The sequence below is a fragment of the Saimiri boliviensis genome, chromosome 2 (genome assembly GCF_048565385.1).
Source record: "Saimiri boliviensis isolate mSaiBol1 chromosome 2, mSaiBol1.pri, whole genome shotgun sequence".
Taxonomy (NCBI): Eukaryota; Metazoa; Chordata; class Mammalia; order Primates; family Cebidae; genus Saimiri; species Saimiri boliviensis.
The window spans coordinates 37541379-37829736 of record NC_133450.1 but is presented as its reverse complement, the minus strand read 5'-3'; the positions used below and the strand labels follow the sequence as shown (position 1 = coordinate 37829736).

Genomic DNA, 288358 nt, shown 5'->3' with positions numbered 1-288358 from the left:
TCTGAGCCAAAGTCCCTGAGGCAGTGACATGGCCTTGATTATAGTGTCCAGTTACTACTGCATAGCCTGCACACCTTGCTCCTTGTGGATTAACAAAACTGCTTCCATCCACATACAACTCCCGATCTACTACCATCCATGGTTGATCCCGAAGATCAGGCCTGCTGGAATAAACTGAGTCTGATACTACGCAGTTGTGTTCAACCAGGCCTTCTGACACCAGGAGCAAATTGGTGGAGTTTAAAGTGTTGCAGACCTCAATGGTGATGTGTTCATTAGATCCTTTGGTGTTCATTAGAGTCACTGCTGCGTGGGGTGCTTTGATGTTTACATTTTGCCCCAGAGTTAGCTTATTAGCCTCTTGTGCTAGCAGAGCAGTTGCTGCCAGGGCCCTTAAACCTGGGGCCATCCTTGGAAACTCCGTCCAGCTGCTTGGAGAGATGAGTACAGGCCTGGGCCTGTGTTAGAACTCCAATTGCCATTTTTTTTTTCTGTTTCTGACACATACAGAGTGAAGGGCTTAGTTAAATCAGGTAACTCCAAAGCCAGGGCTGACATAAGTTTCTCTTTCAGTTCCTGAAAGGTCTGCCGCTGCTGAGATCTCCATTCAAAGGGTTCCTTGTCTCCCCACTTAGTAACTTCATAAAGGAGTTTGGCCAGTACTGTGAAGTTTGGAATCCACAGTCTACAGAAACCCACCGCTCCTAGGAACTCCCTCACCTGCCTTCTAGTTTTGGGTCCTGGCAGGTTGCAAATGACTTTCCTCTCTGCTCCTAGGCTTCACTCTCCCTGCCAGATGGTGAACCCCAGATACCACACTTGCTGTTGGCAAATTTGGGCTTTCTTTTTAGACAGTTTATACCCACAGTCCTCCAGGTGCCAAAGTAAGGCATCTGTTCCTTTAGCGCACCTGACTTCTGTGGGGTGTCCCGATAAAAGGTCATCAGCATATTGGAGCAGAATGCAGCCTAAGTCCTTAGCAGGAAACTTCTAGAGGTCATGGGCCAGTGCCTCCTCAAAGGTGGTGGGAGGGTTCTTGAACACCTGGGGTAGCCAGGTCCAGGTGTATTGGGTAGTTGCACCTGTTTCTGTATTTTCCCATTGAAAAGCACATCGTTTCTGACTCTGTGAGGCCAGTCTAATGCTAAAGAAAGCATCCTTTAAGTCCAAGCAGGTGAACCAACTATCCTTTGCTGGCAATAATCCCAACAGCATGTATGGGTTGTACAGTTGGGTGCAAAGTCACTGTAGCCTGATTGACCAAACAGTAGTCCTGCACTGGCCTGTGGTCTTTGGTCCCTAGTTTAGGAACAGGCAAGAGGGGGGTGTTCCATGGAGACTGGCAAGGAACTATAATTCCATAGTCCTTTAAGTGTTTTAAGTGGACCTGAATGCCTCCTAGGGCCTCCCGGGGAACTGGATATTGCTTTTGCCTAACTGGCTGAACCCTAGGCTTGACTTCAATGAGTACAGGGGCCTGGTTGATTGTTAGTCCGGGCGGATCCTCTGCCCAAACCTGAGGCCATTGTTTTGCTCATGCAGGTTCTATCTCCTGGTCCGGTTTGGTTAAGAAGAGCCTTCACTCTTCTTCACGAGGAACCCTGAGAGCCATTATGATTCCAGTTTTAGGCAATGCCAGCCGTAAAGTGCCACTGTCGGTGAAGGTGATGGCTGCCCGTAACATACTGAGCAGATCCCTTCCTAGCAGGGGCAAAGGGCAATCAGGCATGCATAGGAACTGATGAACCACCTCGTGCCCACGCCCTCCACCTCACAGGTCCCAGGCAAACAGAAAGACTGTTTCTCTGACACCCCAGTAGCTCCAACAATATTGGTTGTTTCCTTTGATAAGGAGGTTACAGGACTGTCGTCTGGAGCCCCCCTGGGCTCTTTGGGGGCAGTTGAGCCCAGCCCCCTTCAGTCTGGAGCTTGTGGCCCTCTCTAACAGACCTGCCACTCCCACATTTCACAGCTGGTGAGTCCAGTTGGGTCCCTCCAATCACTCACAGAGTCATACACCTCCCTCCACCCAAATTGAAACCAAAAGCCAGACTTCCAAGGTTAGTTACACAGATAGAGAGGGCCAAGTTCAAGAATGCCAAATCTGGCACCCGTGGGTGATCAGGCCACGCTTCCACCTAAAGGAGGTGGGCATGTTTCCCAGGATCGATCCTACCACGTTTCTGTTGTCTGGACACTCCAGGCACTTGTTCCTTCTCAGTGTTCAGTCACTGGGTGGATCCATACTGTGGGGGCCTACCCTGCTTTTGCTCTGGGGAGGAGTTTCACCGGGGCGAGTGCCTACCCAGGAGCACTCTCAGAACTCTCATTGCCTAACAGGGCTGGAGTCCCCCGCAGGGAAGCTCTGCAGGGCAAGACAAAACACCTGAAAGGCTGTCCCGGCCGACCGCCCATCGAAACTCGCTTACCAGTCAGGGAACCAAATAATGTAGCAGGAAAAGGACTGCAAACAAACCTCTCGAACACCGAACTGGGAAGAAGGTTGTGATTTATTTAGCCGGGAGCTGCGGCAGGCCTGAATGCCCTAATAACCAAGCTCCCAATAAAGAAAATCCTTGCCCTTTTAAAGGCTTATAATTGTAGAAATTACATGTGAAGCGCCTTGATCCATGAAGTAGACATGGGATATGTGACTAGGTGGGCTTGATCAAGGCACGTGGGATACATGACTTGATCATGTTTAAGCAAAAACAATGTCTTTTGGAAAGATCCCTCCATACCATGCCTGCTATCTATAGGGGTGTGATTAAAGGTGGTGCCTGGTCTGCTAGGTTTTACCTCTCTTGCTGAAGTACAATGCAGAAGGCTAGAGGGAAGTGGTCTTAGAAGCTTCAGAGGATTAAGGGTGATTAAGGGTCTCCTTCCTCAGTACTGGAAGCAGAGTTTCCAAGTTGACCATCATGGCCATCAGTAGTTTTCTAATTTTCCTTACTTAATCGAAGGTAGCAACCTCAAATTTTCTCACTGGTCATGGAAGAGGGACATATGAATCAGTCTTGAGGATTTTGAAGCCTCTAGACTGAGAGGTCTAAGTGGGTGGTCCTTTGGATTCCATGGATAAAATTAAATGGTTCTCCACCCAAATGCCCATCAATGATAGACTGGACAAAGAAAATGTGGCACATATACACCATGGAATACTATGCAGCCATAAAAAATGATGAGTTCATGTCCTTTGTAGGGACTTGGATAAAGCTAGAAACCATCATTCTCAGCAAACTGACACAAGAACAGAAAACCAAACACTTCATGTTCTCACTCATAGGCAGGTGTTGAACAATGAGAACACAGGGACTCAGGAGGAGGAGCATCACACACTGGGGGCAGTTGTTGGGGACTAGGGAGGGACAGTGGGGGGTGGGGAGGGATAACATGGGGAGAAATGCCAGGTGTAGTATGCACCTATGCAACAACCCTGCATGACCTGCACGTATACCCCAGAACCTAAAGTAAAAAAAAAAAAAAAAAAAAATTTACTGGTTCTGTGAACTTGGGGGGAAAGAGTCTTTATTTTTACTAGCTTTTAACAGAAATTAAGTATGTTTTCCTGTTATTATAAATGTGCAAAAAAACAAACAAACAAAAAAACCCAAAAAACCCACGATAGTATTAGCAGTACCTTTGTCTTTCTCACTATCAGAAACTGAAGATATTTTCATGATACTGCCATTGTTGCACATACTTTAAAGTATCATTTACACTGATCACTGCTTTGAATTTGCAAAAGTTATTAGACTGGCTGCTAGATCTAATTGAGTTAAAAAGATACACATGTATAACACTATATCACACATTTGTTTTAAAATATTTTAAATTTCAATATAATTGGTTTTCATTGAAATCCTATGCATTTGACTTTGTGTATCTAAAAGCATTACTCTGGCTGTGTGCAGAGGCTCACACTTGTAATCCCAGCACTGTGGGAGGCTGAGGCAAGAGGATTGCTTGAGCCCAGGAATTCAAGAGCAGTCCACAGAAAAATTAAAAAAAAAAATCAGCTGGGCATGGCGGCATATGCCTGTGTCCCAGCTACTTGGGAGCCTGAGGTGGGAGGATGGCTTGGGTCCAGGAGCTTGAGGCTGCGGTGAGCCGTGATTGCGTCGCTGTGCTGCAGCCTGAGTGACAGAGCGAGACCCTGTCTCAGAAGACCCATTATTCTATAAGTGGTGATAAGAGTCTAAGACACAGAAAGGTTAAGATTGCCTGCCTGCATCTATCTGAGGCAAAAGCTTTGAGCAGGAGACAGAGCTCCGGCCTTCCAGTCAGAAGGCCTACGTCTGAGCCCTGGGTCCATTTCTATAAAACTGGGGGCTCACTTAGCTTCTCTGCGTTTTCATCCCCCACCCACCTCATTAAAAAGAGATGATAATAATTTCCCATATGGTTGATGGGAGTGGGGATTACATGAAATAATAAATGTCAGGTTGTTTAGTAAACTGTAAAGTGCTATGCAAATGCTAGGTATTAATATTCAGTGGTTCCAGGCACTTCTTTTACTTAGCATTTCTAACATCAAGCCAGTAATGAAAGGGAAATGGAAAAAACAAAAACAAAAACAAAAACAAAAAAACAGCAATCTGGAGGCCAGATGCTTTGTTTGCAAGGAACAGGAGGAGAAAAGCACATTTGTGGCTTGAATTATGAAACATTTGTGTGTGTGGTTAAGGATATAATGGAATGTAAAACTCCTTTCTTCTGCTGAGTGTTTCTGGCAAGTTCTTAAAACTCTTTGAACCTTAGTTTGTTCATCTGGAAAATGGGAATACTAGCTATCTCGCAGGGTTGTTGGTAAAGTAAAATAATACTTATTCTTATGTCAGCACAAAAGGTTTAAGGGCCATGTTTGGATTTTTTTCCAAACCGACTGTTTTTTTTTTTAGCAATCTGAAACGGGGCAAATGATAGAAAAACAGAGTACAAAAATTGTAGAATTTCTTCATGAGTTGCAGGTCCAGAAGCTTTCATTTTCAACAGTGTTTTTCAGATAAGTTTTACCAAGAATATTTGCAGTGCCCCTTGTGAGCTTGACCTTCCTTCTGGTGGGCTGGAGAAGGCAGAGTACTCTCATGATGCCACTGGTAACCTCACCACACCCTAATTCACATTGCTGTCCACTGTGATAGCCACTAGCCACATGTGGCTCTTTAAGCTTAAATTAACTAAAATTAAGCAAAATTTAAAATTTGATTTCTTAGTTGCACTAGTCACTTTTCAGTTGCTCAGGAGTCACATGTGACTAGTGGTTGCCACAGAATTGGAGAACATTTCCATCATTATGCAAGTGTCATTGGACATCACTGTGACTCTGTGAGGGTTAAATCTGCCCTAAAAGTGAAGACTAGACTACAGTGGGTTAATTTTTTTTTTTTTTTTTTTTTTTTTTTTTTTTTTTTTTGAGACAGAGTCTTGCTCTGTCACCTAGGCTGGAGTGCAGTGGCGTGATCTCAGCTCACTGCAACCTCCACCTCTGGGGTTCAAGCAATTCTCCTGTCTCAGTCTCCTGAGTAGCTGGGGTTACAGGCACCCACCACCACACCCGGCTAATTTTTGTATATTTAGTAGAGACAGGGTTCCACCATATTGGTCAGGCTGGTCTCAAACTCCTGACATCAGGTGATCCACCTGCCTTGACCCCCCAAAGTGCTGGGATTATAAATGTGAATCACCATGCCTGGCCTACAGTGGGTTAATTTTGTAAAACGAGGCAACAAACTACCTGGGATCTACCCTTCCAACACCCCCCAAACCTTCCCCACTAGCCCTTCTGAATCTTAGCAGGCTCCAGGTATGGAAGGTGCCCACTCAAGACCTGTTTGCACAGAGCATTGAGCATATCTCCAGGGCCCCCAGCACGGTCTCTGGACCTCATGATGATTCTCAAGGGGTGGTTGAGGAAAGAAAAAAGGGGCATTCTTTCTGTCAACTCCTGTTCTTCCTCTTCTACTCTTCCTACCCATTTCTCCACGACATCTCTGATTAGCCTCCCTGTGTGGAGCTTCAGCTCCATCCTCTGTGATCCTCCCCTATTTCTGGATTTATCTAATTAGAATTTAAATTGGGAAGGGATCATAAGAAAATTGGTGATTTCAGTGTGCCCCTTCCCTGTGTGTGTTTCACAGTACATAGTCCCCCCTTATCTACAGCTTCACTTTGCCAAGTTTCAGTTACCTTTGGTCGATCATTGTCTGAAAATGTTAAGTGAAAAATTCCAGAAAAATACTATTCATAGGTTTTAAATTGCATGCCATTCCAAGAGTGTGATGAACTCTCCCACTTTCCCTCTCTGTCCCCCTGGGACTTGAATCATTTCTTTGTCTAGCATATCCATGCTGTACGTGTCCCTTTCTATGAGTCACTTAGGAGCTGCCTGTTATCTGATCAAGCGTCACCTATTGCATTGCTTGTGTTCAGGTCACCCTTATTTTACTTAATAATGAGCCCAAAGTGCAAGAGGAGTGATGCTGGCAATTCAGAGACGCCAAAGAGAGGCTGTGATGTCCCTATGTTAAGTGAAAAGGTGAAAGTTCTTGATTTAATAAGGAATTTTAAAAAATCATATGCTGAGCTTGCTTAGATATAAGAATGAATTTTCTATCTGAAATTGTGAAAAAGGAAAATGAAATTCGTGTATAATATATACAGGGCTCAATACTAGCCATGGTTTCAGTTATCCAGACTAAAACTCAGGCACTTCAGATCCCCAGAATACGGGAGTCTTGGAACATATATGCCATGGATAAGAGGGATTACTGTAGAGGAAAGCCTGGTACCTACTTCCTTTGATAGGGTGACAGTCCTGGTCTTATTTGCACAATCTAATTAAGCTGGTAGAATTGGGGGGGGGGGTCACAAAACCAGCAGCCCTGATTTGAAGGATTTCTCAGCAAAGCATTTACTGTGCCTCAGTTTCTGCTTTATAAGATGGTAATGCCACTTCTCACCACTCATCACTTTCCATACATACTGGAAGCACTATAAAGAAGAAGCTTGTAAAATCACTCTTACCAACTAAGAAGCTTAAAATCTCTTTCAAGATACTTTTCATCTGTTTTCCTTTTCTCAACATATTCTTGGAAGAGATAATCTTCTCTCTTACTACCTTGTGTGTTTTTTAAAACTAATGAACTAATTTCCATTCATTCCAAAGACATCTTAGTAGATTCAAGATATGGGTCATTGAAAAGGAGGAAGAAACTATAACTTAGGGAAATCTGTCCCGTATTACCTCCTAAATATGAAGATGTATTAGTTAAGTAATTCTAGCGGTTTTAACAGACAAATCCCCAAATATCAGTCGTTTAACACATGGAAGTTTATATTTTGCTCACACCTTGTGTTTCATATGAAGATGTATTAGTTAAGTAATTCTAGCGGTTTTAACAGACAAATCCCCAAATATCAGTCGTTTAACACATGGAAGTTTATATTTTGCTCACACCTTGTGTTTCATGAGAGGCTTTCCATGATCAATTTTGCATACACAAAAGCACCTTCTTTAGTGTCCCTACCTGTTAGATCTTCTAAAATAGGCCAGTACATTGGATAAGAGTGAATAGAAGCTGGGGCAGGTTTACACAGGTGAGGCTGGAAGTGGGGCACAGCACCTCTTCCTTTCTGAACACGTTCTCTGCAACTTGATCCACTGCGTGGGGACTTGCTGTGGTAGGAGTTATTAAGAAATTATCCTAGGCAGATAGAGAGGAAAAAGGGTCCTTGGAAAGTTTCCATCTCTTTTTGAAGCAGCTCCAGAAACATTTCTTGTCTAGCAGGAAAGCCGTGGATCTTAGAGCCCAGCAGGCAACCTTTGATATGCAAATGTAGGCCATTAGACACTGGGTCCACCCAAACAGGGCTATTCCTGCTGCCTTCTTCTTGCCCTTGCTGCAGCAAGATCCTGGCAACATGGCTGCCCCCATGTATCCCCAAGTGTGCAGAACAACATGCCACCCTTAATTTGCATATTGAAAGCTAGGGTGGGAGGGTCAGTTTTTTCGAGGGGTATGTGAATGACTTACCTGGTCAAACCAATACTCTGAGCCCTATGCAAATCAGATACTGCCTCCTCCAGCCTCTTTATCTATGTGACTGGTTTCTGTGGCACTTGGGGTCTCCTCTTTTGGCTTTGCAATCCTCCCCACTCTGTCTCTGTACAAGGGAACTTCTTTCTTTCTTCTCCCTTCTTTCTTGCCTATTAAACTTTCTGCTCCTTAAAACCACTCAACGTGCGTCCATGTCATTTTATCTAAATCAACTTGAGATGAAGAATCCTCATGTTCTCCGTTCATCGTTCATCGGAGCCATATCATTGCTTTCATGCCCAGACCTCCTCTTTTGCCAGCACAAGGGCTGGGAGGGCTTGTAAAAACTCCACCAAACTTCATGTTTGTTGCTTATTTAGATCAGAACTTCAAGTCTTAGCTGGGTGGAGTTGGTAAGATCCACAATTATTGATAAAGCGCCTCATGTCCACAAGAGAATCCTGGCTAAAGGGGATTCGAGGTCTCTGGCCAAGCACAGAGACCCCAGTCCAGATTTCATTTCTCTGTTGATAAAGTGATCATTAGGATCTGTGAGTTTGGAGAGACACCTTCTTCAGTGAGTCACGAGAATTCCCCACGAAAACTGTGCCACCCAGAAGTACCTTCTGTCCTGTTAAAAACATGTGCTTTGAATGAAGAGACCCCCCACCCCCACCTCCATACTGGCTTTGTGTGAGCAACATGGCTGTTTATTCACCTGGGTGCAGGTGGGCAAAGGCCAAAAAGGGCGTCAGCAAAGGGCAGTGGGCTAGGAGTTGGTTTTATAGGTTTGGGGTGGGCAGTGGAAAGTTTCAGAGTAAAATTAGTTACAGTGGTGGGGGTGGGGGCAAGGAGTACACATTACCTTGAGTTCAGTTACAGTGGCAGGTGGGATAAGAGTAGTTAAGATGGTAGGGTGGGGTGATGAGTATTCACATTATCATAATAACAGTTAAGATGGAAGAGTGGGGTGAGGGGAAGCTTATTTCCAGGAGAAGGTCCACTGGACGATCAGGGATAATGGCAGACGCAGGACTTCAGACTTTCTGGGTCTGGGCTTGCACATGGAGGCCTGACATGTACAACTGAAAGAGAGGAGCTTCAGTTCTTTGAGTCCTCAAAGACCATCATCCCCCTAGGGTACCTTGGCCCCAGATGGTTTCATATCAGATCAGCTTTTCCTCTCCCCAGGACTCTCTCTAATCATTTCTCACCACCCAAGGCAGTGTCAGCTCAGGCAAAGCAAACTGTTTTTAATCCAAGGGCAAGTAAAAATACAATTAAGAAGGTTTATCTGTTTTCCAAGAAGCATACAGTTCTCTGTTGACTATGCATTTTTTAAAGTATCTGTAAAGACAAAAGACATTCATTCATCAATACAGATACAGCTGCTCATTTGTTTGTGGAGTTTGCAATTAAATACAATTGCTTGTTTTTAAGAACCCAGCTTCTGGTGCCCAGTGAGATCTATTTTGGAGGGCAAGAGAGGAAAGAAGAATTCTAACTCAAACTGTGGCACAGAGGGAAATAAAACCCTGCACAGGCACAGAATTCCTTTTGAATAGGAATGTTGGTGAAAAAGCCCTAGGATCTAAATTGTCCCCCAGGGTGGTGCTGCTTTATGCTTGATGTTATCTCAGCACCTTCACTGCACTAATGTAGCCAACAGATCAAGATGAATGAGCTTTCTCAGCTGCCTTTTTAAACCCACAAGCAGGCTCCTACCCTTTCCCAGAAGCCTGAGGTATAACACCTTGGCTGTCTCCTGGAGTGCTGCTATATAAACACACCAGGCTCCAGACCTGTTGTTTCAGCAGGTTGATTCACAATTAAAGAGCAGGAGGCTGGGTCCCCAGAGCACAGGGTCCTTGCCTGTCCACCCCCTTTTCCAGAGGGTATGAAGCTCTGTAGTATGCCCTACCTAGCTCCAAATACAAAGAAGGTAGCTCTGTTCCCAAGAAGCCATTCAGTCATAATAGATGTGGTTAAAATGATAGCCCAGAGGCTGTGGGTTAGGAAAACACATTTATTAGAGATCAAGTGACACAAATGAACGCAAGTTAATGAAATCTCAATGGGATTGAGTGTGCTCAACCATGGCCCCCACTCCCTTCCCTGGGCGGCAGTAGCAGAGCCCAAAGATTCAGGAGGCACAATGGAACCCCATTCTCTGGTCCTGAAATTCTCCCCATCGCTTCCCAATGCTGTTCTGAGAGGTAGACCCCTCAAACTCTCCTGGAAGGTGAATCCTGAAGGAGAGACGTGCAGGGACCTGGGTTGCTGCATTCTGTCTCCCCGTGGTGTGATTCTGGAGGGTCTTACCACGCTTCAGCCTCAGGGCTCGCCAGATTCAGAATCCTCCCCAGGATATTTTGAAGAACACAAGGTGATTTTTTAAAAAGGCATTGAAACAAAAATAAAAAGCACTGAAGATGACTGCAATAATACACAATTTTATCATCCATCCATCCATTTAACAGAAACTCTTTGCATGTCTCCCTCTATTAGGCACTGGGGTAATAGCAGTCGATGATAATGATGGTGACGGTAACAACAATAATAACAGAATTAACTATTGCTCCGATGTTTCCCAGGCACTGTTCTAAGTGCATCACCTACATGCACCCATTTAGCCTCACAACAATCCAATACTACCCAAGACAAGTAAACGAGGCACAGACCCTTTCGGGAAAAAGCACGTAACCTGCAGGTGAGGCAAGACCTGTGCAGGGAGAAAGCCGGAAGCTGAGGGCGTGTGGGGGCCCAGCCCTCTGGGAGGCTTTGAAGGCCTCTAGAGGTAGTGGCCTGGCTGAGCTGAGGTAGGAGGAGGAATGGCCTGGAGCCCTGGAGCATGCTTTGAGGGGACTGCAGACATCATAATTCCTCTGGCTGGAGTTTGTGGGAATGGTAAGAGATGCTGCAGAGGGGAGAAGAGGCCGGGAAAGACTTCCTAAAGGAGGTGACAAGTGACCTAAAGGAGGTGTGGAGTTGGGCAGGTGAAGGGTTTGGAGTGGGGCAGCTGAGAGCCCTAGGGGGCCTAAAGGGAGCTGGACCACAGGGCGCTCAGCCAACGGGTCCCATCTGGTGGCAGGGGCAAGCCCACCACACAGCTTCAAAGCTGCCTGCAGAAAGTTGGATGTGATTCTGGAGAGCACTCTGGCTGCAGCGTGGAGCATAAATCCCGGAGGGCTGAAGGGGCAGCGATGGCGGGGACGCGGCCCCTAGGAGTCTGGGTGACTGTTGAGGGCCCGGGCGGTGGGAGGAAGGCAAGAGGGAGATGATGAGTGGGATAAACAGAAAGCAGGGCGGGGAGAGGATGGGGTCCAGGGCGACTTCTAGGAACCCAGCGGATCTGCAGAGCAGTGGCAGGCACATGGCAGTGAGGACTGCAGACTTCCTCTCTGAGTTCAGGTCACACTTCCCTGACTTCCCTTTACTTACAAGGGAGGGCTTCTTCACTAGAAGGAAATGACTGCTACTGTGGGCTGCTCTGTCCCTTCCCTGCTGTCCCCCGACCCCAACTATACCCCACTGCCCACCTTGGGCCTTGGAGTCTGGCACATACCATTGTTAGGTGTCCACATAACTGTCTAGCCACAGGGGAGCCACTTTTGGATACATACTCTACATGGTCAGGCTGGGGTTGGGGCCCATGGGACTTCCTCAGGGCTCATTTGGCCTGGCTCAGCATCTGAGCTATGTGTGTGTAGGCTTCCAGAACTTCTCTGACATCAATCTGTGTCATCGTAGGCTATTCCTTCTCCTATAAGAGATTCTTAGTCTGGGGTCACAGATTCCTTCAGGATCCATGGACTCCAAGGGAGTCCAGGGTCACGCTGGGATTATATGTAGAGTTTTATGTGAATGTGAGGGGTTTGGGGAAGAAAGTTTATAACTATCAGATTCTCTGAGGGATCTGTGATCCCCAAAAGCTTAAGACCTGTTGTTCAGGGCCCTGATTTTCCTTATTCTCACCATCGCCTCCCAATGCTAAAGCCCTTGCATAGCGTTCTCATCTCTTCACAGTATTGCCAGGAATTCAAATCAGCATTTGCCTGTCAAAGCCTGCCTCGATTTTGCCTTGAAAAGCCTCCACTATTCTGCATTATAATTTTTAAATGCTTGGCTGAGCACTGTGGCTCACGCCTGTAATCCCAGCATTTTGGGAGGCCCCGGTAGGGGAATCACTGGAGCTCAAGAGTTTGAGACCAGCCTGGGCAACATGGCAAGACCCTGTCTTTATCAAAACTATCAAAATATTAGTGGGGCACGGTGGCATGCATCTGGGGACCCAACTACTCAGGAGGCTGAGGTGGGAGGATTGCTTAAGTCCGGGAGCCAGAGGTTGTAGTGAGCCGAGATCATGCCACAGCACTCTAGCCTGGTGACAGAGTGAGACCTCATCTCAAAAATAAATACTCATTCTGCATATTTATATTTTATTGTATTCATAGAAAAAAATCTTTTTAAGGGGACCTTCTTCCTGTAGATCTTCGTCACTTCTGAAGAGGGGCAAGCTTGCCATGGTCTTGCCTGCTTTCAGGCCTTCTGACTTGGCAGACCCTTGGTAATGACAGCAGCCAACACTGGCTGGCGGCTTATTATAATTCAGGCACTATGCTAAGCACTTGTATTATCTCATTTAAAAACCTTAACAATGCCGTGAAATAAACATTAGTATTATCCCAATTCAAAAATAAGAAAACAGCCATAGAGTTCAGCAGGAAGGATGTGGCAGACCCAGAACTCAGAACCCAGAACCGGAACTCAGGTAGCAGAGTTCCAGAGCCTACCCACAGATTCACTTTATCTGTTCACTCTTGGTGGAGGTCACTGTCTAGCTTGCTCCCTAGCCTGGAATCAATAACTTGGAGTCAATGTCATCTGAAGTCAGATCCTAACCCCTCTCACTGATTTCCCTTTTGGACAAGAGCTGTTCCACAGAGAAAGTGGTAGCTTTTGAATCATAGGAATACTGTAACCAAAATCAGTATCTCTCATCAAGTGGTGATTTGAATGGCCGAGGAAGGTTCTGCTACCTCTCAAATAGTTTCCTAACCTAGAATTTCCTAGTATCTGAAATTCCAGCATTAGAGATTAATTCCTTTGGATTGGTTTTGTCCTACCCTACCCCACCCCACCTCACCTTAACATACACTTAAGTCTCTTAAAAAATAGGAATCACCTGGGCATATGAATCATGGAGGCCCATGCGCTATGGCATTAGCCCTGAGTGATTTGAAATTAGAGGATGTTCAAAGAGGAGGCAAGTGTGTAAAAGGATACTCTGGAAGGTGTTGCCAGCCCTGCTTCTGCACCATATTGGAAGGAGTTTCATGGACTAGGCTCATCACAGGATCTTCCAATACTAACTCCTTAGTAACTTGGCTTGTGCTTCTGCATCTGAGAGAGACCGAGGGAGGACTGTCCAGCACTGCCCAAGGCTCTTGGTGGGGAGGTTCTTTTGTATTTCTCCTTTGTGAGGTTGGGGAGCAAGTGACCTGTCACCTCTGAGAAGCCAGTGGCCTGACGTTACCTGAGATTAGAAAAATCAGCTCTGGCTTCTGAGAAAGGTGGTCCTATGGTTATCATAGGGGCAGCATTACCCCAGGGGTTGCAATGCAAGTGCATGTAGCTAATGATGTGAGGAGAGAGAGAACCCCAAGGTACTTCCCCTGGACACCAGTGTCAAACAGCTTCTCCTTTTTCCTGTGGGAGTCTCTGGACTTTCATCTGTAAGAGGTTCTAGTATGGGCTCCATTGTGTCCCACTAAATTCATAGCCTTAATTCCTAAGACCCCAGAATGTGACTGTATTTGGAGATAAGGCCTTCAAAAAGGTAATTAAGTTAAAATTAGGTCATTAGGGTGAGCCCTAATGCAATCTAACTGGTGACCTTATAATAAAGGGAAATTTGGGCTGGGCATGGTAGCTCACGCCTGTAATCCCAACACTTTGGGAGGCCGAGGTTAGCAGAGCACTGGACGTCAGGAGTTCGAGATCAGCCTGGCCAACATGGTGAAATCCCCATCTCTACAAAAAACATAAAAATTAGCTGAGTGTGGTGGTGCACACATGTAGTTCCAGCTACTAGGGAGGCTGAGGCATGAGAATCGCTTGAACCTGGGAGGTAAAAGTTGCACTGAGCTGGGATTGTACCGCTGTACTCCAGCCTGGGTGACAGAGCAAGACTCCACCTCATAAATAAATAAATAAATAAATAAATTTGGAAACACAGAGAGACACCAGGGGTGTGGGGGCACAGAGGGAGACCATGTGAAAAGGCAGCAGGAGGGTGCCCTTCTGCAAGCCAGGAAGCACAGCCTCTCCAGAAACCAACCCTGCTGGCATCTTGCTTTTGAACATCTAGCCTCCAGAACTGTGAGAAAATGAATTTCTGTTGTTGAAGCCACCCACTCTGAGATCTTGTTATGGTAGCCAAGCTGATTAATGCAGGTTCCATGAGATTTAGAGCAGGGGTCTTCAGAATGAGATGGACCTAGACCAGGCGTCCCCAAACTACGGCCCACGGGCCACATGCGGCCATTTATCCGGCCCCCTGCCGCACTTCAGGAAGGGGCACCTCTTTCATTGGTGGTCAGTGAGAGGAGCACAGTATGTGGTGGCCCTCCAACGGTCTGAGGGACAGTGAACTGGCCCCCTGTGTAAAAAGTTTGGAGACGCCTGACCTAGACTATCTTTTGAGATGAAGGAAGAAAACATGGTAGCATTTATTTCTATTGATTTTTATGTCTGTGCTAATTTCAGTTTCTTATATATGTTTTAAAATGTACCTAATAGATGAAGATGGGAAGACGTGCATAACATGTATAGACACATGACATAACTGGGGGATGTGTGCTGAAACAAATTTTACAGATGGGGTAAATAACCAAAAAAGTGTGGGGACCACTGAGCCCAGAGAGGTGGCTATCTGAGTATCTCTAAATCTTAAAGACAGATAAGAATGATTTCTTTTTTTATAATTACAAGTGCCCTAAAGAGTTTATCGTCTGTTCCCTCAGCTTACTAAACATGTCTGGGGAGCTACTTCTTGCCTATATCAGGGGAGATTTATGCTGTTGTTACTGTAATTGTTATCTATGAGTGCTTTCGAATAATGGTTCACAGAATTGTATTCTATTGAATAGACTAGAGGCAACAGAAAGTTGATCCATTATAAACTGTGCTTTTCTTAAACTTCTCAATTTGGCCTCTCTTCTTTTATCTTTCTGCACTTGAAGACAACAATTTAGGATCCTAAAGCTGCCAGAATTACTAAGCACTAATAATATTAGGGAAGGGCATTTGGCAGATCTCAGCAACTTTCCCTCCCAGTCCTACTCAGTTGTATTCGGGCCCAAATTCTGGTCTCAGACCAGACTTTGAAGATCCTGGCCAGACTCAGGGAGGTGAGTCTCATTAACCCAAGTCTCCAACCATAGGGACTACTATGAAAACCTGTCAATAAGGAAGGTTAGCGTATGCATCCCCATTTTTTTTTTTTATTTATTTTTATTTTTTAAAGTACTTGTGGATCTAAGATCCTGGAAGTCAAAGAGAAATCCTGTCAGGCCTCATGGTCCCCTGAAGGGGACATGGTCTACTTCAGGCCTGACAACATCTTGGCCAAGTTTGCTCTTTGCTTGGCAATTAGGCAGGAACCATTTATCTCCATTTTAAGGGGGAAGATCCCCTGTTGGAATTCTGCAGTGGCCTGGCTTGTCCTAGCTCAGCTGAGCTCAGACTCACTCAATGGTCTTGCAATTAAGCAGGACTTAAAAGTTCTTTGGCGTGACTTCCCCTGGTAGATATTGCTGAAATGTGAGAGAATATTTCTGGTATACATGGTAGCCTTGCATTGAATTGCAAGCAGAATGTTTAAAATGGAAAAAGTCAGTGCTATGTTGGTGACATTAAAATTGTCTCTTTGGCTGAGTGGTTAATCTTTCATTGTTTAAATGTGCCTACAAGGCCCAGGAGAGTCACAAATCTGCATGAAGGGGAACGCTGCTCTTAGAATTAGCTGGTGGATATACGGCTTTCTTGACTGCTGGTGAGGAGGCTGTGCGGCCTTTGGGTTACTTAGGCCATCAATACTTGGGAGTCACCGTGACCCATGTCCTAAATTGGCGCCCCTTTGACAGTAGCATAAGCAGAATTGGCCCCCAAAGGCATGTTGCTTTTGAGACCTATCAGGCCATTTCTAGTTTGGCCTTTTCATGATGAAATGAGACATAATGTCATTTTGGGACAATATCGGTCACACGCAGAGCCAGGAAAAAGGCCTGATAGCCTTGCTCAGACCACACATAGATTTGTTTCTCAGCTTTCTGGATAAATGAAATGTGACCACATAGCAAACGCAAAAAGGAGGTACTCTGCCAGCAGACAGATCTGTTCTGGGATACTATGACTCTTCTTTTTTATGGATGTGTCATCTTAGGTTAAGTAACAGCATTTCTCTGGGTCTTGGTTTTCTCATCTAAAATGAGGCTAATAAGACCTACTCGATAGGTATTACTATGGCGAGGGTTAAATGAAATAATGTATGCAGGGCACACAATGCACACTCAGTTGTGTTCACTCCCTCCCTTCCCAGCAAGGCAGGCAGCTGACATGTTTGGTCATTATATTGTCTCTATTTGCAGTCGTCAATAATAGTTGTGCTTCTCTTTGTGTACAGCCTAACAATACTAAGGCTTGCTTTGGCTTCTTTCTCTCAATAGTATTAATTCATTCTTTTATTCAGATATTCAGCAAACATGTATTTTTCTGGTGCTATGCAGGTGCTGGGGATACAAGGTTGAGCAAGCTAGCCTGTGCCTGTCCTCACAGAGCTTCTGGCTGATGACCAAGGCAGACAGAGCCCCTCTAAACCCCCAACCTGGCTTAGCAGGTGGCCCGGGAGGTTCCTAGAGGAAGAGGTGTTTGAGTGAGACCTGAAGGAAATATGCAGACTTGGCCACATTCCCTTCTTCTGTTGACTTCATGACCAATAATGGACATTCGTAAATTGGATGGAAAGGACAACTCAAGGCTTATGAGACAGAAAACAAATCCGTAGCTTTGCCTTTGTTATTTGTGATCTCTAACCAACTAAGATAGGCAGCCATATCCTGGGTGTCAAGTTTAACATGGAAGTAGAAAGGAACTCACCTAAGCCCAGAGTTTGGCAACTGATGACAGATGAAATTGGCATTGGCAGTTTTACACACATCAAACCTTAAGATTTTCCATATTGCTTGATTTGGAAATTCCACTTCTGGCTAATTGTACTAAGAAACTAATAACATTTGTATAAAGATTTGACTATAGGATGTTGTTTGCCAAATTGTTTAACACAAAGTTTGAAATAATATAGACCCTCCAAAATAGTAGATTGGGGAAATAGATCCTGTAAATGCATTCAGAGGAATAATATACAGCCATATAAAATAATATTGTAGAAAATATGTATTAACATGGAAAGCTGTTCATAATATATATTCAAGTAAAAAGGGAGGTTAGAAAGTAGAATGTGTGGCATGACTTTGATATTCTTTCTTGGAAGAAATCTGAAAAGAATAAATACCTTTATATAATACACACATATATATATATGCATGTGTATATATACATATATAAATAACTTTATAATAAATACCTTTATACATAACTATTATATATAACATAATTATATATTAATAGTAACTTTAATATATATTGTATATAATATAATTATATCTTATATAAAGGTATTATGTTTCTTAAATATATAAAGGTACTAAATTTATATGTATCTGTGTGTATGTACATGTACATATATGTATATATGTATATAAATACCTTTATATATAAATACCTGTTACCTTTATATATGTATATTTAAAAGTATTTATATATAGGTTATATATATATATATATAAAGGTATTATAAAGGTTACAAAGATTTATTACAAAAATTTAAAAATTTGACTACAGGTTGTTGTTGCCAAGTTATCTTAGCACAAAGTTTGAAATAATCTAGACCTGCCCCAAAATAGTAGATTTTTAACATATATGTATATATAACTATAAAGATATTTATATATACATATACTCTATATGTACATATATATACTATATATGTATATATATAGTAATACCTTATATATAAAATAAGATGTAATACTTTTATATAATATAATAATGCTTATATATATATACTCACATATATAAAAATAACCATTTCTGAGTTACAAAACTAAGAATGATTTTTACTGCCTTTTCTTGTTTATTTTTACCACACATTCTAAGGAAAAATCACAAGAATATAGAGCTTTCATATGAAAATATGGTTAACATTATTAGTTATTAGGAAAATGCACATCAAAACCACAATAAAATACCACTTCACACCCACTAGGACAGCTATTATCAAAAAGATAGATGATAACGAGCATCTTGGAGGATGTGAAGTAATCAGAAGCCTTATACATTGCGGGCACAGCCACCTTGGAAAACAGTTTGAGAGTCTCTCAAAAAGTTAAACATAGAGCTTCCATATGCCCCAGAAATTCCGCCCCCAGGTATATATCCAAGAAAAATAAAAGCATACATCCACACAAAAACTTGTACACAAATGTCATAGCAGCATTATTCACAGTAGCCAAAAAGTGGAAGCAGTCCAACTGTGCATCAGCTGAAGAATGGTAAACAAAATGTGGTCTGTCTACACTGCAGAAGATTATTTGGCTGTAAAAGGAATAACATATCGATGCATGCTGCAGCACAGAAAAACCTGGAAAAATTTTGCTGAGTGAAAGAAGACAGACACAAAAGGCTCCATATTGTAGGACTGCATTTATATGAACTGTCCAAATAACACAAATTCATACAGACAGAAAGTAAATTACTGATTGCCAGGGGCTGGGGGTAGGAAGAATGGGGAGTGACTGCTAATTGGTACAGAATTTCTTTCTGGGGTGATGAAAATATTATTGAATTAGATGGTGGTGATAGTTACACAATTTGTGAGTATGCCAAAAACTACTGAGTTGTACACTTACCCCAAAACCCCCCAAAAGTAGGGCTTTCCCCTCTACCATTAACTCTTTCACAACTAAAGAGTCACAGTCAAGGTTTCCCACATACATGAGATCAGTACCCTGGAAACCTTTCCTCTATCTCCAGAACCACAGAAGTACAAACTTGGCATGAATATACGAACACTGTGTATTTATTTTCTGTATTTGGATGCTTTGACATCTTGGGATTTTGCTAACCCTGTAAGGACTACCTCTCCCAGAGCTACCTAATTCCTAGAGATAGTGAACAAATAGCCTGTGAGCGTGCCTTTCGTGTGCAAACCAGCCAATCTAGAGCCCACACCTCAACCTCTTCCATTATGGCTCTCACATTCTGGGCTGCTCTCCCCCTTCCCTAATCATCCCAGAGCCAAGTACCAAAATACCAGGCAATGCTATTTCCCAGAGCCTGCTGAAGTTACTCAAACTAGCAAGTCCTAAACCTGCTCGCCTTGCCTTGCTTGTTTCTTCCTGTGGAAAACACAATAGAAGCTCTTGCCCACCACATGTTCTCTTGCTCCCATTTCCCTGGTGCCTCCTGTTTCTAGAGAACTGTGAGTATAACAGACTTCTCCCTTCATGGCAGTCATTCCATGTCTGCGTGTCTTCCCATATCTGATTAGAACATATCTTGGGTAACCTTAAGTCAATGCACTTCTGGAAGCCTGTTAAGCCCTGGCCTGATACATTGCCAGAAATCACATGACAGTCATAGACATCATTGCTTCTATGACATAAGTAACAGAAAAAGCAATAATTGGTATTGCTGGAATCTTCCTCCAGGACTCCTGGATCCCATGGTTAGGGACTGATTTTTCAAATCCACTTAGTCCACACCTAGCAATTACACATTTCTACCCCATTATGTGTTACTCATGGAAACCCATGTTTTAAAGTTTCCAGTGTCTCATCTACCACATAAACCACACACACACACACACACACACACACACACACACACGCACGCATAAATCTATCACACACATATATCCTTGTGTCTTACTGGGTGTGTGTGTGTGTGTGTGTGTGTGTGTGTGTGTGTGTGTGTGTATGTGTCTCATCTGTCATGGAGTAGAAGTAGGAACTGGTTGATTTGGGTTTGCTCTGAATTACCACATCTAATTTGACAAAATTAAAACAATCCATCTTTCATCCTCTTCCTTCTCAAAGTCTGACTGGCTGTCTCAGACATAAAATGGGATCAATCCGTAAGGTACTAGAAACAATCTCCTGACAAAGGTGATTGTCACCTCAGATACATAGCACACAGCCACACAGGGAACCCCAGCCCCCTTTCCCTGAAACAACACAAGAATTTTCATTTTTATTAAACACTAGTATGTAAGATACAAAGATCTGAATTTGTTGAGCACAGAAGTTGTAAATGTGCCCCCAAGGTCTTGAAAAGGTAAGTGTAAATTGTGTACCCCAGGAGAGAGGGAAGAGAAAAAATTAGCCTGAGAAGGCAAACCCAGACCTGGGATGAGAGACAGCCATTCCAGGCTGCCTGTGGTCTGGTTTCAGCTGATAATGGATGAGCACCCTGTGCATCCTGCCCCCTTTCCCCATTGCCCTTGGAGAATCATCCTGCCTGACCAGATCCACTAAATAGGAATAAAACCAAACCACACAAAACGCAACACCAAAACTGGATAAGCCGCTACTGTCTTTGATGAAGATCTTTCTTCTCAGACTTTCTAAATGAATATGGATCAATAGAATCAGAAACAGTCACCAAGATCTCACAGAATTCTTCCCCTGAGGTCAGTATAGTAGGTCTTCACTTGACAACCTCAATAGGGTCTTAGAAACTTTGACTTTAAGTAGGTTCTTGGAAACTGTGACTTGAAGTGAAACAAGACATATTAAACTTTTTTTTCCTCATCGATGTCATGATGAAACCTAATGACATTATTGCAGGAAATGACATTATTCGATGACCTGCTGTATCTTTTGCTTTGAGTCACAGTTTCCGAATAAGGACTTACTGTATCTTTGTTTGGAGTATGAGATTCCTTATCTGTTAAATAAGGGTAATAATAATAGCTATTTTATAGAAATATTGTGAATAATAACAAGATAATGCATCTAAAACTTTGACATGTACCTAAGGAGGGAAAGGCAATGTCCCAAGCTCATAGGACCTTGTTAGAGAACTGAGACTCATTTATGTTCCTTTATTAAAAAAAAAAAAAAAAAGATGAAGAAGAAGGTGCAATCTGTTTCAAATGATTAGTCATCACACCATTTTCCTTCTATGGTTTTATTTTTGGTTTTATTTTCAATCCACTACTAATGTGCAATTCCAGTCCAGTTTCCCTTCAGCCACTCTCCAGAAGTACAATATTGGTTCTTTGTCTTAGGGATATTTCATTTCCTCAATCATGTTAAATCAAACAAACCTCTCATACCAGCAAACAGAAAGGAGCAGCTCTGGGCCTCTGAACTAATTTGCACTAGTAAAACTGATCAGGTCTTCCTCCAGTGTCTTAATTAGGAGTCTTAATCCCTTTGATTTAAAACTGGAAGAAATACAGAACATGGTAGGAAATTCTTAGCATATTTATTCAATACAGACAAATAGGGTTTAGAAAGTTCACTTAATATACAGTGTCAACAGAAATATATGTCCCTTTCTTTCTAATAATTCTTCCAGGATACAGTGTGGCTCACTCTCAGACTGGAACCATCAGTTTTCATGTTCTCTTTCATTTAAAGAGACAGTTATTTCCAACCCACTCTGTGTTTCCAGAGATTTTTGACTGGTTTGCTTTAATTTCTCCTCTGACATAAGGAGAGAGTGGCTTACAGAATATATGCAGTATTATTCACATTTAATTTTTTAAAGTGTGAAGAATGGGTGGTAGTTGATGAAGGCTGAATGTGAGAAAATGAAAATGGAATAACAATGATTATGAACTATCTTGGCTAACTCGAATAAGTCTTTCAATACAGATGCTAAAACGCCTTGGATTTGGTATAATGTAAGTTCTTTCTGAACCCTATCCAAGCTGGTTCAGTCCTGGAGGAGACACAAAATGATGTCAAGGTACACTGATACAGTGCTTCCAAGGGCATGGTGACATGTATGTTCAGTACATAGCATAGCAGGAGGCTCAGGTCAGCATCAGTGACATCATCCACTTACATGATTGTTTACGCTTCCAGGAAGCTTGCTTTTTACAAGACCATGTGCATATGAGTATTTATTAAAAGCTAGGTGAGGGTATTGATGACTGGGGGAACTGCAGACAGTTTCAAAAGGATCACGTGAAAGAGATTCCATGGCTGTGTGGTTCCAGCACCTTGCCCAGGCTGTCAAGACATTTTCTCCCACAGAGAAGTGGTCAGATCCTCAGAAACCACAGCTTCTTAAGAAGAGTATCCATAATTTTGGAGGTGCCTCAGCATTGAACCCAAGGGATAGTCATTTATGACATCATTCCCAGGATACTCTAGAAGAGCCTCAATACCTTGATCTATTATAGTCTCTAATCATACTTAATAATCAGTGCACTTGGTGCAAACTACCTGGGCTCAGGTTCACACTGGAACCACTGTATCATGTTCTCTTTCATGTCAAAAGGCAGTATTTTCAGATCTAATTGTTCACGGATGGGAATATAGCCTAAGTTACTCTATGCTAACGATTCTTAAAAGAATTAATTTGGTTACTTTTACGAACATGGTGAGTAAGCCTAAATAGGCAAAATATAAAAAAGAAAATGAAACCAAAAAGTAACCACAGGTGTTTAAAATACTTTTTAATGTGTGAAATAATGAACTGACATACTATTTTTTTACACTTAAAAGCCACTGTCATATTTTTTATTTCATCTTACTGTTCTTACAATACCCCTAGGAAGTTGACAGGCCATATTTCCATTTTGCAGAAAAACAAAATAAAACAAAACTGACTCAGAAAGAAAGCTAAGTAACCTGTCTAGGGAAATACAGATGCAGGATTGGAGTTTTTTTCTTTCTACTGTCAGACTCCAAAAGGATTTGGAAGGAACATGTTGGCTGCCTGTGTGTAACTGGGCACTTGTAAAAGACTGACAGGTGATACTGAAAAAATGTTATCCTCTGAAATACCTTAAACATCTACCCCTGCAGTTTTGTTTACAATCTGAAGCTACATCTTCCTTTAGGCAAAGATCTCCTTGAGGAAAGACAAACTTCAAAAATTCACATTTCATCCAAATTATCAATAATTCTGAAACTGGTAAAATCTAAGTTATTAAGATTTTATCGTTTACTGCTCCTTGGCACATAACCACTACACACAATCTAAAGCCTGATATTACACAATTATCCTATAAAGTGGGTATTTTTTGGTCTCCCAAAAGTGCTGCTGGGCTCCACATCAAGTGGGTAAAAGCAGGAACATAAAAAAGAGCCTTATGTGACTGTGGTTAACATCTCACCTGGAGAGATGGGGAGGGCTGAGCAGGTTTGGATATTGGCAGCTCCATTCCCCAGTTTCCCCAAAGATGCTATTGATTAGTCTGCTGCAGACCCTGGTCTGAAGAGACAAGCCGTATAAGCATATGAAACAATTAGAGATCAGCACACCCAGCTGGCTGTCAGCACAGAAAACTGCAAGCACCGCCGAATAATTATGGCTTGAGTTATTGATTGGGACCACGGAAGAGTTTTATCCAAATGCTTTTAATTTGCCAAACAGGGAGAAGTGTGCTGCAGAGAGTTTGCTTCCAGTAACTGTATTTCTTCCTCTGCTAATTAATGGGAGAGCTTAACAAGGTGGTGGGGATTGTTTTCAAATCTTGCCAAGTTAAATCAATGACCAACTGAAAGGCGGTGAATGAGAGATGATGGACTTGCCTTACCTGGCATAAATCAAGTGGTCTGGGATGAGTGTGGATGCTATTGAAGACCCTTGCTGGTCAAGAACCCAAGACCTTCATTGGCCAGAGGGCTCATGTCACACTGGTAGGAGAGATGATGGCCCTAAGGCTGGGACAGCAGCTGGAGGCTGAGCAGAGTCAAGGTTTCCTCCTTGGGTTCATACACTTTTGCTGCTCCACTGTGAGGTTTATCTATTCCTTAGTCTCTTCCATCCTTGAGCCTCATCCTTGATGAAGAACATTATTACCCAATTGGAGCTGATGGGTGATTTTTAAAGAAAACATTATTATTAACTGAAGTTTATAATTTATTTACACATCCTTAGTTTTTACTTAAGGTCATTTTTTCTGTTCCACCCATCCAGGACTGCACAGTGCATGTAGTCACCATATCTCCTTAGGCTCCTCTAGGCTGTGACAATTTCTCTGACACCATTGATAGTTTTGAGGATTACTGGTCAGGTATATTGTAGGATGCTATCGGAACTTTTCTGATGTTTGTCTCATGCAAATAAAAAGCACAGGATAAAGTTGGCATAACCAAGGTGAGTCAGCAGAATTAACTATGGAGAACAAATGTATGCAAGAATTCCTCTTCCTCAAGCATACCACCCCCGTCCCCTGACACACAAACATTATGCATTCCAAATGGTTTCGATGGCTGGATATTAAGTTTTTCAAAGTTCATTAATGAAGTTTTTATTATGGCACAATAAAACTCATTGACAATATGTCTTCATTTTTGTTTTAAGCACTTCACATGTGACCCCAAACTGACATAATTGTCTTAAGATCCCAGGAGTAGTAGGATTTTAAGATTTAAACAAACTCTCCTCAGAGGTTACAATATACTAAGCTCCTAAGACAATTCCACCTATTTGTACCTCTCAAGAATAGCTTTTAATCTTCAAAAACTGTCAGATACTCTGTCAGATGAAATATCCATCATAAAAAGAGTAAAAAGTTAAATAGAGCTGGAGTTGCTTAACATAGAGAAGAAAAGACTATGGATGACCTAATTAAATCTTCTTGGATTATAGAAGATTGAAAAGAGTCATACAGATGTGGGTTCTAGTCCTGGCTCTGCCACAAACTAGCTGTATGACCATGGGCAAGTTACTTGACCTCTCTGTGCTTCATTTTCCTGTCTGGAAAATGAGTAAAGTCATGCTTACCTGGCAGGGCTGTGGTAAGTTGACAGGAAGGTAATGGACATGATGTGCTCAGCACAGTTGCTGGCACGGGCTGTGTTATTCAGTAAAATTTAGCTTCTGCCTCACCTGCTACATGATCTTACCTATAATGAAAACAAAACCATTTAATATTTTTATGAGACTTGATAGCTTAGAAAGCATTTTCTCATAATTTAGGGTGACAAACACTGTCCTAGCCCTTCAAAGCCCAAATAAGAGAAAATGGATTTTAATTCAAGGTAATAGTGATTTTGGTTAGGCAAATGATGTTTTTGGCCATAGAGATAATAAAACTCAAGAACAAGTTTTCCAGGGGCTATGGACTTTGTCCTTGGGGGAGATTCAAAGGGAGTGGGTGGCTCAGGGCACACAGCCTTGACTTTACCCCCACCTAATAGCCATCACATTCCTGGCTGGTGGGAATAACACTGTGAAGTTCTGGGATGCACAGGAGGTAAATGACTCCCTTACTGTGCATCCTCTGGACACTCTAAACCTATTTCCTGCCTCTGGGAATCTTCCAGGTTCGGCCTCCTGAGCCCATAGTTTCCTGGAGTTACATTTGTGTGGGGGAAATAAATCTTAGTGTATCACCCAGTGTGCAAATAATATATTTTTTCCTGTATTCTTTAAAACATAAATTTAGATCCAACTTTGATCCTCCTAGCTGGGCTTGTGAGAAACCCAGTTTCAGTCATTTACAGGCTGCTCCCCGGGGATGCCCCAAGACTCTGGGGTCCCACCTGGTGTTAAAGCATTGGGAAGACTTTCTGGTCCTACAAGAGCTCCAGGCTGTTAAGGGTCCCTGGCCTTATCACAGTCACAGCATTAACCATGCAGATTGCAGTTGTCTGGTTAGGTGTCTGTCTCTCCTTTTAAAGAGTGAGTCACTTTGAGGGAAAGGGTTGTGTCTTTTATCACGAGATCCCTGGGACAGGTGCATGGACTATTATGCAGCAGGGGTGTGGTGAATAAACAAATGTTTCCTTTACAGCACTTAGTCCATTATATGCTACTGTAATACAATACCACAAACAGGGCAATTTATAAAGAGAAATTTATTGGCTCACAGTTCTGGATGCTGGGAAGTCCAAGGTCAAGGTGCAAGCAGGTTTAGTAATTCTGATTCCAAGATGGCACCCTGCATGTTTCATCCCAGGTGAGGGGAGGAATGCTTCACCTTCACATGGCAGAAGGAGGGAGTGCAAAGTGGGAAAAGACGGCTGAACTCACCGTTTTATAGCGGCATTAATCCTACCCACGAGGGAAGGCTGACGGTCTCTTAAAGGTCCCACTCAGTACTGTTACATTTCAACATGAGTTTTAGAGTAGACAAACCTTTAAACCATAGCAAGCACCTGGTACATTTGATGACTTTTTCCCCTAAGACCATGAGCCCACTGAGGGAGAGGACTGTACTTTCACATCTATTTCCTGAATGCATGTAGGCCTTAATAAATAAATGTTCCTTGAGTAAATGACTGAATAGTGCTGCTTTTCTTGGCCACAGCATTGCCGTGGTTTCTTGGTCTGCACACTGTACATTCCCCATGGGCAGGGTTCTGTCTTAATCAATGTAACAAAGACTGTCAACTGTTCCCTCAAATGCCCCTGAATTTTAGCCGGGCAGTCTCATAGAGACAATGTTTTCCAGGCTTTCTTGAAAGGTCACATGACTAAGTTCTTTATACACACACACACACACACACACACACACACACACACACACACACAATTGCATTTTAGGTTCTGGGGTACATGTACAGAACATGCAGGATTGTTGAATAGGTACATACATGGCAATGTGGTTTGCTGCCTCCATCCCCGTCACCTATATCTGGCATTTCTCCCCATGTTATCCCTCCCCAACTCTCTACCCCACAGTGTCCCTCCCCTATTCCCCACCAACAGACCCCAGTGTGTGATGCTTCCCTCCCTGTGTCCACGTGTTCTCATTGTTCAACACCTGCCTATGAGTGAGAACATGTGGTGTTCGATTTTCTGTTCTTGTGATACTTTGCTGAGAATGATGGTTTCTAGATCCATTCATGTCCCTAGAAAGGACACGAATTCATCATTTTTTATGGCTGCATAGTATTCCATGGTGTATATATGCCACATTTTCCTTGTCCAGTCTGTCATCAATGGGCATTTGGGTTGGTTCCAGGTCTTTGCTATTGTAAACAGTGCCACAATATACATATGTGTGCATGTGTTTTTATAACAGAATGATTCATAATCCTTTGGATATATACCCAGTAACAGGATTGCTGGGTCAAATGGAATTTCTATTTCTAGGTCCTTGAGGAATCGCCACACTGTCTTCCACAAGGGTTGATCTAATTTACGCTCCCACCGGCAATGTAGAAGTGTTCCTATTTCTCCACATCCTCTCCAGCATCTGTTGTCTCAATATTTTTTAATGATTGCCATTCTAACTGGTGTGAGATGGTATCTCAATGTAGTTTTGATTTGCATTTCTCAAAAGACCAGCAATAATGAGCATTTTTTCATGTTTGTTGGCTGCATATATGTCTTCTTTTGAAAAGTGTCTGCTCATGAACTTCACCACATTTAAATGAGTTTTTGTTATTTTCTTGTAAATCTGTTTTAGTTCTTTGTAGATTCTGGATATTAGCCCTTTGTCAGATAGGGAAATTGCAAACATTTTTTCTCATTCTGTTGGTTGCCTGTTTGCTCTAATAATTGTTTCTTTTGCTGTACAGAAGCTCTGGAGTTTAATTAGATCCCACTTGTGTATGTTGGCTCTTATTGCCCATGCTTTTGGTGTTTTAGTCATGAAGTCCTTGCCTATGGTGATGTCCTGAATGGTTTTGCCTAGGTTTTCTAGGGTTTTTATGGTGTTAGGTTTTATGTTTAAGTCTTTTATCCATCTGGAGTTAATTTTAGTGTAAGGTGTCAGGAAGGGGTCCAGTTTCTACTTTCTGCACATGGCTAGCCAGTTGTCCCACCACCATTTATTAAACAGGGGATCCTTTCCCCATTGCTTGTTTTTGCTGGGTTTGTCAAAGATCAGATGGTTGTAGATGTGTGGCATTGCCTCCGAGGCCTCTGTTCTGTTCCACTGGTCTATATCTCTGTTTTGGTACCAGTACCATGCTGTTTTAATTACTGTAGCCTTATAGTATAGTTTGAAGTCAGGTAGCATGATGCCTCCAGCTTTGTTCGTTTTGCTTAGAATGGACTTGGCTATGCGGGCTCTCTTTTGGTTCCACATGAAGTTTAAGGTGGTTCTTTCCAGTTCTGTGAAGAGGGTCATAGGTAGCTTGATGGGGATAGTGTTGAGTCTATAAATTACTTTGGGCAATATGGCCATTTTCACAATATTGATTCTTTCTAACCATGAGCATGGAATGTTTTTCCAACTGTCTGTGTCCTCTCTTATTTCCTTGAGTAGTGGTTTGTAGTTCTCCTTGAAGAGGCGCTTTACATCCTTTGTTAGTTGTATTTCTAGGTATTTTATTCTCTTTGTAGCAATTGTGAATGCAGTTCGTTCTTGATTTGGCTCTCTTTAAGTCTGTTATTGGTGTATATGAATGCTTGTGATTTCTGCACATTGATTTTGTATCCTGAGACTTTGCTGAAGTTGTTTGTCAGTTTCAGGAGATTTGGGGCAGAGACAATAGGGTCTTCTAAATATACAATCATGTCATCTGCAAATAGAGACAATTTGCCTTCCTCCTTTCCTAATTGAATACCCTTTATTTCTTTCTCTTGCCTGATTGCTCTGGCTAGAACTTCCAATACTATATTGAATAGGAGTGGTGAGAGAGGGCATCCTTGTCTAGTGCCAGATTTCAAAGGGAATGCTTCCAGTTTTTGCCCATTCTGTATGATATTGGCTGTGGGTGTGTCATAAATAGCTTTTATTATTTTGAGATACGTTCTGTCAATATCCAGTTTGTTGAGAGTTTTTAGCATAAAGGGCTGTTGAATTTTGTTGAAGGCCTTCCCTGCATCTACTGAGATAATCATGTGGTTTTTGTCTTTGGTTCTGTTTATGTGGTGAATTACGTTTATAGACTTGCATATGTTGAACCAGCCTTGCATCCCCGGGATGAAGCCTACTTGATTGTGATGGATAAGGTTTTTGATGTGCTGTTGCATTTGGTTTGCCAGTATTTTATTGAGTATTTTTGCATCTGTGTTCATCATGGATATTGGCCTGAAGTTTTCTTTTTTTTTTTGTTGAGTCCCTGTCGGGGTTTGGTATCAGGATGATGCTGGTCTCATACAGTGATTTGGAAAGGATTCCCTCTTTTTGGATTGTTTGAAATAGTTTCAGAAGGAATGGTACCAACTCCTCTTTGTATGTCTGGTAGAAGTCAGCTGAACCCATCTGGACATGGGCTTTTTTTTGGTTGGCAGGCTAATAATTGCTGCCTCAGCTTCAACCCTTGTTATTGGTCTATTCAGGGTTTTGACTTCTTCCTGGTTTAGGCTTGGGAAGGTGCAAGTGTCCAGGAATTTATCCATTTCTTCCAGGTTTACTGGTTTATGTGCATAGAGTTGTTTGTAGCAATCTCTGATGGTGGTTTGTATTTCTGTGGAATTGGTGGTGACATCCCTTTTTCATTTTTTATTGCATCTATTTAATTTCTCTCTCTCTTCTTTTTTATTAATCTGGCTAGCAGTCTGTCTATTTTGTTGATCTTTTCAAAAAATCAGCTCCTGGATTTATTGATTTTTTGAAGGGTGTTTTGTGTCTCTATCACCTTCATTTGTGCTCTGATCTTAGTTATTTCTTGTCTTCTGCTAGCTTTTGAGTTTTTTTGATGTTGTGCCTCTAGCTCTTTCAATTTTGATGATATGGTGTTGAATGTAGACCTTTCCTTGCTTCTCATGTTGGCATGTATTGCTGTAAATTTCCCTCTAGACATTGCTTTCAGTGTGTCCCAGAGATTCTGGCATGTTGTGTCTTTGTTCTCATTGGTTTCCAAGAACATCTTTATTTCTGCCTTCATTTCATTGTTTATCCAATTGACATTTAGGAGCCAGTTGTTCAGTTTCCATGAAGTTGTGTGGTTCTGAGTTAGTTTCTTAATCCTGAGTTCTAATTTGATTGCACTGTGGTCTGAGAAATTGTTTGTTATGATTTCCGTTCTTTTGCATTTGCTGAGGAGTGATTTACATTCAATTATGTGGTCAATTTTACAGTAGGTGTGATGTGGTGCTGAGAAAAATGTATATTCTGTGGATTTGGGGTGGAGATTTCTGTAGATGTCTATCAGGTTTGCTTGGTCCAGATCTGAGTTCAAGTCCTAAATATCCTTGTTAATTTTCTATCTCATTATTTTGTCTAATATTGACAGTGGAGTGTTAAAGTCTCCCACTATTATTGTGTGGGAATCTAAGTCTCTTTGTAGGTCATTAAGAACTTGCTTTATGTATCTGGGTGCTCCTGTATTGGGTGGGTATATATTTAGGACTGTTACTTCTTGTTGCATTAATCCTTATACCATTATGTAATGCCCTTCTTTGTCTCTTTTGATTTTTGTTGGTTTAAAGTCTATTTTATCAGAGACTAGGATTGCAACTCCTGCCTTTTTTTGCTCTCCATTGGCTTGATAAATCTTCCTCCATCTCTTTATTTTGAGCCTATGTGTATCCTTGCATGTGAGATAGGTTTCCTGGATACAGCATTCCAGTGGGTCTTGACTTTTGATTGGGGCATTTAGCCCATTTACATTTAAGGTTAATATTGTTATATGTAAATTTGATCATGCCATTTTGATGCTAGATGCTTGTTTTCCCTGTTAGTTGATGCTGTTTCTTCATTGTCTTGATGGTCTTTACCATTTGGTACATTTTTGGAGTGGCTAGTACTGCTTGTTCCTTTCCTTGTTTAGTGCTGCTTTCAGGAGCTCTTGTAAGGCAGGCCTGGTGGTGATGAAATCTCTCAGCAATTGCTTGTTTGTAAAGGATTTTCTTTCTCCTTTGCTTATGAAGCTTAGTTTGACTGGATATGAAATTCTAGGTTGAAATTTCGTTTCTTTAAGGATGTCAAATATTGGCCCCCACACTCTTCTGGCTTGTAGGGTTTCTGCTGAGAGATCCTCTGTGAGTCTGATGGGCTTCCCTTTGTGGGTAACCTGACCTTTCTCTCTGGCTGCCCTTAGCATTTTAACTTCATTTCAACCCTGTTGAATCTGATGATTATGTGCCTTGGGTTGCTCTTCTTGAGGAATATCTTTGTGGTGTTCTCTGTATTTCTTGGATTTGAATATCGGCCTGCTTCTCTAGGTTGGGGAAGTTGTCCTGGATCATATCCTGAAGAGTGTTTCCCAGTTTGGATTCATTCTCTCTGTCACATTCAGGTACACCTATCGATGTAGATTAGATCTTTTCACATAATCCTATATTTTATGGAGGCTTTGTTCATTTCTTTTTACTCTTTTTTTTTCTCTAATCTTGCCTTCTTATTTTATTTCATTGAGTTGATCTGCAATCTCTGATATGCTTTCTTCTGCTTGGTCAATTTGGCTATTGAAACTTGTGTATGCTTCATGAAGTTCTCGTGTTGTATTTTCCAGCTCCATCAATTCATTTTTATTCTTCTCTAAGGGGTTTATTCTCGTTAGCATTTCATCAAACCTTTTTTCAATGTTCTTAGTTTCTTTACATTGGGTTAGAACATGTTCTTTTAGCTCAGATAAGTTTGTTATTACCCACTTTCTGAAGCCTGTTTCTGTCAATTCATCAGACTCCTTCTCCATCCAGCCTCGTTCCCTTGCTGTTGAGGAGTTGTGATCCCTTGGAGGAGGAGAGGAGTTCTGGTTTTTGTTGTTTTTATCCTTTTTGTGCTGGTTTCTTCCCATCTTAGTGAATTTATCTACCTGTGGTCTTTGTAGTTGGTGATTTCTGGATGGGGTCTCTGAGTGGATGTCCTTTTTGTTGATGATGAAGTTAGTTATCCTTCTAACAGTCAGGCTCCTCTGCTGTAGGATTGCTAGAGGTCCACTCCAGACCCTGCTTGCCTGAGGATCACCTGTGGCAGCTGCAGAACAGTAAGGGTTGCTGCCAGTTTCTTCTTCTGTTATCTTCACCCCAGAAGGATACCCGCTAGATGATGTCAGCCTGAGCTCTCCTTTATGACGTGTCTCTTTGGATATACAGGGGTTGGGAAGCTGCTTGAGGAGATAGTCTGTCCTTTGTAGGAGCTCAAATGCTGTGCTGTGAGCTCTGTTGTTCCATTCAGAGCTGCTGAGCAGGTACATTTAAGTCTGCTGCAATGGAACTCATAACCGCCTTTTTTTCCCCAGTGCTCTGTCCTGGGAAGGTGGGGCTTTTTGATGTGCTGCTGCCTTTTTTCAGAGATGCCTTGCCCAGTGAGGAGGTAGCCTAATCACAGTCTGCCAGCAGAGGCATTGCTGAGCTGCTGTGAGCTCTGCCCAGCTGCTGTATGAACTTCCTTGCAGTTTTGTTTATAAAGGTATAGTTAGAACTGCCTCAGTAATGGTGGTCTGCCTCAGTAATGGTGGATTGCCTCAGTAATGGTGGACTGCCTCAGTAATGGTGGACTGCCTCCATAGTGGTGGGCTGCTTCGGTAATCGACACCATTCCCCTCATAGAGCTGGACCATCCTGGGTCCAGCTGTGCTTGCTGTGAAACTCTCAATCCAGAGCATTTCAGATTGCTTATCTTTGTGAGGGTGGGTCCCACCAAGCCAGATCATCTGGCTCCCTGTTTCAGCCTCCTTTTTTTCAGTTGAATGGGTGGCTCTGTCTCCTAGGTGTTCCAGGAGCCAGTTGAAACAGCCACCCAGATTTGTGTGAGTTTTTGTGCGGAGACCTACTGCGCTGGCTGAAACAGCTGTGCTGGAGACTTGCAGTGCTTTTCTGCCCGGGAATCTCCTGGTCTGTGGGCAGTAAAAACTTGTTCGTAAATGTGATCACTCACCCTCTGCATTATCGCTGGGAACTGCACTGCAGCGCTGTTCCTATTCGGCCATCTTGGATCATCTCCCCACATGACTAAGTCCTGGTGGAAGACATACCAGCAGCAGTGATGGACACAGCTCATAAGATTCCTTTCCCAACTGGCTAGAATGCAGATGTGATCGGAATTTTTCATTGACCAAATTCCCCTTGTCCTTGAGAGGAACACCCTAGGAATAGTGAAGCAACAAGAGAGGGGGAGGCTGGATCCCCAGCACTTTGAGTCTTCCATATTGGACCCAGACTGTTGGATGCAAGAGAAATCACTTCTATCTTATTTAAGCCACTGTACTTGTTGTCTCTGTGAGAGAAGCCAAATCTTAATGCCAAATAATACCTTCTTAATGCCAATAATATCTTAATGCCAAATAATACCTCAGTACTCTCATTGCCTGCAGCCCAGTGCCTGACAGCAGCAGGCCACCATGGCTCAGGACCTCTTCCTGTCATGTTCGCCTTCATGTTTTCATCCCACCCTGGGGAGCTCCCAGGGAAGGCCATGGAGAAGCCAGGAGGCAGCACCCTTAGCATCTCCAGCCTGAGTCAACAGCAGTTTTCAGTTTAATGAGATGACACTAACGATTGTGTCTTTCTGGGATGAGTGGGCCTGCCCTCCCTAGAGACCTGTGGGAGGTCTGGTATTTTTATCATTGCTGAACTTGAAGGTCAAGGGGAAGGCAGGAGTCTCAGAAAGGAGCAGGACCCACAGAACATGCATTTGCTACCCTAGAATCAAGCCTGAACTTCAGTGAAAGGGGTTGAATGGTACATGGGCCTGCTTCACTCTGGCAGGTGCCACAGAAAATGCTCTTTCTCTGTCCTCTGCATTTGCTGGGATATGCCACACAGGTCACCTGAAAAGCACTGTTTGCTTGGTCTCTAATGATTCTCACTGGCTTTATCAGCACACAAGGCCCATAAGCTCCTAGTCCTCATGCGCCTCTGCAGCCCTGTTGCCCTGTGGGTCAGACCTGTGGCTCATCCTGATTTCATCCCTGCTTTGGGTTCTCTAGGGAAGCCATGGCCCCTACTCCATGGGTCCCTGCCGCACAGGGTCCTTCCCCACAAGTCCTTACTCTCCAGTCTCTACCCAGTGAACCCCTGTTCCTCAGACTCCTGTCCTAAGGACCCCTGCTTACTCCTCAGCCACACTGCAGTCATTCAATTCATGGTTCCAGGGTGACCAGGAACAGGTTAGACGAACGGAGTACAAGGCAGGTGGGACAGAATGGGGCAGGATATAGCTGAGAATAAGACAGGAGGTCAGGTACTCTCTGCTATCGGGTTTTGACCACCTGGGTCAAAGAGATGCCATCTGAGTCAGGGAGCAGCCACCCGGCTTGCAGGTACTGGTAGTGGCCTGGCATGGGGTAGGGCTGGGGCATAGGTCGGATGTTAGCATGTCTCCCCAATAGTCAAATTAGCTGCTTCTTACTGCTCCTCTCCCCACAACCCTATCCTTCAGATTCCAGGGAGAAGCAGAAGGCATCAGTGTCTCCTCCAGTGAGAATGGAGGAGGCCGAGGGTATGAGTGACCCCCACGTGAAGCCCTCCCCTCCAGCCTTGTCTTTGCTCTCACCTGCAGGGTCCTGCAGGGCCAGTGCTAACTCACAAGTGGCAGTCCTTGCCAAACCAGCCTTCCTCTGCCACAGCCCTTCTCCATTTATTTTCAGATTTTATGTGCTTTAAAATAGCCTTGCTGATAGGTGCCAAAAGCCAGCAGACCTGAAAAACGCTTACCAGGATGAAAAAACTGAAGGACGCTGGATTCTCGACGTGACTCAAGGCTACACCCACTCTCTCTGACGATCCCCTTCTCTCTCCTGGAACATGTCTGAAGGCACAGAGACTCCCCCCACGAAAAAAAAAACCTTTCCAATCAGGTCTACCAGATGATTCTTATTAACACAAATTCTTGGAAAAAGTTCATTAAAAGTTGGCTAGGCATGGTGGCTCATGTCTATAATCCCAGCTCTTTGGGAGGCTGAGGCGAGAGGATCATCTGAGGTCAAGAGTTCGACCAGCCTGGCCAACATGGTGAAACCCTGTCTCTACTAAAAATACAAATATTAGCTGGGTGTGGTGGTGCGTGCCTGTAATCCTAACTTCCTGGGAGGAGAATCACTGGAACCCCAGAGGTGGAGGCTACAGTGAGCTGAGATCAGGCCACCGTACTCCAGCCTGGGTGACACAGTGAGACTCCATCTAAAAAAAAAAGTTCATTAAAAGGTCATAGAAATGACGGACACTGAGGGCTGTACAGTGGCCTGGCAAGAAAGAAAATGCCATTTCCATCATCCAGATGCTGAGTAGATTCACACTGAATTCGGATTTGCGCTGTGTTGGAGGACGGAGGAGGGAGGCAGGATGGCTGCCAAACACCTGTTGTTCAGTTTCCTCTTCCCCATCAGCCCCTCCAAGGCTTCAGATGCTCAGCAGGGACTGCCTAAGGGTATTTATACCTGGGGAGGCCTCAGCACACCTTCTGTCACAGGCTGGACTGGCTGCTTTATTCATTTCATCAACAAGTGGAATAGTAGCCTCAGATACTGTGCTATGCCCTTGAGAGAGAGAAATGTAAAAACCTAATGTAAAACATGGTCTCTGACTTCAAGGAGAGCCAAGAAAACACACAGTGCTAAGGGTGCACCTGGCAGGGGCACCCAGTGCCTTTGGAGGTTAAGGAAGGCTCTCTGGAGGAGGTGACCTTGAGGCTGAGACTGGGAAGATGAAGAGGGGCTGGCAGTCAAGTGGCAGGGACGATGCATAGGGAAAAGATGCTCCATGCAGAGGGAAGAGCATATGCAAAGGCCCAGAAGTGAGAAAGGGCAAGCTGTGTTGGTGAGATGTGAGACTCAGGGTGACTGGAGTGGAGGATGCCAGGGAAATGGGGGGAATAAACAAGGCTGGGAAGCAAGGAGGACCCAGACACCCGTGAACCTTCTCAACAGCACTTGAAGAGTTTGACCTTCGTGAGGGCAGGCTTCATTTTGTTCCCGCTGCATCCCCACCATAGCTAGATTGGTGGCTGGCACATAGTAGATGCTCAGTACATATTTGCTGTTGAGTAAGTAGCGAGCACTGAAAGATTTTAGCAGGGACAAGATCTGATGGCTTTGCATTTTAGAATTATTACCCTGGCTGCAATGTCAAGAATTCAGGGCAATCAGTGACGCTGGAGGCGGGCGGCAGGGAAACGAGCCAGAGGCAGGAAAATGAAAGAGCTCTAACCACAGAGGGCAGAGGAGAGGGAGATAAGTGGATGGTAGAACCCAAAGAGGGTAGAAGGGAGGGATAGAAGCAGATGGTAGAACCCACAGACTTGGTGATTGGTTGAGCGGGGTGGGAGGGAGAAGTAGCCAGGATAAAGGGCATCTCGTGGCCCTTTCTTCTGCAAGCACCTGGTGAGATATAGACTCCAGCCGTGAGGCAGGGCAGCCCCAACAGGCGCAGCACACTGGGCTCTGGGATGGAACTGCGCTCAGAGCCTTGGCTCCGGGATTGGCAGGCCTGAGAGCCTCCCAAAATGGGTTTTAATTTACTTGAAATTATATGTTGTAGAGTATTTGAAAGCTGTGTGTGTGTGTGTGTTTGTGTGTGTGTGTGTGTGTGTGTGTGTGTGTGTGTGTTGGGGGTGGGGTCGGGATCCAAACATAGGGTTTCCACTTTTTCAAAGCTTTATGTAGATGAAATGATCAAATGATGTCACAACATTTTGTTCCTTCAGCCTTTAAAACATTTACTGACCAGCTGTCATGGGCAAGGGAGGAGGAGCCAATCATTGAGCGCATACTCATTTGCCAAGCTTCATTTCTATTATTCCATTTAGTTTGCCAATCATCCCATTAAGTGTGACTTGGTTTTGTGAAGTGACTTGTCTAAAGCCACACAGCTGCTAGAGTTGAAGCCAGAGTATGGAACCGTGTTGTTCTTAAAGGTGATCTTTAGCTGGGCCTGGTGGCACAGCCCTGTAATCCCAGCTGCTCAAGAGGCTGAGGTGAGAGGATCACTTGAGCCTGGGAGGTAGAGGGTGCAGTGAGCTGAGATCACACCACTGCACTCCAGCTTGGGTGACAGAGTGAGACCCCATCTTGATTAAAAAGAAATTAAATTAAAAAAGTAGACGTCTTCCTGTCCACCCACATCTGCTTCATCATACCCCACAATGCTAATAACGCTACAAATCCAGAGAGGTGCCAGTCTATATTGAGAAAATATGGGAGGAATTCAACTCCTGTGTAGACTTCGTCATGTGGGAAAGTCAGTTGAAGGAGCAGGTAGTATGGGGTTGTAGAAGGAATACAGGTTTATTATCAGCTACTTCAGGATTCAAATTCTGGTTCTGTCTCTTGCAAGCAAAGTGGCCTTGAGTTGGTTACCTAACCTCATTGATGCTCTATTGCCTTATCTGCAAATGGAGATAGTGCTACTCACTTTGCAGGGAAGAGAGATTAGAGAGTAAGCAAAGCACGTAGCATGGTGCATGGCGCATGTCAGTTGCTCAGTATAAGGCTTCCAGGATTATTCAAGCTCAACCCTGAAGGACAGGTGCCCTTGTCATCAGAAGGAGATGGGGTCAGGAAAGGACATTTCAGGTAGAAGGAATAGAATGAGAAAAAATGTGTGGTAGGAAGCCAGGAGTAGTAGTGAGTCGTTTAGCTTGATTCAAATGTAGAAAAATTGATGGAGGTGGCAATGGCAAGTTAGAGAACGGTGAGGACCTCAAATGCCATCTGTTGCTCTCCGCTCCCACTGTGCCTCCGTGCCTCAGCCTCCAACAGCTCCCCACGCTGCTCACCCATTTCCTCACCATCAGTCTTGTTGCTTACAATCCATTCTCTAACATTGCAGCCCAGGTTTGTATATGATTTGGACTTCAGCAGCCACAAGAAGTCCCTGAGGGTCTTGAGCAGGGGCATGGCTAGGTTGGCACTGTGGTTTAGTTAAGTTGTCCAGACAGCAAATCTGTGCGGTGAGGATCATGGTGCCGCTTAAGCAGCACAGTCACCTTGTCTGGGAAGGCTGCCAGGGACTCTCCTCTACCTACCAAGTACAGCTCAAACTCACATGCTCTGTGAAGCTCATCACTGTGTGACTCTGGCTGCCTGGCCCTGATCAGTCACTGGACTACCTCACAAACACCCTGATCCCCAGATTATATGTAAACCTGGCTTCTCTTCCTTTCCTCCAGAATACCCCAAATGATAGATGAAAGAGACATTGACCTCGGGACCTGGCCCTGTAGCAGAAGGCAGAACCCCACTACTCTGCTCGCATATAGTATTTTTTTTCTTTTTGAGGGCTAATGCTTTATCTTACAAATTCATGTCAGCTAGGTGCAGTGGCTCACACTTGCAATCCCAGCACTTTGACAGGCTGAGGCGGGAGGATTCCTTCGGGCCAGAAGCTTGATACTAGTGTGGGCACCATAGCAATACATTATCTCTACATTTTTTTTTAATTAGCTGGGCATGGTGGCACATGCCTGTAGTCCTAGCTACTCTGGAGGCTGAGAGGGAGGATTCTTTGAGTCCAGGAGTTCAAGGATGCAGTGAATTATGATTGTGCCATTGCACTCCAACTTGGATGACAGAGTGAGACACTGTCTCTAAAAAAAACCCAATCAAACAAAGAAACCAACACCAAACAAAAGAAAAAAGTTCATGTCAATTTTGTCTTCTATTATGTAACATTATTTGAATTTAAAATATGCCTTTACTTCACTTCTTGTAATAGCTTATGTTAACCAGATATTTAAGCAAAATTAACATTGCCGAAAAGGCACATCAGCCTTATTCTATGGCTCTGAGTGTGCCTTGACCCACAGAAGTGGCTTCCTGAGCATAAGATATTTTATTTGGGAAGCACCATCTTAAATGGTAGCTGTAGCTCAAATTTTCTTTCTGCTAGGGGTGCCACTCTCTTCTTGGGCTGAAGAATTCCTATTTATACTTCAAGATACAGCATAAATGCTACCTTCTTATTTAAAATTAATCAACTGATTAATTCAATAGAGAGTTCATGAGAGGCTCTTCCTGCTGGCCTGCCCAGCCCCACCCCTCCCATGAGAACTGACTCAGCCTTCCTTTGTATATCCATAATACTGTGTACTATCTCCATTGTGGTTCTTATCCCATGGTGTTAAAACTTAGTTTGGATGTGTCTGTTCGCCTATTCTACCAGTTCTGTGAGGGCAAAAACAAAATAGGACCTTACTTATTTTTGCTCCTTGGAGCCCATTACAGTGCCTGGCACATGGTAGGAACCTTTTCACCATGGAGGGAGAGGCCAATGTGGTTTTGAATGGTGTGTGCTGTTAACTCTGAGGGTGTAGAGATTCACCGGGATCACTGCACCCTACAGAATCACTGGGATGGCTTGGGTAAAGCCTCCTACTCTTGCCTTTAATCAGGCTGAAGATGCTTGCAGACAGTGTCAGAACCTTTCCTCTAATCCTAAGTAAACGTGCCTCTGCTACCAAATATATACCAAAAGCCAGAAGCTGGGAGGAAGCCAGTGTCTTTAAAAGACACAAAGAATGATCTACGATTGAGATGCTGTCCCCCTTCCAGGGGAGGACAGCTCTCTGGCAACTTTACCCACCTTCATGGGGGTGAGGGTGGGGGTGATGGGAAAGGAGTCTACTCTGCCTCCAGACCACACCTGGTCCGGTGGTTTTCCCACTGCTCACATGTGCCCTCTGTGGGGGTGGTGGGGGGAGCAGAGATGTCAGCTGCAACCCTCCAGATTCAGCTCAGGGACACTCGCTCCTCGGTCCAGCTTCCTTTTCTCTTTTTTCTCAGGAGTTTCCCAGTTCTGAGATTTCAAGGCTTTGGACTCCAGGTCTCCCACACTTGAGGAGCCTGCCTTCAGCAGTTTCAAATGAAGAGTTGGGCTCCACCACACTTTCAAGGTCTGGGTTTTGACCTTGCTGATGTTTATTGACTGAGGTTATCCAAACAAGAACTTCTGAAGGCTGTAGCATCCAGTGGTTTTTGTGAGTGTGACGCCCCTGCTGCTGCCTCTATTTATAAAAAAGTCTGAGCTCTGGTTGCTGATGGTTCCAAACCTAGGGGGTGGGGGTGGCAGTCTTTTCTTTACCTTCTATTTGCCTGTTGGCAGCTCCAAGAGACTAAAATATTCTCTTCCTACAAGCAGGCTACTGAGACTTTGGAGCACAGAAAGAGTTGTTTTAGCCAGAGCGGTTATATGACAGGAGCCTCTGCCCAGAAAGGAGGAGATAAATCAATGTTTGCTTAAGGAATAAAGACCAAACTCCTCTGGAAAAACAAAATGTGATTTTTAAATGATCAAAGCTGGCTTTAGTAATCACAGAGGGAACCAAACTCCTTGAAGCTCTCAATGGATGCCTGATGGTATCCTTCCTGTTAAATATCAGCTTTGTTTGGCCACAATTAATGACCGATGCCTGCATTCCTCTCTTTCCCTTGGCTACGTCTTCTTCCCAGCTAACCCCAGCCACTTGCTCCATTTTCATCTTCTCGCTTTTATGACATTTGCATCGGCCACTGTATTATTACTTATATATGGATATAGTGGAGAGAAAAGGAGGAAATGACGAAGCCTCATTTTCAAGATGTCCATGATTTCTTGCTTCAACCATTAAAACAGCAGCTCTCAACCAACCAGCTGTTGCTCCTAATACCTCTCTAAAGAGGAGGGTTGAGCCTGCCTGGTTCTGGCAACAATAAGCAGCATCCCAGTCCATGCAGGGCCTCCAGGATTTCGCTCTGCCTCTGGTTCCTGCCATGCGATCCACCACCAAACGTCCTGTGTGCTGTGGACGTCCTCCAGGGACCCAGGTTTCCAACATCATGCTAGTCTCAAAGCTGCCCTCTTATTCGGCCTTCCAAAAGGGGTAAGATCTAAGTCCAAAAGTAAATAAAAAAAGGGAAAAGAGAAAATGCAACCTTCTTGGGATGTGCAATGGGAGGTAATGGAGGGGAAAAGAAATTTTCTTTTTCTTCTGCCCTTCCCAGGCTGCACCTGGTTGGGTGACAGCAGGGGTGGAATTAGAAATGCTGGTAATTTTGTGGTTTTTTTTGCCCTTAAAAAAGGTTTTTGAGCTGGTTGGTGATGCCCAGAAAGGAGGAGATAAATCAGTATTTGCTTAAGGAACAAACACCAAACTCCTCTGGAAAAACAAAATGTGATTTTTAAAATTATTACATTTTGTGATCATTGTGTTTGTAGTCTCAGCTACTTGTGCGACTGAGGCTAGAAGACTGCTCCAGCCCAGGGGTTTGGGGTTGCAGTGAGCTATGATTATGCCATTGCACTCCAGCCTGGGTGACAGAACGAGAGCCGATCACTAGATACAATAAAATAAAAATACATTTTGAGAAGCTGTTTTGGAAGTATAAAATGCATTCAGAAATATGCATAAATCACAAATGTACAGCTGAAAGAATGTTCATAAACTGAACACATTCATGTAACCAGCACCCAGATCAAGAAACAAGACAGGATGGGCACTCCAAGAACCCTCCTCATAGTCATTACCCCTTACAGATGACCATATTAACTTCTAGCACCCTAGGGTAGGTTTGCCCACTTTTGAACTTCCTGTAAGTGTAATGATATAGCATGTCCCCTTTCAGCTTCTTTTGCTCAACATTACATTGGCAAGATTCACCTATGTACAGGTAGTTTGTTCATTTTCACTGCTGTATAATATTTAATTTTGTGAATACATTACTTATTTAGCGTACTGTTAATAGACATTTGGGCAGTTTCCAGTTTGGGGCTATTCTAAATAATGGTGTTCTCAGCATTCTAGTTCATGCCTTTTGGTGAACACATGTATGCATTTACGGTGGGTATGTACCCAGGTGTAGCACTGTTGAGTGACGGGATATGTATATATTCAGCTGCAGTAGGGGCTGTCAAATGATTTCCTGACATGTATGAATTGTACCGGCTTCTAGAGTGTGAACTCAGTCTCCTCTGTTTTAGACCTTCCAACAGGTATGAGATGGTATCTCAGGTGGTTTTAATTAGCATTTCCCTGGCACTACCAATGTTGAGCACCTATTGATATGTTTATTGCCCATTTGGATATTGTTTCTGTGAGGTGCCTGTTCAGATGTTTTCCTTGTTTTTCTTTGGGTTGCCTTTTTCTTATTGATTTGGAGGGGAAGCCATGTCTTTTTGAGTAATCATCCTCTCTGTTTTCTCTAACTTACATCCTTTTAGGGCAATTCAGTTCAGCAAGCTGTAACTGGGTGCTATTTGCATGACCATGTTTGGTAATTGAGGTAAGGGGAGGAGAGCCCAAAACTCAGCCTGCCCTCAAGCTGGATCCTTGCCCTTGAGGATTTGGGGATCTTATGTCCCTGTGCTAGCCAGGATTCTTAGCTGCACCCCAGCCTCTTCTCTCACTCCTATCCTATCCACACCAAGACTTGGCCAGATCTGGCAGGAGTTAGATTGCATTTCTGGAAGGTTGGTGGCTAACTCTTCTGCAGGTCTTCTTAAAAGGAACCAAGAGAGGTGGTCAAATGATTTGAGAGAGATGAGGTATTATTGACTCTATCAAGCTCCGCAGGTCCCAGCAGGGAGCCACTCTGCGAAGCAGTCTGGCTGTGTCCTCCTTTCTTAGGAGTGGACAGCACAGTAAGTAGCAACAAACTGATATTAATGTTGCCTTACTTCACGGCTTCCAGTAATAGCCAGTACCTTGTTTGGCTTGAAAAATGTGATCTTTCTATGTGATGCCTCTTTTGGAATCTACTGCTGTGCCTTCACTGATGGCTTCTATTTATACAGACCCCTGGTGGTGTTAGACACAGTCACGTTATCAGTCATAGAATTTGGCTAATGGCTGGGCAGAAAATTCTTTGTGGAATCACTGAGGCCTCCTGTTGATCTCATTTTGTGATCTGATATTGTTCTGAAAGGTATTGATCTAGAGCGTCGACCAACTGGTTGGCCAACGACCTGGTTTCTGACAACCACCTGACCAGGTTGCTCTGTGACCTTAGACAAATTGCTTAACTTCTCTGAGCCTTTCTCCTTCTGCTTGTCTGCCAAATCCTAATCCCTGCTATGACTACCAGTTGTCAGATTTCTGAAAAAATGAAGTAGTTATACATGGAAAAGCATTCTGAAAACTCTAAAGCTCTACAGATAAAATACTAAAAGCAAAGTGCTGCTGCTCACCAGATTTTATTCCAATATAGCAGTCACCCCCAGGTCTTCTTTTAACCATCAGCTTCCATTTTACCTGCATTAGTCGGTGTTTGAACCTGTTAGTGACCTTTAGCTGGGAATTCTTTGACGTAAAAGGTACCTCTTTGGTCTCAATAAACTCTTTTACTTTGGCATTTCACCACGTGGCTATTTACTCTGACTTTTTTTCTTTCTTTGTTTCTTCCCAGGGTGTAGCAGACCTTTTGTCACCTGGACAGGGTCCACTTAGGCAGCCTCCAACCTACATCAAGGGATTTTAATTTCCTCATGGCTTTGTTAACATTTCATGTTGTCGCAGGTCAAAACACGAGGTTATTTACCAGGAAATAAGAAATGTCACTAATCTGAGTCACAGGAGCTCCACGAGTTCCGGTAGGTAGTCAGAGCAGCACATGGCAGCCATCATCCCAGTAAGTTGAGTGCGGGACTGACTCCTCCAGGGTCCTGAGCCCAGTGTGCTTGACTGAGGTCCCACGGGAGGGCAGCCCTCCAAGGCGGGGAAATGCCAACACACATTAGATTTGTTCAAGGAGCCTCTACCTTTACTCTACTGGCTGCCATTTTGTTAAGGAAAACTTTTTAAAGAAGATTCAAAATCTATTTCCTAACCAAGAAGTTTCAGGGAATGAAGATCCTCCTTCACTTATTCAAAAGTCACCCATTCATCTTTTTACTTACTCCTTTAACAGTGAGTATGTAAATACTAATGGGAGTGGCTGTAATGGCTGTCTGGATGTGTTTTTATCTTTCGATCATCTGCTTTATCTTTCTATCATCACATAGATAGCAACAAAATAAGGTAAAAGAGGCCATGAGGAAGGCCTTACAAGTTCTCAAGGAAAAAGGATGTATTTGGTAATTGTCAGAAACATGACTTTTTAACGCATTCCCATCTTTTGGCTGCACAGCTCAACTCTTGCTTGTTTTCCTTCTCTGCTGCCTCCTCTTCCTCTAAACATTGATGTGCCTTGGGGCCCACCTCAGACCCCTTTCTCTTTTCACCAGGAAGGTCCCAGCTAGTCTCATGGCTACAAATGCCTCCCTTAGGACTTCAGCCACCTGTTCCCTTCCATTTGTAGCCCTGACCTCTCTTCTGAGCTGCACACAAGTACAGTCATATCTCCTGGTTCCAGGACCCTCGAGAGTACTAAAATCTGCAGATGTGCAAGTACACCATACAGAATGGCATATTATTTGCATACAAGCCGTATACATCCTCCCATATGCTTTAAATCATCTCTAGAGTACTTATAATACTTAATACAATGCAGACGCTACTATGTAGTAGTTGTTGTGCTGTATTGCTTTTTATTTGTGTGAAGTGAGGTTGGCTGAATTCATAGACATGGAACCTGTGGATACAGAGGGCTGTTTATCTACTTGCTTCCTTGATATGTCCACTCATGGTATAAACAGCATCTCCCACTTAACACAACAACAGCTGAAATGCCCATCTTTTCCCCAAGCCTGCATCTCCTTCATGTTTTCTCTGCTCAGCAAAGCCAGAAGCCCAGGAGCTGATCCAGACACCCCGTCTCTTGTCCCTGCCCCATCCCCTAGCCCTTGCCCAGGCTTCTCAAAGCTGTGCCCTTCTCACCACTCCCTCTTCCCAGAATAACTGCACTGCCCTCCACAGCTCCCCTCTCTTCCTCTTGTTCCATGCACTCTGCAGGAACAATCAACAAATGTGAGCTTTTAAAATGAGAATTAGATCATATTCCTTCCCTTTTAAACACCCTGTGGGAGCTTCCGGCTGCATTTGAAATAGATGGGAGCTGCTCACAGGCCTGGCCGAGCCCCCTCCTACTCACCACTGACCACGCTCCTGCCCCAGCTCAGGGTTTTCACTCAGGAGGTTTCTCTCCTCTCTGCTTCCCCTGGCAACTCCTAGTGCCCCTCTATGTGTAAGCCCAGACCTTCCTCTCAGTCTGCTTCTTTGCCCCCCGATTGATTTGTCTCCCCTGTTACTCTTCTTTTCTTCATGGCCCCTCTGATTTGTAATGATTATTTATGTGTGAATATGCATACTGGTGTGATGTCTGTGTCCCCTGCATAAGCCCCATGAAGACAAGGATTATGCCTTTTTTCCGGTACCACTGTGTATCCCTCAGTACCCAGCACATTTAGGAACTTGACAAATATTTGTTGACTGTATAAGCCCAGACTGCAGAAAATCAACTACATACATTGGAAACATAATACTCTATTTATTATTTGAGAGCATGTAATTATCACTTAAAAACCGAAACTGTCCTCAGACCCAGGGCAGCATAGCCCTGACCTAGGGCTTGTGCTTTAGAGGCTTCCCGGCTACTTGTATAAGTAGGTCCCAAATATCACATGGGGCATACTTACACTAAAAATAAATGGTTATCTGAAATTCAAATTTAACTATGCACCATGTATTTTTATTTGCTAAATATGCTCACGCTAGCTGGGGTGGGAGCAGAGGGTAGGACTGTCTCATTAGCCCTGGGCACTCCTTACCCCATGCAATATTTCGAACCTACTTATACAAGTATTCAGTTATTTGGAATTCAAGTTTATCTCCGTGTCCTGTGTTTTATTTGGCAGCCTTACCCCAGCTTCTAGACTACGTGTCTACAAACCATGGCCTGTGGTCCAAATCCACCTATGTTTGTACCTAAAGTTTTATTGGAACATAACCACACCCATTCATTTTATGTATTGTCTATGGCTGCTTTCGTGATACGGTGGCAAAGTTGATTAGGGGTGACAGAGACTGTACTGCCCACAAAGCCTAAAATAGTTACCATCTGACCCTTTATAGAAAAGTTAGCTGATTCTTGTTCTAGATGACTTCTCCTTACAAGTGTCTGCACAGACAGTCCTGAGCATACTTCCAGATCATGCAGGGGTCTTTCCCCTGGTCTGGCCTCCAAGGATGGCCCAAGGCTGAGGGGCACAGGGATATGGATGAGATTCAGAGGCACGTGTGCAAGGCCTTCACAGTGCACGATGGGCTGACAAGGGTGCTGGATGTTGACCCTCCCTCAGCTATCCTGTTCTGCCTGCAACCTGAGCCTCAGCTTTTGCAGTTTGTACCTGGCCTTCCAATTCATTAGGAAGATATATTTTTCCAGAGAGGAAACGTTTTATTTACTTTGTATGTTAGATTGACTTAACTTTTAAATAATTTAACATGTGGTATTTAGGCCTCCTTTTTTTCCTCTTGACCTGGACCCCTCAAATGTCAGGTCTGTTTTAATCAAGGCAAATTCCTTTGCTAGAGCTCACCACAGTGCCATCTTGTGGTGAGATCTACCATTATCATCTCCAAACTGTCCTGCTTCCCTTAAAACAGTACCGAAGTCATCTAAGTTTAGGAGCCTGGGAACTCTGCCTACTGTAACAAATGAAGTTCAGAATTACACCACCAAAGCATTGGGAAGTTCTAAAATGCTTTCCGATACATGAAAAGGATATTAAATGATAGCATAGTCGTCTTCAAAATTAGTCGTTTATGAGTGGTCCATAATAATTTCTCTTATTTGTACCGTGCTTTACGGTTCTCAAAGTATGTTCACACACAGCATATTCACACACAATTTCCCTCCGGGCTTCATTGACAATGGAGACTCTTATAATCCTTGACTTGCCCCAGATGTCCTACAGGTCAAGTGCTCTGACATATTAGAGCCATTTGCTCTCAACCGCAATGAGGGTTCAACAGAAAATTAACAAAGAAGTTACACTTCAGCACACTGGGACCTTGAAGATGATTTTCCCTTGGTGTTGCCAGGCCAGGATAATGGAGAGGAGGTTTCTAGAAGGTTATCGATATCCATCCTTCAATATCAGGGATTTGTGCTGATTGCTTACTATCTGAAACACCGCATTTAGCAACAGAGCTGGCTCTATGACATTTCCATTTTTCCTCAAACAACTTTGAAGCTCCCTCTCTGCTCAGCAGGCAGAGACCACAGGAGATGCCAAAGACGGCTCCCAGGGGTTAACTTTCACTGATGCCTTCACTCCAGCACAGCCAGGGGGTGGTCTGAGCTGCCGGGAGAACTTTTCATTCCAGTCTGTGAGAGATTAGCACCTCGTCCGGGGAAAGCTGTGAAAACAGCTTTTCCCAGACAAGCCAGTGTCTGAGGTAGGGCTCTCACCACCATCGAGGCTAACACACAGTTGAATTTTACATTACAGCTGGAAATACATGGAAGGAATTCAGGGAATAAGACAAGATGCTGGAAGCAGCACTTTTGTTAAATTATACTTTTCTTAAAGATCAATAGATGCTTCAGAGAAGTCCACTGAGGAGGGTCTTTGTGTGGTTTTGACAAAAACAGTTGCGCTTCTTGCTTCAGGGAGGGCCAATCTGAACCACCCAGGAGATGCCGTTCCCACTTTTTCATTGTGCACAATGTGATTTGAGGGAAAACAAGCTTACCATGCCTTTCATTGTAGACTTCTGAGTTATGCAGTTAGCTAGGGGACCAAGTTTATCAGATCCAGGCTGGCCTGCCGAGCTCCAGACGTATTCATTTATTCATGCATGCACTCAATAATGTTTATGGAATCCTATCAACAGCTATGACTTGGTATCAAATGAATAAGACTTGACCACGCCCACACGGCATTTATAAGCTGACACTACTGGGTGCCCATATTGCAGGGGACCAGGGAAGGCTTTTTCACGGGGAGACACTTTCACAATGCTTTGAAGGACCAATACAGTAGCAAGACAGATGGGGGTAAGGAAAAGAACTCAAGCTGGCTGACGCCGAAGCCCATGCTCATAGCTGCCAAGCTGCATAGCATTGCAGAAGTTTTCTGTTTTGACAGAGAACATCTCAAGAAGGGACTTTACCAAGAGAAGCTCAGTTTCGAAAGCCCCCATCTCCATCAAAAGTACTAAGACTGCGTTCCACAAATGGCAATAGTGGGAGGGATAGAGGCAAAAACCAAAGCAGCGACTCACGGAGAGATGGAAGCAACCCTGGGAGAGTACAGCATGTTCTGCTGACTTTGGCCAGCAGGAGGCAGTGCAGAGCTCTTGGAGGAGTTGTTAGACTAAACCCTGGGTAGGAAGGTCCATACAGGGAAAGCATCCTCTGTGGGAAGCCTGCACCCTCTTTTCGTTGTCTTCACAGTGCTTATTACCTTCTGAAGTGTTATGGGTCAGTTTTTATACTCTTACTGTGTCTTTCTGCCTCTCCAGGACACAAGCTCCACCAGCAAAGGCCACTGCACTCTTAACTGTCTTGTCCTCTGCTGCGTTCTAAATGCCTGCATTAGGGCCTGGCATGTGCTAATTACTTAATACATATTTTAAAAAGTAAGTTAATATCTGTGTGAAGCTATTTGGTACTGAGAAATGCGCATTGTAGAAAAGCTATGGCCTATGTGTTGCCTTCTGCTCCTGAAACAGCATCTTGATTAAATGGTCTATTCTACTTTTGCAAGATGGGTAGCAAGTAGCATGGGGAAACCAACTGCAGGGGAGTTTCTTTGCTGGGAAAACAGATACTCTTTGTGTAATCCGGGCTGAGTCCTGCTGGAGCCAAGGTAGGCTGCCAATGTCTAGCCAGAAAGCCAAGGCCAAGGACCGTGGGCCGGGAGGAGTGGGTGAGGTCCTGAAGCATGGCAGCAGAGAGAACGGAAGGCACAGTCATAATGTGAAACTCCTGCTCTAGCGAGGGCAGTGCTGAAACCAGCAGCAGGGCAGTCTGAGGCTCAAGACAGGCGAGAGTGATGAACGGGAAAGTGCTAAAGCCAGATCTGTGCTGTGGGACGAGCAGGACTACCTCCTGGGCAGTGGGTGAATGTGCCTGAGAAGCTCTGAAGGCTATCCTTTTCCTTGCAGGAGAGCCCATGTTGACTCTAGGGTGAGATTTCTGATTCAGACTCCTACTGTAATTTTGTGATTTGCTTTTACTGTCAGCCTCATGGCCTCACTCACTCAGGGGCACTGCTTTGTCAACTAGATTTCTATATAATCTAAGAATGAAAAGCTAGGAAGAAATGCCTATAAAAATACTAGTCCAGTCAGTCAGAGATACATATTGGTCCACCTTTGGAGTATGCTGGGAGCTTGATGTGTGAGAACAGAATGTTCCCTTTAATGGGACTTCAGAGAAGTAGGAAGAGTGATACCGTAAGTGACAGCCCTCAAAGTTGAGCAGCCTGGGTCGCATCTGTGGCATGCTGTGGGGTCTGCTTCCTGGGACCAGGGTGGCAGAGTCAAAAGTGGCATTTTCAAATTTTAAACGTAATTGGTTGCAATGTGATGTCAGATTGCTCTTCAGGTTCTTTCCCACCTGCCCTATCTTATTAAAGCCCACCTTGCACCACCTACGGTGATCAGCCATCCTGGCTTACCCAGGACTAAGAAGGGTTCCCAGGACAAGGGACTTCCAATTTCAAAACTGGGAAAGTCTCGGGCAAGCCAGGATTAGTTGGTCACTAGGTTACCTGCATTGCCATTGGCTCTTGATCCTTCCTTCACTCCTTTGGCCATATTAATTATTTGTATTGTTGATTATGTCTTTCTTCCCTGATCCCTCAGCCTCCTTTTATCCTTCTCTGGCTTTCAGACTTCCATCTCCGATTCATGGGACTGTTCCGTCTCTCCAGGTGTCTCAGGCATCACAATTTGACACCATCTGGGTTGGTGACTGATGAATGAAATTTGGCTGCTGGGTGCTTAGTTACTGCTGAGGATCTTGCAACTAAATTAGTTTGGGAGCCATCAAAACTGCTGCCAACTCAGACGAGGCAAGAAAAGGCTATTTTGTAGCCCTTTTTTTCCGATGATGTGAGGTCAGGCAGAGGCAGGAACAGCTTCTTTAAGTGTTTGTGTGGTGCTTAAGTCTAAACCATCATTCACATGGTCTGAGTTCTGGAAAAGCAGGTTGTTAACTGATGCATAAGTAGGGCCAGGCAAATGCAGCCCCACAGAGGATGCTCAAGTTCTGCCCGATGTTACTGATGGGCCAGTGCACCCATTTGCTGACTAAGCAAATTAATGAAATGACAGCAGGCATGTCTGTCTAGTAAATCTTCTTGCTGAGATAAGCAAGCATTTAGAAAAGCCATTTAAGGTGCAAGTTACCGGAGAACATTGCTAGTCTCTGCCCCAAATGTCATACCCTGGAGAGGATGAAATCTATTTTACTTTCCCCACCCAGGATAACAGAATCTTTTCAAGGAAGTCTTTGACCTTGCCCTTCAGGGAAAGGGGAGTAATAGTTCTTGCCCTATTTATATGTCAGGAATAAGACAGAAAGGCAAAGATGTCGGACAGACCTAATAATCTGTGTGACTGAGAGTTCATTCTGCAAGTCTGGGTTTGAAAGTGGCACTTCCATTGACAAAACGTGACACCTTAATGAGAACAGAAAAGATCTACAAGATGAAATTCAGCCCGGTCAGCAGTGGGAGCAGGGTGGACTTTGAAATCCACTTTAGGTCTTCCTTTAACAAAATACTCAGAATACCCCTAGTTCTAAATACACCTGAATGACGCATATCACCTTTTTGTGTCATCTAAAGGTCTTGTCCCCTGTATTTCTGACTTAACTACGTGAATAAAAAGGAGTTGGGATTCTTAAATATAATCTTGCTATAAACCCTATTTGAATCCACTCTCTTCCAATATATACATTTTATATATATATATATATATATATATATATATATATATATATATATATAATTCCTAGTCCGAAGAAACTCCTAATTTAATGTCTTCAAAATCAAAGCCATCATGTTTGGACGATCAAGTTTCTGTAGGGGGAAATAGCACTTTAAAAAATACAGGTTTTTTTCTTTGATAAAAGAAACACAGTTATATTTATGGAAAGCTAGATAAATGTTGTGGGGATATCTGCTCTCTGTGTCTGTCTAGTATCTCCATGGAAATCTGGAAAGGCGTGTGTCAGTCACCTGGCTCTGCTGTCCCTGCCTCAGGCATGGCCTGACTCTGCAAGCTTGGATGGGATGGGTGATTGGTCCAGCGGTGGGTTGGTCCAAGCACGGCACACTCAGAATCTAGTTGTTTGGGGACGGGCTTTCACCTCTTTTCTGGGAAATTGCTGGGGTTTCCTGAAGTTATATTGCGCAACTTACAGGGATCCTGCATGAGAAAAAGCCAAACAAGCAAAGGGAGTTAAGAGATTGTACCTGGCTGAATGGTGAAACAAAAACAAAAGCAAAAACAAAAACAAAAAATCCATGTCCACCTGGAACCTCAGAACACAGACTTATTTGGAAATAGAGTTGCTACAGATGCAGTTAGTTAAGATGAAGTCATATTGGACGAGACTGGGTCCTAATCCAATGAAAGGGAAAAAAGAGATACAAAGACACACACAGAAGGAGTTTGCCATGTGATGATGGAAGCAGAGATTGGGGCAGTGCCTCTACCAGTCAGGTGGAGCCAAGGAACGCTGGCAACAGCCTGAATCTAGGAAGAGGCTGGAGCCTCCAGAGAGAGTGTGGTTCTACTGACACTTTGATTTTAGGTTTCTAGCCTCCAGAACTGGGAGACAATAAATAAATGTCTGGTTTTTGTTGTTGTTTTTATGTTTAAAATTACTATAAAATATACATAACACAAAATGCACCGTTTGGACTCTTTTCATATGTACAGTTCAGAGGCATTAAGTACAATCATACTGTTGTGCAAAAATTTCTATTGTTTTAAGCCATCCCAAGTTTGTAGTCCTTTGCTACAGCAGCCCAAGGAAACTAACCAAGAGCTGTAGCAAGAAAGTCCTAAAGGTATTGTTTGAATCCATGGATCCAACCATGCCTGAATTCCCTTGACTCATTGATAGGAGGCAAAAACTGTCATTTTATTTGCTTCTGTTATGATTATTTTTTTTAGTGGGTTCCTATTACTTCCGTCACATAAAGGCATCCTGACTAGTACAGATGGGGCAGGTTGGTGGCAAACGTTTTTATTGCTGTTCCTTAAATGAAAGTCCTGACACTGTAAGATGAACTGAGATGCCTCATTCAGAGTTACACCGGTGCTTGACTCCCGCTCCTCTCTCTCGATTCCAGTTCTCTTACTCAGTGAGTCTCCATGCCCACTGTGACATTACAAGTAATAAGATGTTTTGGAATGTGAGCCGAGCCCAGAGACACAAATTAAAGAAGAATTTGCAAAGTTGCAGCCCGATTACAAGAAGCCTCAGTAACATGCAGGTAGGGAGATGTAGAAGTGAGGTAACAATCAGAGAATAAGGTGAGAGCATGATGTGTCTCAGAGAACTACCCAGAAAGCTGGGTAGTTCTGGGTAGACACTACCTCTATGCACACAGCAGTTCCAAGGCAGCCCTAAGTCTTAATTCTATAAGATGGAATTGATGATGCATGGCCAAGAATTAATTTTTTTTTTTTTTTAGGATTTTTTTTTTCTATCTACATTCTCCTCTTTTTTGTTTTTAAATTTATTTATTTTACTTTAGGTACATACTATATCTGGCATTTCTCCCCATGTTATCCCACCCCATGCCCCCCTCCCTCCCCCCTGCCGCTGTCCCTCCCCTACCCCCCTCAATTGCCCCCAGCGTGTGATGCTCCTCTCCCTGAGTCCATGTGTTCTCATTGTTCAACACCTACCTATGAGTGAGAACATACAGTGTTTGGCTTTCTGTTCTTGTGTCAGTTTACTGAAAATGGTTTCCAGATTCATCCAAGTCCCTAAAAAGGACATGAACTCATCGTTTTTTATGGCTGTGTAGTATTCCATGGTGTATATGGACATTTTCTTTGTCCAGTCTTTCATTGATGGGCATTTGGGTTGGTTCCAGGTCTTTGCTATTGTACACAGGGCTGCAATGAACTTACGTGTGCCTGTGTCTTTATAGTAGAACGATTTATATTTCTTTGGGTATATACCCAGTAATGGGATTGCTCGGTCAAATGGAATTTCTATTTCTAGATCCTTGAGAAATCGCCACACTGTCTTCCACAATGGTTGATCTAATTTACGCTCCCACCAACTCTGTAGGAGTGTTCCTATTTCTCCACATCCTCTCCAGCATCCGTTGTCTCCCGATTTTTTAATGATTGCCATTCCAATTGGCGTGAGATGATATCTCAGTGTGGTTTTGATTTGCACTTCTCTAATGACCAGTGACAATGAGCATTTTTTCATATGTTCGTTGACCTCATATATGTCTTATTTTGTAAAGTGTCTGTTCATATCCTTTGCCCACTTTCGAATGTGGTTGTTTTCTTCTTGTATATCTGTTTTAGTTCTTTGTAGATTCTGGATATTAGCCCTTTGGGTAGATTGCAAAAATGTTTTCCCATTCTGTTGGTTGCCACTGTACTCTAATCATTGTTTCTTTGGCTGTACATAAGCTCTGGAGTTTAATTAGATCCCATTTGTCTATCTTGGCTTTTATTGCCATTGCTTTTGGTGTTTTAGTCATGAAGTCTTTGCCTATGTCTATGTCCTGAATGGTTTTGCCTAAGTTTTCTTCTAGTGTTTTTATGGTGTTAGGTTTTATGTTTAAATCTTTGATCCATCTGGAGTTAATTTTAGTGTAAGGTGAGAGGTAGGGGTCTAGTTTCTGCTTTCTGCACATTGCTAGCCAGTTTTCCCAACATCATTTATTAAACATGGAGTCCTTTTCCCATTGCTTGTTTTTGCCAGGTTTGTCAAAGATCAGATGGTTTAGATGTGTGGTGTTTCTTCTGGGGTCTCTGTTCTGTTCCATTGGTCTATGTCTCTGTTTTGGTACCAGTACCATGCTATTCTGATTACTGTAGCCTTGCAGTATAGTTTGAAGTCCAGCAGTGTGATGCCTCCAGCTTTGTTCTTTTTGCTTAGGATTGCCTTGGCTACGCAGGGTCTTTTGTAATTCCATATCAAGTTTAAAGTATTTTTTTTCCAGTTCCATGAAGAAGGCCATTGGTAGCTTGATGAGGATAGCATTGAATATATAGATCACTTTGGGCAGTATGGCCATTTTCATGATACTGATTCTTCCTAACGATGAGCATGGAATGTTTCTCCAGCTGTTTGTGTCCTCCCTTATTTCTTTGAGCAGTGGTTTGTAGTTCTCCTTGAAGAGGTGCTTTACAACCTTTGTTAATTGTATTCCTAGGTATTTTATTCTCTTTGTAGCAATAATGAATGGGAGTTCCCTCTTGATTGGCTCTCTTTGTCTGTTATTGGTATATAGGAATGCTTGTGATTTCTGCACATTGATTTTGTACCCTGAGACTTTGCTGAAGTTGCTTATCAGTTTGAGAAGATTTTGGTCTGAGACAATGGGGTCTTCTAAATATATAATCATGTCATCTGCAAATAGACACAGTTTGAATTCCTCCTTTCCTAATTGAATACCCTTTATTTCTTTTTCTTGCCCTGCTCCAGCTAGAACTTCCGATACTATATTGAATAGGAGTGGTGAGAGAGGGCATCCTTGTCTAGTGCCTGATTTCAAAGGGAATTCTTCCAGCTTTAGCCTGTTCAGTATGATATTGGCTGTAGGTTTGTCATATATAGCTTTTATCATTTTATGATACGTTCCATCAATACCTAGTTTACTGAGAGTTTTTAGCATGAAGGGCTGTTGAATTTTGTTGAAGGCCTTCTCTGCATCTATTGAGATAATCATGTGGTTTTTGTCTTTGGTTCCGTTTATGCAATGGATTACATTTATGGATTTGCATATGTTGAACAAGCCTTGCATCCCCAGGATGAAGCCTACTTGGTCGTGATGGATAAGCTTCTTGATGTGCTGTTGCAATCTGTTTGCCAGGATTTTATGGAAGATTTTTGCATCGGTGTTCATCATGGATGTTGGCCTGAAGTTTTGTATTTTAGTTGAGTCTCTGCCTGGTTTTGGTATCAGGATGATGTTGGTCTCATAAAATGAGTTAAGGAGGATTCCCTCCTTTTGTATTGTTTGATCCAGTTTCAGAAGGAATAGAACCAGCTCCTCTTTGTACGTCTGGTAGAATTTGGCTGTGAACCCATCTGGACCTGGACTTTTTTTGGTTGGTAGGCTATTGATTGCTGCCTCTACTTCAGCCCTTGTTACTGGTCTATTCAGGGTTTCAACTTCCTTCTGGTTTAGTCTTGGTAGAGTACAAGTGTCTAGGAATTTATCCTTTTCTTCCTGGTTTACTAGTTTATGTGAGTAGAGCTGTTTGTGGTAATCTCTAATGGTAGTTTGTATTTCTGTGGGATCAGTAGCGATATCTCCTTTATCGTTTTTTTTTTGGGGGGGGGCATCTATTTGATTCTTCTCCCTTTTCTTTTTTATTAATCTGGCTAGTGGTCTATTTTGTTGATCTTTTAAAAAAACCAGCACCTGGGTTTATTGATTTTGTGAAGGGTTTTTTGTGTCTCTGTCTCCTTCAGTTCTGCTCTGATCTTAGTTATTTCTTGTCTTCTGCTAGCTTTTGAGTTTTTTTGATCTTGCTCCTCTAGCTCTTTCAATGTTGATGATAGGGTGTCGATTTTAGATCTTTCCTCTCTTCTCTGGTGTGCATTTATTGCTATAAATTTCCCTCTCAACACTGCTTTAAAGGTGTCCAGAGATTCTGGTAAATTGTGTTCTTCATTCTGGTTGGTTTCAAAGAACATCTTTATTTCTGCCTTCATTTCATTGTTTATCCAGTCAACACTCAGAAGCAAGTTGTTTGGTTTCCAAGTGGCTGTGTGGGTTTGAGTGTGTTTCTTGATCCTGAGTCTGATTGCACTGTGGTTTGATAGACTGTTATGATTTCTGTTCCTTTGCATTTGCTGAAGAGTGATTTGCTTCCAATGATGTTGTCAATTTTAGAGTAAGTGCAATGTAGTGTTGAGAAAAATGTATATTCTGTGGATTTGGGGTGGAGTGTTCTGTATATGTCTATTAGGTCTGCTTGGTCCAGCTCTGCATTCAAGTTCTGGATATCCTTGTTAATTTTCTGTCTTGTTGATCTGTCTAATATTGACAGTGGAGTGTTGAAGTCTCCCACTATTATTGTTTGGGAGTCTAAATCCCATTTTAGGTCGTTAAGAATTTGCTTTATGTATCTGGATGCTCCTGTGTTGGGGGCGTATATATTTAGGATAGTTAGCTCTTCCTGTTGGATTGATCCTTTTACCATTATGTAGTGTCCTTCTTTGTCTCTTTTGATCTATGGTGGTTTGAAGTCCGTTTTATCAGACTAGGATTGCAACTCCTGCTTTTTTTTTTGTTCTCCATTTGCTTAGTAAATCTTCTTCCATCCCTTTGAGTCTGTATGTGTCTTCGTATGTGAGATGGGTTTCCTGAATACAGCACACTGATGGGTTCTGACTTTTTAAACAGTTTGCCAGTCTGTGTCTTTTGATTGGGGTGTTTAGGTCATTTACATTCAATGTTAATATTGTTACGTGTGAATTTGATCCTGCCATTTTGTTACTGGCTGTTTTTCTTTCCCATTAGTTGAGTCATTTTCTTCATTGCATTTTTGGTCTCTGTCATCTGGTTTGCTTTTGCAGTGACTGGTACTGGTTCCTTTACATGCTTAGTGTTTCTTTCAGGAGCTCTTGAAGGGCAGGTCTGGTGGTGACAAAATCCCTCAGTAATTGCACGTCTTTAAAGGATTTTATTTATCCTTCACTTAACAAAGCTTAGTTTGGCTGGATATGAGATTCTGAGTTGAAAGTTCTTTTCTTTTCTTTAAGGATGTTGAATATCGGCCCCCACTCTCTTCTGCCTTGTAGGGTTTCTGCCGAGAGATCTGCTGTGAGTCTGATGAGTTTCCCTCTGTGGGTGACTGACCTTTCTCTCTGGCTGCCCTTAGCACTTTTTCCTTCATTTCAACCCTGGTGAATCTGATGATTATGTGCCTTGAGGTTGCTCTTCTTGAGGAATATCTTTGCGGAGTTTTCTGTATTTCTTGAATTTGACATTTGGACTGCCTTGCTAGGCTTGGGAAGTTCTCCTGGATAATATCCTGGAGCGTGTTTTCCAGTTTGGATTCATTCTCTCCATCATATTCAGGTACACTGATCAAGCATAGATTAGGTCTTTTCACATAATCCCATATTTTTCAGAGGCTTTGTTCATTTCTTTTCACTCTTTTTTGTCTTGTCTTGCCTTCTCTTTTTATTTCATGGAGTTGATCTTCAATCTCTGATATCCTTTCTTCTGCTTGATTGATTCAGCTATTAAAACTGTGTTCACTTCATGTAGTTCTCATGCTGTCTTTTTCAACTCCATCAAGTCATTTATGTTCTTCTCTAAGCTGGTTATTCTAGTTAGCATTTCATCTAACCTTTTTTCCAGGTTTTTGGTTTCTTTGCATTGAGTTAGAACGTGTTCCTTTAGCTCAGAAAAGTTTGTTATTATCCACCTTCTGAAGCCTGTTTCTGTCAATTCATCGCACTCCTTCTCAGTCATCATGTGATCCTGTGTTGTTCAGGAGTTGTGATCCCTTGAAGGAGAAGAGGTGTTCTGGTCTTTGATGGTTTCATCTTTTTTGCACTGGTTTTTTTTCCCATCTTTGTGGATTTACCTGGCTGTGGTGTCAGAGAGCTGCTTGATGAGGTCGCTTGTCTGTCTGTGGAGGCGCTACTGGGTTTCTAGGGACTCCTTCAGGTTACTAGGGAAGCTTCTTGTGTCTTTTTTTTTGTTTATACTGAGAGAGAGATTAGACCCGCCTCTTCTGCTGACCTGTGGGCACTGATGGGTTGTCAAGAACGCCATCCTGTTGCTACGTAGGCTTCCAGTGTTTTTTGTTAAAACATGTATCCCAGTCCCACCCCTCTAGTGGTGGGTTGTGCTCTTCCTTCACTGGGCTGGATCATTCAGGGTTCATCTCAGACTGTGGTACTGGCTGTGCAACCCACTAGAGTCAGAGCTTCAGCCCTCTGGGGTTTGTGGGGTAGGGTAGGGACCCGCCCAGCTACACCTGGCTGTCTCCCCCTTTCAGCTTCCTCTCTCTCCGGTCATGGGGTAGGGGCCCGCCTAGCTGTTCCCACTTACACCTCCCTCTCTCTCTGGGCAGGGTGGGAGGGGGCGATAGCTCAGTCTGCAGGCTCTTATTCAACTATGTGCTTTTAATTCCCAGCACTTGAATGGCAAAGATCCCCTGTTCTGTGTATTCCTGAGGCTTTGGGGGAAGCCCTGTATCTGGATGGGAGTGCCAGAGAGAGAGCCTCCAACTCCCCGGTCCGATGCACTTTCTGGGTGAAGCAGCACCCCTTCCTGCCTCGGTCTGCCCTGAGTGGGCTTTGCTCACCATCAGACCAGACCTGTTGAAATGTACCTGGTACCTCAGTTGGAGCTAGGAGATCTCTGGATTTCTGCATCTCTCTCGCTGGTTGTTGTGCACTGGAGTTGTGTCTAATCGGCCATCTTGGATCTTCCAATCTGCATTCTCCTCTTTCTTAAGCTAATAGATTTAAAAACATCAAGCTCCTCCATGGAGATATTAGCCAGCTGTTCACTGTCACTGCCAGCAGAGAGTGATTGGTGGACTTAATTCCCCTTGTATAACAAGCTGGCGGTCACATGGTGGAATGGCATCTTTTCCCTCTAGCTGGGTCGGGGTCCCCAGCCAAGTCACCTCTGCACTGTGTGGGAGGCTATCTCCAAGTCCCGCAGAGAGAGGGCAGGCTGGAGCGAGCCCCCTCATCGACTCTGAGCGCAATCTGGACATGTGCCTACCTGTCCCTGTCCTCTGCTCTCCTCTGGGAATGTGTGCCCCTCACTCCCCGCACCACCCCCTCCTCTACCCCTCCCACCAACAATTAATTTCTGTTAAATACCAGCTAGTTAATGAAAAATATTTTTAAGTCCAGGATGATCCCAAGAAGGATGTTCTTATAAATGGCACTGATATTTAGTCAACCAACTGTGTCAGTTGCAACATGTGGATTTAATGGGACTGGTTGCTTTATATTAATTAACTACAGATTGATTGCTACCTAGATTTGTTGAGATTTCATACAGGTGATTATCCAATAATAGGAGAGCTGTTAAAACGCATGCCACATTTCCTCTTAGAGCCAAGTGTTGTTAAGCAGGAAATGAACAGCCATGCTAAAGCACAGCAAACTGGGAAAATAAAATGCAGTTTGGATATATGTGGAGGAAGGATGAGGGTCACCAGGTGCAGTTAGGTCACTGCACAGGTGGAGGATGAGTGGTCAGAATGGGCTATACCCTGTCCTCAGAGACACTGCGGCCTCCCAGATCTGGATGGGACAGGCGAAATCAAAAATAAGATAATGCCTAATTATTAGATCACTACCCAGCAAGACTGTCATTCAGCCTGTGAAACAAAAGTAATGAGTAGTTCCAGCTTTCCACTGAAGCTAGATTGAATGAAACATGGTGTGGATACAACCAGTCTCACAGATCCAATATAGAATATATAGGAAGGGTAGGACAAGACCAGGCTCCAAAACTTAAGAGCTGAGTGGCCTGAGGCAAGTCTCTTATCTTTATTATCCTGCAGCTACAAAATGGGTACTAACAGTGGGTTTTCACAAGGCTTGAATATCATAGTGGATGTTAAATGCTTTGTGAATTCTCAGGTTCTAAGCACTAGAAGACTGTTAATCTTGTTCCTGTGGCCAGGTGGGTTTGCTCTGACCACAGACACAGACTGCCAGTGTTGCCTTGGCTTGCCTCCTGCAGGCAAGCCACTAGAGTGACAGCCTGTGCAGCTGGGTCAACAGCAACTTGGTGAGATTTGTCAAAGCTGCTCTAGGCTGATGACTCCTGCGTGCCTTGGCTCCCTTCTCATCACCAACTGTGGTTCTGTCCTCCCCTGGCTCCGGGCTGGTCCCATTTGGTTTCTGTCCACTCTACCTTAACTTTAGGTTTCTGGCTCTCTCCTCAGGATGGCTGACACACAGCGTGATTCAACTCTTTCCCTTGGATGAGAAGCATGTCCAGTGACCAGCCTCTCACTGATAACACAGAAGGGCCCTGGACTCTGTTTCTGCCAAGTCCTATCCTATGGATGGACAGACAAGAGCACAGGGAAAGCTCAGCTGGACCTGAATCCCTCCTTGTGGCTGGAGAGGTAGCTCATTGTTCATCTCTCTGTGGAGAAGCAGAAGCTCTATCTTCTGACATTCACTCCAAAGCCTACCACATGTGCACTAGTGACCTTTGAGGACACAAGAGGGTAGGTGATGGGAATAGGGGCAGGAGAGGGTGGTGGTGGTGAAGAGGATAGCAACATGGCGGTGGGGTGGGAGGATAAGTGGGAGGTCCCTGGCATCCTAGGGAGCCCCACAGCCACCTGCACCTCCAGATGAGTTACCCTGAAGGATTGCAGAGAAACTAGGAGGCTAACCCACATTTCCTGACCCAGATTCTGTAGCCAAGAGTGTCTGTTCACTTGGCTAAATGAAGGCTCAGAAACTGACATCCATCCTCATGTAGGGATCTTCAAAGGAAGGCGTGTGTCAAAGCCCCCAGTCCACATTCTCACCTTCCCAAACCAGGTCACACTTCCTGTGTCCTTGTCTCCTCCTCGCCAATTCCTGTGACTCTGCTCCTCCACTCCTGGGAAAATGTGAATTTTCATCAGACAGGAAGGCTTGAGTTGTCAACTGTGAAATTACTCCCTAAACACCTTCAATGCCTAGTCATATGCACTATTTAATTTACTTTTAATATTACAGATTTTTTAAAGTGCCACAAAGCTACAGCTCAGCTAAAGATGAATTTATGTCAACACTTGTTTAGAGTGGATTTTTGCAAAATTACCTTGAATATCTGAGCAGTTTCTCTCTAGACAGCTGCAGGCTCTCTTGTTTGATGCTGAGCAGTGTGCTATAAATTAATGCAGCATTTTACTCTGCTTTTAGGTAATTCTCTCGTTATTTGATATTTGTATTCACTTGTGGATTTTAAGATACCTACAAAGAAGGAGAGGAGATCTCAGTTTATATGAACACCTATGATATTGGTGCTATGCAAGGCCATTTACATATCATGATTCATAACTCTAATCACAACCCAGAAAAGAATGTTATTGTCCACATTTTGCAGGTAAGTAACCAAGGCTCAAAAAGGTTAAGCCATTAAACTGTTGGCTACATAGTCAACTCAGAGTCAACCCGGATCTGACTCAGGCAGCCTTCTTTGTATTATTTCTTTGGTTTGCCTTTGGGTGCCTAAAACACACTGTCACCCAATAGGTGTGGGTCACATGAATACGTGCAAGATAACTCTCTTTATCAGTTATGTCCAACACCCAGCAAACCTCCTGTTGATACAGCTTTCAGTTTCAAGATTCTGCAGGGAGTGTGGGTTTGCCACACCCACCCACAGAACAGTGAAAACTGGGCTCTTATTGAGGGCCCCAAAGTGCTCCTAAATTCTCAGAGAGAGTCAATGAATTTTAATTTGATTTGCTATTTTGGAAATTTCCGGTGATTAGAAATCCTGGATAACATATTGGGAAATTCTCACTGAATTTCAAAAAGGAAAATCATTGTGTGATTGTCAGCCATGAGTTTATTAATCATAACTTGCCCATCACTTGTTTCTTACTCTAAGGGTTCACAGGAGCTGCTACTTAAGTAAACGGGAGCCAGAGCCTCATCTGAATCTTGAGGAAATTAACTGAACCCATGGCTGGGCAGTGGAAGTGAATCAAGACCAAGGTGAGGATCAGCATCATCTGGGCTAAACTCTATGATTTAATGCCATGTCATCTTTAGACTAGAATTGTTCACTTTTGTGATTTTAATTGGTATTTGTTTGTCTACAACACATCAGCAGTAAACAATGTTCACATGATACTGACTGTCCCCCCCCAAGTAAATATTGTGACCAAATGTATAGATTAATCAATACATTTGAATTCACCAACCTTCAATGGCTTAAACACAATGCAGGACACTGTTCTCGAGGCTGAATGGAAGAGTGGTAGAGAGATCTGCAAGATGCAACATTTACCCTCAAGTGCTTTATGGTGTTAGTGGAAGATAAGATGTACTTGGGATTGATCTAAGATGGCTGAATAGGAACAGCTCTGGAGTACAGTTCCCAGCAAAAACAACATAGAAGATAAGTGTTCACCGCATTTCCAAACAAATTTTCACGGCCCACAGACCAGGAGATTCCCAGCCCGAAAAGTGCCACGAGTTTTCAGTGTGGCTAATGCCGCGGGTAGGTGCACAGAAACTCACACAGATTTTGGCAGCCATTTCAACTGGTGCCTGGGAGACAAAGCTGCCCATTCCATTGAAAGGGAGGTGGGTAAGACAGGGAGCCAGGCAATCTGGCTCAGTGGGTACCACCCCCACAAAGCAAGCAATCTGAAAAGCTCTGGATTGAGAGTTTCACAGCAAGCGCAGCTGGACCTGGGGTGGTCCAGCTCAGTGCAGGGGAAGGGCATCTGCAACTACTAAGGCAGTCTGCCCATACTGAGACAGTTCACACAGCAGCTGGGCAGAGCCTGTGGCAGCTCAGCAACACCTCTGCTGGCAGACTGTGACTAGACTACTCTGTGTGGGGCAGGGCATCTCTGAAAAAAGGCAGCAGCATGTCAGGAACTTATAAATAAAGGCAACCTTCCTAGGTCAGAGCACCTGGAAAAAGAGGCAGTTATGACTATAAGGCCGGTTGCCTCGCCGGGAGCTCGGACACGCCCACTTCTGCACTCAGCACCTAGCCCACCTTGGAAAACCCCTCTGCACTCGGCACACAGCCTGCTGTTGGAAAATCCCGCCTACCTACCAATAGCAGCCTGCCCCAACCACGCCTAAAGCCTATCATCACCCAACTCCTAGCCCAAGGACTCCTTATCCCCACCAGTTCCCCCTGTAATACTCCTATCTTGCTGGTCCAGAAGCCATCCGGTGACTAGCGCCTAGTTCAGGACCTATGCCTTATCAACGAGGCAGTGGTACCCCTCCACCCTGTAGTCCCCAACCCATACACCCTATTATCCAGAATTCCCTCCACTGCCTTCTATTTTACAGTTCTTGACCTCAAAGATGCCTTCTTTACCATTCCCCTGCACCCTGAGTCTTACTTTCTCTTTGCCTTCACCTGGACTGATCCAGACACCAACCTGTCACAACAGCTCACCTGGACAGTCCTGCCCCAAGGATTCAGAGACAGCCCCCATATTTTTGGACAAGTCTTAGCAGCTAATCTTAGCTCCTGCCCCCTTCAATCCAGTCTCCTTCTTCAGTATGTAGACAACCTGTTACTTTGTAGCCCTTCCCTCTCCCTGTCTCAGCAACATACTGCCACTCGCCTTAACTTTCTAGAATCTCCCTCCAAGGCACAGTTATCAGTCACCTCGGTAGTCTACTTAGGCATTTGCCTCACCCCTACAACTAAAAGCCTAACAACAAATCGCCAAAAGGCACTCCTTTTGCTACAGCCTCCAGAGACGGCTGACCAAATTCTTTCCTTTTTAGGGTTTGTAGGATTCTTCCACCACTGGATACCTAATTTTGCCTTTGTAGCTAAACCTCTGTATGCAGCTGCTAAAGACACACCCATGGGAACCCTCTCCCATCCTGGGGTAGTAAAGCAAGCTTTTAAAACCCTACAAACTGCCTTATCCACAGCACCCCCACTCCAACTGCCAGATCTCAGCCACCCCTTCCATTTGTTCACTGATGCAAAACGGGGGATTGCGGCTGGGGTCTTAACCCAACCCCTGGGCCCCCAAGTATTGCCCAGTAGCCTACTTATCAAAACAACTCCACAGTCAGGGAATGGCAGCCTTGCCTGCAAGCCCTGAGGGCAGCAACAGAACTCACCAAGAAATCCCTAAAGCATACCTTAGGCCAGCCCATCTCAGTGTTTACTCTCTCACAAATCTCTTGCTCACCTAGAACCCTCTCACCTACAGGAGTTTCATCTACTCTTTATTAAAAGTCCCACAGTCAGCCTTCATCCTACTTCTCCACTCAACCCAGCTACTCTGCTTCCCCTTCCATCCCATTCCCCCTCCCCAGCCCATTTCTGTCCTAAACTAATAGAGGCACTTATTAAACCTCAAGAGGGCTTGTCTGATCTCCCCCTACCTAACCCAGACCTTACCTTTTCTGTACATGGGAGTTCAATAGTGACAGCCGAGGGGCGGGGAAAAGCAGCCTATTCAGTAGTTACAGATTCAGCCACTCTCGAGGCACGCCGCCTCCCCAATAGAACCACATCGCAAAAGGCGGAACTCATTGCCTTAATCCGAGCTCTCACGTTAGCACAGGGAAAGTGAGCAAATATCTGTACTGACTCAAAGTATGCTTTTCTTATTACCCACTGCCACTTTGCCCTCTGGAAAGAGCAGGGATTCCTTACTACAAAAGAGTCCCCAGTAATTAATGCTACCCAAATCTCTGATCTCCTGCAGGCCCTATCACTGCCCAAAGAAGTCGCTGTCATCCACTGCCGAGGGCACCAGGCCCAGCAGGATGCTGTTTCCCGGGGCAATGCAAGGGCAGATGCAGCAGCGAAATCCTTGACCAGTACCAGGCTAGCCCCCACTCTGGTCTTGTTCCTCACCATGGCCACGTCGCCAGTTTACTCACCATCAGAAAATCAGGCCCTCATATTAAGGGGGGTGGGGAACTGAGTCTAATCAGGGCTGGATCTTCTTAAACAACAAAATTGCCCTTCCACGGGAACAAGCCCCTAAAATTATTGCTAAAATCCACCAGTCCTTACATATAAAGCCTAAGGCATTATACCACTTTGTGCAGCTCCTCTTTCTCTCATCAAGTCTACAACAATTAAGCAGGTATGAAGAGAGAGAGAAAAAGAGGGAGAAAGAGAGAGAGAGAAAGAGAGAAAAAGAGAGGGGGAGAGAGAGAGAGAGAGGCCTAATACCACCTTAACAGATATCCCGCTGTTCAAGGAGAGGGGGAGAGGGGGAGGGAGGGAGGGAGAGAGAGAGGCAGGCCTAATACCACCTTAACAGATATCCCGCTGTTCAAGGAGAGGGGGAGGGAGGGAGGGAGGGAGAGAGAGAGAGAGAGAGAGAGAGAGAGAGAGAGAGACTGACCTAATACCACCTTAACAGATATCCCGCTGTTCAATTCAAGGTGCACTTTCAAAATCTCTTTCTCTGCTACGGAACAGCCAAGAGCTCCAGCTGCAACACTACAGTAAAAGTAAAATCCTCCCTTTACATGCCTCCAGGAGGATACTTTTGGTGTAATGGGATGCTAACCAAAGTTATTAATGCCTCCTTTCCCTTCCCTTGTGTGCCTGTCACTTTGGTCCCACAGTCACAGGTATATGGGCAAGCTGAGCTTCTATCCCTCATCACACCTTCCCCTACTCACCAAAACAAATGAGCTGTCTTCCTCCTGATAGTAGCTGGCCTCTCCTTAGCATCCTCTCTAGTGGCTGCTGGGATAGGAAGTGGAGCAATAGGCTACAGTGTCACTTCAGCTGCTCAGCTTGAAGACAAGCTCTGTGTAGCCACTGAAGCATCAGCCACCTCTCTGGCATCCCTCCAACAACAAATCACGTCACTGGTTCAGGTAACTCTCCAAAACCAATTGACCCTAGACCTGTTAACGGCAGAAAAAGGAGGTACCTGTTTGTTTCTTCAGAAGCAGTGTTGCTATTACATCAATGAAACGGGTCTAGTAGAAGAGAATGTCAGCACTCTCTATTGCCTCCAAGAAGACCTCCAAAGAAAACAAAATGCACTGGGCTCTTCTCTTACCTGGTGGCATTCCCCCGTGCTCACCTGGCTGGCTCCTGTTATCATCCCCATTATCATTGTTTGTCTTTTGCTAATGCTAGCCCCTTTTGTCCTCAGGTTTCTACAAGCTCATATAAGGGAAATTTCCAGGGTGGCTGTACACCAGATGCTGCTTCACCCCTATGTCCAACTCCCAACCGAGGCACCAGCCAGCTGACCATTCCCCCTCACTCAGCCCCTATCCAGCAGGAAGTAGCCAGAAAGAAGTGGCGTCCTATATCCTCAAAAGGGTCGGAATGTAAGGCCAGTTGCCCCACCGGGAGCTCGGACATGCCCACTTCTGCACTCGGCACCTAGCCCACCTTGGAAAACCCCTCTGCACTCAGCACCTAGCCCACCTTGGAAAACCCCTCTGCACTCAACACTAAGCCCTGCACTCGGCACCTAGCCTGCCGATGGAAAATCCTGCCTACCTACCAATAGCAGCCTGCCCTGACTACGACCTGTTCCCCTGCAACCAAACAAATGCCTTCACTCCCTATAAAACCCCAACCCAGAAGAGTCAGGTGTGACTTTCCTGGCCTCTTTCCCCAGGATCAAGGAACCTCGCCTGGAAGCTTAATAAATTAGCATTTACTCTTCTTGTGCTGGCCTCAGTTTCCTCTTTTTAAACTCAGCAATAACCCTTACAATGATTTCCACTGCAGCAGACTTAAAGGTACCTGCCAACAGAGCTCCCAGCACAGCACTTGAGCTCCTATAAGAAACAGACTGTCTCCTCAAGCAGCTCCCCGACCCCCATATACACAAAGTGACACCTCATAAAGGAGAGCTCAGGCTGACATATGGTGTGTACCCTTCTCAGATGAAGATAACAGAAGAAGAAGCCAGCAGCAACCCTTACTGTTCTGCAGCCCCTGTGGGAGATCCTCAGGCAAGCAGGATCTGGAGTGGACCTCCAGCAGTCCTACAGCAGAGGGGCCTGTTAGAAGGAAAACTAAGAAACAGAAAGAAATAGCTTCAACATCAACAAAAGGGACATTCACTCAGAGACCTCATCTGAAAGTCACCAATGACCACAGTAGATAAATCTACTAAGATGGGAAGAAACCAGCACAAAAAGGATGAAAACACCAAAAACCAGAATGTCTCCTTCTCCTCCAAGGGATCACAACTCCTCACCAATTGGAATCAAAGATGGACAGAGAATGAATCTGATGAATTGACAGAAACAGGCTTCAGAAAGTGGGTAATAACAAACTTCTCAGAACTAAAAGAACATGTTCTAACCCAATGCAAAGAAACTAGGAACCTAGAAAAAAGTTAGATGAGATGCTAACTAGAATAAACAGCTTAGAGAAGAAGATAAACAACCTGATGGAGCTGAAAAACACAGCACAAGAACTTTGTGAAGCATACACAAGTTTCAATAGCCAAATCGACCAAGCAGAATAAAGGATATCAGAGACTGAAGATCAACTCAATGAAATAAAACAAGAAGGCAAGATTAGAGAAAAAAACAGTGAAAAGAAATGAACAGAGCCTCCATAGAACATAGGATTATGTGAAAAGACCTAATTTACATCTGATAGGTGTACCTGAATGTGACGGAGAGAATGAATCCAAGCTGGAAAACACTCTTCAGAATATTATCCAGGAGAACTTCCCCAACCTAGCAAGGCAGGCCCATATTCAAATTCAGGAAATACAGAGAACACCACAAAGATATTCCTTAAGAAGAGCAACCCCAAGGCACATAATCATCAAATTCACTAGGGTTGAAATGAAGGAAACATGCTAAGGGCAGCAAGAGACATAGGTCAGGTTACGCACAGAGGGAAGCCCATCAGACTCACAGCGGATCTCTCAGCAGAAATCCTACGAGCCAGAAGAGAGTGGGGGCCAATATTCAACATCCTTAAAGAAAAGAACTTTCAACCTAGAATTTCATATCCAGCTAAACTAAGCTTCATACGCAAAGGAGAAAGAAAATCCTTTATGGACAAGCAATTGCTGAGAGATTTTGTCACCACCAGGCCTGCCTTAAAAGTGCTTTTGAAAGAAGCACTAAACAAGGAAAGGAACAACCAGTACCAGCCACTCAAAAAACGTACCAAATGGTAAAGACCATCAACACAGTGAAGAAAATGCATCAACTAATGGGCAAAACATCCAGCTAGCATCAAAATGGCAGGATCAAACGCACACATAAAAATATTAACCTTAAATTTAAATAGGCTAAATGCCCCAATCAAATGAGACAGACTGGCAAATTGGATAAAAAGTCAAGACCCATCAGTGTGCTGTATTCAGGAAACCCATCTCATGTACAAGGATACACATAGGCTCAAAATAAAGGGATGGAGGAAGATTTATCAAGCAAATGGAGAGCAAAAAGCAGGAGCTGCAATCCTAGTCTCTGATAAAATGGACTTTAAACCAATAAAAATTAAGAGAGACAAAGAAGGGCATTACATAATGGTAAAAGGATCAGTGCATCAAGAAGAGCTAACTATCCTAAATATATATGCACCAAATACAGGAGCACCCAAGTACATAAAGCAAGTTCTTAATGACCTATGAAGACATTTAGACTCCCACACAATAATAGAGGGAGACTTTAACACTCCATTGTCAATATTAGACGGATCAATGAGACAGAAAATTAACAAGGATATCCAGGACATGAACTCAGATCTGGACCACACATGCCTAATAGACATTTACAGAAATCTCCACCCCAAATCTACAGAGTATACATTATTCTTAGCACTGCATTGCACCTACTCTAAGATTGACCACGTAATCAGAAGTAAGTAACTCCTCAGCAAATGCAAAAGAACAGGAATCATAACAAACAGTCTCTTGGACCACAGGGTAATCAAATTAGAATTCAGAATTAAGAAAAGCACTCAAAACTGCAAAACATCATGGAAACCAAACAACCTGCTCCTGAATGTTAACTAGATAAACAATGAAATGAAGGAAGAAATAAGGATGTTCTCTGAAACCAGTGAGAACGAAGACACAATGTGCCAGAATCTCTGGGACATATTTAAAGCAGCGTCTAGAGGAAAATTCAAAGCAATAAATGCCCACCAGAGAAGAGAGGAAAGATCTAAACTCAACACAATATCATCAAAATTCATAAACTCAACACAATATCATCAAAATTCAAATAGCTAGAGGAGCAAGATCAAAAAAGAACTCAAAAGCTACCAGAAGATAAGAAATAACTGAGATCAGAGCAGAAATGAAGGAGATAGACACACGAAAAACCCTTCAAAACATCCATAAATCCAGGAGTGGAGCTGGTTTTTTGAAAAGATCAACAAAATAGACCACTAGCCAGATTACTAAAAAAGAAAAGGGAGAAGAATCAAATAGATGCAATAAAAAATGAAAAAGGGGATATCACCACCAATTCCACAGAAATACAAACTACCATCAGAGATTACTACAAACAGCTCTATGCACATAAACCAGTAAACCTGGAAGAAATGGATAAATTCCTGGACCCTCCCAAGCCTAAACCAGGAAGAAGACTTGCACCCTCCCAAGCCTAAACCAGGAAGAATTCGAAACCCTGAATAGACCAATAACAAGGGCTGAAGTAGAGGCAGCAATCAATAGTCTACCAACCAAAAAAAGTCCAGGTCCAGACGGGTTCACAGCTGAACTCTACCAGAAGTACAAAGAGGAGCTGGTACCATTGCTTCTGAAACTATTCCAAGCAATACAAAAGGGGACTCCTTCCCAAATCATTGTATGACACCAACATCATCCTGATACCAAAACACAGCAGAGATTCAACAAAAAAAGAAAACTTCAGGCCAATATCCATGATGAACATAGATGCAAAAATCTTCAATAAAATACTGGCAAACCAAATGCAACAGCACATCAAAAAGCTTATCCATCACGATCGAGTAGGCTTCATCCTAGGGATGCAAGGCTGGTTCAAAATATGCAAATCTGTACATGTAATCCACCACATAAACAGAACCAAAGACAAAAACCACATGATTATCTCAATAGATACAGAGAAGGCTTTCGACAAAATTCAACATTTATGCTAAAAACTCTCAATAAACTAGGTATCAAAGGAATGTATCTCAAAATAATAAAAGCTATTTACAACAAACCTACAACCACTATCATACTGAATGGGCAAAAGCTGGAAGCATTCCCTTTGAAATCTGGCACTAGACAAGGATGCCCTCTCTCACCGCTCCTATTCAATATAGTATTGGAAGTTCTAGCCAGAGTAACTAGGCAAGAAAAATAAAGGGTATTCAATCAGGAAAGAAGGAAGTCAAATTGTCTCTACTTGCAGATGACATGGTTGTATATTTAGAAGACCCCATTGTCTTAGGCCAAAATCTCCTGAAACTGATAAACAACTTCAGCAAGGTCTCAGGATACAAAATCAATGTGCAGAAATCACAAGCATTTCCATACACCAATAACAGACTAATAGAGCCAAATCATGAGTGAACTCCCATTCACTATTGCTACAAAGAGAATAAAATACCTAGGAATACAATTAACAAAGGATGTAAGGGACCTCTTCAAGGAGAACTACAAACCACTGCTCAACGAAATAAGAGAGGACACAAACAGATGGAGAAACATTCCATGCTCATGGTTAGGATGAATCGGTATTGTGAAAATGGCCATACTGCCCAAAGTAATTTATAGATTCAAAGCTATCCCCATCAAGCAATCAATGACCTTCTTCACAGAACTGGAAAAAAACACCTTAAATGTCATATGGAACCAAAAGAGAGCCTGCATAGCCAAGACAATCCTAAGCAAAAAGAACAAAGCCAGAGACATCATGCTACCTGATTTCAAACTATACTACAAGGCAACAGTAATCAAAACAGCATGGCACTAGTACCAAAATAGAGCTATAGACCAATGGAACTGAACAGAGGTCCTGGAGGCAACACCACATATCTACAACCATGTGATCTTTGACAAACCTGACAAAAGCAATGGGGAAAGGGTTTCCTGTTTAATAAATGGTGTTGGGAAAACTGGCTAGCAGCGTGCAGAAAGCAGAAACTGGACCCCTTCATGACACCTTACACTGAAGTTAACTCCAGATGGATTAAAGACTTAAACATAAGACCTAATACCATAAAAACCCTAGAAGAAAATCTAGGCAAAACCATTCAGGACATAGGCATAGGCAAGGACCTCATGACAAAAACACCAAAAGCATTGGCAACAAAAGCCAAAATAGACAAATGGGACCTAATTAAACTCCAGAGCTTCTGTACAGCCAAAGAAACAATGATTAGAGTACAGTGGCAACCAACAGAATGGGAAAACATTTTTGCAGTCTACCCATCTGACAAAGGGCTAATATCCAGAATCTACAAAGAACTAAAACAGATTTACAAGAAAAAAAAAAACTCATCCAAAAGTGGGTGAAGGATATGAACAGACACTTTTCAAAAGAAGACATATATGAGGCCAACAAACATGAAAAAATGCTCATTATCACTGATTATTAGAGAAATGCAAATAAAAACCACACTAAGATACCACCTCACACCAATTAGAATAGCAATCATTAAAAAATCTGGGGGCAACAGATGCTGGAGAGGATGTAAAGAAATAGGAACACTTTTACACTGTTGGTGGGAGTGTAAAGTAGTTCAACCACTGTGGAAGACAGTGTGGCACTTCCTCAAGGATTTAGAAACAGAAATTCCATTTGACCAGCAATCCCATTACTGGGTATATACCCAAAGGATTATAAATCGTATTATAAAGATACATGCATACATATGTTCATAGCGGCACTGTTTACAATAGCAAAGACCTGGAACCAACACAAATGCCCATCGATAATGTACTGGAAAAGGAAAATGTGGCACATATATGCCATGGAATACTATGGAGCCATAAAAAATGATGAGTTTGTGTCCTTTTTAGGAACATGGATGAATCTGGAAACCATCATTCTCAGCAAACTGACACAAGAACAGAAAATCCAACACCACATGTTCTCACTCATAGACAGATATTGAACAATGAGAACACAGGGACACAGGGAGGGGAGCATCACACACTGGGATCTGTTGTGGGGGCCAAGGGAGGGACAGCGGAGGGGTGGTAGGGAGATCAGGGAGGGATAACATGGCAAGAAATGCCAGATTTGGGTGATGGGGGATGGAGACAGCAAACCACATTGCCATGTGTGTACCTATGCAACAATCCTGCATGATCTGCACATGTACCTCAGAACCTAAAGTATAAAAAAAAAAAAAAGATGTACTCAAGGGAGCTCTACTAATAGATGGCAATCTTGCAAATGTCCACGTCTACACTTTAACACAAATGCTCCTTACATTGCTGGAGCCCATGACCCACTGCCCATTCTTTTGGAGAATATGAGAGCAAAGAAGTGGAGAAAAAGGCAACTGGGGCAAATAGAAACGCTTAGGAAAGCTTGGATGACCTTTGTTCCAACGTCCACTATGTCTCACCAAGGCTATGCAGTGTCTTCTGCCTGGACTCCGCCACTGGTTGCTGCACCCACAACCTATGCTCTGGTCTGCGACTGGACCGGATTCATCTCAACTGCCTGAAGTGCCCCATCACCTGCAGAATAAAGTTCAAGTTCTTTCATGTCTTAAAGGCTCTCTGTGATTGTCTGCTCACAGGCCAGAAGCTTAAGTCAGCTCCCTGGTCCCCAGGCACTTCCCTTCTCTGCCACCGAGACTCTGAAGCATCTCAGGCCTCTCTGTCTCTCATGCTTCTGCCAGAGTTTATTCCTTTGCAACCTTACCACCTGGCTGAACTCTAATTCATCTTTCAGTAATCCTAGTGCTTTGGGAGGCTGAGGCTGGAGGATTACTGGAGCCTAGGAGTTCAAAACCAACCTCAGCAACATAGTGAGATATTGTCTTTAGAAAAGTATTTTGAAAAGTTAGGCGTGGGGTGGCACATGGCTGTAGTCTCAGCAACTAACAAGGCTGAAGTGGGGGATTCATTTGAGTGGGAGTTTGAGTCTGCAGTAAGCTATGATCATAATAACACTGTACTCCAGCCTGAGCAACAGAGTGAGAACCAGTCCCCCCAAAAAAGTTACTTATCTTTTAAAACCTTACTCAGGTCGGAGCGGTGGCTCACGCCTGTAATCTCAGCACTTTGGGAGGCTGAGGCGGGTGGATCACGAGGTCAAGAGATCGAGACCATCCTGGTCAACATGGTGAAACCCCGTCTCTACTAAAAACACAAAAAATTAGCTGGGCATGGTGGCGTGTGCCTATAATCCCAGCTACTCAGGAGGCTGAGGCAGGAGAATTGCCTGAACCCAGGAGGCAGAGGTTGCGGTGAGCCGAGATCGTGCCATTGCACTCCATCAAGCCTGGGTAACAAGAGCGAAACTCCGTCTCCAAAAACAAACAAACAAACAAACAAACAAACAAAAACCTTACTCAGATGTCACTTTCCCTGGGAAGGTTTTGTGACCACCACCAGGGTAAAAACTTCCTCCTCTGTGCCTCATCCTGTGCTATCATCATTTATCTGCTCTGGATCTTTAGTTTCCTTGAAGACAGGGCCCAACTGCTGTTTTATTTCCAGTGTCTATTCTAGCACCCAGCACATAGAACATTTTTAATAAGTGTTGGCTCAGTCAAATATGATTGTTTAAAAATAAGATTTGTGGACTAGTGTAGGCAATGACAGCCTTTATAACTTTTTTTTTTCTGTGAACAGAATATTCCAATGAACTTTTAGAATTCATTTAAAAGTTGTAAGGCAATTTCAGAAAATGTATGAATAGGACAGATCAGTACCCTGAAACTTCAGAGAAAAGACAAATTACCATGGTCCCAGGTTCTCGGAAATGACTTTGTAAGGCAACGGGACAGAATTCACTTACCATTTATTGAGTGTCTATTGTGTGCTGGACTTTGTGCCAGCTGCTTTGTTTAAGAAATGAGTAAAAGACTGTTCCTGAAGAAGATGCCACCACAGTCTGGTAGACGAGAGATAGTAAGGAGACATGTAATTAAAATGCAGTGTGATAAGTGCTCCGACAGTTGATATTTTAAGTTTGGAGAATGTGACATAAAACATAAAAAAGCCATTGGAATTGTGGAGTCATACTTCCTGCTCAGGACAGATTTAACCTACTCTGGTTAAAATTTCTTTTCTTTGGTTTCTTAGCATTAATTATCCTTCAGTCCTTGCATGACATTCATTAACTAGGGCCACTATTATTGTTCATAACTGATACACAGGCTCTGTGTAATTTTCATATTCGTCTGAGCTGTGAGTATCAACATGAAGGAGGAACCAACCAATCTTAGTTCTGGTATATCTAGTGCAGGCCTGGTCCCTCCAGGCTCTTGGGGCAGGTGCAGAAGCTCAGAAGATACCAACAGCTCACCAAGAAAAGAGAGAATGGAAAAGGTCACTGACTCCATCTGTCTTATTTGGTAATGTTCCTTCCCCATGTACTCCCTGCTCCAACCATTTGCAATGAATCTACTCCCCTACCCCCACCTCCCATATCTACTTGTAAAACTGTACTCAAGTTTCAAGACCCAGCCTGAAGAATTTACACATGACCTTGTCCACATGGAAAGTCTCAAAATATTTTTGAGCAGGGATATGACATGATAAAAGTAGTCTTTTGGGAAGAGGACTCTATTATTAGGGAGACGTGTTAAGAGTCTAGGTACCAAATGATGAAAAACTAGAGGAAGACCACAGCAGTTAGGAGTGGAAATGGTATCCATTCTTGTGAAATCCTTGTCTGGTGACCTGTAAACTGCTTTTTGGATATTATTATTTAGACTGGGATGTCTTAAAGTTATATAACCTCTCCTCCTACTGTAATGGCTCATTTATTTGTCTCTACCACTACAATGTAAGTCCGCTAAGGCCAGACTCCAGTCTGTCTTGTTTATTACCGGCTCTTCAGGATCTCACACTACACCTGTACTGTACATGCTCAATACATGTTTGTGGGATGGATCACTGCCTGTATGGAAACGTTAAGAGTCCTGGAAAATGCCTTATTTGGAAATCATTTCTAAACAGAAAGAGGAACCTAATTTTAGAGATGCTCTCAGCCCATCATGCTGTCCCATCTTCATCAGTGAGCTTCAAGCCAGGCCCTCATTAAACCAAAGTAAAGGACAAAGTCAGGCAAATTTGGCTTTTGTGTTTTAATTTTCTCTTCAGTGATTTTAGCCTCTCGGTCATTTGGAGATCACAAAGTTTGACAACTTGTCTCCTTGCCTGTTTTGGATGTTAATTATATCTTTGTTTCTAATGACTTTACAATTCCCATGGGGCATTGGCAGGGTTCTGGCTAAGGGTCAAAGGAACAGACTGGCAATCAGTGTGATCATTATAATTTATGTCTTGCTTGACTCTCGGAAAGTTCACCCGTTTCCCGAATATACAAAATCTCCTTACTAGAAAAATGAAATCACTTGACTCACATTGATGTCATAGCCAAGTCCCTTCATAGATCTAAGAAAGTGGCATTTTTAAATACTGTCTTCATCAATTGATATTTCTTAACACTGTATGTCAAGATTGGCTACTCTGTAGATGTAGAAGCAATGCCACAGGTTTCAGGAACTGTATAACAAGAATAGCCAACATTTATTGGTTCCTTACTGCATGCCTGCGTGCCTGCTCATTTGCAACCATAGGCTCATTCAGTCATCAAAACAACACTAGGAGATAGGTACTGTTATTTCTCCCATTTTATAGTTGAGGGCGCTGAGGGTAGTTGACTCTGCAAGACCTCACCCTCTCTCCTGTCTGGGAGTCTCCCTAGGGCCACACATTAATTGGTCAAAATGTTGAAACGTCCCTGGCCGGAGGCTCACTTCTACCTGATTAGCTGCTGGAAACAGCCACTTAAGAATACTCTTGTTTAGTATAAACACTGGCAGAGAAGGCTCTTTCACAGATCTCCTGATTAGGGCTGCTTGGAATCTTCCAAATGGTCCTTGTGGGAGGCAAAAGCATAATCTACTCTAGGGAGAAGGCACCCCAAAGCATAAACCTATGGCTATTTGCCTCATTCGAACCAGCAGCTTAATTGGCCTCTGGGTTTCAGAAACTAGGATGTTAGCTGTTAAGGCCTACCTTTAATGCACTAGGCACTCTTGTTTTATCTCATGGATAGGACTGCCCTGCACACAGCCCTTGGGGCTTCCTACTGCCTATTAAAATGCCCATAATTTTTCTTTTAAACATTTTTAAACTGTGATGTAACACATACAAGAAATTTCATGAGACATACACATTCGAGTTGTCAAGTAATTCCAAAGCAACCATCTATATTACTATGGTAATCCAGGTTAAGCAATAGAGCATTGTGTCTGGAAGATGACTATTAGCATCTGCTGACCTCAGAGAGAGAGGCTATTAGGCATTATGAACCTCTCAGTGGAAATGCCCAGCTTCACCTACAAAGCAGTCTTGCGAAAAACATTGAACCGAAATCTGATGAAGCTCTAGATTGAACTGCCAGTTTATACAAAATACAGGGAGCAGAGGCACACATTAAATGTTCTTGAGATGCAATCAGCAAAATCCAAACTTGGCAAATTCTATAGGACAGATGACGTAGTTTCTTCAACAACAACAAATTGCAAGGAAAAAAAGGAGAAAACTATTTAAAAGATTCATCAATCTAGTTTATATCCTGGTTTGAACAAACCAACTATGAAAAATATTTATGAGACAATTGGGTACTGATTGGAAATTTGACGATATTGAAGAAATTTTTAGATGTAATAATTATATTGTGCTCATATTAAAGTCTTTATCTTCTAGAAACACATATTGAAGTACATTCCTATGAAATGATATGCTTTCTGGGATTAGTGCACTCCAAGAACACTATTCACTCTTAACCAATACTATGTCATCACCATCTCCTTTTCATTTTCATTATCATCATGGTCTGCTATTTCTCAGTGTCATCATATGCATGCAAATGAGCTTAGTGTCATACAACAAAAGCAGGCATTTCTGGGGGAAAAACAATCTGAGAATCACAGTGAAACAGCAACTGAATTAAGTTAGAAGTGGAGTTATGTAAAAGCCAACATGAAATTTGGGGCAGGGCGATAGAAAACATACCTATATGACTAGAGAGGGTGAGTACAGGTAATCTTGGGTCGCTGTATTTTGAGAAGAAGGTGTAACGCTTGAAATGGTCCTGAGGGGAGACGTGGAAAATAGAGGAATGGCTTCTAACCTCAAGGTTACAAGGGTATTTTCTCCTGGAGAAAATGGGACCCTGCTAGGAACGCTGGGAAATAAAAGCTGGAAAGTGAAGTGGGGAAATCTAAATTCAGTTTCTAGCCATGGCCAGTGCCTCTCTATCAACTCAGAAGAGGAAAGAGGAAGAAATGGGCTTCATTAAGAGAGAGTTCAATTAAGAGAAAACTGTGCCCATGATCACAAGCCAGAACAGGCTCTCAAAAGAGGTAATTGAGCCTCCATTGGCTCATATCTTTAAAATAGAAAAATTCCCCATTCTCCTACATGAACAGGTGCACTTGGGAACATTTGGCTGGACTAGGAGACTTCCAACTTTAACTCCCATCACTCCTAATGTTGTCTCTTGCCTAGAGCTTAGATATCATCCAAAGGGAGGCTTTCAGCCTCCCTCCCCTTCTCCCACAGGAGTGCACATGGAGTTATTTTTATAGGAGCAGGTGTGATTTAGCAGCCACTTGCTGGGTTCGCAGATGATCAGCCCAAATCTGAGGCTGCTGGCTGCTAGGGTCTGGCCGTGGGACAGAGCAATTGGCTCACTGAGTCTGGGGGTCATATCATAGTTCTTCCATCATTTAAGCCAGGACTTTTTACTATCTGAGTGTAATTTCCACTTTTTACTATCTGGGTGTCACTAAACCCTGGGTTATGCAAAGCAGGTCCCATTGTCTCTCTCCCCACCCACTTTTTATAAAGAATTTTGGATTGGAAATGCCCCTATAAATCTCGGACCCTTTCATTTTGCAGTAAGCAAATTGAGGCTTAGGGAATTGACCTGCCCAAGGCCACACACTGGTAGGTTCCTGCTGCTGCCCAGGCCACTGTTTCAATAGCCAAGGAACAGAAGATTAACTTATAGGAAGAGTGGAGATCAGCTCAACTCCAACTAAAGGCAAAAGATGAATGAGTTTGGGAAAGCTTCGCAGTTAATACTTTTTTCCGTAAGTCTGCTGCTCTTAAAAGGAATGAAACGGCCCTATTGTAGTGAAGAACAGAGTTCTGAACTTCTAGAAAAGCCACACCTGACAATTTTTTCCTTCTCTATCATAGGAATGGACTGAACTGGCAAAGGGGTAGGAATTACATCCACCTCACATCTGCCTCATTAATTATTTCACTTAACATTCATATAGAAGGACCTACTAAGTGCTGGGCAGTGTGCTCAGTGCTACAGTGAATCCAGAGATACATAAGTCCTTATTGCAAGCCATTTACAGGCAGGTGGGACCTATTCCTAGGTGATGCAAGCATGTAGACGCCCAGGAAACCAGGCCATCAAGCAGTCCCAGCTTCATTTCTCAGACAACTGGGAAGATTTAGGCGGTGAAGTCAACCATTTCTGGAGCATGGATATTACATTGTTTTCCTGCCACTTACATTAGTTTTCATTTCTCCCCCTTTTCAGAATCTTAAGGCTGGAATAAGCCCTAGAGATCATCTAGCCCAATTATCTTCATTACGTGGATGAATAAACTGAAGGAAGGTAGTGGAGGTGCTAAGTGAATTCTCTGCGTCAGCCTGAGTCTGGGCTGAAAACACTCCCTGGGCACCGAACATGAGCTAGGCTGTTTCTTTCCTAGTCTTTTTTTTTCTGGATCAATGTAACAAGCCAAGACCCAAAGCAAAGCTGGTTTTTAAGCAGAAACCTGCTAAATGTGGACACACTGAATTATTCATATTTGGGGTCATAAATAATGTATTTGGTGTTAATATCAAATTTTTAAATGCATCCATAACCATAGAGGTGATTAGTCACTGTTAAGTGCTGCTCAGAGGTAACAGATTACCTGGCCCAAGTGTCCTTGACTAGCTCCTGTCCTTGGAGATGGCTCCCCTGCAGAGCACTGTGACCTTCCCGTCTCGTCTCTATTAGTCTGATGTGAAAGAGCAGATGTCTGGGCTAAAAAATAACACCACCAGTGTACTTCCAGCCACTAGCCCTTGACACTGGCTGCTTTATTAAGTACTCGGCAGAGTTGTATGAACCCTCCAGTGTGCCTTCCACGTGCCAAGACAGAGAGTGACTGCTTGACAGTAAGGCTACATGTCTGGTGACAGCACCCCTGGGTGCTCAGGCCCCTTCAATCTGCTGCCTCACAGTTCTAGAGAAGCTACCTAGATGGCCTCATTTCCGGTTGGCCATTCATAGCAAAAGTGTGTCTCTCCAGCCATCTCTTAGTACCCATTTCACTTCTGTATGAGGAAAATCGGAAAGTGTAGGTCATTATTTGAAGGTCAGGCATTGAATTTCATAAGGGCATGATTTGAGGAGACGGTGGTTTCTAAGAGATTGTCCTAGGACAAACATCCTTCTAGTGGGAAGGAATGAGAATGGAAGATACTGGTCCAAGAAATGGCGAAAGTAATCTAGTTTTTAACTCTATCCAAGCCAGAAGGAAGGTGGAACAAGGAGTAGTGGCTAACTGTTCGTAAGGTGGAAAGATACAGAGAAAGAGAGGAGAGGCAGGAGGAGGGGGGAGTGGGGGGGGAAGAGGAGGAGGGGAAGGAAGAGGAAGACAAGGAGTAGGAGGAGGAAGAGGAGGAGGAGGAGAGGAGGGGAAGAGAAGGGGAGGAGGAAGGAGGAGAAGAGGGGAAGGAAAAGGAGGAAGAAGAGGGGGATGGGGAGGAGGAGGAAGGGGGAGAAGGGGGAGGAGGGGGAGGAGGGGGAGAAGGATAAGGAGGGGGAGACGGAGGAGGAGGGGGAGAAGGAGGAGAAGGGGGGAGGGGAGAACAGCAAGGTGGAGGAGGATGGGGAGGAGGAGAAGGATGGGGTGGAGGACAGGGAGGAGGAGGGGGAGGAGGACAGGGAGGTGGGGAAGGATGGGGAGGAGGAGGAAGAGGAGGGGGAGGAGGAGGGGGAGAAGGGGGGGAGGAGGAGGAGGGGGAGGAGTGGGGGAGGAGGAGGAGGGGGAGGAGGGGAAGGAGGAGGAGGGAGAGGAGGAGGAAGGGGAGGAGGAGGAAGGGGAGGAGGAGGAGGGGAGGAGTGGGGGAGGAGGAGAAGGGGAGGAGGGGAAGGAGGAGGAGGGAGAGGAGGAGGAAGGGGAGGAGGATGAGGGGAGAGGGGGAGGAGGAGGAGGAGGACGGGGAAGAGGAGGAGTGGGAGGAGGAAGAGGGGGAGGGGAAGAGAAGGAGGGGGAGGAAGGAGGGGGAGGAGGAGAGGAGGAGGAGGAGGACAGAAGGAGGAGGAGAGAAAGGAATGGGATGCAGAAGCCAGGATCTTGGGCTTCTTTATCTGTGGCAATCTGGCTCCTACAGCAGCAGGCCCCACTCTGAGGTCCCTATCTATGCACAGGGGACAAAGCCAGAAAGAAGAGCACACTCAAGCACACTTGGCTGGTAGCCAGAGCTCTCTGCAGGTCCCTGCAGCCCAGGCACAGTACAAGGGTCTTTCTTTTACTTTTGTCCCTAGGCTGGAAGTCCAACCGGGATCCTCAGTCTTATCTCCAGGGGCTAGAAGCTGTAGTGCCCTTCTCCAGAAATGGACTGTGGGAGCCTTTGAACTCCCACTAAGGGCCAGAATGTGCCAGAACAGTGTGGAAGAGATCGCCTTGTTTCCAGTCTTCTACCAATTGTGTGCTTTCTCCAGGCTCAAAAAAAGGCAAGGGTTAAGATCTAGACTTTTAGTGCCTGGTCTTGGGGACAGAAGCACCCATGCTGGTGGGGAGGTCACCCGCCGGCCACCGGAGAGGTCCATGGTAGTAAGATGGCCTCTCCACCCAGGCGTACCACTCAGTGAGGCCCCGGCCCCAGACAGGGCTTGGCCAGTGAGCGGGTATGCCTGTGTGGCAGACTTTGTGGCACTGATCCTAACAGTGGTGTGGAAACAATAACATTACTGCATTATTACAAGGGGGGCACCGACATGTTGATGCAAATGCTTATTTCTGACAAGACTGAGAAAATGAAATGGCTCAGAAGGGAACAGGGAAGTGCCCAGGGAATAATAACTGTTATGCTGTTGAAGAGCTTCAACAATGCATAACTCTGCTGTGATTTCATCAGCCAGAATCCAATTAACCCCCGTGGAGTCATCTACCACACTGTGGCTGGGTAGTGGGGAAGGCTGCCAGCGTCTCCTACACCCCTTCTGCCAGCTAAGCCTTAGAGATGGGATTGTTCCAATGAGAGAAACGTCCACAAGTGTGTCTTTCATGGGGTTACAAAATCTGATAGGTGATACCTCTGCAGGAGTCCAGTACCTGCCAGTACCTCCTCTCACAAGGACTGGGGTGGACAGGGAGTCAGTCAGACTGTCCGACATCACCCAGCTTGGGTACTAGGAGATGAATCAAGGATGCTTTTCACAGACTGAGCCCAGACTGACCCCAGATTGAGCCCAGGGAAACCTCCCTCCTGCAGACCCTGCGGCTTAGGGGTCTGCATTTGACCAAGTGGCTCTGTTCCCCTCCCACTTCTGAGAAAACCAATAGGCCCAGAAAAAGGCACCTAGCTCAAGCTCAGCCAATTCATGAACCTGTTTGGACTGAGGCCTGGCAGGGAAAGGTGGCCAGAGCCCATCAGATTCCCTCTCCTGTTACCTTCACCTAGAGGATGTTACACAGCTGTGGCTATTGGCAGGTATTGCTGAGGTCATGAGGTTGGAAAAGGCCAAGAAGGGTCAAGGCAGGGCAGAGTGGAGAAGACCAGAAACCATGCACAGAGCATACAAGGAGGCAGCTGGGGCATGGAGCAGGAGGGGACAAAGCATAGGGATGCTTAGAGGAGAGAGCTGAGGCCAGCAGCTGCTCCCTGCTCTCACCTCCCTGGTCAGCATTCACAGACACACACTGTAATGGTTAATACTGCGTGTCAACTTGACTGGATTGAAGGATACCAAGTATTGATCCTGGATGTGTCTGTGAGGGTGTTGCCGAAGGAGATTCACATTTGAGTCAGTAGGCTGGAAAAGGCAGACCCACCCTTAATCTGAGTGGACACCATCTAATCAGCTGCCAGCGCAGCTAGAATATAAGCAGGCAGAAAAAATGGGAAAAGAGAGACTGGCCTGGCTTCCCAGCCTACATCTTTCTCCTGTGCTGTATGGTTCCTGCCCTTGAACATCAGACTCCAGGTTTTTCAGTTTTGGAACTCAGACTGGCTCTCCTTGCTCCTCAGCCTGCAGAAGACCTATTGTGGGACCTTGTAATAGTATGAGTTAATACTTAATAAACACACACACACACACACACACACACACACACACACACACATTTTTTTCCCCATTACTTCTGTCCCTCTAGAGAACCCTAATACACACATCCACCTTCTCTCTACGTGAGTCCCGGCAGTCCCCATCTCATTCCATCTTTTCTGAAAGTGATGTGAATGAGTCTCTGTTTCCTGCCACCAAAAATGCCTCAGTGGAAGAATGTGGCCAGGGGAGGTGATATGGTTTGGATCTCTGTCCCTACCCAAATCACATCTTGTAGCTCCCATAATTCCCACTGGTTGTGAGAGGGACCTGGTGAGAGATAATGGAATCATAAAGGTAAGTCTTTCTCGTGTTGTTCTCATGATAATGAATAATTCTCATGAGATCTGATTGTTTTAAAAAGGAGAATTTCCCTGCACAAGTGTTCTTCTCTTGTCTGCTGCTGTATGAGATGTGCCTTTCACCTTCTGCCATGATTCCTTCCCAGCCATGTGGAACTGTAAGTCCAATAAACCTCTTTCTTTTGTAAATTGCCCAGTCTCAGGTATGTCTTTATCAGCAGTGTGAAAATGGACTAATACAGTAAATTGGTACCAGTAGAGTGGGGTGCTATAGAAAAGATAACTGAAAATGTGGAAGCCACTTTGGAACTGGGTAACAGGCAGGCAATAGAACAGTTTGGAGGGCTCAAAGGAAGACAGGAAAATGTGGGAAAGTTTGGAACATTCTAGAGAGTTGTTGAATGGTTTTGTCCAAAATGCTGGTAGTGACCTGGACAATAAAGTCTAGGCTGAGGTGGTCTCAGATGGAAATGAGGAAGTTGTTGGGAACTGGAGCAAACATGACTCTCGTTATGTTTTAGCAAAGAGACTGGCCCCATTTTGCCCCTGCCCTAGAGATGTATGAAACTTTGACCTTGAAAAAGATGATTTAGGGTATCTGGTGGAAAAAATTTCTAAGCAGCAGAGCATTCGAGAGGTGACTTGGGTGCTGTTAAATGCATTCATTCAGCTTTATAAGGGAAGCAGAGCATAAAACTTCAGAATATTTGTATACTGACAATGTGATAAGAAATAAAATCCCATTTTCTAAGGAGAAATTCAAGCCAGCTGCAGAAATTTGCATAAGTAATGAGGAGCCAAACACCAACACAATGGGGAAAATGTCTCTCTCCAGGGCATGTCAGAGGTCTTCACAGCAGTACCTCCCATCACAGGCCTAGGAGGAAAAAGTGATTTCCTGGGCAGGACCTAGGATCTCTATGTTGTGTGCAGTCTAGGAACTTGGTACCTTGTGTCCCAGCTGCTCCAACCTTGGCTGACAGGGACCAACAAAGAGCTCGGACCATCACTTCAGAGGTTGCAAGCCCCAAGCCTTGGCAGCTTCCACATGGTCTTGAGCCTGCAAGTGTACAGAATTCAAGAACAGGGTTTGGGAACCTCTACCTAGAGTTCAGAGGATGTATGGAAATGCCTGGATGTCCAGGCAGAAGTTTGCTGCAGGGGCGGGGCCCTCACGGAGAACCTCTGCTAGGCCAGTGAGGAAGGGAAAGGTTGGGTAGGAGCCCCCACACAGAGTCCCTACTGGGGTACCACCTAGTGGTGCTGTGAGAAGAGGGTCATTATCCTCCAGACTCCAGAATGGTAGTTCTATCAATAGCTTGCATTTTTTGCCTGGAAAAGCCACAGACATGCAATGCAAGCCTGTGAGAGCAGCTGGTAGGGAGGCTGTATCCTGCAAAGCCACAGGGGTGGAGATGCCCAAGACTATGGGAGCCCACCTCTTGCATCAGCGTGACCTGGATATGAGATATGGAGTCAAAGGAGATCATTCTGGAGCTTTAAGATTTGACTGCCCTGCTGGATTTTGGACTTGCATGGGGCCTGTAGACCCTTGGTTTTGTCCAATTTCTCCCATTTGGAATAGCTGTTTTTACCCAATGCCTGTACCCCCACTGTATCTAGGAAGTAACTAACTTGCTTTTGATTTTATATGGTTATAGGCAGAAGGGACTTACTTTGTCTCAGATGAGACTTTGGACTGTGGACTTCTGAGTTAATGCTGAAATAAGTTAAGACTTTGGGGGACTGTTGGGAAGGCATTATTGGTTTTGAAATGTAAAGATATGAGATTTTGGAGGAGCTAGAGGTGGAATGATATGGTTTGGCTCTGTGTCTCCACCCAAATCTCATCTTAAGCTCCCATAATTCCCACATGTTGTTTGAGGGACCCAGTGGGAGGTAACTGAATCATGGGGGCAGGTCTTTCCCATGCTGTTCTTGTGATAGTGAACAAGTCTCACAAGATCTGATTGTTTTATAAAGGGGAGTTTCCCTGTAAAAGCGTTCTTCTCTTGTCTGCAGCCATGTGAGACGTGCCTTTCACCTTCCATCATGATTGTGAGGCCTCCCCAGCCACGTGGAACTATAAGTCCAATAAACCTTTCTTTTGTAAATTGCCCAGTCTCAAGTATGTTTTTATCAGCAGTGTGAAACTGAGCTAATACAGGAGGAAAGATCCACATGCCAAATAAAGCCAGAGAAACCACGTTCAAACATGAAGACAAAGTCTGTGGTCACAAGTGTGGAGAACCAAGAGTTGGAAAGAACAGAATCCAGAAAAGACCCGAAGCATCTAGGACAGAACTTCTCGAACAATCTGTGGTGATGGCCCATGTTTTTTCCCCTCCAATCCATTACAAACTGATTTTCTGATCCTTAAGATGCAATGGAAATGTGGCAATGTCAAATGGCAATAAAAACTTCTAGTTACTTACTCAGGGGTCTCATGAAAGATTGGTAATGTGTCCACAGACCACATTCAGGGAAGCACTGTCTATGAGGTTGTCACACATGCTGAGGGTCTCAGGCTCATTGTTATTGGATACCAGCTACATGCTGGTGGCTGAATAGAGTGGGCTCAAGGCAGTGGCTCTTAACCTGGGGTGGCATGGCCCCCTCCTCCTGCCAGAGATGCACTAAACAGAACTATCCAGCTGCAATGCCAGAAGCACCCCTTTTGTGAAGCACTGGTCTGAAGCTTTGAGATCAAAGAAAACCCCCATCCTCTGCAGGAAGCCCTTCAGCAACCCCCCATCCTGATGGCCTGTTTTAGCCAGCATTTCTGCCCAAGAACAATGAGACTCCTGGGCCCAGGACAGGGCAGACAAAAGGGTGTTGGAGAGGGAGCCCTGGGCTCAGAGCCAAGCAGAGCCTGAAGTGCCCAGGGACAGGGAGATAATGTAACCTTCAACACACAGTGGCTTTAGAGTCGTCAGCTCAGACAGAACTGCCTGCATCCATTTAATTAGATTTTAATTTCTCTTTACACATTCAGTTTTCAAAGATTCTAAGAAGTAATTATTTCCACTATCAATTGACTAGGAGGAACAATCCCCAACTTAGAATAAGCAGCTTAAAGGAGGTTTGTCATATCCCTGTTCAAACACAGTGACTTCCAGAAGCTGCCTGGCTGCATCACAGTCCTGCTGAGACAGGGAGGTGGCAGAATGCAGACACCTGGCAGAGAGGGGGCAGGGGTGGAGGTGTGAAGAGGAGGACGTCTCTTGTGCCTGTCACTTTTCAGAGTTTGAGGATACCAAAAGAAGGGAAAGGAACTCAAATTGGAGGCCGAAGCTGCGATGCCCCTTAGCACCTTGAGTGTAGAAACATAACAATGACTGCCTCATCATTTGGTGTTCAACAAAACTCTATGCTTGAATGAAAGGTGAGATCTCTCTTTCTCTGAATGACCTTTTGGAAGAAATCAGTCATCTTATAATAGAATCCTTACAAAGTATTTCACATGCAGGAACATATCCTCAGTCACCTTATTTTGAATCAGGAACACTGGAGAAAGTGCCCCAAACAACATCTTAGAGGTCACCTCTGATACAATCATTTAAAAAAATAAAACAAGAGGTAAAGACATTCAGTACAATTTTGGCAATCATTGCTGCATGTGTGACCTCACACTTACAAGTGTGGCTGTCATAAATAAGCCATTTAAGGTTCAGTTTAAAGGGGAATACACCAAGGGGTTGGTAAATTGTAAAAATCAAGAATATGATTGAAGGCCGTGGTAATATCTGAAATATCTAACTAGTGGTCAGAACAAAGTACAGATCAATCAGAAGAGAGCTGGGGTAAACCTAGCCACCCAGGTGACTCCAGTCCTGCCCATAACACACAAGGACAACTAACTGCCCTGATGTTATGCAAATGCATATTTTTGTGACATAGGGATAAAATTTCTAGTGACCACATCACACCTGTATTAAAGAACTGCTGATTTCAGTCAATAAACAACACTGTGGGTGGTGTGTACCGGAAAACTTTGCAGATGACACCAAATTATGGATTCAGTGATATGAAGACACGAACGTTGTAGATGCATGTGAGATGTCTAATAAAATTGTTTTGTGGGGCCAGGCGCATTGGCTCCTGCCTGTGATCCCAACACTTTGGGAGGCTGAGGTGGGTGGATCACCTGAGGTCAGGAGTTCTAGACTGGCCTGATCAACATGGTGAAACTCTGTTTCTACTAAAATTACAAAAAAATTAGCCAAGCATGGTGGCAGGTGCCTGTAATCCCAGCTACTCAGGAGGCTGAGGCAGAAGAATCACTTGAACCCAGGAGGCAGAGATTGCAGTGAGCTGAGATCATGCACTCCAGCCTCATCAACAAGAGTGAAACTCATCTCAAAAAAGAAAAAAAAAATGTTTTGTGAATATGAGAATGGAAAAAAACAACATTTCTAAAATAAATCACTACTGTATGTAATGTATAATTTTAAATGTATGTATATGTGTAACTAATAAGTTAAATATAAGTAAATGTTTTGATTATATTGTCTATTCTTCTAGAAGCTCATATATCTACATTGGCTAAAACTCTGTGGGACTCTTTTCAGCAGTGGATTTAGTTTTCTTATATGCTGGCACATAGGACATTTGATGACCAAAGGGATGAAAGAGAGAATGAATGTACTTTACATGGCTGACCAAACAACCCCCAGTCTAATGCATTAGAATACACAGGGTAGCTGTGAAAAATACTGACATTCAGATACCATTCTGGACCAAGGGGAGCAGAATTTCTGGAGGCAGTGCCTGGCCACCGGTATTCTGGAAAGCGGTTGAGCTGATTCTAAAGTACAGCCAGGCTGAGAACCACTGCTTTACAGGGCGAGTTCACATACCTTAACCACATCCTTCTTGGCAAGGGCATTCAGTCAGGTTAGTGGTTAAGAGCAAGGGCTCTGAAAGTGTTCAAATTGTGACTCTTCCACTAGCATTGTGATCTTGTAAAAATCACTGTACCTTCCTGTGCCCCAGGTTTCTGATATGTAAAATGAGAAAGAAAAGAGAGAGAGAGAGAGAGAGAGAGAGAGAGAGCGCACACACCAACTCAGTAAGTGGTTACTGTGAAGGCTAATAAGTTAATGCATACGAAGTACTTAGACCAGTGTCTAGCACCAAATGAAAGCTCAATTCACACTGGCTGATGTGGTCCAAGGGGTGAGTGGAGCAGGGCACTCTTCACTGCCAGCCTGCCCACCATCCTGGTATCTATGTACTCTATCCGTGCCATGCTTCATCTTCTAACACGGCATTTCTTAAGTAGAAGAGATCATGAGTGGAAATGGAGTGGGGATGGGGCCAGAGAACCAGATGTGTGCCTTCAGCACAAACATTACATCCTAGTACTCTTTGTGGCCTCTTGGCAGGGGGCGGAAAAGGAGGGCCAGGTGGTTTGTGCAGAGGAATGGACACAGCTGAGGCTGCCACCCCAGCCCCAAGACATGGTGGGGATGTTTCTTCAGAGTATCTAAGCCCCATACCCTTCACACACGTCCTGAGTGATCACTCCCATCATGTTCATCCTTTGGTCAGAGACACTATTTTACATGTGAGGTGGCTTCTTAGATGGAACCATGCAAGTTGAAAGCTGGGATGTGTCCTGGGGCCTCAGCACAGCTGCAGGGGTGAGGATTTTCCTCCTGTCCCTACAGCATAGCAATGATAAAGCAGTGGCTGGGAACAAGCATGTGAACCCAGTCTCCTGGGACTGGTTCATTCACTAATTAGCTGTGATTTCAGGCAAGATGTGTAACCCTTTTGCATGATTAGGAAAGCTGTTTTGTGAGAACTAAATGAACTGACATATGTGGAACATTGAGAACAATGTCTGGCATATAGTATGTGATACATAAATATTGTATTTTTATGTTATTTTTATGATTTCATGCTGTGAAGATGTCAGTTATTTGTAAGATAACTTTTTTTAAAATTTAATTTTCCTTTCCTTTCAGATACCACTAAATCTTAAAAGGACAGGTCATTGTAGCATCTCAGGTCCATACCAAGTCTCTTCTGTGTTTTAATGCATAGCTTTTAAAACACAGCAGGGAGCCCATTTAAGGTCCTGAAGTTCCCATAAAACTTTTCTTTTTTTGAGACGGAGTTTCACTCTTGTTACCCAGGCTAGAGTGCAATGGCGTGATCTCAGCTCACCGCAACCTCCGCCACCTGGGTTCAAGCAATTCTCCTGCCTCAGCCTTCTGAGTAGCTGGGACTGCAGGTGAGTCCTGTCCTCTTGCTCTCCTCCCCAGACGGCATGAGCTTCCCCACTCGCTCCACCTTCTTTACCAACTACCGGTCCCTGGGCTCTGTCCAGGTGCCCAGCTACAGTGCCTGGCCAGTCAGCAGCACAATCAGTGTCTATGCAGGTGCTGGGGGCTCTGGTTCCCAGATCTCCATGTTCCGCTCCACCAGCTTCTGGGACGGCATGGGGTCTGGGGCCCTGGTTGCGGGGATGGCCAGGGGTCTGGCAAAAATAAAAGGCATCCAGAATGAGAATGAGACCATGCAAAGCCTGAACTACCACCTGTCCTCTTACCTGGACAGAATAGGAGCCTAGAGACAGAACCAGAAGCTGGAGAGCAAAATCTGGGAGCACCTGGAGAAGAAGGGACCCCAAGTCATAGACTGGAGCTATTACTTCAAGACCATCAAGGACCTCAGGGCTCAGATCTTCATAAATACTGTGGACAATGTCTGCATCATTCTGTACATCGACAATGCCTGTTTTGCTGCTGATGACTTTAAGAGTCAAGTATGTAACAGAGCTGGCCATGTGCCAACCTGTGGAGAGCAACATCTATGGGCTCCACAAGGTCACTGATGACACCAATGTCATTTGGCTGCAGCTGGAGACAGAGATCAACGCTCTCAAGGAGGAGCTGCTCTTCATGAAGTAGAACCATGAAGAAGAAGTAAAAGGCCTATAAGCTCAGACTGCCAGCTCTGGGTTAACTGTGAAGGTAGATGCCCCTAAATCTCAGGACCTCGCCAAGATCATGGCAGACATCTAGGCCCAATATGATGAGCTGGCTCAGAAAAAAACGAGAGGAGGTGGACAAGTACTGGTCTCAGCAGAGTGAGGAGAGCACCACAGTGGTCACCATGCAGCCCGCTGAGGTTGGAGCTGCTGAGATGATGCTCATGGAGCTGAGACATACAGTCCAGTCCTTGGAGGCCGGACTCCATGAGAAATCTGAAGACCAGCTTGGGGAACAGCCTGAGGGAGGTGGAGGCCCGCTACGCCCTGCAGATGGAGCAGCTCAATGGGATCCTGTTGCACATGGAGTCAGAGCTGGCACAGACCTGGGCAGAGGGGCAGCACCAGCCCCAGGAGTATGAGGCCCTGCCGAACATCAAGGTCAAGCTGGAGGCTGAGATTGCCACCTACCACCGTCTGCTGGAAGATAGCGAGGACTTCAATCTTGGTGATGCCCTGGACAGCAGCAACTCCATGCAAACCATCCAAAAGACCACCACCATCCACCAGATAGTGGATGGCAAAGTGGTGTCTAAGACCAAAAACACCAAAGTTCTGAGACATTAAGCCAGCAGAAGCAGAGGACCCTTTGGGGAACAGGAGGCCAATAAAAAGTTCAGAGGTTAAAAAAATAAAACAACAAAAAAAAAATAGTTTAAAACAATAGCTAAAAATATTAAAATCATAGGATGTCTTATAAAAACACCCCAAAGGGTTCCTTATAAAAACTAAACATAACATCTTAACACAGGTCCCTGAGTTGTTCTTCAAAAACCCAGACCCCTGCCAAACAGACCTGCTAACACATAGACATCAGAAGAGGAAGTTTATGTGTTAGTGGGAAACTGAGGACTGAACGCTGAACTCTGTTCTTCATTCTAAATTTTTTCTTGAGGGGCTTAGAGAAAGTCACACCTATGAGCCACAGCTAACATTCTTTTCTGCTGACTCCAAATTTTAAACCAAATTTCTCTTCCTTAACCAATTACAATCAGAAAATCTTTCAATCTACTGATGACCTGTAAGACCCTGCTTAAAGACATCCTGCCCTTTTAGAGCCAAACTAATGTGTAACTTCTATATATTGATTTGCAATTTTGCCTATAGCTTCCGCTTTCCCAAAATTCACCCCTGTCTTTCAAAGCTCTTACTTACAAGCCATCAGGGAGGTCAAGTGTTAAGCATGAGCGACGTGACTCTCGTTGCTTGGTGCCCCCCAAACAAATGCCCTCCTTTCTCCCACTACAAACCTCAGTATAAACAATTGACCTTACTCTGCGCAAGCAGACCCCAGTTTGGTTCAATAACACATTGAGGAATATTATTATGTCCCAGGGTGTTGGCATTCCTAGAGTGTTACCAACTCAATAAAATTGGAACAGAACCCACACTGTCCATTTCTGGTAAGTTCTCCACACATCTATCATGGTGAATGGACCCCACAGTCCAGCTGTGTGGACAAGACAAGAATGCAAGTGATAAAACTACAATCAGCTCAAAAGAGGTACAAATCATGAATGACGGGAGGTCAAAGAGGGCCCACCTGGCAGAAGGGCCATGGTGGTGTTCAAGGCAACCATGAAGAAAGATGGATAGAATTTTATCCATTTGGGCTAGAGGAGTGGGGAAAAGAATTCTTCACTTTTTAGGTAAAGGGAATGACATGAGCAGAAATATGAAGATGGAGAAGGGTCAGAAGTCATCCAATCTGATTGATATATAAGGTCCAGGAGGGAAGGATCAGGGGATAAGGTCAAGCAGGGCTTTGTCATAAAAGATCTTAAGTAATGGGTGAGCAATTTACCTTAATTTGTCAGTGAGGAGCCATTGGGGGTTTGGTAAAGGAATGTCTAATCACAGCTGTGCTTGTGGAAGAGTAATTATTCTCATAAGATGACTCAGAAGGGAGAAAGATGGGAGGGAGGGATACTGAAGACTAAGTTGCCAGAATATTTCAGATGAGGATTAGTGTGGGTTTAAACAGGAGTGGTAATGGAGGGACAAGGTAATGGTAGCATCTAGGGGACATGATAATTGATTGAGTGTTATGGGAAAAGGAACAATAAAAGATGAATCCAAGGCCACCAGTCTGAGGGAATAGAACACTGATGTAGCAATTAACCAAAACTGTAAAGCAAGTGGAGGGACAGTTCTGGGAGGCTGGTGAATTAGGGTTGAGGTGCCAGGTAGAGCTGTAGGTAATATGGAGTGGGAGGACTGGAAATTGAAACTAAATATTCCGCTAGCCCTATAGCTATGTCATTGTGGCATCTAACTCTATGCTTCACACACAGCAGGTGCTCAATAAATGAATGATGTCAATTGGAGAGTCATCTCCATGAGTGTGACATGTGAAACCTAGGAGAGGCTTTGCACAAAAAGAGCAAAGTTTGAGGGCAGAAGTACAGGGAGCATACATATGTATTAAGGGATGAGACATCTAGAGATGGGAGTCAGAGAAGAGAAAGGAACAGAATAATTGAGAAGTGAGATCATGCTGGGCTGAGGAGGTCAAGAGGAAGGTGGGTTTTGATAAAGGGGCAGTAAGTAGGAAAGGTAAAAAAAAAATGCAAAATAAGGACTTGTATTAGTTTCCTAGGGCTGTCATAAAAAATACCATAAACTGGATGGCTTAAAGCAACAAAAATTTATTCTCTCACAGTTCTGACAGTTCTGCAAGCTGGAAGTCCAATATCCAGGTGTTGGCAGGACCACATTTCCTCCAAAATCTCCAGGAAAGGACAGTCCCTTGCCTCTTCCTGGCTTCTGGTGATCCCAGGTGTTCCCTGGCTGTAACAGCCAGAACTCCTGTCTCTTCACAGGAGTCTTCTCTCCATGTGTTTCCATGTCTTTACCTGGAGTTCTCTCTTTTAAGGACATCCATCATATTGGATTAAGGGACCACCATCCTCCAGTGTAACCTCGTCTTAACTAATTACATCTGCAAATAAGGTCACATTTGAGGCACTAGGGGTTGGAACTTCAACATTTCTTTTTGGAGCAAATGACTCAACCCATATAACAAGGACCAAGTTCAGACTGTTGTGTTTAGCAGTCAAGAGGCGGTTGGTAAGGTTTGCAAGAACGCCATTTGGCTCAAAAAGTGGGAATGGAAACCAGAAGGCATGGGGGTAATTAGTGAAGTATGGGCAGTGGGTAAAGCTGGGGACAAAAAGCTTGGCAATAAGTGGGAGGAAGACTCTTCTCACATGCGATTTTTTTCTCTTCTGCAGGTGTAGGCATGGTTGTGCACTCTGCAGAAGGTTATACCTTGAAGTCACTAAGATTCACTCCATGACTCCACTGTCCCTTTTCAGGAGTATATGCTGCTGGCCTGGCAGGGCTGTGGCTCTTCACATCAGAGTTTCTTTTCCCAGGATTTTAGTGGCAGAAATGGGTTCCCATTTTGGTTCAAATGACTTCCTGTTTTTGTTGTTGTTGTTGTTTGTTTGTTAAGCCAGACTATTGGCTGTTTACACAGGTATTTGTAGTTGGAGTTCTTTTCTTTCTGGAGCCCAGCCCCCCAAATGGGGATAAGAGCATCTGTCTGACTTGGTCCCATCTCAAGTGGAAAAAAAACTTGGTGATAACAAGGTATTGGAGAACAACAAAAAATATGTAATACTGGATGAATTAAAATGATTAACAAGTGTGAGTCTGCAGATATCTTCATTAATTCAAGATCAGCAGTTGAAATTGTGACTCACTCAAGACAACAGTGATGCCATGTTGATAACACAGATATTCCTCCAAGTTTCAGGAATCCCAGCTCTCTGTGTATCCACACACATAATAGGAGCTTCAGCCATGTACCAAGCAGAGTGAAAACACCAGACTGCAGTGATCTGCTGAATCAGAGTAGCTGGGAAACTCAAGCAGCTGCTCATTTCAGTTCATAAATACATACCTTTAGTTTTCTGACCATCTAATTGCATGCTTGGAATATTATTAAGAACTTGCCAATATTTATACACAAAAATGAAAGTCTATAGAACTGTGCATCATTTCTCATCAGAATTGCCAGGAGCACTTGTATTTTCCCATCTCTTTGCCATCCTCATAGCCCACCATTTGACTGTGGACCATCCTTGACCATGAACCATACTTTAAGAAACATGGCTCTAGAGGACAGATCAGGTGTAGTTAGGAAACTCCTCCCAGGCCCACAGGACTAGGCAACCTCTCACAGCAAACAGCTATTGGCTCAGTGGCCTGTACAGTGCATTGAAAAGACTCCTCACTCAGGAGTATAAAGACCTGATCTTGCTGGCATGGTGACCTGGAGCAGCTCACTTTTCTTTTCCCAGGGACTGTTCTCTCACCCGCAAAATGAGAGGATCCGATTAGTTCGGTGGCCCCCATGGAGGAATAAATGGTGGTGAAGCAGGCTTCAGTTTTTTTAAAAAAATATACTGAGGTTCCACTTAAAATTTATTAGAAAAATAATAAAAGCTCGATTTTTTTTTTTAAGACAGAGTTTTGCTCTTGTTGCCCAGGCTGGAGTGCAATGGCGTGATCTCAGCTCACTGCAACCTCTGCCTCCCAGGTTCAAGTGACTCTCCTGCCTCAGCCTCCCGAGTAGCTGACAGGCGCCTGCCACAATGCCCAGCTAATTTTTGGTACTTTTAGTAAAGGTGCGGTTTCACTATGTTGGTCAATCTGGTATCGAACTTCTGACCTCAGGCGATCCACCCGCCTTGGCCTCCCAAAAACCCCTGAACTAAATAATTTGTAAGCTTCTTCCAATTGGATGATTCTAGGTGTGTTTGTTTTCATGGCCCCCATTTCCCTGGGAATTACTCTCCCATAAGAATAAGTGGTGTCGGCCAGGCACAATGGCTCACACCTGTAATCCCAACACTTTGGGAGGCTGAGGCAGACGGATCATGAGGTCAGGAGATTGAGATCAGCCTGGCCAACATGGTGAAACCCTGTCTCTACTAAAAATGGGTGTTGGTGGTGCGTGCCTGTAATCCCAGCTACTCAGGAGGCTGAGGCAGGAGACTTGCTTGAACCTGGGAGGTAGAGATTACAGTGAGCCGAAATCATGCCACTGCACTCCCGCCTGGGCAACAGAGGGAGACTCCATCTCAAAAAAAAAAAAAAGCGTGGTATCACAGTAAGGACACTAACCTAGATACCTAGATTTCACAGGCTCTTGCCTCACCTGCGCATGCAGGGTCTCCACCTTGTAAGTGGTCCCCACATTCCTCTAGGGGCCTGGGGTGCTTCTCATAGGCTTGCTAACCATTCTGCTCCTGAAAAGCATTGCTGCCACTCCATCTTCTCAGGCCAGCCGTTTGCTGGGCAACATCCTGGCTCTCAGCCTCTTTCTTATTCCATCTCAGCAGGAGCACTTGTGAATTCAAGGCTGCCTGAGGCTCTGAGGGAAAGCTGAGAAGAAGGTCTTGCATCCCTTTTGCATTACACTCTATCTTACTGTTTCTGGCAAATAATACAATAGAAAGAGCACTGGTCTTGGAACCAGGCAGAGGTGAATTCGAATCCCAACCCCACTTCTTAGCAGGAAGGACAGCTCCTCTGTAATGTCAACGCTGCAACCCAAGGCAGTCACTACACCTCCCAACACCTCCACTAGCCTCAGTGTCTGATCTTAAGAAGGACCTACTCGGTTGCAGTGAGCTGAGACTGCACCATTGCACTCCAGCCTGCGCGACAGAGTGAGACTCCAAAAAAAAGAAAAGAAGAGGAAGAGGAGGAGGAAGGACCTACTTCTACATAGAGTTGTTAGAAGGATTAAGTCAGATAAAGTATTGAAAGCACATGGTATAGTGGCTGACATCTAACTTATTCAACCATTCAAATGGTTCTTACACACATTATCAGACTGACATGAGTTCAAGAGGGCTGACTGGAAAACAAACATTGAGTGGTCAGTTCTAAGATCAACTCCTCTGACCACCAAGGTTTTCTTAGACAATTAAGCTAGTTAATGCTGGCTCTTTTATTCACTAGAATGAATGATCTCCCAGCACACTTCTTAACAGACTTTCGATAAGCGCATGAATTAGTCAGGCATGGCTTAACCTCAGGCTTCCCAGCTATGTTTCCAGTGGATGAGGGATCTTCTGAAGAGTCGGGGTAGAGAACGGGCAGGGGGAGGTAAGGAAATCAGAGAGCACAGGAATCTGCTGCCTCAGCTAATGCTACTCAACGGCCTGGCATCTGAGACTCTTTCCCCTGCCTTGCAAAAGCGACTTCCCTGAGAGAAGCTGTATGTGGAGTCATCTTGATGAACTGGGTGTTACCAAGTGAGACAGCTATTTTTCTAGATAGCCCTTTGAAACATTCTCCCGTGGATCTTTTGTAAGATGAAGAGATGGTTGAACTCTCAGCCTAAAGAAAACCGGAATTGCTACCTGGATGATCACTCCATTTTTCTTCCTTGGCTCTCCATATCTCCTGGGCCCTTTAATGCCTGGTGAAGCCAAATTTATTCTAATTATAAAGGTAGCAACCAGTGAGATTTATTCCAGGTTATGGAAGGAGGACACCTGCATAATCTATGACCCAACCATGGCAGCCCCAGGCCCCAGGTGGATTTATTCCAACCTTCCTTTTCTTCTCCTGCAACTGGATTCATTCTGAAACACCCCCCTGAAATTCACCAAAGCTGTACAAGCTCTGTGGAAGACAACTGAGATTCTTCACCCCACCTGGGAGTATGGAGGAAATGTATCTTCACCGCTGAGTTTGAGAGAGCTGGCCACGTAGCCAGCCAGGTAGCGAACAAGCAAACACATGTTTGTTGGGTGTGGAAGATTTCTTTGCCTTCAGCTTGTTTAGTTTTCATCTGGAATCTGTTTTGCTGCATCAGAAAGAACTCTTCAAAAAATTTATTTTTGGTCCATTTTTCTGGCCCAACATACTAGGTGAAGTGGAATACAAGAATCACCGTGGTCTGTTAGCTTCACACAGGATCCTCTTCCCACCTCCTATTGGGTCTCAAACAAATCATCCGTGCATTTCCTCCAGCACTGTTAGAAGAACTTCTGTTTAGGCCGGTTTTGCCCTGTTGGTGATTTGCTGTTTGGGGCCATTGATGTGCTAGTGTGTTTGTGAGTCCTGAGACATTTCTGGAAGATGGCAGCTCCTTCTCGGAGGTATTGCCTATGTCACTGGAATATCTGTGGTAACAGGGTCATACGTGATGTGAACCCTTTGTGAATGAGAGTCCTAGAACCACCACAGCAAAGACTGAATATCTGTATGTTCTCCCAGACATTCCAAGCTTACATTTTATGTGCTTGTAGACAGCCCAGAGTCATGAAAGTGACCTAGGTGACAGACCCTGACTAACAGACTGGGATTAAGACTATAATCCACTCCTGTTTACACTCTGTCCCCCGTAAACAATATCAACTTCTAGCCTGGCTTTTTCCTCCTTAACTTGGCCCAGCTTTTCTGATGTGCTGCCAGATACGGCAATAAATGATGAGAGGACGCTGGGGTTTCTTAGGTCTACTCTGTAACGGTTACCTGCAGAGGTAGGTGGATGCCTGCCTAAAATTTGGTTTGGATATTGAGACTAATGATGCCACACAAAACAAGGGGGTTAGAAAAGGTTTGGATGACATAACTGAGGTCTCTGAGGAGAGCAGGGTGGTCCTCTCACCAGATCTGAAACAGCGTTAGGAAGTCAGGAAAGGGTTGTTATTGCGGATAGGGGGTGGGGCTGGCTTGAAAGTTCCCAGGCAGGGAGAAAGTGCCCGGTCTGAATCTTTTACCCTCACCAAAGGAGGGAATGCCCGGGCTTGCTTATACAGGCATATGGGGAAGAAGGAGGGGTGGCTTAAAAGCTGTCAGATGCCAAACATCAGAAATGGTGTCAGACTCCTCTTGACACATTGCTTTGCCATAACAATGACCTCTCCGTTGGTATGAGGTGGCAGGCCAGCTTTCTACCTTGATGTGTGACTCAGATGTCCTTTAGCTTCCCAACCAAGTGCCCCACTGCTTCCCAGCAAATCTTGCCTCCTTAGGCAAGATTTTCTTTTCTCCTCACATTCAACTCCAGTCTCTCCCTCATCTCGCTGGCATGAAGTGCCACCGCCTCCTGGTGCATCACTAACGTGGTACCCGACATGCTGACCTTTGGAGACCGTAGTTAAATTGGAGGAGAGCCCTCCCTGTTGATCTTAAGTTAGTAGTGATTACGAGGAAGTAAGAGAAGTGTATTTTTGAGGATTTAAATAAATTTTTAAAAAAGTAGAAAACAAATGAAAAATGCAGAAGGGAAGGTAAGTGGCTATATAAACAGAGATTGAATTGGGCTGTGTCTCTCTTTCTAACTGCTCTGGGTCATCCAGTGTCTGCCAGTACCCAGAGAATTCTGCTGCCTGCTTCCCGTGGCTATTCTATCTGGCACCCTCATGGCAGAGGCCTGGAGGAAGACAGCAGAAGACAACCTGGTAGATGTTGAATTCTGGCCCTGCCCTTCTATTTTCTTATCTCTGTGACTCTAGTTTGGTTCCTTGTCTAAAGAAAGCTGGTCAATGGCCAGGCTTTGTTTCAGACAAAAACAAGTTCACAGAGCTCTCTCCCATTCAGAGCTTTAATTGGCCTTTTCTTTTGTGATATGTGTAAAGACATTCTTCTGCCTTCTTTGTAAATACTTCCTTTTCTCTAGAGTAGAGAGATGGCCTCCAGTTTTATAACGGATTTTACATGCAGAGAAGGAAAAGAAAGTGATGTTGCAAGACTCTTTTCTGTTGGCTTGCAACAAAGAAACATTCTCGTCAGCTGGAGAGTCTTAGCAAGCTAAAATTGGCTGCCTCATGGAATGAAGGAGTGATGAGGTTAAAAACTTAGAGATGCTAAAGTCATTAGGTCCCTGGCTGATTTTCTCATTTTAAACCTTTCCCTTTCCTTTGTACTTGACCTTTTCCTGTCACCTTTTCTACGTCTGTGGGATTTACTCTTCACTATGTGTCCACTTTAGTTTCACTATTTTTATGTCCAGAATAGATGAGCTGCATTCACCTGTTTTCACATCTTATGTTCCCATTTGGATTCTGATAAACTGGTGAGGAGGGTTTAGGAAATAATCCCTACACTGGCATAATTAGAGCATGCCGTGGTGCTCTTGAAAGACACGCACACATACAATTCTTTCAGACTTGACTCTGGCTGAAAAAGCCTCTCTGAATATCAGTTGATAGTTACAGGGATGCCAGGCATGAGTAGTCTTAGAAGTCAGAGAGAGATTTGGAATTAAAATGCTATTAAAGAAGAGTTTTGGCCAGAGGATCCAGGAATACTTGAAGCCTGCTCACATTAATGACTTCTCCCTGCAGAGGAGGCCTCCACCGGAGATGACACCCACAGGACAATGGTGGGCCAAGCAGAGTGATGCTTCATGACAGCTGGAGCTTCTACCTAGGACCCAGGCAGAACCTGAGTGAGCTGGAGTGGGGCCTGGAGCTTTTCGAGGCAAGAGAATTCAGTGCCCTTGTTATTCTCCAAAACCACATCCAACAGCACCAGAGAAAATGGAATCAGAGACAGAACAAAGAAATGACAAATCAATGCCCTGGAATCTGGCCAGTCAGGCCCCTGGGATCCTCCCCAGGAACTAAAGAGGAGAGGCTGAAAGTGGCCTCAGATGCTTTCTCTGTGGAGATCAGAAAAGAAATATCTTGAAGACTTGGTGTTACTAAAGGAACAAACTTGTCACTCTTCTTCAACACCCTCAGCCACTTCTTGTCCTTCCTCTGTCCCTTCCCACAATCCAACTCTGAAGTTGGGCTTCAAATCTCACATCTACTCAAGCCCTCTTATTCACCAAATATAGTGAATTAGAATAATGCACCATATCAATTACTTCCAGACCCACCCTCATGCTTCCTTTCACTGTCCTGCTATGCCCTCCCTTCATTTCAAAGGGAGTGTTTTCTCTAAGCAACTCCCCAAATCTACCAAGAGGTATCTGTCTTCTCCTTGTCCCCCACTGATATATGAAGAGTCCTCCAGGATCTCTATATGTTGAGCCACTTTCACTACTGATGACATTCATGGCTGTGTCATGCCATAACCCCCCATGTGGGACCTGCTCTGTGTCCTGCAGCCCTGTCTCCATGTCTCACATGTCAGTCAGTTTTCATTAGGCTACACTGTGGTAACAAATATCCCTGACACCTCAATGGCTTGCAACAACCAATGCTTATTTTTCACTCCTGTGCATGTCAGCTGTAACCCCTGCTGGGTCTTCCTCATTCTTGGACCCAGGAGTCCAGGGAGAAGGAATCTTATGGTAGAGAAAAAAGAGCAACAAAAGAAACCAGGTGACGGCTCTTGGAACTTCTGCTTGGAAGTGGCATGTAGCATACTGCATCTGCTCATATTCTATTGGCCAAGACCAGTCATATGGGGTAGAAACTATAATCCTTTCATAGGGAGAGGAGAGTGAATAACTGGGAACAGTAATGCTGTCTTCTGTCTTCCTCAGTTCCTGACAGGTGCCTTTTGAGTGACACCTGACTTGTAAGCTCAGTAATTGGCATCAATGAGACATTATTTCTCATAGGAAGATTTGTCTACAGCTTACCTCTTAGAATTGGAGATAAGTTTTTAAGAGTCTCTACAATGTGTGATACTGCAATGGACTGAACGTTTGTGTCCCCCCTAAATTCGTATGTTGAAATCCTAACTGCCAAGGCAATGGTATTAGGAAGTGGGATCTGGGGGAGATACTTAGGTCATGATGGTGGAGTCCTCATGAATGGGATTAAGGTCCCTATAAAAGGGACTCCAAATTCTTTCACCCTCTTTCCACCATGTGAGGACATAATGAGCAGTCAATAGTCTGCAACATGGAAGGGGGCCCTCACCAGAATCCCACCATTCTGGCACCCTGGTGTTGGACTTCTAGTCCTCAGAACTAAGATAAACAAATTGGTGGTGTTTATAAGCCACCCAGTCTATAGTAGTTTGTTACAGCAGTCTGAACTAAAACAGATACATTTCCTGGTCCTCTTAAACAAATGCTCCTACACCCAGGGTAACGTTGTCTCAGAGACTTGGGGTCATAATTATGATCATCAACTTGTGCTTTGTTATAACAGTAATGCTCCTATGGACTACTTGTAGGTATAGGGCTACATGCCTCTTCTTTAAGTGGCTCCCAGGCCATTCTACTTTTGGAGCTCAAGACAAAAATTTAGTTTTTCTGTCTCTTCCTAGAATGCCAGACTCTCAGGCGTTCTATCTTGATATGAGAGCAAGTTTGCCTTTAGCCCTTGTTACTCAGTACCTGGGAGCTCATTAGAGATGGAGAATCTGCACCCCTTCCCAAGCCTTCTCAATCAGATTCTGCATTTTAATTATTTTCCTAGGTGTTAAATATGCACAAGAATGTTGGAGAAGTAGCCCAGTGATTTTCAACCTTGACTGCACATCGGTATTGCCCAGGGAGCATTAAAAATACCGATTCCTGGGCACGACTCCTCCTCTTTCATAGCCCTGACATAATTAGTCTGGGGTGTGGTGAGGGCATCAGAGCTTAAGCCCTCCCTAGGTGATTCTAATGTGCAGCCAGGGTTGATAACCACTGCTGTCTGGTGACTTTCTTTTAGTTGCTTGAACTTGCTGGTTCAGTGATTAGAGAACAAGCTTATTCACAATTGTGCAACTGAATTCCTGACCATTAGCATCAAATACGCTCCCAACAAGGGCCAGAGGAGCCTGGCCTTAAAAGAAATACTAATAGCCCTGGTTAGGAAGAAGCTTCCACGGGCCAGGAACGTTATCTCTAATTTTCACCATACCCTGTTACCCTAATTTGAATTTAGGAAACTGAGCCTCAAAGAAAGTGAATGACCTTTCAAAGGTCACACAACTCCTAAGTGGTAGAACTAAAATTTTAAGTCATCTCTGGTTTCAAAAGCCATGAACTTTTTCTTCCTTCCAAACCCAGGGAACTTTTGTTCCCAATTTATGTGAGCTGTGATGATTGGACCTTCTCACACCTACTGCTCATAGGCCTTTATCACTTTCTCCCAGAGTCTGGATTGGGTTCTGGCTGGGAGAAGTTAACAGGCAAGGAATCAAGTCCCCAAATAAGTGATTATATACAACGTCTTACAGTTCCTCAAAGTATGCAACTTTACAGAGTAGATCACGATAAAGCCAGTTACATAGTTATACAAATCACATGGCAGAAGTTAATTAGTGCCGAGAAACTGCATGACTCCCTGGGAGAGAGAGAAACTGTGCACAGACTGAAGCATGCTTCTCCAGCACCAACTTCATAATTTTGAGGACATCACTTATAGTGCCAAACATACTCAGGACTTCTCTCATGTGACCTCACTACAATCCTACTGACGTTAATTTTGCTTATTTTGTAGATGTGGGAATGGAGACTAGGCAGTAAATTTGCCCATATTTGATCAGACAGGTAATAAAGAACAGAGTTAGCACGGAAATACAGGGTCAGAGCCTGTGCTATTTCATCTACATTTCATGACTTCTTAGTTTTTTAAGTGCTCAGTCCTGCCATTGAGTACCTCCTGGTCATTATTAGCCATGCAACAAGTTTGCAACAAATTGCTCAGCATTACTTGATGTGGGTTTAAGTAACAGCTTTTTGCAGGGAACAAAAGAGCTTCAGGTTAACAAAAGAAGAGAAAGAACAGCTCCCCCCACCAATCAACCATGAATACATGAGAGATGTGTTGGTGCCAGGGCACCTTGCTCCTCTGCTGTTTTAGCCTTTTCATAGATCAAGGGTGAGAAATGACCTTGTTACCTGGGGGACAAACAGTCTGGGTTTGGGGTGTAGCTCTTTGCAGGAGTTGTCTAGGAAACCAACTGCCAAGCACCTGAGAACTTGGTACTCTTCGGATATCACAGAACCCCTTTTGGGGCAAGGAAGCCCAGAGACCTATGGGAAGCTGAGCTGAGGGTCAGCACCCATTCCAGCATAGTTAGCTCATCATCTGGGCCAACTAGAGGAAGCTCCCAGGGTCAATTCCAGCCATGGTACCCATGAGAATACCTGAGAGCAGAGTCGTAAATAATGATGTAGGCAAGCAGTATGGACCTGCCCTCCAATCAACAGAGGTAACTGGTTGTGAGGAAAGAATGGGAGACAAAAGATACAGGTCTGAGACATAGCAAGTTCTCTCTCCTCCTTACTTTGGGTCTCCCATTTCAACCATCACTTCTGCCTGGCTGACGTGTGTGGCAAGGGGCAAGTCTGGCAGAACTAAGCAGGTCTCAGGCTAGAGAGGTGAAGGGGAAAGGGGTCATATTTGCTGAGAGTGGAGGGGGTATTTGAAACAGGTAAAATCTTTAACCATCACTATCTCATATTTTTGCTCCCTCTGAATTTCAGGATTCTGGGCAAAGTTCCCATGTCTTTGAACAACCAGATCTCAGCTGGGTTATTTCCCCTCCTCCCTCTTTCTTAGGAATCCACCAATAAATAAGAACCCATAATTTACTTATTTCCTTATCCTTTCTTAAGCACGTCCCCACTCTCTAGCCCAGGGAATACATATATACATATATATATATACACACACACACATATAAAATCTGTGACATGATATATATATATAATATATATTATAAATATTATATATAATATATATTATATATATTATAATTATATTACAAATTATATATTTTTTATATATATATAATATATATATAATATGTGACATGAATCCTGTCTTATTTCCTAAGGTCTATGCATTTAAAGCTCAAAAGTCTAGAAATTTTCTCCCTCTCTTCCTGCTTTCTGCTATTAATTCTCTTTCCCGAGAAAATGAATGTTGAATGGCCCGGCTGCCTGAATGTAGGGTGGGATAGAGTCAACTGGGTGTTAGGAGATGGGGGAAAAATCATCCATTAATATTTAAACAGTAGTACTTCTACAAAACTTGAAAAACTAACTCACTCTTTCCTTGATTCCAGGCACTATCAAATGCCACATACGCAGTCCTTAGTATGACTAAGGAGACAATTCAACTAAGTGAGGATCCTTCTGCTGTAGATCAGCAAAAATCAGCATGAACCATACTGAGGCCTTGATCTTGAAGAAAAGACTAGCAATGTATGATTTTTCACCTGGATTCTCATTTCCTAGGCATTGGTCAAAGCCGTAAAGGAAACTATTCAAGTCGAAGACTCCATGGAGTGAGGGGAAATGGCTCTAAGAGGGAAAGTGACTCTTCCCAGTGTCAGGGAACAGTTGGGAGATTGCCTCTTGGCAGCATAGTTCCCAGAGCCCCGGAAAGGAGAATGCCTTCCTGAGATGCCTTTCTTGAATTTAAGAGAATCTGCTTCATCCCTGCAGACTGTTCCAAGAGAGAGAGACTTGAAAAGGACCCCGTTTTCTGTTTTGTAGATGCATTTTCTAATTGCTCTTGCATGAGGCTATGGCAGTATACTCCTCCTTTTCTCTTTTCCTTTTGGAATTCCTCCTGACTTCTACGGGTGAGGAGGTGGCACAGAGAAGAGAAAAAAGGAAAGGGCTGTCTTCATGTAGCAAAAGCTGCAGTGATGCCTTGGAAAGCTTGAGAGGCTTTGAGCATACATGTCCTCTCAGCTACTAGGCGAGTGAACCAGTTAGATACAAAGAACACTCACAATTGCCTCTTCTTCAGTTTGTTCTTGGCTGGGGGCTGATGGAAAAAAAGGGACAGAAATGGGAGTGAGGTATGGCATGTTTGTTCACCAAAAATAGAATGCTTCTCAACTCTGGAACTCCAGAACTATTTTCTCATGGGCAAAAGTAAACTTGTAATATTCCCAACCACCGACTCCTCTTCCTGTATTTCAGATTTTGATTCGTGGCACAGAGATTTACATAAGTGCCCAAGGTTTCCTTTCTTCTCCCTCCCTCAGTACTCACACATCTGGCTGGACAACAAATCCTGTTGACTCTGGCTCTTCAGCTGAACCTCAAGAATCAACTCCCTCCAGTTCAGACTCCCTGACCCTGTCTTAGTTTTGAACAGGCAATTTCTCCTGTCAACTGCTAGTATGTCTATATTACCATATACGCTAGCATATGTTTAGTATATTAGTTCCTTGCCTTAAAACTGTCCTTGCTTCCAAGCCACATTGTCACACTTTTCTAAAACACATATTGTCATTCCTTTGCTTACAAACTGTGCTTACAAGCATCCCCATTTTCTGCAAGATAAAGTCCAAATCCCTTAATATGGTGCACGCTGCTTTTCAGTTTCCAGATGCTAACTTCCTGGCCTCACGCCCCTGCCACTCCTTCTTTCCACTTTTCCACCAAATCTCACGCGCTCCAGCCACAATACTGCCTGCCTTTCTCTGATTGCACCTCTATGCTTTTCTCATGCTATTGCCTCGCCTGAAAACCTTTTTCACTCCCTCTCAAATTGGTAAAATCCTTGCAGACCCAGTTCTAACGTGAGTTCCTGGAGTCCTTCCCCTTCAACCCGTTCAGGTTCGCTGTGGGCTCCCAGAGCAGTTTGCACAAACCTCTATTCTTTCCTGCATCGTAATGTTTAGTTAAATGTATTTCCTCTACTGAGCATAAACTCTCAAGAGCAGGGACTGTGCAGATTTATAGTAAATATTCGATTCAATTTGAATGATTGAGTCTATATCACAACACAAATTCCAAAGACATGGGGATTTTTCCCCCATGTATATATATTTTTTCTATTATTTTGAAAGATGGATAGTTTGTGTTTAAGCAGTTCCTAATACTTCTCTTCTTACTTTCCCTATTTTCTAATTTCTCTACCCTTTCCTTTAGCTACTAATCACTCTCCTCACCTCTCGCCATGATTCTCTGGCTTCCTGGTCATTAGAGAACACTTTTCTCTGGGAAAGCTCCCCATGGTCTCCTTCATAGAGGGATGTCAGGAAGACAAAGCTGAGCCCACCCCAAGAGGGGAAGGCAGTTCTGCATCAACAGTCTGTCCATCTGCAGCCAAACCTAAATATAAACCATGCTGCCAACGGGGAGGCTAGAAACCTCTCAAGTGGAATCAGATCTAGAGACACAGACATGCCTAGAGAGAGGAAAAAGAGACATCAGTGTCAAAACCAGAGGCCTCAAGGTCAGGCCTGGGTGTCGAGGTTGCTCCTCACATTTTCCACACAGGTGGAGAAGAGAAGGTCATTATGGTATCACTGAAAGACAAGACTGGACATGGGTGGAGAGGTGGATGGGAGGAGGGGCAGGGGAACAAGACAGTGGACATTTTCCAGCCCAAGCACAGGCTGCGTAGTCCAGGAGGTAGTCAAGAGATACATCTGGGACGGACTGGGTTGAACGGCTGGGGAGCTGGTTGTAACTATTAACGATGCCAGGATCCCACTTCTCAGCAGTTGTGATTCTTTGGGTTGCTGAGGCAATTTAAAATGGGACCCAAGTACCATCTGGTGGAATCTTAGGGCAGATTTATGAAGGGAATGGCACCTGCCACACCAAGGGAGCTAGTACGGAAATTTCCCTTGTAGCTTCAGAAAGGACAGTGTGTGAACAAGGCTTACAGAACAAGATGGAAAGTCCCCACCCTCATGTTCACAGGCAGTGTAGCTTCCTACTCCTCTATCCCTGCTGTGACAGGGAAGGGGGAGCCTCAGGAGAGATGGGATGAGTCAGCTACCACTAAGACCCTCATTGTGCTCACAGAGGTGTTTGCCAGGGAGGTCCCCTGATGAGCTCTTGGAATCTTATTACCATTTTCAGATGAGCATGGAAGAACCTGGGCTTTACCAGACATGCTGGTTGTGGGTTCTCCAATATCCGGGAGTGTTGAGTCAGCTCATTAGTGACTGGAATTCTACAGACTCTGAATATCAACTAGGGAAAAGGCGAATGTTCTACCTTAAGCAGATCGCAGCTTGTGACTGGTAATTAAGAGAGAAGCTGATTTAAGAGATAAGGTAATTCAAAAAACACTGCTAATTCCCAGACCCCAAAAGCTTACGTGGGGAGGCCAGAATCCCCTCCTCTCCACTCAGTTCCTACTAAGGCTGCTCTAGGTGTCTGCACCCTACATGATTTTAAAAGTGCATAGACGTAAGAATGCATTCCATTCTGAATCCTAAAGTCTCAACTCAATATCCCTTAGTGCTCAGCTCCCCTGGAGTCTCTAAGACACAGTCAGGTTTCAGCACAATTCTATGCCCTGGGCCAGGCTTCAGCTGTGCCATCGGGCTCACAAACAAACCAGACACAGTGGTTTTTGTGGGCTTTTCCCACACTCAGTTCTTTTGCTGGAAATTATTCTCATTGAGTACTATCTCTGTTCAGGGACATGGCCCTGCCCCATTTCCATGGCTGCCACAAGCTTCCTTGTAGAGATTTCTGCAGAGCAGAAAAGGATTTTCTGCAGGTGATTTTTTCTTCCATTATAATTCCAAATCTCTCTTCCAGCCTGCCCCCAATTCTTCAGTTTCCAGCAACTGCCAAGGAAAACCTCTCTCTTATCCTGCTGCTGCCACACCTCACAGAGCCAGCTTCGGCCAGCAGTTGTGATGCTCCTGACAGCGTTTCCATTCTCATCTCTTTTAAATCCCAGCATCTGCAGCCCTTTTTCTCTCTGCAGTGTGGTTTTGCTTCCCTGACACGCTGCCTCAGCTAACTGCTTCAGTTTCTCTACTACCGGTGCTGTGGCTTTTCCTGTCTGTCTCAGGCCAGTCTCCCTGAGGGGGACAGGGGTTGGCAGAGCAAGCAGAATAGTGGAATGGGTTCAAGTCACCCCCTGTCACTTCCTAGTTGGGAGACACTGGAAAGTTAATTCACCTCACTAAACCCCAGTCTCCTCATCTGTAAGAAGAGAGTTGTTTTAAAGGTGGAATAAGATAATCCAGTGCTTAACACAGGGTACAGCCAGAGTAGATGAATAATCTCTTTATATGAGGTAAGGTAGGCTGCCTGAGGACTAGCAACCCTGTATCCCACACCTGTAAAGGTCAGATAAAACCTCTTAGAAATAAAAACATTAAATCCTAAGGAAACTTTGTTTTCAAGGAATCCCAACGAATACCTTTTGATATAGTTTGGATATTTGTCCCCACTCAAATCTCATGTTGAATTCTAATCCCCAATGGAAGTAGGGCCTACAAGGAGGTGTTTGAATCATGAGGGAGAATCCCTCATGGTTTGGTGCTGTTATCCCTGATAATGAGTTCTTGAGAGATCTGGTCATCTAAAAGTGTGTGGCATCTCCCCCACCTCTCTTGCTCTCTCGGTCTCATGTTCTCTTTCTCTCTCTCCCTCCCCTTCCTCTCCCTCCCTTCTCTCACTCCCTCTTCCTCTCTCTCTGCCCCTTCTCAATTTCAAGCACTCGAGCCCTCTTTTTCTCCCCCTTCCTCTTCCCTGCCCCACCCCTGTCACATTGTCATGTGACATGCCTGCTCCTTCTTCATCTCCCGCCATGATTGTAAGCCTCCTGAGGCCTCCCTAGAAGCCTAGCAGATGCCAGCACTGTGCAACCTGTAAAGTGTGCAGAACCATGATCCAGTTAACCCACATGCCCCTTCACAGTGAATTTCTGCTCTATTTCTCCAAAAGCAGTTACACAATTCTGATTTCTAAACACCACAGATCACTGCCTGTTTTTGTTTACATCCTCTCTGTGTCTGGCTTCTTTTGCTCAGGAAAGTGCTTCTGAAAGTCATTCATGTTGTTGATGGATCAGCTGTTTGTCCCTTTTTACCTCAGAATATATTATTGTATAAATATACAGTTGGTACTTTTTATCTGTGGGCTCCACATTCACAGATTCAACCAACCATGATATAAAACATTTGAAAAAAATTATGTCTATATTGAACGTATATAGACTTTTTTTCTTGTCATTATTCCCTAAATTATGCAGTATAACAACTATTTATGTAGCATTTATATTAGGTATTATAAGCATGAGGTATTATAAGTAATGTAGAGATGATTTAAATTATACAACAGGATGTGCATAGGTTCTATGCAAACACGATGCCATTTTATATTAGGGACTTGGCCATCTGTGGATTTTGGTATCTGCAGGAGGCCCTGGAACCAATCCCTCACAGAAACTGAGATACAACTATACTGCATTTTGCTTATTCATTCTCCTTTTGATAGAGATTTAGGTTGTTATTTAGAGCTATGAATAAATTGCTTTGAACATTTTATGTCTTTTTGTGCACATATGTTTTAATTTCCCTTGTGTAAATACCTAGAAGAAGAATGTCTGGGTCATATAATTGATAGGTGCTTAATCAGAAACTATCAGCAGTTTTGCAAAGTGATTGAACCATTTTAAATTCCCACCAACAATGTTTGAGAGTTCTAGTTGCTTCATATCTTTCCCATCATTTGGTGTTGTTAGCCTTTTAAATTTTAGCCATTCTGGTGAGTGTGAAGTAGTATCTCACTGTGGTTTTAATTTGTATTGCCTTGATAATGAAGGATGTTGGACACATTTTCATGTTGTTATTGAATATCTTCATTTGTGAAGTGGCTATTTACATCCTTCACCCATTTTTTAAAAATTGGGTTGTCTCTTTATAGTTGAGTTGCAAGAATTTTTCATATATTTTGGGTAAAAGTCCATTATCAAACATATGCATTGTGAGTATTTTATCCCAATCTGTGCTTTGATTTTTAATTGTCACAATGGTATTTTATATGAACATAAGCTTTATACTGAAGTTTTAAATTCTGATGAAATTCATATGGTCACTGTTTTCTGTGCCTAAAAAGATTTGCTCATCCCAAGTCAAGAAGATGTTCTCCTATGTTTTTTCTTTGCAGCTTTATGATCTGCGTTTTTCTGTTTATGCTAGAGATATATTTAGAATGGTTTTTATATATGATGTTGTAGGAAAGAAAAAATATATGTATTTTTTAACCCTTATATGTTCTTAGTTGAGACATTCTTCTGAAAACAAAAGTCAGATTAACAAGAGAAAAACCTGCAGAAGTCTATTGACACATGCTGTACCCGTCATGCAGGAAAGGCCTCAGTTCAAAAGTATCCCTGTCAAGGTAGTATCTCAAAGGCCTTGTTTAAACAGTATTTTAACAAACAGTCATAAATTCTGTAGTGACAAGACAAAGGAGAGAGCAGTTTCAGTCTTTAAAAGGCAGAAAAATGTGGGAAGTAAAATCTATTCCCAGATTTTTCGGGTGCCTGCTGGTATTTTCTCTGGGCTGATAAGCAAGTGCCGTCTTCAGTAAGGAAGGATTTCCCTTCTGCCATCAGGCAAGTAGCGGCTAAGGCAGAGTGTTCCCTCTGTGTTTACATTGTCTTTAACTTAGCAATCGTCCCTGTTTGGGAGAGAACTATTTTGGTTTCCTTTAATGTGAAATAGAGGCCAAGACACTCATTTTTCCACATGAAAAATGAGATGTTGCACTACCATTTGTTACAGACAACTTTGTTTCTCCTCATTGAATAGCTTTGACATATTTTTAAGAAATCATTTGCTTATATAATATATCCCATTTGGACAAGTAATTCAGTTGGAATCCTGGTGTTTCCCTCTCAATATTTTAGATTCTCAATGTTTCTCTCTGAATGTGACCTACCCAAGTAAACTTCAAAAATATAAATCAGATCACATCATTCCTAGGATTAAAATTATCTTGTAATTTCTGTTTGTTATCTATTGCTGTATTACAAACCATCCCCAAACTTAGATGCTTAAAACAGCCAATTATTTTGTGTCGTAATTCTGTGGATCAGCAATATAGATTGGGCTTAGCTGGGCAGTTCTTCCATGTGTTCACTTACTATTTAGTAGTTCAGTTTGGGATTTCTTATATAATGGCAGAGGTGTTTCAAGAGGTAAAGGTAGAAGCTACAGAAACTCTTGAGGCTGAGCCTTTGGAATGAACATATCAATCACTTTTGCTATTTGGAGGTCAAAGCTAGCCACAAGCCTAGTCCAGATGGCGGAGCAGGAAAATAGAGTCCAACTCTTGAAGGGAGAAGCTGCAAAATATTGTGCCTTTTTTCCTCCCATTTCTCACAGCTTTCCATTGTTCTTAGAATAAAGTTTAATAATAAATTTAAAACTGGTGTTCAAAAATTTGAAGTAAAGTTCAAAATAGCCCTACATAATCTAGCACCTGCCTCTCTATCTGAATTGACCTATTCCCAATCTCTCCTTGGCTCACTAAAAATAAACAGTTGCACTCCGTTTGGGGCCTTCATATTTTCTGTTCCCTCTGCCTGGAATGCTCTTCTCTCAGATCTTTGCAAAGTTGAATTCCATTTTGTCATTTAGTCTAAATGTCAGCTTCTCAGAGAGATCTTCTTCCTTGAGTCCTTCTCCCAGTCATTCTTCACCAGCTTACCATTTTATTTTCATATGGCACTTAACATCAGAAATTTATTTTATTCATCCTTTCATTCATTGCCCATTTTCCTACCAGAATTTGGATACCATGAGAGCATGGTCATCAACTTTCTAGGCCATCTCTGTATCCCCAGTACTTGTAATAGTGCCTGACACTGAGTAGATGCTTCATAATGATTTGTTGAATCAGTTATCATTGCAGTTTTCATCTTTATAGTTTTTAAAAATCCATATCATCTTAGAAAATAGGATAAGAGTGGGTGGAAATACGAATCTCTGTATACAAAATTGGGATTAAAAAAACCTGCAGGCTCTTTTCCTGCAATCTGTATACATTGCCACCAAATGGCAGTAAGTGCCCTATTGGGCACCCTATCAGGAAAGATTATTCCTGAGATTCACATTGTGTTGTTTTCCCAAGTCCATGCTAACAAATTTATAATTAATTATTAATTAGGTAATATACTTTAAAAATTGCTGACTTGAAAGAACAATAAACAGTAAAACTGTTTATTCTTAAAAGAAATAAACACTACAGAAACATTTTGTTAACTCTGTATGTATTTGTTATTAATCGTCATTAAATCTAAATCTTCCCACATAGCCATATTCTGATTGAAGTGTTCTTTCTAATTTGAAGTGAATGCCTCAAGGCTGATGTGTGGAGCTGGGCCTTCAGGCTAGATTTACATTGCAGACTTTGTGGCTTCTCTCAGCTATTATCTCTAGCCTCATTTAGAGCCTGCTGATGACTTAGTTCCTCCCGAGTTTCAACTCCCTTTCCTCAACAGTAGCTCTTTTACTTCTCCTCCCTAAATCAAAATTAGAGAGAGAGGAAAAAAACAAAAACAAAAACAAAAAAAAACACCTATTTCTTTATCCTGAAAGCATGGTTCTGCCTCAGATTCTTTCTAATACAAAGAAAGTAATTTCTGCTTCTCCCTAAATAAGAGCCAAATATCTTCCTTCATTCAGTTTTCTCATTGGGAATTCTTTGAACTACTGATTATGTACAATAGGACTTGACTTAGCGAAACCACAGCAATGGTTTCATAAGAGGCAGCTTATACCAACTGTTTTCATGATAAGAATTCTCAGAAACACTTTTTCTAAAGGAAAAGATAAGCTCTTTAGCAGAAAAATGAAGCAACATTTATACAAATCTTCTGATTGGGCATTTCAGCTTTTCTGCACAGTTCCTCTGAAGAATGCCATCTCCAGAGGGTGGACCTCATGATTCAGCAATAGGGATCCAGCTGTGAGTCATGTTAAGATCTTAAGATCTCCAGGACCAAATTCTTTCCTTGGCTAACACTTCTTCACCAGGCATGTCAGGGATGCAATAAATGCTGACTGGCTAACTCTACAGGGATGATCCAGACTCTTGGCATTCCACGGCACAGCTGCTTGATCCAACCTAATGGATACCTTTTTTCTTCTTTCTGTGAGAATAGCCCATTCACATTTTTGCATATTGCTAACAAAATACAATCACCCTTAGCTTAAAGGTCTTTTAGAATATAAATGCAATCAATACTCATTAAGCCAATGTTTGTGTGTAATGAATTCATTGAATGAATAAATGAATGCATGAATAAAAATAGCCACTCAGAGTTTATAGACTATAAGTGTGTTAATTTGCATCAGTGTCTTCTGCTCTTTTTGGGTTACACCATGCATATGTTAAAAAAGGTAAACAACTCTCTAAAATATATGTGTATTTGCATAGGTTATTCAGATGTATCAATGTTTTATATATGTGAAAATATACACAAACATGTAATTATAAAGGATAAGATAAAAAAGAAGCAATGCTTTTCAAGTAATTGTGTTATTTATTAATGGTAAAATGTTATTCTTACTAAACTTTTAATAATTATTATGAATAATATTTATTAATGTTATAATTATTAATATTAGTGAAAACAATGCACTTGAAAATGCTTTATGTTTTCAAATCTTGGTTTAGGACTTTGTAGTACACTCACTGGATGGTCCAGTTCTAAGTTGGGTTTGTTTTTTTGCTTGATTTTATTTTCTGTCATAGGGAAAAAAAGATCCTTCATAGATTTGTGTGGAAGGCATGCACCACTGGTCTCTCTTACTAACTTATAGTGTTCATTATTGTCATGCCTAGGGTCAAGTTCCAACCCATCCTGAGGTTCAAGGGAGTTAGTAGATGAGCAGAAAGAACACTCAGGGAGTGTAGGCAGGTAAAAGATGAATTTATTCAGCAGCAGCTGTCATCAACAGCTTTCTCACACTATCTACCCTGTCTCAGCTGCTTAGTCCAGTGGCTCCCACACACACAGCTGCATGGCTGGCTCTCCCTTGCCTTTAGGGTCAGCAGCTTAGCTCTTTTTCTCTCTGGGCACAAGTGAGCTAAGCCATGTCCTGGCCTCTGCTCTGTCCGTCTGCAAAGATGGACAGCTCTGAATGTTTCTCTCTTTCTCCGGGTGCCAGTGTATCTGTACAGTGTCGACAGGGCAATTACACCTTTTACAGACAGTAGTGACTTAGAGCCAAGGGATGGCGTTTCTATGTTATGGCTACATGGCTGTGATAACAAGTGGAGTTTTACACCTGCGCTCTAAACTCACTGAGTCACTCTGGATGTTCACCTCAGCCTCTCCTTGACCAAAGCACAGCCATGTTCCTTACAATTATTCAATCTTATTCACAAATTATGCAAAAGTTTTTGTGAAAATTCAGCTAACATTTTCTATATTCTCAGATACCAAATTAGTTTTGCAAATAAATTAGAAGTTGATGTTTTAAAATTTTTAACAAATGTGTTCAAAATTCACTATGTCAATGACTTAAATATTACAGTTTATAATTTTTTTAGTGTGAAAATATCAAAGTTTTTGTCGGTGGTGCTTTGTAATTTCTACAAAAATCATCATAATAAAAACATCTGTTTTCACAGTGCTAACTTCATAGCACAGTTTTTTGAAGAGCAGTTACTTTCCCATTCATAATTAAATTCCCACTTTTCATAAAGAAATAGATTAATTTCCTGCTAGATAGAATTCCACTAAATACTATTTGCCATTATTTAAAAGGTCAGAAATTGGAAAATATCATATTTTTGTAAAAGCAAAATTAGTAACACATCTTCATATATGATAGCTCTTAAGAACGTGGATACAAGATGACCAGCAAACCTCTCTGTGACAATTATTTGCATGATGCAAAACAAATAACCTTAGGATGTTACTATATTGTCAATGATCTTATTTTTAGGAAATAAATACCAACCCTGACATTTTGTATTTCTTTATGCTCTATTCCAAGTATAGTTCATGGACAAGTAGTATTGGCATCACCTGGGAACTTGTTAGAAATGCAGAATCACAGGACAGGACAGCCCTCCTGAATTATAATCTGCATTTTAACAAGATCCCCAGGTGAACCATATACGCTTTCATGTTTGTGAGTACTGCCCTATGAAATTCTGTCTTCTACTTCTTGGCCACAGTAACTTGGTAAGGAAAAATGAACTAAATGAATTTCCCACATGGGACAATTCTACAGCCTGACTCTGGAATCCATTTTTTCTCCAATCAAACCACCTGCTCCACTGGAGGTAATATTCAGTTTTCAAGATGTCATTTACTGTTAAGAATATGTCTTCTTTCATGCCTTTTTTTTTTTGACTCACAAAATCAGGTCTTCTATAGTCATTATGGAAGCGGAACCTAGCAATACCATTCATTTAGATAACATCTGCACTTTTCATCCCCAAGTCTTACAAACCTCCTACTCTTGTTCCAGCCACATTTCGTCTAACCTTTAACAATGTTTTCTATGCATCTTTTAATATCATAGGCTGACAAAGTAATTCATTTCCATTTGCGGCCATATTCTTTTCAACATCTGATTTCAGTTGTTTTCACCATAGAAGGAAGGACTAGAAAAAAGATGTGTGGACTTTTGCTTCTTCTAAGTAAGAAAGCTTTAAAGATGCTTCTTTATTGTAGTTTAGTAGCATTTTAAAAAACACTGGATTAGGTACCACATGACTTAGACTATTGCTGAGGCAACTACAGAAGTTTGTATCTGGGTTCTGAATGCGTAAGATTTTCATGTCCTGCTCATTATGACAACTTCAGGAACAACATGCACTTGGGACAATTTAATGGTAGTTAATGACAGTGGATATAAATACATATTTTAAATAGTAATCTTCATCATTTCAACTTTTTCCCCTTTGGCTGACTTCTCTGAAGTGATCATATCATCTCACCACTGTGTCACTTTGCAGTGTGGGTGACCAAGAGCTCGTTCTTGTGATGGGCTGCTGGTTGGCCCAGCCATTTCCCTGTTGTTTTTGGTCAGTGTGAGATTAGCAGACATGACACAAGAAGAGGCTGCAGGTGGGCTTGGGCATTGGAGCTTGCTCTCTTGCATCTACACCATCACCATGAGAAAAACAAGCCTGGGCAAGTCTACCAACCCCAGGATGAGGCTGAGTTCCTGTGTAGCAGGTGAACTGACAGCTGTGGAGTCCCAAACAGATGAGTCCAACCAAGATCAGTGGAGCCACTTAGCCAGCCCTCAGTTGATTCCAGATGTGAGAGCATCACGACGTATTGGCGTACTCGCCTGGGTCTTTGTGGTTGTTAACTGGCACTAGGTCTGTTCTCCTGTCCAAGGCCAGCAAATCTTCCAACTTCTGTTTCTTTGCAGGAAATTTTTAAAGCCATGTATTAATTTTCTGACAGTTTAGTTAAAATTGACACTATATTCCATCAATGCCCCTGATGGAGAATACATCACACTATACCAAATTGAAAGAAGAGCGAGCAGCTCATCTAGACCCCTGATTTACGTGAGTGCAAGATCCACAGGTGATAACGGACACCTCTGTGCACTGGAGGTTTAGAAATTCACAGTGCCGTACTTTAGTGTTTCAAAAGCAAAGGGAGGTATTTATAGAATGGTTCTGCCTGAAAATAGAGAGGAGGGAGAAGGGCATGGGGAATGTCTGAAGCATAATGGGAGAGCACGCCCCATCACAGAATCACCATTCTGCTCCCTACCTTTGTGGTTTAGCCCTTGGAAACCTGGCTTCCTTGATCCACAAGCTAATTTCTTGCCCTTCCGAGTATAATATGGATATAAGCCAGAACTGTCTTTTCCTCACTTTTGCAGACACTCCTGTCTCCCCACCCTACTCTTTAAATTAAACTCCTTCACAGTCCAATAATCTTCTCTCATAAACGAGCTTTGGAGAGAACACTTTTTTCTTTTGCCCAGGAGCAGATTCCACCAACTTTGTTGAGGTGGCGGAGGGCTTTCCCCCTTTCAACAAAAGCAATGAAGCTGACTTTGCTGTCGTTAAGTTTTATAAGGTGATTCTGACCCTATCATGAAGTGTTCTCATCTAAGCTGCTTTGCTCATTAACCACAGTTGAGTGTTAACCTTTCCGGACATAAATAATACAGCAGCACCTTGATCTGCATGAGGAGAGGAGTGAACAGCTAGGCCTTTGTCTTTTTCCCTTGGATTCCTACAAACTGCTTTTTCTTCTTGTGTTTGACAAAATGTTAAAACTGTGTTTCTCTTTAACTGTGTTAAGAAGTTCTTCATCCTGCCCTGACCTCATGCTCTCTGCCATTTGACTCTGCAATGTGTGGGTGGGCTGACCTGACACTGGGCTCAGCCACATGACTTACTTCGGTCAGTGGGAGATTAGCTGGCATGACACAAGAAGAGGCTGCAGATGGGCTTGGAAACTGAAGCTTGCTCTTTTGTATCTCTACCACTCCCGTGAGAAAAAACAAGCCCAGGCAAGCATACCCATCCCAGGATGAGGCTGAGGGTCCTGTGGAGCAGACGAGGCTCATCCAGATCAAATGACAGCTGTGGAGTCCTAGACAGGGGAGGACAGCCAAGATCAGTGGAGCCAGTTAGCTGAACCTCAGTTGATTCCAGATGTGAGAACACCGACATGTATTGGTATACCTCCCTGGGTTTTTGTGGTTGTTTTTAAACTGGCACCAGGTCTGTCCTCCTGACCAAGGTCAGTACCTCTCTCTGCACACAGGACCCAGGCAACCCTCTCTTCTCACATACGCCACTCTAACCATCACCCCTTCTTCCTCCCATCTCACTTTGCCTCCCTATTGGTTAATTCTCATGAGCATTTGAATCACTTCACATCTCTTCTATTCTTTAGTTTCTAAATAATTGCCTTCCATCCTATCACTCTCCTCTGGCCCTCATTGCCTCCTCTCCCCTTGTCCTTCACATGCAGAATCTTGATAAAGTTGCTCTTAGTCTAAACTCCACTTGTTCACCTTCCATTCACGCTGCAACTCACCGCAGCTGTGTCTCCTCTTCCATCGTGCCACCAAAACTGCTTTTAACCAGGCCACCAACGATCTGCTTGCCGTTGATGATAGCGGACACCTTTAGTAATTCTTTTCAAATTCCTCTTTCATTTTGTATGGCCTCTTTGTGGCATTTGACACTGTTGACAATGCATTTGTTCCCAAAGCCTCTCTTCCCATGGCCCCTCCGTCACCACGCTCTCCTAGGTCTTCTACTCCACTGCTCCGCAGGCTGCTCAGGGGCTCCTCACCCTCATTCCATCTCTTTGATATTGCTTGGTTCCCTAGGGCTCTAAGATCTCGTCTCCTTTCATCCGTATCTCATTGCCTGCATTACCAAGAATAAGATGATAACTCCCAAATCTCTAAGTCCTGCCAGTTCCTAAGAGTTTATTGGCTATCCCAAAGGCAAGCATGAGATATCTAAAGTTTAATTCACCATTGTTTCCCTTAAACTCCCTCTTCCTCTTTTGTTCACTATCTCCGTAAATGGTACCATCTCCCACCCAGTGGTATAAACCAAAATCCCTTTAGCTTCTTTCTTTCCTCCTCTTCCATATTCAACCCATTTCTGTGTCCTAATTTCACCTTCCTAGCATATCTTCAGTCTATTCACTTCTTTCTATCCCATGTCAGGTACCTTAGTTCAGGTCACTCGTATCCTTTGAGTTGATAATTTATTGCTTTACCAGACTCCCAACTTGCCTCTTGTGTCCACCTCTCCCTGCTCCAATCCATTTCGCACACTGCAGCCTACACCATCTGATGTGGTTTGGCTGTGGCCTCACCCATATCTCATCTTGAATTGTAGTTCCCATCATCCTCATGTGTCATGGGAGGGTCCCAGTGGGAGGTAATTGAATCATAGAGGTAGTTACCTCCATGCTGTTCTCATGATAGTGAATTCTCATGAGATCTGATAGTTTTATAAGGGATATTCCTCCTTTTGCTTGGCACTTCTCCTTGCTACGGCCATGTGAAGAAGGACTTGTTTGCTTCCCCTTCCACCATGACGGTAAGTTTCCCAAGGCCTCCCCAGCCATGCTAAACTGTGAGCCAATTAAACCTCTTTCTTTTATAAATTACCCAGTCTCAGGTAGGTCTTTACTTGCAGTGTGAGAATAGACTAATATACCATCTTTCTAAAATAGACATCTTGATCACATCATGCCCCTGCTTAGAACCTTTTAACGTTTTTCCATTTTCAAGAATTGTACAAGGTTCGTGATCTGGATCCCTGCTTACTTCTCCAGCTTTTACCTCTTGACAGTCCCTTTCTTGAACTAGTGGGAGCCATAAATAGCTACTTGGAAGTTGCTGAAGGACACCCTGTTTTCTCTCTCTTTGCAGATTTTTGTACCTCTAGCTCTATCTGCCTGGAACAACTCACACCCCAGCCTTGCTCTAGCAGGTCAGGTAGGAAGCAATGCTATAACCCCCATATGCACTTCCACAATACCTCCTGCCTCCCTTTCTACTTATTCCATCCCCTTTGTACTCACTGGCCTCTTTCCTACTCTATCACTTATGTATGAGGTCCTTGAGGCAGGGATTGTGCCTCGATCATCACTGTATTCTCAGAAGCCACCACATTTGGGAACATAGTAGGTGCTCAATAAACAGTGGCTAACTGAGTGACTGAGAAAGGTAAATACATTAATGAATATGTACATGAACCATAGACTTCTCACCTGAAAGCTTCTCTGCTTTGTATACTATAGAGCAAAGACCTTTTAATTTCTTAAAGATTTCCTTTTCTTGCCTATCATTTACAAATGGATTTTGTCCTTATTTTATTGGCACTATCTTTAGGTCCTATAAAAATGTCTTCAATTCCTTTTACTAGCTATCTCAGAGTAATAAGCTTCTCAAGTTTCGCCTGTCTCTAATGACTGCCATATGGGAACATGATACACTAATGCTCACTTCAATAAGCTGAAGTTATTGTTAAAACAAACTGAACTACCTCCAGCTCACCTCCCATTTTAAAGGCCCACTAAAATTGATTATGTGAAATAGACTTTAAAAAAATATCCTCCTTAAGTAGAAAATATAAACAGGAGAGGACTGTTAGCTGAGAAAATGTAAGCCTATTTGGAAACCCAGTTTATTTCACTTGACTGAACAGGAGGTAATAATGCCCACTGGCACAGTGCAGTCTGAAACCTGTTTTTGTCCACATTAATGGATTCAGAGTTCTTAAAGATTCTGAGAACAAATGGCTCCAGCTTCAGCTTTGACTGTGTTTGGGAGTGACTCACCTATGACATGGCACAAGTCATATGTCTTTGTGATAGAGGTAACAGTGGACACAAGCGCTGGAGCATGAAATGTTTTGTTCATTTGCACCATGTATCCTCAATACTAATAAACCAGCATATCACAATTCTACATCTAAAGACTTATTTATGACTGCATAAAAGCTGTTGCTATCACAAGTATTGTATCAATTTACACATACACAGACACAGATACACACATATTTCTACAATATTTATCATGTGAGCCTTCTGTGTACTATTTTCTAAGGCTATAACAGTAAATAGCTTAGACTGAGCATTTTTGTACATATCCATTTGGGGTTATTTTAGGAAACGAGAGACCTGGGATCATAATTTTAAAAAATCCAAGGCTGCAATTCAGTTTCAAAATGAGGAAGACAGCGCTGATTGCCTATTTTGTCTACAGACTTCTTGAACTGTGGTCATTCAGCCAGGTGGCTTCCTTGAAACTTATTCACTGTGTCCACTGTCAGGATGAAATGCACTCTCTGAGGCCTGAAAACATAACCCAGACAGGGAATGCAGACAGAAAGGCAGAGGAACATGGCATCAGAGATTTCCCAAACGGTGGTGGGGGCTCACAGCAAACACAGCCCCAGGCAAGGAACCTGGAGGACAACCCAGGTGAGCTTCAACAGGTGATTTGGGGCCAGAAGCTGTCAATTGTTTTTGAAAGTTTTGATAGTTTTTTGTGCCAGTTCTCTATTTTCTTTCTTTAAACAGAGAAACTAAACTATTGTGGTGTCAATAGGGTGAATCAAAGCTGTAGAAAAGCTTGTTAGGCAGCAGAGAGAAATGCCAAAGTGAAAAAGCATGAGCTACAGAAGAGAAGTGAAAATGAGTCTTAGAGCATGAGTTAGTTAGAGTCAACCAAAGTCTCCTAACCTACAGCCCAGCAAGTAGCTTACCTGCCTACCCACATCTACCCTGAGGTACAGGATTTGTTTGCATAACCCTGCTAGACCTTTTGTTTTTAGTCTGAAGAAGTAGAGTTCAGTGTGCACAAAGCTCTATTTTCTTTCCAACCCTAAAACTCATAAGAACATAGACAATGGGCTTTAAAAGGCAGTGGAGGCTGGGCATAGTGGCACATGCCTGTAATCACAGCACTTTGGGAGGCTGACGCAGGTGATCACTTGAGGTCACAAGTTCCAGACCAGACTGGCCAACATGGTGAAACCCTGTCTCTACTAAAAATACAAAAATTAGCCAGGTGTGGTGGTGGATGCCTGTAACCCCAGCTACTTGGGAGGCTGAGGAAGGAGAATCGCTTGAACCCTGAAGGCGTACATTGCAGTGAGCTGAGATCGCACCACTGCACCCCAGCCTGGGTAACAGAGCAAGACTCTTAAAAAAAAAAAGAAAAAAAGGCAGTGGAGTCTCCAAACTCTCATGATTACATACCTCTATCAGTTAAAAAATGTATATTTATTAATACATTCTAAGACTATACTATTATACTAACATAAGGTGCACATGATAAAGCATACATAAAAAACAGAGGCTAAGCAATGTATGAGATAAAACATAAAAAAGGAGGTGTTTTCTGCCATAGAATAGGAGATTGCTGGGACAAAAGGGAAGATCAAGAGAGTGAGAAGCTGATAAATTCTTCCAAGAGGGGATTATAAATACAAAAGGTGAAAAATGTAGTGGACTAGAAATCCTGAAAACCTTTCCGCTCTAAAATAAACAAGGAAACGATAACAATGTAAAATGCTGAACAAAATGTTTTAAGAATTCAGAACTTCTGAGACAGTGGAGAAAGGCTCAGAATATGAAAATGAAGTGGCTATGGAAGCCAGCAGCACCCTCAAGGGGTTCCTTGGCCCCATCATCTATTCTAGAGCCTTAGGTTTTTACGGCCATGGTGGGGCAGGTGTCCAGACAACAGATCCCACTTAAGTAGGGAATTGGAAGGGCAGGAATCCCGTACATACTACACCCACTGGGAAAAAAAAAACACTGGGAAAAATTCTGCTTCACAAGGGCACAAACAAGAAAATGTGACTATTTTTGCTTTGGCCTTTGGAAGACGAAAAATCTCTTTAAAATATTTGTAATCACAGGCCTGTGCCCAGGCAGGTTTGGGGCTTGAATACTACCTATGTATACCAGAAAAACCCACAGATACTAAGCAGTTAATGAGAAATTAATTCAAAGCAACCCAATGTTGGAAGCACCCCTGGCATGTGGCAGAAGCAAATGCAAATCCCCTCTGGAGGAAAATCCTTCAACCAGACTCTTGGGATTCCCACAGATAAAATCCTGAGAACCAAGAAGGTATGAAGGGCAGAGAAGTCAAACATACATCTAAGTGTAGTTCCAGAGACAGAATATAGAAAATGGGGAGAAGCAATGTTTAAAGGCCAAGAATTTTCCAGATTTGGAACTACAATAAATCCAAGCAGGATAATAAAAATCAATTTATGCTATAAGCCTAAAACAAAATTCTAAGCCCCCCACTGACTGAATGGAATCTCCTTGGCCCAGAGAGGCCATCACAGGAAGGAGGCTTAGACATGCCTCATTCTACCCCCCTCCCTTAGGAGGTTAGGCATAACTGACCAGCACTAACATTAAAAGCAAGATGGTATAAGACTGAAAAAATAGACTGTTGCAATAAGATGACCAGCTCCAACCTGACTCTCGCATAGCATCATATGACAGATAGCAGGTCCTGAAGGAAACCAAAGTATTTTACCCCAAATTCCATTTTTTGGACATATTTTGAAGTGGCTGTGTAAAGCTGTCTCTTGTGGAGAAAATTTTCATACTGTAGAGAATCTCCTATCCCTTCTTAGTCTTTTACAAAGAGTCTGACACTTGAAGTTCCAGTAAGAGACATTTACCATCTCTCCGAAGTCTGTTGCTTAGAGGCTTCACCTATACAGCAAGAACCTGGGCTTCCATGACCCGACCCCCTGCCCCATCTTAACGCGAGCATTCATTTATGCTGACTTCAACTCTTCAGGCAAAGCTTAACTCTCTCAACCAATTGCCAGTCAGGAAGCCCCCCACTCTTCAAGATGTTCCACCTTTCTGGGCTGAACCAATGTATATTTCACATGTATTGATTTATGTTTTTACCTGTAACTTCTGTCTCCCTAAAATGTATAAAACCGAGCTATAACCCAACTGCTTTGGGCACATGTTCTCAGAACCTCCTAAGGCTATGTCACAGGCCATGGTTCACACATTTGGCTCAGAATAAACCTCTTCAAATGTTTTACAGAGTTTGTTTTTTTCCATCAACAACATTTTTGCCACGTTGTAGTGAAACTTCTTTAATACCAAAGGCAAAGAGAAGATCTTAAAAACAGCCAGAGAGAAAACTCGGATCCATGCAAAGCAATTGACTGACTGACTCCTCAACAGCAGTAATGGAAGCCAGCAGGTGGAGGGATTCTATTTACAAAAGGCTGAGAGAAAATAACTGTCAATCAAGAATAGTATACCCTGCAAACATGTCTTTTGGAAAAACAGGGAAGAAATATTGTTCTGAGAAATGTCAGTGGAGTTTGCCACCAACAGAACCTTTTTGGATAACCTTTTTATCTTAAGAGCTTCCTCTTTCTTCTCAAAGAGCAGTTAGTTCTTAATCACAATGATAGTCATAGAAGCTCAGGAGAAATTCCTCATGAGGAGAGTGTCCCCTCCCTTCTCCTCCCCTCATGCTTCCTTTCTATGTGAGTCTCCGTCTTCTCAGAGCTGGAGGGGAACAGCTGTATTTCTTCTCTCCCTTCTCTTATCTCCTTGCTCCAATAGCATTAAGGAGCTACTGACATGTTCTTTGCATTTCCTGAATGCGCTGTCTGCACCAGTTGTTAGAAATTAGACCACATGGAGACATGAGTGAATCTCAGATATAAGCCCCCTTCCTGGACCCCCAAGGAGGAAAGACCTGCTCAGTTGATACTGAAAGAGAAGACTAATGTTTTCCAAGCAGCCTGGTAGTCATTCACATTTACAGTAATTCAATTTACTTGTTATCTTTTGGTATTTGGGAGCCACTAGTAGCACTGTCAGGTAAAGTGAAAGAAAAGTGATGGGGAACGCCAGGAGGCATAATTAAAATGGAGTGCTAATGGCTCTGCCCATCAAAAAGCCCCTGTCATTGTGCTCTGAGTGTAGTTGATTAAGCAGACCTGCCAGCTGGAGAGGAGTCAGAGCTACTGCCCTCCTCATGGCCCAACTGCCTGGGTAGCTCCCAGGCCCAGCATGCCCAGTTTTTTGAGCATTTATTTCTTGGAGGCTGAGCTCTGGGATGGTCCTCACTATCCCATCCTGGGCAGGTGTGGGGGTTCTAAAGTGAATCTGCTTCAGGATGAAACCCTGCAGCATCCTGGAGGCTGTGGATGTTGGACTACTTTTTCTTAGGAGTCTTGAGCATCTGTGTAGGCAAATACTTATCTCAGGATGGACAAGGGGAGCTGACAGAGGTTCTAGCTTCAGCAAACAAGGCAGGCAAACCTGAGGTGGCTTAGTAACCTTATGACTTTCAAATAATATAGCCATTCCAATTTCCTTCACAGAGAATAAAAGGTCAGGCATGAAAGCTGCCTCATTTACTACTTAGAACACACCTGATGAGGCAGAGATGACTGGCATCCTTGCTTTCTAGATGGAAGACACTGAGGGAGGAAGTCAAGGGACCAAGTTCCTATGGCTAGTAAGCTCAAAGCCTTAGTTCTTTCTATACGCAAAGACAGAATTTCATCCAACAAACATGGTGCTCCTGGCCTGCAATGCTGTCCAAGAATATATAAAATGTGTCAGTTAATATGTACTGAGCTCAACCCGTGTGCCAGGAAAGGCACTAAGGGTTTTATGTATTAACTCATTTAATCCACACTGCAACCCCAGGGAGTAGGTACTATTTTAATTCCTATCCTATAAATTGGAAAACTAAGGCCCTGAAAGGTGATGTTTCTTGCCCAAGGCCTAGAACTAGTAAAGTGGCTGGGATCAAACTTTTCAGAGTCTTTGCTCTGAATTCCTTTTGAAAATATAGTATTCTCTCTCCCTTCCTTCCTCTCTCCTCCATCTTCCTTCTCCTTCTCTTCTGCCTCTAAATAAGGACCTGCTAAGATCTGAAATTCTAAATACATATAGAAATGTAATTTTATTTAATGTGCAGTGCTGCCACATAGTAGGCTGTCAATCTTGATTGTGTCTCTGAGTTGTTTTGCTGTGGAGAGAAGGATCAACATTAAGGCATCTGTATCCTAAACCTGTTGCTTCCTAAAGCCAACAAGTTATGTCCCAACCATCAGATTTCTTTTTATCCATAGTTACAAAGTACATGCATGAAGCCTTGCACGTACTTTGTAACTATGGATAAAAAGAAATCTGATGGTTGGGACATAACCCGGGGCCTGGCATTATTAGCTGGGGCTGGAACTAATAAGCCACAGCCCCATTTCTGTCACCCAACCCAGGGTACCGTATTCTAGGGCGGGTATTTCCAAACATCCCCTGCTGGCATCCCCATGGCCTGGACCAGTTTTAGTTCTGAAAGGGCCTGCCCAAATCTCTCCTGACCACACCTCCCAGAAAAGCAGGTGCACAAGTTGGCCAGCCAGCAGCCAAGGTGACTATCCCCATGGTGTCACATGTGGGGTTTATTAAACTGCAGAGCACCAATGCTTTGTGATTAGTCAGACCTCAACAGCTTGCCTTTGTCACCTGTGTCACCGTGTTTCACTTCCACAGCTTTACTAGGATGCAATGGCACCTTGCAATTGGTCCTTTGTTTGGGTCCACTGACTGGACTGCATGTCTGAGGAGTCTCAGCCAATAGATCTGTCACATATTATCTGTCTCTGCTTTAGATCGCTGCAAATTCTGTGGTCAGACATGGGCAGAAAGGTGTCTTCAGGGACAAAGATAAAGGGGAAGGGATAGGTCCAGGTTTTGTGGGGCCTGAAAATTATACTATCTTGAAGGCTCTCTTTAAGAAAAAGAAAACGCTTGTGAATATGGAATTTCCAGACTGTTGGTAGGCTTTGGAAGGGACCTGTGTGAGTGAGTTGGGGGATGCTGAAGATTAAATTTCATTAGCTTCATGGTTAGAGTTTCTGTCCTGCATCTGTTGATAGAAAAATGCATGGAAGTGACAGCACCACACTGTGGTTGCCATTTGAGTAGACAGACCTGTGCTATGGCTTGCTTGGGAGACTTTCCATGGAAACTGCCTTCCTTTTCAGCATTCAGCAAAGGAGAAGAATACAGGAAAAAAGAGGAGACGCGACTCCCAATTCGACTTGGTTGTAGAAAATCAAGTCCAGGCACTGGTAGATTGCCTGGGCCAACAGAGCACAAGGCAGAGGAGAGGAGAGGAGGGAGTGAGGAAAACAGAGATGTTCAGAGTGACACTGGTGTCTTGCTCCCTCTGGAACTCATCAAGAAAGGAATCAAAGCTGCCATTTGGGCAGGGGGAGGTAATAAAGTAATGAACGAAAATAGCTTTCATTCATCCCACTATCCAGACTCACTGTTGTCAGCAGGTGGGGTCATCCCTGTGCCGGTTGTTCTCTATTTGTTCCCTTCCTCCACCCTTGCCACTGCTTATGTCCATGCTCTGCCCTTTTCTATCCTACTGCTTTCCCAAAAGCTGCTCCTATAGACCCCATCACCCAGGCCCCTCTGCCCTCTGGCCTACAGTTGGTTTGGGACCATGGAAGCACCCGCAGGAGATCAGAAGGTAGAAGGGGAAGAGGAGACCAGGGCATTTCTTGGTTGTCCTCCACTTGCATGAGTGCCACCCTTCTAGCAGGGGCTGAGTGACCCTGCCTCAGTGTCTACAGCTCTCACTGGGCTCTGGTAATGGCCTGGAGCGGTGATAGCTTCCCAAAGTTAGTAGTTTCTGGGTATCTCAACATACAAAGGACTGTCAGCCTGTCCCACAAGACTTCTCACGAAAGGCAGGCATGAAGAAAATAGGAAAGAGAAAGGGATATACAGAGAGAAACCGGGAAACAGAGACAGAGAGCAAGACAGAACAGGAGAGAAACATACCTGGCATCATGAAATGAAACCTCTTTTCCACTGCTAAATCCTAGCTGCCCATTCTAGTCAGGTCTCTGAAAGATCTTTGAGACAGAACCTCCTACGAAAGGCTGATGGTTTTAAAAAGCAGCAGGGATCTTGTGTGGAAATTAAGAGGAGATGACCACGTGGCCTTGAAGAGAGATCTGTTATTTTCAATTTGGAAGTTATGCTAAGGCTAGCCCTTAGGCAGGAATGACTCTCTTGAGTCTTTAGAAACTAATGAAGGACAAATAATAAAGCAAAGGTTCACCTTCCTTTGGCTGCTGCTGGGTCAGAACAAACTGGGCTGGAACAGAGTGCTGCAGAGCTGAGTTCTTGACTACCCTAACCTTAACTAGTCACAGACTCTGTACAAAGTCCTCAACTCCCAGTGACTCCAATCGCCTTTCCTGGAAGACGGAATTGAGATTTAACAGACAGCACATGAAACAAGTACAAAGCACTACACCAGGGCTATCTTTTTGTAAGCGTGGTACTTTGTCCAAGAACAGAGGTTCTTGTAAATGTTAACAATTTATAGGTTTTCCAACATGTTGGAGATTACAGCAATGACAGTTCCAGCAAGAAACAGAATTCAATGAGGAGACTCTAATAAAAGCCTTCTTACAAAGGTGTGGGCAGGGTTCAGAGAACCAAGAAGACAGGATGAGGCACCAAGAAACTGCTAAGGGCGGACGCCATTATCACCCCTGTACCAGGATCCTGTGAGAGCTGTAGTCATGGAGGAAGGGTCACTCAAGGTCACTCTAGTCAAGGAACTTAGCCTATGTCAACAAAACCCAATGGGATGAGAGGTGAAAAATGCCACTACAAATCCCCTTTCATTGTTTTTTTTTAAGTTTCTTTTACTATTTATTTATTTTGAGACACAGTTTTGCTCTTGTCACCCAGACTGGAGTGCAATGGAGCAATCTCGGCTCACTACAACCTCCACCTCCAGGTTTCAAGTGATTCTTCTGCATCAGCCTCCCCATTAGCTGGGACCACAGGCCTGCACCACTATGCCTGGCTAATTTTTTGTATTTTCACCATGTTGGCCAGGCCACTCTCAAACTGCTGGCCTCAAGCGATCTGCCTGCCTCAGCCTCCCAAAGTGCTGGGATTACAGGTGTGAGCCACCACCACACCTGGCCAAACCCTGCTTTAGAAATAGGTGAGAGTATCTATCATAAACAACCTCATGGATAACCATATTTACTGACATAACGAAATTTAGTAACTTTTATTTCAGAATAATTTGTCTAGGCCTCTTTAAATAACAAACATCATGGCTTATTAAAGGATATAAACTCATTAAAATACTTTTTTAAACATGTCAATGGTTTAATAAATATATCTGAAGAGAACCCCTGGCCCACAGCTCAATAGCTTCCACTGACCAATAGCTCCTGCTTTTAGTGGTGAGTCCATCTCCCACTGTCTATTCCCCACGGTGGCTCTCATTGAGCTTTTAAGAAAGGAGGTCCAATGATTCCACTGGAGTTGGAGTTGCAAGGTTGCTGACTCAGCTAAGAAGTTGGGTATGTGCTTTTTTTTTTTTTTTTTTTTTTTTGAGATGGAGTCTTGCTCTGTCACCCAGGCTGGAGCGCAGTGGCACAATCTTGGCTCACTGCAACCTCCGCCTCCTAGGTTCAAGTGATTCTCCTACCTCAGCTTCCTGAGTAGCTGAGACTACAGGAGCATGCCACCATGCCTGGCTAATTTTTGTATTTTTAGTAGAAACAGGGTTTCACCATGTTGGCCAGCATGGTCTTGATCTCCTGACATTGTGATGCACCCGCCTCGACCTCCCCAAGTGCTGGGATTACAGGCGTGAGTCACCGTGCCTGGCTGGCAGGTGCTTTCTCTTGTCCACTTTGTAATCCTTCTCTCGCTCTCACTACACTTGCCCTTGCTACTCCCTGGGGAAAGGCTCCACAGCTGTACTTTGTCCAGGAACTTTTATGTAGGATAAAATCCTTCTCGTTGGCCACGGGGTCCCTAGGGCCTGTATGTACACAGAACTACTGAATTCCATAACGAGAAACTGGTTCCCCAAAACTGCACCTAAAAAATAAGTTGCTATGCATTATCTTCCTGCAATGGGGAAGAGCCAAAAGACATCCAGACCTTATGACCAAAAGAAGTAAAATAAGCAATGCTCTTTGCTCTTGGTCATTACTTTCTTCCATCCTGCTTAGGGATTCTATGAATCATCAAAAAACAAGCAGAGTGAAAACAAAGTAAGGCAGAGAAGCCATTAACCATGAAAGGGCCTCTCCACACAGTATACTTCTGATCTGTCAGAATGCCTTCCACAACGCGGTGGCTTGAACAGAATTCCTAGCCAAAAATCCTTCTTCAGGGTAAAATTCTACACCTGCAGGGAAGCCAGAGGATAAAACAAAAGGGAAAATAATTGGCCCATAACTCTACTTGAGTTACAGAATTTCAGAGAAGAACTCCTGTAGCCCAATTCAATATAAAGACAACTTTATTAAGTGGCATCTTTTCTTTCACTCTATATCCAGAAATGCCTTTCAAAGCAAATTAATTTGTGATTTGGACAATTTAAGAGTTACAGGTAGAGGAGAAACTAAAATATCTTGAGATCTGAATCCAACTAGAAATTGCATGAGGCATGGAACTAGCCCTGTGGAAAGGTAGATAAATGAACCTGCTTCCTCGGCCTCAGGACCTCTGCACTGGGACCCACTTTGAAGAGCCATTTGGTTTCTCATCCTCTCCAATGGCTAAAGAATGTTCTTCCTTTTGGCCCACACTACCCTGGTCTGAATTGTCCTCTGGTCTCCCAGTACAGGGCATTCAGACGTCATGAAACTGTGTTAATCACAACTCCTGCTGACCTCTTTCTCAGGGAATAGAAAGCCAAGCCATCTACTACAAATGAGAGGAAGAAAACTAGGACTAGGAATGGAGCAGAGGGTTTGAGGAGAGTGCTAAAGGTTTAAAACAGTCATTTGGAACCAGACTGGAAACCTCAGGTGCGAAGGGGTTGGCATCTTTAATTTGGAAGGTGGGCACCATTATGGTGTTCACAGGCACCACTAAGCAGCAGGACCTGAGAAAGTGGATGGTTAAATCTGTCCAGAATTGGAATTGTTATGCTGACAATCAGAGGGAGGACAGCTCCAGAGGCAGAGAAGTGTACTAGGAAGGGTGTTACTGAAGTGATTACCCGTGGAAAACATAGGTAGGAAAGGAAGGAAAGCCACAAAATGCTGGGAGGCTCTGCACTGTCAGGGAACGGGAGATCTTGAAGGATGGAAGGATTAGATGGCAGCTCTGGTGGGACTAGAAATACATGGAGGGAATAGAGAGACGGCCAGGTGTGACGGTTACTATTGAGTGTCAACTTGATTGGATCGAAGAAGGCAAGGTACTGTTCCTGGGTGTGTCTGTGAGGGTGTTGCCAAAGGAGATGAACATCCGAGTCAATGCACCGGGAGAGGCAGTCCACTGGGTGGGCACCATCTAGTCAGCTGCCAGCAACTCTAGAATGTAAGCAGGCAGAAGGATGTGGAAGGACTAGACTGGCTGAGTCTTCAGGGCTTCATCCTTCTCCTGTGCTAGATGCTTCCTGCCCTCAAACATCAGACTCCAAGTTCTTCAGCTTTTGAATTCTTGGACCTATACCAGTGGTGTACCAGGGGCTCTTGGGCCTTTTGTCACAGACTGAAGCCTGCACTGTCTGCTTTCCTAGTTTTGAGTTTTGGGACTCAGACTGGCTTCCTTGTTCTTCAGCTTGCAGATGGCCTACTGTGGCACTTCACCTTGTGATTGTGTTAGTCAATACTCCTTAATAAACTCCCTTCCATATATTTATCTATCGGATAAATATATGGAATATAGGATAGATTATGAAAATAGGATAGATTCTATCCTATTAGTCCCGTCCCTCTGGAGAACCCTGACTAACACACTAGGAGTGGAGATTCCACATCTAAGGTAGTGCAAAGAGAGGGAGGGGGATGGCATGGTTCCAGATATGAGAGTGGCAGTTGGTGGACATGGCAGAGAGGACGACAGGGGTGAGAATATGGACTGGGCTATTGGTTAATCTATCCCCATGGATCTAGAGGTCAGTTAGTCTAATGGTAGGAAGTAGATTTTTTCAGAGAACATGGAGCTGGTGGACAGAAGTGTTCTGATTGGAGCCCAGCCCTCTGGGATGCCATCTTGTGTGTGTTCTCCATTAATAAGCACTGCACAGTTTTTCTGCTATAAGCAGCTCCCAAAGAATAAAGCTTCTGAAGCCCCTCCTCAGAGTTCTTACTCTAGGTGTCGGGATGGCAGCTCCATCTCTGCTCAAGAAAACCCTGGATGTGTCTTTCTCTGAGGTTGAGTTGTTTCTCCCAACAAACCTCTTCACTCTGGAGTAAGTCATTAAAAGAACCCATCCAAAGGTTAGATGGGAAAAAAAATGGTGGCATAGACAAAAATGAAAATAAATGTGCGGTGCCTGGTTCTTTTTTCTGGTTTAGACCTTAGTTCCTCCATAACTCTATCTCTGAGCTGAAGACATCACAGACGCCAACCCTCAGGTAGTTCAGCTCTTCATTTTGCTTCCTAGTCCTGTCTTGGGAGGGTGCAGGTAAGAAAAGAGCTATTACTTGATGAACGAAAACAAATTTTTAAAATATAGTTTTTCTCTTTTTTTTTGCCTGGCCTCCAAGTGTCGCTCCATGAAAATGTGCTTTTTGTATCCTTGCCATGTCATTCCCAAGAAACATGGAATCAGAAACTTAGCATTCAATTTAGTTCTAAGTTAGAACTTCTGGCACTCAATCATGGTGCTAGTTTTTGGTGCATATTCAAAAATCAATATCACCATCAAAAACAAAATTGAAAAAATTGGAATGATGTTCCTTTTAAAAATAAATTTTCCTAAATTAGCCACAGAGATACCTAAAACCAGAAGAAAAGAGAAACTGTGATCCCAGGTAAGTCACGTTCCCTTGCTGGGCATTAGCATTCTTATCTGTTGAACTTTCTGAGATCCTTTCCAGCTCTACATATTGCTATGAATATACTTAAATAGCCAAATAGCTTTTATGACTGCCTCCCCCAATCCTGCAAATGTATTCACAGGAAAAATGAAAAAGTCTGGTTTGGTTCAACTTTTTCCCAGAGAGACATTGATAGAAATCCTGCACCACTGTTGTTCCTATTCATCTTGTCATTTTTTTTTTTTTTTCATTGCATCTCACATCTCAGCAGAGGGCTTATCTGTACTCTATTTCCAAAATCTTCCATATTATCCTCATGGTGCCTATGTAACTCTATTCACTGTATCAAAGTTTGGAATACAGTTTTCTTGAAAGATAACACCAAAAGCCAAATTCTTATAAAATACTGTCACTTTGGTTTGAAGAGTAGAAATGAGTTGGCAGTAAAGATAAGACCCTCCCTTCACATTAGGACCAAAGAAATCTGAAATCTTTAAGAAGTACAATTATGAGCTGCATACTTCGCTGACAAGGCTGAAATAGATACATTATGCTTTACAGTAAAGAAAAATCACCCCTAGCCTACAGCAGGGACAAAAATTCCATTTAATCATCATTTATACAAGAACTTGGAGTCCCAGCATGACTTATCCCTTATTGCTTCAAACATTACATCATTTATTCCCAGCTCAGTTCAATTCCCTTGTGTTGAATGTCTTCCTTTACTGAAATTGATCTTTGTTAATACCAGGCATAATGTGTTCTCCATCTCTTAAAGGAAACCAATGGACTCTTGCCATGACAGGAGATAACTGGAAATCTATATACTCTGGACACCAATTCCCCATCAATACACTAAAATGTCTTTTCTTTAAAAATAACAGCCCTGCATGAATTTGATCACTTTCCCAAATTACTGTAATTGATGCACCCTGAAGCCTTAATGATTCAGAAAGTGCATACTTGAGGGATATTTAAATAGCTGTATTGTAGGGAAATAAAATGTGGGCCAATTCACTGAAAATGCATTCCCTGAGTTTAGGTAATGCTCAGAGCTTGGCTGAGGGCTGGCTGATATGTCAGAAAGTCTGCCCTTAAATAACGCAGAGGGCAAATGGCTTCTTATAAGCATGATCTTGTTCTCTTCGGGGCCCTCAGTGAAAGATGCAAATGACTGCATTTTAGGACATGGTAATTATTATGGTAGGAATTATTCCACTGGCTGTTTCCAAACCAAAATGAACCTCAGTTTTCTATCCTGAAAAACTGGGTTGATAATAATTTCTACTTCTCAAGGTTATTTACTGATGTTGAATCTAAATGAAGTGCCAAAGCATACTTGAGTCTGGGAAACAGCTCTGAGAGTCCCACAGCTTGTTCCTGCAGCACATCCTCTCTTCCTCCAGTGCGGCAGTACTGCTGATGGAGGCTATTCTGAGAATGCTGAATAAATGAATACATGAATGAGTAACTTCCTCCACCAGCACCTTATAGGCATGCTCCAGCTGCGAGGAATTGGCTGCATTACTTCAAGCATAACTCCACTCATCATTTCTAAGCCCTCGGCAGACATAAATAATCAATCACAGCATTCTTCCCAAATGTGGCCTTCAAAATATTTCTTTACAGAAATATATTTCAGGCAGCCACTACCAATTGTTCAGAGTTGACACTAGAGATAAAACCCATTTGAAAGCCCCAAGGGTATCCAAATTATTGTCAGGGCATAGAGGCGCCTCCTGAACGGATGCTTGAATCATTGATGCATCACAGCTGCCATCCTGTAGTGTCGGGAGGCCCTTAACACTGCTCATGTGTACTGTGGGTGGAGAAGCCTGGGAAGCCTAGGTCTACTTAAGGGGCAGATTGTGCTGTACACTGAAGGGGCCTGCAGAGGGACTTATTTGGTTTGCTTCTGCCTAGCAGCCCTCGATGCTTCCCCCTACCCAACACACACCACTTTTCTTGTGAAGTGAAGCAGCCCACTGTCTTTTACCTGCTGTCTCTGGCCTTCCTGGTCTTGGTCCAGAAACACCCCAGAAGCTAACTGGGTTAATAACAAGCCCACTCTTGTTCTTCACTTGAGTGCTTGTCACCCCTGCTCTGTGTTGCTCCTGATCTCCTCTGTCCCTAATCCTGCCTGGGTTCTCGCTCCTTGCTGCTAAGACCCTTGCCTGAATCCCCAAGCCCCCAATGCCTGCTTATCTGCTCCCACTTATCTGGCTACTTGCCTGTGGTTCTGGTGACCCCTGGCAAGTGTCAGGCACGTTATGCTGGATGCCTCTCAAGGTTGTCAGCCTCTACTGGGGAAAGATCCAACACGTACTGCCTGCTTTTTTTTTGGTGCCAGCTTCTTTAAATCCATTACCTAATTTAAGGTTCAAAAGAAAGCCAGGAGGATTGGTATAGCATCATTATAATCTATGTGGGGCAGGGGGGGCGGCGGAGACTGGAAATTCAGGAACATTAAACAACCCAAGGTCATAGAGCTGGTAAATGGAAAGCTGAGATTCAAGATCGGACTTCAGAATCAGGACACTGTCCATTCACCACGCTGCCTCCAAGGGAACTGACGAATACATTGCATAATATAGGGCACTTTCCTCCTCCCTACTCTCCCCTCCCCATCGCCTCTAGCCACAGATCTTCTCTCTTCAACATGGCTGTGAGGCTCATGTGACTCATGTGAGGAGAGGAAGAAATAGCAGCTTTCTCTGGGTATAAGAAATCCAATGCAGTGATTTGCAGCATGGGGTCTGATAATTAACTAAACAGGATGCTTTCCAATGAGACAAATCTCACTTGCTTTTATTGCCACATTAAAATGTGACTCTTAAGCAAAACAAGAATATAAATCTTAGTGGAGAATGCTGGAGTTTAAAACAATATATACCCAACTCAGTACTCAATAGAGCAAAGTCTTTATTAAAGGCCATAAACCCTTTTTCTGCATGTTGGGCGGGGGGATATGACCATAAAACTGGATCTGGGTTAGCGATTTGGTAAATGAATAAAATGTTTGTCTGGGTCCCAGCTGGATTCTTAGGGGCAGTCATTAAAGTCCTTATATGCAAGAGCAATGTTCTGTAGATCTTTGTTGTCCAAGTATAGTGTTTATCCCCAGGGGTGCTCCTAGCATTTATAGCAGGATAATCTTCATTTGGCAAGGGGGTGGGGTGCATTGTACGTTGCAGGAAATTTACGTTAGGAGATTAGATCCCTCCTTATTCCCAAGAATACTTCAATGCATTTCTTATGCAGAACCCATGAGGTTGCACTGTCCTCCCATTTACCATGAGCCCCAGAATAGGAGTCAGCAAACCAAAGGTATCTTCACTCCCCCAAGCTCAAGTTCTTTCCTCTGTACACGTACAATAATGCCACCTGCCTTTCATTTACCTCTGGGTCTTGGGATTGTTCGGAACAAGAGAATAAGAAAAAGAGAGCAGGGGAGAAAGAATAGAGAGGAGTTTAAGATTGCCAAATAATAGTTTATAAAAGGCAAAATCTTGACTTACAAATAAAAAATAAACATGTCATTATTAATGAGGAAACTGGTAAGATGTTATAACTAGTTCAAAGGAGGATTTTTTTAAACATCACATGTATAGAACATCAGAAATGCTGAAATAAATACAGATGAATACAGAATAGATCAATTTCTAGAGAGAAATAATCAAATTATTTCCCCCAGACATCATTTGCATTCCCATGGACAGGAATCACTCACATTAGTACCAGAATTACACATCTTGACAGAGTTGTACAATAGCTGGTAATAAAAGATGATGGAGAAGGGTGCTCTAGAGAGGACACCCACTAATCAATCTTGCCTGTTTCCAAAATCTTTCACACTTTTTGCTGAGGTGGTGGTTAGGTGTGAGGGGTGTCTCTAAGAGGGGACTCTGTGTTCTGCCATATTCCCAGCTAAGCCAAGGGTATGGCTCTATAGACACCCAAGTATTTGGGGACAGGGCGGGGTGAGAGGGAGCAGGTAGACAGCTCATGTGCCATGTTCCCCTTCAGTTTCCTTGGAAGGGGAAAATCCTCACATATATTTTCCAACAGACCATAGCAGGATGGATGTAGGAATGCCGTAGAGTTGGCATCATGGGATCTTTGTACACATGGAATAAAATGCAAGCCCTCTACTCCAGCCTGTAAGGCCCTGCCTGATCTGGCTGTTCCCACCTCTGTGGTTTCCTTTCTTCACTCTCCCTTTCCTCTCTCCACTCTAACTATGCAATCATCTTTCAGGCCATGAAAGAGGCCAAAATCACTCCTGTTTTAGAGCCTTTTCCCTTCTTTTTCTTCCCACTTGGACATCCATTCCTCCAGGGTTTTGCATGGCTGTTGCTTCTCATCATTCAGTTTCAGCTTAAATGTCATGCCTGAGAATACCTTCACCACCTCTGGATCCCTTCACAATACCCCATGTCTCCTCTTTTCATTGGTTTGTTTTCACGTCTATGACCTGGTTCTCTTCTCTAGAATGTAATATTCCGATGGCAGGGACTCTCAGACTTGTGCACTGCCATCCCAGTGCCCAGGACTCAGTAGTGCTCAGTATTTTTAGGTCACCTAGTTGCTCAGGCAGCTAAGCCAAGGCAGCCTGCTTGTCTCTCTTAAGGCTAAGAGTAGGACAGGTGTGATAGTTGGATCTGCCCTCCTAACTGGGATAAGAAGCTTAATGGATCTAATGTGAATCATAATTGCTGAGGACCAAAAAGGAATGTGAACATTTTAGGAAATGGCCGTCATCTGCTTGGCAGGCATCTGTGTAGCCAGGGCCCTGATGCCACAACACCATGTTAGTTCCCTGGGCATAGAGCCTATACCAGGGAAAGTGGGGGAAGGAAATAACCCTGAAGTGCCTGAATTGCCCTCAACTGGTGAGATTGTGTTTTCTGCAACCACATGAAATGACTCAAGATAAAGAAAAAAATTAAAATTTATGTGTTTGAACACCTAAGTTTTGTGGCCTGCCAATTATTCTCCTGCTACATAAACAATTCTGTAGACTAACCATCAACATTTTGGTAGGCCACAGATCTTGCATATTAATGTATACAAAAGGCCAAAGTAAGGGGAGGAGGAGAAGGAAACGTTTGCTTGTGTTAACCTGCTCAGATGTTCCCCAGCATCTTGAACTGAATTTTCTGTCTATGTTTGTTTGCATTGACAATATAGTGAGGGTCTTGGAAGGAAATGGGTGGGACATGGAGAGACAAGAGGGTGTCTCTAATTTTTATCTTTACCACTGGAACACTGAGGACATCCTTTCATGCTCTCAACATATAGTAATAGAATATTTGCATGTGTCAGGCACTATTCTAGGTGCTTGGAATACAGTACAGAACAAATTAGGTGATCAGTTCTGCCATAAGAATCTTACAGTCTTGCAGGTGAAGAGAACAATACATAATAGACAATAAACAAGTAAATAACATTGCAGGTTGGGAGGAGAGGGGTGCTTAGGAAAAAAAATGAGCAGATCACAATAAAGAGGACTAGGAATGGGTGGTAAAGGGCAGAGCAGCTTGGGGTATTAGTGTGTTCAGGAGAGACCTCAGTCGAGCTATGACTGAAGGACGTGAGGGAGCTACCTGAGCATCAGGTGAGGAAACAAAAGCTCGTGGGGTGGGGCAGGACCTGGTTTATTTAAGGACAAAGAAGGGAAAGAGGCCCATGTGCCCAGAACCAGTGAGGGAGAAGAGAGCAGTAGGGGTGGACTCAGAGTTAATAGGGGCTGGATCGCGCAGGGTTTTATAGGCTCTTACTCTGAATGAAATGAGGGATATACTAGTTTCCTGTGGCTGCTATAACAAATTACCAAAACCTTGGTGGCTTAAAATAATAAAATGTATTCTCTCACAGTAGTAGGGGTCAGAAGTCCATAGTCAGGTTCACTGGGTTGAAATCAAGGTATCAGCAGGGCTGTGCTCCTCAGGAGCTTTGGGGAAGAATCTGTTCGCTGCTTCTCCCAGCATCTGTGGCTGCTTCACTTCAACCTCTGTCTCCACAGTCATGCTGGCTTCTTCTCTTCTATCTGTTGGTTAACTCTCCCTCTGCCTCTCTCTTGTAAGGATACATGTGATTGCATTTAGAGCCTATTCAGGTAATCTAGGGTCATCTCCCAACCTCAAGATCCTTAACTGCAAATTAACAAAGAGCTCCCACTGCCGCCACCACCCCCAAATCCTGCTTTTTTTTTTTCCTGCCATGTAAGTCAACATTCACAGGTTCCAAGGATGATGATGTGGATACGTTTTAGGGACTGTTTTCCATCTACCACAGGGACCACTGCAGGGTTTTGAGCAAATATGATCAGATGGACCTTTTAAAAGCATGAAAAGAGCCCTCAGGTAGTAGAGAAGAATACAGAAGCAGGAAGAATGTGATAGCAGGAAGGCTTTCATAATAATCCAAGTGAGACATGATAGCTGTTCAGATCAGGGTGACAGCAGTGGAGATAGAAAGAAATGTCAGATTCTGAGTATATCTGAAGACAGAACAAACAGCATCTACTAAAAGATTAGACATGGAGTATGAGAGAAAGAGAGGATTTAAGGGTGACTCCAAAGTTCTGGGTTTGAATAGCTAAAAAAAAAAAAATTGCTATCAAGAGAGAAAAACAGGATTTCTGGTGGAGCAGAGAAGATTCAAAGGAGAAGACTGATAGTTTGGGACAAATATGAGGTGCCAGGCTGCTGGTTTGACATGGCTATGTTCTGAATGTTGGTGTTCCCCCAAAATTACATTAGAAACTAGTATCTAATGTGATATTGGTGTCAAATGAATGCTGATAGGCCAAGGAAAGTGAGGATTGTGGATTAACTGGATTTAACTGAACGGGGACTACTGGTGATTTTTTGACAAGGAGAATTTGGTGTTAGAAGAGTTAGGAGAAATAGGAGGAAAGGAATTGAAGGCAGCTTGTGAAAGAAGTGGCACCGTTTAGAAAGTGATTCAATCATGAGGGCTCTGGGCTTAGTGTGGTGGCTTATGCCTGTAATCCCAGCACTTTAGGAGACTGAGGCCAGCGGGTCACTTGAGGTCAGGAGTTCCAGATCAGCCTGGCCAACATGGAGAAACTCCGTTTCTACTAAAAAAAAAAAAAAAAAAAAAAAAAACCTGGTGTGGTGGCATGTATCTGTAGTCCTAGCTACTCTGGAGACTAAGGCAGGAGACTCACTTGAACCTGGGAGGCTGCAATGAGCTGAGATCATGCCATTGCACTCCAGCCTGGGTGACAGAGTGAGGCACTGCATCAAAAAAAGTCATGGGGGCTCTGCCCTTATGTTTTCTCCTTCTGCCATAGGAGAAGGCAGCGAGAGGCACCCCTATGACGCAGTTAGCTTTCACCACACATTGAATCAGTTGGTGCCTTGATCTTAGACTTCCCAGCCTCTAGAATGATGAGAAATAAATTTCTATTATTTATAAGTTACCTGGTCCAAGGTATTTTGTCACAGCAGCAGGAACAAACTAAGGCAGACATCCAAGTGGAGATATCAAGTAGGCAGCGGCATATACCAGCCTAGAGTTCCAGGCTAAGGTCTGGGTTGGAGAAATATAGATGATATTTAAAGCCAAGAGACATGATGAGATCATCAAGGAGATGAAATCAGACAGAGAAGAGATTCAATGACTGAGCCCCAGGGTATTCCAACACTGAAAGGTTGGGAAAAAGAGAATGAATCAGAAGAGACTGAGAAGTATTCACTGAGAAAGGAGGAAAGCCAGGAGGGTACCGGGTCCTGGAAGCCTAGAAAAGAGTGTCCAGAAGGAGAAAAGGCTGAATCGTGTCAAATGATGCTGATAGAACAAGGAAAGTGAGGACTGTGGATTACCTTTTTGATTTAACCAAATGGAAGTTATTGGTGATTTTGAAGAGAAGAGTTTGATGTTAGAAGAGTTAGGAGAAACGGGAGGAGAGGAACTGATGGAAGCTAGTGCCTTTATCTCTTCCAAGGAGTTTTGTTGCAAAGAGGAACAAGGAAATGGGATGTAGTAGGTGAGGGAAAGTGGAGTTAAAAACAAGGCGCTTTTTTTTTCACTTTTTTTTTTTTTAGATGAGAGAAATAACTGTGTGTATCTCCCAAATAAGAAATGCCTCAGTATAGAGAAAAAAATTGATGATGAAGCAGAGAGAAAGATAAACTGCTGGAAGAATGTCCTTGAAGAAACAAAAGAAAATGGATGTTTGGCTAAGCTAATGTACACAGAGGCAGATCTGTGGTGCAGGTACGGTGGGGGGTAGATGTGGTTGTGAGGATCTGTGGAAAGTTTCTGCTCCGATTTTTCCAGAGAATTAGAAACAAGATTATCTGTCTAGAGCAAGAATAGTGAAGGAAGCATTGGTAGTCTGAGAGTCATCTAAGAGAAGAGGAGAGTGTGCAAGGGTAGGAAACCCTGATGTTTCAGTGAATGTTTCAATCGCATCTTCGTTGAATGTGATGGAAGAAGCCTCGGGAAGGCATGGTTTTAGTTCACTAGACTCACAGGGGCTAACTTTTAGGAGCCTGTCTGCATGAATGCATCAAGAGCTGGTGGGAAACATGTGAGCAAGAGCTCGGGGCTCTAATGGTGTCTTGAGGCTTCTGAATAGAGGGCTGCTCTAATCTCAGAAGTAGCTGTGTGTGTGTGTGTGTGTGTGTGTGTGTGTGTGTGTGTTGTACATAGAACAAAGGAGCAGCCCTAAAAAGAAATGAGGCAGCAGACACCAGACTCACCCTTAAGTAAAAGATAGTCAGCACATGCTGTGGCCTTTTTAGGCAGATTATTTAGAGTAAATTATCTGCCAAATTACTTGACAGAAAAGACCATAACCTGAAAGGACCAAGTGAACATCTGGGGATTTAAAAGGCTGTGGCTATTTAAGGGCCAGGACAAATATTCAGAGCCATCATCTCCCTGGTGGAGGGGAGCAAGAGGAAACCTCAGGGGAACTATGGCAATCGCTGTGAGCTGTGTGACTGTCTTGGGGCTGCCCCAAAGTTGAGCTCATGAGTCTTCTGATCGAATGGCCCAGGAAGAGATTTGTCTATTCCCCAGACTTCGTCCTGCAACTTGCTCTTGAGAGAACAGAGGATGTAATCAGCCACCGGCAGTGCTCTGCCAAGTGCCCTGGCCTCACGCAAGTTGGCCGGACCTATTTGGGAGTTTGTCTAATCCTTCCCGGCACCAAGAGGAAATGGGAGAGACTGAAGAATGTGGATTAAGCACTCCCAGCTGCTGACATGCTGCTGACTGTGGCAGATAAGAAGGGATGAGTGGCATGTGCTGAATGCAAGCTTCAGTATTACTTGACTCAACTGTTCAGATGGCTGGTGTTCAGGATACTCGAAGTTATTCAGATCCATCAACCCTGTTTAGGAAGCCTGATCTGTGTTTGCCCACATGTGTGATGAGCCCAGGGTGCAGTGGAGCCAGTGTGTGATGGCTCATACTTGCTTAACTCACACATTGCCATGCTGGTCTCAAGCACACGGTCTCTGGACACACTCCCTCCTCCTCTTTATAACTGTTACAAAGCGTGAAAGGGGCCTGTGTGTTATTAATCCAGGCAACTCTCTGACCATCCAAAAGTTAAGTTTCCATGCCATTAACTCCTGTACCTACCAAGTAAAGAAAATGTATAATTCTATATGAGCACACAAACTGGAAATTAGAACAAAGACCGTTGCAATTTGATGTCTTAGCCCCGAGTAGGGAGAGTATGCATTACACTGGGAGTCACGTGACTAGTCATATGACTTCAGGAGGCCATATTACCTCTCTGAGCATCAGTGTTCTTATTTGCAAAGTAAAAGAATTAGACTAGATCAAATCAGTGCCTGCCTTTCTCCTTCCCTCCCTCCCTCCCTCCCTTCCTTTACATGGAATCCTTTCCTCAAATGAAAAAAAAAAAAACTTCATTGCTTTACACTTTTGTTTAGATCTTGTTTCTAGCTTTTTAGTGTGAAATTCTCATGCACATAATAGTTTATGGATAACAGGTGGTATAGTCCAGGGGTTGGAAAACTTCTGTAAAGGGCCAGAGAGTAAATATTTTAGGCTGTATGGGTAACTCAGTTAAGTGACAAAGCAGTGATAGATAATAGATAAACCAATGGGTGTGACTGTGAGGAGCCCAGGGTGCAGCGGAGCCAGTGTGTGATGGCTCCTCCTTATAAAATAAAACTTTATAAACACAGGTGGCAGCCCAGATTTGGCCCCTGGGCTATAGTTTGCCAACTCCTGGGATAGTTCCATTAGCAATTTTCTCAATTCTTGTAGCCTGTATGAGACTCCAAGGTTAAACTGAATGAGGGAGGAGCTAAGATGAACTAGATCACTTCACTGTACTGCCCTTGACCCGACAGCATTTCTCTCACATCCCAGCCTAAACATAGGAGTTCACAAATAGAGGGGACTTCAAAAAGTTCATGAAAAATTGAGTTAAAGCATAAAGATAAAGGGGATGAATAACATGGGGAGAAACACCAGATGTGGCTGATGGGGGGATGGAGGCAGCAAACCACCTTGCTATGTAAGTACCTATGCAACAACCTTGCATAATCTGCACATATACCCCAGAACCTAAAGAACAATTAAAAAAAAGAAAGATAAAATTTTTAAACTGTATTTCTCAACATACACTCCATCAAGATCAATATATTTCTGTAAGAGATGGTATCAGCCATTTAGTCCATCCTTAAAGAACAGAGAATCCTGGAAACTTAACCATGTCAATGAATTCTTTTCTTTTTAAATTATTAAGTGAGGGAAAATTGGTGTATTTTAAATATTTTTTTAAAGGTTAGGAAACAAAAAGAAGCCAGAAGGAACCAAATCTGGATTGTAATATGGGTGCCTAAAGATTTCCCATTGAAACGCTTAGAAAATTGCCTGTCTGATGAGAGGAAAGAGCAGGAGCATTGTGGTGAAGGACTCTGATGAAGCTTTTCCAGGTTTTTTTTTCTTTCTTTCTTTTTTCTTTTCTATTTTTTTTTTATTGCTAAAGTTTTGCTTTCTCAAAACACTCTCAAAGTAAGCAGGTGTTATTATTCTTTGGGCCTCCAGAAAAATCAACAAGCAAAATGCCATGACCATTCCAGAAAACTATGTTGTGACTTTTGCTTTTGACCAGTCCAACTTTGCTCTGCCTGGACCACTTCCTGCTCTTGGTAGCCATTGCTTTGACTGTGTTTTGTCTTCAGGATCATACTGGTAAGGCCATGTTTCATATCCTGTTACAATTCTTTGAAAAAATGCTCTAGAATTTTGGTCCTACTTGTTTAAAATTTCCATTCAAAGCTCTGATCCTGTCTGCAGCTCATCTAGGATGTAATAGTTCTGGCACTTGCTGAGTGAAAAGTTTTCTCAACTTAAGTTTTTCCATCACAACTGTGTAAACTGAACCAACTGAGATGTTTGTGGGGTTCCTGTTGTTTCTGCTGTTCATTATTGGTCCTCTTCAATTAGGGCACAAACAAGATTAATTTTTTCCTCACTAGGTGATGTGGATGGTCTGCTGCTATGAGCTTCATCATCAACATTGCCTCATTCCTTCTTAAAATGAGGTATCCATTTGTAAGCTGCTGATTTCCCTATAAATTTTTCCCAAAGCATCAATGATTTCACTATTTTTCCATCCAAGCTTCAACATAAATTTGGTATGTGTTCTTGCTTTTATTTTAGCAGAATTTATGTTGCTTTGATAGGGGCCTTTTTTTTTTTTTTTTTTTTACAGAGTCTTGCTCTGTCTGAAGTACTATGACACTATCTCAGCTCACTGCAACCTCCACCTCCCGGGTTCAAGCATTCTTGTGCCTCAGCCTTTTGAGTAGTGGAAATTCCAGGTGCCCACCACAATTCCCAGCTAATTTTTTTGTATTTTTAGTAGAGATGAGGTTTCACCATGTTGACCAGCCTCATCTCAAACTCCTGACCTCAACTGATCTGCCCGCCTCAGCCTCCCAAAGTGATAGGGGCTCTTTTTAAGTGGATGTCTTATCCTTCCTAGCACCTCAAACTAGATCCTGTTAAGAGATGTTATAACAAGTTATTACACACTTATTTTGGTGCAAAAAATATTGAAATCCATGCATAGTTTTTCCATAATTCACATTTTCCATGAACTTTTCGAAGACCCTTTGTATATGCTCCAAGTGAATAGTTTTTACTTAGAAAGAAATTGCTTCATATTCATGAAGGAAAAAGAGACCAAGAACCCAAACTGTGTTGACCCTACTGATAAGCCAACTGGAAACTACTCTCTAGTATCCCATATGGCTAATGACAAGCCCTAAGCTGGATCCAGAAATCAATGGGATCCTGTCACTTTCTTCCACCAGAGCAGAGGCCCTAATGATAGTCCACACCATGTCCCTCCCCACTTGTGTAGCATTTGTTGCATGAGTAGTTTCCAAATGTCCCAATGTCAGGTTATTAATTGTTTAACAGTGTGCCTATGTAAGGATAGATTCTCTAAGTTTATAACAATTTAGATTCTCTAAGTCCATACTAAAACTCTGGTATGTACCATATTTTACAGTTGTAGAGGATACTTTCTGAGCTATTCTTCTGGTCCTCTTTCTCTGAGTACCATACTAGTCAGTCTGCTGACTCTGCAGCCAGTCATCATATTCCTCTAGTCATCATATTCTATTGATAGGAGCCCAAAGGGTGCTCAGAGTCTCCCGTTGCTACCTTTAGTCATTATATTCTATTGATAGGAGCCCAAAGGGTGCTCAGAGTCCCCCGTTGCTGCCTCAGGATCTTTGCACATGCTGTTCCCTGGACCTAAATCTCTCTTTCCTCAGCTATATCCCTGATTAATGCCTACCTATCTTTCAAGTCTCAATTTATATGTCATTTCCTAACAAATAACCTTCCTTGGCCCTCTAATCTAAATCAGTCCTCTCAGTTTTTCTTTGTATCTTATTTTCCCCCTTTATCACACTTATCATAAGTGTTATCATATATTTTGTTGTCTTCAGTTTAATGCCCGCTTCCCTGAAAGAATTTAGGGGAGAAGAGGGAGACCTTATCTATTTTGTTCAACATTGTATACCCAGCATCTAACATCATGCAGTGAGTTGGAAATTAATTCACATTTGTTAGATGAAGGACCCATCATTTGCTGCTGTTGATTAAAAAAAAGATGATGTCTTTCCAGAGCTGGAGTCAGAGCACACTCTCCACCGTGCAACCCGGCCTCAGGGTTCCTTGTAACCACACACAGGACTGCTGACAGTTTCCATAGACTCTGGGCACTCCGTGGGCATTACGAAGGGGAAAAAGGAAGTGAAGAGAAGGAGTGAGAAGAAAGGTCAGGAGAGTAGATGTCTTTGTTTCCAAAATGTTAAATAAAATGTTTAGAACTCCCAGCCAGTCTGAGCTTGTACTGAGTCCTTCATATCATAAGAATTTTTTTCTCCCTTGAAGAGAACTACCTATTTACTAACACTTTTCAAACTTATGGTCATCCTGCTGCTGTCCCCATGACTTCTGTCCCTAGCATACCCAGTTCCTTGGTCTGTGCCTAACCTATGGGCAAGTAAAGTTTCTTCCCTGAGAATGACCAATGGAAACTGAAATAGCTTGTTTCCCACACATCAATTTGGTAACCATGATTTATGGTCTATAAATAAAGATCTATGGTCACTCAAACAGATGTGAAGGGAGAGCTAGAGAGGACAGCAAGAGAGAGAGCCCTGATTGATTCTAGTTCCTAGATACAGTTCTTTCAGGAAGTCTCATTGCAAACTTGCCCTCAGGTGCTTTGAGAAATTTCACCTTTTTGATTAGGCAAGTGACCTACTGAAAAGCAAATTCTAGGTAAACTTAATGATTTCTCACAGACTGTCCTGTTTAATCCTTACAGTAACACATTGTGGGTGATATTACTATCTCCATTTTACAGATGCTTTTTAGTTATGTGAGTATTAGTCCTAGATTAATTGTTAGGGAGACTTAAGTTCTAGTCTTAATTCTATGATGACTGCTTTATCTAAAGCAGATTAACTTCCTTCAGTCTTAGTCTTTCTCAAAAAGCAATTTGGACTGGCAGAAAGATTCACACAAGTGGTTAAGCAAGAACCTATTTGTGATGTATGAAATCAATGGTCACGACCTGGAAGACTTCACATGGCTAGGAGCTGTCAGCAGCATGGTCCGAGTGTCCTCAGCCCTAAGTGCATGCATTAGATTTTATAGTACGTAAGATGCCTTCAAGCTCTAAAATGCAATAGATTTTTTTCTGGCCCCAGTTAGCAAGAGGTTCATTCTCAGTCATGAAAGAGCTGCAAATGGCTAATAAATTTGGTGAAACATTTGGACAATACAGTTATGCAACCACTTGAAACTATAATAATTCTTTTTGGCTCTAAAAACCTTTGGAATTTTTCCCTTTTATTATGACTACATGGATCATTAGTTGGCAAAGAAGTTTCCCCTAATATTGATCTATGAACATAAAGAATTATATCTCAGGATAAAAGAATATAAAAATAAAGCATATTAACTTATTGACAATAAAAATAGGGGCTGAATTTTCATGAAAACAAACTAACAAAAGCTACTATGGAAACTGGATGAGCTGAGAAAATGCAAGCTTAATTGTTTTACCCCAAGTTAGTGGGTTTCAAGCAAATGTTCTCCAGTTCTGAGCTTCCAAGATTTTCTTACAATTGTTTAATGTCAAGAATTGATCACTGAATTCTTAGTTGATTGTCAGCCCACTCAGAGCTATAACCTTGATTGTCATCTTTACCAGAGTGTCCCAGCACTTCATCCATACACTTATTAATATTTCTTGGATGAATGACATTTCAGAAAACCAAGATCCTGTAACCCTACAGCATAATGGGGAAACACCTAAACACAGCCCACAAGCATTGGACCTCACTGAGTTCCCAAACTGAAAAACCCATTAAAATAGATTCCAACTATATTGATAAGCACTTTCCAAAGTGGCACAAAATTTGGAGTTAGATGAAATCCAGGGACAACTTGTGTTTTTCAGACTTCTGCAATCCAGAAAAATCAGGTCTATTCCTAGAATAGTTCCTGGCACATATACGGTTTTCAAAGGAATGGTTTTTAAACAAATATATTAACTTTGCATATGTGTATAAGTATCAAAGCTTTTAAGTATATGTGCATTCCATGTTCATATTTTATTACATATAAAAGGAGACAATTTTTTTTGTTTTGCATTATCCTTTGATCTTACTTCTTCATCTCAGTTTGAACATATACATGTGACTCGGCCAATCCAAAGTACATGCTACCATATTGGCTTTAGAGGCTCATCTTCTGACCCTTTCATGACCTCATTAACTGAAGTTTGACTGAGACCTGGGAAAATTCAATTAACTGGACCACAAACGAAGAGCACTTTGCCTGTCCAAGGCATCTAAACCTTATTTTTTTTTCCTTTGCCAGATAGATAGACAGACAGACAGGCAGATGGATAATAAATATAATTAAGTTTTAGTTGACCTTTTAGAGCACAGTACAAATTCTAAATTTCCCTGCATGTCATATGGTGTCATCCTCTACCTACAACAGGGCTGTTCATTTCCGTGAGGTGCCAGGTCCCTGGCCTTCATTAGCTCTCCACTGTCTCTCATTTGATTTGCATCTCAGGCTCCCCATAGAGGTAATGATTCTAATTTTCAAAAATTTCCAGAGGTTACAGCAAAGAAACTGACCCAGGAAGAAAGACATGCACAGAAATGACACAATTGGTACTGGCTCCTCTCATCCCTGCCCCATGATTCACCTGCTAGAGAGAGGACAGGGTGCAGGGGACCACAGAGCTTAGGGGCCTGAGCCTTCCTCTATACAGTTTCTTCTTCAATAAATGGGCACTCATAGTTAATGCTGCAGATATCTTGACAAATGAAAATCAGAACCTTTGCCTGAAAGCCTTTTTTTTTTTTTTAAACCACCAAAGCCTTTTTAGAAACGCCCTCTCATCCCCCTTAACTACTATACGACTGCCACAGCAACCTGCCCCTCCCTTCTTGCCTCAGAGGCTTTGCACATTCTGTTTTTTGGGCCTAGATCTCTCTTCCTGTAGCTCTTTCTAGATTAATTCCTACTTATCTTCCAGGTCACAATTTACATATCATTTCCTAAGAAATACCTCCCTTGGCCTTCCAATCTAAATTAGTCATTTCATATTCTCCCTTAGTATCCTGTTCTCCATTGCACATATCACATATCATAAGTGTTGTTATAATTGTATTTGATGTATTTTGGTTCATTATCTGTCTTCCTCAGAAGAATTTAGGGGAGAAGATGGGAACCATATCTATTTTGTTCAACACTGCATCCTCAGCATCCAGTACTGTGCAATGAGTTGGAACTTAACTCATTTGTTGAATGAATGACCCATCATTTGCTGCTGTTGACAGAAGAAAAGGCTGGCATCTTTCCAGGGCTGGAGTCACAGCACCCTCTCTACCCTGCAACCTGGACTCAGGTTCTTCCTAACCACACACGGGATATAAGTACTGCTCACAAGATATAAGAGACACATACTCTGGGCACTCTCATGGGCATTATCAGGGAAAACAAGAGGTGGGAGAGGGGAGTGGGAAGAAAAGGCAGCAGAGTAGGATGCCCTGGTCTCCCAATTGTTAAATGATACCTTTAGAACTCCCAGACCACCTGGACTTGTACTGTCTTTCCTAGCATGGTAGTTTTTCTCTCCTTTAAGGAGAACTGCTGTATTAGTCCATTTTCACACTGCTACAAAGACATACCTGAGACTGAGTAATTTATAAAGGAAAGACGTTTAATTGACCCACAGTTCCACATAGCTGAAGAGGCTTCAGGAAACTTGCAATCATGGCAGATGGGAAAGCAGACAGCTTTCTCAAGGTGGCAGGAGAGAGAAGTAAGAGCACTGGAAAAAAACTGCCACTTTTAAAACCATCGGATCTCATGATCCAATCACCTCCCACCAGGTCTCTCCCTCAACACCTGGGGATTACGATTCAAGATGATATTTGGGTGGGGACACAAAGGCTAACCATATCAGAGACCTACCTACTTACTGATGTTTTTGAAACGAGGTCTACTCCAGTACTGAGCCTGGCCCCTCAAGCTTTGGCTTGAGTTTGTGCTTTATGGATGCTCCCCCAGGCAGGCAGCACCCAGATACTTGGTAGAATCAGGAGTACTCAGTTTTACAGTCAATAAGGCCCTCACATTGTATTGGTTTCCTTCACTGCTTTAGCAAATTACTACAAATTTAGCAACTTAAGCAGCATAAATTTAGTATCTTATAGTCCTGAAGGTCAGAAGTCCAAAACGGGCCTCACTGGGCTAAAATCAAGATGTTGGCAGAGCTGTGTTCTTTTCTGAAAGCTTTAGGGGAAAATCCCTCTCCTTGCATTTCCAGTTTCTAGAAGTTTCCTGCATTCCTTAGTGCATGTCCCTTCCTCCATCTTCAAAACCAACAGTGTTGCATCTTTGCCTCATACTCTTCTGTTTCTCCCTTCAACTTTTGGGGACTCGTCTGATTTATTGGACCCACCCAAATACTCCAGGATAATCTCATCTCAAGGCTTTTAAATAAATCCCACCTATTAAGTACCTTTTGCAATGCAAACTATTCACAGTGAGTTATTCCCAGGACAAGTCTCAAAATACAGGTGATGAAGTCTCAGTTCCACCCTAGCCAGTTCCTCTGAGTCGTCAAGGAATGTAATAAGAAAAATGTAAGGATTAGAACATTGATTAGTCTACAAAAGCAGTGGAAGCCTCATACCAATGAGCTCCATTCTTCAGCATATCAGCCACCACAGTCAATAAAAGCCCGCTGGAAAAACTTTCCGGGCCCTAAGAAAACTGTGTGACATAACCGACTAGAGTGACGTGAGGTTTCTGATATTTGCTAAAAATGAATTTGGAGTGTTCAGAGATAAATTTCAAAGTCATTTGTGCAGGAATTATTTCAGGTACAAATAATAGGATACCCACAAAACAGCAGCTTAAGCAGTAAAGGCATTTGACTATTTCCTGTAACAGAAAGCTTAGAGGTAGGTGGTCCCAATATGGGGGCAGCAGTTTGGGGACAGCAGAGACCTAGGCACTATCTACCTTTCTGCTCTGCCTTTCCCAGTAAGTCAATGATGTCTCCCCTCATGGTGGTAAGATAGCTGCACATTCACCGGAATCACATCCTCACAAAATGTTCTCCTAAGTACCAAAGAAGAAGATGAGGTACTTCCTGCTGCTCTGATATGGTTTGGTTGCATCCCCACCCAAATCTCATCTTGAGTTCCCATGTATTGTGGGAGGGACCCAGTGGGAGGTAACTGAATCACCGGGGCAGGTCTTTCTCATGCTGTTCTTGTGATAGTGAATAAGTGTCATGAGATCTGATGCTTTTATAAAGGAGAGTTTCCCTGCACAAGCTCTCTTTTTGCCTGCTGCCATCCATGTAAGATGTGACTTGCTCCTCCTTGCCTTCCACCATGATGGTGAGGCCTCCCCAGCCACATGGAACTGTGAGTCCATTAAACCTCTTTTTCCTTGTAAATTACCCAGTTTGGGGTATGTCTTTATCAGCAGCATAAAAATAAACATATATCCTCCCTCTTTTTTAAGAAAGGAGCATTTTCCTGGAGCAGCCAGCGGACTTCACCCCAGATCTCAGTGGCCAGTCAGGTCACATGCCTACCCTGGCAAAGGGAACCAGGATTCCATGATTGGCTTAGACCAACTGGGAGTCATCTCTGGGGTTGGGCACATTGATACCACAAGCAGAATTGGAGTTCTATTAAAAGAGAAGTAGGGGCAATGTCTATTGAGTAGTAGGCAGCTAGCAGTGTCTGAAACAGAAACATGAGTTGCTATTTATTTTTAAATGTATGACTGCATAAACAGGTGGATCTCCATTCAGAATAAAGCACACTTTATGCTCAAATCTGAAATGTTTATCTCATCAACTGGACCAGACCACTTTTGGCCTTTATATACAGATATCATAAGTTTATCTAATTTTATATATATATAAAAAGACAAAGGCACTAAACTAGCATTCATGGGCAGATTTCCATATGGTACCCTTTATCCACCCATTAGAATTACTAATTGAGTACCCACAGTGACCTTGGCAAAGTGGCTAGGCACTAGGATGAAGATATTGTTTCTCTCCTTGGGTAAGTAATTACAATACAGAAGGTTACATGTTATTACAGAAACAAGAACAAGAAACAAGGGAATGTCTCTAGGGATAGAAGGGTAACCTAGCCTTCTCTTGGAGTCAGGGAGGGTTTTCAGAAGATATGAGGCTAAAAGAGAGACCTGAAGAACAAATGGAGTTAGCCAGATGACAGATGAGATGGGAACTATGTCTGGGGTTAGGAAGAGGATGAGGAGGATGAGGAAATGCTCCAGGCAAAAAACCGAGCTGTGTAAAGTCTTATCAGTAAGAGAGCTCAGGTAAAATTTGGAAATAAGTGTAATTCAGTAAAGAGGAACAGAATATGATTGGTGGTGTGAGAGGACAGATAGGCTGGGGGTCAGATCATGAATTTAGACTATCTAAAAAGCAATAGACAATGGGGAATAACATAAGATTTACATGGTAGAAATCAGGGCCAGTGAAGACTGCTTTATTGATCAACTGCCACACCATCCTACAAGTTCATGAGAAGCCATGTCTGTCAGGCACTTGGGCTGGGTGCAGTCTCTAATTCATTTCCTACTTATCCAGGTGAATATTTTGAATGCCCTGGCAGTCTCTGATCCATCCAGCCTGGCTTCTGCCTTCGAGATCCATGATGGCTCCTGGTTTCAGTATGACATTGGGCTCTTTTCCCTTGCATTATGGAGTCTGAATTCTGTAGACCAGCTGTGGCTCAAATACCAATGCCCCTTCTATGGTGGGCAGGAGGGGCACCAGGAGAGGTGAGAACATGAGCTATTGAGGAGTGAAGGTTTGCAGGAGTGCACACAAACACGCAAGGCCATCAAACCCAGCACTGGACTTGCTGGAACTCTCAAACAATTACCATGTTTATTACCTCGGCGATTGCTCAGGCTAAGGAACACCAGACACTTGAAGTTTGTTTTCCTCTTCAATTGGAACTGACATTTCCCCACGATTGGATTACTTTGAAATCAAGAAACTGCAGCTCAGAGAGTTCATAAATTTATTTCTGTTCCACCTTGTAGCATTTATTACACAGACTGATCAGCCAAAGAATACAGGCTTTCTGGGTTTTATTTCCTGTTTTATTGCAGTAACCTTTGAAGAGAGGGTGGTATGGTTCACAGGGTGGAGGCGGCTCACAGGTGGCAGGTAGGAGAGCAGCCCAGCAGAGACCAGGGTTCTCTGGCTCTCATGGACTCTGTCTGCTGCCTCCTCCATCCAGCTCCCCAGAGGAAGGGCCTGGAAAAGATATCCAGTGTTCTGGGGGAGAAAAATGCTAGGGGTGGGAAAGAGGCACTGGAAACTCCACACTGTGTCTGATAGAAACCCAGAATTAGAGTGGGAAAGCCATTCTTTCCTGTTTCCACTTCCTCTAGCTATCTTCGGGAATAGGTTAGAAAAGGCCCTTGGTTAGAGGAAAGAGATTACAAACCCAGGGGTTCTGAAGAGGTTTTCTGGGACTTTGGGGGTCCAAAGGTCATCAGTCTTTGGGTGGGTATGTGTGAAAGAGAAAGAGAAAGGCCTTGTTATCCAAACATAACTAGCAGCAGACTTTGCATAAGAGGCGGAAGATCCAGCAAAGAACTACCTGCCCTCCAGAAGCTCCCAGTCTTGCAGGTCCACTGAGCTGAAAGCCAGGACAGGGAGAGCCCAGGAGCTATGAGAGCCCTGGGAAGGGCTTCTTAGAGGAAGTGCAGTCTGAGCTGGCTACTGCTTGGAAGGCCCCTTTGATGTGAGACAATTGCCTTTTAAGTTGTTAGACCCAGATTACTGAACAGGAGAGGTGGCAGGGGTCCAGAAACCCATCCCAAGACGACCACTGTACATTTGACAGTTTGGCAGGGTGGTTAAGAGCCCTCTTGGGCTGATATCCTGTTTCTATCATTTGCTAGTTCTGTGACTTTAACCTTTTGTGTCTCAGTGTCTTTATTTGTAAAAAGGGGCACAACTGGCTCACCTCATAGAGCTGCCCGGGGAATCAATGAGAAAATAGGCATCAAGGCTTAGGATGGTGCTTGCTACCAGGAGCTCTTGGTAAAGGCCAGCTCTGCTAATTGGGGAGCACCTGACTCTCCCTGTGTCTTTCAGTGCAGAACACACGAAGCCTGTACTTTTGTTCTTGGAGCCCTGTCCACCCAGGATAGATGATTGTCCCAAACACAGTCACCCTGAGATTTAACAGAGAACTTATTTTCAATGAGAAAAAGAGAGCAAAAGTTTTTCCTCATCTGTCATATGTCTCTTTTAGGATTTAAATACCAGTTATAATCTCTACTTGTTTCTTTAACAAATAAATGCCTAGAAGCGAAGCACAGCCTACCTTTTATAACCGGGAGAATAAAATCTCAAATTGGTTAAACAACTTGTCCCACACTGAGATTATTAAAGAGTAGGAGCCTGAACTCCGCTCTTCTAAAGCACAGGCCCAGGCATCCTAATCACATTATTCCCTGTCATCTGCTACCCAACAAGATCTGCTTCCTACTTACCGAGCTGGTCATATAAGGTGGAATGATTTCATCAGAGCAAGCCATACTCAGAAACAGAAAGTGTTGCCTCAGGTGCTTTCTTGAATGAGAGATTTTAATATAAAAGCCAGTTCTATCCATAATGGTCAAATTCTAAGCGATTGATTCTCTTAGGTTTCTCTGATAGCAGAGAACAGAGACTGAGAAGTAAGTGAGCTCTGAAGGGTCGGCAGAAGGGGGAATGGGGTACTAGGTGACTTTCATCCCTGTTAGTGGGAACTCAACTTTGCATTGTGACCTTGCTCAGCTGTTCATCCAAAAGGAAACGGCGGCTTACAATTACAGAAAGTCAGTAGCTGGAATTATTAATAATACCAAAAAAGCACGGTTTTTGCAACAATGATTTGTGGTCATGTTTTATAATTGATAGTCATTTCTATTATTTAAATACTAATTCATTTCATGTACTAAGCAGTGCATTGACTTTACTTACGGTATTAAGGCAGTCCTCCTAACTTAAAATCATTCCTTATTTTCTTCAGGTAACCAAAATTCACTGCTAACATATTTGTGGCTGCTTATAGGATTGCACCCTCTGAGAGAGCACTGTGGGCAGTTTATACAAAAGCAACCACATATAAGCACTGGGCCTTCCAGGCTGATGCTTTTCTCACCAGTAGGATTCCTGGGATATCCTTTGGTAATTTGTTCACACAGTCTCCTTACTGCTGGCTTCATTTGGCCCTTCTACAACATGAGAAGAATGTGAGATCTTTGTGCATCTACCATTTTACAGCAATGAGCTGGGAGGCTCTGGCTATTCTGCAGGCAGGTATTCCGGGCCAGCCCTTTTCCCCCTGCACAACTGTGGGCCTCCTGTCTAGGCCTATGAAATGAGGGAGATGGAAGTGGTCACCCTTAAGAATTCTTGACACACTAAATCTGAATGAGATAATAGAATCAGTGAATATGTTTTCTTGCAGGTGCATTGAAGGTCCTGACTGCTGAAAATAGAAAATGCAAAAAGATTAATGGGCCTGTGTTGCTGGAGGATTCACTGCCGACAGACATAAGCTGCCTGTTCCCATTTAGTATCTCTGAATCTTCCTGAAGGCTGATTTTTATTATTTCACTCCTCATATCCCTTTAAGCAATAGGCTGCTCATAAAATAAAATCTACTGAATCTTAGCTGAGGCTCTAGCATGATGCTTTCTGAGATACTTCAGAATATTTTTTCAAGTTTATTTATGAGATGGGAGTATTTATATTCCATTTATTGGACATATTCATTTGTTTTTGTTTTTGTCTCAGGAAGACAAGAGAAGACATTTATAAGCTGTTGGTCTCACCTCACAAGGTCAGAACTGAAAGTTCTGTGTGTGTAGAAAAAAATTCAAGTCCCGGATTTAAATATGTTGTATTGCTATTGCTAACTTAACAACTGTGCATGTCAGATGGTTTCAGCAACCTTGAGAAATCATCATGGATTCGTGTTCCATGTAATTGCATGAGTTTTGTTCTGTCCCATGACTTCAGATCATGGTCCTAGCTCTAATGTATGTTATGTGTTCTAAGAAGCATTTGCTCTGATCTGAAGCTTGGTGCTGGGTTCTTGTTACCTGTGAATGGACCTTCTTCGCCATCTTAGACCTATCAATGCTAAGCATGTTCCTGAACCACAGCTGGAAAGGCTTAGTCTCTTGGCACAAGAAGTCTTGTCCACCTGGTTGAACCCTGACTTTCAAATGATATGCCTAAGCTCAATAGCTTTCCATCATCTAACTGAGCAGGTCTAATGTCAGGCCTTAAACCTTCCCCCAGACTTATTTGGGCAGTATTGAATAAGCTATCCTGAGTGTGACCAGCCTATCCTGAGCTACAACCATGGACAGCACCTCCTAGACTGTTTGGCACCATTTGGAAGAGGTCAAACAAGTAGATATGGATACATTTTAAATAAGAAAACTGTTAGGCAAGGAATTCATGACTAAAACACCAAAAGCAATGGCAACAAAAGCCGAAATAGACAAATGGTATCTAATTAAACTTAAGAGCTTCTGCACAGCAAAAGAAACTATCATTAGAGTGAATTGGCAACCAACAGAATGGGAAAAAAATTTTTGCAATCTACCCATCTGACGAAGGGCTAATATCCAAAGTCTAGAAAGAACTTAAACAAATTTGCAAGAGAAAAACAACTCTGTCAAAAAATGGGCAAAAGATATGAACAGACACTTCTCAAAAGACGACATTTATGCAGCCAACAAACCATATGAAAAAAAGCTCATCATCACTGGTCATTAGAGAAATGCAAATCAAAACCACATTGAGATACCATCTCATGCCAGTCAGAATGGTGATCATTAAAAAACCAGGAGACAACAGATGCTGGAGAGGATGTGGAGAAATAGGAATGCTTTTACACGGTTAGTGGAAGTGTAAATTAGTTCATCCATTGTGGAAGACAGTGTGGCGATTCCTCAAGGATCTAGAACTAGAATACTATTTGCCCCAGTAATCCCATTACTAGATATATACCCAAAGGATTATAAATCATTCTATTATTAAGATACATGCACACATGTTCATTGCGACACTGTTCACAATAGAAAAGACTTGGAACCAACCCAAATGCCCATCAATTATAGACTAGATAAAGAAAATGTGGCACATGTACACCATGGAATACTATGCAGCAATAAAAAGGATAAGTTCATGTCCTTTGCAGGAACATGGATAAAGCTAGAAACCATCATTCTCAGCAAACTGACACGAGAACAGAAAACCAAACACCGCATGTTCTCACTCATAAATGCGTGTTGAGCAATGAGAACACATGGAAACAGGGAGGGCCCAGTTGCGGGGGTGGGAACTAGGGGAAGGATAGCCTTAGGAGAAATATCTAATGTAGATGATGGGGTGACAGATGCAGCAAACCACCAAGGCACATGTATACCTCTGTAACAAACCTGCACGTTCTGCACATGTACCCCAGAACTTAAATAATAAAAAAAGAAAATCGTTAGGGAACCAAAGGGCTACCCAAAAGATGAATTTTGAACTTCCCCTCTGCTGGAATTCATTGAGAGATAATACAGATGAAAACAAGTAGTTTTTTTTAATTTAAATAAAAATAGTGAGGTGGGACATGCCCTAGATATTAAAATATACCAGTAAGCTGAAATAAGTAGGTACTGAGGTACAATTGTAAAAATGGGCAGACACATCAAGAGATAACCTTGATATTAACTTTGATATTTATAATTGATGTATAATAAAGGAGGAATTACAAAGTCAATAAATGGAGTTGGAAATTTTAGTATTTTAGGAACAAAAGAATTGACTTAGATTTTCCTCCCAGAGTGTTTTACAAAATAGTTTCCAAATGGATAAGGTGGATACGAGAGGTATGTGTACAAAATGAACCTTAAAACATCACAAGGAGGCCGGGTGTGGTGGCTCAAGCTTGTAATCCCAGCACTTTGGGAGGCCGAGGCGGGTGGATCACGAGGTCGAGAGATCGAGACCATCCTGGTCAACATGGTGAAACCCCGTCTCTACTAAAAATACAAAAAATTAGCTGGGCATGGTGGCATGTGCCTGTAATCCCAGCTACTCAGGAGGCTGAGGCAGGAGAATTGCCTGAACCCAGGAGGCGGAGGTTGCGGTGAGCCGAGATCACGCCATTGCACTCCAGCCTGGGTAACAAGAGCGAAACTCCGTCTCAAAAAAAAAAAAAAAAAAATCACAAGGAATTGTAGAAGGATTTCTGTCTAACCTCTACATGGTAAAGGACTTTTAAAACATAAAAACAATGGAGTAAGATCAAATAAATTTAACTAATAAAAATGTAAAACATCTGTTTATTTTAAAAATCAGTATTTGTCTTCAAAAACAATGAAAAAAATGGTTATCAGGGAGGGATTCTGAGAAGATAGCAATGACAGTGGCACAGTTTTTAAATCTCCCAGAATTCTGACATAAGAGAGACGGAGCAATTAGACAGCCAAAAACTATAAAATCCATGGATAACAGTTATAACAAGGTTAAGTGACAAAGTATTCTCACAAACTCTAAAATACAAGAAGATGGGGAAAGCCTCCAGCAGCTTCAAGATCTTCAAGGTGTCAGCTTACGTGCCGCAGGAAGCTGCGACAGGGAGGGGGAATCTGACAGATTTGAGAATAGGCCAACCCCAAAACTGGGGAGCAAAGCAGGATCCTATGAGAACAGCAGTTGAACCTAGGAGGGATTTTACCCAATTGTTTTAGTCAGGGTTCTCCAGAAAAATCGAATCAATAGGATGGGTGGGTGGGTAGATATTTATTTATTTATTTATTTAGGCAATAGCTTCCCATGATTATAACAGCTGAGTAGTTCCACAATATGTGGTCTGTAAGCTTTAGGTCCAGGGGAGATGGTGCAACTCCCAGTCCAACACCAAAGGCCTAATAACTGGAGAGGCTGTGGTGTAAGTTCCAGAGTCCAAAGGCCCAAGGACCAGGAGCTCTGAGGGCAGCAGATCCTGATGTCCCAGCTCAAGAACAGAGAGAACTATCCCTTTCTTCACTCTTTCATTCTATCAAGTGGGGCCTCAATGGCTTGGATAAAGCTCACCCCCATTGGTGAAGACAGATCTTTCCTCAGACTACTGATTAGAATGTGAATCTTTTCCAGAAGCACCCTCATAGGCACATTTAGAAATAATGTTTCACCAGCTATCTGGGCATCCCTTAACCTAGTCAAGTTGACACATAAAATTATCTATCACACCATTCCAGTTGTGGTGAGTGCAGGAGGTTTGTAAAGAGTTCTGGAGAGACCAGAGTAGTCTTGTCTTTACCTTGCAGCTCTTGAAAGGAGCTGTCAGGGCTCTCCCTGGGAGAGTTTTCAGTAATTATAGAGGTAGTGGTGGTTTTTGCACTGTTGTTCTGGGGCTACTGTGTGTATAAAATGGGATAAAGCAAAATTAATAATTAGTGAATAGTCTATTATCTCCTGTGTCCTTGAGAACCAGCATTTGAGGCATAGAAGAAAGGAAGTACGGATGTCCTATAATTAAGTAAAAACCTTACAGTACTGAAATTAAACTGGAAATGTCAGCATGAATTCATGAGGTGTGTGCATGTGTTCAGTTCTGCCAGAACATGACATATGCATTTCTAAAAAAAAGAATCACCTCGTTGTGCAAAAAATCACAAGATTAAAAACCACTGGGTTTGTGGTAAAAATGTGGGTAAAGGTACAACACTCAAAAACTTCAATGACACATTTTTAAAAGGATATAAATCGAGCAAAAATGATACAGCAATTATATACATGGTTAATATGTTAAAAATATGTAAATACTACGATAAATATGGTACCTCACACTGAAAAAGACCTGAAGTTTGCTTGTGGAAGTGGGCATTGGAAGGACTGCAGCATGTTCAGTTATCATGAAGAGGTGGAAAAAAAGCTTACCTGAAACTGGACAGAAATTTGTCACATTAGATGTGGATGAATGTGTCTCCATGTCCTCTGTTGGGCATTGATGCTGAACATCAGAGTTATCTGATCTTCTGTAGCCTTAAATCCTGGGTCATGTTTTTCCCCCTTTGAGATAGAGGCCCTTTGAGGCATGCATTTGTAATAGATAACCCGTTTCATCAAAATTGAAAATTTTATCTGATGTCTAGCCTTATTCAGTTAATTTCTGAGTAATTGCTGGAAATTCCTTTCCTGCCTTTTCATCTGCACTTGCAACTTTGCCCCCTCAGCTGAAAACTCTGGAAATTAGAGTGGTGTTTGAAACCACCAAACCCACTACTCATAGCAGTAAAAGGTATCACGTCTACTGAATATGGTGATTTCTGTTTAAGGTGTTTACAGAGAGATTGTGTATGGATTGTGCTTCTCTTTTATTTTGAAAAAGCCTATTTTTTATTATTTTATGTATTCTTACATGGTTTTGTTCAGCTTGGTGTGATTTTCTGCATTCTTTGACTATTTCTCCTGTATAAAATAGCCAAACACAAAATTAGTGTAATGCTCCACTTGTTCCCTAACATACCAATTGTGTTTGGACAAATTAGTGTTTTCAAAGTAAGTGTCATTGCAGAACCAGCTGTGGGAAGATCTTCCCCCTAGCTCCTTTAGCTCTGTCTAATGGAAAGGACTGAAAACGATGACTAACCTCACAGTGGAATAGCAGTGAGCATCCATAGCACGGTGATTGAGATCTCAAAAATACTATATTCTATTAAAAGAAATCAGGGTTTTTTTCTTTTTGTTTGTTTGTTTGTTTTTGTCAGAGTCACACTCTGTTGCCCAGGCTGGAGTGCAACGTTGTGATCTCGGCTCACTGCAACCTCTATCTCCCGGGTTCAAGCGATTCTCCTGCCTCAGTCTTCCCAGTAGCTGGGATTACAGCCGTGTGCCACCATGCCAGGCTACTTTTTTTTTGTATTTTTAGTAGGGATGGAGTTTCACCATGTTGGCCAGGCTGGTCTTGAACTCCTCACCTCGTGATCCACCTGCCTCGGCTTCCCAAAGTGCTGGGATTACAGATGTGAGCCACTGTACCCAGCCAGCGTTTCTTAAGGAAATGGTTGGTTTCAGTCTGGGGCAGGGGATAGGCCTGGAGCATCTTGTTATTCCAGATAGCAGGGAGGCTATCAAAGACTACTAGCATCATGTCAAAAGGACTCAGGAGCCAACTGAAGAAGGTCTCGATGCCAAAGATGAGACGTTTGTATCTCAAAAAGAATTTTTCAATTGTATATACATATTTAATCCATCAAATATGTTTAAATCCGTGGGTTCCTAATACCATTTGAAAAAAAACTGGCTGCTTTGGGAGAAGAAAAAGCACCTATTATCTTGAAAACTGATAAATAAAGACAAAGAATCAAACATTTATCCTGTCTTTGTTTTGTGAACTGTACTACTAGGTACTAGGTAACCAAATCAGAGAGGAGAAAAAATAGCTCTTTATGGAAGTATTTCAACTAATACACGAAAAATAAATAATAGAATTAGAACATCCCCATTTTGCAACCCCCAGTGAATTGAGGGATCTAGGCATTGAACTTCAACAGCTGCTAACATCACAAAAAGGGAGATATGCAGACAGTATTTGCCTCCTGACAAAAAACACAACACCATCTATAAGCTTGCCAAAGGGATCAAACTTAAGTCTAATCAAGCCTTTGGATCCAGCTACCAATTTGCAAGAAACACAGAGCTCAGAAGAACATATTGAACCGTTTCTTAAATACACAATCAGCAAAATCCAGACTGTGGGAAACTTTACAGGTAAAAATGTTCAGGTTCTTAAACAAAACAAACAAAAAATCTGTAAGAATAAGAGAAAGTCTAAGTGGAACATCTCTGTTAAAAATGTTTAAAAGACATAGCAAATTTTTAAAAATAGGCAAAGCTTAATGACAGTGCCTTAGGAATGCACTTTTTGTGACAGAGCTGTAAAGAGATGCGAGGAAGTGGTTGCTGTAAGAATCAGGATAGTCAGTAATTAAGTTAAACTCGAGAAAATTACAGAAACTCTATTTCTTTCCAACTGTGTGTGTGGATTGATTTTGGAACGTGCGTTTCCTGTCTGCCTCGTTTAGGAAGGCGCATGTTTGCATCTCGAGCCCGATGTGCAGCACCTGCGGCGTTAGCAACCTCAGGGCCTCACACTACAAAGGGTTTCACCTGTGCTGAATGGTTTGCTACTGGGCTAACCGTCTGCTGTCCTCCGAGGGCTAAGACCGTTCCCTGGGATGAGCAGGGCAACCACTTTATTCCTAGATCTCCTCTCTAACATTATGAGACGATTCCGTGTTTGTTTTTCTTCCCCCTACATCCAGAAAAACAAAAAACAAAAACAAATGCTGGCCCTGCCCGAGATTTTTCCTCAGTATCCCTGCAAGAGCCCAGGAGCCCTATCTGGCTGTTTCATGACCAGCCAATTAGATAAAGATTGTTAATCAGAGTAATGAGGGGAGAAGGGACTGGAGGAAGGGAAGCAGGACAGGAGTGTGGCAGAGGCAGCTGCAGAAGACAGGACTACCCCTCCTGCTCTACTCTGATGTTTTATTCAGGCTGTTTGCAAATGAGCCAGCAGAAACAGCATTAACAATAAATGAGATGCATCAGACTGAGAAGGGGCTGGGGAGGGAGATTTGAAAGCCGTTCCTTGCCAGCCAGGCTCAGGGGCTCCCTATTGGGTTGACAAAAGTGAATCCTTCTCAGGTGGCCTAACCTGCTGGCCCACCTGTGCGCCGGCTTTCTGAAAAGCAAATAATACTAAGAAGCTCAGAGGGTTTTCTAGCAAGTGAGAGCCAGCCTAAGAGGCCTATTCCAAACTACCAACACCCGAGGGCTGGAAAATTTTACTCCCAGCCTCATCCAGCCTCATCACTGTAGTAGTCACAACTCAAATGATCTGTTAGGTAGCTTCAGGTTCTCCACTTTATTAAAATAATGAATACTTGATTTATGCTTCATAATTAACCACGCACTTTCCACCATAAAACAGTTCTCACAATAACCCTGTCAAGGAGTGGGAGTGACCCATTTTATAAATAAACCAAGCAAGATTACCCAGGGCCTCAGAGTCCTCACTTTCAGAATTCCATTCATTTTTTCCTTTTGAACACTTTCCATGAGATCAAATCCCTCCCCCGCTACCAATTTACCCAGACTTGTAAAGCTCCTTCTTTTCATTCAACAATAATGTACTGAATATCACAGGGGCTGAGCCAGGCAGAGCATAGGAAATCCCAGTGGCCAAAATATCCTGTTTGATTCTATAGACTATCAGGCTGCCAATTTTCCTCTGGTGTGATTCTGATTCTACTACACTTAGTGCTTCCCAATTTAAAAATGATAGCAGTCGTCGTCTATTAAGCACACACTAAGGGCTAAGCTCTGTGGTAAACAACCTACAAATACGATTTCATTTAAGGCTTTGAGTTCATGTCCCTTAACCCCAAACAGAGCTCACGTTGGAAACAATATGCTGCCAACACAACATTGTTCCTCCTTTTTTTTTTAGACGGTTTTGCTCTTGTCGCCCAGACTGGAGTGCAATGGCGCAATCTCGGCTCACCTCAGCCTCCCAGGTTCAAGTGATTCTCCTGCCTCAGCCTCCTAAGTAGCTGGGATTACAGGTGCCCACCACCACACCAAGCTAATATTTTTTTTGTATTTTTCGTAGAGACAGGGTTTCACCATGTTGGCCAGGCTTAGTCTCAAACTCCTGACCTCAGGTGATTCACCTGCCTCAGCCTCCCAAAGTGCTGGGATTACAGACGAGAGCCACTGTGCCCAGCCAACACTTTTGATAATAAAGGGAGCAAGCTTTTTTTTTTTCTTCATCGAATCCCACCCTTTCACAACCTCAGCGAAACTCTTTGCGGTAGTGAGACGTGTTCTAGTTGTCTGATTTGGCAGCATGATTCCTCCAGGGTCGCTCTTCCCCTGCATTTCTCCTTCATACCCGTCAGCATCACGGGCAAGGGGCTCTACAGCAAAGGTGGTAAAAGAAGGCCAAGCTTCCTTTCCCAGCTTAGACAAAAGAAACCTCTAGCACAGACACTGGATTCCTGTTGGTGAGGCCGAGACCTGGGAAGACTTAGAGTGCTATTCCCTGGCACCCACCTCTCTTGAAGGTCTCCCAAAATATCCCCAATCTCCCAGGAAGGCATAAAGGAAGGAAAAGATGTCTATCAGAGAGAAGCAGAGCTCCAAAAGACAATTACTTACCTAGCGTTGCTTCTCAGCGTAGGGGCCTCAGCGCGGCAGCGGCATCCTCACCACCAGGGAGCCGGTTACTAAAGTGGAAAGTCCAGTGGCACGCCAACCTACTCCATCAGAGTCGGTGCGCTAACAAGATTTTCAGGGGAGTGGAATACATATTGGAGTTTGAGAGGCACTGAGTTGGAATACATGGGGAGAGAGTACACCGTAGTGCTGTGGCTCTCAAAGTACGGGCCCCAGAGACCAGCAGCATCGCCATTACCGCCAGGCTACTTTGGAAAGGCAAGATTTTGAGCCCCACCCCAAGCCAACTGCATCAGAAGCTCTAGAGGGTGGGGCCTCACCATATGAGTTTAATAAGCCCTCCAGGTGATCCCGATGCAGGCTAAAGTATGAAAAGCCCTGGTGTAGACAATTACTTTTCCAAGCCCTGGCTCCCCTATTTCCGACTCATCTCTTAGGCTGCAATCTTGGCTGACACTTGGGGGAATGGAAGGAAGGCCTTCTATGCTTGGTTTTCCCCCTTCCATTTGATTTTCCTGGGGACGGTTCTTAAAACTCAAGCTTCTAAACAAAAAGTCCCTCTTGCTTGTAGTTTAATCCTTCATTTGCATTGCCAACAATTAATGGGAAGAAAGAAGTTCCAGGAGACCAGCTGGCTTCTAAGTGCTGTATGTATTTGATCAGAAGCAGGCCTGGGAGTGGAAGACCCAGGTTTCCCAGCCCAATGATAAACAAGGGCATGAAGCCACAAGGAAGGGGACTTTGGTGGGGCTCTCCCAGGTCACAGGCTGGAGGCGGGGGCTTCAGTGGGGCTCTCCCAGGTCACAGGCCAGGGTGTGGGTGGGCATGTATACAACACCAGCACAAGATGGAACCAGACAGGGAAGCATATCTGCACAGAAGAGGCAAGAGCATGGGGATTCCTTCCCACTCCGCAAAATCAGAGAATTGTCAGCTGTCAGACAACCACACAGTCCACCTCCCACTTTGACCAGTACCATGCCTATATCTCTCCAGACTAAGGACCTCCATTTCTTCAGTCTGTGGTAGCGGCCTCACCACTCGCTGATATTAAAAGAAAGAACAAAAGTGTCCATCCATTCATTCAACAAGTCTTTGCTGAGATAGGCCTAGATGCCAGACACAATGCCAGGTACACAAAGACACAACTCCCAACTTCGAGGAGTATCCATTCTCGTGGAGGAGACAAGCCTCAATTTCTTAAGTATGTAGTCATCACAACATGTGATCATGCTGGGAGAGTGTGTGATGGAAACCTGGCTTAGTCTCAGGTCAGGGAAGCCTCCTTTAAGGAAGGGGATTGTTGAAGTTTGGGTTCTGAAGAATGCATAGAAGTTAACTTGGCAAAGGCAAGTGTCAATAGCGGTAAGGAGAGCATCACAGGCAAAGGAAAAGGACATGAGCTGAGACAGAGCATGACAAGTTTAAGGATCAGAGAAAAGTTCCAAGGAAGAGACTCAGGCCATGACAGCGGGAGGTGGCATCAGAAAGGCACAGAAGTGGTGGGCAGGACTAGGCCACAGGTTTATAAAGTGAGGACCTCTATTTGTGAGGAGATCTCCTTTGAGTCTTTATCTTAAAAGTGATGGGGAGCCTTCAAAGGATTTTAAGTGGAAGAGTATCAGGGACAGATTTATGTGTTGTAAAGCTTACTCTGCGTGTGCCGTGGAGAGGGAAGTGCTGATGCAGGAGTATAAGCAACTATGAAGCTTTTGCCGTAGTCCAGGGGCCTGGGACCAAGTGCTGCTGGTGGAGGTGAGCAGAGGAATGCAGACCGAGGAGAGACATGGATGACATCCTTAGACTTCAGATGTGGATTGGACATTGGTAAGGTGTCCAGGGAATCTCTAGGTCACTAGGCTGGGCTGAAAATGGGGTGAGAGCTGGACTGGAGGAGAGGCATTCATTTAGCTACAGATGCAGAAGAGATGCACCCGGAAAGAACACGTGATGAAAACTAGGACAGTCTCCAGGGAAGAAGACTCACTTAGCATTTAATTAAAGTAGGTGTCCAAACAGCTCTCAGTTATTTGGGTTATTCAATGTGTTAATTACAGTCCTGTTTCTCCTATTTCAATTTCTGGGCTTTGTTCATTTACATCTTCACCAGCAGGTGGAAGGAGAAGGGAAGGGAGGTTTGGGGGACCCAGTTCATTTAGTCATGTATGCCTTGTGGAAAGATGAAAACCAAGTGGCCTCACCTACTTAGAATGCCAGCTTATTGCAACTATTTAGCTTACAAAACAACAATCCTGTCCCTGAAGAGGAGGGCTGCATAGAAATGCAGTTTACATACCCAGCAACTTTCAGCAACTATCCCTTAATGAATTAGTCAAACCTCCAGGCATCCAAATTGGTTCCTATGATTCCTTCATCTTCCAGGTTGTTTGCCTTTAAAGTTTAGAACCAGACTGAAGAGTATTTATAGCAATGGGACATTTTTGTGAGCCTGAGGAAAGGGATCTTTGATAAATCAACACTAGAGAATTGCAGAAAAGGAACGTAGTTGGTGAGGTCTTTCAGGCAGGTTTGCAATGATTTCTTGTGCCGTCTCTTGGAAAGGTGCGAGGGCAGCAGCCACCCTGGGCTTGGAGATTGTGTGGAAAAGATAATCCAAAACTACAATAAAATTTTAATTGTATGCTTGATCTGTTTCAGGATGGAGAATTAAGACAGATTTAGATTTCTGTTTTTTTCAGGGTTCGGGCAGGAATCAAACAGTACTCTCAGAAAAAATGATTGAAGATAAATGAATGAAGGGACTATTTCTAAGGGTGTGAGCAGGGAAAAGGGAAGTCAATGAGGGATAGTAAAGTACAAACTATCCAGAAACCACCAACACTCCAAGGCATGAAATGAAAGGAGAGTGGGTAGTTGTTTCTCCAAGCGTAGCAGGAGGCTGCCTTGAATCTGCAGAATAATGGATCCACTGCCAACTACAATTCAACCAGGAGAGATCCTGAAAGGGAAATGCCCAGACCTCTCCATAGGTGCATCCCATTGGTCCACCCAGAGCAGAGACTGATGAGCATGGAGCCCACTGACTCAGCCCACAGGCAGCAGTCAGCCTCCCGGGCACAGAGCAAGGCCAGAGAACGGTACAAAGTGGACACATGGGAGCAAGCAGAGAAAACCAAGAGACTGGTTCGGATTTCCAAATCTAGGCGATTAATATATTTATGCGGGTTTGTGAGTTTCACTGCCTAGGCTGTCCTGGTTTCATAATGGTACAGCATTGCCCACACTGATAGTATTAAACAAACCAACACAAGACAGAGCTGCTAGCCCAGGCCGTGCCTGGGGTGAGGTGGGGAGGGAACTGTGCTGAACAGAGCTGTCTGTTGTTTCCACGGTTTCCCCTCTGAAGTCGGCTGCGCCTCTGGCCACGGGGCTCCTTTATTCTTTCTCCTCTCCCCACTCCCCCGCCAAAGGAGACAGTGCTTGAATTCTTGATGAAATCAAAAGAATAAGCTTGAGGATTGCATGTTTCCATCTTGCCTATTGTTTGTCTGGTAAATAACGTGTTCTCTGTAAAATCTGAACTTTTCATCTCACGTGTGCTGACAGACTGAAGCCAGCCTCCAAGCTTCCCTTGGAGAAAGCTGGCTATGATCCTGGCTCACTCTGGTCTTCTCTCTTCTCATATGCAGACAAAACACAACACAGGGTCCACCAGGATACTTTCCCTGTGGCCCTGTTTTATTTCCCACTGTAGAACACATGCAGAAACAGACTTTGCTCCTGGTCTCTTCTGTGACCAGATACATGCTCCTCTCCCCAAGACCTGCTAATTTCAGAGCAGTTACCTATTCCCTTTGGTGAGGCAGAGGGACCCTCAGGGGCCCAGCAGAGGAAGAGCCGCTCAGACACTGCCCTCTGCTGGAAACTATTGGGACTGCTCCATTCTCCCTGAGGACTCCTGCCGGCTCCCAGAGTAAGGGACCTTCACTCCTCCCTGGTTGCAGATTTACCTGCAACACAGATAAGGACTGATTTACCTAGAAAGCTTCTCTCATTAATGACGTAGATGTAAAAAAAAAAAATTAGAGTATGAGGTAGGAGGATTTTTTATGATTTGATATACAAAAAGATCTCTAAATGATGCAAAAACAAAACATAAAAAACTGGTAAATTTGACTACATCGAAAACAGAAACTTGTACGTGACAGAAAACAACATAAGCAAAATTAACAGCCAAAAGCAGAAAATACTCGTAACAAAGGATAAGTATCTAGAATATATAGAGAAACTCTATATATTGAAAATAAAACAAATGGAAAAAAATCTGATAGAAAAATATTCTAAAGATATAAAACGGTAATTCACAGAAAAGAAAATGTAAGTGGCCCAAAAGAGCTTGACAATAATACTCTGTTTTACCAGTAATCAGGAAAATAGAAATTCAAACACCAGAGAGAGATCTTTTTTTTTTTAACCTTCTAAATTAGAAAAAATTAAAAAGGGCATGGAGAAAAGATATTCTTTACTCTCTAGGCAGGATCATAAGCTGGTATAATCACTTTGGAGAGAAATTTGGCAGTATCTACTAACGCAAAATGTTCATACTGTGATCCAGTGATTCCCCTTCTCCATATCTACTCCAGAAAAACACTTATCCATGCGTCCAGAAGCTGGGTCTCAGCAAGTCTGTGGCAGCTTTGTTTGCAAAATATCAAGCGTTAAGTGCAGAAATAACTGAAATGGGCATAAAAATGGGATTTGTTAAATAAACTATGATTCATCTATAAAACACACACACACATGCATATATATAGCAGTGTTTTAAAATATATTTACTATATGTACTGACAAGGAAAGATCCTCCAGACCTATTGTTGACTGAACAAAAAGTCAAGCTGCAGACTGACACATAGTATAATAACTTATATACAAAACACCCAGGCATAGTAAACAACATTTTTCCTATGGGTATAGACACTATGGGTCTTCAAAGCATGATAAAATGCACAGGACATGTAATACTGATAGCAAGAGCTACTTCTGGGCAGAGATGAGGTCTGGAGCTGGTGGTCAAAGGGCATTTCAGCCTTATCTGTAATGTTTATTATTATTATGTTTTTACTAAAAAGAATGTGTTAATGTATTATATGTGTAATTAAAGTTAATAAAAGCTATTCTTATATTAAAAAGGAGAAAAGTCTTTCTTCCTCCTTATTAATGCATCTGGAACAGCCAGGAATCATTGAGCTATAAGTAAAATGGTGCCTTAGGTGATTTGTCAGGGGGCCTGCTAAGTAGAGGGCAATGTGGTCGTCATGGAGACAGCTGTCTTCAATACAAACCATCCTGTGCATCTATCTACACATGTCGGATATGTAACCATTTTCCCATTCAATATCACACTTTTAAATCTTGGTTCACAAACTCAACAGTAATAACTTCTAACACAATGAGAGCAGTCAGTATTAAAATCTAATATCTCATTTAAATTTTTACTCTTTCTGTCTCCCCACACCACCCCCAGATAAGTTTACTTGGATTTAGAGATGTTAAATAGCCTGTCCAAAGTCAGTTGATTAATATGTGGCAGAATTTTTCCTACCTCAGAGGCCATTCTTTTAACCATTTAAGCTATATTACAAAGTTATTAATGTCTTTGTCAACTTCGGCCAGGTAAGGAGGGCTGAGGCAGGAGGAACGCTTGTGATCAGAAGTTGGAGACCAGCATAGGCAACATAATGGAAACTCCCTCTCCAAAAGAAAGAAATGTCAGTTTTCTGTCAAAAGCTTCTGTGGGTTTCCCTGCCTCACATGCCATGCTTATTTGCTGCCTTGCTCTGAGTCAAAACAGCAGCTGGTTCATTCTGGGAGAAAAATCTACCATAAGCAGCAGTGTTATTTGGGTCTCAGTATTACTAGGAAGCTCAAGACAAATACACATTAAAGGAACAACTAAGAATTTAGGAATAATCCTCAACCAGAAGACTACATCAAATACATTAAAAATAAAGTTTAGGGCCAGGCCCAGTGGCTCACGCTTATAATTCCAGCACTTTGGGAAGCAGAGACAGGCAGATCACCTGAGGTCGGGAGTTCGAGACCAGCCTGACCAACATGGAGAAACCCCGTCTCTACTAAAAATACAAAATTAGTCAGGTGTGGTGGCTCATGCCTGTAATCTCAGCTACTCTGGGGGAGGCTGAGGTAGGAGACTCGCTTGAACCTGGGAGGCTGAGGTTGCAGTGAGCCGAGATCACACTATTGCACTCCAACCTGGGCAACAAGAGCAAAATTCTGTCTCTAAATAAATAAATAAAAATAAAAATAAAAATAAATAAAGTTTAGGAACAAAACTAATCAATAAAGCAAAGGTGAAAGTTCAACAATAATGCAAACCTTGCAAGATTTTCATAGGATACAGTTTGCTCCATTCTCCAAATTCTGCAAATTTCTTATGTCAACATGAAATGCATTCCAGTGATGCAGCCTTATTCTCACCACTGAATCATTCCTGCCAGGCAAAAACAACACAACTGAACAACATCAGAGATTACAGAGATAAGTTCCTAGCAAAGGCCCCCCAAGCAGGGTTCTTAGGTTCCCGCCAGGCCTCTGCTAGTTTCCAGAATAACTCATGAGTGGATGGGGGCATCAGGTTTACTAATGGGAGTTGTGATTTCCCACTTACAATGAATTTTTAAAAAATGAGTTAATTCTAAAAAATGAATCAATCTCTGTTTGGTTTATTTCTTAAGAACAGGTGTGTCTATGTTCTTAAGAAATAAACCAAATATGTCTAATACATGGTGGGACAGGCAACGCATGGGTCTGAAGACCCAGAAGCCTGAACACAAATGAGACCCAGACTGTGAAGATTACAAAATAAGACCCAGACTGTGAAGATTACAAGGTAGATTTTAAGCAGCATAAGCAAGAAAAAACCTGGGAGAGGAGAAAAACTACTCTGCAAATAATAAGCACACATCTAAGCCCCGGTTATATACACAAACACATCTCTTCTCAGATAGTGGTAATTGAAAGTCACTAGGTTCCCATGTGAGGAAAGAGGAGATAAATTTAAAAATGCAATCTAAAAAAATGATTAAAACATTAGGGTGTTAATAATAATGTTTCAAGGCAGATAATTAAGGACATTTACATCTTCCTCTCTAGGTTGGAACTTTAACTTCTTAAACTCATTAGGGCTAGGCATGGTGGCTCACGCCTATAATCCCAGCACTCTGGGAGGCTGAGGTGGGTAGATCACCCGAGGTCAGGAGTTCAAGACCAGCCTGGCAAACATGGTGAAACCCTGTTTCTACTAAAAATATAAAAATTAGCCGGGCAGGGTGGCACCCACCTATAATCCTAGCTACTCAGAAGGCTGAGGTAGGAGAATCACTTGAACCCAGGAGGTAGAGGTTGCAGTGAGCCAAGATCTCACCATCGCACTCCATCTTGGGCAACAAGAGCAAGATTCCATCTCAAAAATAATAAATAACAATAAAAAAATTAAACTCATTAGGCACTGGTACAAGAGGAGCCATGGTCAGGGCAGCAGATGTGGGGTGGGGTGGGGGCTGCAGAACTCCTGGGTCCCCTCCAGGTTTTCACTCCTTCCCAACAGCTCAGCTCTGCCTGAGTCTGCCCACCAAGGCTGAAAAGATGTTTGGGTTTTTTGTTTTTTCAGTTTGTTAAACATGAGATAATACCATGGCATCATATGGATTAGGGGATTAAATGTCAGCAAAACCCTTGCAATGTAGAATTTCTAACTGACAGTGTCTCAGCCTAGAGCTCTTTGGGGGAAACAAGATGATGAAAAATGTGTCCCTGTTTGGCCTCAAGAGCATAGAGGAGGCTCTCCCACTGCTTGATTTTGTCCTTCTAAGACCTGTAGTGTCCCCAGATAAAAAGGAAGCCATCAGGATCACAGAATGACAGTAAGTAACATGCTGTTTCAAGGAGGGGTAGCCCGAGATCTTGACAGCTTTACCGTGCATGCCTGCATGCATGAGGGCACACACACACAAATGCATGTTTCTTTTCAGCTCTGTTGGAGCAAAGAATTTTCACAGATAAAGGATTTGGATTTTTATCTTGTCCAGGTACCTTTGGGTATCATCTTAAGACAGGACAAGATTTGGTCCCTTTAACCGCGTCCCATTTGAAAGTGTACACAAACAAAACATTGCTCCACTCCCCGTCCTCCCTCCCCATCCCTTCAAGTGAAATGGCCCACATATAGGAGCAGAAGCTATTTGGAGCTGTGGCAAGAGACATATTAATATGTGAACTGAAAACAGACCCCTTGAAAGTCTGCCCACATTGCAGAATTGGAAATAGATGAACTTCTTTCCCATTACAGCAACAATACCACAAGGCAGGATTTGTTTGCAAGATAATAAATTAGCAAACAAGCTGGGATGAGATGGTGGCTCCTGTCTCCCTCTGCAGCCTGAGTAGGGCTGAAGAAGAAAAGAAACCCAAGGTGATGGCAGGCCCTGAGGAAACCCAGGACAAGGGGCTAATATAGAACACCACCCCCAGCCTCTGCCCCCACCCCAATATCTCATTCCTGGCCACTCGCCCTTCAGATAGAGGTCCCTTGAACACGCCATTTGTGGCTGTAGACTGGTAGGGTTGGGTAGCTTGCCCTTTAGTCCAGCTCTAATGGGGCCTTACCTCACAGCGACAGAGGCAGCACAGTGGAGAGAGAGAGAGAGAGAGCACACTGCCATGTGCAACCCCACTTTGAATTCTGACTCTACTACTTAGAAACTATGTGACCATGCCTTAGACAAGCTGATTAGCCACTGCAAGCCTCAAAAGCCCTTATCCGTAAAATGGGTATAATACTATCTACCTCATAGGGTTGTTCTAAGAATTAAATGAGAAAATGAATGAAAACTCCTTAGCATATTGCTAGCATAGAGCTAAACACTTAATATATGTTGCTAATATTATAATTGAGATCCCCTAACAAAAATCTCCTTGCTCAAACATAAATGTCTTCCCTAGAAGAGAACCTGATACAAGCAGACCCAAGTGTTATTAGCTCACATATCTCTAGATCCAATTGTCTGATTTATTGCTATATGCCTCAGAGGCTTGCAGAGTATCAGCCTCACTGTGAGGAAGGAGACCCAGGCATCTGGGATCACCTCCCCCTCGACTTCCACAATGCATTTTAATAGAAGAAAAAGCAGGCCAACTGGCGCCTCCTGAATCACTTTCCTGGGGAAACTCTCCAGAAGACACTGTTCTTACTTAAAACAAGATCAAAACCCCACCCCACTCCTCTATCCAGAGACCAGAGCCTTTTCACATGTGATTTCTAAACTGTAAACCCGAAACCTTTTCATATGTGATTTCTAAAACTGCAAACCCAAAACCGTTTCAAATGTGATTTCTAAAGCTGTAAATCCAGAAACCTTTTCACATGTGATTCCTAAAGCTGAAAATCCAAAACCCTTTCACTCATGATTTCTAAGGCTGTAAACCTAAGATTCTTCCACGTGTAATATCTAGAGTGTAAGCCCACATAAAGACAGAACCTTCCTTTCCTTCCCATTTGGATTGCTAATTAGCTGACCACAACGTTGAGAGATCAGCCTGAGTTCTCCAGGCTGGCCCAATGTAATTACATGAGTCTTTAGAAGTGGGAGAGCGAGGCAGAGAAGGAGGTCAGAGTGATGCGATGTAAGGACTCTATCCATTGTTGCTGGCTTGGGAGATACAAGAGGCCAGGAGCCAGGGAATGCTGCTGGCTTTTAGGAACTGAAAAAGGCAAGAAAATAGATTCCGCGTTAGGAATTCAGAGGGGAACACAGCCTGCTAACATCTTGATTTTAGTTCAGTGAGACCCGTGTCAGATTTCTGACTCTGGAATAAAAAATGATAAATCTGTGCCATGCTAGTATTCTGTGGTAATTTGTTACAAAAGCATAGGTAACCAATACAGATAGGAGGATTTCAGCAGCTGAGAGAGGGGTAGCATCCTGTGGGAGGGGCTGAGAAAAGGCAGCATAAGACATGCCCAGAAGGTGGGCTGGAGGAGGTAGGGTAGAAAGGAGGCCTGGGAAGAGGGAGGGCATCATGGCAGCAGAGCCTGCTATTCCAGGGACAGGGTGGCAACTTTACTCTGAGGCACTGCAAAGACACTGGGGCACATGCGATGTGCCTCTACTTGCTCTCTGCTGCTATGGTCATTTTCTGATGCCTCTCCCCTGACATTTCTCCAGGCCGTCCTGCACCCCTGTTTAGCACCGCCTGAGGCATGCCACCCAGTCACACAGACCTTTAATAACGAGTGAAACAGTAGCAGGTGTCAAAGCTGAAAGAGGGAAAAAAAATCTCAATTCCCTTTGGAGGATAGAGATCATTTTATGCATTTCCATTTAAAGGGAGAAGTGAAAAGCATGAAATCACATGCCAACAGGGAGACAGAGTTGAAACCAGGATGACCTTGGCAGGAGCAGGCTCCAGCACCTTCCAGGTCATGGCTCTCCAAATTGAACTTCCAGGACATGTGCACAAGGCCACCATCCTATCCTGACTTCTACCCTGAGCCCCAGCTCCACGCCCGGCTGGCCTGCCTGATGTCTTTACTTGGATGTGCCTCAGGCTCTCGGCTCATCTTGCCCCAAACTCAGCTTGTCACTTTTTCCCAAATATGCTTCTCTTCTCACATAATGACTTCTTTTCCAGCCAGAAACCTGGAGTCTCCCAGGGCTACTCTTTCCCTCATATCCCCATCCACGGCTATGCGGCATCTTATAGCCCAGTCAGTCCTGTCCCTGCCCCTTTATCCCACTGCCAATGACCTTCATCCAGACCTCATCATGTCACGAGTGGACTGGTGCAGTAGCATCTGGGCTGACCTCCGCTCCAACTATCTCCCGAATCCAGCCTCTCTTTTGCTTCCAGAATGTTTTACCTGCTAAAGTGCCAATCTGATGATGGAACTTTTCTTCTTAAAATCTTTGACTAGTTTCTCTTCACTATCAGGATAGATCCCAAATTCAGGCTGGCAAGCAAGGTATTTCAAACACTGCTCCTGCCTAGTTATCCAACGTCATCTGCTCATCTACTGACCACCCTCTGCCCCTACTCCCAATGTTATCCCTCAAGGTCCAAAGCTATGTCATACACTGTGGCTTTGAAAAGTCTGTCTCTTTGCCTTGTGTCCCTGGTAAATTCTTACCTGTTCTCCCAGGCCCACCTCATGCATCCCCCCCACCAGCCCCTCTGCCAACTACCTCACCCTTGCCCATTTCCTCTGTCTCACCAGTGTTGCACTGGTGCAGTCACCTCTCTGCCTCCCTGACTCGTTCCTGGAAAGCAGGGACTGTGTCTTGTTTATCTTTAGATTCTCAGGGCCTAGGACAGTACCTGGCCCTGGCCCAAAATCCTGAAGTGGTGCCTTTGGAATGCATGAGCCTGTTAACCAGAGAGGCTGTGGAGAGAATTTGAGGACAGCTGGGGAGACTTGGCAAAGTGAAGGAGAAAAGACATTTCTCCTCCTCAGGGATGTGGAGACCTTGCCTGAGATGAACCCTGGGCCTCCAGATCAAGGGAACAAACCAACATTGAATTCATAAGAATAGCAGATGAACTATCCAAATATAAATATCCATCTTGATGGTGTCACAAAAGAATTACTACTGCCTGTTCCTGGGATTGGAGAGGGGCCAATTCTCCATTTTGCCTTTTTCTAGAGACTGGCACAAATTGGACTCAGGCTCACCGGGATTCAGGATCTGTAAGAGCCAGGAGCTAAGGACATCGGAAACATCTCTGTGGCACCGGGGGTTCTATTTGCACAGGAAGCTGAATGCTGACCGCACTCACTTTTTTATTATTATTGAGGTAAAATTCACATAACATAGAACTGCCTTTCTAAAGGTGTATAGTTCAGTGGCTTCCAGTACATTCACAGTATTGTGCAGTCATTACCATTATTTAATTCTAGAACATGTTTACCCCCAAGGGAAAACCTGTACCCGTTAAGTATTCACTGCCCAATCCCCTCTCCTCCCAGTCCCTGGCAGCCACTAGTCTATTATCTGTCTCTATGGATTTTCCTGTTCTGGTTATTTCATGTAAATAAAACCATACAATAAACGATCCTTTGTGTCTGGCTGCATCCAGTTAACATAGTGTTTTTGGGGTTCATCCATGTTATATAGCATGTATCAGAACTTCATTTCTTTTCATGGCTGAATAATATGCCATTGTGTGTATTACCACATTTGTTTATCCATCCTTCAGTTGATGGACATTTGGGTTGTTTCCACTTTTTCTCATTTATGAATATTTGGCTGCTGTGAACATTTGTGTACAAGTTTTTGTATGAACATAAATTTTCATTTATCTTGGGTATACAGCTAGAAGTGAACTTGCTGGGTCAAATATTTAACTTTTTTTTTTTTTTTTTTTTTTTTTTTTTTTTTTTTTTGAGACGGAGTTTTGCTCTTGCTACCCAGGCTGGAGTGCAATGGCATGATCTCGGCTCACTGCAACCTCCGCCTCCTGGGTTAGGCAACTCTCCTGCCTCAGCCTCCTGAGTAGCTGGGATTACAGGCACGCGCCACCGTCCCAGCTAATTTTTTGTATTTTTAGTAGAGACCGGGTTTTACGATGTTGACCAGGATGGTCTCAATCTCTTGACCTCCTGATCCACCCGCCTCGGCCTCCCAAAGTGCTGGGATTACAGGCGTGAGCCACCGCGCCTGGCAATATTTAACATTATTTGAGGAACCTCAAAGTAGAACCCTTATACACTACTGATGGCAATATAAAATGGTACACCCCTTCCACAGTGGCTGTACCATTTTATATTCCCATCAGTAGTGTATAAGTGTTCTACTTCACACACACTTTTAAAGATCTTAGATGTCTAATTCCTAATGTTTGGTTTTCTCTGGTAGACCCTGAAAAAAATACAACCAACTGGAGAGCAACAGAGTCAGAATTTAACATCTGAAATGGAGAAATACCCTCAGGCTGAATCGGAGCATATGCCTGATGCCTCCAGCCATACACCTCGCATAATGTGTTCTCTGCAGCCATCACATAAGGCAGGGGTTCTGTGCAGCTCAGAATAGGACAAGCAGAAATGCCCCAGACATTGCCAAATGACCCCTGGGGTAGGACAGAGGAATTTCCCCCAGTAAATAATCACTATTCTTACCTAGATTGATTAGACAAGAATGTCCACACGTGGCATCTCTACTTTCTCCCATTTACAAAGGTGATGAGGAAAATAAGTGAGTCCAGATGTCACTGGTGAATAAGAAGGAGAGGAAACAGGCCGTATTCCAGGAAACAATTTTATTTATCAGAAATTAGAAGTTTTTTCTGTGGAAGTCAAAGGGCAAGAAAAATCCTCAGAGGTAAGCAGGTGGACCAGCAGGGGCACAGGAGGGCTAGCTACCAGGAGGGCAAAGAGCAGGTTTGGCCCAGTCTGAAATGGAGTGATATGTAGAAGCCTAGGCAGGTGGGAGGTCTGAAAGCACCAACTGCAGCCCAGCCTCAAGGTGTGAGTCTGAGCAGCAGGTGCAGGCTAGGGTGACAGATGAGAACACGGCAGTGTTCTGCAGGCCCCAGACGCAAGCCCACGGCCACACTCCGCACTGCCTGCTGGTCCAGCTTTATAGCTGCCACTCTCCTTCCTCAAGCCATGTGCCAGCAATAAAAAGGAGGGCATCTCTGATTCCATGAACATGGAATGCCCTCTCATCTCATCCCCCATCATTCACACATGGTGTTTTCAGCTGTCCGAAAATTTACAACCTCAAACCCCAATCTCTAAAATACTTCTATGAATTCTTCCATTCTCAACTCAAGCATAACACCTCTGTGAAGATTTCTCTATGCTCTCTGAGAACCTGGGTGCTCCTTTCCCCAGGCCTTTGACCTGTAGCGATGTGCTCATGATGGCCTCCATCTCACTGTCCTGATCCATGGTGTCTCCTCACTACGTGGTAAGCAACGCTAGGGTGGGGACACAACCTTTCCACCTGTGTAGTCCTGGCCCCTAGCACAAGGTGCCCAATGCCCTGGGAGATGAAAGGCTGTTTGCAGTTAGTCTGGCTTCTGGGGAACTACAAAGGAATTCAGTTGTAGAGGCTGGGATTCTAGTAGGGACTTTACTAAAAGGAACATGACTGGCATTAGTGACAGAGAGAATCAGGCTAGGGGTTCAGGGCAAGACCAACCCCAGGCTGAGGTGATGATGCTCTAAGTCAGGGGTTAGCAAACCACAGCCTACAGGCCAAATGCAGTCCACCACTTCTTTTTATATGTCCCAAGAGCTAAGAATGAAATTTACATTTTTAAATGATTGAGAAAAATCAAAAGAAGAATAATACTTTATGATATGTGAAAATTATATATAATTCCAATTTAGTGTTCATAAAGTTTTTAATTATCTCAATAAAAATGTGTAGCAATGTGTTTTCTCTCGTTACATAATTATGTGCATAATATCCTTAATTTTTCCTCTTAGCCCAAAAAGCTTAAGTTATTTAAATGTGGCTCTTTACAGAAACAAATTGCTAACCCCTTCTCTAAGCAGTTAGCCTCAGGATGCTGTCTTCCCATCTCCCAGACCCCCCACCACAAATATCAAGGCCAAGTAGATCAACTCTCCCTCCGTGAATGTCGACATTTTCAGTGGAGAAGATACCAGCCAGCCATAACATCACCTCTCCAAGACTGAACTCCATACTGACTCCAGCGCCTTCCCCACCCCCACCCACCTCATGTCCTGTTATCAGAGGGCTTCAGGAAAATACAAAGCAACTCCAACTCACAAGAAGATTCATAATGCTTACTGTGATCAATGACTAAAGTATGACTGTCGTAAGATCTGTTTAAGAAGCACCTACTACATGCCAGGCACAGGGTGGGGCATGTTAAAGTCACACCTCAAATACTTGCAACCTCTTAAAATGTCATGTTATTGTACCTCTCACATACATGGCAGAACAAAGAAGTTGGTCCCCTTTCCCTCTTTGATTCTTTTCTATCATCATCCAGAGTGGAAAGGGAATCTTTAGCAAAGCACATCAATGTTACACTAATTTATATAGCATTTACCATGAGCAAGGCATAGTTTTAAATCAGGGTTTCTCAGGCATGCCACTACTACATTTGGGGCTGGATCATTCTTTGTTGCAGGGGCTGTCTTGTGTATTATAAGATGTTCAACAGAGTCCCTGGTCTCTACCCACTACAGAGATGCTAGCCGCACTCCCCTTCCAGTTAGGACAAGCAAAAATGTCCCAGACATTGCCAAATGACCCCCAGCATGGGAGACAGGAATTGCCCCCAGTCAAGAATCACTATTCTAAATATTTTACATATAAATTCCAAAGACTCTATTAATGAACCCTATTATTACCCTCATTTAAGAGATAAGTAATCCTTGGCACAGAGAAGCCAAGTAACTTCTCCAAGATTACACAGCTAAGAATGATAGAGTGAGAGTTGAACCCATATAGTTTGGCCCCTGCATCCATGCTATTAGCACTATGAGTTTTAGCAGGTCTCAGAACCCCTGAGTGGCTCTCACACAGAGAACAGTAGGAGATTCCTCTGCTGCCCTTGTAGGGTAAAACCAAAATTGAGAATCTTTTTGGCTTTGACCATAGGGAGCACCAACAAGATAAAACTGGAGTCTGAGGGAGGGGAAAGAACTAGAAAAAGGAAGCTGAGACAAGGCCAGGGACACAAAACTTCTGGGCATGCATCTGAGGCTGACTCTATGGTCCAACGGGAAATGACAAGTCCAATTCTGCATCACCCTCTGGGTTATGAGTGTTTACTGCTCCCCTTCCTCCCTCCCTCTCTCCCCTTTTTCCTCCCTTCCTTTCATTCTCATCGGTAGTGGGCTGTATACTTGCTTTCCAGATATTGTGGGGTTTAACGTGAGGAAAAAGAATAAATAAGTAAACCAAGGCTCAGTGCCAATGAAGCAAAATGTACACACGCGCACACACACACACATCCCCCTCACTCCAGGGACCTCCTAGTACAGCTGGGATTTTATTTCAATTACCATTGCTGTTGGCTGCAGATAACAGAAACCAGACTCACAGTGAATGAACTCAACAGGAAATCATTTTTCTCCTTCACCAAAGGGTCAGCTGTAAGCCCTCCAGGACCACTGTGGCTTGCACTGCTGTCGACACCCCAGCCGCCCTGCCCTCTGTCTTCCTGTTCCTGCACCCTGGGCATGTGGTGTCATCCTCTTGCCCACAAGAAAGCTGCTGCACTTCCAGCAAGCACAACCACAGGTAGGTGGGAGAGGACAGGAGGGAACCATGGACAGGTGGTGCCAGCTGAGTCTGTCCCTTTGGCTTCCATCTTATTGGCCAGAACTGGGCCACTTGTCCACCCTGGCTGCAAGGAATCCTGGGAAGATGTTTATTTTTAACTGAACATGTTACGACCCTGCAAAAAATCCTGGAGTTCAATTGCAAGGAGGAGGTGGGGAAAGGGACACTGAGGAGACATCTAGCAGTGTCTGCCATGGATTCCAAAGGCAACCCTCATCCCACCAGGGAATATCGCATCTCGTGAGAGCCAGCGGAGTGGAGTGGAGGGTGAAAACTCTGAAGACAGAGAGCTGGTCTTGAATCTTGTTACTACTTGCGTGACTTTGGGCCAGTTGCTTTAACTTCCTGTACTTAGGTTTCCTCATTTGTAAAATTAGGAAATAGAATAGCACCCAATTCACAGTATTGCTGTGGGGATCAAATGAATTAACACATGTAAAATACTTAGAACGGTGTGCATAATCTGTTCTCAATAAATATTAGCTACTTTGGCTGTTACTGCATATTTATGGAGTATCTATTCTATGACTAATGCTATACATTTTGTCATCTAATTCTCACAACAAATACATGAGGGGAATAAATGTCCACCCAGCTGGCATGAGTTTAGGAGTCACAGACCCCACAGACTGTCATTTTGCCATTTCATTACAACTTCACTCCCTTGAATCAAGATGACTTGTAAACCTTGAGAGTTTCTTTAAAGAAAGTTGTCTATCGCTTTTTCAGCAAGCAGCTTGGCAGTTGACACTGAGGGCAGAGATCAGTAGAATTAGCACCACAGGACATCAAAGGCAAAGCCTCTATGTCTGACTTTCTAGTAGGTCTTGTCCTGGGTTTGGTTGCAAGGTTTGAGTGAAGCTTTAATCTAATTTCTATTCTTTCTTGCTTGATATGCAAATTGACTCACCTATCCCAGATACTTAAAGAAATGTGTTAATGGTGCTCCCAGGATACAGCAGAGGCTGATATGCACAAAGCATTCAGCAATCAATTAGGTCAGGGTTGTATCAACCTAGAAATGCTGAGAGAGAAGAACATGGGGAAAGGTGGTGGCAGGGGACTGGGGCTCAGAGAAGATTTGAGCAGCTGGTTCCTGAGTAAAATCAGACTAGGCCAGAGAACAATGAAGTGCAACGGCCCAGACTCCATCTTTAGGGAGACCCTGGGTGCTGACCCAAGTCCAAAGCAACCTGCAGGGGAGAAGGCATCAGATCTGCAGAGGAGGCCGAATCAGACCCAGGCCCTCTCCACTGTAGCACCAAGACAGAGCCAGTAGGGCCCTCACTCAGTGTACCCCCAACAAACTCTCAGATTTTGTTTGACTCCTAGAAGTCCAGCCTAAATGATATTTCATATACCTGGAAGTGCTTTGGAAAATTTAAGGACTCCTATCTCTGCAGGGTAAATTCCACTTCTGGGAATATGTTCTGCAGAGGTAACATGCAGAAGGATTTTGCATTGGGGCATTATTTGTAATAGTGATAAATTTGGGAACAAGCAAGACATTTATTAATAAGGGACTAGTTAATTTATGGAATATATATGTTTAAAAACAAAGAGTACCTCAGAATTTACTAACGTAAAAAGATGTGTCTGAATGATCAAAAGAAGATAAATAAATGGCCAACAAACATGATAAACTGCTCAACATCACTAATGATTAGGGAAATGCCAATCAAAACCACAATGTGAGACCACCTTACTCCTGCAAGAATAGCCACAATCAAAAAAATAATGGATGTTGGTGGGGATTTGGTGTAAAGGGAATACTTTTGCACTGCCAGTGGGAATGTAAACTATTACAACCATCATGGAAAACAGTGCGGAGACCTCTTAAAAAACTAAATGTATAACTACCACTTGATCCAGCAATCTCACTACTGGGTATCTACCCAAAGGAAAAGAAGTCATTATATGAGAAAGATTCTTGCACATGCATATTTATAGCAGCATAATTGGCAATTACAAAAGTATGGAACCAGCCCAAATGCCCATCAACCAATGAGTGGATAAAGAAATTTTGGTATATATGTACCATGGAATACTACTCAGCCATTAAAAGGAACAAAATAATAGCATTTGCAGCAACCTGGGTGGAACTGGAGTGCATTATTCTAAGCAAAATAATTCAAGAATGAAAAACCAAGCATCACTTGTTCTCACTCCTAAGTGGGAGCTAAGCCATGCAGATGCAAAGGCATAAGAATGACACAATGACCTTCGGGGATGTGGGAGAAAGGACGAGAGAGGGATGAGGGATGAAGAAGTCTGAACTGGGTACAGGTATTCTGCTCGGGTGATGGGTGCCCCAGAATCTCAGAAATCACCACTAAACAATTTATTTATGTAACTAAACACCACCTGTTCCCTGAAAACCTATGGAATTAAGAAAAAACATATGTGTCTGAAAAGTACTTACATAGGACAAAAAGACATTACAAAGGTACATAGGTAAGAATATGTACCATTTATGTGAAAATAAGAAAATAATACATATAAGCATATATATTTAGAAAAATATTAGCAGAAAGGCAAGAGCATGGAGAGAGACAAAGACAGAAATGTCTTTAAAATGTTTGCTAAAATGTTAGCATTGGTTTATCTGCATAAAACAGTTCCTGCACAGCCAGATTTCTCACTGTTGGAGTGGGAATGTATGGATAAGAAAGGGGAGGAGGCTAGAATGACCCACATGGTAATGGATTAGAGATGGAGATATCAGAGGAACAATACAGATACAGACAGCTACATATCAAAATATTTACAGATGTGTTTATACTCATGAGTTGGGATACACACATGTATGTCTTGGTTCTCTCAGCTGAGAAGGCCTAGATGAAGTGACACTCCAGTAGCACCAAGTGTGTCTACCACCCAGATCTTTATTTCTATTACTATTCTCCAATGAAAGGAACCAGAGCGCTTTGAAGAAATGGGTGATGCTATGATGCTAAGGCTGGGGCAAAAAATATACAGGATAAGTATGGATCATCGTGTAATGCCAGAAAGAAAGAAAGCACTAAAAAACCAATCCAACAAAAATACTACATTGGTGGGAGTACATCAAAGGGGCCCAGGAACCAACTGTCAGAATTCCCAGTAGCCAAAACTGAAGCAATCTGGGCAACACAATTAAGTATATTAGATTACAATCCAATTATAAAATAAATATCCATGAGTCCATAATGATATAAGTAAATGATTGAATACATTAATAAATGCAGGAGAGGAGTGACAGATAAATCTCCCACACAGAAGAATTCCAAACAATTTACATACATACTCTGCTCTCAAGGAGTATAACACCCCACTCATTAAGGGGGGGCCATGCTGAGCAGCTTCCTTCCAGAGAGTACAGTATGTGAAGAGAGAAAAAGGAAAGGTAACTTCACAGTGGAGACATCTGACAAACACAACTCAATCCAGTGATCAAAGTCAACATCAACAACTATAAATCATGTGATTATGTAACTTCGATATGATGTGGTAAAATGACACTATATCTCCATGATCTTCTTCCTCAAACTCTATAACTTCAGTCTAACCATGAGAAAAACACCAGACAAATTCTAGTAGAGGAATGTCCTATGAAATGCCTGCTCAATACTGCTCAAAAACGCCAAGGTCATCAAAAGCAAGAAGAGATTGGCAAACTATCCCAACCAAGCAGAGACATGTACATCTTGAACTGTTCTAAAAAATAAAGGTTTTTCTTTTTTGAAGATGATCACAGAACAATTTTTACATAAACAAAAGAATTAAAGTGAACTGTTAAAAATTTTAATATATGTGTATTTCTGAGACAGAGTCTTGCTCCGTCACCCAGGCTGAGTACAGTGGCCTGATCTCACCTCACTGTAACCTCCACCTCCCAGGTTCAGGTGATTCTCCTGCCTCAGCCTCCTGAGTAACTAGGATTATAGGCATGTGCCACCATGCCTGGCTAATTTTTGTATTTTTAGTAGAAAGAGAGTTTCACCATGGTGGCCAGGCTGGTCTCGAACTCACGACCCCTGGTGATCTACCCACTATGGCCTTCCAGTGCTGGGATTACAGGTATGAGCCACTGTGTCTGGCCTCAAAGTGAATTTTGATTGCAACTTTTAACAAGATAGAAAAGCATCTTTGAAAATAAAGCTTTACCTTAAAGGTTTTCCAATATCCTGGATCAAATTCTTACATAGGACTTAAGTTCAAAGTTCTTGGGCTTTCTCCAGGACATGGAAAGAGTTTCCCAAATATAGAAGAGGCAGACACAACCCAGATCAAGGGAAAGGGCTGAAGAAGGTTTAGGCTTCCCTTCCCAGGCTCTTGATGTTTTTCTCATCACACATACACAATGGATTAAACTTGAGCATCTCAGCCTATCTTTTGAGAGATGGCAAAGTTGACTGTTTCCAGCTGCATTTGCAATGTTTTCATTAATCCCAGTCCATCTCAATGGTTTACTATTGTGTATCCAAGAAGCAGACTCAGAGCTTTTCAGAGAGGCCATGAAGTCTCCAGACAGAAATGAACAGACAATTGTCAAATACCAGGGTCAAGTACCCTCAGGCTGTTGATTGACTGAGGATGGTGAGACACTTCACCATGAATGTATCTGGATGGCAGACTGGTGTTTGAGGCATCCTAAACATTCCTCCAGTCCCCACTTTAAGTTAGAAAGAAGAATCTCAAGAGGCTGCATGCCTATGAATGAAGCTGATGGGGGTAAGCCATGGACTTGTTATATTTCTTCTTTTTGATTTTGTATGTATGCAGCTCAACTAAGTAGAATTAACAAGTTGTTTCCCCTGTGATCCAATAAATATCCTACAAAATGTAATTCTGGATAATCAGAAAAGTCCCTAAAATTAGCACTAGGATTTAGAAACAAGTCAGTAAATGACATCTTTGAAAACACAAAGTGACAAATCAATATGCAATGCATGGGATTAGCCCCTGACAGCTCTTCATCCCTGTGAGTTCTCCAAACCCAGAGATGTTTGGCAAACATTACTGATAAGAGTGGAGTGTCTACTGAATCTTGCCAAGGGCGCTGGATGTCTTCTGTGTCTCCACAGGAAAATTCTCATCTCAAATGGACTTTAGCTTATTGAGATAAGCTACAGTTTTGAAAATTGTAGCATGCTAATGACAAATGCAAATAAAAAGCTCTCCAAGGAGCCTAGAGACAGGAGATAGATAGAAAAGTTCTGGTCAGGGTTTTAAAAATATGTCTAACCAGTTGTCTGACCAACTCATGGTTTCTGGTTGCTAGAAAAGTGTCTTTTCCAGTGGAACTGGGATGAGACTTCCTGTTCTTGTGACATGCTGGTCCCATGAAACTAGGTAATCTTTTGTCTGACTGTAAGTTCACCAAGGAACCTTATGGTCTCCAGGGAAGACACTGAGAGGAAGATGATACAGATAGGTGAACATAAATATCCAATTACTGAAAACCCTGGTCATTGTAGAAGTCGTATGTTAATGTGTTTACAAATCAGTGTCTTATGCATTTGGAAAATGCTCCTCCACACTTGAGAGCTAGGGCACGTCTGCACGTACTGATACTGAAGATTCAGATATGAGACAAAGATGTCCATGCTAAAGGATACTCCAAGAAGCCTGCGTGGGCAGTCTGCTGAATGCTTTCTCACAGTAGCCCAGAATCTTGGTTTTGAACTATAATATCCTACATGTTAAATGTTATAAGACCATTTATTTGCTCAAGATGCACCTTAGATTCATCACTTCTTGGGACTGGTTAATGTTATGTTGTCAGTGAAGTTGGAATTATCATTTCTCTAACTGTGTTTGATTTTTCAACTTTATACTGGAACTAAAAGGTTGGGTGCTTTCTTAAATACGATCAACTACTTGATGGGCCCTACCCAGTGACTGGGTCTAAGTGAAGGAACTATAGACGTGTTCTGTGGACTTCAGTACTTAAAGCCAGAGCTCAAATCCTTCGCTCATGCTACACACAAAGACTTGAACAATGACCAGGCATACCATAGGCAGCTTCTACAGCTGACACCAGGGAACGTGTTGGTACCCAGAAGCTTGGAGAAACCAGGAATCGCAGAGCCCTAAAGAGGGTTTCACAGCCCCAGCTTGGGAGCTCCTAGGTGTGGGCTCCCTGAAGGGCTGCAGCTCTTTTCTCCTCTCTTTTCTCCTTCTTGTTGCCCATAATGGTGAGCAAGGGGCATGTTTCAGTCTTGTTTGTATTATACTCTTTTAGCCCTGCCATCTGTCAGGTCCCGAGTTCTTGTCCTGAGTCCAGGAAGAATGAGGTACCCAGACAAGCGGAGGGTGAGCAAGACAGACAGGAGATTTACTGAGTAACCAACAACTCACAGGAGACTCATAGTGTCCCACCAGTGTCCCAACGGGTGTTCAGCTTTTAGCAGAGAGGGTAGCTCCTCTCTGCTGGGCGGGTCATCCTAAGGAGTGTTCAGCTCCCAGCAGAGAGGAGACCGTGGGGTGGATAGCACCTCTCTGCAGCTGGCCATCTAGTCATCTCTTTGGGTCTGGCTGTGTCCCAGGCTTTTTATGGGTCTCAGAGGCGAGGAAGTGAATGCTGATTGGTCAATGGGTGGGCCTGGAAAAAGCACCACAAGTTCCCACTCCGGTCCATGGGACCTGCAGCCCCGCCCTCAGGGTTCAGGGCTCCCCAGAGATTCACATGGGACCTGCCCCCGTCTGTCTGTTTGCCTCCTGCTGCCATTCATGGCGTTCAGGCTGTTTGGGCCAAGAGGCCAGCACCGAGCTGCCTTCAGCCCTACCTGGACTCCCTCTCGTGCTCGTTGGTACCCAAAGTCTAGTGGGCGAGGAGGCAGGGGGCTGGCGTGTCCGCACTGCCCCCAGCATGCACACTCCTCCCCAGGCTGCCACCGCGTCCGGGCTTGGCCACAACCTTGCTCCAAGATCAGAGCGGGCGCAGGGAGCAGGGAGAGACCAGGCAGCAGGAGCAGACACCTCTGAGCCTGCGGGGTCAGGGCTGGGGACCTTCCCGCCATGACCTGGGTGGCTGCAGCTGCACCTGGGATGGTGGGGCTACTGCCTGTTCCTGCTCCTCCTGCTTCTGCTGGTTCCGTGGAGCACAGCATCACCCTGGACCCAGCTCCATCTTGAGGCCCCTCTCTGCCCATCTCTCTGTGCCCAACTGTGCTGCTCCCTCACCAGCGGGCAACTCAGCCCAACCTCATCACGGCGGCTACCAGGGCATTGGGTTCTGAGGGACTCCCAAGAGCGGGCCCTGGGGACTACCCAACTCCTGTCTGCATTTTACTAGCAGGAACAGTGGGCAAGGTGCAGGGGGCATGGCGGCCCAGGCCAACCCCACACAAATGAACCTGACGCTCTCAGGGCTGGCCCAATAAGTCCTGGCTGTGCCTTCCGCCAGGTGCTCATGGGCTTCCGAGCTGCAGCCGGGAGCAAGGTTGAGGCTGTGGCGGAGGCCCAACGGTGATGGCGAGGGTGACGTAGTTGGCTGCCTTGGGGACACTGGGCACAGGGGACCACCGTGGCCACTGCTGCTCCTGCAGTCACTCCTACCACCCACCTACTACCACCACCACCCATGCCTCCTGCTGCAGCTGGCATGATGGCAGCAGCCGCTCTGGACGGCCTGCCACTGCCATCAATGCCCGCTGATGCCTGTAACCCCAGTACTTCGGGAGGCCAAGGCAGGAGAATTGCTTGAGGCCAGGAGTTTGAGACTAGCCGGGGGCAATATAGTGAGACTCCATCTCTACAAATAATTTAAAAGTTAGCTGGGTATATAGTGGCACACACTTGGGCTACTTAGGAGTCTAAGGCAGGGGGAATCACTTAAGCCCAAGAGTTCAAGGCTGTAGTGAGCTATGACTGTGCCACTGCACTCCAGCCTGGGTGACAGAGCAAGACCCTGTCTTAAAAAAAAAAAGTCATACATTTTTAAAAGTTTAATAGAAATATTGGGAGGTAAAGGAGAAGAGAGACCCTAGAAGGCAAAATAAAAAGATCAAGAGAATTTCTTCTTTATCCCTTCCTGAACAATTCAGTCTCAAAACCGTAAGACAAGGCTGAGGAAAGTAAGGGTCTTTACCATGTAAAGGACAAGGGAGGGGAAGGGATGTGGTGGCTTAGCAGAGGAATTGGAGCTTGACCTGGGGGTGTGGGAGTGTGGTGGCCTGGTGTGGGGTGACCCTGAAAGAGTATCTGTGCAGGGTCAGAAGCCCTGCCTGGGGTGTCTGAGCATGAGAGGAGTGAGGAAGATATTCACATAATTGGGGGGTCAGTAGCAGCCTGGCACAGGGAGTCATATCGTGACTAGGTTGAGGAGGATACCCTCATGGGGGAGGGGAAGACGGCTTTGATTGGAAATTGGTTTACATGGAGCCATTGATCAGATAAGTAAGATGTAAAAGGTATCACTGTCAGAGAAGGAAGTTAAAATATGGAAAAAGAGAAAACCGGAATGATCCTTACGGTATTAGAGGTATTGACACCTGTATACTGTTTTCATTATATATACAGAACGATATAGGAATAAAAATGTACATATAGTTATGTGAATACTGTTCATGCATGTGTGTGCGTATTGTGTGTATTACTTCTGAGAGGGCCTGGCAATGCTCCAATAGCAATGAACACAGCACTCAGACCTCAACGTCTAAATACCATTGACCACTAGAAAGATGGCTAATTTCAACACTAAGGTGAGTCTGGAATATTTTGTATGCCTAAAAGTAAGAAGGCGCTCAAAGAATGATGAGACATATCAAAAGATCCAGAAATTGGCTCAAATTGGGAACATTCTAAGCATCAAAATCAATAATGATGGTAAGGGATTATAATCCACTGAATATAATAGGAAGCCACGAGTCATATGCATATAAATACATGACTATATGGGAAGTTTGATGAAGAAAAGGATATTTACAGAGTTTCAAAATTCCTTTCCTTAAAGCACTCATTAATTACAAACGGAAAAAGTGAAACTTTACAGAGAAGTGTGGCAGATATCTCTTTAATCAAACGATCAGAGAGAATATCATCAGAGATAGGACACATCAAAATCATCACCGCCTGAGCCGATGCAGTGAGAATGCTCTGCAGCAGGTCTGTGAGATCCACTACCAAAGATGCGTGACCTGAATCACATCAAGAGAAAGCATCAGACAAACCCAATTTGAGAGAAAGTCTACAAAATAATTGGCCTGTACTTCTCCAAAGTGTCGAAGTAATGAAGGAAAAATTAGATTAAAGAAGACTAAAGAGAAATAACTAACTGTAACATGTGATTCTGAACTTGATCTCTCTGCTGTGGAGGGCATTATTGAGGAAAATGAAAAAACTTAAGTGGGGTCTGAGAATTAGACTGCAGCCATGTATAAAGGTTAATTTTCTAATTGTTATGCTTATCTTGTGTTTTTGTGGGAGAATGTCCTTGTTTGTAGGAAATATACACTAAAGCATTGAGATGTCATAATGTGTCATGTCCAAAACGTGCTTTCAAATGGACTAGGAAAAAAGTTCTTTCTATTATATCTGTTAACTTTCTCATAAGTTTGGGTTTGTCTTAACATGTTTAAAAATGATTAGTTAATAAAAGATTAAAAATGTTAAAAATGGTTAACTAAGTAAAATCATGAGAAAAAAATATTTTTGCACAAGTTAGAGGTTTAGTTCAGGAAATTCAACATCTGAATCCTATGAGCTCCAGAAGGACAAAACATAGTAAGCAGAGGGGGACAAGAAGTAAAAGAGAAAAATGTCACAGACCACAGGACATAAACTTTCAGATTAAAAGTCTCACCAAGCTCTCAACACAATACATGGAAAAGACCAAGGTATATAACCATGACATTTTAGAGCACTGGAGATAGGAAAAGATACAAAGAGTTTCTGGAAAGGATACAAAACAAAACAGGTCACATTGTCTTAAGTGGAATAATCCAGGCACAGAAAGTCAGATATCACATGTTCTCACTCATATGTGGGTGCTTAAAAATGTGTGCACATGAATGTAGAGAGCGGAATGTTAGACAGTGAAGACTCAGAAGACTGGCAGGGTGGGGGGTTGTTGGGAGGAGGGTGAATGATGAGAAATTAGTTAGTAGGTACAACGTATGTTATTTGGCTGATGAATACACTGAAAGCTATGACTTGACAACCACCCAATCTATGTATGTAACAATGTTGCACGTGTACTGCATAAATGTGTGCAAAAATAAAACAGGTCATATACTCTTTATAAGGCAATTCTTGACTAAAAGAGTAGATCATTTCCCTTTCTCTTTGCCTAGTCTCAAGTCAATAAAATTCTTTTTATAAACCAATGACTGAAATGCTCAGACCTAGAAGAGACACACATCAGTCAAAAGGGTTTTTGTTCAACAAAATTCTGTCATTTTCGACTCATGATAATATCACATTATAGTCAGATAATACTCAAACTAGTTTCTCAGCCTTTTTCTGTAATGAGATTGCTCCTTGAATGGCATCAAACATCAGAGTAGAGATTTGAGACCTGCCTGCCACTTGTCTTGGGAAAGTTGAATGAAAGAGGTCTGTGGAAGGAAAAGGTCTGCAGACACCAGCGGCTCACTGCATGCCCCTGGAAGTGACCAATCTCTTTCATTTACACCAAAAGATGTTTAACAGGGGCCATATATTAAACCTTTTTCTTTGTCATGTGGGGCTCCAAGAAGTGGATGACCTCTATTTTTCTAACAGACATTCTACAGGTATTGATCATGCAAAATTTCTCATGACATTGTGTAAGGAATGAAGAATAAAATCCTCACCCCATCCTAGTTTTGTTCTAGTCCTTTGATTACTTAAAATTTTCTCTTTGGAATGGAGCAATGTCAGCCTTGCTAACCCATAATCTCCAAGAATCAGCTCTCCAAAATCATACATTACCAGATGAAAAACGCTCCTGAGAATCCCTGTTGCACACATAAAGGAAGAGAATCAGAAAATGTCAAACTTCCCAACAAAGTCAGTCAATTCCCTACAGAAAGGCCGAGACTCTCCAAATGGCAAAATCAGCAGCTGTATATTATGACCAGCATTTGAAGGAAAGAGAGAAAACTATGATTCCAAACCCTGAACTCCTCCAACAACAGCTGCTGCAGGATGCTCAGGGCTCTCAGTGGCACAATGAACACCTCTGAAAGGCAAGGCAGCCGATGTAGCACCTTTGTGAAAATTAGAAGGAGGCCTCTCTGGGCAAAGAGCCCCAGGCTCACAGTGTTGTTGTGCCCCTTTCTCTGGACAGTCATACTAATTAAAGGAACATAAACTGGACCCAGTCCCCGGTTTTTGCTGTCTCAGTCAAGACTTTTGTGTCCCAAATGCACAAAACACCCATCATACATGGTGGCCTTGAACATTCGGCCTAACCTGGTTGTCAGCTGGTGAGCTGGGCTGGAAGCAGGTCAAGTGGCCCTCTAGCTTTGTCCCCAAGGCTGACATCCTGCTTTAGGCATCCATTCTAGCTGCTCTGTGGGTGAGAAGCAGAGAGGGACACACACAGGAAGAAAGAGGATTTCTGTCTTGTGGGGTCCTAATAAAATAAGTAAGTAACAATGAGGAAGGGGCACCGGGTCCTGCTGGCATGACATCCTGTTCCCAAATACCTCACTTCCTTCATGGAGCCCCAGCAGCACAACCTTATCTGCAAACCTTGTGTTCATGTAGCCCCTCAAGTATGATCCTATAAAACCTCTCCCAGCCCCTGCCTCTGCAGACTGCCCTTTCTCTGCTGTGCTGCCTGTTGCACTCTTGCAACGTATCTTCGTACTTTCTCTAATAAATCTGCCTTCCTTTACCTATGACTATCTTGGTAAATTCTTTACTGCCTGTGATGCCAGCCCCAGCCAGTCACACCTGTGACATCTCTCAGGCTCTGAACACCTGGCCCATGCCAGTCCCTCCATGCCTCCCTTCTGCTCCACTTTAGGCTCTGCTTGCAGTACAAGGTGTGGGGACTCCTGTCCAGCAAGAGGCTGCCTCAGGCCCATCTTACCACTGATACAAAAGAGCTGGACTTCCAGCTAAATCTTACCCTTAAGCCTGTAACTGCAACCCTAAGTGAAGAGAGCTGACCTCGTTCTTCCACCCAAATGTTGCCTTTTTGGCTGGCCTCGCCCCTATCCTGTGCCTATAAAAGACTTCAGCTGGCAGAGCAACACAACCAGCTGAGTATCAAGCAGAGAAGCAATCAGCATTGGAGACTATGGATAGACACAGCTAACTTCAGATGGTACAGCTTTGGAGAAGGGCCCAGCCAGAGACCACTGGGCTTCAGGGAAAGATCACCTTCTCATCCCCTTTCCACCCTCACTTTCCACTGAGAATCACCACCACTCAGTCTTCTGCATTCATCACCTTTCAAACAGTTCATGTGACCTGATTCTTCTTGGATGCTGGACAAGAACCCAGGTGCCAAGAGGGCAAGGGCTGTCACCCCGACCCTCCACTGAGCTGGCTGGCACTTGGCCATCCCTGGATGGCAGAGCTGAAATAGCACTGGTCGTAACACACTGAGACTCTGCTGTGGGGCTCACACAGAGCCTGTTTCTGCCAGAGAGGAGTGATCAGCTGGTTCCAGCATTTATTCACTCTGGTTTCTGCACTCACTTGCTCTCACACTCTCTCCTGTGAGGAGTGGCCAGTGGTGGGCTGAGTGAAATGAGCCACTCCAGTTCCCATCCACGAAGGGAGTCAAGGGAACTATCCCGTCTCATCATGACTTATAAAAGAAAGCCATATGGACTTTCTCCCAAGTTAATTCAATGAGGAAGAGGAAGAAGACAGCAGGAATAAGGGAACCCACAGGTTTGACTGAGAGAAGGATTGTAAAAGAAGGACCTTCTTTTAATTTTAATTCTCAGAAACAAGAATTTTAAACTTCTTCTCCCTTCCCCCCATATCCCACTATCTTTTGAAGTCAAATTAGTGGTCCTCAAATGAGTGAAACCCAGGGTTTGGGAATGGCAGAGGAAATGTTGCTTTCCTAGAGGTTGGAATGTGACTTCACAGTCACAAGAGCCAGGTTATGCACTGGCGGCTGCAGGAGAACTTGAAGGGTGCCACACAGTGAAACTTGCACGCACAGTGGAGGAGATCTGATCTAACCAATTCCCCTTGTGTCTTTAGCCTTCGAGCTACTGTTAATTATTCCTGGGCTGCTTTGGGAGAATTTTAGTTTACATTTTAAATGATAATAGCCCTTCCCCAAAACTCAACTGCCTTTGTAAACCTATTGAGAGAACACTAGGCCAGGGGAATGTAAACCAAAACTGAAATGTGAAGTCCCCCTGAACCCTGCCACCATCTGAATGAACTCCCTCCTTGGCCAGGGCACTCTAAAATTTAACCTGCAAGACTGCTTCAGGCCATGATGAGAAGTGGGGGTCAGACTGAGGTGCCTGAGTATACCCCTCCAGTACCAACACAGACCTTAAGTCTGCTAAGAAACATTTACAATCTATTGAAGTCTTTGAAGCCTGCTACCTGGAGGCTTCATCTGCATGATAAAACCTTGGTCTCCACAACCCCTTATCTTAACCCACATATTTCTTTCTACTGATAATAGCTCTTTCAACCAATTGGTAATCATAATATGTTTAAATCTGATCTGAAAGTCCCCCCACCCCCACCTTAGGCACAGGTCCTCAGGACCTCCTGAGGATGTGTCATGGGCACATTCTTAACCTTGGCAAAATAAACTTTCTAAATTAACTGAAATCTGTCTCAGTCTGAGTTCATAGGAAGGAGGGAAGCCTGAATTCTGCTAAGGTATAGACACAAATGATTGCCAGCCATTATTCTAGGGGTCATGCAACTTACTCAATTACTCCTGCAGATAACATCACTATTGTAGAATTGGAAGACTGGCCTTTTGAGATATCTTCTCAGATTTTTTTTTTTGCACACTCTGAAATCTATAGTTCCAAGGACCCATCTACTAATGATGACTCCACCTGGACCTACCAACAGTTCCTGTGGCCCCATCCAGAAGCTATTCAGTGTCCAGGAGGATCATTTCCCACACCTCTATGCTTGCACCAATCAGCAGCTGAGCCTCCATTACCTACCCAATCCCACCTCTTCCCCAAACTACCTTTGAAAAACCCTAGCCTTCCAATTCTCAGGGAGACTGATTTGAGTAATAATAAAACTCCCATTCAGCTGGCTCTGTGTGAATTAAACTCTCCATTGCAATTCTCCTGCCTTGGCAAATTTGCTCTATTTGACAGTAGGCAAGAAGAATCCATTGGGTAGTTACAGTAGAACACAGACACTATCAGGGACTAGGCCAAGGAAGAGAGAAACTTGAAGTCCCAGCAGGTCCACTGGGAACTCACTGCCAAAAATGGTTTCTGTTATCACTCTAATAATTACTCACATTCTCTGAACATCCTGCTTAAGGCTAGGATGGCCTAGTAAAGTGGAGGTTACAATTTAAAAGGCTCCAACTAAAATGTGATAGAGACAGGAGACAGAAATATTGGTTAAAAGAAGGCGGTTCCCAGCAAAGGCCCCACCCTCAAGCCTGGAAATCCAAGGCCCTAAATGGGAACAGGCATTCCTATTTTCATGTCCCAAAGTTGTCTTTTGGCTTGCCATGCTCCCCCATCCTGTACCCATGTAAACTCCAGAAGCAGATAAGGAGATAAACAGAAGAGCAGCAGAATGGCAGAGCAGCATGTTATAGAGAAGGGAGGAGCATCTCAACATTGAGAGGAGTTTGGTTGGGGACAGTCAGAAGGGAGATCAGCCTACTGGACAGCCAAACTCCAAGGGAAGATCTTCCTGCTCCATCCTCTTTCTGCTCCCCATCCATCCCACTGAGAGCCACCTCCACCACTCAATAAAACCCCTGCATTCACCAACCTTCAAGTCCATGTGTGACCTGATTCTTCCTGGACACCAAACAAGGACCTCGATACCAAGAGGGCATTGAGCTGGTTAACATTTAAGGTGTCTACGGATGGCAAGGCTAAAAGAGGGCACTGTAACACCACTGGAAGGTTGGAATATGTTTAAATCACTTGGGCTTCGAGAGTTGCAGACACAAACCCTTGAATGCTGCTGTAGGGCCAGAGCCCAGGGGAGCTTGCCCCAGCTCCCGCACCTGCCCATCTGTGTTCCCCATCCCATAAGGGATTTGAGCACATCAGGCAGCCAAACAGATGAGCTATACCTCTGTCACATGTCTTGTCAGGGAGGGCCAGGGAACTCTCCCATTTCAGATGGAAATCCTTGGAATGACAGCCCCAGCAGCTCTCCAGTGTCATGAGAAGTGCCTGAGGTTTGTGGACAATGTATCACTCCTGTGTGACAGCTTTGCCTCAACAGTGTGAGACAGAAGAACACCCACTAAAGTTATCTACATACCAAGAGAATTTAGACTTGGCATTTGTGATGCCTCTGCTCCTTCTATCTGCCCCCGAGCAATCGGTATCATTGAAAGGAAGAAAAATTCTCCTCAGTTACAGCAAGTGGATTTAACATTTTCCATCTGTCCTCAATTACCCTTATCTCTCCCCTTGTCACCCTGTGACCCAGTGGAAAGCAGCCTCTAGGTCCTTCCCTGCACACAACCCACCAGCCATCAGAGATATATTAAACTTTTCTTGACCTTAACTCCACTCCAAATTTGAGAGCCCTTTGGTATCATAGCAAGTTCTAAGCCACCTATCAGGAGTTTCAAAGTTAGATTTTAATCACAGAGAAATTGCTCTTTCCTCAGTCAAGATAAAACTCCTCCAATTGGGCCAATGTCTAATTAAGGCTATTTTGATTGCCCCAAAACAGACACTAATTTTAGGCCAAGTCAATGTTTTCACCTGCTTAAGCAAAATGCCTGAGTGTTGGCAGGTCCACTGATCTTTAACACCAGTCCAAGGATATTTTACGTTTTTCTTTTCCTTGTGCTCCAAGAGTCTTCCTCTGAGATTTCCCCCAAGCTGTTCCCCTCAAGTGAAAACTTGCACTGACTTGGTGACCAACAGCATCAACACCAAAAGACAGGTTTTGAAAGTGCCTATAGGTACTTGACACTTTTTTGAGAATAATCCACACAGAAATCTCACCGTCTTACACTCAGCAGAGCAGTGAGCAGCACAAGACCAATCCCCTCCTGTGTGCTGTCCGAGTTTTTACTCTGATAGTTGATGTGGCCTCTTTTCACTCTTTTACTCTATAAGCTAAAGGATCCCTGCCCAATTTTTCAAGTTACTTCTTGAGCCATATAAAATATTAATTTTGGATTAATCTTTTATCAAACTATGGTTTAAAGCTTTGCTTCTAATGAAGGACAGCCTATCCATTCGGACAGAGGATGGCCTCCATCCTCATGGATAGGTTGTCCTCCATTAGAATCTGCCCAATTCACTCTTTTATCCTCAGCCCTCTGCATAGCTCCCAATAGAAAGTAAGTGCTTGATAAGTAATTGTGGATTGCAGCAAAGAACCAAATCTGACCAGCCAGTCAACATAGAATTATACTACAACAGCAAGTTTTAGCCCATTCAGCATGGTTCAGGCTTCCGTAAAAACAACTCTCTTTTCCCCAAGGCTTTTTCTAAAGCTGTTAATCAGTTGATATTTGGTGATCATTGTTTCTCTGTGGCCTAAAAACAAGACAGGAATATCACTGTTTAGAGTTAATTCTCACCTACCAAACAGAGGAATCAGGCAGATACCCTTCCTTCTCTATGTCTTCAAATTTTAAGTAGCTACCGACATGAACTTTGGTGCCAGGCTGCCTGTCCGGATCTTGACTCTGCTACTTATTTAGCTGTCCCCTTGGACAACCTTCTCTATGCCTCAGTTTTCAATCTGTAACATTAAAACGATCAGTATTTACAGTTCATAAGGTTATTGCAAAGAGTAAATGAGTTAACATATACAAAATGCTTAACGCTGTGTGGTACCATTAAGTATTCAACATTTAATAACAATCATTATTATATAATTTTGGCCCAATTCTGTAAAAACTCTTTAGCTTGATGTACCTAAGAATACTTGTATCATCCTTGAAAGACAACTTTAAAAAATCACAATGAGACGGCCGAATGCCTAGGCAAAGAAAAAGAGGTCCCCAGAGAATCTTCGACCTGCCCACAAGTGTTTACGTCAGATGTTTACATCAAACACTGCCCCACAGTGTTTTGTGCAGATGAGGGAACCTGCCCAGGTCCTTATCTGAACACGCCCACATGCGCACTTGGGGAACAGGGTTGCAGCCACAGGCAATGAGGAGGAGCCTGTCTTCTTCCTGTATGGTGGCCTGGGATTCAGTCTGGGAGGTGGGGGGCTTGTCAGCAGGACTCCATCTTGCTTTGCTGAATTTTTTCTTTTTTTTCCTTTTCACCCGGTAAAACCCTGTTCTACTCACTCTTCAATGTGTTTGTGAAATTTTCCTAGCCATGTGACAAGAACCTGGTTTTAGCTGAACTGAGCAAAATTCTGCAAAAACATTATCCCTAGCCCACAAAATAGTCTTCCTTCCGGTATGGATACTTACAGGTAAGTTACTTCCATAAACCACTGCCCCAGCACCTGTTGGTCTTGATGAGCTCACTGAAGCTTCCTTAGGTTACAGTAACATTTGGAAAGAAAAAAATTCTTTACTTTCTTTGGAGCTGCTTCTCTGAATCTGTCCCCTTGCTGACATCCACGTGTCAGTTCAGACTCCAGGGAGACACCACAGAGAAAGAGGGAGCCTCCCCTGCCAGGCCAAGGGCTGGTGGCAGGGAAGAGCCTTGGAGGGCTGGAAGAATGATACAGGGTGTTAGTCCTGGATTCTGGTGTAGGCCTCCACCCTCCCTAAGATTCCAAGTCCAACAATCTAAACTTCACTCAGAGCTCCCGGATGTTTGAAGTTTCTGATGATAGACTATTGGCTACAGAGGAGATTCTGAGCAAGGGTAAAATTTTTTGTGGCATTTGTTCCCAGGATTGAGGAGCATGGGGTGAGGTGCTAAGTTGGGCTTTATTCTCAAATAAAGGATCAACTTCAGGACTAGCCTTACCACTGGCTCAAGACAAGTTTGGGCCTTCCAGCCCTGCCAATTTAGGAAATGAGAGATGAAGCAAATGTACTTTAGGGTAGCTAATCTGCCATTTCTGTGCAAGTTGGGCTGGAAAAGAGAGTGGATCTGAAGACAAGGATTCCCGTTCAGAAAGATGAGTGGGTCTGTGGCAAGTGGTGCCAATAGTGAAAAGAAAAAGGAACAGTTAGAAAGACAGTCCCAAGGAAATGCAATGGAAACACTGGCTAGCCAGCTGGATATGGAGCAGGGGGAAGAGAGCGGTCAGAAGCTCCAAGGTTTCAAGCCTGGGAGATTCAAGGAATCCCATGACTAGGAAGAGGGCCCGGTGATGTTGGAGCTGAATGACCAGCTGCTGGGTATGATGACATCTGCCTGCAAAGATGCAGTCAGTAGCAAGCACAGAGGATTTGGAGGTACAGAAAGCAGTCAGGGCTGAAAACTCGGGTCCTGGAGTGACTCTATCCATTGTGAAGTTGTGAGGATTGGTGTGTTCTCTGAGGGAAATGACACAAAGAGAAAAAAGCAGAGTTGCCATCCAAAAACTGAGGCACCCTCTTGTCAGGGCAGAAGGAAGAGTGAAGAAGGAAAGGAGAAGACATCTAAGAAGGAAGATGTATGAGTCAGTGTTCTGCAGAGAAACAGAATCAATAAGATGTGTTTGTATAGGGGGGCTGGGGAGAGAGAGATTTATTTTAAGGAATTGGCTTACACAATTATGGTGGCTGGCAAGTTCAAAATCTGGACATCAGAAAAGATCCAGTGCTGTAGTTCAAGTCTGAAGCCTGCCTAGTGGCAGAGTTCCTTTGCTCAGAGGAGGTCAGCTTTTTGTTTTTTTGAAAGAGTCTCATTCTGTCACCCAGGCTGGAGTACAGTGGCAGGATCTTGGCTCACTGCAATGTCCGCCCACTGGGTTCAAGTGATTCTCGTGCCTCAGTCTCCTGAATAGCTGGGAGAACAAGGGTGTGCTACCACACCTGGCTAATTTTTGTATTTTTAGAAGAGACAGGGTTTCGCCATGTTGGTTAGGCTGGTCTCGAACCCCTGACCTCAGGTGATCCTTTCACCTCAGTCTCCCAAAGTGCTGGGATAATAGTTGTGAGCCACTACATCCAGCAGAGGTCAGTTCTATTCAGCTGATTAGATGAGGCCTACCTACATTATGGAGGGCAATCTGCTTTATTCAGGGCCTACAGATTTCAATGTTAATCTCATCCAAAAAAATACTCTCAACAGAATCATCCAGAATAATGTTTGACCAAATGCCTGAGCACTGTGGCCCAGGCATGTTGCTACATAAAATTAACTATCACAAAAGACAAGGACCTGTCCTCAGGGAGGCCAAGGATGAGGTTTTAGATGGGTAATGACAATGGAACATGAACACTGTCTCAGATGCCAAGAGCTATGAAGGAAAAGTCCACCGGATTCTGCATCTAGATTTGCTGGACCACATTTCTCTTCCTATTAAGTGTGAAATACTGGTTAAGAGCATGCATGGGCTTTGGGGCAAAAAAATATTGTGAAGCCCATCCTGACTCAGCCATTACTTACCATGAACTGGCACAAATAATGCACAAATTACCTTCCCCTTCTGGACCTCGGTTTTCCCATCTCTAAAATAGAAATAATTGTACCTATAAAGATTTTTTCGAGAATTAAATATTTTTGTCTATCTAATACATGCTAACTGATAAAGTATAGCTCATATTAATATTATCATCACTCATATTCAGATCATTATCATCTTGATCATTATCTTCATCTGTTCCATATTTCAAGGACACAATTTAGAGTAAAAGGATTAGAGAGGGAACAGATTAAAGACTAAAGGAGGGATTAAGAAGGAAATGAGGAATAAGAAATACATGCCTATATTTCAATAGCAGACCTAGCATTCTGCACTGAAACCCAGTTCTGAGTCTGGAACACTTTTAATTCATTCTCTCCCCTTTTACAAGCAAGGAAACATTTTAATCACTAATACATTTATTTCTCTCAATCTATAGTTCAACAACACAGAACTACAGAGAAGACTTATTTTCTCTACCCTGCGCCTCTGTCACCAAATCAGCATATTCCTAACTCCCATGGCTTAATGCTTGATTGTGATGCTACTTTCCTAGAAAACTTCTAGTGAGAATGAAGGTCACAGTGGACCACAGCAATTCCTTCCACCAGCAGTGCTGAGGCAAATGAGGAGGGAGCAGGTGTGGATCCTCACTACAAAGAGCAGGCATGGATTTTACTCAGGGTTCCCTGACAATCAAAACTGCCTTTCATTTCTTCTTTCCGCCCAGTGGATTAGGGGTTAATGACTTTGTCCTAAGAAACAAAAGGCTCACATGCAATTAAAAAGATCTCAGAAACAAGTCAGGCATGAAGAGTGTTCTAGAAACTCTACAATTGAATTTTTTTTCATTGACAAATGATCCTGCCATCATTGTAGATAGGGTAACATATCTAATTCCTATAATTCTATATCTTTAAATGAAGCCTGCAGGAAATGCCTTGATGGAAAGGAAGATCAATGGGACTGAAAGGAACATATTCCACTTCATTCCCCCTCTCTGAATTCAATTTCTCACCAGGTACTCTGAAAGCTTCCTTCTGCCACCCCTTCCAGAAGCCAATTCTCATTTATCCAACCCTAAAAAAGATTACGAAGCCAATGGAATCACCAAACACCTAACTTAGCAGGGCCCCAATCTTCTTCTCCAAGTAAACCTCTTCTTCTTTGGAATTTCACCTTTATATTCTTCATCTAGCAGAGAAAGAAATAAACAGGGAAAGCAGAAAGAAAAGAGGTAGAGAGGGCGCTGCAAGGCCCAGAGAGTTTACAAACAAGAGAACTGCCTTAGTATTACAAAGCACCAACCACACTTGCTTTACGCTTAAATCAGACTTGAGCTGGCCCTTCTGAACAAGCAACAGCATCCAAATCATTCACTTGGCAGCATTAACTGTGGCCTGTTATGTGACAGGCACACTGCTACACACTGGGGGTTGCCAGTACGAAGACAAGACATGGTCCTGGAATGTAACATTACTCATGGTGTCACCTTGGCCATGTTATTTAATCTCCCCATGACCATGCATTCTCATCTGTAAGTGGGGATAATAATAAGCTCTACCTCAAAGATTGTGATAACAATTAAATGTGTTATTACATATAAAGCACATAGTGCTATGTTAGAGATATGATCACAGGAGGATAGGATACTTAAGAATTAAGCAACAAATTCCACCTGGACCTTCACACAGACAATGATACTTGGGCTGGGCATTTACAAAAATTGTGTACGGTTTTAAGAAAAGTGTAAAAGAGATAGAAAGGCCATGCTGGAGGACAGGCCACCATGAAAAACCGCTCAGAGGTGAAAATGCACATGTTTCTTGGATAGTGAGAGGCTGGAGTGTGGAGGGAGCTGTGAGCGGGAGGCTGCTGGAGCCTCAGGTCTCCTCTTCCAGGCTCTGCTGGGCCTGTGCACCCAGGGGAGAAGCCTGTTCAGGTGATCTACAGAGCTCCTGCTGCAAGGAGGAAGCAGTCCTTAATTGTGCCCAGGGAAGAGTGGTTCTCGACAAAGAGAGGGAGCATTTCCCATCTGTTCCTGTCACTTCCCCACTGGTGGAGCAGGAGCAGGAAGGACAGAGGGATGTCTGGTCTGAGATGGGTTCAGTTAAATTCAAACTTCCAATAATTCTAATCCTTGACCAAATTTCTGTGAGTGGAGCTTTCTGCTCTAGAATCTTCCCTCCTTCTGGGCACCGCCTTCACAAGCACAAACTACTGACAGGCTTTCCTCTGCCCTCACTTTCCAGAGTTTCCAGCACTCTAAGGAAGGAGCAGCCCAGGTGAGGCAGAAATGGGAAGGCCACTGGATACAGAGGTGACCTCAGTAGCCACTGTCTCTGCCCTCCAACAGGGGGCCAGGCTCTCAGTGGGTGGAGAGACAGAGAGCAGAGAGAAAGAGGCAGGAGGGAGGGAGAGTCTGACTGTGTTGGCTACCTCTGTGCTGCATCTTACACTGTCACAGCAACCACATTTTGCAAAGGTGTGACCTGGTAGAAGTAGGAGTGGCTCCTCCTTCACCATCACTCCCAGTGGCCCCTTGTGGAATTGCACTCCTTGTCCCATGATCTTAGGCTCTGCTGGTTAAGGGCCCAAGGTCCAAGAGGAAACATGGTTGGAATTCTGCTGGAAAACATGCCTGCCATCTATTTGTTTTAGGCTTCTCCTGCCAGCAAGCAGGCAACCATGGCAAGGAGTTATGTTGCTGGCAGGGGCAATCAACTCTGATGACCATGAGGAGCCAGGTTGCTGCTGTATAACAGGGGCAGGAAGGAGTGCATCTGGAAGCCAGAGATTTCCAGGGGTGTCTGTCAGGGCTTCCTGTGCTCATGATAACCATAAACGGGCCATTTGTATACAACTGTACCCTGGGAAGGCTCAGACCCGTGGGAGAGGAAAGTTCAAGCCACACCACAGGCTAGCAGCCTTGGCCCACCAAAGTGCTCACTGTGGTGGGGGAAACACAGAAGTCAAAGTAGAGGATGACGAATCCTGATGGAGGCCTTGGGATCAGTTATAAGGTCACACACCATGGCACATTCCACTAACTCTCATGTCCTCAGGTTTTTGTAAAAATGACAGATGGCTATGCTTTAAAGTCACTGTGGCAAACTTGATTTCATGGGAGGCATTACTAGATCTGAGCAGTGCAAGGAGAAGACAGCATGGTGTCCTGTCTCACTTCTTCCTGGATTGCTTTTCCCGCCTGCTGTTGCTGGGCTAGCCAGCTTTGTACAGCTTTTTTCTCCCTCAGTTGCAAGCTGCCACCTGGAGTCCTGTTCCAAAGAGAGGAAACAATCAGAGGCACAGTGCTGCCACTGCAGACCCAGCTATCATCCCAGGAGCCTGGCCACTCCTGATGCCAGGCCTTGCCCCACAGAGTCACTCATCTTGACTGGTGAGGCTGGTTCCGATGGTCTCATTTCAGGGACATTTTCCTGGCTCTCCCTTTCATTTGTCCCAACTCACTCACAGCTGAGCATGCATGGATTAGGATAACAACAATGTTTCTGACTGGAAGTGTATTACTAGAATACTTTGCAAACTCTTTGTGTATACACAAACACACATGCACACACGAGTGAAATCTTTTCCTAATATAAAGATTCAAGGTTTTTGTAGTGGCTTTAGGTTGTCCTATTTTCTGTAGCTAAGTTTTATACACATACACACACACACACACATGCACACAGTGTCTTAAACATAAATTGATGGAGTGTGAAACTGCATTTCGTTTATTACATAATGAAACACCTAAATGATACTCTTATATATAATGCCTTTTCTCTGAACCACTTTTCTTTTTAGTATTTGATGTATGTTATTATCACAATTTTCATCTGTTTTTCAGAAATACTCCACAAAATGTATTTTCCTTGCTGGGAAACTAGACCTGAAGAGCAGATATCCCTGTCTATGTTGTTAGCAAGTATTTTGAGATGTCTTTAGGGATGCATAACTCCACGGAATTGAGAATACAAAGCCAGGAGACATTGAAAAGGGGTCACATCTGTAAGGATACCTCTTGAACTAAGCTTAAATGAACACTATGGAAGGTCTCATCCTCAAAAGGCTTTGTTGTGTAGGACCAAGAAAGTTATAAAGCTGAAGCCAATAATAAAGCAAATGACCAATAAACAACTTTTATACTAGTCAGGATTCATTTTTAAGTTGAAGTGACCAAAATACAACTCAACCTAACTCAAGCAAAAAATAAATAGGTACTGGGGAGAGAGGATAGGAGGGGAACAGGCTCCCACCTACTGAGATCTAGGAACACAAAGGGACATGATCAGGTCTCTCTCCCTCTCAGCTCTGCTTCTTTCAGTGTGGTGGCCTTATTCTTTCTAACTGAAGAATGATCCTTATTACAGAAAGTTCTAAGCATAACTGTAGCAGATCCAGTAAATCCCAGAGAAGGATTCTGATTGGTCCTGCTTCAGTCACATGCCCGCACCTTAGTCCAATCACTGTGGCCTGGAGAATGGGACACCATGATTGGCCAGACTCTGGTCACATGCCCACAACTCTAACTTAGTTAAGAAGGACACCACCAGTGACAGTCCCACCAGAACCACACGGAATAGAAAACTGTGTATTTCCTTAAGGAAATGGAATGCCAGAGAAGGGCAGAAGGGAAACCAGGAAGACAAAACAGTAAATTAACTACCTCAAAATCCGATTTACTGGTATTTTTCAACTTACACTTAACCAAGCAATAATTTCTCCTGCTCCCATAGTGGAAAAGAGGGTTTATCTAGATTCATAGATACCAGACTGAAGAGTGAAGAGACACCCAGAGAATATTCTAAAATCTGCCAGTTAGCATCACCACACAGAGAAATCTCTGCTTCCAGAGGAGAGAAGTTCAAGTCAGAGGTGAGGAATGCCAACAGGAAAACTCCCTTTCTCCAGGGATATTTAGACCAACACTAGGAAACCACAGCCAAGTCAGGCAGGGCTCAGGGCGGGGCTGCTGACACCTCCACCCCAGCCAAACCAAGGTGCACGCCTGCCTCTTGCAGCCCAGCGTGGCTCCCGCCATTGGTACCTCATGCCCATCACAGGCTGCAGCTCCTTTGCTCCACCATCTTCCCTGCCCCTCCCAACCAGAACTTAACTGCTCCTTTTGGATTCTGCTTTTCACTTCTTCTTCATCAGGCTATGGAAGCTTAGACGTCATAATTTGGCTGAGACTTCTAAAATAGTTTTAAAGAAAGCTATTCCTACCCTGCTAAAGTAATTACATGATTCTGCCCCCTTAAATACCTAAAGCCCTAATCCAGGTTCTCAAACTATGATCTTAATCGCTTTTCCAGTCTTATCTCCAATGACTTTTCTTCATGAATACTTCCTTCATAAACACTGTACTTCAAATTACTCTCCTTCAACTAGGTTTTCACTTGCCAGACTCTGGCCTTTGCTTAGGCCATTTCCTTCACTTAGGTGGTTTTTTTCCTCCACCAGAATTCCAGTCTTTCTTCAAATGTCAAATCAAAAACAACCCTCCTCATGGAGACTCCCGTGGCCACCTCAGTGGGAAACAGTCAACATCATTGGTAGTAGAATCACTGATGTTGGAATCAAGCTTACTTAAATAACTTCCAAGTATGAAATTTTTCTACTTGCTTCTTTAATATTCTGCCATCACTTTTAGAGAGTTATTTCACCTAACTCCAGCCAGAAATACTAATGGATGCCCTGGGTCTAAAGAAAGTATCACCTTTGGAATTTTTATAAGAATTTAGGATTGAGACCGCTGAGTATGCCATGAAAAATATGAGCCTTACTCTCGTGAGCTGAGGGAAGTAAATGCATATGAATCTATGAATCTCAAAACAACACATAAAATGTGTAAGGATCTGATGCTACAAGGGTCATTAGTTTGAAATTTTTGATTTTGCTGCCAGGTGTCCATAAACTACACCACCCACTGACAAATACATTTATTAGAAGTTTTGCTTATAAAAAGACATGAACTATTTTATGAGGGAATCTAATATACAAATAGTTTCTAGAAATTGTAAGTCTTCTCATACAGCACACTAGTGGTTAGAGCTTATGAAATATGTAAACAACATCTAATATATTCTTTTCCTTTATAAAATTGTTTAGTTTGTTCTATGAATTTGATACAGGTCTATATTTTAAGTTGTCTACTCAAGAGTTTCCTACTTGTTAGGATTCTGTTTTTTATCACAGCAAGCTGTTTCACATTGATGTGATTATATGTAGAAGTTTGTTATTTTTTATTGGTGTATGTAGTATTTTATGATACGACTATACCACAATTTATCCTTCTGTTGACAGTGGGTTGTTTCCAGTTTGGAGCTACTGTAAACATTCATGTGCATGTCTTCTGTTGGACACGTGAACTCATTTCTCATGGATATATACTTAGGAGCATTGCATCTAGGAGTGTAATTGCTGTGTTGTAGGATAGATAAATATTTAGTTTTAATAGATATCTCCAAAGTGGTTGAACTGATTGCACTCCCTTCTATAATGTATGAGAGTTCTAAGTGTCCCACATCCTCACCAACACTTAGTGTTATTAGTTTTGAAAAAAAATTTTAGCCATTCTGATGGGTATGGGAATTTGTAGTTTCCTAATGAAAAATTTTACTAAACACCTTTTCATATGCTTACTAGACATTTGAATTAATCTTTTACAAAATATTTGTTTAAAAAAGATTAATTTAATGTTTAAAATGGTTTATTTTCTGTTGCTTTGTAGTTCTTCATAAATTTTGGACAAAATCTTTGTCAGACATTTGTATCATAAATATCTTCTTCTATTCTATTGGTTGCTCTCTTAATCAGGATTCTTTAGAGGGGCAGAACTAACAGGATAGATGTATATATGAAAGGGAGTATTAAGGAGTATTAACTGAAACAATCACAAGGTAACATCCCACAATAAGCTGTCTGCAAGCTAAGGTGCAAGGAAGTCAGTCTGGGTTCCAAAACCTTAAAAGTTGGAAAGCTGACAGTGCAGCCTTCAGTCTGTGGCTGAAGGCCCAAGATCTCCTGGCAAACCACTGCTCTAAGTCTTTCAAGAGCCCAAAAGCTGAAGAACCTGGAGTCCAGTGTTCAAAGGCAGGAAGCATTCAGCATGGAAGAAAGATGAAAGGACAAAGGCTCAGCCTTTCTAGTCCTTCCACATTCCTCTGGCTGTTTTTATGATGGCCACACTGGCAGCCTTGATTAAGGGTGGGTCTGCCTTTCACAGCCCACTGACTCAAATGTTAATCTCCTTTGGCAACACCCTCATAGACACAGCAGGGATCAATACTTTGCAACCTTGAACCTAATCAAATTAACACTCAATATTAACCATCACAGTTGTGTAACTTTCTTGATGTGATCAGCAGACCTTCCTAATTTAATAAAATCTAATTTATCTTTTTTTTTTTTCCCTTTCTGATAGTCTGGCTTTTACATTTAGATATATGATCTACCTGGGATTATTTTATGTGTATGGGATGGAGTTCTAGAATTCAAGAATTTAAATTCCTTCTAAAATTCTGGCACTCTGGCCAACGAAACTTTGCAATCATACCTTTGATTTAATTAACTTGAGTAAAAGGAAAGTGCTATGCAAAGAGGAACATATACAAAGTGAACCAATGCCAAGGTGAAATGCCAAGAGGAACATTCTAGTCTTCTCAGCAGCTTGGCATGTGCTTGAAACACAATTCTTTTCAAGGGAACTTAAATTAGGAGACATTTCTCACTCATCTTTGATGAAGTCATATTTGGGTCTACTGCCATGTCTCTCAGCCTTGGCATTATTGACATTTTGGCTGGATAATTTCTTACGTGAGCAGCTATTCCATGCACCCTTGTAGTGTGTTTAGAAGCATTCCTGACCTCCACCCACTAGATGTCGTGAACATTTCACCCTGCAGTTGTGACAACCAAAAAAGTAAAGAACAATGGGATTATCTCCATAAAGCCTGGGACAAGACCCAGTTCCACTGCTCTGGATAGGTGAACCTGGTCCTCTTTTTCTTGTCCATGCTACTTTTCCTTGTTGGTTGAATTGGGGTACCACAGCAGCATCAAAAGATTGTGGTGGGGATTGACCAAGCTGGTTCTGTGAACCCACAAATGGCTACCACTTTAATGGTAAACCACTATTCCCATGTAAAGAATAAAGTGATTTTTCTAACATCACAGGATAAGTGGCAAAGCTAGAATTTGGATCCACATTGGGTTTACTCCAAAGCCTTTTGCTACCCCACCTTGCAAATGGATGTATATTTGGGAATGACACTAGGATAGTGGAAAGTTGTATGCACAATCCAGACTATCCCGGGGATGTGTATGTCAGAGGAAGAAGCTCTGCTCTCTTTCTTGTCTGAATCTGTCATTTGAGGGAATGCCAGGTAAATGGCTGTCACAGTGACCCATAGTCCCTCTGCTATAGAGGGATCTAGGCTGAGTCAGCAAAATCTAGATGCAGAGTAAAAAGGAGGAGGATTCCTGACCAAAAGAAGCAGTAAAAAAGATGTTCCAGTCTGTGGCTACTTGAAGTCTAGCTTTCCCATCGCCCTACGTGGTGTGGAGAATAGAGAATCTCTTGCAAGTCAGTCTCCCAGGAGTCAGCCAGGCAGAGAACCACCTAACAGACCAGCACACCCAACACAGAGACCATGAAGCAGAAGACGTGTCTCCCACAAGGCCAGATCCATAGTACTTTCACTCAAGGCCATCCTTGACAAGTAATAGCAGTGTTATGATGTTGCAACCCTGTAATTTCCATTATGATAAATGTATATGTTAGGGGCCAGAGAAAGGAAGATTGATAACTTCATTTAGAGCAAACCAATTGAATTCCACTGAGAGATTCATAACTCATCCAAGAAATGTGCAAAGGGTGTTAAAGAGCACCGAGTCTCCACCCCTGGTAATTTTTACAAGCCTCATCAATTTTTGTTCCACAAATACTTTCATTTGAGTTGTTTACATAAAAGTCCTAGAACTCATGGAGTTAAAACCCTTCTAAGATTCTGGCATCTTGGCCAGCAAAACTTTGCCATGACACCTGTGATTTAATTAACATGAGTAAAGGAAAAGTGAGCCTACGCAAATGTCGACTGGTCAGCCATGACACTCAGAAAAAAAGCCATAAAGACAGCCACGGGCAGTGCCCACGGCAGCAGTGTCCTGGAAAAAGATACACTTAAGTGGTCCAGATTCCCTTGCTGAAAAATCCTTTCAGCTGTCTTAGCCTCACACTGCTACACACTTAAGCATTCCTTGTCCTGATTCCCTATGTATTGACTGAGTAGAACCTGCAGGGGTTAGGTCATGCCACTCCCTCCAGTACACACATTTCAGTCCCTTGATTTACATAAAAGCTGAGAAATCACTAAGAGAAAGACTCAAATCATGGAGTTCAGTGAGAAACAACACAGCTGGGGGACTTAACAGATGGTGGGGCTTGGTGTAGTGGCAAGCACAGGGTGTAGAATGCCCAGGCACAGTGGAACATGCTTGTGCCCTCCCTCCCTGTACTCTGCTGCCACAGAACTGAAATTTACACTTAGTGTTTCTGGTACCCACATAGGCTGGTGCCTGGAGACAAACGTCTTTCTCTGTCCTTTGCCCTCTGTCATGCCCCAGTTTGGTGGAGAGCAGGGAGATTAGTGAAAACCAGCTTAAATAAAGCAATAATGGAGGTGTTGAAGCCTAATTCACCATAGAGAAGAAGACTTGAGTGGTGATGAGCCCAAGCTAATGCTAAGACAAGATGTTGGGAGAAAGTATTGACTCTTGGCCTTGTACAGCAACTGACACCAGAATCTACCCTGATCCAGCTCTGCTGGTGTCACATGTGTGTCTTTTGAGAAACAGTCTGCATAAACAACTCTGCTCTGGGGCCTACGCATAAGAAGAAATATTTATTTACAGCAGTGATAAAGGAGCTTTGGCCTTGAGCCTTGTGGAACTGTCAGGGTTTGAGAGTGAAGTTTAAGTTTATCTACCTGTGATAGCTTTTCCTGAACAGGAGTCATGTGAGTGCAAGTATAAGCAGCATCCCTGGGTCTGTAAACCTACTGGGAGAAAAGGATGGGATTCTAGCAGCAAGCAGAGGTCTCAAAGACATTAAGATTTAGCTCTTATGGAGACTACATCTTTATTCCCAATCTGACAAAGTTAGAGATACCTGGATATCAGTGCTTACCAATCTTGCCTCCACAAATATTTTCAGTCTCTAAGGCATGGGTGATTTCCTTTCCCTGTTTAAAGCCAATCTTTCACTAGTGCACTAGATCTCTACTCTATCACTTACCTGAGGGTTTTGCTCCAGCAATTCTCTTCCTTCTCTTATATCTTCAGTTTTTCTTTTCCTACTAGATCATTACCATGAGAATGCAGGCATACTATTTCTTCTATCTTTAAAACAAATAAACATTCTCCTAACCATACTTTCCCTCTAGCTCTGGCTCCATTTCTTTGCTCTCTCTCCTACCAAACTCTTCAAAAGTGTTATTTATTCTAATCAAGCACTTTCCTCTCATTTTCTCTTAAACCTTTCAATCAGTTTCTTGTCTTTAAAATTGGTCTTATAAAGGTTACCATTTACCTACACACTTCTAAGTCGAATGCTTAATTTTTGTTTTTATCTATCTTGTTGGACCAGCAGCCTTTGGTTTGACTCATCGTGCCTTCCTTCCTGATTCACTGTTATTCACTGGCTTCCTGAAGGGCCCACCTTCTTTGTTTCTCCTTATATCCCAGTGATTCCACTCCCAGCTTCCTTCACTATTCTTCCTTTCCTCTATTGACTCAGCTCCCTTGATGATATGATTCAGTCTCATTGTTTTAAATCCCATCTAGTCCTCAGTGACTCCCAAATTTACATCTTCAGCCAAGAACTTTCTCCTCAATTCTAGATTCATATGTCCAACTTCCTACTGGACGTCTCCACATTTTCCCTTAACATGTCAAAAACTTAACTCGTGATTCCCATTTCGAGTGCATCGCTTCCTATTCTAGCTGATGGCAACTCTATCTTTCTAGTTGCTCAAGTAAAAACCTTTGAATTAATTACTGACTCCAGTGTTTTCCTTATAGTCCCCACATACACTATATCTGGAAATCCCTATATTTCAAAATATAACCATAATTTTACTACTACTTTTTTTTTTTTTTTTTGGGAGACTGAGTCTCACCCTGTTGCCCAGCCTGGAGTGCAGTGGTGAGATCTCAGCTCACTGTAACCTCCGTCTCCTGGGTTCAAGTGATTCTCCTGCCTCAGCCTGCTGAGTAGCTGGGATCACAGGCACCTGCTACCATGCCCAGATAATTTCAGTATTTTTAGTAGAGATGGGGTTTCACCATGTTGGTAAGGCTGGTCTCAAACTCCTGACCTCGTGATCCGCCTGCCTCAGCCTCTCAAAGTGCTGGGATTACAGGTGTGAGTCACCATGCCCAGCCAATTTGACTACTCCTTACTACCTCCATTGCAACCACACTGGTCTAAACTACCAACATCTCTCTCCTGAATGACTATAATAACCTCCTCATAACTCTCCCTGCCTATATCTGGGGCCCCTCTAATCTATTTTCAACACAATAGTAAGAGTAGTCCTTTTGTAAAAGTGAGAAAACAGTTTAATATTTGAAAATCCATCAATGTAATTAATCACATTAACAGAATAATGAGAAAAACTACATACATAATTATCTCAATAGATACTCACAAAATTATTTGATAAAATTCAAAATTGGCAAGGTGCTATGACTCACACCTGCAATCCCAGCACTTTGGGAGGCTGAGGTGGAAGAATCACTTGAGTTCCAGGAGTTTGGGACCAGTCTCGGAAACATAGGGAGACCCCATCTCTACAACTAATTTTTAAAAATTAGCTGGGTGTGCTGGTGTGCACCTGTCGTCCCAGCAACTTGGGAGGCTAAGGTGGAAGGATCTCCTGAGCTCAGGAGGTCAAGACTATAGTGAGCTGTGATTGAGCCACTACACTCCAGCCTGGGCAGCAGAATGAGACTGTCTCAATTTAAATAAAATAAAAAATGAATTCTTTATTACTTTTATTTTTGTAGAGATGGGGTTTCACTTTGTTGCTCAGGCTAGTCTTGAACACCTGGCTTCAAGCAATCCTCTTGCTTCAGCCTCCCAAACTGCTGGGATATGGGATACAGGCATGAGCCGCAGAACCCAGGCTAAAACTAATTCTAAGTTTTAAAAAAACTCTCAGTGAATAAGAAATAGAAAGGAACTTTCTTAAAGTATTTACAAAACAAGGTATCTACAAAACAAAGAAACAACAAACCGGACCCAACATGATTTTCAGTGGTAATATTTAAATTTTTCTCCTCTAAGGTAAGGAAAAAGATAAGGATATGCAGTCACCATTCTTTTCAACATTTTACTGGAGGTCCTAGCAATGCAATGAGGAAATAATAAGAAATACAATACAAAGTATAAAGATTAGAATGGAATCAGTAAGTCTTTTATTCACAGATGGTATAATAGTCATATCATAGAATACTATACCTCAGGATAAAGCTACAAACTTCTGCTGCATACAATCATATCAATGAATCTGCAGACAAAATGGTGAGATAAAGTAGTCAGACACAAAAGGCTACATACTGTATGATTCTTTCTACAAAAAATATTCAAGAACAGGCAAATTAATCTGTGATGATAGAAGTCAAAATAGTAGCTATCTTAGATAGTGGTGGTACGGTTATGAATTGAGATACGACAAGGGAATCTTGAATGTTGGAAAGATCCTGCTTTAGATCCTGATCTGAATAATGGTTACAAGAGTATGAAAATATTCATGAAGCTGTGGTTTATTGTAAATTGTGTCTCAATCAAAAAAACATTAGATAACTAAAGTGCTTACTGAGTAAATGATATTATGTCTGGAATTCAGGGAAGAGGGAAAGTGAATGGAGAGTATATTTATAAAATATTGATGAGTTGATAATTGTAAAATTGGGTAATGGGCACATGCAGGGTTATTATACTATTTTGTCTGCTTTTTGGCTTAAAAAATAAATAAATAACTTAAATATAAATTTGTCTACATACTAAAATATAATGTAATATTAATATGCAATATTATAATATTATGTAATATTGTACAATAGTCATATCATAGAATACTACACATCAGGATAAATTATTATGCAGTATTATAATATTATGTAATATTGTAGAATAGTCATATCACAGACTACTATACTCAGGATAAAATAGATAATTTATAATTACTAATAATTATATAATAATATATAGTATTATACACGATAATTATGTGATATTTGTCTACATAATAAAAAATTAAACACAAAATTAATGAAAAAGTGAGTCAAATTATGTTATCCCTCTGCTCATAACCTTGCTTTGACTTCCATCTCATTCAGAGAAAAAAAAGTCTAAATGACTACAAGGTCCCATGTGTTATGTCCTTATGGCCTCTGCCATCACTATCAATCCTCATTCACCCATTCTAGTGACAGTAGTGTTTTCTTACACTCCTTAGGAAAGAATAGCCCGCTGCCCTAATGTCTATAGTTTTATGGTAGGTCTTGAAATCTGGTAGTATGAAGTCCTCTAACTTGGTTATTCTCTTAGCCTGTTCCTTCTGTCCAGAATGCTCTTCCAGCACATACCTACACCCCTTTCAATCTTTCCTCACATGTGATCACCCTATTCAAAATTGCAATCTACCTCCCTGGATTTCTCAATCCCTTTTACTTTAACATATTTCCCCCCATGGAAATAATCATTTTCTAACATACTACATAACATATTTATAGTTTATTGTCTATCTTCCCCCAACTCTCCTCAAAAATGCAAGCTCCTTAAAAGCAAGTATCTTTATTTTTTTCATTAAAGTATTCTAGGCACCTAAACAGTACCAAAATTCCAAAGCACCTGGCACATAATATGTGTTGAATACTTTTTTAATGAATCAAGAGATGAACAGCAAATGCCATAAAAATGACTGATTCTGACTTGACCTCCTATACATCTTGACTACCAGAAGAGAATGTGCTAATCATGTCACCATAATTCCTTCTGGGCCATCTAAAAGTTTCTTGTTAAAATGGCATGTTATTCTTTGATGGTGTATTGAACATGTTGGGCAATGGGCCTATCATTGTCATTGCTCCTTACGTCTTTTTTTTTTTTTTTGAGATGAAGTCTCGCTCTGTCACCCAGGATGAAGTATAGTGGCGCCACCTCTGCTCACTGCAACCTCCACCTCCCAGGCTCAAGCAATTCTCCTGCCTCAGCCTCTCTAGTAGCTGGGATTATAGGTGTCCACTATCATGCCTGGCTAATTTTTTTATTTTTATTGTATTTTTAGCAGAAACAAGATTTCACCATGTTGGCTAGGCTGGTTTGAAACTCCTGACCTCAAATGATCCGCCTGTCTCAGTGTCTCAAAGTGCTGGGATTACAGGCGGGAGCAACTGTGCCCAGCCTGTCCCTTATGTCTTAATGAGAAAGATCTTCAGAGGCCTTGAAAAGGGAGGTCTAGGAGTCTCACTGACCTGGCTTTCTCAGCTCCAGGTTTGACTGTGACTGAACCCACGATACAGAAAAGCCAAAGAATTTGGATCACAAAATACAGAAACCAGTCAGCATAGCAGATGCCTGACCTGAATAGGTTGGATTGTGTGCAGGCAGAGAGTGAGACACATAAAGCTGTCAGGCAGAGGCCTGTGGTCTTTCAGGAACAAGAGGACAGCTTCTGTCTTGGCTCCCTACTCCAACTTATAGTGTGTGTTCTCACACAACTCAGGAGGACTCTCTCTCCAGCCTGTGATGCCTGTCAAATCCTTAAGTAAACCCTCTTTACTCAAGCTTGAGTGACTCTCTGTCAGTTGACAAAGCATCTCTACTGCACCCAAGCCCTGGTATGCTTGATCCTTAGGCAACCAAATGGAGGTTCATGAATGCATCCCAGAACACCGGTCCAAAATGATCAATAATACAGACACAGACTCCTTGGCTGGATTCTCAGAAATATGGATTCTAATGCAAAAGATATGAAGTAGGGGCTAGAAATACATGTGTGCGTGTGTGTGTGTGTGTGTGTGTGTGTGTGTGTGTGTGTTTTACCAGTGCTCTAGAATATTCTAATTTGCAAATCAGTTTGGGAAATCAGTATAGGCTACTATTTCCAGATACAGACCCTCAACTCATTTCTACAGTGTAAATGTAGCTGTTTTGCTAATTTAGGACAGAATCTGCATTGCAAATACGATAGGCATATCTTATTATGCATACCTATACCATTTTCCTCCCCTGTGTGAATGGTATATGAAAGGTGCAAAAATAACCTCAGTAACTCTTAGGATTTCCCTAAAAAGTGAGTCTCCTTTTGCAGTAGCATGACCTTGGTCTGTATATGCAAATTCATAGAAATGGAAAAGAACAAAGCCCTGCTCCTGCTCCCTAAAGGTCACCAAGTCCTACACCAGTGTCACACTGACAGAGGGGTAGCTAAGATGAGAGTTTGTAAATTTTATGACTCATAATAACAGTCCAAGTGATGCAGCTGAGATAAAGGGCTAATCAAATTTCATGCTCCAAGGCATCAGCTGATTACTGCTGGGCCAAGAGGGGATTTATTCCCTGTGGTTCTGACAGGCATAAGAGGTCAGAAGCACTCTGTGAAGCTTCACACCCTACTGACCACTTCTAAAAAGGAAGATCCATGAGTACAGAGGCCTGATCTACTGGGCCTGTGTTTTCTCAGATCAAAGGCAGAAGGATGGCATGAAGAGAAACCTTAAAGGCAAAAGATTTGCTAAGAAAGATGGACCAGGACTTTGTGGAATGTAGCTGGGGACTCCCTAGAGAACTTGTGTGCCAGGGCCTCATCCAACCTAGAGAGGAGGGAGAATCCTGAAGACCTCTGCTCCTTTTCATTGGTGTCTTAGTCTGTCTGTGAAATTAGGATAATGATGATAACCTCCTTTTTAAGGTGGTTGTGCAGATGAAGGTGGGCAAGATTGGATTACGGGGTAGGGTTACAGGTGGTGCCCCAAAACTATTATTCTGACAATCTGGGAAACATCAGAGCACAGGCTGTTTGTTGAAAGACAGCATTTCTTGGACTGGGCTCAGTGGCTCACACCTGTGATCCCAGCACTTTGGGAGGCCAAGGCAGGTGGACCACTTGAAGTCAGGAGTTAAAGACCAGCCTGGCCAACATGGCAAAACCCCATTTCTACTAAAACTACAAAAATTAGCTGGACATGGTGGTGGGCACCTGTAATCAAAGATGCTGGAGAGGCTGAAGCAGGAGAATGGCATGAACCCGGGAGGCAGAGGTTGCAGTGAGCCAAGCTCATGCCACTAGGTGACAGGGCAAGACTCTGTCTCAATTAAAAAAAAGAAAGAGCATTTCTTGGGCTCAATAGCTTTGCGTAGTTAAGAACTTCAGCTCTGGATCAGAAGTACTGTATACACATGGACCCAAAGCCCGAAGAGTTTTTAAGGGAACTATAAAACCCAAAGCCCAGTAATTATTCAACCTCTAAGGCAATTCTCAGGCCTCACCAATAAGAAGTAGGATGCCAACACTGTTTTACATCTCCAAAATGTGTTTTCCTGGTACCCATATAGAATATTGCCATGGGAGAAACAAACTAAGAAAATCCTTCCAGGAGCAAACCTGGGCATTGAAAGGTAACCCAGCCATGGGGATAACAGTCATAACTTCATCCTATCCCCAAACTTCTCCGCCCTGCAGAGCCTCTCAGTTGGAACTGAGATGAGACTAAGCTATGCCTCCCAGTGCATCCCTCAAGACCACGTCAGAAGGCTATGGCTCAACCCAGTCCCCCTGGAGGTAGGCTGGTCTCTCATTCCTCTTCCCTAGGCAAATCCTATTAATTTTTTGGATCTTAGATCGATTTACTCCATCTCTACTCAAAGTCTTCCCTAACCACCCCAAGCCACAGAACACTTTCTCTCCTCAGAATTCCTCATAACTTTTTTACTAAATAAATATAGTACACAGCGATAATCTCTGTTTTTGTTAAAATGAACAAATATAAAGTCAATATGTTTCACCAGAAAGAGCTCTGACTTTGAAGATGGGCCCTGGTGCCTCTCCTTGTTAGCCAAGTAAATTTTGGAAAGTTTTTACCCTCTCTAAGACATGAGGTCACCATCTGTTAAATGCAGATAATTATACTTTGTGGAGTAATTGTGACAATTAAAATAATACATGTAAACCACCTGGCACACAGTAGGCATTTAATACACTGCCTGGTAATACTGGTATCATTTAATTTTTCATATGCTTCTATTTTATGTATCTAACTAAAGTTTAATTTGTTTAAGGATAGAGTTGAGTCTTATACATTTCTATATTCTCATAGGTTAATGCTCTCACAATAAGTGTTCATGAAATACAGTCACGCATTGCTTAACCATGGGGATATATTTTGATCAATGCATCATTAGGTGATTCCATCACTGGGCGAACATCACAGTGTGTACTCACACAAACCTAGATGTCATAGCCTACTACACATCTATGCTATATGATATGGCCTATTGCTAACAACAAACCTGCACAGCATGTTACTGTCTTGAATACTTAGGCAACGGAACACAAGGGTAAGTATTTGTGTATCTAAACATATCTAAACATAGAAGTACAGTAAAAATATGATATTGTAATCTTGTGGGACCACTGTTGCATATGTAGTCCACTGCTGACTGAAATGTCATTATGTGGTGCATGGCTGTATTTGTGACTAAAGATTAAAGTAACATTTGGTGTAAATCTATTTTCTTCCCTTTGGTGTTTCCAAAATACTTATCATAAAGAGAGCAAACCTAGGTCTGGATTGATAGCAAATGCAGTGTCTTTTTTCTAACAGTTATAGAAGCAGATGATCAGTGCCCCACAGATTTCAGGTGAGGATCTAGATCCTAGACATCCAGATATTGAGAACACAGGGATGGAGTCTGTATGGAAAAAAATTAAAATATAGCAAAAACTGAAATATGGAATAAAAATCTTTGATTTCCAAATGGAAGTAAGAAAAGAATAAGTAAAAGACCCCCAAAAAGAACCAGGGCAATAGATTCAGGTACTAGAGACCAGTGGTAAGAGGTACTTTAAAACAAAATATGGCCAGGCGCAGTGGCTCAAGCCTGTAATCCCAGCACTTTGGGAGGCCGAGGCGGGTGGATCACGAGGTCGAGAGATCGAGACCATCCTGGTCAACATGGTGAAACCCCGTCTCTACTAAAAATACAAAAAATTAGCTGGGCATGGTGGCACGTGCCTGTAATCCCAGCTACTCAGGAGGCTGAGGCAGGAGAATTGCCTGAACCCAGGAGGCGGAGGTTGCAGTGAGCCGAGATTGCGCCATTGCACTCCAGCCTGGGTAACAAGAGCGAAACTCCGTCTCAAAAAAAAAAAAAAATGGTCTCCTGACTCAGGATCCAAGTTTGTTTTTGTTTTGTTTTGTTTGGTTTCTTTTTTAAATTTTTATTTATTTATTTTAAAAGATGGGGTTTCACCATGTTGGTCAGGCTGTTCTTGAACTCCTGAGCTCAGGTGATCCGCCTGCCTTGGCCTCCAAAGTGCTTGGATTACACGCGTGACCCACCACGCCTGGCCAGGATCCAGATTTTTATATGGTATCTGCAGTCAGGCATCCATCTGGGTCTCCATCCCAGGTTAAGCAGGAGCCGGGGGGCAGCTGGCTAAGATGTGTTCCCAAAGCTTCTTCTAGGCAGACACTGACGAATATTCTGTCTTTAAAACTTAACAAAAAGAACCCAAAACTTCAAAGTATACAACCTGATTTATGTTTGAACTTCTCTAAGAGCAACCATGTTCTCTTTCTATATTCCCAAAAAAGACAAAGAAAAGTATTGGTCTTCCAAAACAAATAGAGGGACGGGGTTGCTGCTGTTGCATGGTGCCTAAAAACTCAGACAACTTCATCATTCTATATTTGCATCCAAGAGAGAGAAAGGAAAACTACAATCATTTTCCATTTACCCATCAACCCATCAACCTCTAAGTGATCTTTAGGTTATTTGCTTCTCACTCACAAATATTTAGCTATCTTTCTTGAAAGATTTTCATGTGTCCTAGGGGAAAAGTGCCTCCCCAGGCCAAGCCCAGCTCTTCCATATTTGGGGTGAGCTCCTTGATTTACCACTGTTGCGCCTCACATTTCCTTACCTTGACTTCCTCTTCTGCCATCAGGCCCATGCACCACTGTCAGCCTTGGAAAAGCCTCATAACTCTGGATGACAATATCAAGACCATTAAGCCTACATACTTCAGCAAAACTGCCTCACTGCTGTCTCTGCTTCAGGTTAGAAAGATTTCTCACAGCTCACACAATCCCCTCAAGCACTGGGCTTGAGGGGTTGCCCTCAGAAGGCCACTTCCAAGAGCAAAGCCATTTTCACTCAAGCACTCTGTCTATGGGGGTCTCAAACTACTGCACAGTAATGCTGATGGTGGTAGTTCTGAGGTATTACCCAGGCATGTTTCATTGCTCACATCTCAGAACTAGTGATCAGAGCTACCCTGACCACCTCAAAACATATAAGCATCCATAGGTGGATGCTGAAACATGAGCGTCAATTCCCCTTACTCATGTTTGTGGAAAATCCACAGCCTACAGTGAGTATAAGAATCTACTCACCAGGATTACAAATAAACTCATCAAGAGTATATTGAGTATAAAGTCAAAATCCGCATATTAAGTCTAACAATCTTAAGAGTTCCCATATAACTTGGTAAGAAGCGAATTTTTCCTGGAGCCCAAAAAGTTTGAGCTTTATGGAAGCTACTAATTTATTTTTTCTTTTTCTTTCTTTTCATTTTCTTTCTTCCTTTCTCCTCTTTCTTTCTTTCTTTTTTCTTTCTTTCCTTTCTCCCTTCCTCTTTCTCTCTCTCTCTCCCTCCCTCTCTCTCTCTCTCTCTCCTCACCCCACTTCTTCCTTCCTTTTTTTTTTTTGACAAAGTTTTACTTTTGTTGCCTAGGTTGGAGTGCAATGTTGTCATCTCAGCTCACTGCAACTTCTGCCTCCTGGGTTCAAGCAATTCTCCTGCCTCAGCATTCTGAGTAGCTGGAACTACAGGTAGGTGCCACCACGCCTGGCTAATTTTTGTATTTTTAGTAGAGACGGGGTTTCTCCCTATTGGCCAGGCTGGTCTCAAACTCCTGACCTCAGGTGATCCAGCCACCTAGGCCTCCCAAAGTTCTGGGATTACAGGTGTGAGCCACTGTGCCCAGCTGTACTAATTTTCAATGGCCCTTGGCTGACATTCCCCAGCTTCCTCTTCTCAACCCCACATCCCAACTTATACCTCTAGGCAGACTAACAACAGTTGCAGGATGACACTGTCAAACAGACAACCCTATTTTAAAAGCAAGTGTCAGAGTCGAGAGTATACAGATCAAAATTTGCAAATGTTCACGACACTTGCCAAGGAATCTGTTCATTTCCTATGATGCTGCAGCCAGAGGCCACAGGATGGTGCACTGTCAGTCTCTTGTCCCTCTCTGGTCCTTGATGGTAGAATCTTAGTTGTGAAATGCTATGTAGCCATTTCACAATCTCAGTTGTGAAATGCTTCAAACCAAACTTTAAGGATCTTAATACAACAAGCACTGGCATTTATTCTGAATTAGGACTCTCCTTCATTATCATATCAGATCCCTGCCATTTTAAACTTCTCACGGGAAAGTCCATCTAAATCAGTACTGTCCAGTACAACTTTTTGTAGTGTTGGAAATCTTTTGTTCAATAAAAAGCCAGTAGTCACATATAGCTAGTAAGCACTTGAAATGTGGCTAGTACAACTGAGGGACTAAACTTTATTTAAACTTACATTTAACCACAGGAGTGCAGTGGCTACCATTCTGGGCAGCACAAATTCTAATTGCCATGACATGGAATAGTGCTTGCTTCCCCGGCATTTCAAAAACCTCAGAATGATAACCTGGCCCAAAATGACACATGGATGAATAAGAGGAATTAAAATAAGGTCTATACACATCAAAATCAGTGTAAGACAGCCTCCCCAGATGCAGTTTCCAAAGGAAATGACAAAAATGACTGGTTCCATGATTCTTGCCCCTTCTTTCCTGCCAGAAAAAGGCTATTAAAAAAGAATCAAAGTGTGAAGATGGCAGAAAATGTGATGAAGAGATTCTTTGGAGAAAGTAGCTGCCACTGTTATCTTGGGATCTGCCTATAGTCCTCCTTCAGCTTAGTAGGACAAAAGATGGCTTTCCTGTAGACACAGGAGGGAGAGAAAGCTGGGCCACCAGAGCTGGTTAAATGCCACCCATGAAGACTACCTTGGAGAGCAGTGGGACTCCAAAAGCACGAGCCAGTTTGGTGTGGACTCAGTGATGTGCTGGTAAATGTTTAAGAACCAGCTATCTGGAAAAAAAGGGCTCTGATTTTGCATTTGCCAATTTGTTGGGTATAAATACTCCCTTGTGGCCAATTTCCAGCCACCTGTCTGAAGTCTCTGTGGAGTTGGGAATGGACATGCACAATCAGCTTTTGTGAGCTGATTGTACTGTAAGTCAGCTCCAGCACTCGGCTGGTGGGCCACTAGGGAGCCAGGGGTACAAGGGAAACAGCTTGCCTAGGGAATAGACAGCATCCCTTTATAGTCCATGATTTGCATGTGGGAGGTCCCTAGTGACAGGTCTATCAGCATATCCCAGGAGAGAAAGAATGAGTTTTAACCACTCTTCTCCAAGACCAAAAGCTACTCAGCCAAGTCAGAGCTTTCCTTTCCCCTTACTTCTCCTCTTTCTCTGCCCCTTCAGCCCTTGCAGGACAGAACGCAGCAGTTTGGGAGTCTGCGAAAAGGTAAGTAAGAGAAAGAGTAGAAACTTAAAGGCAGGCAGCTGCCAATTATTGGCCTCAGCCCACTAAAAAGAAAGCCATGTCCCTCATCTGAATGAAGACTGACACATTGATTAATGTCATGGGCTGGATTGCTTCTATAACTGAATTGAAATTGTGTATTGAGACTCAAAATGACCAAGAATCATCTATTATTTACCAAACATTTTCTAGGGGCAGGGGATAAATTTAAATCAGCCAAAAACCGACAGTGATAGGGTTGAGCTTTTACTACATCATGAGTTGTGCATGCTCAACACAATTTTGACAAAAATTTTCTCCTGGCTAAAGACACATTTAAAAATAGCACCCTATTTTGTTTTGTTTTGTTTTTCTTTTTCTTTTTAAAAAAATTCTCTGTAATCCTGTATGAATTCTGGGGTGAAAATCTTTTTTTTTTTTTAAGAGACAGGGTCTTACTATGTTGCCCAGGCTGGCCTTGAACTCCTGGGCTCAAGGGATCCTCCTGCCTCAATATCCTGAGTAGCTGGTTCATCTACAGGCATGAACCACCATGACCAGAACCATGTCTGAGTGTTCCTTCTTCCCCTGTCTTCATCGTCACAGCATATGTCATTATGGTTAATATTGGAAATCGGCACCCCACGGATCATCATCAGATTCATGTTCTTTATTGCGACACAGGTATGATACTTAAAAGGACGGCAGCAGAAAGATCATATAACCTAAAGTTGCTAACATAAACAGTGTGCTTGCTTGGAGGCTGGGGTGGTATTTAGGTAAAACCAACAAGATGGGGATCAGCATGACCCCTTGATGTGTAGGACAATCAGCCCTATGAGATCTTTATTCACTCACGTCTGATAGTTATTTTTTAAAAATAACTTTGAAAAAGTAATAGTGGAAAAGAAATTAGTTGTTTCAAGTATTCCAAAGCTCTCAAATGAGTGGTGTGCTCATCTTCATTTTCAAAGTAAGCCCCACCTCCCTACATTTCAGGGACAAGGTGAGGTGGTGACCTCAAATAGGCCATAGCAGAAGGTGGCCTGGACAACTGCTGGGCTCCAGTCTGCCTGCTATGTTAACAAACCTCAAAGAGACTTTTAAGACAACACCCAACGGATGGGCCTGCTGAATATAAAGGACCCTAAAGTTAGGCTAGGCCTATAGGGGGCTTATTCTGAAAAGATATGTTTTCTATTTACAGCTTTTAAAACCCAAATGCAATCTATCCACTCTGAAGTGACTACTTCATCTCCACTCAGCCCTTGACTGGCAAAGTCAGGAAGACTCCAGTGTTTCCCGAAGACCAGGGGAGAGTTTAAACTCTAGCATCAAAGTTAGCAACTGTCCATCTAGAAAACCCCTTCCTGAAAGTCAGTGTCTTTGGCTGAAGCTTTTCTTCCCAAATCTCCTAAGGTGAAACAACTAAAGGAAAGAAGAATGTGGGCAGCTCCCAGTAAGACAGGAGATGAGCATGGACCCTGACCCATTCTTTCCTCCGGTACTCTATGCTTACCATATTAATTCTTCTTTGTCTTCTGACTTGGCACCTTTAGGGTATTCTCCCACACAAGCCAAGCATCAAATGGATGGCTCAAGAAAGAAAGCAAGACCAGCTAATGGTTAGTGAGCACCCAAAGGCGCCACACTGGAGGGAACAGCACAGCTGCCTCTGAAAAACAGCTGTTCCTTCCTGCCTGAGAGGCAGAGTGGTAGAAGATACCACACAGAATGTTCCTGCTTCATCTTCCACCCTGAACCCTCCTCTACCTCTCTGTAGCTTCCTGATTTTAAGCAGACACTCAAATGATTCCTAAACCTTTCTTGGTCTTAGAACTATCTGAGAATTGTCAACAGTACTGGGATTCCCAGAATAATGCACATATGTACACACTCGGATATTCCCCAAGCCCTGCATATCATTTTAAGGGAGTTCACAGACTACACTCCTCCACCCGTCTGTGCACCCAGATTCTGTGGGTTTCAGATTCAGAAGCCCTGTTTCTAGGCAGGCCCTCTGTTGCTAACACCCCTCAAGAACGTTACCCTGGATGATTATCCCTTCTTCCTTCACTCCGTCCCACCTTCTCCAACTGCCGGGTTTCAGCACAAAGATTGCCTGCCAGTTAAACTGGCAGCATGGACCGCTCAGTAGTTTCTTGGGTCGAGAGGAAACAGCCAGATTCCTTTACGTAAATCATGTCTTAGTTATTGAGTGTCTCCACTTGGAAGTTTTTTACAATCTCTGATTAAATCATAAACCACCGCATCTGCCATCTGCTGCTTCAGTTTCTCAAACCAAACCTCAGTTTCTTTGTAGCCCTTCAATTCAAAGCTTGCAAATTCTAGATCTAGACTTCATTCTTTGACTCATTTAAGCACTAACATCTATTGAGTAATGATTAAATGCCAGGCACTGTTCTAGGCTTCAGAGACACAGTTGTACAAAACAGACCTCATCTTAATTTACTTATTCTCTTCCAAAATAGTAATTCTAACCACTGCTGCTTTAAACACCATTGTAATTATGATAATAACTGCTTAAATTATAGGCTCTATTCTAAATAGTTAATATGTATTATTATTTTTCAGAAAATTCTGTGAGGTAGGTATTTTTATCATCATCCTTATTTTACAGAAGTGAAAATCACAAAGGTTAAGTCATTTGCCCCAGCTAGAGAGGGACAAAGACAAGATGTAACACCAGGCAGTTCGACTAAATTACTTACTGCTAAATTCAGCATCCCTGATTATGGTTACAAAGCAAGATTAGATTTTTCAGCACTGTTGAAATGTGAACAGATGTATTACCAAAAAATTGTCTAGCAATGTGCATATATTTAAGTAGCCCTGAGGGTTATCTGTGGTTGCCAAGAGGCTCAAAGTCAGCGTGAATATAATCAGGAGGCACTGACGACTTTGTTACCCAGAGACGGTTTGGGGATCCTTCAAGAGTATCATGCACATGGACAGGAATGTGAGGCAGAGGATTACTGGAGCTGAGCTGGCAGTCAAGGGACAAGCAAGCCAAAAGTTATAAAAAACACATTTTAAAATTATACATTTTTAAACAATCATGATGGACAGAAGAGATTGTAATCCTGAGGCAATAACTGAGAAAGTACTGAGTAGGTAATAAAAGGCCTGACTAGGCTGAAGAAAATATTTTAAAATAGCCGTTTCCTGTATCTATGGCTTCTAAAGACCTCGGTTTGTGCTAATAGTAACTCAAATGACATTTAGAACTGGGAATAATTGAGAGGGGTAGCTCCCAGGCAGGAGTGAATTGTGTTTTGCAGGACTGGAAGATTATACCAATTTGGGTGACTCACCTTTAAAAAGTTACTAATACCAAATTAGATCTAAGGCCCTGGGAAGGGCCTGGGAGGATAAGCTATATTACCTTTACAGCAAACCCTGCTTGGACTCACGGAGGACGTTGCTAAGAAACACCTACATTGCTAGATTAGGACGGAGGTGATTGTGGTAAGGCTGATGCCCAATTTGGAATATTTTGTGATCCAGAGAATAGTGATTTGAAGGCACTTTGATATAAAGATGCAACACAACAGTGGATGTGGTTTGAAAGATGGTTTTTGACAATCCAAACACCTGAAAGAGACAGCCAGTGTCAATTTTAATGAGAGTAATTTTTGCTATTCAATTTCTCAATTAAAAAAAATTATACTCCTGAGCCAGCCTCTAGCTAACTTATATGGTACCTATGAACAATTTACAAAAATATGCCTATTTAGGCCAGCAAGGTGGAAACACAAACCCCTTCTGGGCAGGTGGAGTGGTATGTATGACAATCTGGGGTGGAGCTTTCGGGCAAAGTAGAAAGCAATTCTTTTTCTCTCTGTGGTGTCATACTTGCAGGGAGCAAGGCTTGGCAAGGGGACTGCTGAGCGGATTTCAGCCCTAATTCATCTTCTCAGCTAGGTATCTTTGTACAGTGTCCAAACTGCACAACCAAACAAGGCAGTCCTGTATCTAGAGGAGTAGTGATTTTAATAGCATGACTAAAGGGACCTAAAAATGTGCAATTCTCTGGCCCAGAAAGTCCACTTCTCAGAATTTATTCTAAGAAAATTATCAGGGAAAAGTACAAATATTTATATAAAACCACACTTCTAGAAGTAGTGTTTATATAAAGAAAAATGGAAAACAACCTGTATGTCCAATAATACAACATGGATAAATTAACTTGTTACTCAGATGGTAGAATACTGACCATCCATTAAATGAATTTTAAATGGCAAGAAGAAATGTTCATGACATCATTATAAATTAAAAAGCAACAAAGGAAACTATGCACACTCTAAAAATATGTGTTGGTTTAAAAACGACCAGAAAAAACACCAAACTATTACTATTAAAAGTAGTTATCTATGGAGCGTTATCTGTGGATTACAGGCAGTTTTATTTTCTTCTTCATATTTTTCCATATTACATTTTTTTTACCTTGTAAATGTCATACTCTTACCTTTATTTAAAACACATTTTAAAATTGTATCCAGACTTGAAGGGCAGAGACAAAATTGGAGCAGTGAGTGAATGCTGCCATGACCTCATGGGCGTAGTGTTTGCATCTCATTGATTTCCACTTCGCATAGAGTCCCATGACTCTGGTGGCCCGGGTGTGCCTTGCTTCATTACCCTCTGTCCTATAGTGATGGATGATCATAGGAGGACTGCAATGTCTCCCTATGACTGTCACTACTTTTCAAAGTCCCAGGAGTATCTCCATGTGCTTGAGCACAATGACAAAACAGCTTTGGGTCACTAAAGACACTTACCCAGAAGCCACCATAGAAGGTGAAGATAATGTGAGTTAGACTAGAACAGCTAATTGACTTAGCTATTGACTTCCAGATTTATAGGACACCACTGCTAAGTAATTAAATTTACTGAGCTATTTCCACAAGATATTAACTTTAAGTAATCCTCACTAAACATAAATCGAGAGCTGAGTTTGGGTTTTGTTTTGCTGTTTTTCATTTTGGTATCAGTAATTAAAGATTATTCAATTATGATAATGTATTTCTTTTAGGACTGGTTTTTGCAGCTGAAGCCTGATGAACACTATGAGGCTTGGATGACAATGATTTTGTTAAAAATCTCCTATAAAGTTCCAACTGAAGGAGATGTGCTTTCTCACTTTTTCTATGGCTAGTTGTTCTCTAAACTTCATTCCAGAACCATTTTTTAATCAAAGGCAGATTTTCTCCCTTGGGTTGGAGATGGACATAAATTTAGGCAGTGTATGTTGGAAGCCCAGTTAGGCCTACCACATGGACCATTCTATACACCCAGTGAAGTCATGAGGGGCTTCGCATTTAATAATCATGGTTAAATTGTGGCATAAAATGGTCAGAGAGAGGAGATGAGGACCCCAGGCTCACAAAATTCTCCAAGGGATAAAGAAAGAGGCCCTACTCACATCAGGCAAGCAGGACTGCATAGTCTGGCCTGGCCTCTTCTTTCCAAAAGTGCTCTTGCCTCAGGCTTCCCCAGCAACGTATACTGAGTGGTAGATGCTGAAGCACATTACATCCCTGGTGAGCATGTAATCAGCACTCCTTCTGGCAAGCTCTCAGCAGCCACTGGAGCAGAAGGTAAATCCAGGTAAACCAACATGAAGGCAAATTACTGCTCCTGGCTTAGCAAGAGCCAGACCTCTGTCTTTGGTCCAAGCTATCTCACAGGGGATGGGATGCTGCATCAGAAACAGCAGCGGGAACTCAGGCTTCTGAATAAGGCTAGACCTGAGTTTCAAGTCTTCCTAATGGATAACTTTGCTAAGTCTCAGTTTCTTCATCTGTAAAATAGGGAGGATACCACATAACCTATGGAAGGTGCTGTGACTTTGGCAAATGATACCATATATAAATATCTATCACAGTTACTGAAATATAATATTTGTTTCATTCCACAGCTCTTGATGAGCTCATAGGTTCCTCCTCTTATCCAATCTTTGATTCCAGTGGTTCTTAACTCTGGCTATACTTTAGAATCACCTGGGAAACTTGTAAAAAATACAGATGCTTGAGCCCTGTATCAGTTAGCTATTGCTGTGTAACAAATCACTCCAAAGCTTAGTGGATTAAGAAACATACATTTATTATGTCAGTTTCTGTGGATCAGAAATATGATAGTGGTTTAGCCAAGCAGTTCTACAAGTTTCTCATGATGCTTATAATCAAGATGTCAGCTGGGGCTGCAGTCATCTGAGGCTTGACTGGGTGGGAGGCCATACTTTACCTCCAGCTCACTCATTCATTGGCTCTTGGCCAATAGTTTCCCACCATGCGGTCCTCTCCACCAGGCTGCTCATGGTATGACATTCTGCTTTCTCCAAACCAATGCCACTCTGCCTTTTATGACATAGTTTCCAAGTCACATATCTTCACTTCCATCTTATTCTACTAGAAACAAGTCACTAAGTTCTATCCACACTCAATGGGATAAAATCCTGAAAGATGTGAATAACAGAAGGAAGAAACATTGGGACCCTTGAAGACTGGCCTCTACAGACCTCAGTCCCAAAGACTTTAATTTAACTGGTTTGGGGCCCTATCATCTTTTCTTTTTTTTAAACTCCCTATGTCACTCCTATTTGCCACCAAGATTAAAAACCATACTCTATGCAGTAGTTTCCTTCTCTTTTGACCCAACTTGGTCAATTTAATCCCCTCCATCGGCATGTCCTTAATTGGTTCATCACATCCTGCTGCTAAATTCTATCTATTCTAAGCAGTCAGGCAGATGCATCCCTGGCCGCAGGTTCCTGGTAGTAGGCCTCAAGGGTGTGCCTACCTGGCTGCTTAGGACCCTGAGGACTGCTTAGGGGGGCCCTTCGAGATGCAGGATCACAGCAGCAGTGGGGTTGAAGGCCAGATAACAAACAGCATCCAAAATTAAGATCTATTGGTAGGCCCTGGAGATACTGCAGCAAATAGTTAGGCAAGAGACTAGGCAAAGTCATGGGCCAGGCAAAATTCGAGATTGGAAATGCTAAAGGGGCCAGGCAGGAGTAGCCAGCAGGCCAGAGAACAGTCATAGGTCGCCAACAACAAGGAGACACCCCCCCCCCGCCCACCGCCCCCAAAAGCTGAAGCAAACTTCTGACTCAGCCGTGGCTGCCTTATTATTATTCTCATACCCTTGTGAGAGCCAATCCCAAAACGCTTCCCTAAAACATCAACCAAAAGCAACCTGAAGTGTGAATTCAAAGAAGGAGAACAGACAGTCCCTGCTTCCTGGCAGAGGCAGTTCCCCTAGCACCAGCTGCCCTCAACCCCTCTTCCAGTAAGCAAGCTTTCCTGGCTCATTATAATGTTGGCATTGCCATCCACAAGAAGAAAGTTGCCTACAACAAAAATAAACATAAAATGATTATAATATACACATCATTGGGGAGCGAGGTGTCCATCATCACAGATGGCTTATTCATCTTTGTATAATGAAACCCAAATTACAATTGTATATAATTCCAGCCTGTTCTCTCTCACTGCTCATTAAAGGGAGATCTGGCTCTGCCTGTCTGATCAATTTCTGCCTGCTCTTGCTCTCTGGTCCTTTGGCCTTTCATAGCATAGAATCCAGAGAAGAAGAAAGGATAGAATAAGAGGGATCAAAGCCAGTGCAGGGAGAAGGCTTAACAGGAGTGGTTCTGAAGAAATATGGAGGAGTATTTGCAGTGTATGAGAAAAAATTGATGGAAAATAAAAAGATTAAAAAGAGAACTATTTCTCAGGACTACGAGTCCTTTCAACATATCCAAAAATAGAAATTATAAAAAGAACTTGGAAACTTCTTTTCAGTTGATGGACTGTGTTTTTCCTTAATCATAATCCTGTTTTGAAATTAGATCATGGGGGTCCCTGCTTTAATGAGATTCATTAGTATTCACAGTGCCTAGAATAGCAGAACCTAGTAATTATTGAAAAAACTGTTAAATAAATATCATATGCTCATAAAGTTCCAGAAAGACCTGTTATAAAAGCTGAAATATAATGGCATATATAAATGAAATATAATGAGAACCATAAGGACAATACATCATCGTGTGTGATCAAGTGCCTTCTGATCAACCAGAGTCTGAGACTTGTTGCCTTGTGAATTACATCAAAGCTGGACCCTCAAGCCAGCCTTGGCTCCTTCTTCCTCAGAGTACCTCTGGCCCCTGCCCCTTCAAAGATCTAGCGAATGACTAAGTCCTACTGATGTTGGCTCCAGCGTTTCTCCTATCTAGTCTCTTTCTTTGCTCCCAAATGCTACTGTCTTAGCACAGGCCTTTATCACCTCTCTTCTGGACTAACACCTATTACCTAGCTTCCCCACCTCCATTCTTTTAAGCCCACCATCATGTACTGCTTTCAGACTGAATCCTGTGACTCCTGTCTTCATTAGTCCCCACTGTTTACAGGATAAAGTTAGAAGCATAAATAGTTCTTTTTGATGTGGCCCCTGCTACCCACCAGTTCAGTTCTGTACCTATTTGGAGTGTGATGAGCTCCCCATAAGGGTTACACCTCTGTGCCTTTGCTTGGGATCTTTCATCTGCCTGGATTGTCATTCCATCCACACCCAAGCCTCCACCTGGATGTACCTACTGTGCTTGTCCATAGTCAGTTCAATTATCACTCAGATACAAATCAACCTCTTGTTACTTTCCCCACTGTGCCTTCAAAGAAAATTTTATCCCAACATTAATGACCTTGCTGCATCTACTATTTTGGAGGTCTGTCTTCCCCAGTGAGGTAGAAAGCTGCTTACCAGCAGGATCTTATCCTGTTAGTATTATAGTAATTATAGTTCCATGACTATGAAGATTGTTCATGGCCATTTGCTGAGCACCTAGAAGGTGGCAGAGCCAAAGCTCTTTTCAACAAAGCTGCCTTTTTCTTTTTTGTCATTTTTAGCGCTCAGGTCTGGCATATAGCAGGCACTCAGCAAATGTTTTCAAACAAACAAATGGGTATCAGTTTATTCATAAGAAACAATAGGTAGCTTGAGTTCAACTCCTGCTATTCCTCTTCTGTGGCGGACCCAAGACCTGAAGTGGAAATTCTACTTCTGATCCCCAAAAAGTAGGTTTCTAGGGATAAATGAGGAAAATGTAATAAAATCTTAGTAACTGTTGAATCTGATCTGACTTCATTTTACTATGTTCTCTAACTTTGAGTGTATTTGAAGGTTATAATAAAAAGATGAAAATTTTTATATGCAGCATTGTTTTAGGGTCTTTCCTCCTATGAACTTGCTAGGGACTATATGGTGGCTCCCTAACTCTTCTCTCTGAAGCCCTTCCTTTTCTCGATAAGCAACCAGACCACTCTTAGCAAAATTACCTTGGTGACTGCTAGATCAACAAAGACATATTATGTATTTTATTTGCTGAAATCACTCCTCAACACATGCAATGAATTCACTCTTGGCTTGATCTGATTTGCCTGGGTGATATATGCAGCAGTGGTTCAGGTCTAAACAGCCACATGGCTAGGCAATTCTTCTTCAGGAGACCGACTGGGGCATGTGAGAAACACCAGTGACAGGAATGATGGTGGCAAGAGTTATTTGCCAAACAGGACATGGTTAGTAATATTTTTCAGCTCCAGGACAGGACCCAGACTCAGTAGCAGGCTGCTCAAAGTCTGCAGCCTGGAGCTAATGGGATTTTCCTTACTCTTGGCAAAACTTCAGCCAGATCTCTAAGTATAGGAGTGCTGCCCCTGGAAGCCCAGCAAGGCATTAACCCCTGCTGGGGGCAGGAGCCCGTGATGATGTGCAGTTAAATTTGATAAAATATCAAACTTTATAAAATTCTTGAGGGGAAAAATGAGTTTAGATTATTTTGTTAAGTTTTAGATCTCTGAGGTAGAAGCCAGAATGGAAAGAAAAATAAGTTTTAGAGTTAGTCAGATATAGATTCTGATACCAATTAAGCTACTACCGATTTGTGACCTTGGACAGCATTTAACCTGCCTGAGTTTCCCCTGTCTCCAGTGAAAGATGGTAATAACCTTATACAAATAATACATGTAAGGAATAACACAGTGCCTGGGACATAGTAAGTTCTTAAGAAATCATAAATGCATTGCTCTGAAAGATTTTGACAGAGTTTGCAATGTTCCAGGAGGTACATACAGAGAAAATAAATGTTGGCTTTTATATTAGAAAGAAAATCACTGAAAAGAGCAGGGAAATCAAAAATTAGATGAGGATAGGTGGAGAAGGATCAGAAAATTTAATGGGCAGCCAACAGGAACAGAATAATATATGAACAGCTAAGTTTCTTTAATGTAGATTTTAGATTTTCAGGGCTTGTTCCTGGTTTTACAAGACCTTAAATTATTTCAGTCAAGTCAACATCTCCTGAACATCCAAAATCTCATTTTGTTGGTTTGAATGGTTTTAGCAATGATGCAAGGTCCCCACAGCACTGGGGCCGCATTTGTCTAAATACTGACTCCAACATCCACTGCACATAAGCAGCAGCAGAACGGGCAGCAGCTTATGGGTTGCTAAATCAAGCCATTTTCCTAAGTTATACTTCTTCTATTTCCCCCATCTCTGTAAAAACATTACAGTTCATTAATTTTGTGAGATTTCAGGATCCCCAGTCTGTAATTCTCAGTTAGTGCTGTCCCATATGCTCTGGTGGAGAAGACAAGCATAAACTGTTCCCAGCCACACATCAGTGCCAGCCCAGAGGCTTTGGGCTCGGGCCGAGAGATACAGCTTCAACTCAGATGTTTAACATCTGCCTGATTTATGGCCACGTCACTTTATGAAGAGAGCTGGTAAAAGCTGTTGGGGAGCATTTTGATGCCACTTGTATTCATTTCCAGCAATAAATTGTGACAGTGTTGCAAGAACAAATGTATCAGACAGTCAGAGTCTATTATCATGTAAGGCTAGCGACACCCTGGGAAAATCACAGTATACACAGGATGCAAAAAGCTGCCTTCAAGTATCATTTAGGGTATATTTTTAAATACACAGAAAATTAGAAATACAGACATTAAGAGTCCCACAGTCACACTAATTGGGCCACATGATTTTCTAACCATCAGGTTGTGCATGGCAGTGAGTAGAGCTGACAAATGTCACAATGAGACCCCAAAGTCAATCAGCCATCTGCAGCATGGAATTGTCAACCCTAATGGTTTAGTCATACTTTGTGTTTGTACTATAACATTTTATATGGCTTATATGTTATCTCCTGGCTTGTTAGACAGTGTTACAGTCACTTTCATCTCTCTGCCGCTCTTCTTTTCCTAGTTCTTCTCTGGTTCAGGAACCCTCATTGCCTTTTCCCCCAAAGTTTCACACCCTTCTCCCTGGCACCAGCCACTCTCACAACCAATCTCTCCTCTAACTGATGACAAAATTAAGTTTTCTAAGGCATTGCTCTTCTCATATCAAACACTGCTCATATCAAAAACTGTCAAGAAACTTTCACATCTATTAAAACACAGCCACAACACATTTCACAGCTAATCTGCTCTGTGGGCCTGATCTTCTCGGGTATCTTCCTTGGCCGCCAATCATAGTTAAATTTTGCTTCTGTGTCTTTCTTACATGACGTTGAATGCTCTAACAGCAGAGGTAGTCCTGGAATAAAGAGGTGCTCATTAGATATTTGCTGAATGACTAAATGAATGAACCTGCTCATCCATACTGGCAATATGAACTAGCAAAAATTCTTTTGGAAAGTAATTTGCAAGTATCAGTATTCATTAAAATATTCAGAATCTTTGACCTTAAAATAATACTCTGAGAATGTATTCTGAGGCAATCATTCAATGGGGATGTGATGCTTATGAGGTATTGCCTATAATAATGAAATGTCAAAATGGATTTAAAGCAATAATAAGAGAATGGTTAAGCAAATTAAGGAAAATCCACTCAAATGAACATTAGAAAGTCAATAAAAATTATTATGAAGACTGGTTAGTGACATGAAACATTGACCTATATATTTTTTTTAAAGTTTTGAAAATTAAGGCCATATCCTATTTTATCCATTTATCTAGCAAGGATGGTAAACTTTTTAAAATAAATACTCAAAAGTGAAAATGGTAGAATTATAGAAAAACTTCTCATTTATTTGGATTTATATTAATGTTTTGGCAAAAAGATCCCCTGCCTGCCTAGCAAACAAACCTTTCAATGGTTCCCTATCCTACCAAATAAAACCCATACCCAAAACCCACACCCAGCCTTGATTTCTAGATACAGAACAGTTTCCTCTAAACCTGTATTTCCAGGTGTACATATTCTTTTCTCTTTGTTCTATAATATATACCAAAAAAACCCACATAAATCAAAATTGTATAGCTCAATAATCTTTCCATAAAGTGGAGCCCCGTGTGGCCACCATCCAGATCAAAAAGAGAACGTTCAGAACCCCTCCCAGCCCTACCTCATCCCTCTCCACAAAGGAAATCATCTTGGCTTGTACTGTGACTACTCCTTTTGTTCCTATATAGTTTTGTCACATATGCCTTATCCCTAAATATTATAGTTTCAACATGTTTTGAACTCACTTAACTAAATGGAATCACACATTTTAGGTTTTTGACTTATTTCCCTCAAAATTAGGTTGTTTAGATTTATCTACATCATTGTCTATGGCTATAATCTGTTCACTCTTTTTATTGTCTAGCATTCCATCTCAGGAATATACAGCATTTGTTTATTCATTCATTCTACTGTTGATGAATATTAGTTAAGGCTCTTTCTCATACGAGGGTATCATGAAGAAGGCTCTCTGAACATCCTTGCATACGTTTCTTGGTTCTCTCATGTACATGCTCTTTTGGAAATATACCTATTGGAAATATACCTAGGAGTGGAATGCTCCAGCCACAGTGGTGGACTTCTGACCCGCAGAAATCTGAGGCAGTGAATGGGTGTTGTTTTAAGCTCCTAAATATGTGTTAATTTCTAAAATAACTACAGCAATAGAAAACTATTGCAACAGGCTCTCTACTCTCTGGGAGAAGGGGTTCAGCACAGGGAATAGCAAGGGTGGAGGCCCTGCTGGGAACACTCTCGGCATGCTCCAAGAACAGCAAGCTGGCCAGTGGGGTTGGAGCAGTGATAGAGAAGGAGTGTTAGGACATGAAATTAAAGATAGAATTAAGGGTCAGATCATGTGGGGCCTTCTAGGCCTTTAGAATTTTGGGGGAAGCTATTGGAGAGTTTTGAGCAGAATGATATAATATGATCTACATTTTAGAAAGATAACTCTTGCTGCCATGTAGCAATTCACTATGGGGAGACAAGTATAGATGTGGAAACAGGACAGGAGTTCAAGAGCAGGCTGGCCCACAGAGCAAAACTGGGTACATACTGGCTTCCAGCTCTAGCCATCTTGTTATAAAATACATGAAATAATTCCTTCTCATGGCTGCACCACTGGAAAATTTTAACTTTCTTGATGGTGGTTGATGTTTTCTCTCTCTCTGTTTTTTGTTTGTTTCTACTGTGATAGTCAAGGAGAGATCATTATGGCTGGGACTAGTTAGTGAAGGGAGGTAAGAAGTTGAATACATTTGAAGATACAGCCAACAGGATTTGCTGATGGACTGGATGTAGGGTGTAAGAGAAAGCGAGATGTAGAGATGTTGAGTGGGTAGTTGGATGTACAATCCTGGAGTTCACAGGAACTGACAGCAGATAGATGTCACTTAGAGTATGAAAGTGGAGGAGATTTCTCGGGAGGTGAATGTAATTAGAAAAGAGGACTATGCTCTGAGGAAGGTGGTCATTTAGAGACCTGGAAGAGTCAAAGCTAGGGAATGAGGTATGCAGAAAGCCATGAGGGGTATCCCAGGAGCCAAAGGAAGAACAGGTTGGAAGGCGCAGGGAGTGAAGTGCCAAATACTGCAGAAGGCCGATCAGAAGAGGAGAAAGACTGAACCATTGGATTTGCAACAGGGATGCCCCCGGCGACCTTAAAAAGACTGGTTTTATGAAGTAGGGAGGATCAAAGCCTGTTTGGATGATCTCAAGAGGAAATGAAAATGAAGAAGTGAAGACAGTGGATACAGCTTTTTTTTTTTTTTTTTTTTTTTTTTTTTTTTTTTTTTTTTAGTATTTTTACTGCAACAAGAAGCAGATAAATGATCCTGTAGAAGGAGAAAAAAGTAGGGTCAAGGACAAGTAATTTTTCTTAAAGCTGACAGGTACTGTAGTACTTACTTGATGTAGATGGGAATGACCTAGCTGACAGTGGCAATTCCTGCAGGAGTAAAATGCCAGAATGGGTTCAGGGACATGAGATTCAGGTCACTGGAGAAGAGGTAGAGTGTGAATCAGGATGGAGGTCAGTAGGTTGGAGGACGTGTCCTGTGGAAATAACAGTAACCACCAGTAGCACACACACAGCACTGGGAGTATCAGTGAGATGGGATCTCATTTCACATGCAAAGAAAATTGCACCTTAGTGCTGGGCAAGATGGCCAAACAGCTGCAGCCAGGTGGAACAGCTGTCACTGAGGAAACAAGATAACTGGAGCATTTCTAACAGATCAGAGGGAAGGTACCAAGGGTGGAGAGAGGGAAGACACAGAAGCTGGGCTGAAGAGGGAGGAAGCTGGGAACCCTGCATGGGGCTGCTGCACAACAGGATTTGTTCCTGGTCCCCAACAACTATAGGGGAATGGATGAGCTGAACTGGCAAGGAGCAACCTGCTCTCACCATGGGCCTCTGGAATCCTGGCAGGAGAGACACCTCAAGCACCAAGGACACTCGAATTGGCAGGGAGATCTGTTTAGAGAAGTGGTAATGGCAGCAAGCCAGTTGATGTGAAGCCCAGAGGGTTTGGTGCCTGAGTTTCTCTAGTGGAGCATGAACAGGGATGCCCATCTCCCTAGGCTCAATTTGGTCCCATAGGAGACTTTAGCCCTAGGGGAACTGTTTGCCTGAACACTGCAGAGCAGTCTTGCCCATCAGACTGGGCCAGTCCAACCTGAACCTTCCTTGGTCTGCTAGCCTCTCCTGAGGCCCCAGTCTGGCCATGCCTGCTTGCAGGGCAGCTTTGGGTGCCCTGGGGGCCTAGATCATAGCTCCTTTGCTGGCAGACTACACCTGACCAGCAGAGAGCTCCAGTGGAGTGGCCTCCATGGCCACACACCAGTCCACCTGCTTCCTTCCCACACTGCAACTTCCTCCAGGCCCATGGCAACCCCTGACATTGCTTTGCTGGTGCATGTATGCGTGGATGGCTTTTGCCTTCCTTGTTCCACCAGCATATATGTATGCATGCACCCTGCCTTACCACTGCTGCAGCAGAAGTGCACTCTGTACCCTCCCACCTCCACTGGACTGCCATTGCAGATGGCATCTTGGTGGGCACAGAGTCAGCCAGCCCTGCCCTTGTATCAACACTGCCATGGGAGTGAAACTATGTACAAAGAACAGTGAACCCTCCTCCACCCTAAAAGATTACTCCTGCCTGTGGTGTAAGAATGCTCACACAGACCTGTGCCTGCCATTGCCTTGCCTCCATGCTAATTCCAAACATCAGCACAATCATGTGTATAGTCACCAGTAGGGGCCCCACACCTCCCCAAGCCATGCTACCTCCACCACTGTGGTAAATGGCTACATGGAAGCAGGCAGCCCAGCACCCTCTAGCACCCTGCCACAGCCAACAAGCATGTACCCTGTCATGATGCTATTGCTGCCACTACTGGCACATGCAAACAAGGCTGGATCCCACTGCTGCCATACTATGAAATGCTTTGGCTGACACCACCCATCAGAGTGTAATGGCCAGAAGTCTGGAGCACTTTGGCCTTCCCAATGCAGTGGATTCCTAATCTCAAGGAGCCAGAGAACAAAACCAGTGCCCAATACAAATCCCAATACAAGTTTATGGGAGCTGAGTATTGGCCCCATAAAATCTTCCAGAAATAAAGCTAGTCAGCTGAATTCACCTTATACCACCATAAAACCCTCAAGGTTATCAAATAGGATAAAAGAAAAAATCCATTCAAAGATCAGCAACTTGAAAGATTAAAGAAACATCAATCCACAAAGATAAGAAAAAACCAGTACAGGCCGGGTACAAGCCTGTAATCCCCGCACTTTGGGAGGCCGAGGCGGGTGGATCACGAGGTCAAGAGATCGAGACCATCCTGGTCAACATGGTGAAACCCTGTCTCTACTAAAAATATAAAAAATTAGCTGGGCATGGTGGCACGTGCCTGTAATCCCAGCTACTCAGGAGGCTGAGGCAGGAGAATTGCCTGAACCCAGGAGGCGGAGGTTGCGGTGAGCCGAGATCGTGCCATTGCACTCCAGCCTGGGTAACAAGAGCGAAACTCCGTCTCAAAAAAAAAAAAAAGAAAAAAAAAAAAGAAAAAAACCAGTACAAGAACTCAGACAACTCAAAAAGCCAGAGTGCCTTCTTTCCTTCAAATATCCACACTACCTCTCCAGCAAGAGTTCTGATCTGAGTAAAATGACTGAAATGACAGAAATAGAATTCAGAATATGGATAAGAAAAATTACTAAGATGCAGGAGTACGGTGAAACCCAATCCAAGGAAGGTAAAAAGCACAAAAAAAATGATACGAGAGCTGAAAGACAAAATAGCCAGTATAGAAAAGGACATAACTGACCTGATAGAGCTGAAAAACACACTATAAGAATTTCTTAACGCAATCACAAGTATTAATAGCAGAAAAGATCAAGGTGACGAAAGAGTCTCAGAGTCTGAGGGCTGGCTTTCTGAACTAAGACAGTGAGATGAGAATAGAGAAAAAAAAATGGCAAGGAACAAAGAAAACTTCCAAGAAATATGAGTTTATGTGAAGAGACCAAATCTAGAACTCACTGGTGTCCCTGAACAGGATGGGGATAGTGTAAGCAACTCGGCAAACATATTTAAGGATATCATCCATGAGAACTTCCCCAACCTAGCTAGACAGGCCAACATTCAAATGCCAGAAAATACAGAGAACCCCAGCAAGATACTTCAGAAGAAGTTCATCCTCAAGACATATAATCACCAGATTCTCTGAGGTCAAACTAAAGAAAAAAAAATGTTACAGGCAGCTAGAGAGAAAGGTCAGGTCACCTACAAAGGGAAGCCCATCAGACTAACACAGACCTCTCAGCACAAAGCTTACAAACCAGAAGAGATTGGGAGCCAATATTAAACATTCAGAAAAAAAAAAAAAAAGAAGTTCCACCCAAGAATTTCATATCTGGCCAAACTAAGCTTCATAAACATAGGAGAAATAAAATCCTTTTCAGATAAGCAAATGCTGAGGGAATTCATTACCACCAGACCTGCCTTATAAGAGCTCCTGAAGGAAGCACTAAATATGGAAAGGAAAAAACCATTATCAGCCACCACAAAAAGACAAGTATACAGACCGGTAACACTGTAAAGGAACCACACAAACAAGTCTGCATAATCACCAGCTAACATCATGATGACAGGATGAAATCCGTACTTATCAATACTAATCCTGAATTTAAGAGGAGTAAATGCCCCTAATTAAAGGAGCTTTCAGAGATGACAAGCTGAATAAAGAACCAAGACCCATTGTTATGTTTTCTTCAAGAGACCCATCCCACATGCAATGAAAGCCATAGGCTAAAAATAAAAGGATGGAGAAAAATCTACCAAGAAAATGGAAAACAGAAAAAGGCAGGAGTTACAATCCTAATTTCAGACAAAACAGACTTTAAACCAACAAAAATCAAAAAAGACAAAGAAGGGTATTACATAATGGTAAGTGTCCAATTCAACAAGAAGACCTACATATCCTAAATATATATCCACCCCACACAAGAGCACACGAATTCGTAAAGCAAGTTCTTAGAGGCCTTCAGAGACTTAGACTCCCATACAATAATAGTGCAAGACTTTAACACCCCCGCTGACAATATTAGACCGATCACCAAGGCAGAAAATTAACAAAGATATTCAGGATCTGAACTCAGCAATGGATCAAATCGATCTGATAGACATCTACAGGACTCTCCACCCAAAACCAACAGAATATACATTCTTCTTATTACTACATAGCACAGACTCTAAAGTTAACCACATAATTGGACACAAAACAGTCCTAAGCAAATGCAAAAGAGCTGAAATCATAACAACCACTCTTTCAGACCACAGTGTGATAAAAATAGAAATCAATACTAAGAAATTTTCTGAAAACCATATAGTCACATAGAAATTGAAAAACCTTTCCTGATTAACTTTTGGGTAAATAATTAAATTAAGATAGAAATCAAGAAGTTTTTTGAAACTAACGAGAACAAAGATACAACATACCAGCATCTCTGGGACACAGCTAAGGCAGTGTTAAGAGGGAAATTTATAGCAATACATGACCACTTCAAAAATTTAGAAAGATCTCAATTTAACAACATAGCATCACAACTAAAAGAACAAGAGAAAGGAGAGGAAACCAACTCCAAAGCTAGTAGAAATTTAAAAAAAAAAAAAAAAAGAGGCAAGTTGAAAGAAATTGTGACATAAAAAAGCATTAAAAAGGTCAATGAATCTTGGAGTTTGTTATTTGAAAGAATAAATAATATTGATACTGTTATTTGAAAGTAATTTAAAAAAGGGGGGAGGGGGACATTACCACCAACTCCACAGAAATACAAAAAACCCTTAGAGACTACTATGATCACTTCTATGCACAAAAACTAGAAAACCTAGAAGAAATGGATAAATTCCTGGAAACATAAAATCTCTCAAGATTGAACAAAGAAGATACAGAATGATGAATTGGATAGAGTCAAGACCCATTAGTGTGCTGTATTCAGGAGATCCACCTCATGTGCAGACACACAGAGGCTCAAAATAAAGAGATGGAGGAAAAATTTCCAAGCAAATGGAAAGCAAAGAAAAGCAGAGGTTACAATTCCAGTCTCTGACAAAACAGGCTTTAAACCAACAAAGATTAAAAAAAAGACAAAGAAGAGTATTACATAATTGTAAAGGGAACAATTCAACAAGAAATGCTAACTATTCTAAATATATATGCACCTAATACAGGACCACCCAGATTCATAAAACAAGTTCTTAGAGACATATGCAGAGACTTAGACTTCCACAAAGTAATAGTGGGAGACTTTAACACCTCACTGTCAATATTGGACAGTTCAATGAGACAGAAAATTAACAAAGATATTCATGACTTGAATTCAGCTCTGGATCAAATGGAACTAATAGACATCTACAGAACTCTCCACTCCAAATCAAGAGAATTTACATTTTCCTCAGTGCCACATGGCACTTATTCTAAAACTGACCACATAATTGGAAGTAAAACACTTCTCAGCAAATGCAAAAGAACTGAAATAATAATAAATAGTCTCTCAGACTACAGTGCAATCAAATTAGAACTCAGGATTAAAAAATTCACTGAAAAGCACACAATTGCATGAAAATTGAACAACTTGCTCCTGAATGACTCCAGGGTAAATAACAAAATTAAGGCAGAAATCAAGAGGTTCCTTGAAATGAATGAGAACAAAGACACAATGTACCAGAATCTCTGGGACACAGTTAAGCAGTGTTAAGAGGGAAATTTGTAGCACTAAATGCTCAAATCAGAAAGCTAGAATAATCTCAAATCGATACCCTAACATAACAATTAAAAGAGCTAGAGAGGTAAGAGCAAACTAAAGCAAAAGCTAGCAGAAGACAAGAAGTAACCCAGATCAGAGCTGAATTGAAGGAGATAGAGTAACAAAACACCCTCCAAAAAAATCAATGAATCCAGAAACTTTTTTTTTAACAAAGTAGACCCCTAGCTAGACTAATAAAGAAGAAAAGAGAGAAGAATCAAGTAGACACAATACAAAAAGAAAAAGGGGATATCACCACTGACCCCACAGAAATACAAACTACCTTCAGAGAATGCTACAAACAATTCCATGCAAATAAACTAGAAAATCTAGAAGAAATGAATAAATTCCTGGACACATACACCCTCCCAAATCAGAAAGAAGTAAAACCCCTGAATAGACAAATAACAAGTTCTGAAATTGAGGCAGTAATTACAAGCCTACCAACAAAATAAAGCCCTGGAAAGATGGATCACAGCTGAATTCTATCAGAGGTACAAAGAGGAGCTGGTAACATTCCTTCTGAAACTGTTTCAAATAATTAAAAAGGAGGGGCTCTTCTCTAACTCATTTAATGAAGCCAGCATCATCCTGATACAAAAACTGGGAAGAAACACACGTACACACAAAAGAAAATTTCAGGCCAATATCCCTGATAAACATCAATGCAAAAATCCTCAGTAAAATACTGGCAAACCAAATCCAGCAGCACATCAAAAAACTTATCTACCATAATCACATTGGCTTCATCCCTCGGATGCAAGGATGGTTCAACCTACACAAGTCAATAAACATAATCCATCATATAAACAGAACCAAAGACAAAAACCACATGAATATCTCAATAGATGCAGAAAAGGCTTTTGATAAAATTCAACATCCCTTCATGTTAAAAACTCTCAGTCAATTAGGTATTGATGAAACATGTCTCAAAATAATAAGAGCTATTTATGACAAACCCACAGCCAATATAATATTGAATGAGCAAAAACTGGAAGCATTCCCTCTGAAAACTGGTAGCAGAGACAGGATGCTCTCTCTCACCACTCCTATTCAACATAGTATTGGAAGTTCTGCCCACAGTAGCTAACAAGGGACGTGAAGACCTCTTCAAGGAGAAATATAAACCACTGCTCAAGGAAATAACAGAGACACCAACAAATGGAAAAATAGTTCATCCTCATGGATAGGAAGAATCAATATCTTGAAAATGGCCACATTGCCCAAAGTAATGTATAGATTCAATGCTATTCCCATCAAATTACCATTGACATTCCTCACAGAATTAGAAAAAACTACTTTAATTTCATGTGAAATCAAAGAAGATGCCATATAGCCTAGACAATCCTAAGCAAAAAGAACAAAGTTGGAGGCATTATGCTACTTGACTTCAAACTATACTACAAGGCTACAGTAACCAAAACAGCATGGTACTGATACCAAAACAGACATATAGATCAATGGAACAGAACAGAGACCTCAGAAGTAACACCACACATCTGCAACCATCTGATCTTTGGCAAACCTGACAAAACAAGCAACGGGGAAGGGATCTCCTGTTCAATAAATGTTGTTGGGAAAACTGGTTAGCCATATGCAGAAAACTAAAACTGGACCCCTTCCTTACACCTTATACAAAAATTAACTCACAATGGATTAAAGACTTAAATGTAAAACCCAAAACCATGAAAACCCTAGAAGAAAATCTAGGCAATACCATTCAGGACATAGGCATGGGCAAACACTTCATGATGAAAATGCCAAACGCAATTACAACAAAAGCCAAAATTGACAAATGAGATCTAATTAAACTAAAGAGTTTCTGCACAGCAAAAGAAACTATCATCAGAGTGAAGAGTCAATCTACAGAATGGGAGAAAAGTTTTGCAATCTACCCATCTGATAAAGGTCTAATATACAGAATTTAAAAGAAACTTAAACAAACAAGAAAAAAAAAACCCTGTCAAAAAGTGGGCAAATGATATGAACAGACACTTCTAAAAAGAAGAACTTTATGAAGCTAGCAAACATGAAAAAAAGCTCAACATCACTGATCATTGGAGAAATGCAAATCAAAACCACAAATGAAATACCATCTCATGCCAGTTAAAATAGAGATGATTAAAAAGTCAAGAAACAGTAGATGCTGGCGAGGCTGTGGAGAAATAGGAAGCTTTTACACCGTTGGAAGGAATGCAAATTAGTTCAACCATCATGGAAGACAGCACGGTAATTCCTCAAAGATCTAAAACCAGAAATACCATTTGACCCAGCAATCACATTACTGAGTATATACCCAAAACAATATAAATCATTCTACTATAAAGACACATGCACATGTATGTTTATTACAGCACTATTTACAATAGCAAAGACATGAAACCAACCCAAATGCTCATCAGTGATAGACTGGACAAAGAAAATATGGTACATATACACCATAGAACACTACACAGCCATAAAAAGGAATGAGATCATGTCCTTTGCAGGGACATGGATAAAGTTCATCCTCAGCACACTAACACAGGAACAGAAAACCAAACACTGCATGTTCTCACTTATAAGTGGGACCTGAACAATGAGAACACGTGGACCTAGGTAAGGGGAAAACATACACCAGAGCCTGTTGGAGGGTGGGGGTTGAGAGAACTTCAAGCACAGGTCAATAGGTGCAGGAAACTACCACGGCACATGTACACCTACGTAACAAACCTGCACATTCTGCACATGTGTCCTAAAACATAAAGTACAATTTAAAAAAAATCCTAAAAAGAGTAACACATTTATGTTTGTGTTTGCATATATGTATGTCTGCAAATGAGAAGAAATAAAAAAATGCCTTCACTGAGAAAAAAGAAAACAGAAATGATACAAAAAATACAAAAACATTCCATGCTCATCGATAAGAAGAATCAATATCATTGAAACAGCCAATTTGCTCAAAGCAATGTACAGACTCAGTGCTATTCCTATCAAACTACCAATGACATTCCTCACATATTTAGAAAAAAACTATTTTAAAATTTACATGGAACCCCCAAAAAAGCCCAAATAGCCAAGGCTATCCTAATCAAGGATAACAAAGCTGGAGGCATCATGCCACCCTACTTCAAACTATACTACAGGGCTACAGTAAACAAAACAACATGGTACTGGTATGAAAACAGACTTGTAGACAAATGGAACAGAATAGAGAGCCCAGATATAAACGTATACACCTACAGTTATTAGATCTTCGACAAAGTGAACACAAACAAGAAATGGGGAAAGGACTCCCTATTCAATAAATGGTGCTTTGATAACCAGCTAGCCATATGCAGAAGACTGAAACTGGACCCCTTCCTTATACCATGTATAAAAATCTCAAGGTGGTTTAAAGACTTAAATGTAAACTATAAAATGATAAGAACCCTGGAAGATAACCTAGGAAATACCATTTTGGACATAGGTCCTGGCAAAGATTTCATAACAGTAAGAGATTCTGCACAGCAAAAGAAACTATCAACAGAGTAAACAGACAGCTTACAAAATGGGAGAAAATATTTTCAAACCATATATCCAACAAAGATCTAATATCCAGAATGTATAAAGAATGTAAACAAATTTACAAGAAAAAAACAACACCAGTAAAAAGTGGGCAAAAGAACAGACACTTTTCAAAAGAAGACATACATGGCCAACAGGCATAAGAAAAAATGCTCAACATCACTAATCGTCAGAGAAATGCAAATCAAAACCACAATGAGATACCACCTCACATCGGCCAGAATGACTACTATTAAAAAGTCAAAAAATAGCAGATGCTGGTAAGGTTGTGGAGAAAAGGAAACACTTTTACACTGCTGGTAGAAATGTAAATTAGTTCAGCCATTGTGGAAAGCAGTGTGGTGATTTCTGAAAGAACTTAAAACAGAATTACCATTTGACCTAGCAATTGCATTACTGGGTATATACCCAAAGGAATATTAATTGTTTTACCATAAAGATGCATATGTTCATTGCAACATTATTCACAATAGCAAAGAGATGGAATCTACCTAAATGCTCATCAGTGCTAGACTGGATAAAGAAAATGTGGTACATAAATACCATGGAATACTATGTAGCCATAAAAAAATGAGATTATGTTTTTGGCTTGGCAGCAATATGGATGGAGTCAGAGGCCATTATCCTAAGTGAATTAATGCAGGAAGAGAAAACCAAGTACCACATGTTCTCACTTACAAGTGGGAGCTACACTGAGTATACATAGATACAAAGAAGGCAACAACAAATACTGGGGCCTACTTGAGGGTGGAGGGCATGAGAAGTGAGAAGATCGAAAAACTAAGTATCGGTTACTATGCTTACTATTTGAGTGATGAAATAATCACTCTGTGGCATGCAACTTACCTGTAAAACAAACCAGCACATGTACCCCTGAACCTAAAATAAAAGTTAAAAAAAAAACCCAACAACTAAGCTCTATGTGACTCGAGGGCAAGAAACGTGTCTGATGTTTTCTTGCTATTTCCACTGGGCCAGAAGCGTGCTCAGTTCACATTAAGAGCGCCTTTTATGCCTACTGCCTAGTTCCCTTGAGAAGGACTGGGTATCAGGAAAAGAACATGGATGTGGGAAACAGAAGAGCTAGCTTCTAGTTCTGGCTCTGCTCTATGACCCTGAGCAAGCCCCTCTGCTTCTCTGATCTCCAAATTTCATATATGTGAAAGGATACCACCACCACTCTGTGTGAGGTCAGATAAATAATGTGCACTGAAGTCTGTATGCACTAAGCTTAAAGCACTGGTCACAGGAAAGGTGTTTCTGCTCTGACTTTCCCTCTCTCCCTGCACAGGCCACTGCAGACACATTTTAGAAAACCCTGGAACTGATGAGTCAGCACTTTCCAATCACTGGGGACAGGTCTATAATTTCAAGGCTGTTAGTATAGACGACTGAAAGAAACGCAGAGAAGACTCTTTCACTCTGGAAGACAGGCAGGAGGGTACTTATGAAAGAAACTCAGGATCCCAGAAATAAAATGTACTCCCAGGCCCAGGGTCATCCAGTTCCTTCTGCAGAGGCACAGGGTTAGAATTAAGTGGGCAGCAATTTAGTGGCAACAAGAGACATTAAGGATACATTTGCAGGTTTTTACTTTTCCTGCAACCAGATATTGCAGAAATAAGGCTTCATCTAGGGTCTCCCTAAAGTTAATGAGACTGAGCTGACAGTTCATTGACTTGCTTCACAGAATTTATTTTATGAGAGTCTCTAATCCACATGGTGCCTCTTTGCTTTGGGACTCAACCAAAAGAAACTCTAGAAATCCCATTAGCTTATTTATACTTACCATGTTGCTTCATACGCCGTGTGCATTCAATCAACACAATTATTATTTAATTCTGAGAGAGAAAACATAATTTTGGAGAATAATTTAATTCACCTGAGCACATGCATGCACATTTGTGTGTGTATGGCTAAGTGCTCCAGTTACAGTTATATAATAAATTTCCCACAGGCACTGGGCTTCCTGTTCAACTTCCTATCATCCAGATTAATTTTACAGGTGAGGGCTCTCTGCAACTAAAAAGCAAAGATTTCCCAACTGTCCCAGAAGAAGAAGAGAAAAATCTTGGACCACTGCTCTTTTCCAAGACAGTGCTCCCAGGCAAGGGCCAGACCTCCCAGGGGATGGCTGCAGGCCACACTCAGGGAAAGGGACCCTAGCACTGAGTTTCTGGCCACAGTGAAGATTTCAATGCCCAACTGTGGTGTGGGAGGTGTGGAGAAAAAGCCTGAAGGAACCATGGAGATCTCAGAATTAACTGCTCATGGGGACAGAGATGGCCAGTAACCAGTATCATCCCCTGCACCCTACCTCACTTGGGACATAGTGCCTCAGCAATGACTGAGTTAAATTTCCTCCTGCTTCAATGAAATGGGGACTCACAATCAAATTAGGTCGAGTTAGAGAGTAAAAATAAAGTACTATCTATTCATCCTGAGCTTATGGGTAAGATTCACATCTATCCCAATGAGAAAATGATTTATTACCTAAATAAACAGAGCCAGTTTGCTAGATTAAATCTTTTCAAAACTTAGCGTCCTTGGAGAAAAAGAAAGTGATTGGTGGAAGGTGGGGTGGGGTGGGGGTAATGGGGAGTCCTTGGCAGTGAAGACATCAGAAATGGAGTTTCTGACATGATCCCCAAGCACTCAGCAGCTGCTCCTCAGCTGTCTTTTCCTGGAGGCTAGAAAAGAACTTGCCTTGGTGTGCTACTCTTAGGCTTTAGGGGGCAATGCTGACTTTCTTTAAAAACTAGTTTTAGGCTAGTTTTTTTTATTGTCTCAGTTACTTTGTTACCTCCCCAGGAAAGCAGTCTCAAAAGAACGTGTCCAACTAGAAAGGTAGCATAGATGGGTTGGTGTGTTTAGCCAAAGACCCTGCAAAAGAAGAGAGACCTTTGCCAGTTCATTCACTATGGGAGCCTCTCATAAAGTTATGCACGGGAGCAAGGGGATGCCATGAAGAAGAGAAACAGCTGTATACCAGGCCTCAAGGGAACACCAGCGCACCTCAGACATTCTCTCACTTGCAGAATGTTATTAATCTACTCTCTGAACATCACCATTAACACTGACTCAATTTGTCTCTGTCTGCTTCTGCCACCCTGTCTCCACAATACATGCCAGCCTCTACTCTAGTGACTTTGCTCTACCTTGAAACATGTATGCTCATGGTATCATTATGGAAGGTAATCTCCTGGACTCCTCCATATTTTATCTGTGTATTACCTTCTTAGACTGTGCTGTCCCACTTCTGTTACTCCTACAAACTCATCAACCCTCTTCCTCTAATTCCAGTTCAAATTTCTGAGGAAGTTTCATGATGTTCCTGTTTGGCAGAGTTTCCATGCCATGTGCTATCACAGGCTGCTGTTGGTCAGCCTATGGATCTGCTAATCTATACATCAGACACCTTCTACAGGTGTGATTGGTTTAAGATACAGCAGTGAGGCTCTACTATGTAACTTGGCCATTACCGCCATCAGCCGAAGCCAGTGACAGGAATTCCTTAGTATGAGGCTGTGGTCAGGGCAGACTTTTCAAAGCTTAGCCTATCTATCCTGAACAATTAGAAGGCAAGAACTCAGAGTCAGTTACCTGAGCATACTTTTGCATATTTCTTGGGTCATCGTAAATAATTTGTTTTAAAATCCTATTTTACAGAAGCTCATATACAAATAGATAGATAGACAGAAAAGTCCATCTCTCTCTGTCACCCATGCTGGAGTGCAGTGGAGCAATTATAGTACACTGCAGCCTTGAACTTTTGAGCTCAAGTGATCCTCTTGCCTCAGCCTCCCAAAGTGCTGGGATTACAGGCCAGAGTCACCAGGCCAGGCTAGATTTCCACCATAAAATGAAAAGTGAACTTAGATGCCTGACAAGAATTCCAGTTTAAAGGGCCTCCTTAGCAGGTTTCTCAATGTCAGCAGGAGAGGGCAGTCATTCTCCCTGAATAGGGAACTACCTTTCTTCGTAATGAGAGGTTCGTGTCTCTAGATCAGTTCAGAAGAAAACCTGCCAGAGAAGGACTGTCCTTGCCGCTTGTTTAGTTCCACTGTCTCGTAGGGCAGCAAGCAGAGCATTGACATGAGTCTAAAGCTGTTTACTGCCTGTATAAGACATGTTCCCTGGAGCAAACATCCTCTTGCATCTGAATCTCAGGTGACAGCTTGGCAGAGAGAGTTGCCTTGGTCACAGAGGCCCAGACAGTGCTGCCATGGCCTCGCCGGTCCTGTGGATGGGACCACTGGCTCCACACCCATCTCCCCGGCAACTGCCACTTGAGTTGGGCTCGAGGAGGCTGCTGTTAAATGGACCAGCAGAATGACTGCATTTGTACTCAGTGGTACATCTGGAAATTGGACCTCTTTGGTTTTAAATGGGACATTTCTCCAGCAGTTTTATCATTGTCATAGGCAATTAGGGCAGCTGGAAACCTGGAATATTTGTATACTTCACTCTGCTTGGGCCTCACACACTACAAACATTAAGTCAGTGCCCTAGAGAGCCTGTCCCCTTTAAAGGAAATGTTTAGTAGTTGAAAGGGACTGTATGTCTGAACTCATTAATTTTCAAATATATCCCAGTCAATATTCTTAGCAATAAACTTGACTATTTACTGGTTAGTGATGAACTGAGGAAATGACAACAATCTTTCTTTTACCATCTTCTATTTTCTATCAGGAATAAATAGTAGCACTCAACTATTCATAATATCAACCAGCTGCCAGTATAATTTTAAATAACATACATAAACACCTAATTTTGGTTCCATCAACTCTTGGCAGTGTTTCTTAACTACCACCTACCACTCCAAGTTGAGGATCTGACTGTCCCTAACTTACTGTTCTCATTTCTCTTCTTTCCTTATCCATACTTCTGTTGTATATTTTCTTTTACATGATTGAGGACCATAACATTTAAATATAATTCCATAAGCTTAATTAAATCTTCCACACTTTGTTTATAGATTGAGTCTCAACACTAACAAGCCAATAAACACCTTTTACATGGTAATTACTATGTAAATATTATTTATCACAGAGCCAATTGGTATAACATAATTACTCTTCTTTCTCACAAGTAAAATATCTTAATCCTTGGGACATTTGGAGAAAAATGTTGGTAGAGTCAAGATCAAATACAGTCCCTGTCCTCACACTCAATCCATGCCCCAATTATGTCACAATGTAGTGAACTTTCTATGTGACCCATGACTTTGTTCTGTTGGGTTTTTCCTAAGATTTCGAATTGCCTTTTGTTTTTCTTGTTGAATGAGGATTAATAAGCTGTTAGAGTATCTTCAATTTCTCCCTGCCTTTCAATGATAGACTTGCACGGAACCCTTGTTTTACCTAGACAATCTCCAACAGCTCTCTAATTCTTCTCTTCCTGTGGACTACCTGTTCTCCAGGCCTGATGCACAGCTGCCATGCTGGAACTTCCCTTCAGCACACTGTCAGCTTAGAAACCACTTTGTCCTTAATGGTGGCTTTCTTTCTCCTGTTTTTGATAGGATCACTCTCTTATTTTGTCAGGCAAATATTCTAAGTCCCTGCCTGACTAAAAATGTATTTACCACCACCACTGCCACCACCCCCACATCCCCCTGACTTGAGTAACTGGCAGGATATAGAATTCTAGGTCAAATGAAATCCAGGTCAAAATAATTTTCCCTTAGAACTGTATGGCATTGCTCCATAACTTTTAACATCCAGGGTTGCTGATGCCAGATATGTGGTTACAATGTAAGCTACTTTATGTGTTATTTTGTCTCACTCTGAAACCTTTCGTGTCTTCCTTTATTTTCACCTTTCTGAGTTTGATGAAATTATTCTTACACATGAATCAATTTCTCTTTCATATGGTGAAGCATCTGATAGCCCTGTCAAACTAAAAACTTGTGCCTTTCTTCAACTCTTGGAAATTTTCCTCACAATTACAAAAAATTCTACCCTATATCACATAGTCTAGATTCTGAAACTACTATTAATCATATGTTGAACCCTGGATTGATCTTTCACTTATTTTTTTTCTCATGTTTTCTATTTATCTTCTCATTCTATAGCTTGGAAGATTGCTTTGACTTTATTACCAAAACTTGCTGTTGATTTTTAAGTATTTTAACAATTTTTTTTTAATTTCAAGGGTTAATCTTTGACTAATCCTTTTTTATATTGTTGTATTCCTGTCTTGACAACGTATCCTCATTTCTCTTTGAGAATATAATCAGATTTTTTAAAAAGTTGTCTTCTGTTTCCCTAAACAGCTCTGCTTTCTCCAGGGTCAGTTTTATTTATTGGTCCTTCTTTACATATTAGTCTTCTTCTTCCTTATATGTTGTTCATGCATATTCAAAAAGAAGAGACAAGGCTGATTATTTTAGGTAGCTGGTATGGTTTCCTTCTCTTGCTTTATAGAAACTCTATAATTATTTTCCCTAACAGATCTCTGCCCTGATAAGCCTTATTGTAACCTTTGTGTATCTGAATGGGATATAGCCAATGGCAGGCTTTGCTTCAGGACAATGAGTGAGAAACAATCTGCCCAAACTCCAGAAGAAAAAAACATTTTATTCTGGAGGAAGTAATATCCCCCAGAAGTATTAGTCTCTGAAGATTGTTCTTTTTCTGTAGAAGTATTGTGCACTAACTGATTGTACCACTGGAGTTCCAAGATGTTCTCTTTCTTTAAAAAAATGACCACGTTTTTGGTTTGGTTTGGTTTAGTTTTGGCTTTTATTTTTTAGTCTTTGAGTAAATCTAAGCTCCTAATTGTTCTATAACTGGACATCAAGGAGAGAAGGAGTGTGAGGCTAACTTCCAACTCTCTTATCTTCAATAGATCCTTCTCTTTTCTGTTGTTTCTTACTACTACCTCTTATACCTGTGACCTAGAGCCCAGAAACTCTTAAGTTTCACAGGTAAGATCAGCTTCTATCTCCTCTCCTGGCCCTACTTGCCCAGTGGTTTCCTCTGCACTGGACACTAATCAACATACTTTGATTTGCCTTCTTCTAGGAATTGTGTTATTTATTTATTTATTTTTTTAGGCAATATTCAGGCTGGAGCACAGTGGCATAATTATGGCTCACTGCAGCTTTGAACTTACAGGCTCAAGCAATCCTCCTACTTCAGCCTCCCAAAGTAGTTGGGATTACATGTGCGCACCACTGTGCCTGGCTAATTTTTAAATTTGGTTTTAGACAAGGGATCTCACTATGTTGCCTAAGCTGGTCTTGAACTCCTTGGCTCAAGCAATCCTCCTGGTTTGGCCTCCCAACCAGCTGGGATTGCAGGCATGAGCACTGTGCCTGGCCTGGAAATTTCCTGAAATCATGTATTTACCACAATGATCTTTCCTTCCAAATTCTTTTCTGTTATAAGCATATTTCTATTCATGTTTCTCTGAGTTGTGAAATTTCAACAGCATCTCAGGGAATAGGGGGAGTCCATGAGTGAGCAGTTTTTGCATCCTGAATCAGAAGTCCCCAACACTTGTTTCGAGATATTTAGACAAGAGGAGAGCAGTATTGTCCCTCCCATGGGGCCAGAGTGGGACATCAATGGAGGTTGCCTGTCAAGGAAAATTGTGTGAAGAGAGCAGAATGGCTCTCTCATAAGATGAGCCACAGGAGCTGTGCGGCAGCAGGGCAAAGAGACCAGATTAGAAAATCCTGAGAGTCAAGTTCTTCACATGTAAATCAATTGTCTGCAGAGCTCTTATAAATAACCAAGGGTCACTTTGAAAGAGAGTAGAAGAGGGAGGTTTAATTTCTCAAATTGGCAAGCGAAGCCCATTTCAACGCATGCTGCAGAAAAGAAAGGGAATGCAACCTTGTATTTCAGTCTGACTTGTTCTTTATAAATTCTCTTACACTGAACTGCTCGTAAAGTTCAAGTGAAGATCAACCTTTAGTGCACAGAGGGTCACCTCCAATAACAAATATTTGTTTGGTATAAGATGTTTTGCCTGTTATAGAAAGTCTTTCCCAATGTGAGGGCTGGATAATGAGGAGAGCACCAATATTTGTTAATATTCTACTACATGTTAGGAATTTTATGTATCTTATTTTGTTTAATCATCACAAGAACTCTGTAAGTTCTTATTCATTCTTTTAGTCAATTAAATTTAATGAGCAGCCTATGTATACAAGAACCCGTGCTAGGCACTGGAATCATAATAGTGCATAAAAATAAGAATTCATGGTATTTATAGCCAGGTGGAGGAAACAGACTTCAAGCAATCACGAAAATAAGTATAAAAACTACAACTACAAGTGCTACAAAGTATTACATGATGCCTAATATTGTCTTATCTTGTATGGGGAAAGGGCCAAAGAAGACATCTCAGAAAATGACATTGGGTCTGGATCTGAAGAAATAATCAGTTAATCAGTTGAAGAAGAGGAGGAGGATTTTAGGCAGAAGACATAATATGTGCAAAGGGCCTGGGGTTGGAGAGAACCTGGCATTTTAAATTTAAAAGAGTCTTCATTTGGCAACCACCATAGTAAATGTTATTTCAGATGAGAACCATCAACGGATTGTAATATTAAAAGATAAAAGTTTATTTTGTAGTCTCAGAGTATCTCTCTACAAGATATTTTTTATTACAAAGGGAAAAATGGTAAGATCTTTAATGTGGAGATCCGATAGATAGCACTTTAATTAAGTGCTCAAAGTTAACATCAACAGTAATGGATAAATTGACATCATGTGCTTTCTGATTTGGTGCACTAAGAACATACAGTCCTTTCGGTGATAGTCCTGCCAAAAATTTGTAACTGATCTCTAATCATGAGGAACCATCCGACAAACCTAAAATCAGAGACATGCTACAAAATAATTGGCCAAGTCTCTTCAAAAATGTCAAGGTCATAAAAGACAAAGAAACACAGAGGAATTGTTCCAGTAAAGGAGTTGAAAGAGACAGAGCAACTAAGTAGAATCTGTGATTCTGGAGCAGAACACTTTTTCTTTTGCTATAAAAGACATTAATGGGATAATTAGTCAAATTTTAAAGAAGGTTTTTTTAATTATAAAATGGTACTATATTTATATTAACTTCTTTATTATAATACTCCCAAAAAGTTCAGGAAAAAAACAGACTAAACAAATGTGGTAAAATTTAGCATTTGAGGAATGCATGTTAAAGATATACAAGAATTCCCTGTACTATTTCTGCAACATTTCTGTAATTCTGAAATTAACTCAAGATAAAAGTTTGGAAAAAAAAAAAACAAAGATATGAAAGAAAACTCCTATGAGTGGAGCTCAGTAGACAAAGAAGAACGTGAGGTGAGATGAGGCTGAAGTTATAGGGAAAAGCCAAACCATTCTGTCCTTGAAAATCATGTTAAAGGTTTTGGTCTTTATCCTGAGAGCAATGCAAAGCCACTAAAAGGCATAGGCAGGTAAAAGACACTAGAAGATGATCATATTAACAAGATCACATTGGCTCCAGGGCAAAGGAGACAGACGGGATAATAACTGAAGGGGAGACCAGTTGGATGGGAATGTATTATGATAAAGTAAAACAGAGTGGTAGCAGTAGACCTGGGTAGAAGTAGGTGGATTCAAGAGGTTTCGGGAGTTAGCATTTACAGGCTAGGACTGTAAATGAACTGGAAGTGGGAGAGGAGGTGAAGAGAGGGAATGGGAGGAATCAAAATGGATTCTAAAGTTTCCAGTTTCACGACTCAATAGATTAAAAAAAAAAAAAAAGAGCCTCTCAGATAAGAAAGACTAAAAGAAGACCAATTTGGAGAAAAACGAAGAGTCTGATTTTGGATGTGTTAAGTTCTTTTTGTGATATCTAAGTAGAGCTGTCAGGTAGGCAGGTGCACCAACAGGGCATACATGGAAGGTGGGAGCGTGGCTGAGCTCACCTAGGGAGCAGGGAGTTGTTGGAAGAACTGTCGATAAGAAAGTGTGCAGGTCCTAGGATGCAGCTTAAAGACTTGTGTTTATTGTCTGCCTTGGCATTCTTATCCTGACTTCATAGATGAAGAACAAAGGTACAGTGGCCTGCCCAAGGCCACACAACTAGTAAGTGGCAGAGCACAGACTGAAGCAAAACTCTAACTTCAAATATCTGCCTTCCCCAATAATCTTTCAAAAGAGTACAAGATGTATCCTTGTTTTTGGTTCTTGTCGAATTGTATGCACAATCACCTGAAGAAATCAAAATGTAGTAAGAAAGAGGTAACATGGAACAAGAGATTTTCACGTCTTCCTTTTTCTGGAGGCCCAATTAATGAGGATTTTTATCAATTAGGAAAAAAAAAAGACATTATTTCTTTGGTACAGGTTTGCATGTTTGCTTGTAATTTACCTCCAAAAGCATATTGGAAAGACACTCTTCTTTCTAATGTAAACAAATTCTTTGGTGCTAGTATGAAGAGTCAGAACAATTGATCCCAGATTTGGGCAAAACTTTTCATGATCAGGCTTTGTTGAGCTGGTTTCTCCTTGAACTTTAACAGTTGTCTCCTGCTAACATGTAAGATATGAGGAGGGAATGGGAGCCAGCAGGGTGGCCTGCTTGGTCAGATCTCAGTCTAACACTGTAGTAATCTTACTTCCTCTTCTGATTTCTCATTTCAGACCATGGCTGCATAAATGGAGTGAGGAATTTCACGTGTTACTTAGAGATTTCATGTCTGAGATTCCATTAACCTTCTTTGAGTTAAGTGAAACAAACTCACAGCTGGCCTTTGAATATCTCGTGAACAGCCTATAATAACTCCTGGCCTACGAGGTTGGCTGATGGAGAATCTCTGGGGTGGAACACTGAAAGGGGAGGTCAGCCTCAGAGATCAGTCGCTAAAAGCAAGAAAGGCAATTTTAAGAGTCTCCTGGGTAACTCAGAAGCCCACTTGTCTTTTTAGATGATTTTTACCTTTTCTAAGTACTTTTATATGATCTTTTACTGGGCTTTACAAATAGTAGGTATTGTCACACCATACTTTAGTATACCTCTGACCTCAGGTCTAGAACATTGTCCCCAAATTCACAATGATCTTTTTAGGAGAAGTCTATTTTTTCATTATGCCTGTAATCCCAGCACTTTGGGAGGCTGAGGATGGTAGACAGCTTGAGCCCAGGAGTTGCAGACCAGGCTGGGCAACATGATGAAACCCCATCACTACAAAAAGTACAAAAATTAGCCGGGCATGGTGGCATGAGCCTGTGGTCCCAGCTACTCAGGAAGTTGAGTTGGGAGGATGAATTGAGCCTGGGAGGTCAAGGCTGCAGTGAGCCATGATTGCACCACTGCACTCCAACCTGGGTGGCAGAGCAAGACCTTGTCTCAGAAAAAAAAAGTATTTTTTCAGACAAGCAGATAAACACAGGAGCTTCCAGTTCCTGGCCCATGTAAATCTGAACTTATATTTCAGCTGTGGCCTTGACCTCCCTGGCTATGGTGCTGACCACTCCTCAGCAGGCTTAGATCAAACTCTCCAGTAGAAATAGTACCTCTTACTCTCTTTGCAAGCCCAAGAGCCTTCTATTCAAAGAATCATTCCCCATGCACTATCACCAAACCTAGTCTGATCCAGAATGGGGCCTCATCAAAGATCTTGGGTTCCATGGGGCAACCTGGGGTTGTGGTGGGGTAGGTGAAGTTGTGCCCAAACTACTCTTTATAATATCCCTCCTCTACTTCCTGTCCACACATCACAGAAACATAATTAAATTATAAATCTTGAAAACATGTCAGAACACAAACACAACAAAAACAGTAATAGTGAATAACTCCTGAGCATGTACTCAGGCTCCAGGCCCTGCACTGAGCTGTTCACATATACAACCTTATTGATTCTTCACAACTCTATGAAGCAATTACTATTATTAGTCACATCCCACTGATAAGAGAATACAGACTCAGCAAGATTAACTAACATCAGTAAGCGGCACCTGGCCAAGGACACAGAGTAAAACACAACTCTAAATAAGCCACCAACTCTCGAGGTGGGAGCCCTCCAAACACAATTTAATTCAGTTTCAGTAATAACCAAAACATTTTCATGATCGACAGCCAGGACAGCACTTGACATAAGGAGCCTCATAATATTTAGCTTGCAAGCTGATTTCACATGTGTTCCAGCAATGTGATTCCTACTAGGACAAGCTTTCCTCATAAATGATTGCAAGTATTTATAACAACACAATTTACATCCTGCAACAATTATTCTGTATACAAAAATTCTCACTGATTTTTTTCAACATTTTTGTTGAATTATAACATTCATACAGAAAGAGCACACATCCTAAATGTACAGTTCTATGGATTTTCACGAAGCGAATCCACCTAGGTAACCACCACTGACATCGGAAAGAAAACATGAATACACAGTAGGCTCCCTTTCATATCCCTCCCAGTCATAATCCCTCCACCTCCCATCTCCAAAGACAAGCTATTATCTCAACGTCTGTCACCATAGACTAGTTTTCCCTGATTTTGAGCCCCATATAAATGAAATCATGCATTATATACTCTTTATTGCATGGCTTCTTTTGTTCAACAGTATATTTGTTGAGATTCATTGTTCATAGCTGTATATCATTTTCATTGTCCCAGATTATTTTATTGTATGAATATACTGTGATATATTTACTCATTCAACTCTTGATGGATATTAGAGCTGCTTCTAATTTGGAGTTATCACAAGTAAGTTACTATGATCATTCTTATACATGTATTTTGGTACACATATTGTGCATTTCTGTTGAGCGTATATCTAGAAATAGAAATGGCAAGTCATAGGGTATATAATATTCAACTTTAGTAGATGCAGTCAAACTATTTTCTAAAATAGTTGTGCCAATTTGCACACCCACCAGCAGAATATGCAGTATGTGAAAGTTCTCATTGTTCTACATTCTTACAAATACGTGGTATTTTTAGTCTTTTTCATTCTAGCTATTCTAGTAAGTTGTGGGATTTCATTGTGATTTTCATTTGCATTTGCAATGAGGTTAAGCACTATTTTAAGAGTAACTTGCATTCCTTTTAATCAGGTATCAAAAGACACACAGACACACTTTCTATATTCACAGCTCCCTAAAAACAGGAGGCATAGCACACAATATGGTGGGGGGACACACAGGAAAGCAACAAGACAGTCAAAGCAAGGGCAAAACATGGGCAAGTGCCTTTGTTGTGGTTTTCGTGGGAAGAAACAGGAGTGGCAAAGTGAATAGGTTTAGAATTGGCTGGTTTGAATAATATTTGTACTCTCTAGGGTGTAGGGGGTGTTCCTAATTGTCTGATACTTGGCCCTGAGGTTATTAGGGTAAGAGAATAGTGGCCCCAAATGTGAGAGACTCACAAAGGAGGAAGTTGGAATGTGGGTTCTGGATTGGTTGGTTTACATATGAAACACATTCTCAAATTGTTCAATTAGCTAATACTGAAAGGAAAAGTCCCTCCAGGGTCAGCAAAGCTATAAGATGTCAAAGCATCAGAATACAAATAATATGAATATATGATTTATTAAAGTCCTTTTTTTATTCTTATTGAACATTGGGAGATGCTCTTTTGTTAAGTATCTATTCAAGTCTTTTGCTTATTTTTTGGCTGAATTGTCTGCCTTATCTTACTGATTTGCAGGAATTTTTTCTATTTATTGGAGAATTTGTTTGGCTATCTGTGTTACAAATATTTTTCCTCATTCCATAAATTGCTTTTTCACTCACTTAGAGGTATCCTAAAATGAACAGAGTTCTAAACATTTACGTATTCCAATTTATCAATCTTTCCTAGTTAATACTTTTAAGAAATATTTGCCTACTACAATATCATAAAGATACTATTCTATATTATCTTCTAGAAGCATTGTTATTTTACCTTTCATATTTACAACTACAAACCATCTTCAGTTTTTGTAATCGGTATCATGGGGTAAAAGTTCATTTTTTTTCCACATGAATATCCAATTTGACAAGTATCATTTATTGAAAGATAATCTTTTCCCATTATTTTCAACAGCAATTTGGTATAAATTAGGTGAACAATAGACTAGGCTTACTATTCTATCAGTCATTTGTTGAGAAGATTGTGTCAACACCATACTTTCTTACTTATTGGAAATATAAGACTTTTGACTTTGTTTTTCAGGAATGTTGTAGTTATTCTTTAAATTTTTATAGAATTTTAGAATCAACTTGTCAGTTTCCACAAAAAAACAGTACTTACTGGGATGGCCTTGAATTTATAGATTAGTGATTCAAGTTGGCATCATTACAATGTTGTGCCTTCCAAGCCGTGAACATGCTATAGCCTTCTGTTTATTTAGGTCTTCTTTAATTTCTCTTAATGTTAGTGTGTAGTTCTCTGTATACAGGTCTGGCACCTCTCTCATATTTATTCCTTAGTTATATATGTTTTATTGCCTGTGGCAGTCATGCAGCTACACCACTTGAATTTCCCTTTACAAAATAACATTACTATTGAGCTGCAATAAGGTCTGCAAGCTGAGAGCATGCAGCTGTTAGCAGCTTCAGGCTTTGCTTCGTCTTTAGAGATAAAGTCAAGCTATTCTTGGGCAGTCCCAGATGATGACTGAACATAGTAAAGGTACTGGGGTGAATTAGTCTGTTTTCATCCTGCTTATAAAGACATACTTGAGACTGGGTAATTTATAAATGAAAGAAGTTTAACTCAATCACAGTTCATCATGGCTGGGGAGGCCTCAGGAAACTTACAATCATGGCACAAGGGGAAGCAAACACATCCTTCACATGGTGATATGGTTTGGCTGGGTCCCCACCCAAATGTCATCTTGAATTGTAGCTCCGATAATTCTTGCTGTGGGAGGGATCCTGTGGAAGATAATTGAATCACGCCGTCTCCCTCATACTGTTCTCATGGTACTGAATAAGTCTCACAAGATCTAGTGGTTTTATAAGCTGAATCCCTTTTTGCTTGGTTCTCATTCTTTCTCTTGCCTGCTGCCATGTAACACATGTCTCTTGCCTTCTGCCTGCTTCCATGATTGTGAGGTCTCCCCAGCCACATGGAACTGTGGGTCCATTAAACCTCTTTTTCTTTATAAATTACCCAGTCTTGCATATGTCTTTAACAGCAGCATGAAAATGGACTAATACACATGGCAACACCAAAGCGAAGTGCTGAGCAAAAGGGGGAAGCCCCTTATAAAACCATCAGATCTTGTGAGAACTTACTACAATGAGAATAGCATGGGGGAAACTGCCCCATGCTTCAATTACCTCCACCAGGTCCCTCCCATCACATGTGGGGATTATGAGAACTACAGTTCAAGATGAGATTTGGGTGGAGACATAGCCAAACCATACTATGGGGTCAGGCCATTTCTGCCCAATATGGATCTTCTGCAACATAATTTTGCTTCAAAGCAACTCCTCAAATGAGTTGGCCAAGAGTTTATGAGATCAGCATCATAATCTGAGGTTCCCTGTGCCAAATTTTGCTTCCTCTCTCTTTTGTCAGTCCCCAATAAATCTCTTGCCCTCCTAAATCTACCTGAGTGTTTATTTCTCAGAGGATTAAACTGACACAATGCTTTTATTAAGGGCATTGTTAATTAAACTTCAATTCCTAATTGTTTGTTGCTGGTATATATTGCAATTGATTTTTGTATAGTGACTTTGTATAATGACTTTACTAAATTCATTATTAATTCGAATTATTATGCATTTTCCATGTCAACAAGCTACAGAATCCTCATATCTTTAGTTTCTTGCTCCTGTTTCATTGCACTGGCTAGGAAAGGTCTATAATGAAATGTTATAAATCCTATAAGACAATGTTATCATTTTTCTTTAAACAGTTATTTGTATCTTAAAGAAATTAAAATAAAAATAATCTTTTATAGTTGCCTAAATAATTATATTTTTGATGTTCTTCTTTTCTTTCTAAAGATTCAAGTTTCCATATGGTATAACAGACCAGCAATCTGAAGAAATTTATATAGCATTTTGCAGTGCAAGTTTTCTGTCAATAAATTCTCCTAGGGTTTTTTCTTCAGAAAATGTCTTTACCTCAACGTTGTTCTTTTCTTTTAAAATTGTTTTATTGAAATACAATTCACATACCATACAATTCACCAATTTAAGATTTTAGAACATTTACGTTAACCCCCAAACAAACTTCATAACCATTAGCAGTCACTCCCCACTCTCCTAAACCCTAAACTCTAGGTAATCACTAATCTTTCTAATCTTTCTGTCTTTATGTATTTGTCTATTATGGACATTTCTTTCTTTTTTTTTCTTTCTTTTTTTTTTTTTTTGAGACAGGATCTCACTCTGTCAACCAGGTTAGAGTGCAGTGGCATGCTCACAGCTCATTGCAGCCTCAACCTCCTGGGCTAAAGCTATCCTCCTGAGAGTAGCTGGGATGAAAGGCACACACCACCACACTGGGCTAATTATTTTATTTTTTTGTAGAGACAGTGTCTCACTATGTTGCCCAGGTTGGTCACAGACTCCTAGGCTCAAGTGGTCCTCCTGCCTCAGCCTCTCAAAGTGCTAGGATTACAGGTGTGACCCACAGAGCCCAGCTGGACATTTCATAGAAATTGAACTATGTAGTATGAGGTCTTTAGTGATTGGCTTCTTTAACTTAGCATAATGTTATCAAGGTTTATCCATGTTGTAGCATGTATCAGAACTACATTTCTTTTAATGGCCAAATAATATTCCATTGTATGAATATACCGTATCTTATTTATTCATTTGTCAGTTGACGGACATTTGGGTTGTTTTCACTTTTTGGCTATTATGAATAATACTTCTATAAACATTTGTGTTATAAGTTTTTATGTGGACATATGTTTCCATTTTGATTGGGTATATACCTAGAAGTGGAATGGCTGGGCCATATGGTAACTCTATGTTTAATGGTTTGAGGAAATGCCAGACTGTTTTCCAAAGCAGCTGCACCATTTTACATTCCTATCAGCAATCAATGAGGCTTCCAATTTCCTTGTCTTCTTGCCAGCATTTGTTATTATCTGTCTTTTTGATTATAGCCATCCTACTTGCTGTGAAATGGTATTTCATTATGGTCTGAATTTTGATTGATCTGAATTTTCCTAGTGGCTCATGATGTTCAGAATCTTTTCATTTGTATATCTTCTTTGGATAAATGTCCTTTGCCCATTTTTAGTTAGGTTATTTCTCTTTTTATTATTGAGTTGTACAATTTTGTTCTTAATGTTTCTACTGGATATAGTATTTTGGATAAAAAGATTTGTTTAATCATTTAAAAACATTATTCCAGAAAATCAGCATTAGGAAAATATACCAGTAAAAATGGTCACAGGCAAGATCTACAGACAAATCCTAGTGAAAGTTGGAGGAGAAACAGGACACTTGCATAGTCTAAAAGTATCATCCCACAAGACACTTTTTTAAAATTGCATTTTATGTGTGAAGAACATGTAAGATTGTTGCATAGGTGCACACACGGAGTGTGATTTGCTGCCTTCCTCACCATCACCTATATCTGGCATTTCTCCCCATGCTATCTCTCCCCAACTCCCACCCCATGCTGTCCCTCCCCTATTTCCCCCCCGGCAGACCCCAATGTGTCATGCTCCCCTCCCTGTGTCTGTGTGTTCTCACTGTTCAACACCAACCTATGAGTGAGAACATGTGGTGTTTGATTTTCTGTTCTTGTGTCAGTTTGCTGATAATGATGGTTTCCAGGTTCATCCATGTCCCTACAAAAGACACAAACACATAATTTTTGATGGCTGCATAGTATTCCATGGTGTATATGTGCCACATTTTCCCTGTGCAGTCTATCGTTGATGGGCATTTGGGTTGGTTCCAGGTCTTTGCTATTGTAAACAGTGATGCAATGAACATTTGTGTGCATGTGTCATTACAGTAGAATAATTTATAATCCTTTGGATACATACCCAGTAATGGGATTGCTGGGTCAAATGGAATTTCTATTTCTAGGTCCTTGAGGAATTGCCATACTGTCTTCCACAATGGTGGAACTAATTTACACTCCAACCAACAGTGTAAAATTGTTCCTGTTTCTCCACATCCTCTCCAGCATCCGTTGTCTCTAGATTTTTTAATGATTGCCATTCTAACTATCATGAGATGGTATCTCGATGTAGTTTTGATTTGCATTTCTCTAGTGACCAGGGATGATGAGCATTTTTTCATATGTTTGTTGGCCTCATATATGTCTTCTTTTGTAAAGTGTCTGTTCATATTCTTTGCCCACTTTTGAATGAGATTGTTTTTTTCTTGTAAATCTGTTTTAGCTCTTTGTAGATTCTGGATATCAGCCCTTTGTCAGATGGGTAGACTGCAAAATTTTTTTCCCATTCTGTTGGTTGCCGATTCACTCTGATGACTGTTTCTTTTGCTGTGCAGAAGCTGCAGAGTTTGATTGGGTCCCATTTGTCTATTTTGGCTTTTGTTGCCAATGCTTTTGGTGTTTTGGTCATGAAATCCTTGCCTACGCCTATGTCCTGAATGGTTTTGCCTACATTTTATTCTAGAGTTTTGATGATATCAGGTCTTATGTTTAAGTCTTTCATCCATCTGGAGTTAATTTTAGTGTAAGGTGTCAGGAAGGGGTCCAGTTTCTGCTTTCTGCACATGGCTAGCCAGTTTTCCCAATACCATTTATTAAACAGGGAATCCTTTCCCCATTGCTGGTTTTTGTCAGGTCTGTCAAAGATCACATGGTTGTAGATGTGTTGTGTTGCCTCCAGGCCTCTGTTCTGTTCCACTGGTGTATATCTCTGTCTTGGTACCAGTACCATGCTGTTCTGATTACTGTAGCCTTATAGTATAGTTTGAAGTCCAGTAGTGTGATGCCTCCTGCTTTGTTCTTTTTGCTTAGAATTGACTTAGCTATGCGGGCTCTCTTTTGGTTTCATATGAAGTTTAAGGCAGTTTTTTCCAGTTCTGTAAAGAAGGTCACTGGTAGCTTGATGGGGATAGCATTGAATCTGTAAATTACTTTGGGCAGTATGGCCATTTTCATAATATTGATTCTTCCTAACCATGAACATGGAATGTTTCTCCATCTGTTTGTGTCCTCTCTTATTTCGTTGAGCAGTGGCTTGTAGGTCTCCTTGAAGAGGTCCTTTACGTTCCTTGTTAGTTGTATTCATAGGTATTTTATTCTTTTTGTAGCAATTGTGAATGGCAGTTCGTTCTTGATTTTGCTCTCTTTAAGTCTGTTATTGGCGTATAGGAATGCTTGTGATTTTTGCACATTGATTTTGTATCCTGAGACTTTGCTGAAGTTGTTTATCAGTTTCAGGAGATTCTGGGCTGAGACAATGGGGTCTTCTAGATATAGAATCATGTTGTCTGCAAACAGAGACAATTTGACTTCCTCCTTTCCTATTTGAATACCCTTTATTTCTATTTCTTGCCTGATTGCTCTGGCTATAACTTTCAATACTATATTGAATAGGAGTGGTGAGAGAGGGCATCCTTGTCTATTGCCAGATTTCAAAGGGAATGCTTCCAGTTTTTGCCCATTCAGTATGATATTGGCTGTTGGTTTGCTGTAAAAAGCTTTCATTATTTTGAGATATGTTCCATCAATAACTAGTTTATTGAGAGTTTTTAGCATAAAGCGCTGTTGAGTTTTGTCAAAGGCCTTCTCTGCATCAATTGAGATAATCATGTGGGTTTTGACTTTCGTTATCTTTACGTGGTGAATTACATTTATAGACTTGCGTATGTTGAACCAGCCTTGCATCTCTGCGATGAAGCCTACTTGATCATGGTGGATGAAGCTTTTTGATGTGTTGTTGCAGTCAGTTTGCCAGTATTTTATTGAAGATTTTTGCATCTATGTTCGTCATGGATATTGGCCTGAAGTTTTCTTTTCTTGCTGGGTTTCTGCTGGGTTTTGATGTCAGGATGATATTGGTCTCATAAAACGATCTGGGAGGGATTTACTCTTTTTGTATTGTGTGGAATAGTTTCAGAAGGAATGGTACCAGCTCTTCTTTGTATGTCTGGTAGAATTTGGCTCTGAACCTATCTGCACCTGGGCTTTTTTTGGTTGGTAGGCTCTTAATTGCTGCCTTAACTTCAGACCTTGTTATTGGTCTAGTCAGGGTTTTGGCTTCTTCCTGGTTTAGGGCTTGGTAGAATGCAAGTGTCCAGGAATTTATCATTTCTTCCAGGTTTACTAGTTTATGTGCATAGAGTTGTTTGTAATAATCTCTGATGATGGTTTGTATTTCTGTGGAATCTGTGGTGATATCCCCTTTATCATTTTTGATTACATCTATTTGATTATTTTCTCTTTTCATTAATCTGGCTAGTGTTGTATTAAGTTGATCTCTTCGAAAAACCAGCTCCTGGATTTATTGATTTTTTTGAAGGGTTTTTTGTATCTCTATCTCCTTCAATTTTGCTCTGATCTTAGTTATTTCTTGTCTTCTGCTAAGTTTTGAGTTTTTTTTAATCTTGCTAATCTAGCTCTTTCTATTTTGAAGATAGGGTGTCAATTTTAGATCTCTCCTTGCTTCTCATGTGGGCATTTATTGCTATATATTTTCCTCTAGAGACTGCTTTAAATGTGTCCCAGAGATTATGGTATGTTGTGTCTTCATTCTCATTGGTTTCAAAGAGCATCTTTATTTCTGCCTTCATTTCATTGTTTATCCAGTCAACTTTCAAGAACCAGTTGTTCAGTTTCCATGAAGCTGTGCAGTTCTGAGATAGTTTCTGAATTCTGAGTTCTAACTTGATTGCACTGTGGTCTGAGAGACTGTTTGTTATGATTTCTGTTCTTTTGCATTTGCTGAGGAGTGATTTACTTCCAATTATGTGTTCAATTTTAGAGTAGGTGTGATATGCTGCTGAGAAGAATGTATTTTCTGTGGATCTGGGGTGGAGAGTTCTGTAAAGGTCTATTAGGTTTGCTTGTTCCAGTTCTGAGTTCAAGTCCTGGATATCCTTGTTAATTTTCTGTCTGGTTGATCTGTCTAATACTGACAATGGGGTGTTAAAGTCTCCCACTATTATTGTGTGGGAGTCTAAGTCTCTTTGTAAGTCATTAAGAACTTGCCCTATGTATCTGGGTGCTCCTGTATTGGGTGTGTATATATTTAGGAACGTTAGCTCTTCTTGTTGCATTGATCCTTTTGCCATTATGTAATGTCCTTCTTTGTTTGTTTAAAGACTATTTTATCAGAGATGAGAATTGCAATTCCTGCTTTTTTTGTTCTTTTCTCTCCATTTGCTTGGTAAATCTTCCTCCATCCCTTTATTTTGAGCCTTTGTGTATCCTTGCATGTGAGATGGGTTTCCTGGATACAACACACAGATGGGTTTTGGCTTTTTATCTAATTTGCCAGTCTGTGTCTTTTGATTGGGGCATTTAGCCCATATACATTTAGGGTTAATATCTTATGTGTGAGTTTGATCCTGCCATTTTGATGCTAGCTGGCTGTTTTGCCCATTAGTTGATGCAGTTTCTTTATTGTGTTGATGCTCTTTACCATTTGGTATGTTTTTGGAGTGCCTGGTATTGGTTGTTCCTTTCTATGTTTAGTACCTCTTTCAGGAGCTCTTGTAAAGCAGGCCTGGTGGTGATGAAATCTCTGAGTACTTGCTTGACTTTCAGATTGGGCCTCTGAGTGGACATCCAGTTTGTTGATGATGAAGTTATTCCTTTATGTTTCTTAGTTTTCCTTCTAACAGTCTGGGCCCTCTGCTGTAGGACTGCTGAGGTCCACTCCAAGCCCTGCTTGCCTGGGGGTCACCTTCAACAGCTGCAGAACAGTAACGGTTGCTGCCAGTTTCTTCTTCTGCTATCTGTCCCAGAAGGATACCCGCCAGATGTCAGTCTGAGCTCTCCTTTATGAGGTGACTCTTTGGATATACAGGGATCAGAAAGCTGCTTGAGGAGACAATCTGTCCTTTAAAGGAGCTCAAGTGCTAAGCTGTGGCTCCATTTTTCATTCAGAGCTGCTGGGCAGATACGTTTAAGTCTGCTGCAGCAGAACTCATAAAGCCACCCCCTTTTTTTTCCCCAGATGCTCTGTCCTGGGGAGTTATTGCTTTATTTATGAGCTTCTGTTGTGCTGCTGCCTTTTTTCAGGGCTGCCCTGCCCAGTGAGGAGGCAGCCTAGTCACTGTCTGCTTGCAGAGGCTTTGCTGAGCTGCTGTAGACTCTGCTCAGCTGCCGTGTGAACTTCCCTGTAGTCCTGTTCATACGGGTGTAGTTAGAACTGTCTTGGCCATGGCAGCACACCTCTATAATGGCGGACTCTCTCTGTAATGGCGGGCTGCCTCAGCAATGGCAAACTACCTCCGTAGTGGTGGGTTGCCTTGGTAATGGCGGACGCCCCTCCCCCACAGAGCTGGACTGTCCCAGGTTCAGCTGTGCTTGCTGTTAAACTCTCAATCCAGAACCTTTCCAATTGCTGTTTTTTTGTGGGGGTGGGACCAGCCAAGCCTGATCACCTGGCTCCCTGCCTCAGAGCCCCCCTTTTTTTTTTTTTTTAGTTGAACGATCGACTCTGTCTCAGAGGTGTTCCAGTCACCTGTTGAAAAGGCACTGGGATTTCTGTGATTTCCCATGTGGCAACCCACTGTGCCGGCTGAGATTCGTGGTGCCTTTTTGCCTGAGAATCTCCTGGCCTGGCTCCCTGTTTCAGTCCCCTTTTTAATCAGTTGAATGGGTGACTCTGTCTCCCAGGATCTCCAATCACCAGCTAAAATGGCACCAGGATCCATGTATTTTGTATGGAGAACCGCTGCGCCAGGGTGCCTGCAAAACAGCCATGCTGGCAAAAACAGCTGCGCCAGCCAAACAGCTGTGCTGGCTGAAACAGCCGCGCCGGCCAAACCAGCCATGCTGGCGACCCATGGGGCTCCTCCGCCTGGGAATCTTCTGGTCTGTGGGCAATAAAAATCCTTCTGGAAATGTGGCATCCACTCACCCTCCGCGCTTTCACTGGGAGCTGAAATCCTGAGCTGCTCCTAATCAGCCATCTTGGATCCTTCTAAGACACTTTTAATTATGAAAGGAAAAGTACTAGCTTTTCAGTGAAGAAATATTACTTAGCTGAGTGAGCTAACTTAACATCACCAGGAATGAGATACACTAACATCATGAACTCCTTGATATGATGCACTAAGAAGAATACAGTATCCCTTCTGTGATATACTTGACAAAAATGCAGTCTCCTTCTAATCACCAAGAACCATCAGACTAACCCAAATTGAGAGATATTCCATAAAATAACTGACCAGTACCCTTCTTCAAAAGTGTTAAGGTAATTAAAGACAGAAGGGAGATACTGGGGACCTCACAGATTGTAGGAGACTAAGCATAATAACTAAATATAATGTGGGATACTTAACTGGATCCTGCAACAGAAAGAGAGTATTAATAGAACAATTGGTGAAATTCCAATAAATTTTATAATTTAGTGAATAGCACTGTGCCAGTCTTGATTTCTCAGCTTCAATAATTAACAATGCTTATATATGATGTTAATATTAGGGGAAACTGTGAGACAGATATACAGCAAAACTCTGTACTACTTTTGAAACTTTTCTGTATGTCTAAAATTATTTTAAAATAAAACGTTTTTTAAAAATGTGTTATTCCACTATCGTATAGCCTCTGTCATTTCTGGCAAGAAGTGAATGATGACTCAAATAATTTTTCTCTGGATATGTCATTTTTCTCTGGCTGCTTTCCGTATTTCCTCTTGATGTTTGGTTTTCAGCAATTTGCCTATGATGTACCTAGGCATAGCTTTCTTTGTGATTTTTAAGTGTGATTTTGCTGAGACTCTTGAATCTCCACATTTATGCCTTTCAATAGATTTGAGAACCATTCTATCTTTACATAGATTTTTCTGTCTCAGTCTCTATCTTCTTTTCTGGGAATTACAGTTACATGGATGATACAGTGTTTGTTGACCCCTTGGTATCTGAGACTGTGTTTATTTTTTTTTCAAACTTTTTTCTCTCTTTTCTTCATATTTTATTATCTCTGTTGCTATCTAGTGACATTCACTAACTCTTCATTTTGTCATTTTAAATTGTTTCAGTTACGTCCATTAAGTAAATTTTAAATTTCAGATATTGTATTTTTTATTTCTAGAATTTTCATAAGTTCTTTTTTATAGTACCTATCTGCTGAGATTCTTTTCTTAATCTATTTCAAGCATATTTTTCCTCATTCTGCATACACGTAATAGCCTAAAAATTTAAAATCCATGTATGCTAAGTCCAAAGACTATTCCTAAATCCTCAGGGCTGGTCTTAGTTTATTATTTCTCTTAAGGCTGGGGCACATTTTCTTGATTCTTCCTATGTCAAGTAATTTTGGATTGAATCATGGACCTTGTTAATTCTATGCTGTAGAGATATCTTTATATTTTATATTTCTCCAAATAATGTCAGTGTTTTTGTTTAGCAGTCAACTAATTTGATTTGGTTCCACCTCTAAAGTCTCTCTTGGGCAACAGTTAAAATCTCGCTTCTCATCTTTTGGGCTTCACTGAGCTACTTGGAGTCTGACTCAGGCAAGCATGGTGCAGGAGTTTACAGACAGAATCTAGGGCTCTGACCCTCTTTTTTCCAGAATACCACTCTCACTTTACAATCACTGTGAGGTTCCTGATCTCTGTCCTCTCGCTCTTCAAGGCTGAAAGAATACAGTTTCTTAACAGAGTTTTGGTCACTTCATACAGAATCAACTTTGGTCTACCCCCAGACCATCAAAATGGAGATCTCCTGCTTATTGGTAACCTCCTGCAGGTTTCAACTCCCCTCAGTTGTTTTCTTTCTTGTGAAGGGGAGATAGTAGTACCTTAAGTTGTTATGAGAGAACTAAATGAATGATTATCTGTAAAGCCCTTAGTATAAATATCCCTAAAGAATAGCTGTATACTATATACATACATACAGATAAATATATGTAAAACATATATATATAACATATATATAATATATATAACATATATATTATATATATAAACATATATATATTATATATATACTATAAGGCACATAGTATAAATACACAAGCCTAATAGGATTCAAAATTTAATTTCTTTCAAAAACACAAAAGCTATGGAAAACAGCTTTTTAAAAACCTTCTTTTTCCTCTATAGCACCTAGATAGTACATGACTCATACACAGCAGTGCCTAAAAATTGTTTATGAATAAAATGGAGGAGAATGCACAGCCCACAGTGTGTTACGTATGTGTTAGTTTCCCGTTACTGCTATAACAAGTTTCCACAAACATAGTGGCTTAAAACAACACAGATGCATTATCTTAGAGTTCTGCAGGCCTGAAGTCCAAAATGGATGGCAGGGCTGTGTTCCTTCTGAAGGCTCTAGGAAAAAAGCCCTTTCCTTGCTTTTTCCAGCTTCTAGAAGTTGGCTGCATTTTTTGGCACATGGTCCTACATCAGTTTGCCCTCTCCTTCTGCTGTCCCAGCTCCCTCTCTGACTCACACTCCTGCCTCCCTCTTGTGAGGACCCCTGTGGTTACATTGGGCTTACCAGATAATACAGGATAACCCCCGGCTCTCAAGATATTTAATTTAATCAAATCTGCAAACACCCTGTTGGCATGTAAGGTAACATGTTCACAGGTTTCTGGGCTTAGCATGTGGACACCTTAGTGGGAGGCCATTATCTACCTACTGCAATATAATAACAATTTACTGCTATCTTCCTTACTACTGAGCTGACAATAGCCAAAGACATTGGCTTTTAGATGAATGTAAGCATTCACTTAGATTTTACCTGTAACATGATTAACATAGTTCTAACTCCTAACGAATGGCATTTTAAACCTCTACACAGCTTCATATCAAATTCTGAACTGCAAAACAACATGCAATCATGTCTTAGAGTCATCATTTCAGATAACATTCTTGCCAGTAACCCAGATTTCACTCTTGATTGAATAGTTTTCAAAAGAATTTTTACTGTCCTGCAATTGTTAGGAAAATAAAGCAAGAATCCTTTGGCCATTATCTCTTCAACATTTTTTTTAAAGGTACTGGCTAGCCCATTTTTTTCAGGTAATTTTTTTTCAGCATACATCTTGAGGTTAGGCAATTACTCCAATAATTACTATTATCTGTTCTTCACTGGTCTATTCCTGTATTTCTATGTTACCTTCTTCCTTTCACATATGTATCCCCTTCCCTCTCCCACACCCCCAGCTTCCAGAACTTTCAGAAAAAGTGGGAAGGTAATAGCCGAAGGATTCTTATTTTATTTTTCCAACACTTGCAGGCTAGACTTTTTCTTCCCCTCAAAAAAGTGTGGCAAATCAATTAGAACGCCTCTCAGGAAAAAAAAAAAAATTTAATGAATAGGTGGTCAGTTTATTCAGCAACAAATATTATGTTATATTGTACAGTATATGAGGGTAGATCATATGATGATATTTATTACATAAAAATTGTATATAATCTATATGCCTGGCTAGATTTTGAGACCTTTTGGGACAGGGATTTTGTATTACTTTTTCAAAAGCAGTGTCTAACATTTACAGTATTTGCTCAATAAATGTTTGATGAATGAATTGTAGTGTATTCAAGCTAAAAGAGTCCTTGGAGATCACCTCATCTAAACCTTTCATTTTAAATGTGAAGAATCAGAAACCTAGAGATTCTATGCACTCTGCCCATGTTCACTGGCAGAGCTAGGACCCATTTATCTCATATCCCGTATCAAATGAGATGCTCTTTTTAAACCAACCTATCTTCTTTCCCAAACCAAATGAGACTTTCTTTGTAACCAACTTATCAGAAGTCACACATCTAAACAAGTATTATTTGCTCCAACAAAGTTTCTTGGGAGTTTCTATACTAGTCAAATACGACTGTCATTTTAAAGAATGCATGGAGCTTCATTTTAAGAATTCCTTTCATACCCTGTGGCATTTTCTTTAGAATTTCTTTAATTGTGGCTGATAATATCCATCCTTTGAAAATGGATTTGATTTTGAGAAACAGAAGTTGCTTGGAGTACATTTTGATGAATAAAAGGTGAATTTAGGTGGCCTACCTATACAATTCTGGCTTTAGTCAAAAAAAAAAAAAAAAAAAGGTGAGACTGTCCATTACTTTATGACAAGTTTCCACACATGATTTGGCAACCAGCTTGGGAGACAATTCCAGAGCAGGACATGTGTGGGCATTTTGAGCAATGGCACTATTGCTGAAATAAATTCACGGAGTCCTAAGGCAACTAGAGAAACAACAATCTTTGGGAATGTATATGTAGCTCACATGTCAGAAATGTCTGTGTTGCAAAACACTCATGTGAATTTCAAGTGCCTTGAGATTCTATGAAGAAACCTAGAAGACTTTTAGCCCTACAGTAGCTCCTTATTCATAAACCAGCCACAAGATGAACATAGTGTTATTAAAATAGTGAGGGAAAGATTTCTGGATAAAATGGAAGAAAGTTAGTAACCTGACACATCCTTATTCTTGGAATACTTAGTAATAACATGAGAACAGAAGACTACAAATTGGTAGAAATTGTGCACTTCCACCAACCATCCAGTCCAGGAACTGAGATGATTCTAAAAGTAATCATGTGCACAATGAGAGGATCCAGGAGGAAAACTTTTGCCACTCTCCATCAACAAACCCCAGATCGAAAGACACCTTTTCTCCTAAGAGATAATAAACAAATAAACAAGAACCAATAGGGGCCCTCAATGAAAGCTTGCAACCCAAACATAGAGAAAATAATGCTCTAACTAAATGTGTCCAGGGTCTGCCTTCAATGACCCTAAGTTAAGCTGGGAAAGCAGGAACTGAGCATTTGGAATTACTGCCTTGGTTTTGTATAGGTATACAAAAATTGACACATCAGTCTCATGACTTTATATTCACACCTGGCTTATTTTGAGAAACTCCACAGGGTTTCCCCTCACAATCCAATTTAAAGACTTTTCAGTTGCATAATTATACTCTTGTGGCAAATTACCATCTTGAGCAAGGGCACACAAAGAAGGATGGTTGAGCATGCACTTCCTAGGAAAATACCATTTTTCTGTAATAGAAATATTTTCTGAAGTAAACATTCATTTGAGGAAATAGAAACACGTGAATATGTGGCCAGAAAGTAATTATCCAAGGATTCAACAAACACCTGAGCCTAGAAAGCCTTTCGCTAGCCTCCTCTGCCTCCAGAATTACACGGAACCAGAAGCCTCACCCGATTCTACTGCATCTGTGCTACTCTCTCCTCAGGCTGAGCCCTCGTGCCACTTGGCTGTTGCATTTCCAGGAGAGTGGGAGACATGGGCAAATACACTGGTGGATGAGTTGTCCCACCACAACGGCACAGCTACTTGCCTCACTGCAACAGCTGAGCTCCTTAAAACGTTTGTCCCTTGACTTTTTGGAGCACACTTTGTTAAAGAAGTGCTAAACCCTGACATGCACTCCTGAGTGTAGTTATTCACAGAATCCAACATAAGGGGGTTTCAAATATTGTCTCCCCACAAGCACCTCCAGACTACATTGTCCTCAGTTAACAGTCAAAAGCTGATCCTTCTATGTGCCAGTCCTACCAACTACGCCTGGGATAAAGGGCCCAGCTGTGCTCTTTTCTGTCTCTCATATCTTCAAAAGTAATAAAGCCTCTGCAATTGGAATTTAGCTGTCAATTCTGCTGATGAGGCAGCAAGAAAATTAGAAGTCACTTCCCACCCTATAGCTGTGCTGGACTCAACAACACTAACTGGAGCAAAAAGTTATGGCTGCGCAGTGAAGTCAGCAGCCAGGACCAAGACTCTGGGAGACAATATATTGACTGAGAAAGAGGTATTTTAAAATAGTGATTTTGCTGCCAAGAACTCCAGTTTTAAAGGGGGATTCTCTCATAATTGGAGGTTGTTTAAAATTTGATATGCTCTGTTAAAACAAACAATTTGGAAATGCATAAAGCAGGCTCCCTGGAGGCCAATATAACCCAGAAAATATAATAATGCAAAGCCTAGGCAGCTGAGTTTTCATTTGTGCCTAGCTTCAGAAAGCAAAACCCCTAAGGGGTCTGAACCCAAGGCTCATTTGTTCTTAATAAGCTCAGTTCCAGGGGCCCTGTCAGCCTCCAGCTAATGATAACACTGCCAGCAGCTGGGATAGCCAAATTCCAATGAAGAGTGAGAACTAGAGATAAGAAATAAGTGTGGATTCATGTCAGCATTTGTTAATATCCGGAGCCCATGTATTATTATTATTATTATTTGAGACGGACTCTCGCTCTGTAGCCCAGGCTGGAGTGCAGTGGCACAATCTTGGCTCACTGCAACCTCCGTCTCCCAGGTCCGGATTCAAGCAATTTTCTGGTTCAAGCAATTATCCTGCCTCAACCTCTCAAGTAGCTAGGATTATAGATATGCACCACCATGCCCAGCTAATTTTTATATTTTTAGTAGAAAAAGGGTTTCACCATGTTGGCCAGGCTGGTCTTGAACTCCTGACTTCATGATCCACCTGTCTCAGCCTCCCAAAGTGCTAGGATTACAGGCGTTAGCCACCATACGCAGTCCTTATATTTTTAAAAATTCATTCAGCATGGATTCTCTAGCTCTCTAACACAGGGCATTTCTTGGTTCTAATCAAGATGGCACTAGAGACAGGTAGTAATAGGCAGCTCCTCAAATCTTTCCCTGCACTCCATCCACTGATCTGGTACCATTGCTCTCACAGAAGCTGCTTCTGGTCCACCGTACACAGAGGGGACTTGACAACAGCATGCCCCAGTACTATCTCCTGGTCATGAGAGTTTTCAACACAGACAGTAAATCATGTACTCACATTTCCCTTCTTTCCCAAGGATTTAGGTGTTTCTTCCCTGAGGAATCCTGGGCTACTGGACCCCATGTCCTCGTGAAGAATCTGGGGCAGGCAGCTTCACTGCACCTGTGGTCTGCTTGGTCTTGTAAAGCAACCATCCTCACACAGGCCTTCTCAAATCACCTTCTCTGGATTCCGATAGTAATTCAAGGGATCCTCCCTATTGTCTTGGTCAGCCCCATCTGTAACAAAAGCAATGCATTTTCAGAATGATGGCAGCAGTACAGATGGTGCAAAGGAAACACTGGTTTCTGCTTTAGGTTGGCCTGGGTTGTGTTTCCCCAACAGGACATGAGAAAGAACTTCCTGGTTAAGGAGACATCAAAAGCAGACAAAGGGGCATTCTTTATGGAGATAGCAGTGTAGCCACACTAAATCTTACTATATCTAGGAGGCTTTTCTGATTTCTGGTTCCCACCTATTTTTAGTTTAGTTCAAGAACAGCCTTATAGCTTCAAGAAGTTCTAGGGTTTCACTTTCCAGGGAACTAAGGATTATGTAGCTTTCCAGGGCACTCACCACAGAACCGCATCTGGAACCGGACTGATAATTGGACCTAACTGTCCCCAGCAATAGGGTCACCTTGTTCTGCAGCCTAATCCCAGGGGTGTTCAATCCAATTCAAGCATCCGATATGCTCAGATGTTTAAGCTGGAGTCTATCATCACAGTGCAGTAGACAACACAGAATGGTCAATGGAGTTCTCCTGGCTGGCATGGTCAATGGAGTTCTCCTGGCTGGCATGGTCATGTTAGTTTCATGAGGGGTCCTTCTCTGTGCTAGGAGAGAGGGCAGTTTGGACTGATTGTTGGTCAGACGAATGAATCAGGTATCAGTTGGCTTCCCAGGGAAGAATGCTTATCTGCTGCAGCCCCAAGATCTTTTTCAGGATTGAATTATCTTTCCCTAAAATTGCCTTATCAGAAGAGACTTAATTTCTTCTGACTGTACTATTCCTGTCATGGTATAGCAAAGTATAGCACATATATTTTGCATTTCAGAAATGTTGATAACCCAAGGTTCCATTTGTTGCATCAAAATGGTGTTAAAGTTAGATAAACATCTTCATTTACCTTCATGTAGTCATCTTCCAAGATAAGCATATTAGCTTTAAAAAAAAAGAAAAGAAAAAACTCCCTGTACATTCCTTGACCTTGTTATTAAACAAATAACAACTATAATTTATTGAGCACATATCATGTACAACGCATGGCTGGCGTAAGCAGAGCAGGGAGGAGAGATCAAGAAAACATGAAGGAAATGACAGAGGCAGAAACAAAGTATGTGATAAGAAATAACATTTAACTATATGTATTCTTTTACAGTAGCATGTAACAGAAACACAACAATTGCAGCTTGAACAAGTATAAACCTCACAAGACTTTAGTCAGAAACTAACAAGCTTTAAGAACTCATCTTTATCTTCCCATATTCATTACCTATAATCTATATACTCATAAGTACATACATGCACACACAAATGCACAACAGTGTGCATTGTACATACTCGGTCTCTGCAAGCTCCTAAGATGCCTTTGTGCAAATTAAAGTCACCTCCTCTGGAGAGTCAAATAACAGAGTCTCCCTCTGCCTGAGACAAGACTTGACAAGGGAGCTTGGGCTAAAGCAAGGCTTGACAAGGGAGCTGGCCCCGTTGGCCCTGTCCACCCTGCACCACCATGTGTGATTTAGTGGTCTTGGTTGAGTTTCCCATCCCTTAGGATTGCTAAGGGACTCTATTAGCCTTAGCCCCTTGGAACCTTTTTTTCTTCTACACACTAGACCACTGCCATCTTAAGCTCCCTCAGGCCAGCATCTTCAATAGTGTCTAGCCAAAACGCCTTTTGTGGGTCATGTATTAATTCATATCAAGAGAAATGTGCTTCCAATTTAAATCACATCTAACAGCCCCTATGCAACCTCTCCGTAATTCCCACTAAAATACGTATACTAGAATTCCCAGTGATAATGAAAACAATGACAGAAAAAAAATTGTCAGAGTATGGGAGGAATTTTTACTAACTATGGAAAGCTCGACTGAGAAAATGAAACTATTTTATGCTTCATTTCTCTCTTCCTGGCAACCAAAACCACTTGAAAAAAATAATAACTTTTTCCACCTCTACCTCCCTGCATCCCGATTCCAGGTACCCATGTACCAACCAGGAACATGAACAGCCAGCCTTGCACTGGGGTAGCCTTTCTTTCCCCATTTTTCCCACAGGCACAAAGGAGGCTTAATATGTTGGTGACTCTTCAAATAAAAATGTTTTTAAGACTAGTCAACTGCAGTGGTGAGAAGGGGGAAAGATTAGAACAAGGAATTTGATCTGTAATGGACTGAGCAATCAATAGAGATAATTCACTACCTCAAACAAATATTTGTTAAGTATCTGTCTCATTTAGATGAGGAAGACAGAAAAATACTGATATTCTATTTTAAAATTATACATTTCATTCTTAATATTCAAAATAATCTATTAGATGTACCGAATTAACATTTTAACTTATTGAAAATGCCTACCTATTCAGAGTTTTTAATCACTTGTAAATGTATTAGTTATTCATATTCATTAAGAATAAAGATAACAGTCTTAGTTAAATTTTGTTTACATTCCCTTTTCTCATTTTTATGCCAGAAAAAAAAGTTTCCCACTTAAAACTTTTTTAATTTTAATTTTTAATTTTCCAAACCAGATATACTTTCTTGGCAGGTATATTTAAAACTTATACTAAAACTCAATTCTTTGGTTCTTTTTTTTTTTTTTGAGACAGTCTCGCTCTGTCGCCCAGGCTGGAGTGCAGTGGTGCAGTGCCATCTCAGCGCACAGCAACCTCCACCTCCCGGGTTCAAGCAATTCTCCTGCCTCAGTCTTCTGAGTAGCTGGGATTACAGATGTGCACCACCACGTCCAGCTAAGTTTTTTTTTGTATTTTTAGTACTATGCCATACATCATTTAGTTTCCAGATTTTAAAAAATTGATTCAAACTACTAATCCAGGTGACAGTTATCTATCGGGTTCTAGGACTGGAGTATGCTACTGCCATAGTCTCAGCACTTCAGGAGGCTGCGTCAGGCAGATCACTTGAGCCTAGTAGTTTGAGACCAGCCTGGACAACATAAGGAAACTTATCTCTACACAAAATACAAAATAAGCCAGGCCTGGTAGCATACCTGCTTCTAGTCCCAGCTACTCAGAAGGCCGAGGTGGGAGGAATTTACAATGGATTGTATTGTACAAATTGGTCTCTGATTCCAGCTCAACAGTAAATGAAACAGCAACATGGAGATAACCATCTCTAAATGCATGATGACCTTGTCAAAGAGAAAAATATGTCACCCACAGATCTAGTGCTCACCCTTCCTAAAAAGACTGAAGTTAAATCCACCATGTCCAGCATCTCTGTTTTTACCAGTTAAGGCACAATGTCTAAATCTAGACCATCCTTTGTGCTCTTTATTCCCACCCGGCCCAGCTTTGCCTCTCAACTGGATAAACCTCAGTGGCTTTTAAACAAGCTTAGATATCTCCCAATTTAATACCCTTCCTTCACCCACATTTTCATCTGGCCATTTACTTGTCCTTTCATTCATAGCAAAAATGCTTAAGTTCTCTATTCTTACTTCTATTTCTGCCTGCCACTTACTCCTCACCACACTCTAATCTGAATTTTGCATATACTACTTTATGAAAACAGCTCTTATTAAGATTGCTAATGAGGTTGGGTGTAGTGGCTCATGCCCATAATTCCAGCACTTTAGGAGGCTGTAGTAGGAGGATCACTTGACCCCAGGAGTTTGACACCAACCTGGACAACACAGTGGAACCCCATCCATTAGAAAAAAAAAAAAGATTGCTAATGATTCCTCATATCACTAATCTCCACCCCCAAACACTTCGGATTTTAATCTCTCAGAACAACTTAATACTCTGGATCAGTGTCTCCTCGAAACCCTCTTTCCTTGGTTTTCATAACCCAGCACCCCTCTACTTCTCTGACAGCTTCTCCAATATATCTTTTTCAGTATTCTCCTCCAGCAGGCCATTGAATGTCGAAGGTCTTCAAGGTTGGGTTAGAGGTCATCTTCTCCTCTTTGTACTCACTCTCCAGCAATGTCATCCAGACCCAGGGATTTATTTATCACCTTTCTACCACTGATTCACAGAATCAAATCTCTAGTTTGGACCTCTCCTTGGGTCTGGATCTGTAGAATCTCTGTCTATTTGACATCTCCACTTAAACATTTTAAGTGGTTGTTGAGTTCAACCCATGCAAAAAGAAATTTTGATACTCTCTCCAAACCTAGTTCTCTTCTTGTGGCATCTCCATAGATACCATCATCATCACTTACTCCAGTCAGTTTATCCAGAAACTAGTAGTTATTTTTGACACATTCCTCTCCCTCACTCCTCCCCATATCCAATTGATTATAGAGTCCTGTATATGTCATCTCCCAAAAGTCTCTCAAATATACCTCCGTACATCTCCTCGGCCACTCTCACTCTAGTCCAGGCGTCCCCAAACTTTTTACACAGGGGGCCAGTTCGCTGTCCCTCAGACCGTTGGAGGGCCGCCACATACTATGCTCCTCTCACTGACCACCAATGAAAGAGGTGCCCCTTCGAAGTGTGGCGGGGGGCCGGATAAATGGCCTCAGGGGGCCACATGAGGCCCGCGGGCCATAGTTTGGGGGCACCTGCTCTAGTCCTAGCAACTTTCATCTCTCTCTAAGCCTGTGACCTTTGAGTCCTCCTTGGTCTTTCTACTCTCACTCTTGCTCCTCTGCATTCAGTTCTCCACATGATATCCACAGTGACCTCCTTGTAATACAAATCTGATGTCACTTCTTGTTGAGAAATATTAAGTTTATGAATATTGATGAATGCTGAATGTATGACAGGATATATTGTTTGCTAGGAAGAACAATGGCAAGGAAGAACAATGGCACTTTGGGGCATTCCAAAGTGGCAGGACAATGTATAAATATCACACACCAGTTAAAATAATTCTTTGAGATATCTGACCCTGCCTCTGTAGCTCCTTCGTGGAGAATACCTTTTAGTTTGTCTGTAATCAGTGTTAAGTGAGTAACAGCTGCCTACTTGGTATATTTTTGTGTTATGAGAAAATACAGAACACCTGTTTGTTAATAATAGTCACCTGTTCAGAGAGAATAACTACGTAGATCAGAATCTGCTTGAGGCCTTCAGCCTGGGATGCTATCAGCCCCTAAGGCTCTCAGCTCAATAGGTTGCTGGTCCCCTGAATAGGCCCACTTTGCTGTTCTATCTGGGTGTCTGCCTCTTATTTCCTTCAGCGCTGCCTGGGTGGGAGTCTCCCAGCTGAGCTGGTACTCGGTAACATCCACATTGACACCTTTCAATTGATTCCAGTGGCTCTTAGGATAAAACCAAATTCTTAGCTTGGCTTCCAAGCCTTTCCATAGTTTGGTTCCTACCTACCCCTCCAGCTCCATTCTGCTCTCCAGACACAGCAACCTTTTCTCAGTCCCTCCTAGGTGTCTTGCTTATAGCTCCCACAGTAAGAATTTACACTCGCAGCTCCCTCTCCCTGAAGGGTCCTTCTCCTGTTTCACACAGTGATTTCTGCAGAGGCTCCCCTCTGACCTCTTCACCAGGACCTTTCTCCTGTTACCTGCTCTCATAAGCAACATGTGTCTCCTTTTCAGACCACTTACCATAGGGGCTTGTTTTGGTTTTGTATTGGGTGAGACAGGGTCTCACTTTGTCACCCATGCTGAAGTGCAGTGGTGTAATCACAGCTCACTGTAACCTTGAACTCCTAGGCTCAAGCAGTCCTTCCACCTCAGCCTTCCATGCAGCTGGGGGAAAGCCATCACACCTGACCCAAAAACCTTTTTCAAGAAAAAAGTGCACATTTACCACCTTTCCTAATTCTGCTGCATCTGCTGCTGTTGTCATCTAACCAGTTGCCAACTGGGAAGTGGAAAAGGAAAAGAAAATTTCTCCTTCCCTCCATTACTTCCTATTGCACATCCTTTCTTCGTTGCTTTCTCTCGTTTCCCTTTTTCATTTACTTTTGGACTTAGATCTTACCTCTCTTGGAAGGCCTAATTAGAGGGAAGCTTTGGGAATGGCATGGTGTTGGAAACCTGGGTCCGTGGAGGGAATTCATGTTACATCAAACATTTTTGTGGTGGATCACATGGCAGGAGTGAGGCGCAGGGTGAAATCCTGGAGGCCCTGCATCGACAATGATGCCACTTATTGTTGCCAGCACCAGGCAGGCTCAAATCTCCTCTTTAGAGAAGTATCAGGAGTAGCAGCTGGTTGGTTGAGAGCTGCTATTTTAAAGGTTAAAGCAAGAAATGATATATATCATGTTATTCAATGTAAAATGTACATATGTCTTGAAAACAAGGCTTCATTTTTCCTCCTTTTCTCTCCATCTTATCCATACATAAGTAATAATACAGTTGCCAATGCAAATGCCATAAAAGCATGAAGATGAAAATGGAGCAAGTGGCTGGGGTTAGCTGGGAAGAAGACGTAGCCAAGGGAAAGAGAGGAATGCAGGCATCGGTCATTAATCGTGGCCAAATAAAGCTGTTATTTAACAGGAAGGATACCATCAGGCATCCATTGAGAGCTTCAAGGAGTTCGGTTCCCTCTGTGATTACTAAAGCCAGCTTTGATCATTTAAAAATCACATTTTGTTTTTCCAGAGGAGTTTGGTCTTTATTCCTTAAGCAAACATTGATTTATCTCCTCCTTTCTGGGCAGAGGCTCCTGTCATATAACCACTCTGGCAAAACAACTCTTTCTGTGCTCCAAAGTCTCAGTAGCCTGCTTGCAGGAAGAGAATATTTTAGTCTCTTGGAGCTGCCAACAGGCAAATACAAGGTAAAGAAAAGACTGCCACCCCCACCCCCTAGGTTTGGAACCATCAGAAACCTGAGCTCAAACTTTATAAATACAAGCAGCAGCAGGGGTGTCATACTCACAAAAACCACTGGATGCTACAGCCTTCGGAAGTTCTTGTTTGGATGACCTCAGTCCATAAATACCATCAAGGTCAAAACCCAGACTTTGAAGGGATGGTGGAATCAAAAGGTCTTTTATTTGGAACTGCTGCAGGCAGGCTCCTCACATGTGGGAGACCAAGAATCGAGGCCTTGAGATCTCAGATCTAGGAAATCCTGAGAGAAAACAAAAAGAAAGCCAGACTGAGGAGGGGGTGTTCCCTTAGCCGAATCTGGAGGGTTGCAGCTGACATCTCTGCTCCTCCGAGCAGGGCTCCTGGAGAATGGCAGATGTGAGCAGCTTGGAGAACCACTGACCAGGTGTGGTCTGGAGACTGAGTAGATACCTGCGGGTAGAAGCTAATATAATTTCCAGAGAGCCACAGTCCTCCCCTGGAAGTTGGACAGCATCTCAATCATAGATTGCTTTTCATGTATCTTAAAGATACTTGTTTCTGGCTTTTGCTTTATATTTGGCAGCAAAGGCAAGTTTAATTAGGATTAAAGGAAAGGTCCCCACTTCCTCTTGCAAACACCCTCAGCCTGAAATGAGTAAAGGCAAGAATGAGAGACTTTACCCACACCCTCCAGGTGTTTCTGCTGTAGGAAACAGTGATCCAGGTAAATCTCTTTACTATCAGAGTTCAACAGCGCACATCATTCAAAAGCTCTGTGGCCTTTCCCTTTCTGGTGAAAAGAGCTCCACCCATATACTAGGCACTGTGATGGGCTCCAAGGTGCAAAAATTGTTTTGTTTTTGCCTTCACTAAACTAGTGACAAATAGACACATCCAAATTATGACCTAACATGATGGGATTAGAACTATGGCAGGGGCATTACAAAGTGCTATGGAAATACAAAGCAAGGCTGAGTCAGTTCTCACGGGAGGGGTGGTGTCAGGCAGGCTAACAGGAAGAGCCTCTCATGAACTCTCTATTGAATTAATTAGGATTTGAGCTGGATCTTGACGTATAATTAAGAATGCTTCTGCTCAAGAAGGGAACGGCATCCCTAGAAGAAAAACTTGAGCAAAAAACAACAGCCAACATTTAAGATGGTGTTTCCCAAATTAGATTTCTTATGCTCAGGAACCGACTGAGTGGGTCAAGGTAAACTGGAAGCCACAGAATAAGGATGGAGCATCTTTCAGGGATTTTAATTTTGCTTAACTATTTGAGTAAAATAAGCTATATAAAAAGTAATTAAAGGCATTTCAAAAATTAAAATAGAATGAATGTTATAAAATAGAAGACAAAATTGACATGAACTTTTTTTTGTTTTAGTTTTTTTTTTTTTTTTTTTTTTTTTTTTTTTTTTTTAAGACAGGGTCTAATTCTGTCACCCAGGCTGCAGTGCAGTGAGTGGCACATCATATTTCACTGTAACCTCAAACTCTTGGGCTCAAGCAAACTTTCTTCCTCAGCTTGCTGAATAGCTGGGACTATAAACTTCTGCCACCATGCCTGGCAATTTTCTTTAAATGTTTTTGTAGAGAAGGGGTTGCCCAGGTTGATCTCAAACTCTGGGGCTCAAGTGATCCTCCCACCTTGGCATCCCAAAGTGCTGGTATTGCAGGCACGAGCCACTGTGTGTAGATTACATTATCAGATCTCTGTTTTCCAGTTTGCTCTAAGCTCAGTGAAATTCATTTCTCCTCATTATTGTGTCCCCTGTACAATGATGCATGGTTGGCATTCAAAAATTATTAAAGAAATTTATTAAGTGCCAGAAGGCAATAAAACAATGTCTGTAAAATCATGAAGGAAAAATGTTATGACCCACAAGATTAAGTTTTAATTTTACTGGTAATGTTTCACTCCCTCCTTGATTAGAAAAATTTAAATACTACAGGTAACATTAATGGGATGTCTGACCACTGCCCACTCCCAACACCACACACACACACACACACACACACACACACACACGTGTACACACTGAAATACCTTTATTAAGAGAGATAACTACTGTTGAAAATTTAGTATGTATCTTTTCAGAATTTTCTGTGTACCTTTGCATATGTACACATGTAACTAGAAAAAAATACGTAATACTAGTTTGTGAGAATGAGTGCATAGGATCCATGAGAATTTTCTACTTGGATAAGTTGCCTTTCATTTGGGAAAGCAACAAAGACATTCCCAGATAAGCAAGTACTAAATACGTGTGTGTGTGTGTGTGTGTGTGTGTGTGTGTGTGTTTGTGTGTGTATGTGTGTATATGTGTGTGTATATGTGTGTGTGTATGCGTGTGTGTATATACACACATACATATATATTTATCTCACATATATTATATATATATATATATTTCACATGTATTCTTTCCAAAGAAAATTTTTTAAAAACGATTTTATTGAAGGGAAGATACAGAAAAGTTGTAGTAACAGAGAATTTAGGGATTAGCTCCCAGCACTGTATTGTGTGTTTTCAGATGAGGTCTATGGTCAGAGGAAATCTTTCTTTATACTGTCTCACACTGTTTTTCCTTTTTTATATCATTGCCTTTCAGTGTGCCAGGAAATTGAGGTCTTAAGCTGTATTCCCCCCTCTCCAGCGATTGCAAATCTTGTTTCATAATATCATAAAATAATAATAATGCCATTCCAGTCTTTGCTAAAAATAATGGAACACCATGTGGCTAGAATGCTGTCCTAGAAGAATTGCTAGAAAAATCTCTCTTCTTGCTTCACAAAACATAGCTGTATGAATAACATATTGTTCACTTTATTGCCAAGGAAATTCAGATAAGATTAGCTGCTTTAAGAATAATAAAAAATATGCTGTCATTACACTTTATTATTTTTATCTAGTATCTGTGAAGGTATCTGTAACACTGATGCTTAAAAATAAATATACAAATAAACTATGTTGTAAGACATACACAAAAATAAGTATACCAAAATGTTAACAGTTATTGTGTCTAATTTTAATTATGTGACCCTACTGTTAGATAAGTGCTAAGGACAGAGCAATGGACAAGACAGACAAGAAAGGGTAGCAGAATTTTGGCTGCTTTATCCATATTTTATATTTTATGAAAATTTATACTTTCCACAAATTTGAACATTTCTCATGCTTTCACTTTCACTGCCATTAAGCTATTCATACTATTCTTTTGTAATATTCTTAAACTTGCCTGCTTCAGTAGTTTTGTCTTGTTTCATTCTTTATATTTATTTATAGCTTATATTATCGTTTATTTGTAGCTTCTGCTTTTTTTCTTAAGTAATTCTGCCAGAGATTTGTCAATTTCTTAAGGCTTTTCAAAGGAAAATGTTTAGTTTTGTTTGTCCCTCTACTGTAGCTTTCTTTCACGATTCATTAATTTCTGTCCTTTTATTATTTTCTATGTTGGAATTTTAGTCTATTTTTTAACTTCATAACTTCATAATTTCAGTGCTTAACTTATTTATTTTCAGACTTTCTTCTTTTCTAATGTAAGTATAATAGGCTATGCATTTCCCTCCAAGTATAACATACATTTAAGACTATAAATTTCCCTCTGAGTATCACCAAATCTCGTTTTATTATGTAGTTTTTTATTGCTCAGTTCTAAATGCAAAAGAACCCTGTAAATAATACCTACAATTGTACTTTGCTAACAATTTGCAACAACCACAGCCTGTCACAGTTCATATATCTTATCAAAATTTTCAATAATCCCCAAACTAGAAGACATGGAATACCTACTAGTATACTATTATGGATAATCTAAGCATAAACTCTGCCTTATTTCCTGAATACCAAGGCTGTTGACCAAAAGACTAAGACAACATAGCATTCATTTCCTGTGAAGTTGCCAGTCCATTAATTTGGTAAATAACCTGATTTTACATTTATCCTGAATAAAAATTATTTCCCATGTATTCTTGGGAAGTCAGTTTCCTGACTCTGTCTCACATATACGTCTATACGTGTGTTTACGTATACAAATCTTAAATGAAAATTTGGATAGTGTTCAATTTAGTTACCGCTTTTGGCTTTACCACAAATTTTTTAATACTTATTATTTCTGATGCAAGAATTATTTATAGGTAAGTGTTAAAATGTACAAATGTTTCTTAAATTATCTTTTTAGTTTTTATTTCTAATTTGTTAGCACTGCAGTCATAGAATATGGTCTGAATAACACCAAACCTTTAAAACATGTAAAGATTTGCTTAATTGATTAGAATCAATTTTTATAAATGGCCCATGAAAACTTGATAAATATGTATGTTCCCCATTTGTTGTTTGAAGCACTCTATATGGCCATTAGAATCAAGTTGCTTTTTGTATTATTCAAACCTTCTAAGTTTTGAATTTTTTGTCTACTTGACTTATTGATTATTGAGAGATGTATATTAAAATCTCCAACTTTATTATAGTTTTGTCTATTTCTCCTCAGAGTTTCATCAATTAAGAGACATGTAATAGGTGCATTCAAGATTAAAATTGTTATATCTTTGTAGTGAATTAAAGCTTTAACTATTATGTAGATACTGTTCATCTCTAGAAAAGCCCTTTACTTTAAAGTCTGTTTTAGCTGATAATAATATACACAGCTAGACCAAATTGTGTTTTGTTACTATTTGCCTGCATATACTTTTTCTCATGCTTTTACTTGCAACTTTTCTCTGTTCTTATGTTTAGGTAAAGTCTCATATAAACAGTCATTGGATGGATTATTCAAAATTCAGTCTGACAAGCTTTGTCCTTTAACTAAAAATTTCCATTTGTGATTTTTTTTCCCACTGGCTGTTGGCTTCTGTTGGTATTGAACGATTACCTACACCTTTTGGTAGGTATTATATTTTTTCTCTCTTGCTGCTTTTAAGATCTTTTGTTTAATTATTGTGTTCTGCCATTTTACAACAGCAGATGCATATGGGTGTAAACACAATGAGTTTACAAGTGAGTTTTCTTTTAGTTATTATGTTTGGGATTCTTTGAATGTACAAAATCTGGGATTGGCATCTTTTATTAATTCTGAAATATTTTCAGCTATTATATTTTCTAATTTTCTCTTTCCTTCATTCTTTCAACTCACTCTTTCTGAGACTATGATTAGACATGTATTACAGCCTCTCTTTCTATTATCCATATCCTTTACTTTCTCTTTTATATTTTCCATCTTCAGTCTCCCTATAATGAATTCTAGAAAATTTACTTACATCTATCTTTCAGCTTACTAAATCTCTTCTCAATTTTGTCAAATCTGCTACTTAACCAATCCATAATTTTCATCATTATATTTTTCAAATCTTAAATAAAAATTTGGATAGTGTTCAGTTCTATTTCATTATTTTTGAAATCTGAAACTATATATTTTCCCTTAATATACTTTCAGTAACCTCTATTTAATTTCTTTAAACATTGAACATACTTGTTGTTCTATATGTTATCACTGATAACATCAACATACACAGACTTTGCTGGCCTCATTCTATGGTCTTGTTTCTGCTAATTCTCTTGCTTCCTAATATGCTGGTGATTTATACTTCTGAGCCAAGATTCCTTGGAATTTGTTGAGGCTTGAGTTTAAAGTGAGTCTCTCCAGAGATAATTTGCATTTATCTCTACCAAATATCTGGGGACACAACCAATCCAGGACCATTTTTTATTAAATTTTCAGGCCTGGTGTGGTGGCTCAAACCTGTAATCCCAGCACTTTGAGTGGCTGAGGTGGGGAGAATTGCTTGGGCCCAGGGAGTTAAGGACTTTAAGATTAGCAGGGAACTACATTTTAATTATAAAAGTCAGTATCATACAATATTAACTGACAAAGGTACTTTAATTTGACCTTAGCTATTGCCTCAACATTATCTTCCCACCTGGTCCATATTATCCTGAAATCAGAATGGTTCTTTGCTAATATATTTATATTGACACATATGGAAACTAAGGAACATCTATTGCATGAGGAAGATCTCGACCCAGATAGATAGCCTCAAATCTTAACTCCTTATGAAATGCTGTGCTTATATCATGGGAGAAGCATAGTCTCCTTGCCTTTCTGGTTCTACGGCTCTGGAAAATCTTCAAAGTAGTAAAGTTTTGAACTGACAGGAATCATACTAAGCTCCTGTTTTCTGTGTTCTGCAATGTAAGTTTCAAGCCTCAATGTATACAAGGGCAGAGGAAGCAGCAAGTATTGGAGCTCTTTACAATGTCCAGGTCACTGATGACATGATGGGGTCAGCCTGGAAAGTCGTTTGAGGTTCAGATGACACAAACTAAGTAGGAGCCTTGGTGAATTGGAAAGCCCTAGGCAAAGCTTGGGAGCTAATATTATTGTAAAGAAAAAGTGTTTGTGAACTGCTGGAGAGTCTATTGCCTCATTCGAGATTCAGCTGGGGCTGGCCCTGTTCAGCCATGGGTGGAGAGAAAGCAAGGACGCCAGGGTGTGTTTGAGAGGCCTCAAACTTCATGCTTGTCTAAGCTACCACCCTTCTGGTTGGCCATGGACAGAAGAAATAAACTTCTTTTTAATGCATATCCTAGGGAGTGATGACAACAAATCCCACAGTGTTGTTAGGAATTTTGTCAATTGTTATGCTTCCTTCATGCCGTTTAGTTTGCACTCAGAAACCTGAGCACCAAGCAGATAAGTATACAGCAATCCATCCCATTCACCCACCCCTTCGTCTTAAAGACATCCTAAGGGGCAACTGCTCCAACAATCTGCCCTTTTGGGCTGAGTGAGGGCTCAGCTTACAAATGCTTAACAGCATGCCAGGGTAAAGAGAACACATAAGGCACAAAATCTGCTTCCCCAAGCAGAGCAGCTCTGACAATTCTCTCAGTTTCACAGTCTCTCTCTCTCTCTCACAACTCTTGGCTAATTTTTTTAGGACAAACATAAAACTAACAGATGATTTTTTAAAATATCCAATGCCTTATTTGTTCAATATGAATATAGGAGGTTAGCTTAGATTGAAGGAATTAATCAAAGAGACAATTGCATTTGTAGTCATCTATTTGATGAATCTCAAATGAAGTAGCAGAAAAAATGACCAAGAGGGCAAAGAGGAGAGGTGCAACCCTCCAAATAAACAGACTTTGCCTGGAGGTATATAGGCAGGATGTTCTAAACAGGAATTTTAAATATCAGATACCTATTTTAAAGGTCCTTTTCCCCTTGTCTACCAAAATGACATCTACATTGCCATAGTCTTTTCTCAAATGACCAGTACAAACCACAGATGTTTCAGAGGAAGAAGGGCTCAACAAAAAAGGGGAAAAAGTGAAAAATATATGCATAGAGATAAAAGATAACAGTTTGGCAAGGATGACAGCTTGTTTGCAGCCGAGGCCCCATTGTCATATCATATATCCTTCCACAAGCTTGCTTTCATACGCCAGCTGTATCCCTCTACCACTGTTTCATTTGACCAAAGAAAGCCCGAGTGCCTATGTTTGGCTTTCCAGTGCCTGCTTGATCTGATCCTCTACTCACTTTTCTAGCCTTCTCTCAACGTGGACTCTGGA

At 42.3% G+C, this 288358-nt stretch overlaps 2 long non-coding RNA genes and 1 pseudogene across 3 annotated transcripts; 2 read left to right on the top strand and 1 right to left on the bottom strand.

Moving 5' to 3' along the window:
* Positions 1 to 59683: 59683 nt before the first annotated feature.
* Positions 59684 to 281112, bottom strand: LOC141583521 (uncharacterized). 2 transcript variants are annotated; one of them, XR_012516155.1, is made up of 4 exons: positions 280868 to 281112; positions 273840 to 274060; positions 61020 to 61171; positions 59684 to 60815 (listed from the first exon to the last, which is right to left on the bottom strand). It is a non-coding gene; the product is annotated as an uncharacterized LOC141583521 (long non-coding RNA). The 2 variants fall into 2 exon arrangements; XR_012516154.1 differs by having other exon boundaries at positions 59684 to 61171.
* Positions 61169 to 66555, top strand: LOC141583522 (uncharacterized). The gene is made up of 3 exons (XR_012516156.1): positions 61169 to 61304; positions 61815 to 61921; positions 66052 to 66555. It is a non-coding gene; the product is annotated as an uncharacterized LOC141583522 (long non-coding RNA).
* Positions 89448 to 90274, top strand: LOC101029962 (keratin, type I cytoskeletal 18 pseudogene; annotated as a pseudogene).
* Positions 281113 to 288358: the final 7246 nt, after the last annotated feature.